We start from the raw sequence: 263,560 nt of genomic DNA, 5'->3' as shown, positions 1-263,560 counted from the left end.
GAAAATTATAACTAGTATCAGGGTTTCCAAGGCCCCTGCTGACTTTTACAATGCAAGAGGAAAGAAAACTGGATCTGTTAACCATACACCCCGAGAGTGGAAAACACAATAATGGGGGACACTATTAATGGGAACTTAAAGAAAAGCTGTTGCCATTGTTTGCAGAGAGGCTGCAATCTTTGAAATGTTTAATAAAGCATCTTCTGGGTATACCCAAGGGGGAAAAGCCTGCCACGTGGGGTCATGGGTAAAAAAGGAGCTTGGCAGTGAGATGCAACAAAGCATGGAAAAGGGGAAATGCTGCTGGGCACTCTGGCATATGTATTCTGTGCAGTGATGGGACTGGATAGGTAGTGATTTTCAAATTCTTTTTACCTTGACCCACAGTGCTCCAGTACACATGTGAATGTCAGTTCCGTGAGGGCAGAGGCTGTATCTTGTTCATCTGTGTATCTCCAGCTCCTAATACAAGGTAAATGTTCAATAAATATTTGCTGAATAAACAGAAAATAAAGCCAACAGTGGTAATGAGGGTAGTGCAAATGCAGGGCATTATCATTCAAATACCTTTCAAGTTTGCCAAGACCCTTGAATTTTTTTTTTCTTCATAATAAATAGTCTTGTGAGTTGAGTAGGCAAGTTATTCTTCTCTCTTTGGCTTGGACAGTTGAAATGATTTTGATATGAGCTCAGTAAACTTTGAGAGAAACCTCAGTTTAGGGAACTGGCTCCACAATAGTCAAGGAGGAAAATGCACATTCATTCAAATATGTACTGAGCACCTAATTTTGGCTGGGCCTTGGGGTAAGCAGACAGGATAAAGAGATGTATTTAATACAAAGCAGATGCGTGAAAACAGAACTGAACACGAAGGGCAAAGCAGGGAATATAAGAAAGCCAAAAAGGCATTATTTCTGTCAGGATGGTATTTCCCTTGGGTGGCTTGCTGCAACATTTATCCATCTTTGTATCTGTTGCAGCTCTTGGCACAGGCCCGACACATGGCAAACGCTCCATCAGGGTCTGCTGAATTTATATATATATTCATGGGGGAAAAAAGAATGCCTTATTCACATGGCTCAATTCTATGCCAATGAAGAGAGCTTAGGTCTGAGTTTGTGTTTCTTGGGTCTGGTCAGCATAGCCATTCACCTTGGATCACAGGGATAAGAAGCAGTGCCAGATTGTTGTTTCTCCATCAGCCAGAATCCAAATGCAAACCATTCTCATCTCTGCCTTGGGAGACACTGACAGCCAGCTTAGTGATTCCCCTCACCTGTCTTGTTCTATTACTGTCAACTTAGCACCCAGTTGTCAGAGGGACCTTACAAAAACACAATTCTCAATTTATCTGAACTCCTTCAATAGCTTCTCAGTGCCCTTAGAATAAAGGCCAAAATCCTGTAACATGGCTTACAAGGTCCTCCTTGTCTCGTCTGTCCTTACCTTTCCGCCTCATCTCTCCATGACTACCTCTCCCTGTCTGTACCCCAGCCCCACAGGCCTTCTTTCAGTTCTGACACCCTTCAGTTCTGACACCCTCTATCTGACACAGGCTCTCTGCACTTGCAGTCCCCTCTATCTGGAACATTTGTCCTCTCCCCCTTTGCTTATATGGCTCATTCATTCATTCATTCATGATTTAGTTCATTCAACAAATACTTGTTGAGCACCTACTATGTGCCAGGCACTGTTGAAGTGCTAGGGACCAGCACTGAATACAGTTCCTCTTCCCACAGAGCTTGCATTTTAGTGGGGAAAAGAGAAAAAATAATTGAACAAGCAAAGAAGTGAAAACACAGTAATGTCAAGAGTTGAAAGTACAATGAAAACAAAGCAGGGTAAAAGGAATTGTGAGAGAAGAGGATACTACTGGAGGAGAGCTCAAAGGAGCCCACTCTGGAGAGGTGACACCCTGGCAGAGAACTGAACTGAGTGAATGAGCCGTGCAGGTGAATGAGCCGTGCAGGTGAATGGGGGAAGAACAATCCAGGCAGACAAAGCGGCAAGTGCAAAAGCCTTGAGGAGGGAAAGTATAAGAGTTGTTTAGAAAATGAGGGCAGAGAGGTGGCAAAGCAATCTTGACAAACTATTTTGTAAAATACAGTAGTAAAATTGAAACCCCTAAAACCACCACCAGTGCTGCTGAAGTTGTTGTAATAGTGGTTTCTGCCTCTTGCTAAGTGGCCTGTATTTTTAGTTCACACCATGTGTTAGCTTGTAATTATGCACTTAAGTGATGATCTGAGAAATGCCACCCTTGGATGCTAGACTGGAAGCTACAGGAGGGTAGGGTCTGTGTCTGTTGCGCTCATATTATGTCCCTAGAGCTCAGTGCTTTGCATCAGAAAACGCCCAACTTGTAATTGTTGCATAAATGGATATTGCTGTTGCTGTGTTTAACTCTTTGGAAAACAATGAGGCAATATATAGTAAGAGCTATAAGATAAAATATTATTTGACTAGTGATCTATTCCTGTGGGGGGAAATATTTGACAAAAGCACAAAAAAAAAAAAAAAAAGGAAAAGGAAGGCATGAAGATAATCATTCCTGCATTATCTCTGACAGTAAACAAACAACAAAAGCACAAGGGAATGGTTTTATTAAATGATGTTACATCAGTGTAATGAAATAACAAACAGCCTTAAAACCACAGTCATATAAATAGCCATAAAACCATGGTCATGGATTCTACGCATATGGCTGATATTCAAAACAAAACAAAAAAGTATGTACTTCTCAAATTTGGTCGTGTGAGTGGCATGAAAGGAAACTGACATGTTTTGCTGGTGGGACTAAAACCCAGAACTGGTACTTGGTAGCAGATTCTCGGCTCTGGGCCCCTTCCCCTTCCTTGACTACACCACGAGTTGGAGCCTGTTCTGGACTCCTGCCCTATAGCATCTTGGTGGTGGTCAGCCCAGATCTGCTCAACAAACACCTACTAGACAGGATTCCACAATTTGTGTTCTTCCAATCTTCAGTACATCAGTCTTCTCTACGTCCTACTTTCATCTACTCTCCAATTAGTTACTAAGTCCTATCAACTGCAAATTGATTCATTCATCCATCCAACAAACATTCTTTAAGGGTCTACTGTGTACAAGGCATTCTCTAAGTGGTGGGTAAGAAAAATGAACTAAACAGACATAGTCCTTCTCTCCTGGGAGCTACGTCTTAGTGGAAGAGAAAAGACTGCTAACGAATAAACACCTAATGTCAGGCCACTGCCACCTTCATTCTGTCACCATGCTCTTAAGAGCCTTCAGATACAGTACAAATCAGAGCTCGTATGTCTGGATTAAAATACCGTCTAGACTATTCAGGACATTATTTACATTTCTTATCAGGATACCAAGCTCTTCAAGATCGCCACTACTTACCTCTCCCGCTTCATCTCGGGCACCCACGTGCCTTGGACATGGAGACGTTTTCATAATAGCCACCTTTCTTCCACTCGGAATGCTCTCCAACTGGAGATCTCCTTCCACCAAACATCTGAGTGCCTACATGGCAGGCAACTGCCAGTCTCAGGGCCGTTAGCCTCCGGGACAGCTTTCATCAATCCGGCCCCCGCGCCTCCAGCTCCTAGGAGGTACAGCATTCATCACCCAGTGCCACAGGGACCACGGGGACCGTGCCTCGTTCACCTGTCTGCCAAAGGGCAGGCGTTCAAGAATCGTTTGTGGGGTGAATGAAAGAGGAACGACAGGTGTTCTAAAAGAGACTCAGAACCTCGCAGGCATCTGCACTTCCGGATGGCTGTGGGCACCCGTGGAGGGGAGAAGTGGGTGCCTCCTAAGGGGCCGCTCTAGGAGGAAAGCTCGGTGGTTCGGAGGACCCGGGAGACTCGAGGGGAGGAGCGCGGCATCTGCGTCTGCGCAGTAGTCGCCCTCCGCAGGGGGGCGGGGCCGAGAGGATCCCGGGGAGGGGTGCGGGGGGACTGCGACCGCCTGGGAGCCCAGAACTTCTCCCTTCCCCGCTGTGGCCCAGGGGTGGCTGAAGTCCTTGCTAACACTTGCCCCAGAGACGCTCTCTGTAAATTAGAATTTGCCGGTTGCCTTCTTTAGCGTCTGTCTTGGCTCAGAAGTTTGTGATGAGGACCACACTTTAGGGTACACACGAATCACCTGGGATCTTGTCAAAAGTGTAGTCTGATTCGGCAGGCCTAGGTTGAGACCCAGCATGCTGCGTTTTTAAGCATCTCACAGAGGATGCTGATGCTGTGGAGTCTCTTGACACACTTTGAGGAACAAAGGTGTGGAACAGTGGTTCTTAAAAGTGCGGTCCCCAGGCTAGCAGCATTGGCAACACCTGGGAATTATTTAGAAATGCCAATTATTGAATCCCGCTCCACATCTGCTGAATTAGTAAGTCTAGGGGTGGGGCCCAGCAGTAGATGTTTTAACAAGCTCTGTAGGTGATTCCGATACACGCTGGAGTTTGAGAACCACTGGAAAGCAGAAAAGTCAAATTGAGTCTTATTTCTCTATAGACTTGTGACTGTGGTCAATTTGCCTTATCTAGTTAAGTTTCAGTTTCTTTAGCTGAAAAATCAAGATGAAAATACTAATGACCTAGTGAATTTGTATTGTGAGAAGGAAACGTGAGCTTGTAAAGTACTTGGCATGTATTATAAACATTCTGTATTAGTTAACTTTCAGAGCCTGGAGTGCTTAGAGAGAGTAATTTCACTAGTGTGACAGGGGCAAAAAAATATTTTAAAAGAAATTGGGGAAGGGTGGTAAGCAGATGAAGAAATGATCTTAAATTACTATTTCAGTCCACCAATGCAGAAAAGACAGGGGCTTCAGTGATAGTGACCACAACAATATTAGTTATCAACCATGGTGATTATTTACAAAGTCATTCATTTGGACAATGAATAATTTCATTTTGTTTATTTGGAGTGCCTCTTCCAAATGAGTGAATTTCAGAGAGCAATAACAGAGAAAAAGGATTTTTTCCCCCCTGACAACTGATGCACACCTTAAACTACTTAGGTATGATTTTCTGTTCTGGGAATGATATCTCCTTTGCCTTCTACCACTTTGGTCTTAGGATTTGGGAAAGGGAAGAAGGCAAAAATCAGAAAGAGGCAAGAGAATTTTCTGGATATGTGAGCTTTTATTCAGCAATGAATTCAAGTTGCTAGATGTCGGTGTCGCGATATCATGTACACATACACACCGTATGCGGAGAGAGCTGATGGCTACTCTGTTTATTGATTCTTAGGAAAGGATTTATATAGAACATGCACGGTGCCTCACATATCATCTAAGTTATAACAATGTTAATAATTTTAAGCTATTTAGGTTCCCAGGCTCCTGCAGTAAGCACAGGATGTTACATGATCAAGGACAGATTGTTTTAAAGTTCGTCACAAAACTTCATTAAGTAGGCCATCTCTTATCCAGCCGGCTACGTGACATTTCTCACAGCTTGTTTATCAGTTCAGCCCATGGCTTATTTTCTAGAGCCTTTAGGTGGGGGCCTACATATCCCCCCTTTTTATTATTAAAAGCAAGGAAACAATCCTGTTGCACAGAAGCAAGCAATCCCATCATAACAAGAGTCTGTTGTTGCGCTTCCTGTTGCTTACATAAATTACATATCCATTTAAAAAGATATAACAAGGCAATACAGATCAATATAAGCATGCCAATATTAATAAAAATGCGTAAATTAAGCCCATTAAACCAATTTTCAGGCTTAAGCCAATGCAATCCATTTTCAATTTGCTCAAATACATTTTGTGCAAAAACATCATGGATATTATGTAATTGAGTCTCCAACTGATCTTGTAAAGAGTTAATATGTTCTCTCAAAAAATCATCAAATGCTCCTTGTAAATGTTGTCTAATCTTATACCATGGTGTCTGTGTTTCATTATATTGAATTGAAGTTACACTTTGCAAGGAGAATTGCCAGTCACATTTCAATTTTAATCTTTTTGATAATGCTTCTTGTTGTTTTCCAGTCCATTCTATGGCAGCCTCAAGAGCCTGTAGTCTAGCCATGATTTCACGATCTACGTCAACCTGTGTTTGTAGCTCTTGAGTTACGTTAGTCAAAACCTTCTCAACTGTATGGGCAGTATTAATAGAGGATACTAGAGCTGTTGTAGCAGCTGCAGCCATGGCAATTATGATTATAGCCGATACAATAAAAGCAGTGAGAGTAGCTATAAATCTTTTTGGCCTTTCTTGAAAGACTCTAATAGCACATATAAACTTTGCTCATTAGACCAATTTCTGTTCAGGATAACTGGTAGCCATACATGAGCTCATCATTTTAGTAGCATAACGTAAGATACATTATAGTCACTAATATTTTTATGACTCAAACAATCAGAATACCAGACAGGAGGAAATAAGTTGGTGATATAAACATGGTCAGTAGTAATATTAGGAGGGAAGGGACTCCCAAACTAAAATGTAAGGATGTGTAGTGCAAATCATTACAGAATCAGAAACATTGGTAATTAATGACATAGAATAATTGCCTGACCCATTAACATAGTCTCCATGATAAAGAATTCTGTCAGTAAAAGGCAGTCTGAATCTCCAAATGGTCTTATGAATAGGACTAAAAATACTGTCGCCATCAGACAGTTGTAAAATGGGTCCAGAAAGTCCATGTTCACTCCAAGTAATTGGTGTGGAAGAATTTTGTCCAAACTGAAGAGACATGTTATTACTTAACAAATGTCCATGGGGTCCCCAATCTAAGAGAATTCCATTGAACGAAGAGCTATTATGAGGACATTGTATCCTGCAGGGTGAGCATTGAACAGAATAAAACTTATTATCTCCAATCAGTTTTTGGTTTACAGATGGGGACAGGTGGTACTTGTGATACATTCATAAATTCATAAGTAGAAGTTGATACAGCTGTAATAAAAGTTAAATTAGCTGTTTAATTTCCCTTTTTAGGGGAATAATACAAGTGCATTTGCTTCTGTAGATTAATACAATCAGTATGTGACTTATTATATACAATACATAAAGTTGGATTATGAGAATATAGTGTCAATGTTTGGTTGCTGCGCAGATATTCTTGTGTTGCCGCAGGAGGTATCCATGTGCCACCTGTCCAAGCAGAATTGTTAGAAGCAAGTGGGGGGTCTGCATGCCACCAAGTTCAAGGTGTGAATAAAGGAGGGTTTAGAACATAAGCCCAATAAGGTAGATTAAGCTCAACATGCAAACATGCAAAGAAGAAAGGAGTAAGTGTAAGGATATAGAACCACGCTGTACCCATCTTCAGCCGTCCTTTTTAATGAACTTCTTAACACTCTTCTGGGGTGCCCACTTTAATGTAGCACCTGTATCAATACATAAAGACCCCCTCTCCCAACATTTTACATCAAAAGGCCCTTCCCAAATACCAGTAAATGGTTTTCTTATTTAAACTTTAACTCCTTTTACATCTAAAGGTGGGTTTGAATGTAATTAGATACTGTATTATTAACATAATTGTTGCTTTTTGACAATGGTTTTGGTAAATTAGTATGAGATCGCATATGACAGGGATATTGCGTATTGTGTAGCAAATTTTTAATATTTAAAAAATGTTGCAAACATGTATTTGAGGATGTTTGAGGCAATATAGCCATGGCTAAGGCCTGAGTTAATAAGTGAGACAGATAAACCCACTCTAATAAGAATAAAGTGTCCCTTTCCTATGTAAGCACCCCTGTAGGTGTCTGAGGTGTATTTAAAACAATAAGAATAATAGGTAATTCAGGTTGCAACCGGTGTAAAAATAGATAATTTAATGCCTCATTAACCTTTTTAAATTTTTTGATAGTTTTAGGGGTTAATATACATAATGAGGTATGTTCCCTATCTCCTTCTAACAATTGAAATAAATGATGTAATTGGACTGTAGGTATTCCTAAAAAAGGTCTGATCCAGTTAATATGTTTTAGCAATTGTTGCAATTGAACTAATGTCATAGAAGGCTTGATATCTAATTTCATATTGTGTGGCCTAATAGTTTGTGTGTTAATAGTTATCCCAAGAAATTCCGAAGGTTGCATTTTTTGTACTTTATCTTGAGCAACAAAAAGGCTCTTAGTTTGTAAAATTGTAACAGTTTTTTGAAACAGAAGGAGATTAAGTTTTTTTTTTATATCCAGTAAAATGTTATCCATATTATGAAAAATATATGCCTGAGGAAATTGTTGATGTATAGTTTCCAAAATTTTTCTTACTAATTGCTGACATGTAGTAGGACTATTTTTCATACCCTGAGGAAGGAATTTCCATTGATAACGTTTAGGAATCTCCTGATTGTTATAGGTAGGAACAGTAAAGGCAAATTTTTCTTATTAGCTTTGTGCAAAGGTAATGAGGAAAAACAATCCTTTATGTTAATAACAAGTAAGGGCCAAGAGTCAGGAATAAGTGAAGGACTGTGTAGTCCCTTTTGTAAGAGTCTCATAGGTTGCATTACAGCATTTATAGCATGCAAATCTTGCAATAACTTCCTTTTTTTATTGTTTATTTTATTTATTTATTTATTTATTTATTTTTGCTGATTATAAAAACAGGTGCATTTTAAAGACTAGTAGAATGTTTTAAATGACCCAACTTTGGTTGTTTTGAAAACAATTTTTGTAATGCTTGTAGTTTTTCTTTAGGAAGGGGCCATTGTTCCACCCAAATAGGTTGCTGTTGGGTCCATGTTAGAGCAATGGGAATAATATTTGGGATAGTAGCAGTAGCCCCTATTAAAAAGGATCAATATTTAAGGTCACGTTTTACTGAGCAAGAAGGTCCCTGCCCCATAGAGTGCAGGGTATTGGTAATAGAAAAAGGAGTTACAAAGGCCATTTTATTTTTAGGCCCTTGGACCTTTAGTGGGTGAGAACTTATTTTAGGTGCCATCAGTTCATCAACTCCTTGATAGTAACATCAGATTTGTGTTTTTGCCAATCAAAAGGCCAGTGGAGACTAGAAATAATAGTTTTGTCTGCTCCTGTGTCTAATAACCCTGTAAATAGCTTTCCTTGTATTGAAACTGTTAAAATAGGTCTGTTATCAGTTAATGAATGTGTCCAAAAAGCTTGCTGTCCTATATGTCTGAAGCCCTTATCTCCTCTATTATTTTCAGCAAATTTTTGAGCAGGTAAAAAGTAAGGTATCAAAATAATTTGAGCAATTCGAGATTGCTTAGGAATAATGTAATAAGAAGAGGCATGAACCATAATTTTAATTTCTCCAGTATAATCATTATCAATAACACCAGGTAAAACTGTTAACCCTTTTAAGCCCATAGATGATCTCCCTATTAGCAATCCAAAATACCTAGAAGGTAAAGGTCCCCAAACTCCAGTAGAGATTAAGTAGGTTTTATTACTGTCATTTATTAACTCATTATCAATAGTCATTAGATCTAAACTTGTGCTCCCGGGGGAAGCTGTGATGAGGTCAGAAATGGTGAGATGGGACTTCGGCTGACAGTGATTTTCTATATTTGTTTTTGAGGAGCACCTGGGAGGGTGCCCTGCTTTGAAATAGCCTTGAACAATTGCTGCAGAATATGGAAATAAATCTTTTGCTGTACTGTCAGCTGCTGTCCCATGGTTACATTGCGGCATGCCTGATAGGCTGAAAATCCCCGATATAAATTTGTTCCCTTACTTACATGTAGTTGCCGCGCTGATACCATGCTACTGCTTAGTAAGCTGTTGCTCCATGAGTATTCCTCGGCACGCCTGATAGACTGAAAAGTCCCCAAAAATTTCCTCAGTTACAGTTACGTGTTTGCCGAGTCTGATATCACGTCGGGGTCACCATCTGTCGGTGTGGTGATATCATGTGCACATGCACGCCGTGTGCAGAGAGGGCTGATGGCTACTCTGTTTAATGATTCTTAGAAAAGGATTTATATAGAACATGCACGGTGCCTCACATATCATCTAAGTTATAACAATGTTAATAATTTTAAGCTATTTAGGTTCCCAGGCTCCAGGTTCCCAGGCTCCTGCAGTAAGCACAGGATGTTACATGATCGAGGACAGATTGTTTTAAAGTTCATCACAAAACTTCATTAAGTAGGCCATCTCTTATCCAGCTGGCTGTGCCTGTCTTAGGTTGTCCTCCTCTGAGGATCTTACCCGTCACTGGCCATCCAGCCGTCCATACTGGATACATTAAATAGGCCATCTCTGATCCAGCTGGCTACGTGACGTTTCTCACAGCTTGTTTATCAGTTCAGCCCATGGCTTATTTTCTAGAGCCTTCAGGCGGAGGCCTACACTAGAAGAGGAACTAATATATCTTTCGCCCCTACCTCATACACTCCCCTCGTCTGACCCTGAGCTATCAGATTACTGACTTGAGGAATTCTTTCAGGACTCATTAACCTTCCAGGATGTGGCTGTAAATGTCATTACCAAAGATAAATGGAGTTGCTTGGGCCAGGTTCAGAGGGCCTCTTTCCAGAATGTCTTGCTAGAAAAATTACAGGAACATGGTTTTACTGGGTAAGGATTCTGTCATATAGAGAAAAGGCCTTTTGAGTTTTTGTTGTAATTAACATTTATTTGCTTTAATAACCACAACTCTTAATTTAGCCATTATTTTCCTGTGAATTCCATTTTGTTGATGCTAGTGGAGGAGGTAATGGACCATACGCTGGTATGAAATTAAAAAATCAACCACAAGAAAAAAAATGGAAAAATCACAAAAATGTGGAGATTATGCAACCTGCTACCGAACAACCAATGAGTCATCAAAAAAAATCAAAGGAGAAATTAAAACATACCTAGAAACAAGAGAAAACAGAAATACAACATACTAAAATCTATGGGATGTAGCAAAAACAGTTCTAAAAGGGAAGTTCATAGCAATACAGGCCTACCTCAAGAAACAAGGAGAATCCCAAATAAAAAAATCTAACTTTACACTGAAAGGCACTAGAAGAAGAACAAACAAAGCTCAAAATTAGTAGAAAGAAGGAAATGATAAAGATCAGAGGAGAAACAAATGAAATAGAGGCTTAAAAAATAGGAAAGATCACTAAGAGCAGTTTCTTTGAAAAGATAAAATCAACAAATCCTTAGCTAACTAATAAAAAAGAGAGAGAGAGAGAGTACTCAAATAAAATCAGAAGTGAAAAAGGAAAAGGTACAGCTGATACCACAGACATACAAAGGATTACAAGAGACTGCTACAAACAATTATACACCAAAAAATTGGACAAACAAAAGCCCAGGACAAGATGGCTTCACTGGCAATTTCTGCAAAACATTCAAAGAAAGTTTAATGCCTATCCTTCTCAGACTCTTCCAAAAAAACCGAAGAGTAGAGAAATCTTCCAAACACATTTTATGAATTTTACTTTTTATCAGCACATTTTATCAGCATTACCCTGATACCAAAATGAGCCAAGGGCACCACAAAAAAATAAAATTACAGGCCAATACCCATAGTGAATATAGATGCAGAAATCCTTAACAAAATACTAACAAACTGAAACCAACAATACATTAGAAAGGATCATAAACCATGATCAAGAGGGATTTATTCCAGGGATGTAAAGATAGTTCAGCATCTACAAATCAATCAACATGATACATCATATTAACAAAATGAAGGCTAAAAATCATATGATCATCTCAGTTAGATACAGAGAAAGCATTTGAAAAAATTCAGCGTCAATTGATTGACTGAAGTACAGTCAGTTACAGTGTGTCAGTTTCTGGTGTACAGCACAATGTCCCAGTCATGCATATACATACATATATTCTATTCATTCCATACATTGACCTGGTATTGCAGGACCTCCAGGAACAGTGCACCCCCTTCAGGGAATACAGCTGAAGCTTAAGAAATAGAAAGTTAGTTATCTTACTTTTTTTTGAAGTCACCTTGCAAGTATCTACCTTCCATCAGTAGACTTAAAGCTGGAAAGTGAAGGTATTCTGTAGTTCCGTGCAAGGACCAGACACCAGAAGCTGGTGACCTATGTCTCTTCACACCTTTTTGTGGTTTGTCTTGTTCACCACAGAGAAACCAAGTGCTGTGCTGTCTCTTTTCCTTACCGTCTTTAAACTCCAGAAGTCACTTTCCCCATCTTTTTTCTCACTTCTCCGAAACTTCTTAAAATACTGTCCATGCTCAAGAATTCCCCTTCTCCTCTGTCTCCTCTTAAAAAAAAGAAAGAGAGAGAAAGAAAGAAAAAGAAAGAAAGAAAGAAAGAAAGAAAGAAAGAAAGAAAGAAAGAAAGAAAGAAAGAGGAAAGGGAAAGGGAAGGGAGAGGGAGAGGGAAAGAGAAGGGAAAGGAAGAAATGACAAGGTAGGAGCTCTGTGCCAGGAATAGGGGGCAGAGACCAATACATATATTTTCCATTATTTCACACTCCTCTAAGAAATACTAGCGTGATATTAAAAATAACCCAGTTAATTTAATATTCTAGATTACTATTCTGATTTCTCATTTACATCGCTTTATTTTCGTGGTTGCTACACTTTAACTTCACACACTAATTCAAACTAATTAGTATATGAAGGGAGTATTATGCCCCCATGGAAGGTCTATCACTAAAAGTTATTAATTTTTTTCTTCTTTTTAAAAAGGGTATAGTTTTTATCACTTTCAAGTATGGTAAATTGACCTAGGTTACTATTAATTAATAAAAGCCCTTGGGGATCATTCTGTAATAGGAATGTTCTCTACTAAAGTACTGACTATTTGCAGATAAATCAATGAGAAGGATGCTTGGAAGTTGCCAGCTCATTTAAGTAATTTAATTATTCCCTTGAAACTTGTGTTGTATAGTGAGAATGCACCATCAATTTCTGATTACCTGGGGTAATAGGAGGAGGTGCTGAGGGTCACATTTACTTTAAAATAGCGACTAAAACAAAATATGACATAGTCTCTATTTTTTTTAATTGAAGTATAGTCAGTTATAATGTGTCAATTTCTGGTGTACAGCACAATGTCCCAGTCATGCATATTCATACATATATTCGTTTTCATATTTTTTCATTAAAGGTTATCACAAGATATTGAACATAATTCCCTGTGCTATATGGAAGAAAATTTTAAAAATCTATTTTTATATATAGTAGCTAACATTAAATAAAACATGATATAAAGTACATTTTGAAATGCAAACCCTGTTAGTTAATAGTACATGTATTTTACACATTCATTATAAACATTTTTCAAAAATAAAAACATCTTTTAAAACACAAGTACAAGAGTTTAAAAACCAAAATGTTAAAAAAAAATTCATAAATTGCTTGCCAAAAAAAAGCCATGCTTCTAATAGTTAAAAGTTTGTTATTATCTGTTTTTTAAAAAATTGATATATAGTTGATTTACAATGTTGTGTTAGTTTCTGGTGTACAGCACAGTGATTCAGTTATACGTACATATATATTCTTTTTCATTTTGAGTTATAACAAGCTATTGAATATAGCACTATATTCAATACTTGTACTATACAGTAGGACCTTGTTGTTTATGTATTTTGTATATAGTAGTTCGTATCTGCTAATCCTAAACTCCTAATTTATCCCTCTCTCCCCACCCCCCATTTCCCCTTTGGTAACCATAAGTTTGTTTTCTATGTCTGTGAGTCTGCTTCTATTTTGTAAATAAGTTCATTGGTGTCATTTTTTTTGAGATTCCCCATATAAGTGAGAACATAGGATATTTGTCTTTCTCTGTCTGAGTTACTTCACTTAGTATGATATTTTCTAAGTCCATCCATGTTGCTGCAAACAGCATTATTTCATTCTTCTTTATGGCTGAATATGTTATTATCTGTTTTAAAGTGAGCTTGATTTTATAAGAGTAGAAGGAAGTTGGTCATGGAATAAATACACCATCCTCATTGCTCCCTAAGAGTCCAGCAGACATCCAGGGTCTTTGACCTGGGAGTAGGTAATAGTATCTATGCTTGGGTTTGAAAGAGTTCATGTACTCCACAAAATTATGCGCAGAAAAATGTGTACACACATAAGCATATATGTCTGGGGGAGAAGAAGGGGTCCATAGTTTTCATCAGATCCTAAAAATAATACATCTAGGAAAGCAAGGACCTTTGTAAGTCATGGAGGTGGGACTCCAGAAGACACTGAGGGAGCTTGAGGACCAAGTCAGAAGAATCTGTTTGGCTGAGATGGGAGGCCTCATGACAGAATCATGGCTGCTGGCCCTGAATCACTGCAGCTGGTTCATGGTTGTGCTCCATAAACCTGGTCACTCCCATGGGCTCTGCATTGCTAAGGAATATTCGAGGTGGACAGTATTTGGGTAACTATGCTGAAGGTCAGAATTTAACGTACAAGTCTGTATCTTTAGGATGCCACCGTGATGAAAGCTGCATGCTTGTTTAATATTAAACACATAGAACTTTATAGCAGGAAGGAACTGAAGACCTTTAATTCAACCACTCAACGTTTTAAGTGAAAAAACACTATTAAAGAGGTGAAGTAATTTTCTCAAAGTTCCTACGTCTCCTCGTTCTCAGTCCACAGCAGTTTTTCTCTGCATTGTTACCTCTTTTGCTTTGTGGTAGATCAACTTTTTAAAAAAGTAATTCTGATGCACAATCATCTGTTTCTGGCAAAGAGTTAGGTAGCCTGTCATTCTTGAAGAAGAGAGGCTGGGTGAGCTAGATTACTCAAAATGTTGCAGTCTGAAAAACATCCCCTCCCACCACTTGGAAGTGTTCAGATGCTAAAAAGGATGTTCCAGAAGGCCAGCTGTGACTAAGAGCTGAATAGAGGCTGCTTCCTCTGAAGAAATGAGATCACATCAAGCTGGGCAAATCTAAGAGCCAGGCATTGAACCTTCCTAAATGTCAAAATTGTTAAAAGGTATTTTTAAAACGCTGCGACTTCTACTGATATAACTGCTGAGATGGGAAGAAGGCAGTGGAAAAGCCCAAAGAAAATTGAAACTTAGATACATTTTTATGTGCTTGGAAGGTTTTTATTCAATGTTGAATTGCCTGAGTTCTATGGGCTGAATTGCCGGCCCCCAAAATTCACGTGTTGCAGTCCTAACCTCAAGTCTCTCAGAATGACTGTATTTGGAGACAGGATCTTTAAAGATGTGATTAAGTTAAAATGAGGCCATTAGTCAATATGACTAGCGTCCGCAGAAGAAGAAGAAATTAGGACGCAGAGAGAGGGAAGACCACGTGAGGACACAGGGAGAAGACCGCCACCTATAAGTCACGAAGAGACCTCAGAAGAACCAACGACACCTTGATCTTGGGTCAAGAACTGGGAGAAAATAAACTTCTGTGTTTTAAGTCACCCAGTTTGTGATACTTTGTTAGGTAAACTAACACAGCATGCAGAAGTCATTTTGTATAAGAGAACTAATTTCTTATTTATAATTCTACAGAAATATTCTGTACAACGTCTTGGTGAGTGCGCAGTGCAATCCTCCCTCAGGTTTTGTCCCAGAGCTTTCTGGATCTGATTCCCAGGCAAGCCTTGTGCATTCCTGGCCTCTTCAATTGCTTCTGCCATTCACTCTGAGTGTGGAATGTGGAGAGAGTTGTTCAGGTCCTGGTATTTGATTCCAAAAGGCACTAAGACAAAGGTCTTCGTGTATCTCCTGTGATTGCCACTGAGGCTCTGAACAGGGGTCTGCTGGCCCCTCACCATCCTGATAACCCTGCCCAGTCCCAATTGATTTGGGTGAAATGTTAATAAAGATGATTAGCCCTGAAGGCGAGGTAGAGAGGCCAACCTTTGTGAAGGTGTGTATTACAGTCTAATAACAGGTATCACTTACTGCAGACTTGCCATATGCCTCCCTTCATCCTCACAGCAATTCTCCATGGTGTTATCATGGGCATCGTTTATGCCTATGATGAGAGTACAGAGGGGAGGGGTCTTGAAGGCACAACTGCAGAGTTAAAGACAAGTTTTGAAGAGGTGATGGCAGAACTGAGTTTTAAAGCTGAGTAGCAGCTGGCCAGGCATAGACAGGGATCAAGTATAGTTTATTGCAAAGGCTAAGAATATGACTTTGGAGTCGTGCTCCTGGGTTGGATCCAGGTCCAGTACCTAATAGCTGAATGACCTTGAGGAATTCTCTCAGCCTCAGTTTTATCATCTTTAAAATGGAAATATTAATCACCACTTCATATTGTTATTTTGGGGAGCCAATGAGATAATGCACACTGCCTAAGAAAAAAAGTAAGTGCTTCTTAAATCATAAAGAGTTTCCAAAGAAACAAAATAGAGGGCTTGTTGCCAGGGGAATGAGGGATGAGGCTAAAGAGGCAACAGGGTCCAGGTGATGCAGGGCCTGTGAGCTAAGCTGAAGGAGCTGGACTTCATCCCATAGGCTGTGGGGAGTCACTGAAAGTTGTAAGCAGGTAAATAGCAGGGTCAGATTTATGTCTTAACAGTATCACTCTGGCAGCACAAAGGAGGATGGTATTGAGGGCTCGACAGGGAGGTGCATTGGTCCTGATGAGTGGTGATTTCAGGAGGGTCTGGGTTAAGCAGGGGGATGGAGAATGGATGCCAGAGAGATTTGATGGTGGATCGCCAGGTCTGCTAAGTAGGGTGGACAGAAAGAGCCAGGGCGGAGGATGTGCCGTGGAAGGAGAGTAGACGCCCACACGTTGGGGATGATAGGATGATGGGCTGAAAAATCAGCAGGATGCTCTGTACAGGGTGTGAGGATCCAAGAGGCATCAATGTCGGATGGGTGAGAAAGCAGTTGCTCCCTTGGATTGGAAACTGGGAAGGAGGTGAGTTAGGGAAATACTAGGAACCCATTCAAGAGCAGCTTGAAGAACAGCAGCCCAGGAGGTGGGAGGAGAACCAGGAAAATGTAAGCCTATGCCAAGGAAGGGAAGGGTCAACATTATCATATTCTGCTGAAAAGTAAGCAAAGGATTGCTTGCATTTAGCAAAAAGGGAAGAGCTGTAGCAATGCAGTCAGAGGGGGCAGAGAGAGTCATCTGCAGAACTGAGATAGGCGGCAGCTGGAGGAGGACACGTGGTTAAAACTTTCTATACATAGTTATTATAGCTAGTGACTATTATCATTAATAATTAATTGGAAGAGACTTGAGCATGGTTAAGTACCAGCGGGGAAAGTGCTGTCTGGGACAGAGATGATTAATGGCTTCAACTGCACTTCTATCTACTTGCTCTTTGTCTTGGGTCCCCACCCCCAACACCGCAGGCTCTCTGCTACCAGAAAAATCTCCTCAGCAGACCAGTTCCCGACTCTCCTCAGTTTAAGATTTTCTGGGTTCTGTCTCAGCTCTCACAACTGTTCTTCTTACACCAGGTTCTCTCATGCTTCTAGACCTTTGTATGGATAACTCCCTTTGCTGAAAATGCGCTGATTCCCTTGTTAACGCATTCACTCGTAGGCATCTTTAAAAATTCAGCTCGAGCATCTTCTCCATGACCCTCTTGGTCTCGGTGAGGTTGTGGTGAGGTCTCTCCTGTGGATTTCCTCATCCTCTTCTGCTCCCAGCTCTCCCAGCCCATACATACATAATTGTAAATCTATTTCTCCTTTAAAAACTGACTTCTTTGAGGTCAGGGACTAAAGTCCATGTTTACATGTCCTTGACCATGCCCAGTGCCTGATATACGTAGATTCTCAAGGAATGTTGTTTTATGAATGAAGAAGACAGTCTGTACTTCTCACGACTCATACCAGCAAGAGAGAATGGTAACATCAGTGCCAGCGCAGTGTGTATGGTGCTTTGGGAGCTCTTAGAAGATGTGGGAGAGTTTTTGCTGAAGTAGTATTTGAGCTGGGTCTTAAAGGATGTGCTAGTGGAGGAGGGCATTTTAAGACGAGTGAACAGTGTGTTTGTATGCTGTAAACATTTCCACGTCCAGATTGTTCAGGCTCACCTTCCCACCCAGAGCAACTAAAGTGCTGGCTGAAGTCTAATAAAACATCTTAAAAACACTAAAGATCTAACAAGATAGCAGATAATTATCAGGCTATGAGGTTTGGGAGTAAAATGACTCAGAGGTAGTAAATAAAATTTTTTTTAAAAAAATCAAGATATAATTGACATATAGCATTATATTTGTTTCAGGGGTACAACACAATGATCCAATATATGCATATATTGTGAAATATGACCAGAATAAATCTACTTAATAGTCAACATCCATCACCACATATAGTTACAAAACTTTTTTCATGCAATAAGAACTTTCAAGGTTTACTCTCTTAGCAACTTTCAAATATGCAATATAGTACTATTAACTATAGTCAGCATGCTGTACATTATATCCCCAGGGCTGGTTTATTTTATAATTGGGAGTGTCCACCTTTTGACCACCTTCACCCATGTCCCCTACCACCTACCCCCAGCCTCTGGCAGCCACCAATCTGTTCTCTGTATCTATGAGATTTTTTTTAATCCCACATATAAGTGAGATCATATGTTATTTACCTTTCTCTGTCTGACTTATTTCACTTAGCATAATGCCATTGAAGTCCATCCATGTTGCTGTGAATGGCAGGATTGCCTCCTTTTTTTTTTTATGGCTGAATGATATATTTCATTGTATATTTGGACAACATCTTCTTTATGCATTCCTCCATCATTGGGCACAGGTTGTTTCCGAGTCTTGGCTGTTGTAAATAATGCTGTCATGAACATGGAGGTGCAGATGTATTTTAGAGTTAGTGTTTTCTTTTTTGTTGTTTGTTTTTTGTTTTCCCAGATAAAGGCCAGAAGTGGAATTGCTGGATCATATGGTAGTTTTATTTTTAATTTTTTGAGGAACCATCATACTGTTTTCCACAATGGCTGCACCAATTTACGGGGGGTTCCCTATTCTCCACATGGGGGTGGGGTGCACGAGGGTTGCCTTTTCTCCACATCCTTGCCAACACTTGTTATTTGTTGTCTTCTTGATGATAGCCATCCTGACAGGTGGGAGGTGGTAACTCATTGTGGTTTTGATTTGCATTTTCCTGTTGATTAGTAATGTCAAGAACTTTTTCATATACCTGTTGGTTATTTGTTGTCTTCTTTGGAAAAATGTCTGTTCAGGTCCTTTGTCCATTTGTTGATCAGGTTGTTTGTTTGTTTGTTGCAGTTGAGTTGTATGAGTACTTTGTATATTTTGTGTATTAAACCCTTATCAGATATATGATTTGTAAATATTTTCTTCCATTCCATAGGTTGCCCTTTCAGTTTGTTGATGGTTTGCTTTGCTGTACGGAAGCTTTTTAGTTTGATGTAGTCTCACTTGTTTATTTTTGCTTTTGTTTTCTTTGCTTTGAGTGGGTGAACTGTTAAAACTGCTTTTGCCCTGAAGCCGTGTACCAACTCAGCAGGGAACTGGTGTGAAACTGAGTTAGTTTTGCTTTCTCACTTCATGGCTTGAGAGGGACAGAAGTGAAAGTCCGAGGGATATCTAAGGTGAGAGGTCTGAAAAGGCCAACTCTCTGACCCAACACACACACTCAGGGTAAGGTAAGACCAGGTGTACACCTGTGTTCTTTTGGCACAAGGGGAAAGAGTCCCGCAAGATAGTAAACCAAATCCAGCCTCCCAGAGTAATAGTAGACTAAATTTGCATCTCAGAGGTGGCACGAGGAAACTCAAGCAGGGAATTAGCTGAAAGTGGTTCTGGTTTTGATAGTGTCCCAGACATCTGGCAAAAAGGAATGTCCTATTGGAAAGGTAGGAGTGATCCAGTTTCTCTGCATTCTTGCCAGTATTTGCTATTATCAGTACTTTTCGTTTTAATCATTCTAATAGATGTTTATTATTTGTTATCATTGTGTACATGTATTATTGTAATTTTTGTATGTTAGTCTTGTATTCTGAGACCTAGGGTTAGTTCTAGGGTTTTTAAAAAAATTGTTCTAGATTTTTTGAGGGTTTTTTTTTTTTTTTGGTAGACAATCATGTCATCTGGAAATAGGGACAGTTTTATTTCTTCCTTCCCAATCTGTATGCCTTTAATTTCCTGTTCTTGCCTTATTGCACTGGTCATGGCTTCCAGTATATTGAATAAGAGTGGTGAGAGCAGAAACCTTTGCCTCATTCCCAGAATTAGGAAGGAAGCATTCAGCCTTTCACCACTAAGCCACTAAGTATAGCGTACCGTAGGTTTTTAGATGCTCTTTATTGGATTGGAGAAGTTCCCTTCTATTCCAAGTTTGCTGAGCGTTTTTATCATGAATGGGTGTTGGATTTTGACAAATGTTTTTCTACATCAGTTGATATGATCATGTGGCTTTTCTTCTTTAGCCTGTCAATATGATGGATTACATAGTTTGATTTTTAAAATATTGAACCAACCTTGCATTTTTGGAATTAACCTGACTTGGTTGTGATGTGAAATTGTTTTTATATAGCACTGGATTCAATCTGCTAATATTCTGTTGAATATTTTACAACTGTGTTTATGAGGAATATCAGTTTCTAGTCTTTGTCTGGTTTTGATGTTGTGGTAATACTGGCCTCATAATATAAGGTAGAAAGTGCTCCTTCTTCTACTTTCTGGAGATTGTGTATAATTGGTGTTAGTATTTCTTCAAATATGGGTAGAATTCTCTAGTGGGACTATGGAGTTTCCAAGCTTTGGATCCCTTGGACTTCCACTTAGAATTTCATAGAGATTGAATTATATTTGCCAGTACCTCAGTGTGGGACATCAAGCCCCAAGACTGCATGGGTCAGAGCCTCACCCACACTTACAGCTGGTCTGAGACTTCAGTGGAGTGTTGGAGTGACAAGTGTCATGGTGATGGTTGTGGTGGCTTCTTTTCCTAAATACTGTAAATCTGTTGTTGTCCATCATCAACTCCATGGTGCTTATGTTTTTACTGGTGGGTTTTGTGGCTGTGGTTTTCATGTGTGTGCTTTGACCTGGTTCCGTACAACCTGGATGAGATGATGACCCCGGAAAGTTCTGTTTTAAGCAGGCTCTGCTGACACTATACTGGTGGGGCAAAGTGGACGCTGCCTCATTATCCCAATGCAGAGATGGAAAGTTTATGCTCCCTACTTGGTCTCTGATGACATTGTGGGGAGGGGGAGGAACAACCCCATTACTCCATTACTACCAGGTGAGGGGAGGGTCTAGACTTAGATCACACTCCATCTCTACTGATTCTGAGGTGGGGTGTGGTTTTTTTCCCATGGTGTTTGTCTGGAGTAGGGTGGACAATGTCAAAAAAGTTTGTCCTGATAGGCTGCTCCTTTCCTGGTCCTTTGGCTAGAGAGAGCAGTCTTGATGGGGGCTTTTTTTCTTTCATCTGTGCATATTGGCTTTTCTGGTCACAGGCTTCTTCTGTGCTAGTCCAGGATATATAGAAAGCAAAAAGAAAACCTGGGCCCCTCATTGCTGTGTCATTCCTTGAGGCTCAAAGTCCTTAGATAGTACTTCTTCTCTCCACCTTTCAGAGTCTTCTCATAAGGTTATGCATTATGTCGGGCTGGACTTAGTGGGAGGAACAGAGAAAACCATGTCTATGTCATCTTGTCTGTAATCATCAGTGACCTCTTCTAATACCTGTGTATTTTCAGCTTATTTTTAAATAAAATTTTTATTTTAGCATAGTTTTAAGTTTACAGAAAAGTTTCAAAGATAGTGAATTCCCAGATACCCCAGACTTAGTCTCCCCTATTACTAACATTTTACAGTACACTTGCCATTAATGAACCAATATTAATATATTATTAAGTAAATGTCATACTTTGTCTAGATTTCCTTAGTTTTTACCCAATGTCCTTTTCTAAGATGCCATCTAGAACACAACATTATACTTTGTGGTCATGTTTCTCAGGCATCTTCTTAGATGTATCAGTTTCTCTGACCTTCCTTGTCTTTGATGACCTTGATAGTTTTGAGGCATCAGGTATTTTGTAGAATGCCCCTCAGTTGGGATTTGTCTGATGTTTTTGTCATGATTAAACTGGGGTTATGGGTTTTGAGGATAAAGACCACAGAGGCAAAGTGCCACAGTCATCACATCCTATATGGGTACCTACTATTGACATGTCTAATCACCGTTGACGCTGACCTTCACCTGGCCGAGGCAGTGTTTGTCAGGCTTCTCCGCTGTGAAGTTCCTTCCCTGCCTCCGTTCCATACTGTACTCTTTGGAAGGAAGTCACCACATGCAGCCAATATCGTATCTTTTTTTTACACTTACATCAGATCTTATTTTTCTCTTACAAATTCTGACTTCCTGGAGATGCTAATTTTTACTGGGTCCATATTTTTCCAGACATTTCGTTTTAATGTTCATTACACCAGTATCAAGCATTTATGCAGCAAAGAAAAGATGAATAAAAGGCACGATTTGAGAGACTTGCTCTCTTGTGCACTCAAAACTAATGTCCTAATGAGGCCTTTAAATACTATAATAGCTATTTTTAGGAAAAACCTAAAATCATAGGCAGCTATATAAGACCAATGGAATTATTCTGAATGCTCCTGTTTATTTCAAGGAAATTTATCAAAGGAAATAGAATCATTTCAGTTTTCTTTGGAAAGCTTATTTTAAGAAGAGGCTTAGATCTTACACATCATTTCCTCACGACTCTCTTGAATTCCAAAAAGGGAAGCTCAATTGTTAACGTTATATCTGTTCTTTTGTCAGAGACAGGGCTATTTTCAGACTAGATAGAATAGTTTGTGCTTTGTGAAGACTTCACAGTACATTGAGGCCTGAAAATAGTCATCCTGAGTGCACATATGGCCGTGTAATAGGACTTGAAACATAATGTTACCCTTTTCTAATACTAAAGACCATCCAGAGTTTTCTGGTTTTGCTTGTATGACCTACTTATTAGAACCATAACTTGTTTGATGCTGAGTTTCTGGATATGAGTAGTTATTAAGAGAAAATATGACTCTCTTACAAAATGGTTCCAGGAATACTCGGTAGAGGAAAAGGACAAGTGCTTAAAATAAGGATATTGTTAAAATGCTATCTGTGTTAAGGAAACTTTGTGCGATCCCTGACGTCATAATAAACAGAATAAAGGTTGTGATGATATTACATTATTCTCCCTTCATTACATTCCTTACATGGTATCGAATTCCACTTGGATCCAAGATTTAAACATAATCAAATGAAGCCATACGAGCACCATTAAAAAGGGTTAACATTTTAACAGTTCTGGAATGGGAAATGTATAATCATTAGAGAAAATTCCAAAGCCATAAAATAAAAATGCAATAACCCGTGTTTGGTTTAAACACAAATGCAAACTCAAAAGACAAATGCCAATTCAGAAGGATATCTGCAACACATCTGACACCCCAAGGGCTAACATCTTCAATGAGTACAGATGTTTTGCAAAGGAAGAAAGGGAAAGACGAACAGAAAATAAAACAAGAGGCAATAAACGCAGGAAAAGATGCCCAGCCTTACTCACAGTCAAATATGAATCATTTCTCGCCCACTAGACTATAAACAGTGAAAATTCCGGAGGTGAGACGTTCAAGGCCACCAGGCCCGGCACTGTCCTTTGTCTCACGGTGCCACAGTACCATCTTTTGCACGTGGCCCTCCTCCACGTGCTCACAGGATGGCTGCCGCACCTTCAGGCAACATGTCCAGGATCCGGGCAGAAAGAAGGGGGGCAGGTAGGGGAAAGGCAAAAGGTTCCTGCTCCAGAGTCTGCACTTTGTCACAGGTTTTCTCAGAAGCCCAATTCTGCTTACATCTCTTTTGCTAGAACTGGCCCTGGGGCTGCCTGGGAGGACGGGGAAGTGATTTTTAAGAAAACTTTGAAAAAAGTATACCACTTCGGGATTTTCACAAAGTGAACCCACCCATCTGACCAGCATTCAGATCAGGAAAGAGGGTGGGAAGAGCCTCCTTGTAACTGCCAACGAGCTCCCTCCCAGTCACTAGCGAAGGGGAGCATTTTTAATGGGGACCTTCTCACTGTGACCAAAATTAGGTTAAGAAAGAAAAAGTGAATAAGGCACTTACCATCAAATCTCCCAAAAGCTTTCATTCTCAGTCCAAGAGATTGTCTTTTGAGAGACAATGGTTGAAATTTACAGTTTCTGTAATTTCATATTGTGAGCCCGGGACCAAGAACAACAGTCTGGCCCGAGCGAGAACTTTCTGCATCAGCGCACTCATAGGTGGATGCGCTGAGAATGTCCCTGTGGGATACTAACCGGGTCCGAGTTTAGAGACGTCTGTGAATGTAAGGACATCCTAGAGAACCATCGGGGACCTTATCCCATGAATACGATGAATTAGGGAACAGTGTACAAGTCTGTAGGCATCTTTTTAGAAGTGAGAAAACCCACAAATAAACTGTGTGGCCAAATCTTAGAACTGAATTCAGAATTTATTCAATATTACAGTACTCATAGAGAGAACATCTTTGTTATGAATACAGGCAACTTTTCTAGGGCTCCCATCCTACCAAACATGGTAACCTTCATCCTGGAGACAGTCCTGGTTTGTGGGAGGCATCCGTCAGCATTCTGACACCACATGGCATCAGTCAATTCACATGCAGTGGGAATTCTACAAATGCAATAAATGTGAGGGCTTTCAGGAAAGTAAAGCTCATTCAGCGTCAGAGAATTCACACTGGAGAAAAACCATATGCACGTAATGGATGTGCAAATGCTTTTAGACAGTGCTCAGTGTGCTAATTAGACATCTGGGATTTCAAAGCAGACAGGAGCCCTGGGAGCGTAATGGATGAGGAAGAACCTTCAATCAGAGTTCCAGCCTCAGACAATGTCAGCTAATTCATTCGGGACTTAACGCGGGCATTCGTGGTGAATGCGGGTAGCTGTCTAGGGGAAGCGTGGGGCATACTGAACGTCAGATCATTCATGCTGGAGGGGAGCCTGTGAATACGACCAATGTGGAAAATCACTCGGGGATAGCGGGGCTCCTTCTCATCTTGGGCGAACGCACAGGAAAGAAACACTCTCGTTGTAAAGATTGCAGGAGAGCTTTTAGCCAGTAATCAGGCTAATTCATTCTGGAGAAAAACTTTGATTATGGAGAATGAGGAAATGCCTTCAGTTCTTTTCCTTATTGGATTGCAGAGAATCCTTACTGATACACGGGGAATTTTGGGGAGGAGATTCAGGCTTTATTAATTGCACTGAGTAGGGGTTCAGACTTTTTGCTCCTTCCAGTTGAATCAAAGCTCATTTCTTTCTCTGTTTATCTATAGAATTTTTTTGTCTCTCGTGACTTATCTTCCCCATGTTAACCTTGCTTTTCTAAGCTTAACTTCTAATTCTACTAGGTATCTGGTACATTTCTGCTGAATGAATGAATAATACAGCAGGCAAACAGCAGAGTCGGCCTGGTTCTGGCTTTCGGGGGCAGGACTCCCTAAAACGAGGAGGGCAAATAAAGACTGCACTGAGGCAGGGGAGGCTTACTGGCAGGATCTGGAGGTTGCAACTTCTAATATGACTGCAACTCATCTGTGTTCGGGCCCCATTAACTTGAGGAACTTCTGTGGGCCGCTTCTCTTTACTGCTGAAGACTATTTTGAGATGGGAAATGGGCTGGTGATTTTTCTCAAGTTCTGCATGTAATGGGATAATTTGTATTTGTAGGATACATCAGGAGGATGCCAGTTTCTGTCTGTTTTATATCTAAAACTAGAAATTTAAAGAGGAAGGGCTAGAGTTTTTGAGTTCAACTTCTCATGTCACAAGGGAAGGATCAGGCACATTTTCTTGAGTTGAAGCAACACAAAAAACACACTGCTTGATGAAAGCTGGATGAGAAGAAAGCTTAATCTAGTCCTTATCAACCGACTGAGTTCTCTCCTCCCAATCAAACTCCTTATCCTAGCCTAGAATTCCGAGTCTCCTAAAAGACATCCTTGCTGGCCACTACCTTCGTCCTCCGACTGAGGGAGAAGAGAATCAGGTCTTGTGCATTTCTGGCTCCTGGCTGTGCTTAGAGAAGACAGGAAGAAATGGTAGCGAAAAAGGGATTGGTAGAAAAGACACAAACAATGGAGAAAGTGGGGACTGGCCACAATTCAGGGCACCTTATTCCTAAGAGGATACAAAATGTTGCTAAGGCTGGCTGGAGAGTAACTAAAAGGCCTAGTTTTCTACCAGTTTAGTTCTAGCTGCCTTAAACTCCTTCCAGCTAGTACTTGGGGCTCATCAAATCCTGCTGTGGACACTGGCCTCCTTCTCCAGAATTCACCCGACCCAGCCCACCACTTGCCCCTGCCAATGTGCCGCTCTTCCACGGCTTCCCGCCTGTGCTCAGGCTCTGCATCCCAGGGATCAGCACTGCCCACCCCCCTACCCCACTAATTTGTTTTAAAATTCATCACTGTGCCCCATTTTTGAAGACTCACGCTCATACGTCTGGAACTTTCCTGAATCTTTCTTTCCTCATTGGTGCCCTGGAGGCCCTAGGAGTTGGAACTAGGAGCTGGAGCTCTCGCCTGTGTAGGCTGTGACAAGTCTTGACTTTTATTTCCTACCATATAAGTAAGATTTCCAGTGTCTGCACTTGGGCTGGTTCTCCATTTGGAGGTATACCAAGAGCCACGGGGCTGGAAGGAGTTGATGACGGAGAGGTTCAGAGGAGTGCTGTCCTGGTTAAGAAGGCCTCAGGCTGCAAATAGCAGAAATCTGCTTAGAAAATAAAGGGATTTAATTTATAGATCAAAGAGACTGAAGTAGGTGGTTCCAGGATAGGTATAGTGGCTCAACAGTATCATCAAAGACCCAGGCTTTTTTGTCTGTCTGGTCGGCCAACCTTGGTATGTTGGCTTATTCCCTTGGTCTTGTTGCCTCTTGGTCTTAAAATGGCTGCTACAGCTCCAAGTATCATATCTCAGACATCCATGTCCAAAGTGGGAAGAAGGGACAGGCCTCTTTACTCTCTCTCTTTTAATCAGAAAACAAAAATTTTCCCAGAAGGTCCCCCAGCCATTTCCCTCTAAGTTTTGTCGGCAGAACTAAGTCACATGCCTACTTCTAAGCCAACAGACAGCAAAGGGAGTAAGTACCAGGCTGACTGCAGTGACTGACTCCCAGGGGCAAGGCAGGCCTGGGGAGCTCCAGGCAACAGGCGGCTCCAGGTCTGGCTCCTCTCTCTGCCTTTCATGGAGTCCCAGCTCTGCTCTGGTCATTCCCTCCTTTATCTTCTTGCAAAAGAGGCTCACTGTTCCCCCAACTGTAAGTGCATTTTCTCCATGCCATCGCTTGTTTTTGTTTTTCTTCAATTTCCCAGTTTATCCTTCACCATCATCCTGTTCAGCACAGTGGTTCATCCAGGCCCTACTTGCCCTTGTGACAGCTTGTCACAGGCTGTCCATCCTGTCTGATTTGGGGGTTCAGATTTCCTAAAAGGGGAATCTGACTGGTCTGACTGGCTTTCTTTATATGTCTGAGCCAAGTGACTTCAAAAGGTGTGGGCCACCCTATATGGATCCTGGTCCCATGACCTGCATGTGGGGCGGGGGATGGAGACAGGGTCACATGATACAACACAGCCACCTGGCAGTGGGGACTGAATGAGGCTGTTCCCCACAGAAGGGGAGGTGGAGGCTGGGACAGGTACAGCGCAGTGGAGAAGAGCTTGGACAGCGGGCTCCCGGAGCCCAGGGCAACACTGTAAGATCAGGCTCCTCTCCTGAGAGATACCATGTGGGCGAACACGGAGGCACCAGAGACAGGAGTGAAAGAGCCATTCTGGCCATTTCAGCCCCATTTCAGCGGATGCCCCTGGGAGACAGGGAGAGGAGCCCGGCTGGCAGACAGAGCTGAGGCTCGGCCAAATCCAGCTGTTCAGGTCGCTCTGTTTGTGGTCCAGACAGGGTGGAGCAGAAATAAGATGTTCCTGCTTTGTTCTGCCTGACACTCGACTTACAGAACGCAGGGCATAATCACAGATTGAGCCTGCCAGGACTCAGACTCTTCCCCCAAATTCCCACGGCAGAAATTCCAGTGACTGCCAGTAGAAAGCTGGGCATTTCTCATGAACGTGGCTTTAATAGGGGTGGGGAGCGCTCGGTACCTACTGGACTTGTTCTCTTAGAAACCATTTTGCCGCTTTGACAGGCCACAGAAGAGACTGTAGAAGCAGGAAGGACTATTGCAAGATGATCATGTAACAGGGACAGAAAATGGACTGGCCATTCCAGCAAATGGAATTAAAAATCCTGCAACGGGAAAACTAGAACTTTCAAAAGCACAGGGCACGGGGCAGACCTTAACTTTAACCCTTGCACCTCTACTTCTTAGATGCATGACCTTGGGCAAGTTACTTAACCTCTCTGCCTTTCAGCTTCTTCATTGGTAACCTGAGGATAGAAACATCCCATTTCAAGGCTTGTGGGAGGATGAAATGACACACTGCATGCGAAGCACTAAGCGCACGTTCGCTACAGCTACTGTCCGGGTCTCTCACACGCTCGGTGACGGGGGCCCAAGCCCCTGGGAGGGGGACAAGCTCGCTGGCGCTCATCACAAGAGCTGGCGTGGCTGTTCTGAGGGGGAGGGCCACTGGTGTCCTCCGTAGGAGGAGTGGGGCTGGGGGGTGACTTTACATACCATAAAGCTCTTTACAGCTTTCCTTTCAGACCTAGTTTCTTAAGCAATTTCCTAGAAGCCTCTGGAACAGCTTCTTTGGACAGGCCTTTGCCAGCTCCCTAGGAGTGCTGAGCTCGGAGTCCCCTGCCCCCCAGACACTTGTTCTCCCGGGAGCCTTCCCCTGGTTGGCCATTTCAGCTCCTCTACCTGTTTCTTTTATTTCTTATTCTGTTTGGTCTTGGGACAGTCCTTAGAGAAGGTATTCCTGAGACCCAGTGTTAACGACATTCCAGCCATCAAATTCCCAGAGAGCAGCCCAAAAACCCAGTGAACAGCTGTCCTCCTGCCCAGAGACGGCAGTGTGAGCCCGCAAGCCTCTAGTAAACAGACAGAGAGGCAGCTGGAAGGGCCTTCCCTTTCTCTCCTCAACCCTAAACGACCTGCTCACGTCTTCACCACGTTAACCCATTTAGATGCAGCCTTGGGTTCCCAGGAAATGCAGTTCTTTAGGGCAGTGCCAACCCTAGGGACCAGCCCTTTGTCTCCCCACCAAGAACATTTCTAACTTACTAGCTTTCAAAGACATTTAGAAGAGAGCGCCAAGGCTATAAATTCCTGCACAAATAGATGCAGAGAATTTGTCCCCCTTTTTGCAGGAGAGCCAGATTTTGTAGCTAACAAAACACAAGGGACATTTCTGCTTTTTGTGCTTGACCCAGAGCTTTGCCATGGACCAAAAGGATGATGTAATCACGGGGGTGACCCAGGGGCACATTCCAGGACAGTCCTTAACATCTGTTTTCCTGGTTGCCTACAAATGCTCCTTGGTTGCTGGTCTCCTCAGGAGCAATCACCTACACCGTGCCAGATGAACACCTACTATGTGCCACATGTCAAGTGAGGCACTGGGAGTGCAGGATGCTTCAGACATAGGCCTTGCCCTCAAAGAGCTCCAAGTTCACGTTGAGGGTGGACCCTGAGCCAGCCAGCCTTAACCAGGACACCGGCCAGCTCTCCAACATGCTGATTCTTGCCTTTCCCTGCCTGCCCCCTCAAGGTCACTCCCAAGGTTCACACAAGGTGTGGCAGCCAACAGTGCCTCTCAGGCAGCGCCCAGGCAATGGGGACCAAGCGTCTGGCTTCCCGGTGGTGGTGGTGGGGGGTGTTGGGGGAGGGGTGGCAATTAGGACTGTCACCTTCTTCCTGTGTGGCCTGGAAGAGGACAGCCAACAACCATCCTAGGGAAGGCAGGCTGCGTCTTCAAAGGTAAACACATCACCAACTGCAACTGCCCTGAACCACAAATCCATCTGCACTGACAGCGGTGTCTCCACAGCCACACACCATCCACAAGTCGTCCCGAGCTTGGTGTTCAGAGGCGCTGTGGAGAAAACAAACGACAAGATGTGGTTCTTCCTCAAAGACCTTTAAGTCTGTCTAAGAAGGAAAAAGCATAAGGAGGTCAGGAAGGACCAGAGCATTACAGGGGTGTAAAATGGGTCTTCAGGGCAGTGGACCTGGTGAGCAGAGCACTGGGTGGGAGCCCCAGTGCAGGCCTGCAGAGCTCCAGAAAGGCTTCATGGAAGAGGTGGCTTTGGGCCAGGCAGCATTTGGAGGGATGCTGCATTCCTGGGGGGGCTGCATGTGAGCCATGACCACAGGTGCTCAGACATGGTTCCCTCATCACCTGCCTTGGAATAAAGGGTTCACCCAGGGCTACTTCCTCTTCTTGCTGCTGGAGTCACAACAGCCAGAGGCTAGAGGGTTTGTCAGGCACAGAGCTTTGTGGGCTGGTGACACTCGTCTCCTGTGGTGTTGTCACAGTGTGAGGCCAGGGCCAGGGACATGCTGTCAAACCAACGCTCCGTCTTTCTGCCAAAGCAGAACCCCTGCGGAGGCCGTCCTGGGAGGACCGCTGCTCCTCAGCGGCCAGGCTTTGGGGATTTGATGCTGACGATCTCACTTTGGGGAACCACAGACTCTTAAGCCCAAACCTCGCTCCACTGGCATGATACACGTGGCCGAACATTTGGACCGGACTCTGATGGAACATCAAAGAGTTCAACAGCAGAGGACATCTCTGAACATTCTGAATAGGGAAAACTTCCACTCATCTCCTAATTCGTACTGGAGATTCTCTATGAATAGTGCCAACGTAGGAAAATCCTCAGAGTGAAGTGAGCAGCTAACAGAGGTGAGAACTTGCAGAGTGTAAGTGAAGCACGTAGAGTGCAAATCAGAAGCTCAGCCTTGAGAACATCACACTGAGAAAATGTACATCCTCCCAAGGGTACAGGCGCTCCGAGAAAACAGCCCTCACCCAACAGCGGGTGAGCCATCCTGGAGCTAAATCCTTTCTGTGTAATGACTTGGGGGTGGTGGTCATTTCAGAAGACACAGGCCTCGTTCATGACCCAGGTGTTCTGACTGGAGGGAGGGTGGGTGCCTGTCATGAATGAGGGGACTCTTGGGGAGGGGGGGCTCTGACCTCAGGAAACATGGGGGGGAACATGGGGGCCTGAGGAGGACTGTCAGAGGGGCCTCAGAGCACATGTCGAGTAAGAGAAAAACATGATGAAAGGGCAAGTTTAGAAAACGATTTTGTTGGAACTTGCACTTTTGGCACCAGTTACAGAATGACAGACACCCTGTGGGGGGCCACAGCTGCACACATACGATCCCTGGGGTCCGCTTGCTGGGGGACCTAGTACCATGCAGAGGAGAAGCCTGGGTCCAGGGCTCTGGCAATTTCCTTTTCCAAGGGGCCGAGATGTTTCTTCATGCGCCTCCTTCCTGCCCTTCAGTAAAGTCCTGGCCTTGTGTCTTCCACTGCCCACCTGTGACTGGTGCTGCCCAGTGGGCAGGAGGCCACCTGGCCATCAGGAGGCTGCTGATCGCTATTACATGTGACCACTGGCGGACACGCTCCAAGGGATGCTGCTGTAACTAGTCCATTCGTTCCTTCATTCAACAAATATCTTTTGAGCATCTACTCTACTCTGTACCTGTCATGTTATCAGTGCTGGGATAAAGGACAGGGGACAAGGAGGTGTAGCCCCAAGTGGCTCAGGCAACCCTGGGGATGAGAGAGAGCAATCAGGAAAGCAGCAGCACTTTGAGACTGCAGGAGTGTCTGTGTCCTGAGATTTTGCAGGGGGAGCCTCAGAGAGCGCTGGGGATGGAGGGAGGAACTCTGATCTAACGACTGCGGCCCCCGGGATGGGCTAGTGTGTGCTTTCTCCAGGCTCCCTGCGGGTGTAGTACCCCTGGTCTCCACTTTGTAAATAAATTCTGTACACAGCTGGCAAGTGGCACAGCCGGTCTGGCTCTGTCTCACTCCTGATCCCACTGTCTTCCTGCCACAAGGAGAGAATGGGTCCTTTAGCACCACTGTTCCTTGGACGATATTTCCAGAGGCTTTGGGGACAATGAGATGTGCCTGGTGAAGTGGGAATGGAAGGGGGATGGAAGGAGAGAAGGGGACTGGCTCTTGTAAATTTCACTTTGGGGAATGGGGAAGGGCACACTCATTCATTCACTTGTTCACACGTCTGTTCATCCATTTAGCAAATCTTTACTGAGCTCTGTGGAGGGCCAGAATTTGTCCTTCGTGCTGGGGCTGCATGTGCAGAAGACAGATATGGTCTTGCCCTTATGGAACTTCTCTTCTAGAAGGAGGCCTGTGATCAGATATACTGTGCGTTTTGAAAGGGGAGGTACTGGGCCCCATGGAAGCACAGAGGAAAATCTTTACCTAGACTCGCAGGGCTGAGGGGGACTCCTGGGAAGGAGTGATATGTCAGGTAAGACCTGGAAGAATAACCATCAGCCTGGTGTGTGCTGGGAAGAAGCGCACTGCGAGGTCTGTGGGCGGCGAGCAAAGTGGAAGGAGCCAGAAGAGGGCCAGTGCCGTGTATGTGAGGAGGACAGGGTGTGTGACATGGAGCGGGGCAAGGAGGGACTAGGTCATCCGGGGCCTCAGAAGGAGCTCAGACCGGCCCTAAGAACAATGGGAAGCCGTGAAGAGTGTTCATCTCAGGGAGGCATTGAGCTGTGTAGTTTATCCCCCTCCCCAAGCCCAAGGCCCAGCCGCGAGGAGACAGCTGTCCAAGGTCTCATCAAACTAGAGCAGATGTGGTGGAAGTGAGCATGTGCGTTCTGTCCTTTTCCCTCAGGAACCAAGGAGGTTTCCAAGAGGTGCAGTGAGCAGAGTGAGCAATAAAGCTAGGACTGAGTGCGGGTGGCTCCACAGGAGCCGCCTCGACCAAGGAGAAAACCTCTGGTGCTTGAAGGACTGACCTGAGGGTGCCCCCGACAGGCGGCTTTGGGACAGACGTGCGTGAGCAAGCATCCCCCTCTGGTGGCTGAAAGAGGTATTGCTCCTGTGTCCCACACAGGCCTGGGACGGGCTCTGGGTTCTCGCTGGGAAAGCCTGGTGAAATGAAGTCCGGGCTGCAAGTAGCTGTGAACCCCAGGAGGTGCCCTGCCTCTCTCTCTCTCTCTTTTTTTTTTTTTCAGAGAAACCTGAATTATTGAGAAAATGTGTGTGTGTGTGTGTGTGTGTGTGTGTTTATGTGAGAATATATATATACACACACACAGATAAGAAACGAAATGCTAGAAATGCATTACCAGTGATTCTGGAATTGATTCTGGTAGATGACTACATTTTTTTCATTTTGTTTATACATATTTCAAAACTTGGACATATATTATTTTGTTGGTAAGACAAAACAATGTATTGTTTTTTAACAAAGAGCAGAGGTGATAGAAAAGTGCCCCAAAAGGGGACGAAAGTGGAGGCCAGGGGACTAATGTGAGAGCTAAGTGGCTTGGTGAGGAGGTCCCTGTGCCCATCCACAGCCACGGGGCACACGTGCAGCCGGTCACAAAGCCACACGGAGAAGGCCTGTGCTGGCAACTGGGCTTCCAGAAGGCTGCCCTCCCGGCTGTGCCCCTCAGCTTACACACACCCCGACCTGGTGGTCCCTGCCCCTCTGCGTTTCTCTCATGTGCTCACTTTTCTCCCATGAAAATAGCACCCTCCTGACCTGGTCACACAGTCGGCCTGACTGCCGGGTTCTGGGTGATCTGGAAGTGTATTCCACATGCTCACATGTGGGGCTTCTCTCCTGTGTGGGCTCTGATGCGGAGTGAGGGGTGGGTCTGCTCAGAAACTAAAGCCATGCGTGTTACATCCGTGGGGTCTCTGTCTGGACAACTTTTCCAATGGGGGACAAGTTCTGGTCACTCTCATCACTTCCGTGGCTTCTCTCTTCTCTCTTCTGCTCAAAACTCTTCCCTGGGGCAGGGCTGCTGCTCAGCCTCCCCTCTGGGAGGTTCCCTGATGCTGGTCTAAGGTCCTGGAACATTTTGAGGTGTCCCCCAGCTCTGGTGCCTGCAAACCTGCCCTGGGGTCTGCGTGAGTCACCCGTGGGGGTCTCTTTTCTGCCATGTTCCTGATCTGAGCTGCATTCCTGGTCCTCACCCCTGAGGTCACCAGCTGAAGTCATATGTAGAAAATCCAGATATTCCCTGTTTGCTGTGCAAAAAAAAGGCTAGTGAAATAAAACCCATGCCTACCACAGGGGACTGGTTACATAAATTACAGCATATCACACAGCAATGAAAAAATGAGGTTGCGGAAGAATTTTAAGGAGCATACATTTCTTTTAAAAAGCAGGTTATAAGGTACTATATATATATGGTGAGATTATGAATTACTTTCATTTTTTAGGCACATCTGTGTTTTCCAGATGTTTTATCGTTGAACATGTATTGTAAGGAAAAGCCCCTAAATTATTATTTTATAAACCAGAGGAGAAGATGAGGAAGAAGCAGGGGGCTGAAGCGGTAGTGGGGTGACGGGAGGGGATGTCTGAGAAGTCTGGGGAGAATCGTCGGAGCTCTCCTGGCCACACAGGAAGAGGGTGTGCTACACAGGTGGCTGAGGCAGCTGCCCCAGGGGCCAGGGTTAGTGACCCGCAAAGAGCAAGAGTCCTGGGGCATCCCTTGGAGGCCACAGGGGGTTGAAGCTTGGGTAACTGAAAGAAAGGGTAGAAGGAAGGAGCTGAGGCAGAGGGAAGAAAGCTGGATTTCAGGGGACGGTCTGGCTTTGGACAAAGAACTCACACACATTGTAAACAATAATTTAAAAAAATAACTTTTGCATGTGGGTACTTTGTCATTTACCAAGTACTTTCTCACCTATTATACTGATGCTTACAGATGAGGAAACAGAGGCTCAGAGAAGTTAAAGGACTTGCTCAAGGTTGCACAGCTGGGATGCAGTGGAGCCAGGACCCAAATCCACTGGTTCCAGCACTCACTACGCTGCGCAGCTGTTCTGCGTGGGCTAGGGCAGTGAAGCTGTGTAAAAGCTTAAGGTCAGGGAGGATGTTAGAAACACTTCACCAACTAGAACAGAGGCTGGTCTCATCTGGAGACCTAGAGGCAGAGGCCCAGAGGCCTCCTGCAGGACTTGATGAAAACCATTAGATGCTGGACTTTGGAAAAACCCTGAGGGTCAGCGAGGAGTCACTGGGGTGGCCAAAGTGGCTGGTGGGCACTCGGAGACACAGGGCAGCAGCTGCTCACCTAAAAATCCAGGAGCATTTCAATACCTCAGCAACCCATCCACCCACTCTGGTGGCGCCAGATGAATGTCGCCCCTACCTCCGTGTCCTACGGATGCCATCAGTGACAGGAGACTCTAGAAGTTGTCCAGTGTGCTACTAATTTCATCTTGGGAGCTTTTCAGTCAAACCACACTCCCACAATAAGGGACTTGATGTTCCCCTGGTATAAGTGTCTGTGGACACGTCCAAATCGGTGAGGTCAAACCTTGGTTCCCTGTGTTTATGCAAAGATCAGTGGGCACTGCGGATCTAAAGCAGCAACCCCCTAGTGGTGTTACTTGGCTTTGCAATGAGGGTGTCTGGTCCTGTTAGAGAAATGTACTGAATTCTGAGAATTTACAGCAAACAGAAGCAGCGATGTAATGACTCCTCTGTGGAGGAGGAGCCAGGAGCGTGTCCACCTCTCCACTCTGCCTGTTTCCTGCTCAGGCTGGGGTGGATGCCTCATCGGGTCCCTGTTCTCTTGATTCCCAACAGCCTGCCTTTCCCTGGAGCAGGACCCTGCCTCCATACACCCCACAATGTGGCTTGATCGCCCTGGTTCCCTTTAGATGTTGACTACAGGCCCCATGAAGGGAAGAAGAAAAGATTATGCCGCTGACAGTAAAGGTCTCTGTGAGCCACAGTGTGGAGTGTGGTTTGGCTAAAAAGCAACCACACCTGAACTCAGAACAGCCTAGTATTGCATCTGGTGTAATTCTTCACCAAATGAAGGACACCCAGCTGTGGCTGGGGCACCTGTGCATGGCTGAGACTCTCTGCTGCCCTCCAATGACCTCAGGACCTCTCTGAGTTCTGGATTTAATGTCTCATGCTAGTCGGAGGGGACACTCAGCTCCCAGCCAAGATCTGTAAGCTGTGACTTTCTGTCCTGCTTTTCAGCACAGGAGGCCTGGGAAAAAGGATGGAAGACACCAATCTTCTCCCCAGGAGATGCTGCCTCTTACCAATGGCTTGGAGCGAGTGGAGCTCCCAAGATCCACCTTTGAACTGGGTCTCCATCGGCTGAAGATGGTGATGCGCGGTGGTGATGCAATTCTCATGCTGGCAGTGGAGGTGCCATCTCCCTGTGGAAAACTTCCTGTTCTGGAGACAATGAAGAAAGTTGGGAGCTCTAAAGGAAATAAAGGTAATCATTCGCTTTTTCTTTTTAGAAAATGTCTTGTTAAACTTCTCCCCCACCCCAGTGTATTTCTCTAAAAATTATTCTTTTCCCCCCCCCTTTTTTCTAGTGGAGGTACTGGAGATTGAACCTAGGACCTTGTGCGTGCTAAGCATGCGCTCTACCACTGAGCTATATACCCACCCCCTGAAATTATTCTTTTCTGATGACAAAGCAACATCTGTTCCCTGCAAAACACAATCAGGTGTTAATGTTTAATAAAGATGTACAAAAAGAAAATCCTTCATAATCCTGTTTCCCAAAGATAATGTAAAGTTTTTAAATTTTATTAAAAAATTTTCCTCAGCTTTATTGAGGTATAGTTGAGAATTTAAAATTATATATATTTAAGGTGCACAGCTTAATGATTTTAAATTAAATGTTGATTCAAGTTTGGATAAGATAGCTATTTTAAAAACTAAATAACTCTGATTATGTTAAAGTAAATATAATTTGGATCTATTGATATGACCATATTTCCTGACAATTTCCCTAAATGTCCTGGTTTCAAATAGTCTGTCTAGCTGTTCTCAAAAGCCGTCAGAACATCCCAGAAATTGTAGTTTTTCTGAATCCAACCTACCTCTCCCCAGAAGCTTCTGAAACTTGATCGTGGAGCTGTCTGATTCTTTTAATCATGTAAAAGCTCTAAGTAGAGCATGGACAATTACTTTGGCGGATTCCTTAACATCGTCAACGTTCACATTTCCCTGATTGTAAAAAATTGCACAACTGTTGTTAGAGTCATGATCCAAATAAGGTTTACAGGCAGCATTTGGCTGGTAAGTCTCTTTAGGTACACTTCCCACTTAAATTTTTTTTCATCTTGTAATTTGTTGTATTTCATCACTTTGTCTTAGAACGAAATGACGCTTTGCAAATGCTTGAGCGCCTGTTCTGTGCTAGACACTTTGTGCTGAAAACAAAGGCGTGAGCAGATTTGGGGCAAATCACTGACTCTCCCTGGGCCTCGGTCCCCCCTTCTCTAACAAGAGAGGATTAGACTAGATGCTTCCTAAAGGTTCCATTGATCCACTCAGATCTCCCTTCTTATCACTGTTTCAACTTGTGCGTCTACTGAAACCACAGCCAAACCTATTCCCAGGGCATCCCCGCCGTAACCTACCCCAGCGGGTGGGTAGGGCCTGGGCCAACACACCCCCTTTCCGGGCGGCTGCCCACCTGCTTAGGAGCCCCGAGGCCGGGTAAAGCGGGAGGAGCTCGCCCGGACGCCGCAAAATCGCTTTGATGGCGGCGGCCGCCGCTAACGGCCGCAGCTCGGAACTCGGGCACGGGCCGGTCCCGCCCAACTACATTTCCCAGAGTCCTCCGCGACCAGCGGTTACCACGGAGACGGGCCGGGCTCGTCGGGTGACCCTACGCAGAGCAGCCTTCAACCCCACGGCTTCCAAACGGGCCGGTTCCGCTTCCCACCCACCCACCCCTTGGTTCTGGGGCTCGAGGAGGCAGAGCCTTTCGCCGGGCGGGGGCTCCGGGAGGCCGAACTACATTTCCCAGGCGTCTCCGGGCACATTCCACTTTTGGTCGCGCGGCACCAAAAAGGTAACGTCGAGTTGTTGCCCAGGAGACCAGTCCCGAGGTAATTTTGGGCCCCTGAAGCCGGTGAACAGAGGAGCTGGAGACAGAGAAGAGAGATAAAAGAGAAAAGAAGGATGGGAAACTTGGTTATAAAACAACATAAAGTGTACATTCCCCTCTGTTTACCTCTTTTGTTTCTACGGACGCCCCGCGCCAGCATCGCACAGCCCCCTGGGAGGTGCGGGCGGTGCTGCCCTAAGGATTATGGGAAATGTAGTCGTTGATTAACTGCCACGCCTCGAGCACCTGCAAATCCTCCCAGCCTCTCCCTTCTTGTCCACTCGAGCACGATGTTTGCAGCCCCAGTACTTACGGACTCTTGCCCTTTCTCTTCGTGCCAATCTTCGGTGCTGTATTTCAGACATTCTCTCAAGTGTGTTCTCCACGCGGCCACTGAAGTAATTGCCCCTGCTCTGCTTAGGCCTCTTAGACGGCTAACAGAATCAAGTCCATGCTAACTGGCTGGTGTGTGTATCTGACCTCTCACCTACTGTCTCCCACTAGTCTCATATGTAACGATTTTCTTTAGATTATTCTTCATCGCATTTACGATTGATATCTTAAAGGCATTGTCACTATTTTTTAAAAATGCAGACACAACTTATTGCTTTTAACAGTTGCATCCCCAAAAAGGTGAGAAATTGAGTGTAGTTGGATTTGCAAAATATTCTCGAAAAGTATTTGAAATGGGTTTCTATCAGTAGAAACCAAGTTCCTCATACTCTGATAAAATCAGAATTTTATTCTTCTGAACAAAATACTTCATTATGTGGTATGGTTAACTCACACCCAGATACTTTCCGGGCCTTGTAAAGTCACACGAAAGATGAAAAAAGAAAAGTTGGTTCTTGCATCAAGTACTTACCACAAAACTCTGGTAAGACTATAAATATAAAATGGATGAGTTATTTCTTTTTTACACAACACTCTGAAAGTCTAAGATCTATAATTATGCCTCATCCAAAGAGCTGTAAGCATGGAGTAAATCTGTGCTGAGGCTTTAGAGAAAGGAGGCATATTTTAAAAGACAGATGAGGTGTTGCTCACATCAAAGCACCAAGAACTTTCCTTTTGAAGTGGGAATACTTGGCAGACACAACATTTCCATTAGCTTTTAACTTTGGTGGGAAGAATGGCCCATATCGTAAACGTGAAATCCTTCATTTCTTGCCTACAGAAAGGGTACATTTGTTGAGAAAGCGTCAGCCGAGGCCAGAGTATTCATGTCATTCTCAACAATCAGGTGGGAAGGCTGGAGGCAAGGTACAGAGGAGCCATAGTTTAGAATAACTTTCTTCAGTGGTAGAAATGCAGCTACCTTTTCCATGGATATCAGGAGTACTGGTCTTTTGTTAATTCTTACATGTTCTCAGTTAAAGAGAACAAGCAAAGTAGAACAGCAAAGCTCTACTTGATGTTATAGGAATTTAGCCTATGCTTTGGATGTAAGGGTCTTCTGTTGTTCCAGAAAACATATAGTGATCTCCAGGAGCCTCCCTAAACCATGTTGAGATATGGACATGCAAGTTACAATATAAGCGAATAAGTTGTAGTTTTCTTTACAACAGATAGAGCTTCAGAATACTACTTGGTCATTTGATTGGTTTCAAGAAATATGATGCTGTATCTATCTGCAACATACTTGCCGACCACTTTCTGGGTGGTTTAGCTTCAAAAATGTTTATTTGCCCTGCTCTTGTTGCTGTGGTTATTATTACTGCTTTACTAGGTTCGGTATCAAAGGGTGACACTCTTAGCCAGGTCCACTTGTGGACCCATCTGCACGGTTACAAGACAGTGGAAAGAGTAGGGGCGTGGGGTCCAGTTCTGTCCCTGTCCCTAACTTGTTGCATCACCTTGAACTAGTCATTTTTCATCCTCCTGCCCCCATGCAAACCTGTTCCTCTTCCGTGAATGTCTCAGTGAACAGCATCTGTGGTAGGCTGAATATTGGCTCCCAAAGATATCAGGTCCTACTCCCTGTAACCTGTAAATGATACTTTACTTGGAAAAAGCATCTTTGCAGATGTGACTAAGTTAAGGATCTTTTTTATTTTTTTTGTCTCCACAATTCATAGCTCTCTTCCTTTCTTTAAAAAATATTTTTATTGAAGTATAGTTGATTTACAATGTTGTGTTAGTTTCAGGTGTATAGCAAAGTGATTCAGTTATACATGTATATATATTCTTTTTCAGATTCTTTTCTATTACAGGTTATTGCAGGATGTTGAATATAATTCCCTGTGCTATACTGTAGGTCCTTGTTGCTTATCTGTTTTATATTTTATTATAAATAATTTTGGGGTTAATTTTTTATACTTTATATATAGTAGTGGACATCTCTTAATCCCAAACTCCTAATTTATCCATCCCCTCCTTTCCCCTTTGGTAACCATAAGTTTGTTTTCAATGTATGTGAGTCTATTTCTGTTTTGTAAATAAGTTCATTTATAGCATTTTTTTTTAGATTACACTTATAAGTGATACCATGACATTGTCTTTGTCTGACTTCACTCAAGATGATAATTTCTAGGTCCATCCATGTTGCTGCAAATGGCATTATTTCGTTCTTTTTTGAGTAATATTCCATCTTAAGTATTCCCTACTTTTCTCCCACTCTCAGTTGAAAAGCCCCTGTATCAAATTTTGATCTATTTTATGTATTTTCAGGTTGGCTATATAAAAGATGAAAGTTATGAATGAACAATAATTCCTAAGATTATTAAAACAAACTCACTTGTATAATAAGCTGTAAACTCACCTTATTTGGTTATTCTGAGCATTAAATGTTTTGACCATTTTTACAAATTAGGAGTTATGACAATATAGCGTTGTTTTTCCATGTATTACATAAAGTAATATTTAAGAATTAAATTCCCCTAAAATAGTAAGAAAGCTTTTTAGAAGATGTATATGTATTCCACCTTCTGATGTGATGTGGTATCCAGATACCAAGGACATCTCAATAAAAATAAAATCTTGGAGAGGATAAATGCTAATATTTTTCAAAAATAATTAGGTGAGTTGTAAAGATTAAGGAATGAAAACCATATTCAAACCAATACATGTGATTAAACCACTGTTGTATCACTGGGCTGTGACAGTTACAAGTCCACAATTTTTATAACGTGACATATTTGATGGGGAAAAGAAAAAAGCCACCTCAGTTTTCCAGCTCTTTGGAGGGGTCTAGGCAAAGGAATCAGGATTCAACAACAAGATTTTCTCAGTTGAACAAAGGGCAGAGAACAGATGGTACAAGTCAATTCCCTGGCTGTCCGGTACCTTTGGGCAAATAAGGAAGATGTCTTCTCCAGCCGCAGGGACAAGAGAACAGCAGCAGCCAGTGGGTTTCAGGTCTGCACTGGGAGAGAAGCTGACATCACTTGGGATGTGGAAGCATCCAGATGAAGGCCGGTTAGGTGATGATTGACATCTCCTCCCGGTCTCTGCTCTCAGACACTGAGTTGATTATGCTTCTTAAGTACTTGATGAATTCCACCCTGATCTCTTCGGGGTCATCCTCAAGATTCGAGTGCACCAGCTTCAGTTTGTTCAAGGGTGGCACTTAAAAAAGGAAAATGAGGTAATTAGGCGTGAACTTTTCACGAGGGGCGATTTCTAACTCCAGGTGACCTGGGTCTTACAGGAGCCAATTCATTTAACTTTCCCAAATCCAAAAATAAAGTTGTGTCTTGCTTGATATAATTTAACAGAGAAAGGTTTCACCACACTGCCACCTGGCAAGAGGATCTACAAGCGCTACAAGCCCAAGCATTTAAGACAAAAGCAGAAAGGAGAACTCCAGGCTCCTTACCCAAAGCCGGGTTTCCTTTATCACTTCCAGAGCCCGGTTTGTGGTGTGCAATTAACAGACACTGAGTATCCTGTAAAAACTGCTGCTGGACAAAGCAGGAATACCACATCTCAATTTCCTTCAGGTGGCTTGGGATGTCAGCATTGAAGACAATCACCACCCCGTGAGAGTCCTTCATCAGGGCTGGCCAGCAAGACTCGAACCTGCGAGGCAGAAAAGGATAAAGAGTGAAGAGTACGTGGTTCTGGTTTCTAACTGTGGACTTGAAAAATAATATCTTAGTATTAATCATTGATGAAATATCTCTCACTGTATCATAACCCAATCACTAAAGTTTCAAGAGCAATGCATGTCACCAGTAATTGATCAAGTCCCTAACACATGCTAGGAGGAACACTGGGCCCAAGTCCAAGATGCCTGGCGGGCAGCTGATTTTTGACTCATTTGATGGAACAAATGCTCTTCAAACGTACTTTGGATCGCCACCACAATCCCAGAGCTCAAATTCACACCCCGTGCCTTTGTTGTTGCTGGCAACGTGTGGGTTCTCAAATTCCAGGATCCTAAAGATAAAAACAAGAGCAGCACCTCTACTTAGGAAACATTACACTCTGGGAACGCCACCAGCACCAAAGGCGGGGGTGGGCAATGGCCGGGGACTCTGTGGGACGCAGATTTTTCGGGGCTCACCTCACTCCTTGGGTTGGATTGTATTCAGTGATGTCGGAAGATTCTGTCAGGAAGTTGGCCAGAACGGTTTTTCCACTCTGTGAAAATGAAGATAATAAAAGATCTTCGCTGAAGAGCAGAAAAATAAGCCATAAGTGAGCCCTCCAGTAGCCAGCCTGGGATCAAGTGTGATGGACTGGAGGCCGTGGCCACCCCGAGAGCAGCAGGACTGTCTCAGGTTGGGCGGGCACAGCCTCCTCTGGGGCCCACAGAACACAGATTTCACTGCTGGCTGTCCTGATGGGTGGCTTTACCCACACTGATGTCCCCTCTGGCTTTCAGTTAACGTCTCTGAGAACCACAGAAAACATCGTGTTTTCTCTCTTCTTGCTCGCTCCTCTCCAGATCTTTTAAGAAAACACAGCTTGTCACAGATAGGAAGCCACTGAAGCCCAGAAAGGGGAAAGGAATTCCTCAAGGTCACAGAAATTCAAAGTCAGAGCAGGGTCCCAGGCCTGGGGACTCCTGGCTGGTTGTGCCAAACTCTCACCTAGGGCTGTTTCCTCTTCTGGATAACCCAAGTAATACACATCCCTATTTAAAACACAAAAAACAGCCCTCCTCGTCCCTCTGCCCAAAGTGTCCATCTTTCCATCCATCCTGTTCTCTCCCCCAAGGAAACGATTATGATCTGTTTTTCAGACCTTGTCTATATATTTGCGTAGTTCATGGAACAAATAGTGTATATGCTTGAATATAAAACAAGTTTTTTCCTCCCCCCAAATAATTCCTCAGAAGAAAGGGAATCTCTTACATTTGAGTCCTTTTAAAAAAATCTCTGAAATTATGCCCTGCTCTCTCAGTTACCTTACTTTGAGCCAGAACTGCTTGACCAGAACAAACTCAGTCAATGCCAGTTTGGGAGGTTTATGGTCACTTGACAGAATCAGAAAAAAAAGTGGGTGGTGGGGGAAAGAGGAGAGGGCCTTAACACTGCTTTAGCAATTTTTCTTGAGGAAGTGGCCTCACTTAAAAATAACAGTTAAGTGTTGTGGAGATCATGAATATTTATCTATAAAATGAATGAATAAAACAAATGACCTGATGTTATAGAAGAGTTATTGGGGCTGGAATACATTTCCAGGAACAGAATCATACACAGATTCAAAAAATGCTGTATCCTAAAGTACTTAGATGATGTGCTTTGTCACGGGATTCAAAAAGCGGCTTTAGTCGTAGAGATGATTTGGGTATCAAAGGGGCTTGAATAAAACCGCGTCATGAAATGCAAGAATGGAATAAAACAGCATTTCCAAATTAATACTATCTTAATGTACCTTTAAATGTGTATATGGCTACATTAATACATGAAACATTATACAAGTGTACTTATGTATTTCATCTATGCCCTTAAAGTTTATATATACAAGTTGGCTAAAAACAATTTGTTGAAGGCGGAGGGTACTTATGGGAAAATGAAGAAACTGTTAGACCCATAGGGTATTTTTGTGTCTACCTTGTGGCAGGTGCTGCTGAATAAATAAGAAGGTGGCTTAGTGATAAGTACTAGGATAAACATAAAGCAATAGAGGCTGAATTCCGTGGTCAGGGAAGGCTGCACAGAGAAAGTGTAAACTGAGATTTGAATGACAATGAATCAACCAAGACATCCAAGCAGAGGGAACAGCTAGTTCAAAGGCACCAGGGCAGGAATGGACACAGCATATTAAAGGAATAGAAAAGTTGGTAAATTTGAAAAGGAGCGAGGGAGAGGAAGGTATTTATATCCAGAAACATCTTGTTGAAGTTAGGTGATGAATACTAGGAGTTCATTGTTCTTTCTCCCCTTGTGTATGTTTGAGAATTTCCATGAAGGACATCTATGCTTGTTTTGCTTTTCATAATTCTAAGCATATTTTGTTACCTGCCTATTTCATTTAATAGTTTGTCTTGGAGAGTTCTCTGTGTCAGTATACATGGACTTGGCTTATTTTGTTTCAATGTTGTGCAGTCTTCCAAAGTAAGAATGTACCTTAATTTATTTAGACATTCTCTCATCAATGGGCACCTAGGGTGTTTCCACCTTTTCAATATTGTAAACTGCTCATGGGGAACGTGGACTAGTCTTTACAGTAGATTCTGAGAAATGTAATTGCCACACTAAAAGCTATGCACATTTCAAATTTTAGTAATTTGATCTCCAAAAAAACCCATTGTCAATTTATAGCCCATCAACAGAATCCTAAAGTACTCCTTCCCCCACAAGCATCCTAACGCTGAATGTTATCAGTCCTTTAAACTTTTCTCATCCAATCTGATAGGCGAATTGTCATCTTCTTGTTTTTATTTGTGTTCCTGTGGCTGTGAGGCTGAGCATTTATCATATTTATTGGTCAGCTGTATTTCTTGTGCACAGTCTTTGCTAGATTTTTACTGAATTGCCTTTCTTTCTTTTTTTCTTTTTACTAATTCTTAAATTTTCCTGTATATTCTACCTATTAATCCTTTTTTTGTTTGGTTGTGCATTTTGCTAATATTTTCCCCAGCCTTTAACTTTGCTGTTATTTAAGGTTTCTTCATTTTTGTGTTGTGTTTAAGAAGACTCCCTGTCTCAAGATTAAAAACATCTTTCCATATATACAGCTTCTCAGCGAGTGGTCCCTGCACGAACAGCATCAGCAAAAAGCAACTTCTCAGGTCCCTCCCACACCTACTGAATCAGCACTCTGGGCCAGGACCGGCAAGCCGCGTTTTTATCAAGCCCACCAGGCAATCCTGATGAGTGCGGAAGGTGGAGAGTTATTCGTTTACTACTTCCACAGTTGTTGTTGTACACATTTAACTTTTTAGTTCATCTACATTTTATTCTTGTATACGGTGTGAAGTACAGGTGGATTTAATCCCACTACGACCACCACACACACATTAAAAGCGAACTGTTCCAAGACCAGGTAATAGTTCAGTATTTCCTCCTGTTTTTCTTGTTCCACAGACATATTTCACTAGAGACAATCACGGGCGTAAAGGAGAGTCGTGAGATCTAGGCTCTAATTCCATAAAGCCACTCACTACCTTGGGGCTTCCGGCCTCAGTACAGCCAGGTCAAGGTCTGGAGGCGCCGAGTTCATGGTGAGGCCAGCGGCGCACAACAGGGTGGGCGCGGAGGGACTGGGCTTCCACTTCCTGGGGGCTCCAGGCTCAAGGCACAGCCCCGCGGGCGACCCCGCGCCCGCCCGAGCCCCGCTCACCGCCCCCGCCGACTCCGGCCTCACCTCGCAGGGCCCCACGAAGAGGATCTTGGCCTTCAGCATCGCCATCCGCCGCCTGCACGACGGCCCGAGGCCACCCAGGCGCAGCCGGGACTCGCGCCGTCGTCAGGGCGGAGCATAGGCCGCCTCGCCGGTTGGCTGCTTCGTTTCCAAGGAGACGGGAGCAGCCCGCGGGGGCCGACGGGAGTGGGCGGGTTCCTGAAAGGGGTTGGGCTTGGCCCCTAAAGGGCGTGGTCCGCTGGCTGCCTAGGGGGCGGAGTGGCCTTCGGATGGGAGGAGGGCGGCAAAGCAAGGGGGGCGGGGAGCAAAAAACTCGGATCCAGATTCGCTTCTGAGCGGTGAACCCCGCGGAGCTTGCGAGTCTGGACTCTGTAGGGAGGATTTGGATCGCGGCGCCCCAGTCTCCTTTATTCCTCCCTGTAACCTCAAATAGGCCAAGTAGCTGGTGAGGTGGGGTTGTTACCAGGCATCTGACGCCTTTTATCACTCTGGCATGATACTGTCCACTTTGAGAACGATTTATCATGTCCCTGGACCAGTCTAGAAATGTCAGGGAAAAACTAGTAGCTAAAAGGATTCACCACTCATCGTCATTTGGAAGATCTGGGAGAAATCAAAAGGATAATAATGCCTCGGCCTTGTTTGCTGGCAGTGCAGGTGTCTGAAATCCGGTGATTTATGTCTTCACTCAGCTTTCTGCTTTAATGTCACCTCTGCACCAAGGTCTTGCCTTGACTCATAATCCAAAATTGGCTCCTTCACATTCTTCGACTCTTTAGTGGCTTATATTTATTCATTGCAAGCCATGTGAAAGATCTAGGAGAACATACCGGCATAACAGCAAGGGCAAAGACACCACAGCGGAAACAGACTTGGCATGTTCCGAAAACAGCCCAGAGGGCCAGTGGCACCAGTGCAGGAATGGTCGTGCACCAAGGGAGAGAATGGAAGGGAATGCTGTTGGAGAGATTGTGTAAGACTCTGGGAGTTCATTCTAAGAGTGGTTGGAAGCCTGCGCCAGGACTGTATTTGGCTGCATGTAGTAGAAACTCCACCACAGCAACTTAACCAAATAAGGGGTAATTTTTTCTCACATAACAAGGAATTCAAGGATGGGCATACAAGGGCTGATGCAGCTGCCTTCTCCTTTCCTGTCCTGACATCTTTGGCATGCCTGCTCTACCTTTGTGTATTTGCTTTCTAGGCAGAAACAAAGGAGAAGAGCAAAAGCCAAAAGATGTCTAGTACTTCAGTCTCCCCTTTTCTTAGGAAAACAAACAGTGGCTTCTTTAGAATCCCTATCCGGTGGTTTCTCCTTATGCCTCCTTGGTTAGAACTGTATCATGTAGCCTCCCTAACTGCAAAGGAATCTGTGAAATGTAGATTGCAGCTTTGCACATTTCTTGTCCCAAGAAGTGGGGCCCACAGTGGGAGTGAGGGTGGGGATGGGGGGCTGATACTGGCTAGGAAACGAGCTAGCCAAAGAGTCATTATGGAGGATTTTGAGCAAGGGATTGACATGATCTGATTTATGTTTATAAGTGAGTACTGGCTGTTGTGTGGAGCAAAGAGGGCAAGAGTTGATGTGTAGATGGCAATTAGGGTATTCAGGCAGCTTAAGAGAAGGATGATGGTGGTTTGGCTAGGATAGCAGTGGAGGTTGCATCTGGGACACATTTTGTGTTGCAGGAGTTGCTGATGGATTAGATGTCAGGTGTGAGGGAAAGAGGAGTTAAGGATGAGTCCCAGGACATTGACTTATGTGGTTGTGTGAATAATGTTTGTCATTTCCAGACTTGAGAAGGCTGGGGAAGGGTGTGTGGTGGGAGATTAAGAGTTCTGCTTTAGTTATGTTACTTTTGAGATGCCTGTTAGTTGTTGAGGGGGAAATGGAATCTAAGATTCTGTACCTGATGGGAGAGGTCGGGACTAGAGGTAAAAATCCAGAAGAGATGTAAATCAGCAAACAGAATGCCATTAAACCATAGACCAGATGAGAACAAGCAGGGAGTAAGTGTAGGCAGAGAAGATAAGTGTCGACAGAGAATGCCCTGGGACACTATGCTATTTAGAGGAGAATTTAGCAAAGACCAAAGGAACATCCTGAGAGGCAGGAAGAAAACTAGGAGAGTGTGGATCATAGGTCAGGACGGTGTTGCAAGGAAAGGAGTGAGCCATCTTGTCAGATGCTTCTAGGAGATCCAGAGAAGTCAAGGAAGGTGAAGAATCGACCATCAGATATGCCGGAGGTCATTGGTCACTTTAAAAAAATCACTTTTCACTTTATGTCTTTAAACACGTGACCACACACACACACATTTAGAAAAATGGCTAAATAGGATCATGCATTTGCTTTTTTTTTGGTGCAGTCTCTCTCTCTCTTTTTGTCTCCCTTACCTCGCCCTTGACCTCTCCTGTTCCTTCTGTATCACTTGAAATTTTCATTCCAGTGAAGAGACAAAGAGTAAACTCCCAGCAGAGAGTCCATGATAACATCCTGAGGTGTCCTTCGATATTTTTCTCTGTACATCTTATAAGTCTCCATTGTGTGTGGCTCTAAATACATAGAGATCTGTAACAGGATGCTAAAAAGTGACTCTATCCCGATTTTGGCTGAGGCTTTAAAGGCTGACAGTAAGTGCTGAGTGTCTTCCAAATTCTAGTCCATTTCTGTAGAACTTGGCACATCAAAGAATCGTGAGGTTGAAGAGTGAGAGAGGGAGAATTTCTTTGGCAAGCATGCTGTTTGCTCATTTCGGGTCAAGTGAGAGATGGGGCTTCAGGGAACTCATGTCCCCTGGCATTTGGGCAGCATGAGGGCAGCTGTGAGAAGCTGTAGGGAGATCTGGTCCAGGGCATGAGGGTAGGAAAGAAAGAGGATGCACTGGGAATAACCAAGCAAACAAGAGATTTTCCTAGGGATCTGAAGTGGAAGGCAGTGGACCTTGAGTCATTTTGAATCATGTCTGTGAGAAACCACTGGAGATGGTGTACTTTCCAGAGAAGACAGACTGCTGGGTGCCCAGGCTGAGGGAGGGTATTGCAAGCATTTATCTGGAGGGAAGGCACCATGAGGAAGCAATAGTCAGAATCCTTGTCGTGTGCGTCCCAGGAACCCCCAAAGCTGCTGAATGAGATATGAATCAGCATGGGACACCAGCTCCTTTCAAAGGGCACCGGGGCTGGGTTATATCTGCACCTGTAAAATGAGACCTTTTCTATTCCTTCCCTCTCCTTCTTCCACCTCTACCTAAACTCAACTGTGGAAGAGTCCACAGTAGCCCAGGGGGAGACTCAGGGAGCAAGAGTAGAAGAACAAGACCAGCAAGGAGCAACGAAGACGGGCAATGTCCCTTTCCCCTTCAGCCGTCTCAGCCTGAAGCTGGCCTGGGGTTCAGGATAGGGGTGGGGGGGGGGAGGGCGGCGGTGGCTTTAACTTTGAATAAAGCACAGAGTTTTGATTAGTACACTGGACAGGACATTTTAATTAAAAGAGATGGTTCTTGGAGTTCAAGGGGATAGGGGACTTACTGTTAGCTGGGATCGACTGAAAAGTTGTGGAAAGTGCCTGAGATTTCATTTAAGTCATGGGGAAGGATTAGTTCACAGGGAGGATTTGAAGGAAACAGTTGGGAGTTGTTTGAATAAATAATCCTATCAAATTCAGTTCTTCAGTGTCCTGGTTCAACATCCCGCCCCCCCAAGTATTTTTCTGGTCATTGTTTTACAAAAATGGGATCATGCCTTAAGCATTATTCTACGTTTAGTTTTCTTTATTCAGTAATACCTTGTAGAAATTGGTCCAAGTCATCTGTTGTAGTTAAATTGCATTTTTAAAGGTTGTATGCCATTTTACAGTCTGGATTTACCACAGTTATTCAGACATTTTCTTAATGATGGATATTCAATATGTTTCCAGTTTAGGGCTACTAAAAGCAATGCAACAATAATGATTTTGAATGTCTAGCTTTACATACTAGTGCCTTTACTTCTATGGAGTTTAAGGGACAGAAAGAGGGTTGCAGGGTCAAAGGGTGAGAAATCTGGGCATGACCTAAGTGGTGCCCTTGCTTAGGGTTTCTCACGAGGCTTTAAGTAACATGTGGGTCTGGACTTCAGCCACCCTACAGCTTGACTGGAGGAAGACACACTTCCGCGATCACTCATTTGGTTGTTGGTGGGTTCCAGTTTCCGTGGACGGTTGGTCTGAGGGCCTCGGTTCATTGCTGGCTGTTGGCCAGGGACCTCCCGCATTCCTTGTTATGTGGGCCTCTTTATAGAGTGACATATAATGTGGTAGCTGGCATCTATTAGAGGGAGCAGGTGAGAGAACAAGCAAGATGGAAGCCATAGTCACTTTGTACTCTAAGCCTAGAAGTGACATCCCATCACCTTTGCTGTGTATTCCTTAGAAATGTGTCACTAGTCCAGCCCGTACTCAGGTGGAAGGGATTACACAGGGCTTGGATTCCTCTTATTCCAAAGGGCCAAGAGAACATTAACTCATTTTCCAGCTTCTGACTTCTATTTAATTATACTATGTAATATTTTATAGTTTATATAATCTATTTGTCTTATAGTTTATATATAATGTGTATGTGATATATTTACATAATTAAATTAAATCTAAATACAGTATGTAGAATAAAACATAATGTGTATTTGCAAACCTAGTAAATACAATTTCAAATAAACAAATTGAGACTGTTGGTCACCAGCATTCCTGCTCTAAAGGAAATAATAGAGTGTCTTTTAGGCAAAAAGAAAATGGCCCAAGTCATTTGGTAAACAGCTGGATAAAGTTAATAAACACTGACCATTTAATTTAGTAATGTCTCATTGATTTTTTTATTTGGGGTAGGAATTAATTTGACTAAAAGAACAGAACTCTATTACAGTGGCAACAATATGGTGTGAAGCTGACAGTCTGGAATTGGTATAGTAGCTTAAAAAATGGCCTCAGGCACCAGGCCCTTTCCACACTTTTTTCTCTGCTGTCCTAAGGTTTAGTCTTTGTTCTCATGCTCTTTACCTCATGGTCACAAGGTGGCTGCTGTGCCGCTAGGCATCATGCCTACAATTAAGGAAAGAAAGGGGAAGAACCAGTGCTTTTCCAGTTGAGTCTGTCCTTTATAAAAAATTGACATTACTTAGTTATAATTTACAGATAATGGAATATATCTATATTGTCTTCTCTGAGTTTTGAAAAATACATAGACTCATATATATTTACCATCTTACTGTTTTACTCAAGATACAGAATATTTTCATCACCCAAAAAGTTCCCTCGTGTTTCTCTGAAGTTAACTCTTTCCCACCTCTGGCCCTAGGAAACCTCTGTTGTACTTTTTGTCACTAGAAATTAGTGTGCCTGTTCCAGAATTTCACATAAGTGAAGTCCTAACATTTATTCTTTTGTGCCTGGCTTTTTTCACCTAGGATGGTATTTTTGATATTTCTCTGTTATGTGTGTTAATAGTTCATTCCTTTTTCTTGCTGAGTAGTTCTCCATGTATGACTGTATCGTGCTTTGTGTCTGCATGCACCTGTTGATGGTGAATTTGGGTGGGGCTGCTTTAGTTTGAGGCTATTATGAACACAGCTGCCAGAAATAAAGCTTTGTGTGGGCCCAGGTTTACACTTCTCTTTTGGTAAATACTCAGGAGTGGAACTATTGGGTGATATGTCTATATTTATATGACTGCATCTATGTCTACATCTGTATCTACATCTTACACACACGGTTACACACACTTGGTTCCTGGTTTCCTATTTATTCACTTGTTATAATCTGTTACCGTCATTGTTTATTTTGATGCTCAAATTGTCCTTGATTTGGCCATTGGGAGCCCCTTCAAGCTGGTGTCCTTTTGAAATATCTCTATCCTTCTGTGAGCTCTGCCTTACTTTTTGGCACCATTACCTATTCCCAGGTGGTTATTTTACTAGTATTACTTCATAACTATCAAATATTATACATATTCTTTTCTATGTATTTAAAAAATTAAAAGTTTCAAAAGTCCAAGGAACCTCAGAAAACATGTTCCTTTTCACACCTGAAAAATTGGGGGGAATTTTGCACCCTCCTTCGTGGCTTTTGGGGGCATGAAATATACACAGATTTCTGGATGGGGCTTTGGAAGAACTGGTGCCAGGTGCTTGGGTAGGTGCTGGGTTCCAGGGGGCTCCGAGGCTAGGTGGGGAGACCTTTTATAGTGCTTTTCACCTGGTGAAGTTCTTTCCCAAGTATAGTCTCACTTTAATTCACGACTGGAGCTGTTACTAAGAGGCAAGTGATGAGTCCATACCCTAAGCTGATGTCAGGGAGAAGGCAGGAACCATGAGGCTTTGCAACGTTCTCCTTTCTGTGTGAAAAGACACCTCTGTGCATGGAAGTGGCTTTGCCCCTCAGTCTGCACCAGCTGTGTCAGGTCCAGAGCCAGGGCTTCCTCAGCCCCTGTGTTTCTTGAACCTCACTGGGAGGTGCTACATCCCTTAAAAACCCATGACTTCTTTGTAGAGTCTTATTCATGTTTGGGGTCCCTGGACCCAGTATAAAGCCTGGTGCCCAGTAGGTGCTCAGTAAATTTCAGTTCCATCTCACTCTCTCCCAGCACATGCGTGCAGACACACATACACCGACACATTCATTTACTCTATAAATATGTGAGGTTATGAAAGTTCCCTTATACTTGCCTTGGGGCTTTAGTGTTTGTTTCCAGGTGAGAGAAATAAAAAAAATGTGAACTGCTTTACATTTCTTGGATATATGCACTGTATAAATTTGGGGTTATTATTTTAGTAGATTATTGAAATACTTTGCTTTATGACTTTCATTTTAATTAGAAGAGGTTGACTTCAGACAGCTTAATACCTGGCCTTTGGTTCTGAAGGGAGCAATATGACATTGGCAGGGGCCAGGACTGGATGACCTAAGAGTAATTTTCCTCCTGATTCTGTGACTTGATGCAATAAAACCTCTCACTTGAAAAAAAAAGTTAAAGAAATACATTTGACATATTTCAAATCCTTTCTATAAATTGTTGAAAAGATTTAATATAACCGCCAGTCATAAAATCTTTAATTTGAGTTGACCTTCCATGGTCCCAATTCTTACACATGCAGTTTTTATTACTAAAGAATAAATGATGGATTTCCTGTTATTCAAGGGAATAAAAATGCCCTTCAATCACCTCCTCGTACAACACAGAGATTTGAACATATTCAACTCTCAACTATAGGAATGATCACAAAATGGTTTGTAACCTGAAAACATTTTGTCTTCTATTAATGCATGCATCCCTTATTTTTATTATTGTTTTTTAAAAGCTCTAGCCAAGGATAAGGTTCAGCAAGTTTGGTTTAGGGCAAAATCAATAAAATGAAATTATTTTCCATCAATTCCCATTAGAAAACCTGAGCTATGCTTTCAATATAAAAAAAAAAAAAATCTCCCAGCAGGTTGAAGATAAAACTTTTGGCAAAAACAATGAAATGGGATGTGGCTTAACCAGGACCTTTTGTCTTCATTTGGCAGTGTCCTGCATGTGGGCTTTGGGGAGGCAGTTGTGCAGTGGGAAGAGCACTGATTTTGAAATAAGGCAGAATTTGAAATTAGCCGCATGATCTTAAGAAGACTGCTTATACTGTTGGGCTCAGTGGGAGCCAACATCCAAGATGGCCCCCTGAGTCTCATCTGTTGGTTTCCATGCTCTTGTGTAGTCCCTCTCGCACTGAATGGGGCCGACCTGTGTAACCAATTGGATAGTGAGGGATATGTGACTTCTGAGGCTGGGTCATAAAAGGACATTATAACTTCTGCCTTCCAAACTCTCTTTGATCAATTGTTCTGGGGCAAGCCAGTTGCCATATCTTAAGGAAACAGACTGCCCTGTGGAGAGCCCCTGGCGGTGAGAAACTGATGCCTCCTGTCTACCAACTGGCATCAGCCTGCCAGCCAGGTGAGCAAGCCATCTTGCAGGTGGGTCCTCGAGTTCCAGTCAAGCCTTCAGATGACTTGCGGCTCCAACCAACATCTTGATTACAATCTCATGATAGATCCTGAGCTACAGAAACTGTCTGAGTTAATAAATGTTCATTGTTGTTTTAAGGGGCTACGTTTTGGGGTAATTTGTTATGTAACAATAGATAACTAACGCAGAGCCTTAGTGTCTCACCCTCTGAAACGGGGCTTCTAAACCAAACCTGTAGGATTGTGAGGAGGATTGAATGAGATGAACATACAGTCTAGTCCAAGTTCTGGTACGATAGGTGGTTAGTATCTGGCTACCATCACTTGTAACACTCTCAGATCTTTAGAACATTGTGATGCTTTGGACACACCCTTTCCACACGCTTGATCACAAGTTTTCCCACTACACTGACTGCACCTCTTGAGCACTAAAATTCTATAAACTTTCTTTGCTGCCCACCCGCCCCTGCCCCCCAACCCCAGCTCCTTTGGAGGAGGGAGCACTTACATGTTTAATCTATTACAAATAAATTAATGCCTTGGTGAACACATGATAAAGTCCTGCTGAAATTTCTTCATGTAGAGTTATTTCACTCTTGCTGAACTTAGCTCATTTCCTGCTTTTTTGACTTAGTTTGCTGCAAATTCTGTACCTTTGCTTAAAATGAAGGTTACTGTGCGTTAAGTGGGCAGCTGCAAATTCCAACTGCATTCATTATGGAAAGAAGTCTTCAGTGACACACCTCCCACACTGAGTTTTGGCTTAAGAGCCAATTAGATCATGTAAGCGTGTGAAACTGTTACTGGCAATGCCTAGAAAAGACTTGAGACACCTGCGGATTGTTTAGAAGACCTGCGCTACAAAGTGTGCAGCCTTCGTGCGTTCAAGGAAAGATTTACTTTCCTAATGCAGTTTCAAATTTGGTGCATTGTCTCTTCCTGGGCCAGGCTTTGATCTGAAGTTTAATGAAGATGATTCTAGAACCTTCTTTTCTGAATAAATGCCACCCTCCTATGAAGCTGTTTTAAAATGCAGACTTTATTATTATTCAGGTCTGGTAAGGCCAACAGATCAGGAGATGACTGCCATTGGAAAGACAGTTTGTTACTCACAGTTTTCAAGAAGAGTGTGCAGATCACCCTATTGGGGCGGCCACATGGGGAAGCACCAGGGTCAGTCACAAGGCAGAGGGAGCAAGGGAAAACTGTGGGCAAGAGCCTTTATTGTGGTTTTTGCAAGAAGTGAGTGTGACAGGGTCAGCAGGGTTAGGATTGGCTGGTTTGAATAATTTCATGGGGCTCTGGGAAGTAGGGGCTGTCCCTAGTTTCCTGGTAGCTAGCCCTGGGGTGATTAGGGCAGGGGGATAGTGGTCCAGAGGTGGAGAGCCTGATAAAGGAGGTTCTTGGGATGTGGGCTCCAGATTGGTTGGTTTGCTTATGAGAGGCCTGCTCAGCAGGTCGGTGGTTTACTGTCTCTAGGAATTAGCTAGTTGGGGGTGGGGGATAGTCTCTCCAGGGTCAAGTCCATGGATGTCAAAGCATTAGAGACGCATGGTTAATACAAAAGCCGATCACTTAATAGTAGTTAACATATTGCAAAATGTATCTTCTGACTTTTAAGAACGGTCATTATCTTACAGACTTTATTTTTGCCACTTTGTATGGATGGATTGAAAGTTTTGTTGTTGTTGCTTTAATATGGTATATTTAAATCTTTTGTTAATAGGTTGTATTTGGAGATTTAATTATTGTGTGACGGAGTGCAGGCCCTCTTTCACGGGTGGGAGAGCTGGGATCGGGAAGACCCTGATTGGAGGGATGCTGCCTGGCATCCTGCATGGGGAGGAGGAGCCATGAACAGCTGTTTCCTCGTGGTGGCACCTGCACTCCAGGCCAGGCTGGGAGAAGCATCAAAGGTGCCCTCGCAGAATAATGCTGGGCCGTCATTTCCCAAGAGACAGGAGGAACAATTGTTTTCCTCCTACGAGGGTAGATTGTATTGTCTCCTGAAACAATTGCTATTTGACTTGGAGAGGCGTGCTTGCCTCTTAAATAGGGAGGAAATGAGCTGCAATGCTGGTCGATGGAGAAACTCAAGTGGGATCCCCCAGAGCCTTCCTCAGCCAAGGGACCACCCCTCGGACCTGCCGACAAAGTCCAAGGTTCTGGAGACTGCAAGGTCCAGGGAGGGAGAGAAGAGCAAGGTCTCTTCTCCCTGTGGGGAGAGGTGGAGGGGTCCATAGCAGGGCTGGGTCCCTGAGCTGGAAGGCTGGATGATGGAGTGGGATGGAGAAGGGAAGATTCAGGAGAGCTCAGGGTAAATGAGATCCTCTGCTATCTGCTTGCTGACGTTCTTCCAAAAAACTCAAAGCTCACTTTTGTTTCATTTGTGTTTGTGTGTGTGTTTAAATAGGTAACATATTCCCATGGCTAAAAATAAGAATGTTAGAAAAAGAAAAATCCAGAGGGAGTTTCTCTCCCAGCAGTTCCCATCCACCCTATTCTGTACCTCTCTCTCCAGATATAGAACCACTTTGATTTCTCACATGTCTTCCATTGTTTCCTCATATAAGCAAATATTAGTATATGATCTTATTTTTTTCCTTTAGTGCACAAAATTCATCATATTCTGTATTTCTTGCTCTATGCCTTCCTCTTCTTCACTTAGCAGTATAGCCTGGAGATCTTTCCATATCTGTGTGGTGAGAGCTTTTGTCTCCCTTTTTGTGACTGTATAATATTCCACTGTGTGGATGTACCATACTTTAATTAACCAGATCTGTTTTGATGTACACTTGATGGTTTCCAGAATGATACTATGCAAACCATACTGCAATGAATGACACTATATGTATCTCATTTCTGACATGGGCTGGTGTATATGGTGGAGGAACTCCCAAAAGTGGGACTGCTGGGTTAAAGAGTATATGCACTTTTGATTTGAATAAGTAGAGCTAATTTGACCTTTACCTAGACTGTGTCTTTTTGTGTTTCTACCAGCAATGTATGACGGCCCCTATTTTCCTTCAGTGTTATCAACAAAGTATATTATAAAATTAACTTTCAAAGTCCCCAAACCAACAATGGCTATGGCTTGGGATAGAGATATTTATGTCAAAAACATCAGCTAACTTCTGTGATGTGTTTCTCCTCTTACTTATCTGCTGGTAGTTCACATACAACCTGCCCAGTGGGTGAGATGTTCAGACACAGGCTGGTGACTACTTGGCCTTAGCAGGGAAGTAGTCTGGGAGGGGAGGAGTAGATCATGGATGGGGTTGGACTAAGTGTCCTGGGATGCTCCTTCCATCCTGATTGTCTGGTTTGATGATATGTCTCATCTAGTGATCTCATTTTCTTCTTCCCTCCCAATAAAACTTAAATATTGGCGTCATGTTCTAAAACATTTGGTAATTGTTTTCTCCAAAGGCACACTTTGATGTCTAAGTATATTTCAACATTTCATGGACCAGCTGGTGGTGGAACTGACTATCTGGGTTTCCTTTTCCTCATGTGACAGCCAGGCTGAAGGAAGGCTTGCTTGGGTGTGGAGCAGAGCCAGGTGACTTTGGCAGCCCCTCTCGGAGACGTGTTCTGGGAAACGTGTCCCTTTCTCACACAAAGCAGCCCAGCCACCTGAGCAGACCCATTCATTGGCCTTAATCGCATTCTAAAGTCCCTTAGGAATCAACCCAAACACAAACACTGAGTGTTTCCTACATCACTTCTCTTCAAAGCACTTTGCCATGATTATCTAATCAATCTTCATAGCAGGTTTTGGAAGGAAAGATGGTTTTCCTCAGGCCAGGGTGACTGCAAGTCAGGCCATCACAAGGCGCAGAAGGCAGATTTCCTGTGGCTTTCCTCCCATCAGCCACCTCTGGGAGAGTCCTGCTCTGTTTCAACCTCTGCCTTCTCTCTTTGAACCTCTCGATGGAAGTTTGAGGCTCAGGATCACATTCTCTAGTTCATGAGCTGAAGACCCTCGCCCATAGCCTTGGGCATCTCAGCTTTTTGGACTCTGTCTAAACACTAGTAAGATGACTTGGGGTAAGCATAAGTCTTTGTTTGAGCCTCTGTAAGGTAAAAATAACAATCTGCATGTCATGGGATCATTGGGAGGATAAAATGAGATAAGTGCATGAAGATGCTTGACACAGCATGGCCAGAATTCATTCATTTAGGCAAAACAACAAACCAACCAACCAAACAAACAAACCAAACATCATCCTCATCAACAACAACATGGTCTGACCCTGGTGGCCACGAGGAACACATCCCCGCAGACCAGACAGCAGTGTTGCAGGTGTTGCGTGAGTAGCTGTGTGAAGCAGTGATGCAAGGAGTCTGGGCTCTGCAGCTGGATGACCTGAGCTCAAAGCTTGGTTCCACTGCTTCCCAGATGGGTGATGTTGGAACAGTTACTTAACTGCTATGTGCCGTAGGATCCTTGCCTGTAAAATAGCCGTAATAGCAGTACCTGCTTTGGGAGTGTTGTGAGGACAGTGTGCTATGTCACCCAAGGCACTCAGCTCAGTTTCTGGCATCTGGGAAAGGGCTCCTTCCCCATCAGAGTTTATAACTGTGCAAACGTGACCCAACACCAGGGTGACACTGTTTCATGGACTGGTCTTTTTCCATAGGCATGAAAAATTGCTAAGAAAGGCACTTAAGATAACTACAAATTAGAACCACAAGAAGAGCCAGGAAGTGGCCTGATTGTGTTGTGTAAAGCCGTCAAAGGTAAACCGACTAGCTACATACGTGCCCTGCAGAGAGCAAGTGTGCGGGGTTAAGGACTGATGGAGTCCACGAAGGATTCCCTTAAATGTCCCTCACGGGTTTCCAGTTCACAGCACAGCTGTGGTGCAAGGGCTGGACAGGATGCTGGGTGATGGGATGCTGGGCTGCAGGACAACGGCACAGAACACAAATCAAAGATCTGCTCACTCCTACACAGACAGCAGGAGAGCCTGGTGCCCTAGACGTGAAGTCCCCCTGCCCGCAGGAAAACGAGGCATCAGGGATCAACATCACATCACTTCTGTCATCAGCTAGTTATAAGGGAAGACCAGAGAATTTAATGAATTCTTACTTGCAAAGAGATCTCTTTGACCCATCTGAAGACTCTCAGAATGGTGAAGGAGATTAATCAAATTGTTTGTGACAAAGACCATGAAAACAAGAGAATTTAATTTGAAAATTAGGAGCATGTGAAAACAAAAAGGCACAGTTCTAGCCAAACCACTTGAGGCGATCCTCAGCATTCATATGGGATACGTTATGAAGTCAAGGAGACGCTGGGGAGCAGGAGACAAGAACATGATGGTGACCGAGGCAGAGGGGATGGGGAACGCCTAGTTATTGTAAGGAAGTCAGCTAACACTTGCTGAGTCCTTGCTCAGTGCTATGCCCAATTTTAAGCACTTTGTAAATATCGATTTGTTTAAAATTCTCAACAACCCCATAGGTAGATACGATCATTACCTTCATTTCTATTTTATGGAAGGTAGAACCAAGGCACAGAGACTGACCTGTTTGAGGCCATCCAGGATTTGAATGAAGGCTGTGCGAGGCCGGGCCCCAACACTCTGCTGCTTCCCTGTACTCATCCCTGGTTGGTGCCATCATGAGGTGGGAGGTATGTCTGGATCTGGGGAACAAAGCAAGCCGGTGACCAGACAGTTCCATCTCAGAGGGGAGCCTCTAAACCCCTTAACAGGTAAGGGGGCACACAGACCTCCTCCTCCTCCTCTTCCTGCTTCTCCTCCTTTTACTCCCCCTCCTCCTCCCTCCCCCTTCCTTCCTCTTCTTAACTTGTCAATATGGACAGTTTGAAATATATACCCATCATCTGCTTCCACACTTATCAACCTTGTCCCACCACATTTTATCTACCATCACCACTTTTTTTTTTCCTGGAGTATTTCAAAGCAGGTCCCAGACATCATGTCATTTCACCAGTACATACATGTGTTTAACAGATAGAGGCTTAAAAAAAATTACCACCATGTCATTATCACACCTAATAAAATGAACAATGATTCCTTAAAATGGCATCTAACATCCAGTCCATATTCACATTTCCCCGATTGTCTGAAAGATGTTTTTACAATGGGTTTGTTCAAAACAGGATTCAAACAAGGGCTATCCTTTGTATTTGGCTTTTATATTTTGAAGTTCTCTCTGTCTTTTAAAAAAATTTAACCTTTTTATTTTGGAATGCTTTTAGATTTATCAAGAGATTATAAAGCTAGTACAAGAATTCCTGTATACCCTTCAAGGAGTTTTCCTTAAGGTTAATATCTTATACAACCATGTGCACTTGTCAAAAGTAATAAATGAATATTAATGCATTACTATTACCTAACTTCAGAGTTTATTCAGATGTCATCGGTTCTTTCCACCAATATCTTTTTCCTGTTCCAGGATCCAATCCAAGATACCATATTGCTTTTGGTGTCTCTTTAATCTAACCTAAAATTTTAATCTGATTCAATCACCTTAAAAAAATTCATGCCATTAATGTTTGAGAGAAAACAGGTCAACTGGCCTGGACAATGTCCTGCATTTGGATTTAGGTGGCTGCTTCCCTCTGGTGTTGTTTGACATGTTCCTCTGTCTCCCGTGTTTCCTATAAATTCATGGCTATATGTAGAGCTGTCATTAGATTGAGGTTGCATGTCTTTTTGAGGCAGGGATTCTTTGTGGGTGATACTGTGTATTTCTTACTGCATCATATTATGAGGCACATAATGACTGGAGTTCCCACTTTCGGTGATTTTTGGAGGCTCTTTTTGAACCCACATGACATATCTGTTCTATCTACCATTGCACTTTTTCAAAGATCACATTTGCTCTCTTTGGATTACTATTATTTTGGATTAGACAGATCTTTTTTGCAATGTCTCCTTAAGATGTTTCTCTAATCAACTCTTACAGAGGGCAGAGTATCAATGCTAGTCATTCTTCCCTTGAGGTAAACACACCCAAGGGTTCCCATCATTATCAATGGCAAGAAGTTTGCAAAACAGGAACCAAGACGAATTACCTTTCCCTGGTCTTCTGAGAGACACTGCAAATGTGGAGCATGCCAGGGGTTGAGCTGAGCCTGGAATGCGAAAGGTGAAATGGACTTTGCAGCTTTGCTTGCTTCCTCTCATGGGGAGCGTGGCAGAGTGGAGAGCTGGCTTGGGGCAGTGCAGCAGCTGCTAGACACGGATCAGGGCCCTGCCGTGAGTTCTGGGATCTGGTTAACCTTGGGCAAATTCAGGGCCGTCGGGTTCAGCCATGCGGAGCGTGTGCTGCATAAAACCAGGGCCAGTCACTCCCATAGATTGCAAAGTGAACGGCAGCCCCTGCAGTTGTGCAGTCTGCAACCTACACAAACGTGTGTGGCCACCCTGGGAAGTTACACTGCACTCTGTGGGCTCCAGTTTTATCTTTTATGAGCTGTCTGCCCCAGTCTGGGCCCTGGCAGGAAACAGAATGGACCCTGGATTGTTCAAACGAAGAGGCTTCAATGAAGGAGCCCTTACAAAGGTGTGCGCAGGGTTAAGGGAGCAAACGAGTGATGGGGAGACACTTTGGGATGAATGCAGTTGGGGCCTCCTGGTAGCTGGAGCATGGAGAGAGCCCACGTGGGCAGCATCTGGGGCTGTGGAAGGATGCGGTTATTGCCAGATACTTGGGTGCTGAAGCCGGGAAGGAGGAGGGAAAAACTACCCTACCTTTGCTCTCACTCTCCCCCTGCCCTCATCTCTTTTGCTGATTCCTCCCATTGGTTGGACCCAGGGCAGCCAGGTGATGCCATCTGTGGGGTTCAGCCTCCCAGGCTCAGAGCAGGGCAAAGAAGGGGGGGCAGTGGGTCTGGAGGGGAGATGCCAAACAGAAAAACCAGAGCATTAGGGGATCTGGGGTTGGATATTAAATCTAAGACCCCTTACAACTTGCTACTCTTTCATTCTGGTCACAACTCTTTAAAAAAATATTTCCCCTTTTTGCCCCCTAAACCATGTTGAACCCTGACAGAAGTAAACAGGGACAGGGTCGGTGTGTGAAGGGTCTGGAGGTAGGCAACAGGACGTGGGTCAGAAACCTGTGGAGAGCCCCCTGAATGCCCAGGCACCACTCAAAATGAAACACATGTCTTGGTCCTGTGGACCCAGAGAGGGACACCATCGTCAACGCCACCAGCTTCCCTCCTATTCTAGGGCAGTGTCCACACCCCACCCCCACCCCCCTGCCAGCTCCACGGGTTTCCAGCTTCTTCTCTTGTCCCTTCTCTGGCTTCACATGATACTTAGAACCATCTGGACCTCCACCCCCCGCCCCCGCTTGCTCCATTCCACCCACACCAGCCTCCTTGTTCTTCTCTGAACATGCCACATTCTAGCATATGCTGTTCCCTCTGCTTGGAACGTCTCATGCTCACTCCTTCACATCGTTAAAGCCTCTGCTCCAAGGTCACCTCCTCCCAGAGGCCAGCCCCACCTCCCACCTAAAGCAGCATTCTCCATCCCTCATAACACCTGAGCATTTAAAATGGAATTTCTGTGTTGATTTTTTGTTTATTGCCAGAACCCATGAGCAGAATGCAAGTATCCTTATGTCAGGTCTGTTTTGTTCATAATGGTAGATTCCTTTCCAGCAGTTTTATATGAAGTAAAGAACAGTTTCTTCCTTTCAAGTTATTCTATTGGTTTTGTTAGTGATATTCTTTCGAATGATTCTCCTGCTGCAATGAAAAAAATGTTCATGGTGAAGTGCCTGGCGTGTCACAGGCACTCAGTAAATACTTGTCAAATGAATCAGCGAATGGATGATCCTGCACATGTTGGGGATGGGCCGTCAGAGGGTGAGGGAGGCGGGAAGGGGTGCAGGGCAGGCTGTGTGGAGAGTTGTCCTGGCTGGTTTCCCTCCCCTTGATCTGCTCCATGACTTCAGAGTCCCCATCCCCAGTGTAGATTTATCTCCTGAATTCCAGGTCTGTCCCTCCAGTGAAATATCCTCCGTGGTTGTCCTAGAGGCATATTCACATTCAGTGCATCCCCAAATGAATTCCTTTCTTCTATCACCCCGCCTGCCTGCTCCCCCATTCTCGCTTTAGTTCATGGTGCTTCTAGAATTGGGCCGTGTCTGCTGTGACTAAGAGCCTGGACCCTGGAGTCAGACTGCCTGGGTCCAAATCCCAGCCCTGCCTGTGACCTCTCTGTGCCTTAGTTTTCTCATCTGTGAAATGGAGATAATAAGGACATCCACCTCATTAGACTGTTGGGAGGAATAAAAGAGCATGTGGTCTAAGGTGCTTGGGACAGTTGGGATAATGGTACCCAGTATAACCATTATGATCACTCAGTCTCCTGAGCAGGGGACCCAGAGTCGTCTTAGACACCCCCTCCCCACTTCATGATCCCTCTAATTCCATGCTGCCCCCACAGAAATAGAATGTAAGCTTTAGACATGATTTTTAAATTTTTTAATAGCCACATTAAAAACATTTAGGAGAAATGTGGAAAATTAATTTTAATGCTTTTATTTAGCCCATTATCTTAAAAATATAATGTCAACGTAGAACCCATATAGAACTTATTAGTGGGATATTTTACATTCCTTTTAAAATTTTGAACTAACTCTTCAAGGCCTGGCACATGCACCTCATGTTGAAGACATCTCACTGTGGACCAGACACATCTCAAGAGCTCAGTAATCACAGGTGGTTGGTGGCTACTGTGTTGTGTCTAACTGGGCAGAAAGTGTGGGGGATTCTCCCTAATCTGCTCGCTCCTCACCATCTCTGCGTCCAATCAGGGTTTCCGCAGGAGCCTCTGAACTGGTTTCCCAGCTTCTCACCTTTCCTGCTCCTGTTTGCGCTACATCCTGCAGCCAGAGAAATGTTCCTCAGATGCAAACCTGATCATTTCTTGTCCCCGTTTAAGCTCCCCAGGGGTGCTCCATCTTCTGTGAAGGGGACGACTTCGGCCTACTAAGCCCCTAGTGATGTGGCCCTACCTGTCCAGCCACACTGGCCTCATCTCTCGCTCTCACCCACGTCCCCTCTGCTCAGACTTCTGCACATTCCCTGCTCCTGCCCTTTCCTCTTCTGCATACTCTCCTTGCTTTCTCTCCGCAAACTCCTCTGCATCCCTAGGTCTTAGCTCATAAAGGGCTCTTCTGAGACATTTTAAACCCCCATAGGCTGGTCCGGCAGCAGGTCCCTCTCCTGGGAGTTCCTGCTCACCCCGTGCAGCTGTCACACTGCTTGTAGCTGTGGGTTCATTTATCTCTCACCCCAGCTCCTCTGGGTCCTGGGCACCGAGCCACGTCCAGTCTTGTCTTAGCTCTCCCAATTTCCCAACCCTGTGTATATGACTTACTCTGGGATATGTGTTTGTAAAAGGAAGGAGTGAGGGATGATTCCAGAGGAGTAGTTTGAGACCACGTCATGAAGGGCTTTGAATGCCAATTCAAAGAGAGTTCAGACTTTGTTCTGTTGGCAGTGGGGAGCCATGGCAGGTACTTGAGGGAGAGCAGCTCGGGGGGAAGGATGAAACCAAGAGGGCCTTTTGGCCTGAGTATCAGGGTCAAAGTGAAATCAAATTGAAATCCTTGGCACCCTCTGCAAAGATCTGGAGAGGAATGACATGATCTGCATTCTAGAACCATTTTTCTGAAAATCACTTGGGGAAGATTGGAGAGAGGAAGTGAGGAAGGAAGAGAACTCACGTGCATGGAACTTCCGCTAAGCCCAGCTCTTTTCAAATATTGTAGGCATAACTGTCTATAGGTATGGATTTCCCAGGTGACCCTAGGTGAGAGTATTCTTTTCACCCTACACAGAGAGAAGCAAATTGAAGTTCAGGGAAGTTAGCAAAGTTGCCAAGAGCATCCTGTAGTAAGTGTCTGAACTGGGGTTCTGTTGGGCTTGGATGCTTGCTGTAGGGCCGGGAGGCAGCGTTGGGGACACCAGGGAGAGATGCTGGCAGCACCAAACGGGTACTGCACCCTGAGCCTCTGGGTAGCACCTAGAGGTGCCCGCTAGACTCTGGGGCTGCTTCACCATGGCAGAGTCCCTCTGGGTGGCTCTGTGAAGGCCCACAGGCCAGCTTGAAAGAGCCCATAAGACAGACAGCTACATGTGGCTTTGAAGCAAAACAGTTACTGTGCCCCCTCTTCCCCATAAGATTTGGATTAAATTGACAGGGTCTTCGGGTCATATCCAATGCCTTGGCTTTAATAGTGCCTTAATTTTAAAATCCTTGAAATAATTTTTGGCTCTCCTTAAAGCATGAAAAGATTTGCCCCCAAAACCTTTAATTCTGCAGTCATCTATTTTTCCAATCAAAGGCAACTCCATGCACTTTCATGGTCTTAATTAATGACTCTATAATCAGAGTTCCACTCTGACTGCCTTATCTCCCCTCACTGCTCCCTTTTATTCTGGTTTCTCAATGAAGGGCTTATCTAGAACTTGTTTCAACTTCAAAGAAACACTTCATGATAGTAAATTGCACTGAGGTCTTATCAAGTGGAACCACCTTTTCATTCTCTTTCTTCTGGGTCTCGGTATCAGTGCAAAGCCACCCTTAGGGAACATGACCTGCCTTCCTCTCTCCGTTTCAGCAAAACATGCCTTCCAAGGAGCATGGGGAAGGTGTTTTAGATAATGTAGAACAAAGACCTTCACGGTAAATCCTTATGAGATGCTGGCGGGCTGGTATTTAGGGGGCTATCCAGAGACTTTTGGTTTGAAAATTGTACCTGACAATTCTTTCTTAAGTGCTGAACTCAGCTTTGGATGGAGATGTGAGTGGGGCAGACAGTAGTCTCTCTTGAAATGAATGTCAAGTTCCTTCTTTGGTCTGGTCATCTACAGGGCCCACCTGTCATTTTCATTTGTGATTTTCTCTTTTTCTTTGTCACATACAAAGAAGGAAGTACTCAGAATAAACAGTTGTGTTGCTCAAGTCCCCAAACTTTAACAAATGTCTTCCAGATGCCACTTCTCGGAGGGCAGCTCGACCCTTGGCCCTCCTCTTCTTGGAGGCTTGGGAGAACGAATGGAGTGGTCCATTGATTTACTCTGATATCCAGCTAATATTTATTATGCTGTGACTGAGTGTGATGTGGTTAGGCCCAAGGAGACAGAGATGGACTGGTAACTACCCTTGTTCTTAGAGTGTGTGATGTGTGATGGGGGAGATAGCAAACTTGTTAAGAAGTAAGCCTGGCAGGTGGAAGCGGGTGTGGACATTGAAGGTTGTGGAAAGATCTCTGGGAGCCCAGAATGGGCATCATCCTAGTTGAAGGGATTTGGTGAAGAGCTGCAGCCTGGAGAAAGCTCACCAGAAGGAGACAGTAAGGGTGGAAGACTTAGTTCATTCCAGCTGCTGTCACAGAATACCATGGACTGGGGAGCTTATAAACAACAGAAACTTACTGCTTACGGTTCTGGACGCTGGGAAGTCCACGATCAGGGTGCCAGCAGATTTGGTGTCTGGTGAGGCCTGAATCCTGGTTCATAGATGACCATCTTCTCGCTGTGTCCTCACATGGCCAATGAAGGGAGGGAGCTCTGTGGGGTCTCTTTTATAAGGGCACTAATCCCATTCATGTGGGCTCCACCCTCATGACCTAATCACCTCCCAAAGGCCCCACCCCCGAATTAACATCACATTAAGGATTAGGATTTCAACATATGAATTTGGAGAGGACACAAACATTGTCTATAACAAAAACATTCCAGACAGAGGGAGCAGTCTGCAAAGCCACGACCATGAGAAAGGTCTTGGCATGTGGAGGGGATGCAGTGGAGGTCTGTTTCAGCAGGAGTGAAGGGATCACACTGTGTTTTGGAAGGAACTTTCTGGCAGCCATGTGAAAGAAAGGGCAGAGGGAGGGGAGACAGGCGGCCAGGGAATCTCTTGGGGAGTTATCCTAAAAGCCCTTGGAGGACCTGACAAAGGCCAGGCAGAACAAGGGCTTTGGTGGTGGCCGTGAGAGCTGGCAGGGGTGGAGGGTACAAGGGGTGGATTTAAGAGTTATCTAGAGTAGACAGGACTTGGAGACCCCATCAGATATGGGGCAGGGGGACTGGATTTCAGTTTGGGTGGTGGGTGTGCAGTGACACTGTGATACGAATTCCAGGTGGAAGAGACCCGGGTTGGGTTGGGGCCGGCCCACACGGCTGGTGAGCAGGGATCCTGCTGCTTCTGCAAGTGGATGAGTGGGAGCTGACATTCATTGTGGACTTTGTGAGTGGAGCCTGACAGGGGCTGTGTCGACCCAGAAAACAGGGGGCACTTTCTCTTGATTCGCGCAAGTGTGGGCTGGTAGTGACCTTAGAGAGGCGAGTTCTGCTTTTAACCTTCTGAGTTTGGGGGCCTCCCTGAGATGAGGATGGAGTGGTCTGAGAGGCGGTCGGTGGCAGCAGCCTAGGGGCACTCAGAGGACTCGGGCATCCAGAGCAGAAGTACTGAGCAGCAAAAGCCCTGCCCTGTTGGCGATTTCCAGGATCTGGCTTTTGTCCCCACCTTTGATTTTGCTCCCTGGATCTGCAATCCCCACCGTACTCAGCCTTCCGACTTCGGACCTGCTTATAAGAAGACCTTGACCCCCTATGGCCACCCCTAGCCTGAGCCTGATCCCTGAAGTCCCACAAATGACTCCGCCTGATGGCTTTTCTCCTGAGCCCTGGGCTTCCAGGGTGGAACTGGAGGTGAGAATGAAACCCTAGAGTCAGGGGTGGGGGCAGAAGGAAGGTGTCCATGGGGGACAGAGCCCTCACTCACCTGGACAGCTGCCTTTGGGGGATGGCCTCTTTCCAGCTCTAGTCCCTAGTCTGTGGGATTCTGTTAGAGCAGCCAGACAGACTAAAACATCCTCTTGCCTCATTTTTCACCCAGTAATCTCATTCAGTTCCTAGGAAAGCATTTGTTTAGCTGTGGCTACATTAGTCAGCAGTCAAACTTCTTATCACCCTGTTTGAGTTGGGCTTTTGGCCTTGGCAATTGGGCAGACTCCATTTTGTGTGTGTGTGTGTGTGTGTTTTTAGGTTTTGCTTTTAATACTTCTTTTTCCCTTCCAAACTTGTGCTTAATATCATGGGCTATTGTAGACATCTAATTTGCTGTCTTTTTTTTTTTTTTTGTCATTATTTCTTTATTTCTTACAAGAGAACACAGAGCAAGTCGACTTGCTAAAGCCATATGTAAATATGAACAATGCAAAAACAACCCAGAGGCATGCCGCTTTTGTCCTCATTTGCTGTCTCCTGAATGTCAGTTTCACTGCCAATGTTTAGGGACACAGGGAAGTTTGCACTTGTAGGTGTGCTGAGCAAAGAATTGTTCCCTTTTATAGGGCTGGGTGGAATTTTGGGGGTATCCAGGTGAAGAAGAAAGTTCAGAGAGGGCGTCTTCCATTAGTCCACATTCTGCTCGGATTTTGCCCTTGGCCAAGTACAGAAAGCTCGCAAAACAAAGAAGCCCCTTTGTTGCACCGGTCTGGCTACCTTGAGTCAATCCAGCCCATTCCTGTGCTGTCCTGGGATCCGGAGCAGCTGGGAGGGTGGGCTGCTAGACAAATCAGTATGAAAACCAGTCCGTTCCTACCATTGCCTCCCTGAACTTCTGGGAGAATTGCAGAATCTGTGTCCTTTGGGGGCACTCATGGAGGAGCGGGAGATTTCTGTTTTCGATTAACAGGAGGATTTATCATTCCAGAAGGTCAATATTTACCTTGACTTCAGCTTGATGACTATTTACTTCTCTGTTCAGTGGCTCTCTCTGCTGACTTCAGCAGAAGCGAAGATCTGCTTTTTGTCTGCCCAGGAGGATGCTGACTGATATTTTCTTATCAGAAAGGCCTGGAAACATCATTGTGGTGGACCCCAGTTCTCTGATGTGTGTGTGTGTGTGTGTGTGTGTATGTGTGTGCTGAGGGGGTTGTCTTCTCCCACCGAGAAATATGATCCCTCTTTGTACAAACAACTCCATTTCTAAGGTGCTTTTGAACTTACAGAACGGGGAGAAAGCACAAGATCGCGGTCTGGTCACTGCTCTCATCTCCTTGTATGAAAAATGAGGAGATGATGAGAACCTGCTGGTTGGTGTCAGAGCTGTGGTGAGCTGTTGAGGAATTAAGGGCTCAGTGACGCCCTGCTGACCCTTATTTGTCCAGTTTCCTTTTTTTTCAAGGTTTGGGGCAGCTATGGGATGCCCAAAGGTCACCAAGGAAGAGAGGAAGAGGGAACCAGCACTACAACCTGGGTCTCAACTCCAAGGCTTTCATGCTTGATTTCTTGGGCTCTTGGGAGCAGTGGCTTCTGCCTCTCCTGAGGCTTTTACATGTATTTGGTGAGTTAGAAACAGAGACCAGTACTTGCGTGGAGTGCAGAGCAGAGGCCAGCCGGGGTGGCTAATGTTTTTAAGGATGCACTGGACATTCAGAGGGTACCAGATGCTCTTTGTTTCAGGGCTGCTCAAACTTCCCCACTTTGCCACCCACCACAAGTGTGCTTCATCTTGAAAAATAGCACAAATAGCACATTCTACTCAATAATATTTCCATGTTTGTTGTAATTTTTTAAAATGGAGGTACTGGGGATTGAATACAGGACCTCGTGCATGCTAAGCATACACTCTACCACTGAGCTATACCCTCCCTCCTTCCATACGTGTTTTAAAATAAAGTTTTGTTTTCAGTTGTTGACCATGGAGAAAGATGTACCAGGTTTATCCTGGGGCTCCAGAGTCTTCTGAGAAAGCTCCAAGCACGTCTGGGTATGCGCCTACTTGGCCAGCCTCACCCTGGGGGTTTGAGAAGGGTGGCATTCTTCAATTTCATTTCTCACCAAAGCTCTGAAAATAATAATCATTAACGTTTATTGAACATTATAATGTGTCAGGCACACAATTCCAAGCACTTTAGGTGAATAATTCATTGAATTCTTTTAGCAAACCCATACATTAGGTGCTGTTATTATTCAGATTTTACAGAGGAAGAAGCTCAGAGGGGTTAGGTAACTTGTCCAAGGTCACACAGCTAGTACTTGTTGGATTTGGGCTCTACTATCCCTGGTGGTCTCTGGGGGTGAAGGAGGGATTGGACTGTGACGCCACAGAATCCTTCTCCATTCTCCTTGGCTCCCATGGCCCTGTTGTGGGGTGCTGCAGCTGGAAATCTTGCCTACAAGAGTGACGGCTTACTCAGGTTGGGTGTATCCACTGTTGCCTTGGAGATGGGAGTGGAGGATGAAGGGCAAAGTGAATTACAGAAAGCCAGAACTGGAAAGGTCTTCAGAGACAAGCCAGTCCAGTCTTCATTTTACAGATGAAGATGATGGGGAGGACCAGAGAGGGAAGGGGTTCACTCCGGGTCACCCAGCAAGTGAGCAGGGGAGCCAGGAGCAGACCTGGGGCTTCTGGGTCCAGGTGATATGTGTGATATCACATTCCTTTTTTTGATTTAATGCATCTTTGTCTTTTTATCCCTCGCCCTCTAAATGGAACCTCCTTCTGTTTGCAGACCATTTGTCCAGACTGCGTGCTGGCTTTTGAAGGAGGGGAAAAAGGCCATCTTAGAATACTTGCTTCTCTAATAGCTTTCACTACACCTAGCACAGTGCTGGATAAATGAAAACAGAAGTTTCCCAATACGTGTTAACGGGGCCAGAATGAACTTTTGGTCTTAGATGTGAAAGAGGACCAAACTTGACCAACTGCCTTAGTCCTGAAGTTTCTGGGAAGTATTAATTCTTTTCCTAAAGCTTTTCATCCTAAAAGAATCCTGCAGTTATGGAGTAGTGTTATCCCTTCCTCTCCTTGGTGCCTCTAGCTTGGGTGCAGCCCATGGCACTGGAAAAATGAATTTAAGATAAAAATGAAATTCTTGTTCCTTTACTGAAATGCCTACAGCATAAAGCCAATTTACAGCAACATGGAATTCCTCTGGTCTTTAAGATTTCATTATGCACGTAAAGTAAGGGAAGGAGGAAGACAGATGCTTACAAATTCCTGGTGGGGGGGAATGACCTCATCATTTATGAGGTGTTGGAAAACTGCCCAAGGAACACAGTTCAGATTCCTTTTGGGGGAGGGACTGAAAATCCCCTGATAACCCAAATTCTCCAAATCTTTTAGGCCTTGAGAAAGGGATAGAGGGCTAGATGAAGGAAGTGGTCCTAGGTCCAAGAGATGTTTCCCATTAGGCGGCTGTCCACTCTGAGATGGCCTCTGTCCGTCCTGATCCCTAGGTGGAAACTCTGGACTTGGGAGGTGTGGAAGCTCCATCTAAAAGGTCCAGGCAGGATTTGAGGGAATTGAGTGGGTAAGGATGGGCAGTTTGGGGAGAGAGTGAAGGGGGTTGGATGTGATATCTTGGGATATGTACTTAAGAGGGTACATATGGATACATGCTGGGATATGTAAAACAAGAGGACAAAAAGCCTTGCTAGCGAGCCTTTTCCTCCACGTTTTCAGCAGCATCTTCCTGTCTTCCGGTAACAACAATCCCACAGTTCTTTTTACCAGGTGGGTTGCAGTCCATTACTCACTTCCATACTTGATGCCCTTTCTCCAGTCTTACCAGCAGTTTTCAGACTAGGAGTTGCCCACTGTGCACGGGGGCAGAGCCAGCCTCAGGGCCTCTTCCAGCCCCTAGGATGCTTTAGGGGAGAATTAGAAATAAGTTCTTCAACCTGAGGAATTGGGCACAGGGTGGATTCAGGTCCCACCCACCCTTCGTGCTGGATGTAAGCACTAGGGGGATCTTGTGGTTCAGAAAAGATGAACCTGAGGCCAGGCTGGCCTTGGGGTCAGTATGTGATCTGAGACTCAGCTTTCCCATCTATAAAAGGTAGGATTGTATTACATCTCCCCTCGGCTCTTTTCCAGATATGATGCTTCATGAATCTGTGTCTAGGGACAACTTTGCAGCCCAAATTGAATGCTTCCTTCATTCCCAGCTACTTCTCAGCTTAGAGAGACAGCTGGCAAGGTAGGGGCCGGAGGTGAAAGGAGGAGAGGAGTCTGGGTGTGCAATGGTTTGGCCCAAAGAACCTTAGACAAGGAGCGTGTATTTTACTTGCTTAGCTTTTTTGAGCCTCAGTTTGTACCTCTGAAAAATGGGAATGGTACCACCTAATGTAAGGATTAAACATTTCCCAGGTGAAATTGCAGGGCAGAGTGGTGCTCTGTAAGCATTTGCGATCCGAAGAGGGAAGGTTCTGAAGAGCGTGTGTGCCGGGACCCAGGCACAAGATCTGGCTTTCGGGGCACAGGACTCCCGGTACCCCCAGCGCAGCAGGAATCCCAGCTCTGTCGCCACTGCCTCCTCCTCGGCCCCGGACCGCCAAGGGTTAATGACAAAGCCCCACGCCCCCTTTGACGGCGCAGAGCCCACCTCGCCGAATTTGAAAAGGCGGCCCTGAGAGGCTGGGCGCCCCCCAGGCACTTCCAGCTCGGACCCGGGCTCCGCTCGCTCGCCGGCGCGCTCGCTCGGCTCCCGGCCGGGGCCGCGGGTTCGGTCCGGCCGCCGGTGCGCTCCTGACTGTCCTCCCGCCCAGGACTCCGGGTCCCCGCGGGCGGCCGCGCAAGATGAAGCTGGCTCTCCTCCTGCCCTGGGCGTGCTGCTGCCTCTGTGGGTCGGCGCTGGCCACCGGCTTCCTCTACCCCTTCCCGGCCGCAGCCTTGCAGCAGCACGGCTATCCCGAGCCGGGCGCCGGCTCCCCCGGCAGCGGATACGGGAGCCGCCGGTGAGTAGTTGGGGGCGGCGGGGACTGGGGGCACGAGGCGGTCGGGGGCTAGGGGCGCAGGGCAGTCGAGAACCAGGGACCTGGGGGCGCGGAGGTGGGGCTTGGGGCTTGGGATGGGGGCGCGGGGCGACGGGGCTGGGGGCGCGGACTACGAGGGCTGGGGATGCGAGCGGTCGGGGGCTGGGGGCACAGAGAGCAGGGGTTGGCTCAGGGCGTTGGGGTTGGGGGCGCAGGGGGGTCGAAGACTGGGAGATGGGGACTCGGGTGATCAGGCGCTGGGGGTACGGACGGTGAGGGCTGGGGACGCGGGGCGGAGGAACCGAAGGTGCGGGGTCTCTGGCTGCACCCAACCCCCCAACCCCTTCCTTTCCTTGCTCTCCCAACCTTCTCCCCTTCGGTTCTCGGCTCCGAGTGGAGATGGCTCAAACGTGCGGCGGGGGGCCCGCGGAGGGGCGACCGTGGCGCTCTCAGGCTCGGTGGCTCAGTTCTTGGACGTTTACCCGCTCACGTGGCTCCGCCGCGCTCACCTGCGCGGCCGCGGCTTTGTGTTGGGGAGCAGGTTCCTGCGATGCCAAGGCCTTTCGTCCGGGCCCCCCACTCTCTCTTCGGCCTCCAGGGACACCAGAGGGACGATTCCGTCCGGTCTTTCGGGGCTGGGCCCGTGGAGGAGCCGCGGCTGCGGCTCCCCAGCCTCCTGGAAACGTGGAACCGGCTCTGATTAGGTGACTACTTGGTGGGGTCCGAGAAGGAGTAGGGTCACCGAGCCTGCGGTGCGGGGACCCACCCGCGGCCTCCTCCTCCACCGGCAGATGGCGCCCTGGCCAGCCCTGGACGGTTAGGGCAGCGTCTCCTCACCGGTGGTTGAATTCCCTCAGAAAACGTGTAAGCAGTCAAGTAAAAGTTGCCAAACATCCTCGTTTGCGCAACTCACTCGAATTTAGCTTTTCCCATTTAATAATAATTACGACTCACACGGCTGTAATAGCCTTCTAGAACACACAACTTGCATTGGTACCATACATCTCTTTTGATCCTAAAACCACTCTGGGGTAGCTATGAGAGTATTATCTTTCCTTTAACCGACAAAAGTGAGGCTCAGAGAGAGGTCCTCAAATTCGGTGGCAACTCAGGACTCACCTGTCTTCTTTCTCCAAATCCTGTGCTTTCTCTGACATCACTCTGCACATCCTTATGGAGCAAGGCAAGAGAGGGGTCCCAGTTCTTTGGTCCTCTTTGATATTTACCAAGCCTTGAGAAGGCTACCGAGATGAATTCTGGCAATGACTTATATCAAGAGTCAGGTATATTTTGTGTTGGGGAGAGCGTACACTTAACGGCTGGATAAGGCAGAACACAGAGGAACGTAAAAGTGCTTCCGGAAAAGTTTGCATGCAATTGCATTTCCTTCTTTTTGTTTGGAAGTACTTACCCAAGGCTTCTGTTAGTATTATTCTGCAAATCCCCACAATAGTGTGGCTTCTGCACACTTCCATATGAGAACAGTTTAAAAATGAAGCTTTTCAAGTCGCAGAATGATATGTATAGCATGATCTCACTTATGAAAAAAATTCAGTCTGTATCTAGGTATCTATGTACCCAGAAAAAAAGTTTGTAGGAAACCATTTTTGGCTACCTGTATGGAGAGACATGGGGCTGGACCAGGGGAGAGAGTGAACAAGGACTCCCATTTTTTCCTCCTCTATCTGCTGTGTCTTGTTTGCATGCTTTACAAGGAGCGTGTATTCACGCATTATTTTTGTAATTAAAAGTGAATGTGTGTTGGGGGGCGGGGAGAGGCTCCTGCAACCTGGACCGTGCGTGCTGAGAGGAACCAGAGGGGATGTCCATGAAGGGAGCCATTGCACCGGGACGGGGATTCTGGCGTTTGGTGGGCTGGAAGTTGGGGACTTCTGGAGACACTTGGAAAGGATAGTTTTAGCACAAATAAAAAGAGGCCCGAATGAATGTAGTAATCTTCCAGAACTCCTTCCACCAGGATGGGAGCAGGGAGAAGGTATAATTAGGTTCAGAGAGGATCTGGGTGAATTTGTGGAAAATGGATTTCCGAATAGGATGCTTGGCGATGTGGAGGAGGCTTGGGGCAGGTTCCAGATGCTGCAGATGGATGCTCCAGAGTGTAACTGAGCCCTTCTATGCAAAGCCCAGTGTAGGCATTGCAGGCACCTGATTCGGGTCTGGGTGGATTACAGGCTGTAGTTGGCTGGTGTCGCATGTTCCTGTGGCTCATGAGCCCCAGAAGCAGAGGACTTGGGAACAGCGTTTGGCACGGTGCTCTTCACAGCTTCAGACCCCCGCTTGGCTCCATATGTGTGTTTACGGTGGCTTGGTTTCAGCTGATGGGCAAAGCGACAGGGCCTGAAAAACAGTCTTCTTTCCCCTGTTGGTGGTTTGTGTTCTCCTTTCTGTGTGTGTGTGTGCGCGCACGCGCGCACCTGGGAGGGTAGACACCTGGGCCTGACATGTGCTGGGGGCATCTTGCTTTACCCAGTGGTGCTCTGCTCTGGTCACCTCTATCAGAAGCCCAGGGTGGGCCCCTTCAGTGAAGCTATTTTGGCAAAAAGAGGATCCCAATTCCTTAGAGGGCTGTTTCGAGTAGAATCTTGCAGCTCTGCATTGGGGCCACTAAGGACTTTTGTCCGCCACAGAGCTGTTCAGATGCCAAATAAAAGCTACAGGGAAATGTAACGTTAATTGGCCAGGAGGGCTGCACATGGGTGGAGCCCCCAGCTCCCCAGCCCAGTTCTTCCATTCTGCTGGAGGAAGGATCTGTTGGTGAAATGTACATCTCACTCTTCTCCCCGCCTCCCTCCCCTGACCACTCCCTCCCTCCCTTCACAGATGGTAATTAGGAGTCTTGTCTGTTGTCTCCTCTACAGCTCTGTATCCAACCCTGAAGGGTCCAACACAGCACTGAGTGATCAGGGCACAAGGAGTGAGAACCAGAGAAAGGGCACCCCACCCAGGATGCACATCTCTCAGCTGGGGAGGGAGAGGTTTTAATTTGGATAAAAGTCTTAATATTAATTCTGGGAGTGGGAGTGTCCTTCTGACTAAAAGAAACCAGAAGCGCTGTGAGACCTGCCCGGATTTTCGGTAAAGGCATGAATATATCCAGGGGCCAGGGACAAAGGACAAAGTTGCTTTCTGCTTCTCCCCCAAAGAATGGCACTCAGTTCATAAACCTGTTCCTCCTGTCCAGGGCCCGAGGCACCAGAACAAAGGGAAACCACATACTGTAGGGCAGCATATCTACCGGTTACGAAGCAAGCTAACAGAAGGTTCGATAAGTAGGTTCTGTCCTCCAACCTTGATGAGTAATACCTTCACAATGACCTGGAAAGCCAAATTCAAAGGAGGCACTTTTAGATGCTTTAGAATTCTGTTCTGGAAAATGGTGGCAGGGGGACGGCTGGCCGTGGCCGACCCTCTACCCTGGATTCTTCCCACACTCTTCTGAGGGTCTTTATGAACCCCCTCAACCTGCTGCACGTCCCAGTTCAGTCCACCTCCCTTGGCCTCGGAGTGGGCACACTGGCTGTGGGGTCTGCCCTGGAAGGATGGCCTGGGGAGAATGACCCAGGTAGTGGGCGCAGGGCCATTTGGGCAGGGAACCTGAATCCCAAGAGTGGGGCGTATAAGGAGGCAGAGGCCTGGGTGGGAACATCCTGTGGGTCCCATGGACTTGTCACCCCACAGAGGGGCACAGCTAGAGGGGCCAGAGCAGGGTCCCTCTGCTCGGTCTAAGGGCCACTGTGCCTCTCACCTGGATGAGGTAGGTTTCCAGCTCTACCCCTAGTTCCCCATGTGAATTGCAGGTGTTACTTAACCTCCTCGAGCCTTTTCCTGGTCTTCCTGCTGAAGACACCATGAAGGCCAGGATGCTGGGCAGGAGGCTCGCTGGGGGGCCTCGTGTGTGAGGCGCCAAGAGCAGAAAGGGAGGCACAGATGCTGGGTTTGCAAAACGCAGATCTGACCTCATCCCTACCGGCCCATACACTTCGGCTGTCCCCAGCATGGTCAGGAGGATCTCAGCTGCTTAATCATGGGTGACGGCCCTTCTCCGGCTGACACGGTGGCCCACAGGCCCCCTGTGCTGCAGGCTGCCCCTTGGCCTCCAGCCTGGCTGACTGGCTGCTCCCGAAAGATACCCAGCTGTACTAGGTGCCCTTGCCCGAAGTCACCATTTAATGATGCTGGTACACTCATTGAGTAGCAGTTTCTCCTGAACCCTCCCCAGGCAAGGGCCTGTTCTGTGTGCTTTATCTGTGTGAGCCCATCCAGCCTCCACACCCCTCGAGGTCCCTCCCTCCCTCCCCACCCCTGCCTCATTCTGCCATTATTCTGGGGACCTAGAGGTCCCGGTGTGTGGCTCACCAATGCTCAGGGTCACACTTGTAGCCCACCCCCCCACCCTCCCCACGTCATCCGCTTTCCTTGCTCACTCCCCGCTCTTGCTTCCCTGCAAGAACCTCCTACCTGGATATCTCAGTATCGTAAACACTGAACTCAAGCCCTCTCGCTCTCGTCTCTCACTCCCTCATGCTGCTGACCCTCTCCTTTGTCCTCTCCATCTTCTCAGCCTATCAGCCTGTCCCCCCAGTGAAGCTGTCTTCATTGCCTTTCGACCTTCAACTTCTGGTCCCCTTGACCTTCTCTCCCAGCTGGCTAGAAAGGCCCCCCAGGGGACTTTGCAGCCTTCTGCAGGAAGGCTGTCCATCTGTTTTAGCAAAGCTGTCTCTCATCGGCAGTGGTGATGGGGTCTGGCATCCGGGCTTCCCACCTCTCTGCCCAGGTGCCTGGCAAATAGGGGTTGTAAACACCTGCCCGGTGATGGAGGGGCCACAGAGCACAGCTTGTGACCAACTGAGCTGCTGTCTGATGGGGCCTCTTCTAGTTCCATAATGATGTCTTCTTCCACACTGTGGCCTGATTGTTAAAACCCTTTGGTGACCCACCGTCTCCTACATCAGCTTGGCCGAGAGGTTAACTCTTATTAATTAGTAGGAGCTGCCCAGGCCAGTGTGGTAAGAAGGATTCTGAGGTGGAGGCTGGGCCAGGACAGTCAGGTGGTGTCACTGTGTGTGTGGGACAGGAAAGTGGAGGCAAGGGTGATGCATTTGCAGCCCTGGATTTTATGATAAAATCCACCCTCTTAAGCATTACATGCAAAGGCTGCCTTTTTAAAGCCCATTTCTGTCTCTTTTATACCAGCTATACTGTGTTAGTTATGTCTCTGAATATCCTGTTTCTTATGCTAGGAATGCCTCCTCCTGCTGAGCTGGATGCTCTCCTGTGAGCACCTAGACCCTCTGCTTGCCTCCATCTCCAGGTTCCTCAGCCTTGGTACCCTGACATTGTGGACTGGACAATCTTTTATGGTGGGGGCTGTGCTGGGCGCTGTGGAATGTTTAACAGTATCCCTGGCCTCAACCCACTAAATGCCAGTAGTACACCTCCGCCCCTCCTCTGTGACAGCAACATGTCTCCAGACACTGCCAAATGTCCCCTAGGTGGGGGGACAAAATCCTACGGTCAAGAACCACTGTTTTCTCTGAAGTCAAACATTTTGATTTGGGGGACATTTAAAAATATTTGCATTAAAAAAATTTTTTTTTTTCCAATGGAAGTCGTCAAGCCTGCACTCAAGTAGAGACTAAAAAGCACCCTCATGTGTCCTCACTGGGCTTTGACAACCTTTACATTTTGCCATATTTCTGGCCCTGCCGCCACTGCCCCATTCTCTGTGTGTGTGGAGCATTTTAAAGCAAATCCCAGTCATTCATTTCACTGGTGATATTCAGCTTATAGCTGATTCCTTGCCATCATGCCGTTTACCACGTCCAACGAACTCATCATCATTCTTCTTTCTTATTCCTTATTATTGAACCTAAAATCCAATCCACACTCAGATTTCTCCAACTGTCCAAAAGGCGTGTCTTTGCTGTTAGTTTGTTCAAACCTGGATCTAAATAAAGCCTCCTTTTTGGTGGTTGTGTCTCTTTACTTTCTTTCATTTGTGAGGGAGGTCCCTCCCCTTCAAAAGGGGGCTTACCCCCCATGCTGCTGGCTTGTTGGAGAGGGTCAGTTGTCCTGTAGAATCCTGGCTTCTAGACTTGACTGAATGCTTCCAAGTGGTGTCAATAATTTAATCCTCTCTACCTTTTATATCTCTTCTATATTAGAGATTAGATGTGAAAGTTTGATTAGATTAAGGATCTGGAGCTTTATTAGGGCGGGTGAGAATGCTTCATAGTTGGTCCAGTGGCTTGGACAGTATCATATCATATCAGGAGGTGTATGGATTGAATGCTTGTGCTCTTCCCGCATCCAAATTTGTATGTTGAAGCCCTAAATCTCAATGTGGTGGTAGTTAGAGGTGGGGACTGTGGGAATTAGTTTTAGATGAGGTTGTGAGGGTGGGGTCCTCACAATGGAATCAGTGTCCTTATAAGAAGAGGAATAGAGACCAGAACTCTCTCTCTCCCTCCCATGTGAAGACACAGAGAAGTCTGTTGTCTGCAAGCCAAAAAGATGGTCCTTACCAGGAACTAAGTCAGCCGGCCCCTTGATTGTGGACTTCCCAGTCTCCAGATCTAAGTCCGGTGATCTACGGTGTTTTGTTACGGCAGCCCGAGCTGACCAACACGGGAGGATGAGACAGTTTTTTTCTGGAGAGCTGAGTGTTTACCCTTCACCAGAATACCACTGTCTACAGGTTTCCTCCTCCCTCTCTCCTCTCTTTGCAATTTATTTTGGAGAAACTAGGCTTTGATAGTTTTACTTGTTCAGGGTTTTGTTGATTCTGTCCTCATTGTGCCTGTTAACATGTTCCTCTGTCTCTCGTATGTCCAGAAAACTGGAAATTGGACAGGGGGTCTTGATGGAATTTTGGTTCCTTCTCATCCTCTTTCTCCTCCTCCTCCTCGTTATTATTTTCAGCAGAATTACCTCTATGGTTGTGTAGTATTCTTCCATTAAAAATCGTATCAGGAATCACACAATATCTGGTCATCACTCCTCTTGTGATGTTACCAGGTGTTGATGGTCCTCGCCTACGTCACTATTTCATTAAGGGCTACAAAGTGATCCTATTTTTATTCTGACATTTCTTTTTTTTTTTTCATTTAATTACTGGAATAGTTGTAGAAAGAATTTCCCCCTTATCTACTATTTGCCGGTAGCTATGTTTTGAGTTGATTTGTCTTTCCAGTGTTTCTTTTTTGCAAATGTAAGTGTGTGTGTTTGTGTGTGTGTGTGTGTGTGTGTTCCTCCTCCTGTTCTTATACAGAGGTAGTGTACTGGTTACACTGTTCTGCACGTTGCTTTTTCTTTGTTCCACGGAGTGATATGGAGATTCCTTTATATCCGGGCATAGATATCTTCTTCATTCATTTTGTTTTTTGCAACTTAAAAATTTGTGGTTCAAATACACATACAATTTACCATCTTAACCATCTTTAAAATGCACACTTCAGTGGTATTTAACTCATCCAGAGTGTCATCCAACCCAACCATCACTACCGTCCATCTCCAGAATGTTTATCTCTCCTGTGTTCATTTTTGTAGCTCTCCAGCTCTTTGTGGTGCCAACGACTATAGTTCTTTCAGTGAGTCTCTTGCTGACAGACACTGTGTTGGTCCTAACCATTTGTGTCACATGTAATGCCACAATAAATAACCCTATGAGTTATTCATTTCATATTTTTGCAAATGAATCTAGGTAGTGTCAAATTTCCTGTCATAGGAGTTACACCATTTTGTTTTCCCAGCAGCACCTTTTTCTTGGGATACATTTGGAAGATGACACTTCAGTGATGCTGAGTTAAAATGGCCTTGTGGGGATGAGAGGGACTTCCCTGGCCTAAACCACCTGCCAGCCTGGCCCACCCTTCACACGTGTTGGCCCTGGGGCAAGGGTACAGATAAGCCCACACCCCATAGGTCTACATATTTAAAAGTTAAAATTCAAGCTTTCGAACAGTTAAATAAAATATGTTGTTGTCGACCTTGACAAATGCACCCTCCTAATGACCTGGAGGTGGGAGTTGAGGCTCACGTTTAGAAGTCTTGCCTTCAAGAGTTTTGTGCTGGGACTTGGCGCTGAAAGGAGGGCCACCCTTTCTTTGCTTTCTTCCTTGTCCCGCCTGACACCCCACCCTGGTCAGGCCTCACCCCCACACCGCGGACATTCTAGTCCATCCCGGCACTCTCCCCACTTCACCCTAACAACTGCCAGGCGGTCATACCTCACCCCGAGTATGCCCAGCTGTTTGGAGAGGGAATTCCAGGCCTCCAGATACATGTGCTTGGTATACAAGGGGGTCTGTGGGCTCTGGGGATCATGTCCCCTCGGCCCCACAATCTCCTCGCCCTGTGGGGAGGGCTGTGGCTGGAAGGGGGCTGGATTGGGGCCCTTGAAAGTGCAGTGTTCAAGATGGGGCTCCTCTTGTCCAGGTTTGAGGCAGTTCGGGGGGGATGGAGAGTGAGTCTTAGGGGAATCCGAAAAGTGGGATGGTCTTTCTCCAAATGTCCACTGTCAAAAAGGCTGCATCACGGTGACCGAGTTAAGCTGTCTGTGTCCAGGTGTTCCCTTCTAGTGTCCTCCCTGCCACATCCCCCATTAGACTGTGAGCGCCAAGGGGGACGTCACCCTCCTGTTTGGGACCCAGCCCAGGGCTTGGGAAAGAGTCGAGCTCTGCTGATCACGTGGGGTGAACTGGATGGCAGCCACCAAGGACCCACCGAGGCCGTGAATCAAGAGCAGGTGTGGGTCCTCCCAACGATCGCTTTGCAGTCCCAGCAGCGTGGGTCATGCAGACACCACGGATGTAAAAACCCCTTTTAGAAATGATAGGGAGCTTCGGGGAGGGAGGCTACGGGGTGGCTCATGGAGACTTGTTTCTGCTCTTTTAGGAACATGGTGATATTCTGGCCCGATGTTCAGGGTTTCTACTAATTTTCAGAGTATTCCAAGAAGTGATGGGATGGAATTCAGAACTTGCAACTGCTTTTGGTTTTCCATTTAGCAACTCTCTGGCAAGTTGGTTTTGGAAAGGGTCTGATCCCTGATATAATGGTGTGATGACACTGCTGGACACGGGCTATTTCCTCCCACTTCCTATTTCCTTCCCCTTCCCCTGACTTCCCCCTCTCCCTGCTCCCCAGGCAGGTCCCTTTGCCCAGCGCAGAGGCCAGGGCATGATGCTCAGCAGGGTCCCACCCTTGGGGTTTAATGCTTTTCGCTTATCATCTCCAGATTCTCAACACTCTCATCCTTAAATGTGAGTTTGTAAGTCTAATGGGACCGTAGGGCATACTCCAGGGACTTGATACTCAGCTTTGACTGGGACTCACCTCTCACCACCTCCTACTGCCTCCCTGGGGTGAGTTCTCTACCACTAACTCCCTTCCTCTGGCACCACACGGCCACCCGACCTCCCCCTCTCCATCCTGCCCAGTGACTGCTGCCACCCTCTGCCTCTGGTTGGAGCCTGGGTGTGGGCTCAGAGTGGGGCACAGTGGCTGCAGTCCCCGCCCTGGGCTGGCCACAGAGTGCTCCGTGGGTGACTCAGCAGGGGAGAGCCTCTGGCCACCTCGGATCCTGGTGTGTCCCGGAGCAGAGATGGACATACCCTGGAGGGTTACCTGTCTGCTGTAAGAGGGTGGGACCTCGGAAAGGGGAGATGCCTGTCTTGACTTCCCTGTCCCTGGCAGGGGTGCTGGGCTTCAGCCTGCTGGCTGGCGGGAAGCAGGCCCACGTTGCAGGGAGGGGTCTGCGGATGCCTGGGAGGGTCTGCACTTGCCCCACAAGTATCCCCAAGCCTGAGGGAGCACACGTGAAACTAAACAAACGACTGCTTGAGAGAGAGAGAGACCTCAGAAGAGAAGAAAACACTTTGTATTTTACCACCTTTAATGACGTTTTCCCAGCTTTTTGAATGAGGGGCCCTGTAATATCAGTTTGCACTGCGTCCCACAAATTATTTAGCTGGTCTTGCTCCCATGCCTTCGTACAGCATGCCCTAAACAGGACTGACTGGCTGAACTGGGGAGATTAAAGAATTGGATATCCAGACCCACACATGACTCAGGAAGTTTTGGGCCTGGAGAGCTGTATTTAATGGCCTCCCCAGGTGTTTTTTTTGTTTTGTTTTTTTGTTTTTTTTGGCACAGCCAGGTTTAGGAAGCACTGCGTGGAGAACAGAGTTTTTTGAGATTCTTTCATCATGACCCATAGTAGGAAATACCTTTTATATGGTGCCTGAGTCCATGTGCACGCGCTTATACACACACACACACCACCCCTTGAAATAAGTTTCACAAAATCATGCTTACTATTACCATATGTGATACTTTTCTTTTTTATTGTATTCTATCTAGTTCATAAAAAGGTGCTTGCCAAGACTCAGAAAATTGATTCCACAGCCCCTCTGGGTTAAGACCTGCAGTGAGAAACCCCAAGCCCTGGGGGAAGGCAGGGTCTCTTGGTCTCTTGCCCCCCTCACCCCAGTTCCCGTGCCTGGTCCTCCACACTCTCTCTGACTGTGAGTCCCTTTCTTGTTGTTTCAGCAGAGCTGAGGTGCTTGGCCTGTCCCCTCCTCATCCGATACCCCAGCTCTGCCCTCTGCTGGGGCACTCGCAAACCCCCTCCTTCAGGAAGTCTTCCCGGACTGCTCTGCTCACCTCTCTGTGGGCAGGTCCCTGCGCCTCCTGGATCTGCGGTTGCATGTGGTTTCTGTAGTGAGAACTCACTTCCCGCTTCCCTTCCCTACAGATGGAATCATTTCTCCTACCTGTCTTCTCCCTAGTGTGGCCCTGAGCAGCCCACCTGGGACGTGAGTGTGTGAGCCAAGCCTGTGCCCTGAGCCTGGGCTGTCTGCCACCCACCTGCCTCTTCGGAATGTGAGCTCATCCAGGCTGGGCATTGAACCACCGGTTGCAGGCTAGAGCTGGGGACTGAACCACGGGGGCAGAGGCCCTCTGCCCAGAGGCCCGAATGTAAGAGGCTCTCTGCAAACTCCAGGAGAGTGAACGATTCCTTCTGCCCACCCGTGGGCCTTGTCCCTACGATTGGATCCAGGTTCCCTGGTGTCTTCCCTTCCAGAAGTTACTACAGGCACCTACTATGTGCTTGGTGCTGAGGGCAGCAAGATGATCGCTGATTCAGACCCAGCCTCTGCCCTTGATGAGCTCGGAGACTGGTTGGAGAAGACCCAGGAGCAAGTGTGGAATTTGCTGTGACCCAAATGTGTGCACAGTTGGGCCAGGAGGCAAGAGGCGAATGAGCAGGCATTTGTCTAGGGGGAGTTGGGTGCATGGGAGTTTGGGCGTTTTTGTGCCTCAGTTTTCTCCTCTGTAAAATGGGGGTGATCATAGTATATCTTCTTCCTCAGGTGGTTCTAGGTTTAAATGAGTTAATATGAGTTAAGTGCTTAGGAAAATATGAAGTAAACATTCTGTCGGTGCTTGTGGTGTGTTGTGTGCTAACCTTGCAAAGACTGCTCAGAAGCTGGGGAAGGGGTGGTGTTTCACAAATGTATGAGGCCGTGGAATCCTTTTGTTGGGATGGCATTCCAGACTCCATTCTTTGGGAAACGCTGGCCTGATGAACCAAAGCTACACACCAAGGGCTTCCTCAAGGAGTCACATTTGAAGTGGGTCTTGTAGGGTGAGCAGGGGTATTCTCTGCAGGGACCGGGGAGGGCATTTCAGGAGGACAGAACAGCTGTGTAAGGGCTGGGAGGTGGGATGGTGCCTGACACATATGGTTTGTGCGGTTGAGTTCAGAGTGGTTGGGCCGGGGGCTGCGGGTGTGGGGCACCCGGGGCCTTTGGAGCCTGAGTGCAAAGCCTCTTTTCCGCCACCTAAGGAGCTTGGGCTTTGTGTTGAGGCTAGGTCGACACATAGTGGATCCTGGGCCAGCTTTGCTAGTGTGGAGGAGCCAGGGCAGAGGAAGCTGGGGCAGGGGAACAGCTCATAGGCAGTGTCAGGAACACTGAAACAGGGCTAGGGTGTCGGATGAGGAGTGTTCAGACTTTGTGCTGTTGGCAGCACCTGCCCCTTGGTGGACTCGGACAGGCAGGGACAGCTCCTGGCCTCCTCAGCACTCCTGGGATTCTGGAAGCTGGCGGTTTGGCTCCTCGGAACCTTGCAAGGATGCTGCAGTGTTTTCTCAGTTTGAAAAGGCAGCAGAGCATGGTGTTACCGTACCTTGTATTTTTGTAAAGTACTTCTTTTTAGCACTTAGTGCGGGCTTGCACGCATCAGATGTTCCATGGCTGCTTTTTGAGGGAGTGATTGACCAAGGGCCTTGACCTCTGTTCTTGGGGAAGGCGAAGTGGTGACCTGTACCCCCTGCAGCTCTGTCGCTCTAAGAGGTGCTGGAGGGAGGTCCTTGTCTGTGCTTTGTCCTCAGCAGGCCAGCTCTGGCAGCCACATTTAGGGGAGCCACAGAGGCCACTGTTTAGGGGGTCTTGCTTCTTCTTTTGAAGTAGGAAGGGGGTGGGGGAAATCCCGCGGAATGGCCACGATGGAAATATCTGGTGAGGCCTTTTCCTAAGGCCCCAGGGTTTTCTGAATCTCCTCTCCCTCCACCTCACTGTCCTCTCCCCCTTCAGCTTCTCTGTTATTTTAAAACCCATTCCCAGAGAAACAATTCCTATGGCAATAAGAACACGACTCCAGGCTTCTCTTGGCTTGAATTGGTCTGACACTTCATTGCTGCTTCGAGAGTGTGTGAGCTGGACCCGGACCAGCTCTGCCTGGGGCAGGAGACGAGAGTAACAATAACTAACTGTTAGAGGATTGTCAGAAATCCTACGGCGAATCCTATGGAAGGAGACACACAGCCCACTGTTCTCCCCTCCAAAGAGTCAGGGGTCCCCAGCTTCCTTGCCTGGTCTTCTTGCCCTGCGTCCCAGAAACCAGGGTCTAGATGTTTCTTTGATGGCCGGTATGAGACCACCTTGAAAGAAGCTGGACCCAGTCCAGGTTGATTCTGTAACACTCGGGCGAGAAGCGGGGGTCCCCACCTCCTGCGCCTCTCTGTCTGCCCCAACCCCCGGCTGCCTCATGAATGATGGGCAGAAAGGTCACAGCTGGCCACTCTGACTGTTGACCTTTGCCAGCTCCCCTGCTGCCCGCCTATAGCCATGTTTCCAAGCCTGTTCTGTCAGGTGTTAATAGAAGTTGAGAGAAACAGCCTGGGACATGCTTGTGATCCAGGCTCCTGAGATTCCTGAATAAAGGGGGAGGGTGTGACAGAGCTATGCAGCCTGTGTCTGAATCCCTGTTCTGGGTGGCCCTGATCGAGTCACCTGGCCTCTCTGTGCCTCAGTCTCCTCATCTGGAAAATGGGCATGATTGGCGTGTTTATTTCATCAGGTCGTTCTGGGGCTTCAGTGAATTAATATTCATAAAAGGCTCAGAACAATAGCTAGTAAACACTCTCTGTGGCCCCGTGAAATGACAAAGGCTTGCCCAGGGCAGGCAGTGTGCTGATGGGCCTTTTAAAGTTTGGGGAAAAGGGGAGTTTCGCAGACATGACACTGGATACTTTTCTGGGGAGCGTGTTGTTTGGATGGTGTTCCATACACTGCATCCTGGGAAACCCTGGCCTAGTGGGTCAAGGTTAAATGTCCCAGTAGTTGTGGCCCCTTGGCCTTTTGCAAAGGACTTCTCTCTGGGGTCATGTCCAACCTCACCCTGCTGTTGTCCATCCTGGTGCTGAGCATGAGCCAGAGAAATACAGATGCAAAAGTCTTGTGGATTTTTCTGAATCCCTTAGACCCCACTCAGGTTTTCAATGCCAAGAGCGAGGAATGGGGGCTGGTCCTCACTCCCAGCAGAACCTCCGCCACTGGGAGGTGTGGGGGTGAACAAAGAGAGTCATCCTCAGAACATGACTGGTGGGTGGGTTGGAGGGTCTGGGGTCCTGAGATGCCTGTGGCAAGTCAAAGGCCCAGGAGTTCTGACGAGCTTTGTGTCCCGGGAGTGTGACAGCTGAGGGGACCCCATGTGGCCCCGGGATGGGGGAGAGAGCTTTTTTTGGTGTGTCTCACGCAGCGAGCCTCTTGTGACTCATGGAGGAACCCACAGTCAAGCTGGCAGTTCCCTTCATTGACTCAGTGCCTCACACGTAACGTGAGACTAATGCGATTGCTTTGAGATCAGACGAGGAAATGTGTTTGTTAAATATGCAGACTAATTATTACTCAGCATGGGCCTGCTCAGTGGACCAGGGCCCCAGCTTTGCAGTGCCCTCCCCCCGGCGTCCACCTCTCTGAACTAGACTGGGGACACCGACACTTGCAGGAGAGTGGACATTTGCTGTGTGTGTGCGTGTGTGTGTATGTGTGTGGAGCTGTTTCCCCATGCCTGGCTGCAGTTTGCAGCCCAAACATTTTACGTCTTTGTTTGAAAGTATCTGGTCCCCCTCCCCCTTCCTTCTGGAAGATCAGGGACTGTGTGGTATTTGCCGAGAAGCCCCCCAGTTCCTGGCACTCAGGAGGCCCAGCAAAGGGGCTTCTCTGCTTGGAGCCACTGTGAAAGGCTTAGACTTCCTGTTCCCCAAAGAGTAGCTTCTGGAATCAGACCCTGCTTCAGGCTGCCTGCTGGCCCTGCCGACCCTGCTGGCCCCTGGAGGCGCCAGGGCCTCTGGGGAGAAGGTGGCAGTTTCCTTATGATTTGGCTCCAGCTGTCCGCACCAGGCCTGCTGCCTCTGCATCTGACATTTTTGTCATTCCTGCAAGGGCTTATCTGGAGAATCAGCACTTCCTGCTCCTCCGTGATTAACTTGGCCACACGGCTGATTCTCCAGTTCCGAGAGGTCTCAACCCTTCTATTTCTGGGGTCACAGGATCCTGGGCCTCTACAGGGTTTGTCAGGCTCTTTCTTTCTTTTGTCCCCAGCTGATGATGACAATTAGTTCAGGTCCTGAAACTCTTCATGTGAGAGCTCTAAACACATGCCTTCCTGAAGAGGCTGCTGAACAGATCGGAGAGACCCCTACATCAGGGGACTGGAGGGACCTGTCTGACCCTGCCTAGCCTGCTTCTTGTCTCTGGGTTCTCTGCTCACCGCTGTCTACCTCTTAATCTCAAACTGCTTCTTGCCTCAGGGCCTTTGCACTGCCTTGATTAGTCTTTGCTTTTTCTTGGCCTGGCTAGTTCCTGCTCAAAGCTTAGAGGTCAACTTAAACATCACATCTTCAGGGAAGTGTTTGCTGTTCCCCAGAGTAATGTTGGGCCTCTTTGTTAAATGCCCTTAGAAGCTCATGATAACTGTAAGTCAATCTTATAATTAATTGATTGATAATTAGTTAATAGTTGTCTACACTGAGACTGTAAGTTCTCCAAGGGCAGGGATCCCTTCTGTCTTGTTTGGTGCGGTATCTCTAGGTTCTCGCAGAGTGCCTGGATCACAGACAGTATCCAGAAAAGGACTAACCACTTTGCAAGCTGTATTAGTTTCCTATTTCTGCTGTAACAAGTGACTATAAACTTCATGGCTTAAAACAACACAAATTTATTGGCTTACAGTTCTCAAGGTTAGAAGTCTGAAATGGGTCACACTGGGATGAAAGGTCTTTGCAGGACTGGCCCTTCTGGAGAGTCTAGGGAAGAATTCATTTCCTTGCTTTCTCCAGCTTCTAGAGGCTGCTGGCATTCCTTGACTTACAGCTCCTTCCTCCATCTTCAAAGGGCATCCTCTAACCTCTCTCTCTGACTCTGATCCTCCTGCCTCCATTCTATAAGGACCTTGTGATTACGTTGGGCCCACCTGGATAATCCAGGATCATCTCCTCACCTAAAGATCCTTCATTTAATGACATCTGCAAAGTCCCTTTTACCATGTGAGATAATGTATTCACGGGTTCCAGGGATTAGAACGAGTACATCTTGGGAGGGAAATGCATTATTTAGCCTACCACGCAAGTGGGAATGGAAAGGGAAAGATACACCAGATATTTGAGGCCCTGGAGAGTTGGATTGGTCCTAGATTTCAAACAGTATTAAGACTGACTGAAAGTGGCTTTGAGCATCAAAAGGCTGATGAGACTCAGCCTTGTGTGAATAATCACGATAAGGACGTGGTCTTCCCACTCAAGTTTTTACATAGGCTGTGAGGTAGGGATTTAACTTTAGTTCTTTTTATCCCCAAACCTCCCCTCACACTTCTACTGAATAATCCATCTATTCCCAACACTTTAAAATGCTACTTTTATCACGTACTAAATTTAACTACATGGCCAGCCCTTCTTCTGAGCTCTTAATCTGTTCTGATGCCAGAACCACACTATTTTAATTACTGTATATTTATTGTATGTTTTGTTAGCTGATAGAGCAGTTCCTCTCTTACTGTTCATCTGTATCAAAATATTCATAGCATCTGTTGTACACTTTTTCTTTCGGGTGAATTTTAAAATCATCTTCTCTAGTTCTTTAAAACATGCTGTCGGGATTTTGAGCTAGGCTCTGTTGACTTAATGGATTAATAGAATTCAATATTTACAATAGTGTGTGTTTTTCAGGAACAAGGTATACTGCCCCAGTTATCCAGATCTTGTTAGATTTATTCTTAGGCATTTTATAGTTTTTATTGCTATCATGAATAAGTTCTTCTTGTTCCCTGACACTTGTAAATGTTTATGTCTGGCAAATAGGAAAGCTGTTGATTTGGGCATGTTGATTTTATTTCCTGCTACCTTCAGGCATTGAAAAAAATATTTTAATGGTTTTTCAGGTGGTTCTCTAGGGTCTCTGAGGTAGCAAATCCTAAAATCTCCCAATGTGTATGTGTGTGTTTTTGTGTGTGTGTGCTGGTCATTGTGGAAGTCAACATCTTGGTTGAGTTGGAAGGCTGGGGCTTCATCTTTTTTTTTTTTTTTTTTTTTTTTACGAAGAATGGCAGAGGTAGAGGGAAAGGAAAGTGGATTGTGGTTTGGTCCCACCCAAAGTCACCATCTCTGCTCCCTCTTCTCTCCTCCTCCTAGTTCATTCTGAAGAGAGGCAGACAATGTGTGGACCCAAGACATGGTTAAAAGATAATGATGTCTTTGCCTCACTTCTTGGTTTATAGACAGGATTTTTTTTGGAGTCAGAGGACCAAGGATTCACCCACCTTTCCCCCACCCCTAGCCCCTCCCCCAACTTTTTAAACAAACAGCCTAATCATGGACAGTGGTTTCTAGACTTTTTGTAGGGCCAGTCATTCTGATTTGAGGCTAAATTATTTCTGCTGTTATCTCCCACCTGTCCTCTCCTCCTCCCTCAGCAACAACAGGTCCTTCCTGAAAACAGCCGTGATCCTAGACCATGAACTATCAGCTTCTATTTGGTCTGTCTCTTTCTCTCTAACAAGAGCCAGCATCCATTTGAAGGGGGTAGGGAGGCGAATGGTGAGCTGGGGATGGGGAGTGTGTGAGTTCCTCCCTTCCTCTACCCAGCTTATCCTAGGCTGGAAAATGCAGTTAAAATTAAAACCAAGGGCCATCTTGATGAATGAAAGCCAAGAACATGAACCTATGTCCTTCCACACAGGTGTCCCAGGTGGATGGTGTCCCCCCAAAGCTGCAGGTACCCCAGAGCATTCCTCAGGGTGAGAGAGCAGTGTTTCAGACTGGCATGACACTCTTACAGACTGATGCTAGCTGTATTTTAGTCCACATGTTAGCTGTCCAGTTGCTTCCTATGGACTGGGGCTGGCCGTGAGGGCCGACTCTGGTCCTTCTATGCCCATTGGTGGGGGGGATCACAGGGGCAATTAAGAATGAGTCACAGCTGTGTCCCAGAGAATGCAGAGGGCCAAAGTCATGAGTGCCTGGGATCTTGGGGCAGCCTAGCAGGGAACCCGGGATTGTCTGCCTTGGTTATCACTATAGCCCTAGAATCTGTCCATCCAGAGCCAGAAATAGGTGATAAAGCCAAGTAGGTTCAGGCTGGGTGGGCATCTGCCTGCTGTGAGGAGGTGGGCAGGTCAGATTATAAAGGTTTAGCCAAGTGTGGCTGCGCTGGGTGGGCCCAAAGGCACAGACCTAATACTCAGAACTTTGGAGTCAGGCAAAGTGACGTCAGAAACTTGGCTACCCTTCTAGCTGTGGGCAAGTTCCTGTTAACTTGCATCAGTTTACACATCTGTGAGATGGGACTAATCCTATCCAGATCCTGTGGGAGCATTATTAAATGAGCTGTTTGAATCAGGGCTGTGTGTTCTGCTCGGAATCCAGTGTGAACAGTGGCCCCTGGGGTGGGTCATGCTGCCTTCTGGATGGTGGGGCACTTGGCTGCTTTGCCCAGGTTCTGTCTTGGCTTGATTTATTTTTGTTTCATGCGCTTGTTTTGTAGCTGAGCTGCAAGCCCTTTGGGGTCAGGAGCCCCATCCTAGATGGCTTTGTCTGCAGTGGCAGGTAACCCTGGGCTGAGCATGGAGCGTGGGTTCAAACAATCCCTTATTGATTTAACCACGGCAGGCCCAACTGGGACGCTGAAGTGTTTGCTTTCCAGGCTGAGAAGTCCAAGTTGCTCCAGAGCTCAGGATCCTGGAGTTGCATTCTAACCTGGAATGAACTAGGGCATGAACAGGGGGCCTGGTGGACCCAGATGTGGTGCAAGGGTCCAGGCATTGGATGAGTGAGGGGTTTGGCAGGAAAGTCCAATTCCGTGCCTGGCCGTTGGCAGGAAGGCGGGAGAGCTGGAAGTCGTCTGCCTGCTGGCCTGGGGCAGCTGCATGTGGGGACAGCTGTCTCAGCTTCGGACATAGGATCTGCCCCAAGATTAATAACAGAGCCTGGCCATGCCCGTGGGGAGCGGAGAGGGGCTTGGGTTACCACGCACCAGGAAATTCGCCTGCCCTGCTGACAGTGGGTGGGTAGCCTGCAGGATGGATAGACTCTGGGGACTGGGGGGGTGTCTGGGCAAGACAGCTCACTGCTGGCCCAGCCGAGTGCCCCACCACGGGATGCAAGTTGACCCTCCCAAGGGCCGCTTTCTTTCCGCTAGACCCAAAAACGGCAGGAGCTGATCTCCAAGAATTATGTGAAGAGTGGGGAATGGAAACCAAATGCTGGTGTCAGGTAGAGAAAGCTGATGGAAGCCCACAGCCCAGCAGGCCTGGGAGCAGCAGGGGCTGGGGCCCCGGTGGCCGGCACAGATGTTCAGGTGAAAGGGGCCCGACACATCTTCTTTCAAGAAAGGTTTATTTTCCCCTGATTATATTTATCATAGATCATTTGGAAAATATGGCAAAGTGGAAAGAAAGAAGTCATTTATAATTCCATCTTTTAAGTGTAAAATGTAAATTCTTTTCATGATGATTAAAATACACACAACTTAAAATTTGCCACCTTAACCACTTTTAAGTGGACAGTTCAGTGGCATTAAATATATTCACATTGTTATGCAGCCATCACCACCAGCCATCTCCAGACCCAGTTCATCTTGCAAAACAGAAACTGTGCACCCATAAGGTACTGACCCCCCTCTCCTCCTGCCCCTGCCCCCAGCCCCTGGCAGCTGCCATTCTATTTTCTGTCTCTATGGTTTTGACTACTCTAGGTGTAAGCGGAATCATCAAGCGTTTGTCCTTTTGTGACTGGCTTATTTCCCTTAGCATAATGTCCTCAAGGCTCATTCATGTTGTAGCATGTGTCAAAATTCCCTCCATTTTTAAGGCTGAATAATGTTCCATTGTATGGATGGACCGCATTTTGTTTATACAGTCATCCGTTGATGGACACCTGGGTTTCTGCCACCTTCTGGATATTGTAAATGCTGCTAATGAGAACACGGGTGTGCAAATCTCTTTGAGTCCCTGCTTTCAATTCTTTTGGCTGGGTATCTGGAAGTGGGATTGCTGGGTCATATGGTATTTCTATTTTTAACTTTTTTGAGGAACCACCATACTATTTTCCATAGTGGCCACACCATTTTACATTCCCATCAACAGTGTAAAAGGGTCCCAGTTTCTTCACATCCTTGCCAACGTTTGTTGTTTTCTGATTCTTTTTTTCGTATGCTAGTCATCCCAGTGGCTGTGAAGTGGTTTTGGTTTGTATTTCCCCAATGATTAGTGATGTTTAGCATCTTTTCATGTGCTTATTGGCACAAGAAAATATTTGTTTGTCATCTTTAGCGAAATGTCTATTTAAATCCTTTGCCCAATTTTGAGTCAGATTTTTTTCGTTGTTGTTGTTGAGTTGTCAGTGTTCTTTATGTCTTCTTGATGTTAACCCCTCATCAGATAAATGATTTGCAAATATTTCTTCCCACTGCATGGGTTGCCTTTTCACTCTGTTTGTGTCCTTTAATGCACAAAAGTTTTTAAATGTCGATGTGGCCCAATTTATCTATATTTTCTTTCGCTGCCTGTGCTTTTCATGTCATATCCAAGAAATCATTGCCAAATCCAGTGTCATGTTGGCCCCATGTTTTCTTTTATGTTTTGCCCTAAGGGTTTTATTCTTTTAGGACTTATGTCTTTGATTCATTTTGAGTTAATTTTTGTAAATGGTGTAGTGTAAGGGTTCAACTTCATTCTTTCACATGTGGTTATCCAATTTTCCCAGCACCATTAGTTGAAAAGATTGCTCTGTCCCTACAATTCCATGTTTGAGAGGGTATTTCCTTTTGGTCTTTGCTCTGTGCTTGCCTGCTTATTTATTTGTTTATTTGCTTGTTTGTTTGTTTATTATTTTTGCAGAGTTGAGATCACACAGGATATATTAAGGAGGAAGGTCAGTATAGTTAGTCCTGGGTCCTGCCTTTTCTTCTAATACATTTGCCCAGAAGCCTCAATGAAGCAGTCTTCAGTCATTCTGTAGGTATTTCCAGATGCCCAGGGTTTACAAGGGACTTTGTCAGTTGCTAAGTGTGTGGAAATGATTCAGAAAAGGTCACTGTCTTCAAAGTCCAATAGAGGAGAATAAATGAACCATTATCACAGGAGGTCTGGAGTCACAAAGGTCTGAACAAAGGGATACGAGGAAACAGAGGCAGGGGCAATGTGTTACGCAGGACAGCTGGGGAGGCTTCCCAAAGAGGGTGACTTTGAGGTGGCTCTCGAGGAAGAAGAGGAAGAGACAGAAGGCTGAGAACAAGGAAGTGAGCCAAGGCCCAGCAAGGGAGTGGAAGGGGCCCGGCATGGTGTGGCCCAGGGTTCTGAGAACAAGAGATGGAAGCAAGGATGGGGGTGAGTGTGGTTCATCCTGAGGGCCATGAGGAGCCTCTGGAGGTTGGAAAGGATCAGAGTGGAGTGATGTGGGCCACCAGATATGGTGTGCATCAGAGCCTTGCAGCTGCATAAAGTCAGAAGGTTCCTGTTGTGTCACTAGCCTGCAGAGAGATGAGTACAGCCTGGCAAATGGTAAGATGGTAAAATGGCAAGTGGTAAAAACTTCCCGAGAGTTTCTCATCAATTACCACTTACAGTGCACTACCGTCTTTCAAGGCCGTGGAGGCTGATTCAGCACGTGGGAGGCGATCTTGCCTGGAGCTTTATTTCTGAGGGTGGTATAATTTGGTGGCCAAGAGTCTGACTCAAAGTTTAAGTCCTGCCTCTACCACCTGCTAGCTGTGTGACCCAGGAGAAGCCATTTCTTCTCTGTAAGCCTCAATTTCCTCATCTGTAAAGTGGGGACAACCATCACATTTACCTCAAAAGTGGAGGCGAGGATTAAACAAGAAAAGTCTTTAAAGCACCTGGCTTTATCCCTCCTGGATTAGATATTTTAACTTTTAATGTTATTTGTAAATTTTTATGAAAGTTGCACATGTACCTAGTTTAAAGAACCAAATAGTTCTATGAAGCTTAAAGTGAAAAACAATTGTCCTCTATCAGCCACGTCTTTTCTTGTGTTCTCCAGAGAAAACTGCTCCAACTGCACCAACTCTTAGCTTTTTATATCTTTGGTGCTTGTGCCCACATCTCTAAAAAGAATGTAGTTATATTGTTATATCTTGATGTTTTCATTTTTGGCGTTAAGGATCGACTTTCATGAAAGATGAGGGTGAAGCGTCTTCCACACACTGCCCTCCCCTGCACACACGTTTCCTGTGTCCCCATCTTCCTAAGACACTTGATTTATGACACAGTTCTGGTTAGCTCAATACTTAGGTCTTACATTCGATGCCTAGTGATATCTGAGCCATATAGAGTACTATGATGACTTTCTTTTTCCTGAACACATTTTTGCCCCTTCTTGTTTTTGGTCACTTAGCTTTTCTATGTTTTTATTAATTCGTCTCCAAACTCTCCCCTATTGTGCAGATTTCCTCCTGATACTGCGTTAGCTATTCTATCCCTTTCATCTTTTTGGAGCAGTTGCTCCTCAAACCTCTGTCCTACTGAGATCTGGGCAGGTAGAAACTGAAACCTATAATCAGTCTTCACTGACAGCCTGGGGATTTACTTTGCCCCAGGCTTCTCCCCTATATTGGGCGCTCTCCTTCCTGCGTTTCATATCCACTGCTTTTGGTTTACTCCTTCAGTGTGATGGAACACATCCTCCAGGAGCTTTCTAAGAAAAGGTGGAGTGTGCACAAGGCTTGAGGTTAGACATTCTGCCCCAGAGCCAGGGCTGAGACATTTATGTATTTCTCCCTGCCCACCTCTGCTACAGGGCTTTGCACCAGGGTCTCCTACCTGACTTTCCACCTTCCTCAGGCTAGACTGCCAGGGAGCCATGAGCCCAGCAATGTGAGCTTATCCCTGTGAATTTGCACTTTTTATTACTTTTTGGCCTCTTACGAATTCCTTTCTCTCCAACTTAGCCATGTACTCAATAATATGTATTTTTGTTATTTTAACCAGCATCATTTGTTGTGATGAAACAGGAAGGAGTTTGGGAGCAAGATAAGGGCCTTGGGTGGGAAAGGGGAAGAGGGATCATCTGGGGAAGATGAGAACAAGCGCCTTTTTTGAAAGGCCCTGGAATAGAGAAGGCTGCCTGTAGGGAATTCACACTCAAATGCTCTAGGTGGACCTACTGAGTGCTGAGAACAGTGGGGTTGACTGAGGCAAAATCAGCTTTGCATGGTCCAGGGGCTCATGTGGGTCAGACATCCACTGGGAACAAAGACCCAGTCACAGGTGCAAACAACGGGGGACAAAAAGCAAGGGACAAATAAGAGAACACATGAGTGAGCACGTGACCCATTCTCCTCCAAGAACTGAGTCCTGGCCTCGCCCCCCTCTCCAGAGCAGGTCTGTAATTCCCGGGGGTCCTGGACGGAAGTCCTTGTCTGGGCTTTGTTTCCACCAGACCAGCTTTCCAGAAGCCACTTTAAAGAAGCCACATAGGCCACCAGCTTCAGGGGTCTTGCTTCTCCCTTTGAAGTGGGAGTGGGTGAAGGGGGAGTTTTCCAGAAAATTCCTCGGGGCCGCCTCAATGTAAATATCTGGTGAGGTCTTGGGAATTGGGAACCACTTGTCTGAGGCTGGGAAGCTGAGGGCCCGCTGCAGGGGGCTGTGGGAGGAAAGGGCCTGGCCTCCCACAAACCCCCAGAGCCCTGCGTCCCTCTCTCCTCCCGGTGTAGCTTCAGGGTTCCCTCAGAAGGGCTCCCCTCCTCTGCAGCTCTCCTCTTTGGCCTATGCCCTTTGCCCCCACCCTGCCTCTCTGGTCTGACCTGCTAACGAAAGCCTTCTGTGTGGAGGTCAGCGCTGCCTGGCTGTGGTAACAGAAGCCACATGGGGGATGGGGCAGCGGAAGGAAAGGGGGATGGGGAGGGCCCCAGCCCTTGGAGCCCGAGCAGATGGCAAAGAAAAGAGGCTTGTTTGCCTCTCTGGGGGTCCAGTTCCAGTACAAGAAGGAAGTTTCTCAGGTCTTGGGAGCTTGCGGACACACAGGCACATGTGGGAACGTGTGTGTGTCAGGGGGTGGGTCGCCTCCTTTCTGCTGGAAGTGCTGGGGCCTGGTGAGGATGATGGTTGTTGTTTACCTTCCTGAAGGCCTGACTTTGTCTGGGCTGTGAATTCATCCTGGGCCGGGGCAGTGAGCCACCCGCTTGCATATCCTGAGTGCGTGTCAGTACGGGTCCTGTTGAGTGACAGCTGGACCCAGGGGGGTTTCAGGAGGAAAGGAGCGTTTTCGTCCTCCTCCTCAGTCCTGCGTAGTCTTCTCCGAGGCTTTACTGGGGAGGGAGCGATCTCTGCATTTGGACCCAATTCTAGATGCCTTAGAGCATAGAGACCAGGTCTGTCCCGCTCACTGCAGTTCCTGGATGTCATCCTCAATTTTAATAGCAAACACTTCATTAGTGCTTCTGAGTGCCAGGCAGTCTTCTACCTGTGTTACGTATATCAACTCACTTACTCCTCACGGTGACCCCACAGGTTAGGCCCTAGCATTATCCCCATTTTCTAGGTAGGGAAACTGAGGCACAGGGAGAGAGGAGTTGCTGTGGGTTTCACAGCAGAGCTGGGACAAGGGAGGAGGGTGCCGAGGCGGGAGGAGTTCTCCAGGTCCCTCCTGGAAGCAGCAGGAGCAGAGGGGCTGGTGCCCCCACCTCCCGCATCCCATCTGTAGGCACCTGCGTGCATTTCCTTTCCTTTTTGCATCAGCTGTTTGGAACTGCACACTTTCTGTATTGACTAGGGACCAAGTTGCCAAAATCCAGGCTTATGGACACATCTGGGCATTTGGAGAAGGTGGCGAAGGTTAACGACCCAGTTCCCACCTGTCTGAGCTGTGCCTGCCTCCACTGCCCCATGTAGGAGGCAGAATGGCAGCCTCCAAAGATGTCCACGTCCTGATCCCCAGAGCCTGTGAATATGTTACCTGGCATGATAAAAGTGACTTTGAAGATGTGATTAAATGAAAGACGTGGAGGTGGGATCCGGTCCTGGGTTCTTCAGGTGTGCACAGGCTAATCACAGGGCCCTTCTGAGAGGAAGGCAGGAGAGTGAAAAGAGTGGACAGTGAAAGCAAGAGGTCGGAGTGATGCGAGGAAGGGGCCTTGAGCCAGGGAATGCAGGCAGCTTCCGGAAGCCGGAAAAGACTAGGAACAGAGCCTCCCCTAAAGACTCCGGAGGGAAGCAGCCCTGCCGAGATCAGCCCCGGCCTCACCTTGACTAGCTGGGTGAGACTGATTTTGGACTTCTGACCTCCAGAACCGTAAGATGATACATACGTGCTGTTTTACGTCGCTAAATTGGAGGTAGCTTGTTACAGCAGCCCTAACAAACCAATATACCACGTCCCCATCCTGAGCATGGTCTGTGTCTAGAGAATGGTCACGACACCCATGTCCTGACTCTGAGGCTCTCAGGATCAGAAAGCAGGAGACCTTCCGGTCTTCTGGGCTGCTGCTGGAACTTTCTGTCATCTAAAGCAGGTTTCTGCTCATCAGCGGATGAATGGATAAAGAAAATGTGTTATTTATATGCAATGGACTATTATTCAGCCTTAAAAAAGAAGAAAATCCTGCTATTTGTGGCAACCTGGACCGTCCCTGGGGAGAGTACTCTAAGTGAAATAAGCCGGGTGTAGAAGGACAAACACCGCATGGTATCACTTATATGAGGGATCTAAAATAGTCAGCTTTGGGGGAGGGAAGCAGCTCAGTGGCAGAGCACATGCTTAGCATGCACAAGGTCCTGGGTTCAATCCCCAGTCCCTCCATTAAAAAAAAATCAGATTTACAGAAGCAGAGAGTAGAGTGGTGGGAGGAGGGGCAACTGGGGAGGTCCTGGTCAAGGGTACAAAGCTTCAGTTATACAAGAAGAGTAAGTCGGGGGAGGGGTATAGCTCAAGTGGTAGAGCGCAGGCGCGGGGTCCTGGGTTCAATCCCCAGTACCTCCTCTAAAAATAAATAAAAAAACCTAATTACCTCCCCTCCAAAAAAAATTCAAAAAAAAAAAAAAAAGAGAAGAATTCCTGGAGATCTGTACAGCATAGACCTGAAGTTAACAATGCTGTATTGTATGCTTAAAATTTTGTTTATCACAAAATAATAATAGTAATAGTAATAATAATAGGGCAGAAGGAAGCTTTGGGAGGTGATGGATATGCTCTGGCACAGATTGCAGTGATGGTTTCACCGGCATGTATCACCGGCGTGTACTTACACTTTCCTCGAATTCATCAAGTTGCAGCCATTGAATATGTATGCCCAGCTTTTTTTCAGTGTGTCAATCATACCTCAATGAAGTGGTGTAGGTAAAAAAAAAGAGAGCAGGTTTCCAGGCCTCAGCGTCACACGATTCCAGACGTCCCGCTGTGAGGTCTCTTCTGGAGGGGAGAAGACCTTATCCCGAGGAATTCTAACCAAAGGCCCCGCAATCCCACCACAGGCCTGATTAAAAGAAACCTTTCTAGCAGGAAAACTGCAAGTCATTAGTTTTCAGCTTTTTCTAGTGTGACCGTTGGGTGGCCTGGTTCAGAGCATTCTGCAGCTTGCGATGGATTTAATTTTCTGTCTCGATCCATTGGCGAAACCCACAAACAAATAGGAGTGTGTTAGCCCGGGCGGCCGGGCTCCTGGGACAGCGAGGTGCCGACAGGGCCCTCCCGAGTTGCTCTGTGGGAATCGCCTGTCTGCGGCGCTCCTGGGGGGAAAGCCCTTTAATCAGCGGGACGGGAGGGACAAAGGCTCTGCAGAAACAAACCAAGAACTTGAAAGAGCGGCTCTCGCCGGATGCCAGGGGAGAGGGGCAATTCCTCTCTGGTGCTTTTGTCTTTCTTGTGGCCGGCCCTGAGGTGCCTGGAGGACTCGGGCGAAGCAGCTAGATGAGAGGGGAAAGGTGAGGGGAAGGTGGGCTGCCCGACCAGGGGGACAGCTGCCTTTAATCACGGTGGAGAACAAAGCAGGGCCGAGGAATTGCATTCGACTAGGCTTCTCTGGCGGCTGCGGCCTTTTGGGTGGGGTCTCAGCCCTGGGGTCGTGCACACAGGGGCTGCTGGAGAAAGCCTTCTGGAACTTAGCTATGTTCACATCCTGCCCTTGCTTAAAAACTGTTCTGAGGGCTCCCCCGGCCTCAGGCCAAGGTTGGAACCCCACGGCCACTCCAGCCCCACTCAGCTGCTCCTCTGGCAGTTCTAGAGTTTTCAGGCTTCTGCAAATGCCCATCCTTCTTACAAACGTTCCTCGGCCCCGACTGGGGGTCAGTCTGATGCTGGATGCTGGAGAAATAGAGTAAAGCACCATCTGGTCATTTCCCTCCATCAGTGGGGGCCCTGGAGGAAGTAAGATTTCATGTGTCCTTGGGGGGACCTGTGAGGCCTGGACCAATGGCAGCAGGAGTGAGGGGGGAGGCAGCGGCCTAGTGGGTGCTAAGGAGACAGCGTGAAGCCCTGGTGCAGGTGAGGGGGCCTAGATGAGATGTCGCAGAAATGGTGATGTTTGCTGAGTGAAGGGTCGAGAGGAAGGGAAGCTGGTTTAGGGTGTGGGACGCTGAGTGTGCATTGGAGCCTGGGGACAGTGCAGTGCCGGGACATCCTGGAGATGTCCAAGGGCCTTCCCAGGCGAAGTCTGGAGTGGACGAGCTCCCTCAAGATGGGCATAGAGGGGGAAGGGGAGGGTTCATGGGACCCGGAGGACCCCAGTATCTAGTGAGGCTGAGAGAGAGGAGGGAAAGGAGGAGTTGATGGAGTTTAGAGGCTCGGGAGGGGAGACGTAGGAGACAGGGACTGAGAAGTAGGAGTGTGGACCCCTCTTTTGAGAACGGTGGCCCCGAAGAAGAGGAGGAGAGAGAAGGACTAAGCCTGGGTCTGGGACAGTGGGTTGACCTACTGTCCCTCCTGGGCAGAGCCAGGCACCGTCTCCTCAGGGCTCCCCCTGCATCCTAGATCTTTGCCTATTCTTGTCACCTCCCTCTTGTTTCTGTGTTTCTTCGCATCATCTGTGTCCTCTCCCCAGATCAGAGGTCTCCTTTTCTGCTCTATCAGCCAGTGACCACATCAGGGTCTGGTGTCTAGAGAGAGCTTAATCGATGTTAATTGACCAATGGCTTAGAATAGCCCTCTCCTGTTTATTTTAAGCTTTATTTTTTTTCAAAACACAACTTAAATACAGTAAAGCACAAACAGTGAGATTGTAGAGTAAAGCACAGTCTTCAGCGTACAGCTGATGACTCTGTGCACGAGCACGCTCAGTGTACCCACTGTTCAGATCCAGACACAGAGCATTTCCGGGGCCCCAGGGCTCCCGCCTGCCCCTGCCCAGGGAGCACCCCCAGAGGTGGCCCCTCTTCTGATTTCTTTACGGTGGGTAGCTCTGCCTGTTCTTGAACTTCATGTAAACAGAATCATATGGTGTAGACTCCGTCTTGTCTTGCCTTTCACCAACACTGTCTGTGAGAGTCACTTATGTGGTCCCTGGTGTCGTTTGTTCTTTTTTTTGCTGTGTAATATTCATTCTCCTCTTGATGGACATTTGGGAAGTTTCCCGCCTTATCCATTTTACAGACTGTTGGTGAATGTGAGCTGGGGAGCGTGGGCTCCAGCCTGTCATTTTCAGATGAGGAGACTGAGGCCCAGAGATTGGGGGTCACTTCCCAAAGGTCACCTGGGTAGTCATGGGCAGAGCCAGCATGAGACCCTTGTGTCCTGGTTCACAGGCCTGTGATTTTCCCCCCAAAAGGGCAAAAACATAGACTCCAGAGCTTTCTCAGCAACCAAATCCGGCAGGTGCCGCTTCCTGGGTTCAGGGTGGCCAGATCTACAGGTCGCCTGGTGCTGGGCTGTCCACGGCTCCTGGGAGAGCCAGCAGGTCACAGAGGCCTGAGCGGCCCCTGGTGTCCGAGTTCTCACCTCCTGACCCCAAACAACAGTGATCATCAGCCGTAACAGTGGAAGTGCGTTCACTGTGGGCCACAGCCAGTGTCTGGCTTCATGAGCTTTATCGTCTTACTCCCGCTTCCTTGCTTTGGGAGGTGGGTTCCCAATTTCTTCCTTAATTGTTGTCACTCCTAAAGCAGCACAGAGAGTCCTCAGAGGGACTTGGCAGGGGAGGGTCGTGAACTTTGCTTACCTGATGACCTTCATCGTTGAATCATAACTGGATGAGCCTCTGATTGGACCAACGGGGGAAGGTGTGTGAGGGCAGATCACCCAGAGGTGGAGTGTGCCCCCCACCCCTGGGTGTGGACAGGGCTCTAAAATGCTTCTTGTGGAGTGGATCGGAATCTTCTAGATTAGAGAGAGGAGAGAGGAGACATTTCTGGGAGAGCCTACTGTGGGCTAAAGGCCCAGGATGGGTGGGGCATGGCTGAGCCTGGGGAGGGGGTGTCAGGGGCCCAAAGTTTCAGGGGAGACTCGGAGAGGGGCCACCAGAGGGCCAGACAGGGCTCAGTTACAGAGACTCAGGGGATGGCGGCTGGCTGGGGGCTTGGTTCCTTCCAGACATTATCTCTACAACTTCCTTACTCATTCATTTGTCCATTGAACACATATTTACTGATGTGCACCCTTTGCTAAACGCAGATCAGTGGGTGGGGAGACAGGCGCTCAGGGTGTCTGCCCTCTGGAAGCTGGCAGTTAGATGGGGCAGGTGGACAGCGGTTCACATCTGCATCTGACTTGCCCCACACCGGGTGGCTCTGCTTTGCTGGAAATCCTCACCGAGCCCCTGGCTTGGGGATGATTCTGCAGACCCAGGTGTTTGTAGAACTACCTGCCTGGAGAGCGTGTAAGGCCAGGGCTTTCCCAGACCCCACCAGCCCTGTGGGCGGTAGAAGCCAGCCCCAGGCAGCTGGAAGGTGCTCACTCGGCCAGCCTGGTTTCGCACTGTCTGACTGCTGGGCGAGAGGCCGTGCTGCTCTGGCCCTTGTGCTGGGCGGAGGTGATGGCCTCTGTAATAGTCCCCCAGCTCTGCTGCTGCCTTGTCTGCTCCATCTGCTGCTGAAGAGGAGACAGAGGCCCAGAGAGGGATGGGGCTGGTACAAGGTCACACAGCACTTCCTGCAGCTGGACCCCCAAGCCAGGGCTCTGGGAGCTTTTGTGAGGAAGACCCCTGAAACCCACTGACTTATTTCAGGTGTAAAGTACAGGATCCACTAGTGTTTAACCCATGTTCCCCCGCTGCCTGCTGGGAGGTGGGGGTTAATGAGCTGCCAGCCATTAGTTCTGGGAGCAACATACCTCTAAGCCATAGGAAGCAAAGGCAGGTTTGACAAGTGGTGATTCCCAAAGAAAAGTCAAACTTCACGAACAGCAGGATTTAATTCGGAAAGCCACTTCGTTCTCCTGGATGCTGCCCTTTGCAGGGGGTGGAGGAATTCCTTAGAGACTCAGACAGCTGTGGGTTTCATGGGGGACCACCCGGCCACCCAGCTGGGCCCGGCGTTCAGAGCTGGAACCCCGTTCCTTTGGAAATGAATGCAGGTCCCGAAGGTGTTCTGCTCACGAGTCTCGGAGTCTCTCTTGCTTGTAATTGTGTGTGATCCTCCGGTGGGTATCAAATGCCAAATTCCACAGTCAGTCCCTTTCAGCCGTCACATTCCTCAGATTCTTATCAGGTTTTCTTTTTTTTTTTTCCTCAAGTGAACACTGGGAACCACTCTCCCCGCTGATTGCAGGAGGATGGGAGAAAATTAAAAACAGGAGTCCTGGCTTTTGTCCAGACTCTGCCAGCAGCTTGCCATCCACTTCGGGTCTTTCCCTTACTTTCTCACCTGTAAACAGGGGGTTGGGACAAGATGATCTTGGCAAGACCTCTGGCAGTGCAAAGCTTTCATAATCTTCCATCCAAGTCCATAGCAAGATGCGGTCCGGAAAATGTACCTAAACAAAATGCTGACTGCTTCACTAAGCAGGAGAATCTTCCAGCCCATCTGCAGTGGTGGGAACTTAGGAGTGGTGGTCTTTCCATGTGTCCCCTCCTTTGTAAGGAACCGTTCCTCCCCCTCAGTGTTGCAGCAGAGATTCTCAGAGATGGGTCCCAGAGTGCGTGGGGGACACATGCGGTGGCCACACAGCTAGTCCAGGGCCTTGCATGAGGCAAGAGCTCCATGAATGTTTGTGTAATTGATGAGTGACACCCCCTTGGCCCAGCCATGCAGAGCCAGCGCCTTGGTTGGCAGTCAGCAGTGGGAGTCTTGGAGCACGTGCTGTGCTGACATTCATGGAAGTGAAACATTTCCCTCCTAAGACCCCAAATCAAGGGGCTGGTCAAGCCAGAGCAATCAGACCCTCATAGACCCAGAAAGCTTCATTTCTGCCGAGGTCGCTTGCTATGAGGCTGTTCATCATCTAGGGGAGGAAAAAAACGCAGATACCCTGTGAGTAAAGAGCAAAGTCTTCTCTTGTTCCAGAAAAGATTGGGCTAGTTCAGGATCGTGATTGTATTTCCATTATGAAGTATTTCCATTTATGGTTTAATGGGAACACCTACTATCTACCTAGAGGCTTGCAGTCCACAAATTACACTCATATAGATGTTATTGCTTTTGAGACTCCTGGCAGCCTGTGGAAGGTGAGGTCCCCTTTTGCAGATGAGGAAACAGAGGCTCTGAAGTTGAGACTTGCCTAAAGCCATTCGGTGGTAAGTGGTACAAGTAGGACACAAACTAGGCCCATTAGTCTCACGGTCTCATGCCTTGACACTGCTATTTGACAGCAGCTTGTTTCAATTAGGATGCTTTTGGATGTGAGTTTTAAAAACCCAACTGATGTGGGCTCAAATAACAAGGTCATTTAATATTTCACATATGAAGAAGTGGGTGACTGCAGGGTTGGCTGATTTGGCAGCATCATATGCTCAAGGATACTACCTTTCACTCTGCCTTCCCCAGGCTATCTTCCCTCATGGCTCTAAGATGGCTGCCATAGCTCCAGGCATCACGTCCTCATACAGCTGTGCCTAGAAATAAGGACAAGCTTCTCTTCTTGCACTTCCCCTTCTCCCCTCTGTAGGGGATAATGTCTTCCAGAAGCCCCTTAGCCATCTTCCTCTTACTTGTCATTGACCAGAACCAGGTGAACATTTCTGTACCTCAACCAATGAGAGTATGATCTTGCCCGTCTTTCTTGTACTTACTGATGCCCAGAGTCTGAAGAAACCTGGGAGTCTATTAGTAAGGAAGGAGGAGGAGATGATTGTTGGGGACACACGTGTCATATATGAGAGGTCGGCTTGTGCCTTCCTGTCTCAGTCTTTTCTAAAGGACACAGTCCCCCAGAATGCCTGCTGCAGGGGTCCTAGGTCCCTTGTTTTGTACCATGTGTTCCCAACCCATGCCACAGCTGCCTAGACCAGGGGGTGAGCATCTGACCCAAAGTAGCTAGGCCTGCTGGCGCCTGGTATGGACAAAGGAGCTGGGCCAATCAGAATTTCTCTATCCCAGGAAACAGAACTGAGAGAGAAAGAGGCCATTCTCATTAATGCTACCCAGAATGTGCTCTGCGAAGAAAGAAGCAGCGCCGAACAGCATGTTGACCAACTCTGTCTCCAAGCACATATTTTTCTTTTGGGAGGAAGTTACTTAGCCTGCCCGCTTTCTCAGCGATGGCAATAATTCTTACCTTGTAGGTTTTACAACGAGTACAGGAGGGAGCTGGGTCAGAGGCTCACCCTGGTACCTGGAACTGCGCAAGTGATTGGTAAACATTACTCTTACTCCTGCTTTAGTTTCCGACTTCCATCCAGGATAGAGTCTCTTTCCTTACTTGGCATCACCCAGGAATCTGTTACACATACACACACAGAGTCAGTACATGGTTTTGAGAGATGGTGCATTTGAGAAAGACAGTGAAAGACCACGTCTTTAAGAAAGACACTGCCAGATCCTGTCCTAATTCTGACATAAGAAAGCTTCATTTCCGCAGAGGTCACTCGCTGACCAAGTACATCCTGGTCCCCGTTGGACACTGAGGACCGTCGGCGGGTCTAGAACAAATGCCTAGCACCTTGCTGTCATGTCGTGGGCACTCGGTCAAAGTGCTGGTCGGTTCCAGTCCTGGTCTGTGGAATGTGTGCAGGAATGCGGATCCCACGGAAGCCGTTGGGGCCCATCTTCTCACAACTGGTCGACTCTGGCATTCCCGTGAAGGGGAGTAGATACAAAATGCTCGAAACCACACAGTCTGTTTGGCCAAATCATATACTCCCTTAGCTGCCCCTCTGCGAATGCAGGCTTTTTCCTGCCTTCTCTGGTGGGGGAGGCCTCAGGAATTACCCCCTGTGGAAGGTCCTAGACAATGAGTGTAGACAACAGTGAAGTGGGAGGAACGCGCTGGCTGCCTGCACACAGCTGTGCTCCCCGGGGTCTGCGGGTTCTCCAGCCCCTGCCCCAGACGCGAATCCCCATTCGCGAGGCCCCAGTACCAAACCCCGGAGTCTGGGTTGTTGCCCTCCATTTTTTTTAACAGAAAGATTTGGTCAGTGGCCGAGGGGCTTTCCGGTCAGCATTGTTTCCCTCTGAAAGGCAGTGACCTTAAATGTACTTACGCTCTTCCCTCTGCTGCCTCGAAATGGACAGTTCCAGTAAAAAACGATTACGAGGAGATGCAAGCAAATCTATCCGCTTACCTGAACACTCCTACTGGTTTTTGTGCCCTAAAACCCCATCAGGCCTTTGTGTAACATACACTCAGTTATCCTTATGTAAGCAGACCCCCAACCCCAGGAAACGGTTTAGGTGGCTGAGAGGTGAGAGATGGAGAGGCATCTCCTTCGTGGGGAGATACTGCTTGGCCGTCCATGGGTTGGCTCCATTTGGTCCCAGGTGGTAAAGACCATTTCAGGAAGCTTCTGTGGGGCTTCTGCTGTGTGCCTTCATGGATTATCCCCATTTATCCCAAACAGGTTCAGCCTCTGGCCTCTGTCCCTCCCCCCTGCCACCAGAGGGTCCTCCTGGAAGCCCACTGACTGGGTTCCTCTCTCAGTTAAGAAACTTCCATGTTTACCTCCTCTTTTCCAATAGGGTGAGTCTCTGAGCTCCTTGAGGATCTGTTGTGTATCTTCACCTTCCCCCAACTAAGTGGGTGTCCCACCTCTGCTCACACTCCCTCCCAGGACAGGGCACCTGCTACAATCATGTGGGCAGCTCATTGCACCCATGGCCGGCCCTCCCAGGAGCAGGCACCTCCTTAGCCTGAGGGGAAGTCTGCCTTCCGGTGGCCTTCGTGTTCTGACCTGACCTCAGGCCCTCTGCAGCCACGTGAGCAAGTGTCACCTGGCTCCCCTGCAATTATCTCAGGGTGGAGAGCTGGACTCCCGAGCTGCCTCCCCACACCATGGCCCTCAGCTTCTTCCTGCTCACTGTGTCTGAATATACCTGGAGGACCCATTGCCGACAGCCCGCACCTGCTGCAGAGGGCAGATGTGAATCCGAGGGGCATGGGGCCTTCCCCTGTACCTCATCAAATCCAGGGCTTCTGCCCTGTCCTGTTCCCACGGACACTCACTGCTCTGCAGGCCAGCCTCCCCCTCCTCCCAGCCTTATTGTCTCCTGTTCACCAGACGGCAGCTGTAGCCCTCTCCTCCCAGGGCACCAGATGTCCATCTGTTCCTTTCCCTGTTGGGGCTCATGGCAGACCTAAAGTTGAGTCCCCAGGAAACAGGTTCTAAGATGCAGTCCAAAAAGGGGGAAGTGTATTGGGGGAGGCTCTTAGGATTGATGCCCATAGAAGGAGCAGATAGAAGCAGGGTTTGAAGGAGAGATTGAGCTGTGATGTGAGCCCAGTGACAGCTACTATAGGGGGCTCTGCACCTACAGTGGCCCTTCGAGTTGTCCAGAGGTCAGTGTGGCTGGGCCTTTCACCTCGTGCATGGACTGGGCACTGGACTGGGCCAGCCCCAGGAAGAGCCGGGCCTTGGGTCGGGCGGTGCTGGGCAGCCGAGGCTGAATGGTCGTGCTGACAGCTGGGACTAAAGGCCCTTCACTGAGGGGATCTGGGTGGCACAACCCGGTGCCCACCATACGTGGGCCAGTGAAAAGGGGAGCAGGGGTGTTCTCGAGGTTGTTCTGCTGTTGAGACGGCCTGAGATTGCCTTAGCTTCCTGGAGGCGCGGCACACACCGCTGCCTCACAGTGAACTTATTGTTGGCGAGAACCGCTCCGCCCCATCGGGGGCTCGTCCGCTGGGTTTTGGGGCCGCAGTGCCGGACTCCACGTTTGCCTGGTCATGTTTCATCGTGTTAGATTTGGCTCCTTGCGCTGGGCTAGGGAGATCTAGCTTGGATCCTGACTCCCTCCCAAGACCCAGTCCCCAGTGTCTGCCAGCTCCTGGTCTTCCGCAGTTTCCATCAGCAGGCCCGCCTCCTCCAGCCCCCGTCTGCGGCGCGGCGCTACCCCGGCAGCATGGTCCCTGAGTGCCAAGACCACCGTATGCCAAGACCCAGGTTCTCTGAGAGCTTCAGGGCAGCCCGGCAGGGCAGCCCTGCCGGGGCTTGAGTTTGGGTTGTCCGTTGACTTGTTGGGTGGCCTTGGACGTGCAAACCCCCTCCGGTGCTCACCGGGTGCCCTTGATTCTCCCCCGCGGCCTCGGTTTCCTTCTGTGTAGAATTCCTACCTGAGAATCGTCATCGAGAAGATTGAACGAGGTCACGTATGGAGTGTGAGTTCACTAGGACTGCCACGTCAGAGTACCGCGCACAGGCAGCTGCAACAACAGAAGTTAATGTCCCCGCAGTTCTGGGGGCTGGAGGTCCAAGGTCAAGGTGCCGGCAAGGGTGCTCTCTCCTGAGGCCTCTCGCGTGGCTGCCTTCTCCCTGATGTCCCTGTACATATTCACACCCGAACCTCCTCTTTTTATAAAGACTCCAGTCATATTGGATTAGAACCCACCCTAAAGACCTCATTTTAACTTAATTATCTCTTTAAACACCCTATCTGCAAATACAGTCAGATTTTGAGGTAATTGGAGTTAGGGCTTCAACATAAGAATTTGGGGAGGGGGACACACAATTCAGCGCCTAACAGTGTGTGAAACTGCTTAGCCAATCATAAAATGGGTCTTGGGGTGCTGGGCCTACCTGCCTGCAGGAGAGGGTCTCTATATGATCAGGCCCCTGGTGAGCTGACTCTATTTGTGCCAGAGTTGTTCTTTTCTGTCCCTGGTAGGGGCTGGGAGCTGGCTCCTCTGCCTGCATCTCTCTGGGGACCAGCCCAGGCCCAGTGTGCTCTGTGTCACAGGTGTGGCCTCAGAGTCATCCGAATTGCCCATGCATTTGGCCATGGCCTTCAGGTTGCAAACCTCAGTTCTCACAGAGTTTCCTGAGCCCACCTGGCAGGCAAACCCTTTGGAAATGGCCTCTCTAGGGGGTGAGGCAGGGTGTGGCCAGGTAATTAGGACAGTGAGGGCCAGGTGGAAGTGGGCCCAACCTGGAGGTGGGTGGCTGCAGCCACAGGGGCAGACCCTGCGGGGCTGAGCCCGAGAAGCAGTTTTTGGGGACAGAGTGAATGCAGACAGGAGAAGGACGCTCTGGGTTGTGGGGCTCAGGGTCAGATGAGCACATGCCCTGAGCCCACTGTCCTCTGGAGCTTGTGGTCTTCAGTAGTGTTGACGGCTAAGATAGAGGTGTGGGGGATGGGGAGCTAAGAAAGCGTTTCCAGAGGTAACAGGGCCAGATTTGGGGTTTATGGAGTGCCCTCTGGTGGCACCTAGAGGAAACTGCAGGGAGACGGGGGGGGGGAGGCTGTCAGAATCAGGATGATGGGAGGAGGGCTGGTGCAGGCAGGACTGGGCCCACGTTGGGGCTAATCAGCCGTGGAGAGGGAGGGAGGGAGGCTGTGGAGTCTGAAGTGATTTGCACCTGGGGGTTCTGGGTCAGGGGACCGGGAACTTGGTGCTGGTCCTCAAGATGGAGCAAGAAGGGGTTGGACAGTGCCGGCTCAGTAGTGGACAGATAGAAATGGTGTGTCTTGAGGTGTCCCATGGGCTGTCATGATGTGTGTCCACACAAAAGGGGCACATATGTTGGGCTTCAAGGGGAGGCATTAGATGATGTCACATTGGGGTGGAGCAGAGCACGGGATAGGGATGGGGAGCAGACTGGGTGGTCCTTGTGGGGAGGGAGGGCACTGTCAAAGCCCTTGGTCTTGGTGCAGGCTCAGAGTTCAGGGTCCTGGGGATGGAGGGGAAGGCGAGGTCAGGTCCTGAAGCAAAGCTCAGAGAGACCTGGGGCTCAGGGGCCGGCTGGGGAGGGAATCCCGGGGTTAAGAGGAAGAGGGCCGCTGCAATGGCATCTCCCCAAGCAGAGGTCGGAGATGGGTTGGTTAGTTATATTCAGAGGTGAGCATAGGCTGGGGGTGTCCTGAAGGCCCCTCCATTCCATCACGACATGATTTCCTGAAGCCACTTAGCACTTGTTTTCCCAAAGGACTCTAAATCAAGGATTTCATGGCTCAGCCAAGCCACGGAGCCAAACACTTAGTGTGGTGAAAGCTACTGTGGGAGCAGCCCCTAGGCCTGGTGGAGCAGAGCCAAGTCAGTTGCTCTTCCCCATCAGGGAGAGGGCCTCTCCCTGTAATGAAAGGGGAACAGATCCGTCCCCAAGGCTGGGAGTGAGTTTCCCATGCTGTGCCCTCCACGAGACGGGGAGGGGAGATGCTGAAGGGATGTTGCTGAGATGATGTCCCCAAATAATGCCAGTCCCCCCGCATCATGATGAAGGCTGCTGAGGACACCCTCACTTCCCAGGCAGTTTGAAGACCAGCCCTGCCGCCCCCAAATTTGGTGCCCTGGGCTAGTCATTAGGTAGGGTCACATAAAGGATGCACTTCTTCTGCCAAGCCAGTCTCTGGGTGGGGTTATTCTGTAGCCCTGACAGCCCTGTTTACCCACCACTATGAGCCCACCACGGTCAGGGGTGGGGGAGGGGGTGGAGGTGGGTGGTGGTGCGATGTCATCCGCTGAACAGAAGACGCAGACGTGATGCTCAGGATTCAGGGATCATGAGAGGGACTCCATATGGGAGCAGAGTGCCTGACACCAAGATTCCCTGGAACCACGGGTGCCTGGAGATGAACGCGGTTTGGAATTCCATCTGAAAAGGCCCGGAGCCCACTTTTCTTGTCTCTGCCTGCCTTCTTCGTTGTTTTTGGCCAGGGTTTTGATGTTGGGAAGCCATTTACAGCCCATTAAAAGATCAAATGTCTGGAGATGATGAATTGAGGCATTTGAAAATGTTTTCTAATTCATAGTTCATTTCCCTATAGAAAGCTGTGACCCGAGGTGGCTGGACTCTGTTCCAGATTGCCAGGGGCAGATCTCAGGGTGGAGCACTGTCCTTGGATTGGACAGCAGTTCATTTGAAAGAGAGTCACACTGAATGCCCAAGATGGCACTGGCTCTCCCTGGTAGAGATGGAGGACAGGTCCAGACCCAGTTTCCCTGAGTAACTGGAAGAGGCGCTGGTTTGTATTGTATAGGTGGGACCCTGCTGGTCCCTTCCTGGCTCAGCCTCCGGTTTGAGCCCTGGGCAGTGAGGTTTCACCTCCCAGTACTTCTCTTCCCATCCACAAAATAGGAAGGACAGTCCTTACACTTCTGTAAACATTGTGGGGTTTCAGTAGTCAGCTAACCAATGAGGTAGGTAGTGCTGCGTGGTTCACACACCACTAACCTGGATCTGCTCGTTTGGGCCTCACAATAACCTTGAGGGGTAGAATTTTTTTTATTTAATTGAGGCTTAGAGAGAGGACATCACTTTGCCCCAGTCACACAGCAGGCTGGTGGCAGAACCAGGTTCTGAAGTAGGTCTCCTGGTGCCTTTGGGGAGAGGGATCAGTTCTGACTGCTTTTTCATGTTCTTCTATGGTATTTTTGACTGTGCCGATATTGATAATGTATGTCTGCCTAGAAAATCTTCCAGTTGTCAAGATTTTAAAAAGCTTTGATGTAAGATCAGACATAATATTTACCTGTAATGTTTAATTTCTATATGGAATTTTTTTCTTGTTCTTAATGTCTACTTATTAATTTGTTTCTCATTAAGAATTGTCTAAGTTTTGTCTATTGGATTTTTTTTAAACCTGTGTTTGGTTTTGTTGATTCACTTTTCAAAGTAATCTATTTCATTAATTTCTGCTTCTATCTTTGTTAATTCCTTTCTTCTCCTTTCTACATCCATTGTCTTCTAATTGTTGTGTTTTCCATTCTCCGCTTTCTTGTTTTTCTAGCGTTTTGTTGGGTTAATCAACTTTTCTTTTATTTTTTTTTCACGGTTTGTCAGTTTTATGTCCTCTTCCTATACTTCCTACTATCTCTCTTAAAATTAAAAAAATACTTAATCGCATATTTTCTACTAGACCTGAAGTTTCACAGTTTCTGTATCCTTTCCTTAAACAAGACAAAAATCTGAGCAAATTTTAGTTTCTTCTGCTACCTCTGTGCCATCAGCCATATTGAGACCACCTTGGATTTTAGATCTAGGCTGTTACTAAAGCATATTGTTTCTTTGCTCATAGCTGCTTCTTATGTTTTATATATTCCTCCTACGTCTTCCTATATCCTTTATTTTATTTTGCTGGAATACAAACTCTAGTAATTCTTTCAGAAAAGGTGATCGCTAAACTTTCAGATTCTTGTGCATCTGAAAATGTCTTTATCTTGTCCTTGCCTTTGCCTTTGAAGCAGAGTTTGTCTGGGTATAGAGTTCTGGGTTCTAAATATTTCCCCTCAGAACTTTGAAGCAATGGTGTCCCTACATTCCTGAATCTGATGTTGTTCATAAGATATCTAATTTCTGTTTATTGTAGGTGATTTGTTTTTTCTTTTCTTTCTTCAGCATTTAATATTTTCTCTTCATCCTGAGCGTCCTGAAATTTCACCTCAATATGTCTGTCTGTTTTTGTTCATCTTGCTTAGCACTCAGTGGGCCCTTTCCAATTAAGGGTTCATGTCTTTCTTCAGCTCTGGGAAATATTCTTTATTTTTGCCTTGAGCATATTTCCCTTTGCCCTCTCCAATCTCTCCATTCAGGGCTACAAATAGTTGTATGCTGGAACTTTGTCTTCTAGGTACCTCACACATCTTCCTACTCTATGTCCCTTTGCCGTGCATCCTTGGAAAGTTCATGGCTCAGATTTCCAGCTCACCAGCTTATTCTTTAGCTGTGCATGTTCTGTTTTTTCAGCCCATCTGCTGAGCCTTTTTATTTTCACCGTCATAAATTCCATTTCCAAGATATCTACTATTTTCATTTCATAGTATTTCCTATGAGTGAAAATTCTATCTCTTTGAGAACATTAATTATGCTTAAAAAACTGCCTTCATCTATTTGCTTTATTAATTGTTTTTTTTTTTTCCTTGAAGGTGTGATTTATTCTTTGTTGAGCTGGTACTTTTCTTTCAGGGTGTTGACCTTTTTTCTTAAATAATTTGAAATTCTTGGTGTTGGGGTTTTCCATTAGCTTGTCTCTGTTTCTCTTTTACTGTTGCTTTGCTTCTTGGAGGGTTGGTGGTCTAGGTAGAGGGTAGAGAGTGCAAGAATTCCACCGTCTGACCTTGGAAGAGTCCAAGTCTCTCTTGGAGGTCATCAGCCTTTGAGGCATCTGGTCTGACCACACCTGCCGCAAAACAGGTGAGTTCAATGCCTGCTTCTTGGCATTAGCAGCACGAGGGATCCTGGTCCTACCTGTCTGGTCCCTTCTACTGACAATCACCTCTGGGTTCCTCCCCATCCCGTTAGCCACATCTCCTGCTTCTCCGTTGTACCCACCTTTACCCACAGTCCTCTTCCCGGTGTGTTTTGTGCTGTGCTTCCTTCTTCAGTTTAGTCCCGTGTGCTTTTAGTCTCTCAAGGGTTCCTCAAAATGTCCGGCCCACTGCTTTTTTTTTCCAGTGCTGTTAGGGGCTTATTTTTATTTACTTACATTTTGTGCTTAATTGAGTTATGATTGACAAATTTAAAAAGTGTTTAGGTGGTACAACTTGATTTTTTTGAAGGTTTACAATGTGATGATCTAATTACATATATATGTGAAATGATAACCACAGATTATTAACACATCTATCACCTCACATAGTTACCTTTGTGTGTGTGTGTGTGTGTGTGTGTGTGTGTGTGTGTGTAGTGAGAACACTTAAGATCTATTCTCTTAGCAAATTTCAAGTATACAATATGGTATTATTAACTATAATCACCAATTACAGATCTAATCTGCTCATTAGATCCCCAGAACTTAAAACAAGAAGTTTGTATCCTTTGACCAACAACTCACCACCACCTTTCCTTCCTCCGCCACTGGCAACCACTGTCCTACTCTCTGGTCCTATGAGTTTAGCTTTTTTATATTCCACTTATAAGTGAGATCATACAGATTTGTTTTTATGTGTCTGACTTAATCACTTAGCATAATGTCCCCTAGGCTCATCCATGTTGCCACAAATGGTAGGATTTCCTTCTTTTTTGTGGCTGAATAATATTCCATTGTATATATACTACATTTTCGTTATCTGTTCATCTGTCAGTGGGCACTTAGGTTATACTCACTTTGGCTATTATGAATAATGCTGCAGTGAACATGAGGGTGTGCAGATATCTCTTTGAGATACTGTTTCTGATTCCTTGAGATATATACCCAGAAGTGAGATTCCTGGATCATATGGTAGGTCTCTTTTTAATTTTTTGAGGAACCTGCCATAATGGCTACACCAATTTACATTCCTACTAAGACTGTACCAGTGTTCCCTTTTCTCCACACCTTCAACAACCCTTGCTATCTCATGTCTTTTTTTTTTTTTTAACATTTTTATTGAGTTATAGTCATTTTACAATGTTGTGTCAAATTCCAGTGTAGAGCACAATTTTTCAATTATACATGTACATACATATATTCATTGTCACATTTTTCTTTCCCTGTGAGCTACCACAAGATCTTGTATATATTTCCCTGTGTTCTACAGTATAATCTTGTTTATCTGTTCTGCACATGCCTGTCAGTATCTACAAATTTTGAAATCCCAGTCTGTCCCTTCCCACCCCCTACCCCCTTGGCAACCACAAGTTTGTATTCCATGTCTATGAGTCTGTTTCTGTTTTGTATTTGTGTTCTTTTTTAAGATTCCACATATGAGTGATCTCATATGGTATTTTTCTTTCTCTTTCTGGCTTACTTCACTTAGAATGACATTTTCCAGGAACATCCATGTTGCTGCAAATGGTGTTACATTGTCGGTTTTAACGGCTGAATAGTATTCCATTGTATAAATATACTACAACTTCTTTATCCAGTCATCTGTTGATGGACATTTAGGCTGTTTCCATGTCTTGGCTATTGTAAATAGTGCTATGAACATTGGGGTGCAGGTGTCTTTTTGAAGTAGGGTTCCTTCTGGATATATATGCCCAGGAGTGGGATTCCTGGGTCACATGGTAAGTCTATTCCTAGTCTTTTGAGGAATCTCCATACTGTTTTCTACAGTGGCTGCACCAAACTGCATTCCCACCAACAGTGTAGGAGGGTTCCCTTTTCTCCACAGCCTCTCCAGCATTTGTCATTTGTGGCCTTTTGAATGATGGCCATTCTGACTGGTGTGAGGTGATACCTCATCATAGTTTTGATTTGCATCTCTGATAATTAGTGATATTGAGCATAATTAGTGATAATGTGCCTATTGGTCATTTGTATTTCTTCCTTGGAGAATTGCTTGTTTAGTTATTCTGCCTATTTTTGGATTGGGTTGTTTGTTTTTTTCTTATTATGTCATATGAGCTCTCATGTCTTTTTGATAATAGCCACCCTAACAATTGTGAGTTGATATCTTATTTTGATTTGCATTTCCCTGATGATTAATGATGTTGAGCATCTTTTCATGTACCCATTGGCCATCTATATGTCTTCTCTGGAAAAATGTCTACTCAGATTCTTTGGCCATTTTTCACTGGATTATTAGTTTTTGTTTTGTTTGCTATTGAGTTTTATGAGTTTCTTATATATTTTGGGTATTAACCCTTATCAGATAAATGGTTTGCAAAAACCCCAAAGCTCCCACAGAGGCATTTTTGTCCAAGGATGGCTGCCAAATTATTGTTACTGGGGGTTATTGAGTGAGGGACCTCCTCTCCCACTATCTTGCTTATGTCACAGAAGGGACTTAATTTTAGATTTTAGCTTTCTAGGATCTGGAGATGGTAGGGGGAGGTGGGAGTATGTGCTTGTCCACCATCTTCATCCAGTCACCTTATTGTTTGTACCTGTTGCTTCCTCCCCAGTGCACGCCCCAGCTCAGGCTCGTCATCACTTACACACAGCACCAGAGGGGCTTTTCTCAAATCAGACCCATGTGAGTCCTTTCCCCAGCTGGTTGGCCTCTCTTAGGACCTGGGTTGGGTGCCCTGCTCGGTTTCCATAGCTCCCTGTGCTCATCCGGTGGTTGTTTCTATGATCCCGTGTTCCGATGTGTTGTAATCACCCTCTCATTCGTCTTCCCCACCAGAGTGGGATTTCCTGGGAGGGGTAAAGCCTTTTTCACTGATTTCACACAGAGTGTTTGTTGACTGAAATGATGCCAGGGCTTGATGGTCAAGGCATGTGGATACGCTCCCTTACCCTTAGACCCGGACAGAGGGTCTCAGTGGGCCCCTTACCCCAAAGGACCAGGCCCTCAGGCTTGTGGAGGGACCCCTCCTTGGCCAGAACAGCCTTTCAGTCCACACTCGGCACCTCAGGAACAGGCAGGACTAATGTGACTGTTGATCTCCCCACAGGCACTGGTGCCATCACACGGTAACACGGACGGTGTCCTGCCAGGTGCAGAACGGCTCGGAGACCGTGGTCCAGCGCGTGTACCAGAGCTGCCGGTGGCCTGGGCCCTGCGCCAACCTAGTGAGGTAAAGGCCGTGGGCTGGCCAGCTCTGCCGCTCCTTTCTGTTCCCTTAGATGAATCCAGCCCTAGCACAGCTGCTGGGGGAGTGGGCTGATGCTCGTCGAGTTGGGCACACATTTCTGGAGCACCTTTTGTGTGCTGAGTGTGAGGGGTATGCATGTGCAAAGATGGATATGCTTCCCACCCTGAAAGATCCTGACAATCCAGTGTCTATTTAATAAGCAGAAGAGCACCATAGACATACGAAGTGAAGGGACTTAGGGGGTGGGGAAGGGCCTGGTGAAGTCCCCTCACGCTGCCCTACAAGCCCTGCCTCTTACAGCCATGCCCACCACAAGCCCTGCCCCACAGCCCCACAGCCCCACCCACCTCAAGCCCTGCCCTTCACAGCCCTCCCACCTCACAGCCCTGCCCGCCTCACGAGTGCCCTCCATTCCCAGCCCTCAGCAGCTACTGGCATTCACAGGGCGAGGTCTGAGAGGGCGACCAGACATTCAGGGTCTCAGACCCCACCTTGCCTGCCTCCTTGTTCTCTCCCCGCCCCAGGCCCTGCTCCAACTCCTGTCCACTTCCCTTACCCCTTCACTCCCACACTCGCCAGCCCTGGGTTTCTGCCTCAAAGACCCTTCCTCATCTCTGCCTTGGACCACACTCCTCGAACTCCAAATCCCTTTCTGTTTCGTGTTAGGCGAGCACTCTGTGCCCCTCTCTAAGAGGGCATTTTGCATGGGGTCTGTATTGGGCAGAGCTCTCCAGAGAAACAGAACCAATAGAGTGTGTGTGTGTGTGTGTGTGTGTGTGTGTGTTGGATATATATATATACAGGAGGTGGGTAGATTTTAAAGGAATTGGCTCATGTGGTTGTGGGGGCTGGCATGTCCAAATCTGCAGGATAGGTAGGAGACCCAGGAGACCCAGTGATGTTGCAGCTGGAGTCAGAAGGCAGTCAGCTGGCAGAATTTCTTCTTCCTCAGGGGAGGTCTGTCTTTTTCTGAAGGCCTTCACCTGATTGAAAAAATCCCACCACATTATGGAAGGTAATCTGCTTTACTCAAAGTCTGCTGCTTTTATGTCAATCTCAACTAACGAAGTACTTTCACAGCAACGTCTATTCACATTTGACCAAATATCTGGGTACTGTGGCTCAACCAAGTTGTTACATAAAATTAACCATCACAGGGTCGTCACGAGTTGGGTATGTTTTCATCACCAAAGAGGGAGGGTGAGCCTGTGAGTCAGGGCCTGTGTTCACCCTGTGCTGTTCCCTATAGGGCTCAGCAGGAAGTCAACACCAGAATCAGCCTGCATTGTGGATTGGTGGGACCCACAAATGTGGCAGAGATTCTGCCCCTGGGCCAGAATTATTATCTTATATTTTGCAATACATTCCCATAGAGCCACCTCATTTTTAACAGCTGTGTAGTATTCCACTTTAGAAGTGGGTCCTCATTTATTTCCCATGTCCTCAATTGATGGATATTTATGTGGCTTCCTAATTTTAGCTATTCCAGACTATGCTTCAATCAACAGCATTATATATATTTTAACACTTTTACAAGTGGTTTTTTCCTCCCAAACTTCTAATTTTGAAACAATTTTAGATTTACATAAATGTTGCCAAAAAATAGTAAACAGAGTTTCTGTATACCTGTTTCTTTCATCCAGCTTCCTTGTCTTAGTCCATCTGGGCTGCTGTAGCAAACCACCATAGACTGGGTGGCTTAGACAGCAAACATTTATTTCACACAGTTCTGGAGATAGAAGTCTAAGATCAAGGTGCTGGCAGACTCATTGTCTGGAGAGAACTCTCTTGCTGGTTCACAGAGAGCCTTCTCAATGTATCTTCATGTGGCAGAGGAGATGAGGGAGTTCCCTGGGGTATCTTTTATAGGGGCACTAATCATGTTCATGAGGGCTCCACCGTCATGACCTAATCACCCCTAAACACCATCACACTGGGGATTAAATTTCAATGTATGCATTTAGGGGAGGATGCAAACATTGAGTCTATAGCATCCCCCTAAGATGAATGTCTTCTATAGTCATAGTACAGTTATCCAAACCAGGAAACTAACAATTTTACAATACTATAAACTAAGACTTTATTCAGATTTTACCACCTGTCCCACTAATATCATTTTTTCTGTTCGTTTGATTTTTTTGTTCTATTTTGCATTTAAGTTGTCATGTCTCCTTAGTCTCCTTCAATCTGGGACCGTTTCTTGGTCTTACGTTGTCTTTCACAGCCTTGACACTTGTGAAAGTCCTGGTCAGTTATTTGGTAGATGTTCCTCAATTTGAGTTTGTCTGATGTTTCCTCGTGATTTGATGGAGAGTATGCATTTCTGGCAAGGAAACTGTAGAAGTCAAGTTGTACCTTTCTCAGGGCATCATACTCAGAGGCACATCAAATTGATACGTCCCATTACTGGTGATATTAACTTTGACTACTTGGGTAAGGTGGGGTCTGCCATGTTTCTCTGCTGTTATGTAATTATTTCTCCCTTTGTGGGGGATATTTTGAGTCTATACAAATATCTTGTTCCTCATCCTCCTTTCACCCAGTAATTTTAGCATCCATTGATGATTCTTGCTTGCCATAATTATCATTAAGGTGTTTGCCAAATAGTGATTTTCTCTTTTCATCATTTTTAGTAGTAGTTTCTTAACTTGGGGTCCACATGGTACACAAGGGTTTCTTCTTTTTTTAATGGAGGTGCCAGGACCTCGTGCATGTTAAGCATGCACTCTACCACTGAGCTATACCCGCCCCCCTACACAAGGGTTTTTGAATACTTATCCTGCAGAAGGAATGGCTAAGTAAATGGATGTGCTCACTAAAAATTTAAGGTGGAGAGGGAACCAAACGAGCTGTCCTAAATCGCTGACCTCAGCTGACAAAATTTCAGATAATCATTAATTTTCACAACTGCCCTCGGCTTTATCACGTAGGCAATTGTGGGAACAATGCTTCAGAAGCATCAAGGTCTTACCTTGGCCCTGCTCCAAACCTTCCAGAAGCTTCCATCTCACTTAAAAGTCCACACCTCTCACTTAGGCTGATCAAGGCCTCCTGGGATGTGGACCATGTTCTCTTCCTGAGCTTTTCATGGGCTGCCTCGCTTTTGGGCTCTGGCCACACAGGCCTTGCGGTCCTGGAGGCTCTGTCCCTCCTTGGAGCTCCACGTTTGCTTGTCCTCCTGTCTGGACTGCTTTCACCCAGGAGCAGCTGGAGCAGCTGGATCTCCTTACAGGGTTCAGTTCTCTGCTCCAGGGTCTCTCTTCCCTCACCCCCATCACTCTCCAGCCCCTTATCCTGCTTAATCTTGTTCTTAGCATTTGTCACTGTCTGATCCACAGCGTTCATTCATGGTCAGGCTGCTCACTCTCTGCCCAGCCCACTACCCTGGGGGCGGGAGGAGGGTGAGGACTGTCTCTCTCATTTCTCTGCCCCCCAGTGCCAGGTCTCCAGGGGCTCCAGAAACATTACTGAATTGAGGACGATGAAATGAGATCAAAATTGTCAGGACAGTGAGTGTGTGACGGTGAGCTGTGAACACAGATCTTGGTGGAGTCAAGTCCTTGTCTTATAAACTGGTCCACACACTTGTGATGAGGAGACTGAGGCTCAGAGAGGCAAAGTGATCTGCCCAAGGTCACAAGGAGAGTCACAGGGACTGGGTTGGGTGAGACTCTGGTTCGTCAATCTGGACCCAGTGGAATGCTCCTGGGGTTTCAAGGCCCAGCTCCCTTTCCCCCCCAAATAAACCTTTGTTGACACCTTCCTGGATTCGGGCCCCAAGGTTCCCAGGAGAGCATGAGTGAGAACGCAGACCAGTCCCTGATTTGGGGAGATGGCGGTGGGCTTGAGCTGGGGGAACGTTAGTTAAGGCACCACAGCCACAGGTGTAGTTACATCTGTCACTGGTGCAGACTGACGAGGCCATGTGGAGCCCCAGGCCCGTGGGGAGGGCTTTTCTGAGCTGTGGTGACCCGGGGTGTCACATGCATCCTGCTTTCAGGTCCTAGTTCTACTGGCTTCGTATATAAGAGGCCCTGTCTTTGTAGGGGTACAGTAAGGGGGGATCTGGAGTCAAAAAGACCAGCTGTGTGACTTTGAGCAAGTTACTTGACCTCTCTGAGCTTTATTTCTAAAACGGAGGCAACACCTGTCTCATAGGGAGGTTGTTAGGATTCCAGGAGAGAAAGTGCTAGTTCGCGCTCTGTGCGTGGTATGTTTTGGGACATGCTAATGACTGTTCCTTATTAACCATTATTTCCCCTTGGCCAATGAATTCCTTCTTTACTTTCGAGGTCCAGCTGCAGCCTCCCCTTTGCAATGCTGTCGCCTGCACTCTTCCAGACAGAAGTGATAAGTCCTTCAGTTATGTTCCCCCAGAAGAATCTTATTTGGCGTCTTCTAGAGCACAGCTGGACTTGTTTTAGTTAATTGTCTGTCTGGCCATCTCTCCTGTTGGACTCTGTCCCTCGAGGGCAGGGGGTGTCTACTGTTCACTTTGAGATCCTCTGGGTCTTTGTGAGTGCCTGGAGAAAGTTATTACAAACTTGGTAAAGTTTGACCCACATCCCCCTCCTTTCTCCCTCCTGTCCGCACTTCCTGACTGCCTGGGGTGCTCCTACCCTGCAAGGGAGGGCTTCCTTCAGCTGGATCCCTTTGCCAGAGGTGTAACACACTTCAGGGAGTTCATATTAACTGAAGGCTTCTGGACCAGGCTTCCCCCTGTCCTGTGTAGAGTTGTGGGCAGTCCAACCCCAACCAGAAAAGAATACACACGACGAGGAAGCTAAAGGTTCTGTCTTCCTTCTTCTGGCCGTGTTTGGAAACAGGGCTGCACCCCAGTTCCCTCCTGTGGCTGTGACAGTCTGACCAGAAGAGAGGACGGGGGGGCCTCTGCCTTATTGTCAGGACAGAGTGGCTGAGCCCGGGTGGAGAATAAATGGCTGTAGAAGCACAGTCAGAGTGGGCCTGGTAGCGGCTCTGACCCCAGGGTGGGGGTGGTTGTTGGGTGTGACCCCTCCATCCTCCAAGGCAGTTCCTGTAAGGAGGTGTCCGCTGGTCTGTCTGGTTTAACCTGGCTGTTTCCAAGGCCTGAGCACCTGCTGGTGGGAGGGGCTAGCCGGTGGGTGGAGACAGGAAGTGGGGGCGCCCTGGGCAGCACGTGGTTCTGTCTCCTGACTTCACAGACTCACCGTGAGCTGGAACGGTGGTAGAATTTGGTGGTGGGCCAGCCCAATCACCTGGACATGGCTGTCCATGTGTGTCCCCTCCTTGGAGTCGTGGCGATATGGGGACCTTCTCCCAGGGCACACAGGCCATGCTGTGTTCCTACCACCAGGATGAACGAGGGCCTCCGCACTCTTTCTCCCGGAGATGCGCTTAGCTTTGCCTAGAAATAGGTAACCTGATTTGGGGTCCTCGGAAAACCCAGGTCTCCAGATAGCCTCTCCCAAGGGCCCTGGAATGTCTTGTTTGTTCACTCATCATTCATTCATTCATTCACACGTTCATTCATGTTTCTTTGGAGGCCAGTTGCATGGGGTGCATTTGGCTGGCTCAGAGCTCCCGGGTTTTCTCAGAGGAGCAGGGTGGCCGCCCTCCACCAGCTGCGGAGCCGTAGGAGATGGAGCAGGACTCGGGCATGATGGGAGCCTGCCTGCCCCACCCCTGGCACAGAGCAGCGTGCCTGGGGCATGTGGCCCTTCCACCCAGGCCAGGGGGACCCCCAAGGGAGGCCACCCTGGCCCTCCTCCAGCCATGCAAGGAGCCCATGAGGCCAGGGGATGTGTCTGGCTGGAGCCCGTGCTCCTCTTCTAGACCTTTCTTTGGGTACTTGGCTAAATAGCTTTGAGCAGCTTCCAGGCCTGCACTAGCCCCGCACTTGATCTGGGTGCACTGTGAGCCCTATGGGGAGGGTGAGGGATGGCTGTTTGTGGGGCGTGGATGGAGTGTGGGCTGGGTCCACACACGGTGTGTGGGATGGAGCTGGGGGTAGGAAGACAAGGGGTGGGGATTGGGGTCTCACTTGTTTAGTTTGTACAAATGATGTGCTGTATGAAGTTACTGCGGGGATTCAGTGCCGGGGTGACGGCATGTCTAGGCCAGTGTCTTGCTGGTGATACGCCCTCAGTACATTGGCTACGACTCCCAGGGAAGAGGTATAAATACCAAGTGGGCAAACAGTGACTCATGAGAGGACAGAGCTCGCTGGCTGCCGAGGGCTTGGGGCACCTGCACCAGCGTCCTCCTGCCGCCCACCCCGCTCAGTGTGAAGTCTGGGCGGAGGCCAGGGCAGGGGGAAGGGGTTTCTGCACGTCTGCGTAGTTAGATTTGGGGATCAGCGTGGCCATAATCCTTGGTGGGGCCTCTCTTTGCAGAGCACTGTGAAGTCAGCACATTATCTCATTACACCCTGATGACATTTTTATGACAAAATTGTGCAGGTGGGGGAAGGGAGGGTGTGATTGTGAAAACATGAGCGTAACAGAATCTGGGCACACTGAAGCCTATTTGGAAGGCACTAGGGGACTGGCATGTGTCCCCAATCCCTCCCTGTGCCCCCACCCTCTCCCCCAGGAGCCCCATGTAGGCCTGTTTCTTTGTGTTTGTTCATCCACCCAAGCTTCTCACCACATATTTCTTGAGGGCCTGTTTTGTGCCAGAGGGGAATATGATGGAGAATAAGACCAAATCCTCTCTCTGATGGAGTTTATATTCACCTACACATGAAAACAAGAAAAAATATCCCCTGAAAATGAGTTCAGGAAATTAAAATAGGGTCATGTGACAGAGCATGAACTGGGGGCTACTTTAGAGGACATGGGAGAGAGATTCTTTGAAGAAAGGACATTGATGCTTAGCGATAAATGAGGAGAAGGAGCGTCCAGGTGAAGATGGGGTGAAGATAGTTGGCACAAAGGCCCTGAGGCAGCAAGGTCCTGGACGAAGAAACAGAGAGAAAGGTCTGTGTCCAGAAGCAGAGCAGGTGAGGACAGTTTAGGTAGAGACTGATCTTGGCAAGCCTCAGTTTGGACTTTACTGTAAGAGTGTTGGGAAGCCACTGAAGATTTTAAGTACCGATGAGAAATGACTTGATTTAGGTTTTCAAAAAGAAAAAAATTAAGCTTTTTATTTCGAGATCATTGTAAACTCATATGTAGTTGTAAGAAATAATGAAATTGGGTTAAAATACACAGAGCATAAAACTTGCCATCTTACCTATTTTAAGTGTGCAGTTCAGTGATCTTAACACATCCACACTGTCATGGAACCATCATCACCATCCATCCTTGTGATTCTTTTCATCTTGTAAAACTGAAACGCTAGACCCACTAACAATAACTCCCCATTCTCCTCTCCCTCCAGTGCCTGGAAACCACCATTGCCACTAGCCTGTTCTCCATGTCTATAATTTTGCCATTTCAAGAATGGAATCCTATAGTCTGTAACTTTTTAGGAATGGCTCTTCTTGCTCTTAATTCTTTGGAGATTCAGCCAGGTTGTTGGGTGTGTCAATAGTTCCTCCGTTTTTACAGCTGAGTAGTATTCTGTGGTGTGGATATGCCACAGTTAGTTTGTCTGTTGGAAGACATTTAAAACCACTGGGTTGTTTCCACTTTGGGGCTATAATGAATAAAGCTACTATAAACATCAGTGTACATTCAAGTTTTTATATGAACATCAGTTTTTTATTTTTCTGGGTAAACGCCCAGGAGTGCAATTGTGAGGTCATATGGTACTTGCATGTTTAGTTTTTAAGGAAACTGCGGAACTGTTTCCAGCGTGGCTGTACTGTTTTACATCCCCACCAACGATGTCTGAGGGATCCAGTTTCGCGTATCCCTGCCAGCATTTAGTGTTGTCGCTATATTTTATTTTAGCCATTCTGTGTAGTCTGTTTTATGTTGGTTTTAATTTGCATATCCCTAGGGGCTAGTAACATTGAACATCTTTTCATGTGCTTATTTGCCATCTGTATATCTTCTTTTGTGAAATGGCTCGTCATGTCTTTTTGCCCATTTTCTAATTGGATTATTTGCTTTTTTTTCACTGTGGCGTTTTGAGAGGTTTTATATATTCTAGATACTAGCCCATTGTCAGATACGTGGTTTGCAAATATTTTCTCCCACTCTGTGGCTTGTCTTTTCATCCTCGGGACAGTCTTTTGCAGAGCAAAAGATTTTAATTTCAACAAAGTCCAAGTGATCAGTTTTTCATTTTATGGATCGTACTTTTGGTGTCAAGTCTAAGAAGGTTTTCTCCTATGTTTTTTCCTGAAAGCTTTATAGGTTTATGTTTGACATACAAGTCCATGTTCCACTCTGGGTTGGTTTTTGCACGAGGTGTGAGATTTTACTGGTCTCTGCATGTCCCAGCTCCTCCAGTACTATTTGTTGAAAAGGTTATTCTTCTGTCATTGAATTGATTTTGCATGTTTGTCAAAAATCATTTGGGCACAGTGGTGTTGGTCTGTTTCCAAGTTCTCTTTTCTCCATTGATGTGTGTGTCTGAAGCGTGCCTGCCAATACCACACAGTCTTGATTGCTGTAGCTCTGTAAGTCTTGAAATCAGCTAGACTGATTTTTCCCACTTTATTCTTCTCTTTTGAAATTGTTTTAGTTCCTTTGTCTTTTCATATAAAATTTAGACTAATTTTGCCTATACCTACCAAAAATCTGGATGAGATTTTAGCAGAAATTGCATTAAACCTTTATATCTACTTGGTGGCAATTGACATCTTTATTATGTTGACTCTTCCAGCCCAGAAATGTGCATTTCATTTATTTAGATATTTTTTGATCTCTTTCATCTTTCTTCATCGATTTCTTGGATTTCTTACAGTTTTCGGTGTACAAGTCCTGTTCCTTTTAGGTTGTTTTTTTTTTTTCCTGAGTGATTGGAAATAGGTTTTTTGATAAAATTGTATTTTTAATTTTGATGTCCATGTGTTCATTGCTAGTACATAGAAACACAATTGGTTTTTGTATGTTTACCTTGGATCCTATGGCCTTGCTGAACCCATGTATTAGTTCTGAGAGGTTTTTTTTTTTTGTAGATTCCTTGAGATTTTCGACAATCATGTCATCTGTAAATTGAGACAGCCTTGTTTTCTCCTTCCCAATCTATATGTCTGTGATTTCCTTTTCTTGCCCTTTTTCTGGCTAGAACTTCCAGAACTCGTTAAATAAAAGTGGGGAGAATGCTTTGTTCTCAGTTGTAGGGGGAAAGCATTTCACCATGAACTGTAATGTTAACAGTAAAGTTTTTGTACATGTTCTTTCTGAAATTGAGGAAGTTTTTTTCTATTCCTGTTTTTCTGGGAGTTTTTATCCTGGGTACTGAATTTTGTCAAAGAAATTTTTGTGTTGATTACCACAATCATGTAATTTCTCCTCTTTAGCCTGTTAATGTGGTGATTACATTAACTGACTTTGGAATATTGAGTCAACATTGCATCCCTGAAATAAACTCCACTTGGCCAGAGTATATAATTTTTTAAATATAATACTGAATTCTGTTTGCTAGTGTTTTGTTGAGGGTTTTGTGTCTATATTCATGATGGAAATTGGTTTGTAGTTTTCTTGTTTTGTGCTATTTTTGTCTGACATTGGTATCAAGCTCTTATAAAATAAGTTAGGAAGTACTCCCTCTTCTTTTATTTTCTGGAAGAGATTATGTAGAATTGGTATTAATTCTTCCTAAATATTTGGTAGAATTCTCCAGTGAAACCATCTGGGTCTGGAGATTTCTTTGGGGGGGAGCTTTTAAGCTACAAATTCAATTTCCTTAATAGTTATAGGGCTATTCAGATGATAGGTTTCACATTGAGTGAGTTAGGCTAATTCGTGTTTTTCATGAATTGGTCCCTTTCCTCTAAGTTGTTAAATTTATGTGTATCATGATAATTTGTGTCTGCTCGCCTTTTTTCTTTGTCAGTCTTGCTAGAGGTTTATCATTACTTTGATCTTTTTAGAGAACCAGCTTTTGGTCTCATTGATTTTCCTCCATTGTTTTTCTGTTTTTGGTTTCATTGATTCCTGCTCTTATCTCTCCTGTGTCCTTCTTTCTGCTTGCTTTGGATTTATTTTTCTCTACTTTTTTGGAGGTTCCTGAGATGGGCTGCCAAGGGGATAAAGGACACAGGCTCAAGATGATGGTGGCGCACGCTAGGTGATAGCTGGGGAAGTGGAGAAAAGTGGGTGGATTCAGGAGGTGTTCTGGAAGCTGAGATGACAGGAGTGTCTGATCCCTTATGGGAGAGAGCAATTAGGGATAACCCTAAATTTTTATGGTAGGAGTGGCTGGCTGGCTGAGCATGCTAGTTACTGAACTCGGGACACTGGCAGGAGGTCATCTCCAGGGGTGGAAACCAACAGGTCTGCTTTGGCCAAGTGAAGTTTGAGATGCTTATGGGCATCTATGGGAAGAGGAGTATCAAGTAAGAGGTTGAGTAATAAAGTTTGGAGTTCCACGAAGACCATATTGAATTTCATGGATTCTCAGAGCTATTGGTAGGAAGAAGTGTGTCATCTTATGATCACTAAAAATGTAGCTAATTAAACTATAGCACACCATCAACTGTAGGGTGAATCCCAACTCAGAGATGTTAAAATGTAGCAACACGGGCATGCTGGAATTGGGGAAGTGTGGTATGATTGAGAATCATAAATACGTAGATGGTATTTAAGGCTATGGGGCTGGGGTGAACTTGCGGAGGAATAGATGGAGAAGGGGTGCTGATCCCAGAACAGTCCAGGTACCCGAGCCTTGGAGGTTGGGCCAAGGAAGTGAAGAAGCAGCAGCCAGGTCAGGAGAGAGGGAGAGTGTGAACTCCCAGTGCTTCTGCGTGGCCGATGGGGTAAGGGCTGAGGGGCGACCATTGGATTTGGTGACATGGAGTTACTGGGGATCCTGGCAAGTGCAGTTTTGGGGAGTGGTGAGGATGGAGGCCGAGATGGCGAGGGTGAGAAAAATGAGAGATGAGGGAATGAAGACCGGGAGAGTAGGAAACTCTTTCAAGAAGTTTTGCTGTGAAGGAAGCAAGAAATGGGGGTTGGAAGCTGGGGGACAGCATGAAGTCAAGGGGGGTGTTTTGTTTGTTTTTAAGATAGGAGAGTCTATAGGAACATGTTTATAAACTGCTAGCAAGGACCTGGGAGAGAGGGCAGGTGGCTGGCGAAGGTGGGCAGAGGAAGGCTATCAGGGCCAAGTGCTGAGAAGCCCCGGGGTGTAGACTCGGAGCAGGAAGGGAGGGGTAGGCTTTGTCAGAGCAGCGCGGGGTCAGGGGCACCATCACCCATGCAGGTCCAACCATGTGACACCCAGATGGTCTCATTTCAGGGCTGACTCCTTCCACCCAACCGTGAGCACCTCAAAGATAGGACCACGATGTCCTCATCCCGTTATTCCCAGGGCTCACTACAGGCTCGGGTATATTAAAGTGCTCGAGAGTGTTAATGAAAGACATGTATCCACCTTCTTGTTAAATGGAAAAAAATTGGGATACAATTGTGTCCTGTGTGAATTTTCCTATTCTGTGATTTTTTTTTCATTTAAGTATAGTTGATCTACAGTGTTGTGTTAGTTTCAGGTGCACAGCAGAGTCATTCAGTCATACATAAGCATATATATATATATTCTTTTTAAATTCTTTTCCATTATAGATTATTACCAGATATTGAATATAGTTCCCTGCACTATACAGTGGGTCCTTGTTATTTATCTCTTTTATATGTATTAGTCCCATTCTACTATTTTTTATATTGGGTTTGTGTGTGTGTGTGTGTGTGTGTGTGTGTGTAGGTGGTGGTGAGGATGGCACCCACAACTAATGTTCACAGACAAGCATGAGACCCAGAGGACTGTGCCTGGGGCCCAGTCAGTAGAAGCTGGTGTGGAGAGAGAGCGAGTGGGGTCCTGCCCTGCCTGGTCTGACCGGGAGACCTGCAGCCCTGACTCAGGTTTCTCAGATCGTGTATTTGGTCTGTTTAGGTGTTTGTTCAGTACTGAGTGAGCATCTAAGTGCCAGGGACTAGTGTGCAAAAAGATCATGGCCCCCTCCCTCTCAGAGCTGGGGCATGTCAATCAAAGACTCACAGCCATGGCGGGCCGGGGAGGGGGGGTCCTGGTGTTTCCCTGGGGGAAATCTGAGCTGAATCTGGGGGATGAGGGGAATTCACTAGGGGAAGGGGTGCAGTTGGTGGGGAGTGAAGAGCCTGTGAGGGCCAGGTGGGAAGGGGAAAGGGGGGGACCTTGAGTGGGGGCCAGTCCCCTCCCTGCTGGCTTCTCCTCTGGCTTGTAGTGAGGGGCTGGATCTGGACACCTTCCTGTGAGGGGCCCTCAGAACCAGCAGACAGGACTAGGGGTGCTGCCCCTCCTGTGCCTTAGTTTCCTTTTCTGAGAAATGGGGATAAACACCCCCGTCTTGCTCCTGGGTATAAATCACAGCCCTGGCTGTGCCTTGTTCACTGCAGCAGGATGTCTGGTGTACTTGCAGCCGCCCTCCTGCCCCCTGGAGCCCCTGGTCAGCTGCTGGAGGGGGTGGGCTGGGCTGCAGGGCCCAACAGATTTGGAGGGAGGAGTCCCAGGGACTTGGGGGTTAAGTTTTCTGGCTTCTCTGCCCTCAGCTGTCTCCCTGGCCCCTCCGAGTTCTTTGATGGCATTAGAGCCAACCTTTTCCAGATGTGCTGAGCCGAGGGGTTTGCCGGAACTTCATCTGCCTCCTTGGTTCCCCTCCTCCAGATGGCCCCCTGCCAGCTAGCCTCCCCCTCTGGTTGGGTTGCCTGCTGCCTGCAAGGCTGCAAGACATCCTGGACTTAGTGCTTCCTTAAAACGTGGCCTTCTTTCCTGCCCCTCCTCATCCGGCCTGGGTGCATCAAGAAACTCACAAGGTGTCCACCTCCCTTGCCTTGGCCCCTGGCGTGGACTGTGGTCTTGGGTTTGAATGGGAGGGGAGGCCTGGGCAGGAGACACTGCCCTCTGGGCCCACAGCCCCTCCGGTCTGGCATTTAGGAATGACCAGCTTGGATGGTGGGGATGCCGGAGCCTGGAGAACCCTGCCTCCTGCTCAGAACTGTGGTGGGACTGCCCCTCCCCCTCCCCGCTGGCCCGCTGCTATTAATCAAGAGATTAATAATCTACTGCCTCCCTTTCTGAAACCCCCACTCCCGTTTCCTGTTGAGTCTCCAGCCTGTCTCGGTACCTCCCAGTCTGGTCCTCCTCGTGGTGGTCCCTGGTGAGGAAGTGGGGCCGGGGCAGGAGCAGAGGCCTGTTAGCTGCGGTGTCCAGTGAGGGAGGGGGCGCCCGCCACCCCCAGATGAGGTCTCTCGGCTGGCAGAGTCGGTCCCAGTGGGCAACGCCTGGATGATGGCCCTGCCCTGGCACCCAATGAGGGACCTCATGTGGGGACATTGCTCTTGGAGGTCAGAGAGCTCTGGGCTTACACACCTCCAGTGACAGGCGTCTCACCCTTCCTGGGAGCTCCTCCTTTGTATTCCCTCTCACATGTTGCCATTCATCCCTGCCTGGATCCCCTTTCTTGACCAGCAGCCTCCAGACTCACTTCCCCACATCCTGCCTCTCCTGTCCCGTTTGGCCGCCACACTGATACAGGTAGGGTCTCTCTTGAAGGTAGATCTGATCATGACGTTCCTCTGGGCCACAGTGCCTGGGTGGCTTCCCCATGGCCAGGAAGGGTCATCTCCCAGTGGGCACACCAGACTCTCTGTCGAGGGGTGGAAAAACCACATCAAGTCTTCAGTTTATTTTTTAATCTACAAAATAAGAGAGAAATTCAGCTCTACTGATTTTTTACATATTCAAAAACAGTAAATACTACATATATATACACGAGTATAAATTAATATCATCTGCCCACCAGTGCACCAAACCTCACCCAAATCTGGCTTTCCTGGTGCTGGGGCCTCCTCATCTTGTTAGCTCAGCCGACCTCCCTCAAGCGTCTGTCCCTCACGTGGGAAGTCTTTCCTGGCCCCTCCTGGTGGATGTAAGAGGCCATGCCCTGTTCCCCATCCCTGCATCCCTCCGTTTCCATGGAGCTCCTCACCGTGTCTTGGTTAGCATTGCGGTGCCCAGCCTGGGACTCTACCTGGTGCAGATTATTCATGGATTGTTATATTCATTCCATCGGTCTTTATTGAGCATATCTGATGTGCCACACCCTGAGCTAGGCCTGGGGTTAGTGGAGGAGACAGACATCAACAAATGATCACCCAGGTGGGTGTATATGTATAAGGGTGCTAAGTGTTTGGAAGAGAAGTCAGGGTTCTATGACAGTGTAAATTGAAGGGACTCAGCCTGCAGTGGGGTGGGTGGAATTGAGGGTGGGCTGGTCAAGGAGGGCCTCTCAGAGGAGGCGGCACTTCTGCTGAGCCTTGGGGCTGCACTGGAGTTAGTGGGCATCTTGGGCAGAGGGAACGGCAGATGACAAGCCCTGATATGGGAAGGAGCTCTGCATATTCGGAAACTCAAAAGCTGATTGCTGCTTGAGTTCTCAGTGGGGTGGAGGAGGGGGGAGCTGGGGGGCAGCCAAGGTGGACAGTGGCCAGATCTTAGAAGTCTATGTGGTCATACTAAGGATTTATTTTTTGTCCTAAGATTACAGAGCAGCTGGGAAGGGTTCATGGAGGAGATTTGTTCTTTGAAAACATCCCCAGAACTTCTGTGTGGAGGCAGGATTACTGGGGGAGGTGGTGGAAGCTGGGGTACCAATCAGGGGCTATTGCTGTGATCTGTGAGGGCAGTGATGGAGGCTGGACCAGGGTGGGGTGGGGGGAGCAGTGGGCAGGTAGGAGCTACTTGGTGGAGGTAGATCTCCCTGGGCTTGTTGGGGGGGGGGGTTAGAGAGGGGCAAGGTCAAGGTTTCCATGAATATTTGTTGAGTGAATAACAATCCCCAGGAGAATATATGTCCCTGAATTTGCTGGGTGACCTTGAGGGAAGTTCCATGATCTGCCCCCCAGAGGGAGCAAATACAAAGAGTTATACATCCCTAGAATTGGTCTGTCTTGGAAAAAATCCCTAGGGTTAGTGAGGTGGGAGACACTAGATGGGAGATTCCAAATTGTATCTGGAGAATTTCAGAGTACAGGGATCTTTATGTTGTTGCATCTCAGTCCAGACTTTACTGGGGGCTCAGAGAAGCAGGGATAGACTTTACCGACGGCTCAGAGAGGTGGGACTTGCTTGGTGGCTCACAGGTGGGCAGAGATGTATTGGGATCCAGTGTTGGTGAGGACGTTTAAACCGTCCAGTCTATGATGTTTTGATATGGCAGCCTGAGCAGACTAATACTAATACTGAGGGTAAATTTGACAAACGATGTGCACACTGCTGAGGAAAGTTAAAGAAGATCTAAGTAAATGAAAAGGCATTCATGAATAAGAAAACTCAACATTATTAAGATGTCAGTTCTCTACAAATTGATCTATATTTTCCATATAATCTTTATCAAAATTACAGTGTTTTTTTTTTATTTTGCAGAAATTGAAAGCTAATGAAAAAAATTCTATGAAAATGCAAAGGACCTAGTTGTCAAAGACAACCTTGAAGGAGAACAAAATTGGAGGACTTAAATGACCATACTGTAAGACTTTCTAGAAAGCTACATTAATTACAACAATGTGGCTTTGGTGCCAGGATAGACAAACAGATCAGTAAGACAGAATAGAGTCAAGAAACAGATCCACATTTAAACAATCATTTGATTTTCAACAAGGCACTAAAATAATTTAATTTTAGTGGGAAAATTTAGGCAAAAAGAAGGTATTTTCAATAAGTAGTGCTGGAGCAAGTGGATATCTAATGGAAAACAATGAACCTTGCTCCTTCCCAGCAGATAATAAAGTTTAAAAAATGATAAATTGGACTTGATCAAAATTTAAAACTGATCATTAAAAATATCCCTGTAAGGAAAGGATAAGGCAATCCACAGACTGGGAGAAAACATTCACAATACATGTAGCTGACAAAGATCTCTCATAGCGAGTATATCTCTATTATATATCTCACAGATCAATACGAAAAAGACACAAAACCCAATTTAAAAGTGGGCAAAAGACTTGAATAGGCACTTCACAGAAGAAGATATCTAAATGGCAGACATGAAAAGGGGTTGAATTTTATTTAGTTAACAGGAATTGCAAATTAAAACCATGATGAAAGAGTGCTGCATACATCCTAGAATGACTGAAATGAAAATAACTGACAACATCAAACATCGGGGAGGTTATGGAGCAACTGGAACTCCTACACTGCTGCTTGGTGTGTAAACTGGTTCATGCAGATAGGTTTGGGACACCTGTTTGTAGCATCTACTAAAGTCAAAACATATAGCCATCCTGTGGCCCATCAGTTCTATCTCTAGGTATACACCCTAAGGAAGTGAAAATGTGTCCACAAAGATTTGTACAAGAATGTGTATTGCATCTTTATTCATCAAAGCTCAAAACTAGGAGCAACCCAAATGTCCATGAACAGGAGAATAGACACATTGTAGTATATTTCTGTAATAATGGAATATTGTTTAGTGATACAAAGGAACAAAATAGTGCTACACTAAACAGCATAGGTGAACCTCACAGACATAATGAATGGGGGAGTGAAGGAAGGCAGACACCAAAGAGTGCGTGCTTTAAGGTTTTAGTTATATGAAATTCTAGAACAGGCAAAACTAACCTCTGGTGAGAGAAGTCAAGAGACTGGTTATGTCTGGGGGCTGGGCCATTGACTTGGAAGGGGCATGAGAGGACTTTGGAGCAATGGGGATGTTGCTGGACACATAGCTAAGAGTTCATTGAGCTAAACACTGGATTATATACAGATCTTCAACTTATGATGGAAATATGTCTCGATAAACCCATTGCAAGTTGGAAATACCATAAGTCAAAAAATGCGTTTAATCCACCTAACCTACTGAACATCATAGCTTAGCCTAGTCTGCATTAAATGTGCTCAGAACGCTAACAGTAGCCTACAGTTGGGCAGCATCGTGGAATACAAAGCCTATTTTACAATAAGGTGTTGAGTATCTCATGTAATTTATTGAATACTATGCTGAAGGTGAAACGGGACGGAAGAGTTTACATCATTGACACACACAGCTGAAAGCACATTGGGCCTGAAGAATGTCTGAAGCATTGAACTAAAGTTAATTGCTGGATGATGCAGATACAGGGTCATCAGTCTCTCTCTCTTCTGATGAGGCTGGAGAATAGCTGGTAGCAGGCACCGGGGCACCATGCTTGTTGATAGTTTAGCAGGCATAGTGTTCTTCGGGAAGATACCAAGTTTTGACTGTACAGTTTGTTTCTTCTTTCCATTATATATTTCTCTATAGCAAGCAAGAACATCTGTTATCTGCCTGTCAGCTCCTTTGAACTGACATTGACGTTAATTGACTTTCATAATAATTGAACGTTCATTTCTTCTGACCTCCTTACACCACTGCTGATAGTAGCAAAGGCATCTACCAGCTCTTTGCTATGAACTTTCTTGGTGCCTTGGGTAGAACTTCTTCCTCTGCTTCAACTTTTTTACTTCTTTCTTCCTCCAGTTCGAGCAGCTCCTCATGGGAAAGTTCTTCAGCCTCAGTACCAACAAGCTCATGAATGTCCTCTTCATCAATGTCCAGTACTAGCCATTTCCCAAGCACTGATATCTTGTTACTATTTCATCAACAGCAGAATCTCAGTTAAAGCCTTCGAATGTGTTCACATATGTCTGCAAAACTTTATTCCAAATGCTGTTCACGCATTGCCACATAACTTCTTCCCATGCTGCCATGATGGTCTGGAGAGCATTTAGAACGTTAAAACCTTTCCCAAACTCTCAGAGCATTTCACCAGATCCAGTGGCTTCAACAGCTGGCACAAATGTTTGGTGTGTAGAGTATGGTTTGAACATAGTGATGACGCCTTGGTGAGCTGAGTGCGTGCATTTGTGTTCAGTGGCAAATACACAAGCTTGACATCAGGATGTCTATCGCCGAGAGGCTGTGGATGCCCTGGAACGTCGGCTAAGATCAGCAGAATCTTAAATGGGATGTTGTTTTGTCTGCAACATTCTCTTGCCTGCGGAGTAAAAAGGCTTCAAAAGCCCAGCTTCAAACAATGTTAATATCATCCAGGCTTTCTTGTTTTGGCGATGACGAACGGGAAGTGAATGCTTGGTCACATTCCTGAATGCTCTAGGGGTCTCTGAGTGGTAGATTAGGAAAGGCTTTCATTTGAACCCTGCAGCATTTCTACCTCAAAGCAGCCTTACGTGGTCTTTTTTGTTGTCGTTGTTGTTGCTAATTTTTATTTTTTTATTGAAGTGTAGTCAATTTACAATGTTAGTTTCAGGTGTACAGCAAAGCAATTCAGTTAAACATATACACACACATGCACACACATATGTATATTTTCAGATTCTTTTCCATTACAGCTCATTATAAGAAACTGAATATAGTTCCCTGTGCTATACAGTAGGTCCTTGTTGTTTATCTGTTTTATATGTAGTAGTGTGTATCTGTTAATCCCAAACTTCTAATCTATGCCCCCACCACCACTTCCCCCCAGTATACCACAGTTTGTTTTCTTTGTCCGTTACATGGTCCTTGAATGCCTTGAATCCTGGCATTGTCTGAGACTCCTAATGAATGTCTGTACACTCCAGCATCTACTTCCAGAACAAGCTCATTTCATCGACATTCAGTATTCTGGCAAATATTTCTCATCTACAGTTACCCTTTGCAGCTCTTCCTTAAAAGCTTTGGCACCTTCAGTTCTGGCAGTTGCTGCCTCACCATGGATCTTCACAATATGAAAATTATGATGTCTTTTGAAATATTGGAACCACCCGTGACTTTGTATAAACACCTGCATGTTTGTAGGATCATGGACATGCTTTTTTAGTATATTGAAAGTCCTCTTGCCTGGATTGTCAGTAGGCCGAGCAGCATGAGCTTCTGGCCGTGATCTTCAACCCACGTGATGAGCACTTTTTCCCTAGCGTCAGTTGGCCCGGCTGTTTTCAGTGAAAACAGTGACAGTGTTGACAGTGAACTTAACTGATGCAGATGATTTCACTGTGTTACTCATTTGCTTCTTATCCTTTAAGAGAGTCGAGATTTTTGAGGGTAAAAGTCCTGACTCGTGTGTGGTGGCCATTACTGGCTTGCCGCCTTCACACTGGGCAACATCTTGAGTTTCATCTCAGAAGTAATTGCCTTCCTTTTCTTCTCACCAGAAGCAGGAGACACAGACAGGCATTGTGTAGACTTGATGGGATGGGAAAGCACAAAACACAGTATCTAAAAATTGCTCACAGCACAGTACCCTGTAGCGTACTGGTGGTCTCCCCTTGAGACCTGAGAGATGCTCCATGTCAGCAGAGAGTATGGTATGGCATATTACTAGCCTGGGGAAAAGATCAAACTGCAAAATTCCAAGTCCGGTGTCTGCTGAGTATTTCTCTCTTTTGCACCATCATAAAGTCAAAAAATTGTAGGTCGAGCCATTGTAAGTTGGGGACTGTCTCTGTTATTTTTCTGCATGTAAATTATATTTTATTAAAAAAGGAAAACAAATCCATTATAATATGAGGAGTGAACTCAGCGCTTTCCTTCCTAGCCCTACCATCACGTGGAGTCACGTGTTCGCCTGTATGATGCAGGATTAGGGCCACCACTCTGGCAGAGCGGAGTCCCTGCCATCTCCTTCATTCTTTTGTTCCCAGTGCATACACAGCAAGTGCCTCACATAGAAAAACCAAGCTTTGCACAAGGTATTGGAGGTGCTGAGGAGGGAGCCTGTAAACTCTGGCTAAGGGTGGGGGTGCCTCACAGAGAAGGGGATGTTTGGGTCACACGCTGAAGGCTTTTGGGGAGGAAAGAGTAAAGGAGGAAGGGCAAGTAGGAAGAGGAGGCTGCATGTGCAAAGGCCCAGGGGCAGGAAGAGCCACTTGTTGTGCTGTGGTGGGAGGGGCCTTGGCTGGCAGTGGTGGAAAGAGGGAGGGTAGAAAGGTAGGCAGGACCTTCTTTGTAGAATCTAAAGAGTGTGATCTTTAGTCTATGGGAGCCACGGAAGATTTTGAGAGAGGGCAGTCACAAAACCAGATCTGCATTTTAGAAAGATCACTGGGTTTGCGTACTGGACCCCAGTGGAAGGGTTGAGAGTTCGTCATGGACGTTGTTCCTGCCCAGACTGGGGATAGGCCATGGATACTTGCACCTGCCTTGGGCCTTCAGGGGAGATTCTAGGGGCTGAGCCCTGGCCTGCTGGGCTGGTGAAGCAGCGCCACCTACTGGCGTGCCCTGCTCCTGGACTTTGCAGGCCACCAGGATGCTTCTGGGACAGGCCAGCCCCTGGCCCTCAGGATGAGGGACAGAAGGAGACTGTCCCTGGGGGATGAACTCTCCGTCTAGTTCAGAGGCTTAAGATTGGTACCTTGTGCAGATGGACGGAGGAATAACACAAATTAATATTACTAGGTTTAGGCAATTCTGCCTGAGTTTGGAATCAAGCAGCATGACCTTGATAAAGTTACTTAAGCTCTTGGTGCCTCAGTTTCTTCATCTGTAAATTGGCAATAGTAATAGTATCCACCCGGTAGGGTTATGATGAGTCAACAAGTGTAAAACACTCAGAACAGTGCCCTGGTCCCTGGTGAGTACTCAGTCAGAGCTCTTATTAGCTCTTATTATTTTATCGCCATCCTCACTCAAGGCATGAACTGATGGATGCCTGGTGCCTATGGAGGGTTCACGGGCTGGAGGACAAGGGACAGCCAATGGCACTGGGGGCCTGAGGGCAACCATGGGAGCTGGAGAAGGGCCGGCCCATGTGGCTAAACAGCTCCAACTCTCTCCTGAACACAGTGGGGCTGGCCGAAGGGTGTGGGCCAGGAGGAATGAGGTTGGATCTGCGTTCTGCAAACCCAGCATCTGTACCTCCCTTTCTGCTCTCACACGGGCCTGCCCGGTGAGCTTCACGCCCAGCATCCCAGTCCTCAGCATGCAGGCCAGAGGACAGGCTCCCGCACCCTTGCCCCAGTGGCCTGTGCCAGCTGCTTCCTGCCTTGGATCTGAGAGTCCAAAGCCCACGGAGAGGTTTGCTCTTGGACCCCTCTCCGTGAAGGAGACTTCTGCCTCCTCACTCGAAAGTTCCTGCCACTGGCTACACACTGCCACCCTCCCCACCACCACCACTCAGAGCTCCAGGGGGAGGCTGGTTTGCCGGAATGTTTATGAAACATGAGTGAGAGGATTTTTTTTTTTTTTTAGTGTAACAGGATTTTTCAGATTTAGTGCAGTATTTCTGAAATTCAAAACACGACTTATGTGTTTTCCTGTCAACAGTGCATCTGTAAACGTCACGCCTGCTGCTCCCAATTAATTCATCATTTTCCCATTCAAGAGTAAGTTGCTCAGTGTCAGCAGATGCGAAGTCTGCGAAGTCATGCCGTTTTGCTTTCAAGAGGAAGTCATGTAGACTTGATCAGGCAGCAAAGTTATAATGATGCATGCCAATTGAATAATAAAGCCAAGGTTTTGCCCCTCGTGAAAATTAACAATATATTTGTGTGTGTTTGTGTGTGTGTTTATCGAGGTATAAGTGAGTCTCAAGTGTACAACATTGTGATTCGATATTTGTATATATTGGGAAATGATCACCCAAAATAAGTCTAGTTAACGTCCATCATCATACAGTTACAAAAAAAGTTGTTTTTCTTGTAATGAGAACTTTTAAGATTTATTCTCGTGGCAGCTTTCAAGTGTGCAATACTGTGTTACTAACTATACTTGCCGGACTGCACATTACATCCCAGACTTACTGTGACTGGAAGTTTGTACCTTTTGACCACTTTTGCCCATTTTGCACTGCTCCCTACCCACCGCCCCCCAGCATCTGGGGACCTCCAGTCTGTTTTCTGTATCTGTGAGCTTGGCTTGTTTTTGATTTTTGTTTTTAGAGTCCACTTACAAGTCTATAAGTGAGAACATACAGTATTTGTCCAAGGTTCATCCATGTTGTTGAAAATGGCAAGATTTCGTTCTTTTTCATGCGGAATAATAGTCTGTTGTATATGTCTACACCACGTTTTCTTTATCCGTTCATCCGTCAGTGGACACTTTGGTGGCTTCCACATCTTGGCTATTGTAAATATAATACTGCGGTGAACGGGGGCACAGGTATCTTTTTGAGTTAGTGTTTTCGTTTCCTTTGGATATAAATACCCAGAAGGAGAATTGCTGGATCATATGATAGTTTTATTTCTGATTTTTTAAGGAACCGCCATCCTGTCTTCCTGGCTGCATCAGTTAACATTCCCACCAACAGTGCACAGCACTTATTTCTTGTCTTTTTTTTCCTTGTCTTTTTGATCACAGCTGTTCTAACAGGTGTGAGGTGATACCTCAGTGTGGTTTGGTCATATATTTTATATTCACTATTCTTGGCATTTCACAAAATAGTTTCAAACTTATTTTTAAGAAAAAAATGGCAAAACGGTGTGAAAATTTACCGAAGAATCCCACAGCAGTGTGTGGGAGCTTTTCACTGCTGCAAGGGCCCCACTCCTGAATCGCAAGCTTTCATTGACGTGTCTCTCTCTCCCATCTGCTAAGCCGGGATTTTCTTGAGGATGAGGACTTAGTTTTATTCATCTGTGACCACAGTCTTGTATGTAGTTGGGACTCAATAAATATTTGTTGGACGAATCAACCAAAAGAAGTGATGATTGGGAAACAGGTTGGAATTAAGTTAACTTGTGGGTGGTTGGAAGCCGTGCAGCTTTTAATGATGTTTTTCTTTTCCTTATTCCTTGTCCTGGTCAGTGTCTCGGCTTGCGCCGCCACAACAAAATATCCCAGACTGGGTGGCTGCAACAACCTAAATTTATCTTCTCAGACGGCCACCTTCTCTCTGTGTCCTCACGTGGCCTTTCCTCAGTGCACAGAGATCTCTGTCTCTTCTTAAAAGGGCACCAGTCTTATCAGATTAGGGCTCCACCCTTATGACCTCATATAACCTTAATTATCTCATAAGATCCTATGCTCAAATACAGTCGTGTTGTGAGGGGTTAGGGCTTCAACATAAGAATTCTGGGGAGACATAACTCAGTCCTTAGCAGTCATTTCCCCACCATAGGTGGCCACTCTTGGAGAACTGTGGGAAGGCAGAGCTGGAAGGGACTTTACAACACACGTGACACAGAAAGGGGTGGTTGCTCACCCAGGGCTGCAGAGCCAGTGGGCACAGAGCCAGGACAGTGGACTCCACTGCCTAGAGGGCTCCTGGGGGCCTGGGCTGGGTGGTCTCTGCAGGAGTGGGGTCTGGGGTGGGCGGGTGGGTGCTCACACTGTCCTGACGCTGCCCTTGTGTTAGTTACAGGACTCTGATCAGACCCACGTACAGAGTGTCCTACCGCACGGTGACGGCGCTGGAGTGGAGGTGCTGCCCTGGCTTTACCGGGAGCAACTGTGACGAAGGTGAGTCTGCCAGGGCGCAGGGGGCCGGGCGCCGGCTGGGCTGGGCTTCCGAGTCTTTGGGTGCTTCTTCCTCTCCTGCCCTCCTCCTGCGAGCAGTTCTCCTCTCTTCCACGTTTCTTCTATTCCCTGAGCACCTCTGAACCAAATGCTGTGGACTGGCCCATCTGGGGTGAGACTGGCACCCTGCCCGTGGGCACTGAGGTGGGGTACCGTGTACATGGCTTGGACTGGGCGTGGAGAATCAGAAGCCCTGGCCTGGGGGAGGAGCTTCAATTTACAGCCTGTTTCTTTTGCTCTGGCCCCGACTCACCCAGGAACTGGGGCAGGCAGAGCTGGGTGTTTGGGCTCCGAGCCAATGTGCAGGAGGGCCCATGAGCCTTGGAGATCAACTGTTGTAGGATAAGGCAGACGGACCTGGTGGGCGGCAGCAGAAGGGAGGCTTCACCCTGCTGCCTCAGCCCTTCTGCCAGGCTGGTGCCCAAAGGGAGGTCTGCAGGAGGGACTCAGAGCCCCGGGGCCCGGGCTCAGTCTGGCTCCAGAGTCTGAGGGGAACAGACAGCATCACCCAAGTGGGAATCAGAGACAGAGACAGAGGCAGGGCCAGTCCCCGCTGCCCTCAAGTCCAGGAAAGTGGGTCCTGCCCAACGAACAGGTTTGCAGCTCACCTGGTTCTCAGACGAGCTGGGCAGTCTGAAGACTCAAGGGTCAGATTTATATTTGGAAACAGTAGCTCTCCTCAACCTTGACTTTGGGACAAAATTATTCTCTTGTATTTTTTTAATTATCAGACTTACTGATTTTAGTTATATGTATGTATATTTAGAATATAAGTATTATATTTATATGCTTTTATTGTAAACTGCCTATAAGCCTTGGAATTACAAATAATAGCGTAACAGCAGAAATAGCAGTAATAATAATGATGACAGTGCTTCAGTGAGCCTGTGGCCCAGAGCTGAGCTGAAGGAAGGGGCTGGGATGTGGAAAAAAGCCCAATGGTACCTCCTTTACTGATTTTTGAATCTGATTCTGGGAGGGGAGATGGGCAGCCTCCGGGGCTGGTCCACACTTATGGGCACAGGACTGCCTGGGCCTTTCTTTGGGGAGAAACAGAAGAGAGCCCAGGTATGAGGGGGTGAGGAGAGGCCAGGATTCCCCAAGTGAGGGTGTGGGTGGCAGGACCTTGTGTTTATGTGTTGAATGACCACAGCTCACACTGGGTCCCTCATTGAGGTTGGAGGCCCTCAGAGGACCTCCACGTGGGAGAGAGGACCGCTCATGGGAGAGACCTCTGGTCCTTTCAACGGAACAGAACAGACCTATAGTCTGGGTTCTGCGAGGGGTGGGGAATATGGGGTTTCAAGGGAAGTGACTGATTGACCCTTAAGTAACTGACTCAGCGCTTTTCAATGACCAGTAAAATGAACACCGTTGGCTCCACCAACTATAATCGTGTGTCTTCATGTCTGCCTCCCCACGCCCCTCGCCACCCTGCAGGACTGTCTGATTCTTCTAGGGGTAACTGAATCCTGCCCGAATGAGGCCCCTTCCTCCCTCTCTTGGAAACACCACAGTGCTAGATCGTATATGTTTTCATCTCTTTTCGTATTCTCTTTATTAGAGAAATGAATGAACCACAGGATGGAGTAAAAGTCTCAGAATGTGGAAGTCATAATTCTCACCCAAGGAGCATGTGTTTTATTGAGCTCCTTTACTGAGGGGACCTGCAAAATGGCAAAGCTGATTCAAAAGAAATTAGAGAAACTGATGAGTTTGCAGATTGGGGTCCCCAAGACCATCCTCCAGTTGCTCCCCTGAACCAGAGCTCGTACATGGCGGCTTCCCGCAAGGCTGAGCTGTTTCTAGCCCCTCTGGTGGGTGAGCTGGTACCACATGACCCAGGGATGCCCCATAAAGCACATTGTTAACAAGAATGTTTGGCATGGCCCAAGGCTCCCAGGTAAACAAAGACCCTCTTATCAGATAGGTCCTTTTAAGAGCTTAGAGATACCTTCCAGGAGCCAAGTGCAAAGGTCAAATCTCTCTTTGGGTAAGGTTAATTCTTTACTGATACATGTGTGTGTGTGTGTGTGTGTGTGTGTATGAATATATACATATATAGTATGCAATATATTTTATACATATGAAATACATGAAAATATAAGATAAGATAAGATACCTGAAATAAAATCACTAAGTTAGATCGTATAGGATAATGAAAACAAAACCTTTGGGGTTTTCCTCTCTTCTGAGCAGAAAACACTTATGTCTCACCAGTTTTGTACAGGTTAACATCCACCTTTGCAGGACCTGGGCTATAATACGTAGTAAATGGCAAATAAACAAAATGACCTTCTCCCAGGATGTCACATGACCCTTAGGTGGGCTCATCAGAGAGTGCTCTAGCCTGACATTAAAAGGTTGGGCCGCCACCTTTTTGTGTCCATGTTTCGTGTCAGTGTTGTCAGCCTTTAATTTTAGCCACGCTAGTGGGTATGAAATGCTTTCTTGGTTTGATTTTAATTTGCTCTTCCCCATTGGCTTATGATGTTGAGCATCTTTTTGTTTGCCTAGCCGATGTGCTTACTAGCTATTCTTGTATCTTCTTTTGTGAAGTGTCTGCTCAAGACTTTTGCCTGTTTTTGAGTTGTTCATTTTATAAGAAACAGGCAAACTGTTTTCTAAAGAGGGTGTTAATGTTTTATACGCCCACGGGCAAAGTATGTTCCAATTGTTCCACTCTTGCCAACATTTAGTGTTGTTAGTCTTTTTAATTTTAGCTGTTCTGAGAAGAATGGAATGGTATGTAATTGTAGTTTCTTCCTTTTTAAGACTTTTGACCTCTCTAGTTCCTTTGCATTTCCGTAAAATTTTCACATCCACTTATCAATGTATACAAAAAAGTCTGAAGAGATTGGGATTAAGATTGTGATGAATTTGCAGACCAATTTGAGGATATCTTAGTAGTGAATCTTCTGATTCATGAACATGGTATAGCTCTCTGTTTATACAGGGCTTTAATTTTTCTCAGCAGTATTTTGTAGTTTTCAGAGTAGAGGACTTGCTTGTCTTTTATTAAATATATTTTTAAGTGTTTTGTGCTTTTTAAAAATGGGGTTGCTTTTAAGATTTTCATGTTATAATTATTTTGCTGCTAGTGTATAGAAATATATTTGACTTTTGAATATTGACCTTGTGCCTGAAAACTATGCTAAGTTCATTTGTTAGTTCTATAGCTTATTTATTGATTCTTTTGGATTTTTCACATAAACTATCATGTCTTCTCTGAATAAAAATTCTTGCTTCTTCCTTCAAATATTTTGCCTTTTATTTCTCTTTCTTGCCTGTTGGACTGGCTAGAACTTCTAGTGAAATTTTTATTAAAGGTGATGAAAACAGATACACCTGCCTTGTTCCTGGTCATAGGAGGGAAGTTCTCAATATTTCAGAATTAATTATGTGATAAAGTATGTGATTAGCAGTAGATTTTTAAAAATATATGCCACTTATCAGATGAGGACAGTCGCTTCTAAGTTTGTTGAGTGTACTCATCAGGAATGGGTGCTGGATCTTCTCAAATGTTTTTTTTTCCTGCATTTATATTGAAGTGATTATATTTTTATCCTTTATTATGTTAATGTGGCAAATTGCATTGATTTGGGATACTAAACTAACCTTTTGTTCCTGGGAATAATCTTATTATTACTGGGATAAATCCCATTTGGATACATTATTCTTTTTTATATTTCTGTATTTAATATTTATGTGTAATCTTTTCTTACAATATCTGTCAGTTTTTAGTTATGAGGATTATGCTGTTCTCATAAAAAGAAATGGGAGATTTTTATTCCTCCTCTGTTTTCCGAAAACTTTTTTTTTTTTTTTTTTGAAAACATTGTATCGCTTTTCCCTTAAACGTTTAATTGAACCTTGAATTCACAGTGAAACCATCTGGATCTGTAGTTTTCTTTGTGGGGAAGGTTTTGATAACAAATTCACTTTCTTTCATCTACATAGGGCCACACATGTTTTCTGTTTCTTATTTTAATAATTATTTACACATTTTAAACCAATTTTATTAAGGTGTAATTTACATACAACTCATTCCATAGATTTAATTTACACACACCAGAAGACAGTTCAATTAGTTTTGACCCCATGAATAATTTTCTATGTAATTCTCTTCCCTCTGGTATTCCACCCACCAAACTGGCCTCAACTTCCCTGAACTCTGATTTCTCTCTCTTCAATTCAGACAGATTACCATGTTCTGCTTACTGCCACCATCATGTGCTCCAGTCCAGAAGGTGCTTCCAGCAATCACCTTGTTTGTTTTCCTTCTCTCAGGAATCACTGCTCCACGTTGTTCAATGTCTGTGAACATTTGTATTGTAAATTTCATAGCATTTTCTACCCCTACCCTCAGTATGAGTTAGTCTATCATGACTAGAAGAAGTTGCATATTTTCCTTTATTGGATTTTTAGTTTTACTTCTCTGTATCATTTCTTAGTAGTCCTTCTAAGGATCACAGTCTGCATCCTTAACTTATCTTAGTAATCTTAGAGTAAATATGGGACTATTCCATGTAAAATGAAAAAAAAATTAACTGCACAATTTCATTTATCTATCTCCATTATCCTTTGTACTATTGTTTTTATATGCTATAAATATTAATGTCTTATCAACTTTATAATTCAGTATTATACTTTCTGCATTAAACAGTCAGATTACTATTTAAGAAGTGAAGATAGGAAAAAAAAGTCTTCTTTTTACCCCATAGTTACCATTTCTGGTGATCTTCATTTATCCCTGGAGCTCTGTGCCTTCATCTGGAATCTTTTTTCCTCAGCCCCAAGAAATTCTTTCAATATTTCTTGTAGTGCAGATCTGCTTGCAGTGAATTCTCTCAACTCAAAAAAAATTTTTTAGTATCTATTTTGCTGTAATATTTCCCTATCTATCATAAAATACACATAACATAAAATTTACAGCTTCAGCCATTTTAAAGTATATAACACAGTGGTATTAAGTAAATTCACAATGTTTTGCAATCATCACACTGTCTAGTTCTAGAATTTTTTATCACCCCAAAGGGAAACCCTATACCCATTAAGCAGTCATTCCTCATACTTGCTTCCCCTTGGCCCTTGGCAACCACAAATCTGCTTTCTGTCTCCATTGATTTGCCTATTATGGATATTTCATATAAATGGAATCATACAATATGTGGCCTTTGTGTCTGGCTTCTTTTACTCAGTGTAATGTTTTGAAGCTTCATCCAAGTTGCGGCACATATCTGAATAATGAATAATATTCCATTATATGGCTATACTACATTTTGTTTATTCATTCATCAGTTGATGGACGTTTGGGTTGTTTCCACCTTTCAGCTGTTGCTAATAGTGCTGCTATGCACATTCACGTACAAGTTTTGTTTGAACACCTGTTTTCTATTCTTTTTGATACATACTTAGGATTGGGATTTCTGAGTCATATGGTAATTTTCTGTTTAACTTGCTGAGGGACTGCAAAACTGTTTTCATAGTGGTTGCACTAATTTACATTTACAACAACATTATCTCCAATACTTCATTTTGCATTAATTTTTGAATATTTTAATTGAGTTTATAATTGTGATTGGTGATTTTTTTCTTACAGTACTTGAAACAGTTTGGGTCTTCTATTGTCTTTTTGCATCCATTATTTCAGATGAGAAGTCTGCTGTCTTCATATTGTTGTTTCCATACTAAGAATGTTTCCTTTTTTAACCTTCTGGTTGTTTTCAAGGTTTTTCTTTCTCCTTGCCTTTCAGCAGTTTGACCATGATGTTACCAGGTGGGATTTTTAAAATCCTGCTTGAGGTTCTTTGAGCATCTTGGATCTATAAGTCAATGTTTTTGACCAAATTTGGAAAATTTTGTCCATTATTTCTTCAGATTTTTTTTTTCTGCCTTAGTCTCTCCTCTTGAGTTCCATTTGCACACATGTTAGATTGTTTGATAATTGTCATTGAGGCTCTGTGTTTTTTTCCCTCTGTTCTTTAGATTGGATAAATTCTATTGCTCTGTCTTCAAGGTCATTAACTCTTTCTTCTGACTTTTACAATCTTCTGTTAAGCCATCCAGTGAAAATTTCGTTTCAGATACTGTACTTTTCAGTTCTAGAATTTCTTTGTCTGTGTGTGTTTGTGTGTGTGTTTTGCTTATATTTCCCTGATAATATTTCCCCATCTGTTCACTCATTTATGACCGTAATTTATTTTACATCCAAGAATTTATATGTAATAGCTGTTTTTAGTTCTTTGTCTTATATTTCCAACATCTGGGTCAGCTTATGGTTTGTTGGTATTAACACTTTTCTCTTGACTTGGGCAGCATTTGCTTGCCTGCTTTCTTCCTTCCTTCCTTCCTCCCTTCCTTCCCTCCTCCCTTCCTTCCTACATTCCATGTTAATAACTTTTGCTTGTATACTGGCCACTTTGAATGATATGTTGTAGAGACATTTCTTGCAAGAGTGTTTATTTTTGTTGTAGCAAGCACTTAAATCATGGTACATTTGTGAAGGCTTGGCTTTTATACTTTATTAGGGTGAGTATGTGAATCTCTTAGACCTGGGATAAAGTTTTTACACCTAAAGCATAGCCTTTCTGTGGTTCAGAAGTTAACTAAGCCTCCTAACTTGGAGAGACAAGCCCTAAATCATCTCCTTTTTATTGGACAGCGGCTGATATAGCTGCTCAGCTTTTGTAGCCTTCCACTGTTGTTTTCTGCTCACTGGAATCTCCCCTACACATGCATAGTTCAGGGGTCAGCCAAGGATTTTAGGGTAGTTTGTACACAGAGTCTGCTCTGTTGTTCCCTCCCCCCAATTAGATTTCTTCCCCCAGTTTCCAGGTCCTCTGGCAGTCTTAAGACTAAACAACTGCAGTGTTTGATTTGAGTTCTGGCTGTCCTGCACTGCCTGAACTGGGGTGTGCCCTCAGGGGAAAAGCCACGTAGTGTAGAATTCCCTCGGTGCTATTCCCTTTTTGCAAGGGTTGAATTCCCATCAGTTTCTGCTGGCTTTTTGTTGCTCTATAGTGCCTTCAAACAGTTGTTTAAAATTTTTTATTTTGAATGTGTTATTTTTGTCTAAAGTGGAGTTAGTCTGACACAAGCTACTCCATCCTTACTGGCACTGGAACGTCATGGACATCTTTTTAGTTAAATCTTTGTCCACACCTTTAATGATTTTCTTAGGATACATTCCTATTCAGAATTTTTGGTTCAAGGGGCATATACCACATCAAGATTTTTAAACCATACTGCCGAAGTAACCCCCAGAAGTGTTGTTGATGACACTGCTGTGGACAGATTGAGAAATTCTGGAGGGGAGAGAGTTGTCATCACTGATTTTCCATTGTGGTGTCTGACACAGTACCTGGCACTTTGTTAGGGTCTGTAAAGACAGTCGACTGACTCTGCACCTGGAGCATGATTTCTGGCAGTGCTGATCAAAGGAGTCAGCATTAATCATGGGATATAGGATCATTATGTCATCACTAGAGCTAATTTTAAGAGTAGTTCCTTAAGCTACATTCCATCAGTAGATGTCCCCCCCAAGAGTTCAACTGGCCAGTAGCAGAGGTCTCACCATCACCTTTTTCAACATCATATAATCACGTCAGTATTCCTCACCTCTGAAGTGGTATTTTAGACTTTCAGAAGGGCTTTCAGTCCCGTTATTCTATATTTCCATGGTATAGATGTGGCTGTAGACTGTGGCCCCCCAAAATTCATGTTGAAACCTATTCCTCAAGGTGATGGTATTGGGGGCCTTTGGGAGGTAATTAGGTCATGAGGGTGGAGCCCTTATGAATGGGATTAATGACCTTTTAAAAGAGACCCCAGAGAGCTCCCTCACAGCTTCTTCTACATGAGGACACGTGAAGAAGACAGTTGCCTGGGAACCAGGAACTTGGCCAAGGTCATCCCGCTGAGAAGTGGCCAGAGCAGAACTGGCACCTAGGTCTCTTGCTTCTGATTTGATGCTCCTTACTCTAAGTTGCCCTGGACCTTTCAGGTCGTGGGAAATCCCACACAAAGCTGTCCCAGCATAAGGGACAGGTCAGCCCGACTCTCAGATGGTTCCTTCCTGTAGTACCTAATGTGGCCTGGTCCCTGGCATTTTAGAGGCCAGATCTCATGTTGCCTTAGTGTCGTGGAGGAGGTTTGCCACAAACTCATCAGGAGATGGTAAGTTTAATTCAACTAGGGGATTTTTCCTCTGTGTGTGTGTGTGTGTGTGTGTGTGTGTGTGAGCTGGAGTCCTGGCCAGAACAGGAAATGAATCCTCTGGGCTCCCATATGGGCAAGGGCAGGCCGGGGTGAGGTGGCTTAGCTAGTGCATCCAAGCACTGCACTGACTGATTTGAGTCCAAGACGATGCTGATTTTTCACCCCTGGCTCGAGCTCTGTGTGTGAGTGTGCTGGTGTTTTGAATGGCTGAGGGTTCAAAGCCGGAAGGAGTTCTCTGGGGAGGAGGCTGCAGCCTCCTGGCCAATCTGCAAAGCTCAGCATGTTAGGGAAGCGGCACTCAGTGACTCTGATGGTGTTTCTGAGACTTGCCTGCCATGGCTGCCATTAAAGGGAGGGACAAGCAAGTAGAGCCATTTAGTCAGAGTAGCCTGGGGGTTCCAGGCACTGTGCAAGCTGCTTGGGTCCCATTGATGAAAAGGGGACCTCAGGGTGGGGAGGGTGTAGCTCAGTGGTAGAGTATGCTTGGCATACACGAGGTCCCAAGTTCAATCTCCAGTACCCCCATTAAAACAAACAAACAAACGAACCTAATTACCTGCTCCCCCTACCCCAGGTTTTTTAAAAAAGAAAGAAGAGAGAAGCTTGGGCTCTCAGATGGAGTGTGTGTGTGTGCTGGTGGTTGCCGGCGGCCAGAGGGGTGAGCAGATAACCCTAATACTGTGAAGTATAGGCTTTGCTAAAGTTATGTTTGAGGTGCTGTGGGACCCACAGGAGGTAGGAATTGGTGGTGGTGGGTATTCCTCCAGCTCAAGACCTGACCCTCTGGATCCAGCTCAGCTCACTCTCTCAGTCTGCGCTCCACTGGGCATCCTTTCGCTCCTGTAGGTTTCACTTTTCTCACCCACTGGTTTCTTCCCATCAGCACATGAGCACATCAAGCATCTCTCATCTTTAAGAAAACAATCATAGGCGAGGAGGGTATAGCTAGGTGGTAGAGCGCATGCTTAGCATGCACAAGGGCGGGGTTCAAGCTCCAGTACCTCCATTAAAAAAAAAAAAACCTACATGAATAAATAACCTAATTACCATTCCCCCCCACCTCAAAAAAGGGGAAACAATCCTACTGAATCCGCATCACCCTTTAGCTACCAGCCCACCTTGGGCTTCCTTTCTTGGCCAAGCTTCTTGGAAGAAAGGCCCATCTTCCCCAGCTCGGCTTCCTTGCTTCCAGGGTCTTCTCTAACCTACGAGGTCCAGCCTCTGCCCTACTTACTGCCCAGAGAGTCTTTTCATCACATGACCAGCCACTGGCCAAGAGCTGGAACCCAACACATTTTTTGAGTGAATGAATGATTGCAAAGGCAGTTTTTACAGGTGTGAGATATGAGGTTCAGGTGGTGAATATACAGTTCCCCCCATTGTATAGATGAGTAACTGAAGTGCAAAGAACTGTTGATATTTATGTGAGCCCTGCTCGAGCCAACGGGGTAGTGGGAGGCCGAGTGATGGAAAGAAGAAAGTTCCATTCCCACTGCCCTTTTGCTGGCTGGCTGAGCTGGAGAGGATGTTTCATAGGGCCTGACTGCTCGGGTGCTTCTAACACCTGTCTCTCTCCTGGCATCTCTGGTAGACTTCAGGCCCCGGCCTGACAAGGAGCATAAGCTGAGGGTCTACTCTGTTCAGCATCTGCTCTTGCTCTCAGACAGCGTGGCCTCACTGATGAGATTCTGGGCCCTTTGATGTCCCATCCCAGCGTGGAGCCGTTCCAGCCGCCGAGATGGGTTTTGTTGTCAGGCAAACATCTTTCGGCACCTCCCGTCATGCTGTGTGGGGCTGTAAATATCCACAGATGTCACTTGCCATTTCTTTTTCTGGAAAGCGCTTGCACGGGGGCTGCCCAAGTCGCAGGCACAGCACTCGGCTGCCGGGCTGTCTGCACGTCCAGAGGGCTCTCAGCGCTCCCCAAGCTGCTGCTGCTTTGCCCATGGGCATTTCACAGGGCGTGGCAGGGGCCAGAGTGATGGTGTGGGAGAAGATGGCTAAGTGCGTGAATTTTCTGAAACTCTTCTGGGCCAAGATTACACGACCTCCAGGGGAACCTGGGCACTTCCCGTTGGCCACAGGGATCCTGCATCTCTCCAGGGCTCTAGAGGATCCAGGTGTATATGAGGGCTCTCCTGTCACTCACTCCAATGGGCTGAATGCAGGAAGGGAGATGGGGGCCTCCACCGAGGTCTGGGAAGGGCAGGCAGAGCCTGGCAAAGTGAGTCTCTCGTGCTCTAATCAACCACCTCTTTGGGAGGTGAGTTCAGGCCACCCTAGAGACGGGGTGCTTCAATGGTGCAGACGCGCTGGGCTGAGATGTGGGGGAGCTGTGCATGGGAGAGAAGGGTGGGCCAGGCCAAGGGCAGGAGACGTGTGTTCCACCCGCTGCGTGGCTGGGCCAAGGCAGCCTCTGGCGGGGGGACTTGGGTCCCTCAATTAGCTTCTGAGGCTCCAGGGAGAGCACATTCATCCCCTAAGTGACCTGCTAAATGCCAGTGAGCTTCTCTCCAGGACACTCGGGAAAGGAGTGGAGGACTGTCTAGAACATGCATGTGCGTGGGGAGAAGTCCGGGGTGGTATTAGGAAAAAAGGAGAAAACATAAAGAGAGGAGTAGTTAGCTAATTCAGCAGATCAAGGAGATGGTTTTCTTCTTCCTCCTCCTACTCCTCATTACCATCTTCTCTGGGGCCAAGTCCACACACGCTGGGGCTCCAGGTCACACATTTTGGCTTTGGGTGGCTGTGGGAGTTGCCAGGGCCAATGCACTGAAGAGGGCCGGGTTGGCCAGTTGCCCTACTGCAGGGAAACATTTACAGAACCTTCTGACTGGGGCCGGGGTCCCAGGCAGTGAGTGCATCACACCCACGCCGTGCCTGGGTGAGGGAAAGGGCCTTGGCCAATGTCATCGGCTATAAGTTTCATCTGTGCTCTGCTGTCCCAGGCTGAATAGAGCCAGTGGCTGGCAGAGGCCTTTGGTCCAGCCCAGCCCCACCCTCGGGGTCTATGGGGTTGATGGTTTGGGGCCAGCCTGTGCTTAGCAAAACCCTGGGCCTGTTATGGTGGATGGAGATGGATGGACCACTCCCCCACACTCCCCGGAGCACTTTCTGCTTGATGACTGCATCTTCTAGGTATTTCTGCTTCTCTTCCTGGGACCTCCAGGACTGCAGTATCATCAGCAGCTCCCCATACTGCTTACTGGGGACATCTGTCTCGGCCCCGGATGACATGTGGGAGGGTTGGGGGAAATCTGGACCCATCATGACAGTTCTAGAACTGGGATGCACTGAGGCCTGGAGAGCAGAGGCGTCTACAGGATGAGTCTGAGTCAAGCAAATCACGAGCCCCATGCCTGAGCTTAGGAGGGGCTGACAGGGAGGTGCCCCGCAGTGACCCGTGATCTTCAGGAGCGACACAGCTGGGAACCACCCTCTCCTTCCCCAGAAGAGGGGTCCAGACCTCTTAAAGGGCAAGGACAGACCACGATTGACAAGCAGAAGTGGGCTCACTGGACCAGGCTGTCTCTGTTAAAGCCTGCTGCTGTCCTGATCCTAAACTCAGTCTTTTCTAGAAAGAGGATGGAGGTGGGTAAGGGTTCAGTCCTTCTGAAGGCTGGACAGGACATTTTCTTACAGTTGATCTCAGTGTGGCGCAGAGAGGGCCCAGCTTACAGGATGCAAGGTAGGAAACTTCCACTGCAGGGCCACCAGGCCTCCCTGGTGAGAAGGAGGTGGTGGGAGCTGAGTCTCCCACAGCCGCAGAATCAGCTGCCCTGTGGAAAGCACGTGCCAGAGCTGGGTGAGCCTGCGCTCTCGGTGCCTGACTATTACCCTCACCAGCCACACTGGAGCTGGGATGTCAGCTTGGAGCAGGAGGGCATTTTGAGTGATGCCTCATGGCAAGAGGTGGTGGAGATGCTGGCCCTATGTCACCAAGCCACACTCCTCCTACCTCCTCAGGGGACACCCTGGGTCCCCCAAGGAGGCACGATGCAGCCCCACCCGGCACTTTCCTGTTGTGTCATTCTCCATACAAAAGGCCGCAGAGCTCGTGATCAAGCAGATAGGCAGAGTTCAAATCCTGGTTCTTCTCCTTTATTTTGGCGTCAGGTGACCCTTGGAAAGTTACTTGAATCTTTAGCTATCATGCCTATAAAACAGGCCAAGCCTGCTACTCCACAAAGCTGTAGTGAAGCACAGACACCCTCCCTGCTCAGGAAGTGGTCACTAGATAATCCAATGTGCCGAGGAAAAGAAAAGGATCAGATGTTAGAATGGAAGTCAGCTGAAGGGCAAAGACAGTTCATTCTTGCGATCCGAAGAGAGATAGCAGGCAGTTGGGGAGGGGGTGGGACTCTAATCCTCCCTCACGAGAGGCTCCAGCAGGGGAGAGATGAGGAGGGTCTCTTAGGGGAAGTCCGAGGGCTGCGGGCCCCCACACCACCCCGGGCTCCTCTCACTGTAAGTTATGAGGGGACCTGTGAGGAGACTTCATGTTCCCACGTCTCCTGCAGCGCCACCCAGTGGTAGTCTGTGTCTGCCTCCCACTTGTAAACTGAGGCCAGGCTGGCGGCTACTCAGATGGGGCAGGGCTGGGTGACTGGGAGGGTGGCCTGCACCGGGGTTGGAAGGGTAAAGGGGACTTGGGGGCTCCAGTGGACCAGAGGTGACCGCAGCAGAGTGAGCTGGGCAGGACGGTCCTAGATGTTCCACGGCGTGGGCCTTCTCCCCTTGTCTCAGGAACTCCCTTGGGACCAGACACAGAGGACCGTTTCTACCTGCAGAGAGCCTGGGACCAGAGGGCAGATGTAGTGCCGATTCTGAGGGTATGGGTGTTTGGAGGGGTTCAGCTCAAGGAACCTCTTGCTCCAAGCTTCTGGTGCTTTTCCAGTCCCAAACTTCCTTTTTTTTTTTTTTTGATGGAAGGATAGCTGGTTCCCTGCCCCCACCCGCAACTGGGAGGTGATGTCACAAGGCTGACAGTGGGGTTTGGACAGGAACAGCCTAGGGAGCCCACCCAGGCCCCTCTGTTTCTGGAGAGGCTGTGGTCCCAGCCCCGCACAGTGGTACCTGGGTCCTCACGTCCTGGGTGGATGGGCTTGGAGAGGCAGCTTCTTTAATATCTCATCTGAATCCCGCCCCAGGCCTGTGTCTGTATATTTCCGGTCTCCCATCATACAGTGTCTCGGCCTCTCTCTTGCTGAACAGACTCGGTTTCCCCAAACGTTTTCCAGGCCGGACAGGCCACCATGGCCTCCATCTTTGCTGTCCTACCCAGTTCTCCCTGGAGACCTGGGGATGAACTACACCCTGATGAGCAGGCGGGGCTTCGGTAGGATTTGCCTTCCGGGCTCCATTTAAACACCTTTCTTCCAATGCCATGTGACTGACTGCTTAAGGCCAGCTTGGGGTCCACTGGGAGCCTGGGAGGTTTTCTTTGCACAGTTGCAGCTCCCGGCCCCGGGCTGAGGGAGGGGAGGGGAGAGCTCTGGCTTTGCGGCCTGGCCAGTGCGTAGGCCCCTTACACCCCGGTGCAGACATCAGGAAGCGCCCAGCAGTGATAGCAGGCGTCCTGCCCCTTCCCATGTGACCAGAAACCCATGGACAGAGCTTGGTTATTTCACAGATAGGACAAGCAGAATGGAGAATAATGTTTCACCTCCCCGAGGGCCTGTACATGACCCTGGAGTGTGGAGTGAGGCAGGCCAGCTGGCCCCGGGCAAGGGCACCCTGGGCACCAGGGGGCAGTGGCTTCCCACCCAGCCCGGAGGAAAGGAAGGGTATTGTCCTGCTTTGCCAGTGGTGGCCCAGTGTCCCAGTTAGAGCTCCCAAATGGGGCATCTAACTTGGTGGGCCGGTGTGTCCTTTACATTCTCAGCACAGTGGAGTGACCGGTCTATCCTTGCAGAAGGATTCTGTATCCCTCACTCGCTTGGACAGTGGAAAGAACACAGGCTTCAATCCAGACCGAGAGTTGAAATCCCAGCTCCACACACTCGCTCTGTAGTCAAATCGCATCCTCTCTCTGAACCTCAGTTTCCTCGTCTGTAAAGTGGGCACAATGATACTTGCAGAATGATTAATTCTATTGCACATCAAATGAGATGAACAAAAAGTCACTGATGTGGCACAGCAGGCCCTTAATAAGTGACTTGCTACCATTACTGTTCTCCCAACTTGCCCAGAGCTAGCGTGGTGGTGCGGGAAGTCTGCATCGACTGCTGGTGGTGTCTTCCCCTTTAGAATCTGGGGGCTTAGGACTGAAATGGATCTTAAAACATCTCTTATATCCCTGTGTGTGTGTGTGTGTGTGTGAGAGAGAGAGAGAGAGAGAGAGAGAGAGAGAGAGAGAGGGAGAGATTTAGTCTCTGCTGGTTTTAAACATGACTGGGGTCTGAGTATAGCATGAGATTTAGGCCCACAGATTCCTGGGCACCAGGGGCTGCAGAAGTGGGGTTCATCTGGCTGCCAGTGACTCTGACAGAGGGAGGGCATCCACGGTCCCAGGTCTGGCTGCCGGTGCTGGGAACCCTGGACTGAGGGCCACGTGAGTGACCTCACCCGCCGAGGTGCTGTTCCCCTTTAGGGAGTGGATATTTGTAGCCAGATTCCCCTTCTAGGCAGTGTGACGGCTCCCAGCCACGTGACCTTTCTAAGTCACCTGCCCTTTGGTTTCTCTCCTGGAAATGGGATCATTTCTGCTGGGGAGAGGGCACCTTTGAGGTCTGTGAGCCTGTGGTTCTGGGCTCCCCTCAGCCGGAGCGAGGCTGTTGTAACAACGATGCTGAGCTCTGGTTATTGTAAACTTCCCGCAGAACGAGGCATACCTTACCATGATGTCATGTCTAGACACCCAGGTCAGGTATAAATTATGGAGACAAAGTAGCATGTTCAGTGGTTAGACTGTAAAATTTTAACGAGAGATTTCTGTGACTCGAACATGTGCTGGGGAAGACTGCTCTGGTGGAGGAGGAGGAGGAGAAGCACTTACTTCCTTTCTTTTACTTCCTCTCTGGCATCTGTAGGCATCTGTAGGCGGCAGGTACCACCTTTGGGGCAAGGCCCTCAGGACTCATGGAGACTCGGGTCTCAGGTGGCAGCTTCCTCCAGAGCAGGAAGTGACCAGGGCTGTTTTCCGGAGAACTGGTAGCTGGAGCTCTGCCCTGCTGAGCTGGGGGAACTTGGCCAAGTCACAACCTCGCAGGGCCTCAGTTTCCTTATCTGTAAAATGGGGGTGGAAAAGAGAATCTTCCAGCACAAACATTTCCACCTCCTAATCCTCTACGACCTGGCAGAGCAAAGCAGTAGACATGCATATCGAGCAGAAGGAATGCCTTTTTGCTTTTAAGACCTACCTCCTGGGGCTTTGGGGATGAGAAATGTGGCAGGACAGAGGAACAGCTTTGTAGGCTGTAAAGTGCCGTGTCGACGCGAGGGGGCCTGTCCTGGAAATCCTGGGGTCTCTTTCTCTGGAAGGGGCTGAAAGTTACGCTGGTAGCACTCTAGGGGCTATCTTTGTGGAAAAGCTGGACACTGTTGTGTTTTTGTTTTTGTTTTTCTTTCTAACACCAAATACATGTTTCCAACACCAATTCTCCAATTCTCTGACACCAACTGGGGGTTCAGCTCTCCAGTTCAGTTCTGATACCAACTACCCGGAGTTAGCAGATACACTGCAATTAAGGGCTTAGTCCCACAAGACTGCCGTCCCCGACTTCCGATGCCAGCTGCAAAGGAGGTCCCCAGGCTACCTGCACTTCTCCCGTGCTGCTGAGTACAGATTTGTGGGTTCCCAGGACATCCCCTTAAGTTCAATAACTCACTACAGTGACTCACAGCACTATACTTACTATTACGGTTTTGTTATAAAGGATGCAACTCAAGAACAGCCAGAAGGAACAGATGCGTGGGGTGAGAGGTAAGGGGAAGGGGCGCCGAGCTTCCGTGCCCTCTCTGGGTGCGCCACCCTCCCTGGACCTCCGTGTGTTCACCAACCCAGCTCTCCAAACCCCATCCTCTTGGGTCTTTATGGAAGTTCCATTACATGAGCAGGACTGATTTAACCATTGGCCATCAGGGACTGAACCCAATCTCCAGCCCCTCTCCCTATCCCAGAGGTCAAAGGTGCGGCTGAAATTTCCAGCCTTCTAATCATGTGGTTGGTTTTCTTGGCTACCAGGCCTAGACCTAAAGCTATCTAGGAACCCACCAAGAGTCACCTCATTAGTGTGAACTCAGGTGTAGTTGAAAGGGGCTCTTTATGAATAATGGAAGATGCTCCTCTTACTCAGGAAATTCCAAGGGTTTTAGGAGTTCGGTGCCAGGAACCGGGGACAAAGATCAAATATATGTATTTTATAATACTGCAGACATGAAGGCCTTCTGAGCTGGGATTGGCACTACTGAGTATCCTCAGGACACCCCACCTGGGGCCTCAGGTTTGAGGCGAGGGTGGCCCTGGTGTCTGGCAACGATGCCAGCAGCCATGGGGCACAACGTAGGGATCTGTTCCCAGGCATCGTTGACATCACAGCGGGAGGGCTCTGCTGCAGCCACGTACATGGCGTAGGGATGGCCGAGATTTGAACGGGGTGGGGGCTGGTGTTGCTGGACACTCAGGCCTTTACCCTTTAGACCCATTCGATCAGGGAAGGCACCGGTGCCGCAGGGCAGTACACAGCGTGTGCTGAGGATGCGGAGTCTGCGGTCTCAGTGCATGTGGACCAGGGTCATGGTCATCACATTCCAAGAAAATGACCCCCAGGGCCACAGCACAGCTGGGATGAGGACAGCCCGTCCCTCAGCCAGCGGTTTCACCACCAAATCGCATTTATGAAATGCCCACGTGCTCCGAGAAGCCCATAAACACTGGAATCTATGGTGCAAACCCTCACTCCTTCCAGCTGAAGTACTGTGGTGGCAGGGGGCGGGGGATTCCCTGTGACCCTCAGGCTCTGCAGAGGGAAGGCATTTGGCCTGGGGTCCCCTGTTCGCACAAGAACCTCCTCAGTGTTCTTTATGGCCACGCATTGCCTGGACTTCCCCCTAGGGAGGGGGTGCATTTCCCTACTTGGGGTTGGAATGTTCCAGAATCCCTGTGCCTCACTCTGCTTTGAGCAGTTATTTATTGCCTGGGCCTCTCATTCACAGACTTGGGGTTTTCTCCCCTCCCCCCCTTCCCTCCTCCTCCGCTTCCTCTTTTTCCTCTCCATTGCCTACGTGCTCATCTTCCCAACTACTCTATGAGCTGCCTGAGGGTTGAGTCTTTCTCTGCTGCTTTTGGGTCTACAAGGACACCACCCAAAGGAAAAAAAAAGATGGAGTTTGGAACCTCCAGACCTCCGGTCAAATCAGGCCCCACCACTTCCTAGCTATGAAATTTTGGACAAGCAAATAATTTCCCTGAGCCTCACTTTCTCCCTCAATGAAATGGGAAAAATCAAGCTTAGCCTGAAAAGGTCTTAGGAGGTTCTAGAAGCTTCTGGAAAGTGTCTGGCTCAGAGCCCATCTCCTGGAAGCACTCAGGGAACCTGCCCAGTGCCTGGCCCATGAGAAGCAGGTGCTGCCTCCCACCAGACCCAGGGGCATGATTTCCTTTTCCCTCCCCAGTAACCCCATGGAACAGGCAGGCGTCACCAGGTTCCCATTTTACAGATGAGAAAGATGAGGCTGAGTGGTTAAGTGGTTAGATGTAGGCCACGTGATTAGTAAGTGGCTGGTCCTGGAGCAGAAACCAGGTTTTGTCTTTGGCCTGCTCCACACTCACTAAGGAGGGAATGAATGCGGAGGGAATTACATATAGGATTGCGCCGTGGCTGCAGCCAGCTCTGTGAGGTCTCCTGAGGTCTTCAGAGGCCTCATTCAGAGACCAAGGTCCAGGGTGGATGTCTGGGCCACTCAGTCACAGAGTGGCCTCATGGAGCAGGGCGATCTACTGTGTGCATCTGTGTCGTGTTTGTGATGTGTGCATGGGCCTGATATGTATGGCGGCTCTGCATGTTGTCTGCATGCACGTAACGTTAGTGCCAGTGCGTGTGTGTGTGAGGGGTGGGTGTGCTGTCTGTGCATGGTGGGCGCATGTGATACGTACGTGCGTGTGGGGGAGTGTGTAAGTTGGCAAGTGAATTGTAAGGTATTTGTGTCTCTGTAGTGTATGAATTATTACGTGCGTAATGTCTGTGCACATGTGTGTATTAGTGTGTGGGGTATGTCTGATGTGGTGTGTGCAGGTATGTGGTGAAGGTGTAGTAAACCCTCCGGTGGTGTTCTCTTGGATTGGTTAGATTCCCCTGAGATAATGTGTCTAATCTTGAACTTGGAGGATGTATGTCTGGCCACCTGCATAATGGAAGCTGAGTTGGGGTGGAGGGCTGGGGAGTGGGGTGTCTGACACTCAGTGTGTAAACTTGCACTTAGCCTGCAGGCTTTCAGTGTGACTCTCTCACCCACTGTCACACCTGGTATCCTTCAATCACGAGATCCTGGTTTTTTCTCTGTGGAGAATGTCTCCAATTTTCTGCCTGAGTAGGCGTGAGGACCTAGGCACATCTTCCTCCTTACAGACTTTGCACCTGTCTTATTTTTAGCACTCCATATAGTTTCACTTTTGTCAGTACTGGATTCGCTGCCGTTTGGGGGAAGGAAAGAGCTTTTCCTAGCTCTCAGTGCGCTGTGGTTGACTCCTCTCCTATTTCCTTTGTCCTTGTCAATTTATATCTTAAAAAAAAACCCCAACCCTCCAAACTCTTCCTTCCACTTCAGTGGGGTTTTGGGACAGTGGCTGTAAATGTGTATCTGACATCTGCACCGAACACAGGTGAGTGGACAAAAGTGGCATGTCCCTTGGTGGAGGCACGTCACGACACAGGGCAGTTTGGTCCAACAACCCTTAGTGCCTCCTCCCACCCAAAGGGTCAAGTTAAACTCTTTATTTAAAAAAATGTGCGTAAGAAGTATTTCAAACAAACTACAAAGGACATAAAACACCCCATAAGATACTTAGTTATCCACCACTGAGATTAAACAGTTGTCAGCATCATGTCATATTTGCTTCAGAACAGTTTTTTTTTCTTTTTAACTTTTTATTTTAAAATAATTTAGAACAGTGTCTTAAAGGTATAAAGGGTTAACAGGTATGGCTAAAGTCTGGTCCGGCTAAAGTCTGGTCCAGCTAATGCCCCACCCTCCAGGCCTTTTCTCTTTTCCCTTCCCAGAAAAAACACTAATCTCAGGTTGCTGTGTGCCATTCTCGGGCAAATTCCTGTGCTATTATTGTATATTTATATCTGTAAAAGTACGTATGACTATGTGTTTTTAAAATTGCGTATATGATGTTCTGCTCAGTTCATCCTTTTGCAGTTTGCTTTTTCACTTATGATATTTGTGAGCTTTATTCATAATGACTTTTTTTTTTCATAGTTCACTAATTTTGATTGCTTTCTGGTGTTCTATTGCATGAATAGAATACAGTTTATTTATTTTTCTCCCACTGGAAGACATACCGCTTCCACTTTTTCACAGTTACAAGCAGGACTACAGAGAACGCCCTCAGGTCCTTCTGCACGTGAGCAAAGTCTTGCCCAGACTGAGAATGCCGTTCTGTAACTCTTCTAGATAGTGTTAATCTCGTTGTTCCAATTTCCACTCCACCAGCACTGTACGAAAGTTCCCCATTGCCCCATTGCTCTATATCCTTGCCAATATTTGGTGCTACCAGAAGTGATTTTTTTTTTGTACTCTGATAGATAAGAAATTGTGTATCATTTTAAAGATCTGCATTCCCCTAGTACATTTGAGTTTCAGCTGCTTTCAGTTTTTGTCCAGAAATTTTTGTATTTAGCCCCAACTCTTGAATGATAGTTGAGTTGGGTGTAAAATTCTAGGTTGATAATTATTTTCCCCCTGCAGAAGAGAGTTGTACCATTCTCTTCTGGCCTCTATTGTTGCTGTTGAAAGGTCTACTGAAGATGTCTTTGGAGATAATTCATCTTTTTTCTCTGCTTGATGGTAAGTTTTTGTCTGCCTTGGGTGTTCTGCAGATTCACTGTGATTTATCTAGATATGAGTTGGTGTACTTATCTGTTTGGGACTTTTGCAATCTTTGAATCCTTGACCTATGAAGATCCATATATTTTAAAATCAATTCAGAAAACCCCAAACCATTATCTCTCCAGATTTTGTCTTTCTACCATTCTCTCTCTTCACTGCTTCTGGTACTCCTTTTAGATGCATAGGATCCTCATCCCATACTCCACATTTCTTAACTACTCATTCTTTCTATTTCTTTATGTTTCATTTTTGCGCTTTGGGCAAAATTTCCCCACATATAACTTTCATTTTATTAATCTTCTCCTCAGCAGTGTCCCATATGCCTTTTTTACCTATTTCATTTTTATTTTTAATTTCTCTAAGTTACATTTAGTTCTTTTTCATTTCTATCCAGTTTTCAACTTTTCCTTCTAGCGCTCTAATATTTTAAAACATCCTGGTTTTATATATTTCATATTTTCTTTCCTGTTGGGATTTTATTCTCTCTTGTTGTTGAAGGGTTTGTTTTGTTTTTTAAATTTATTTATTTTTATTGATGTTTAGTTGATTTACAGTGTTAGTTTCAGGTGCACAGCAAAGTGATTCAGTTATACATATACATACAAATATATGTATAATTTCAGATTCTTTTGCATTATAACTTATAAGAAATTGAATATAGTTCCCTACACTATACAGTAGGTCCTTGTTGTTTATCTGTTGTATATGTAGTAATATGCAGCTCTTAATCCTGTTGTTGGGGCGTAACCTTCCTAAGCCTTCTTCGCCCTGTCAGTTATGGTGGCTGTTTTCCTTGTTTCTTTTGTAAATTTTTCATAGTCAGCTCTTCTTTGTCACAGTCAGCTCTTCTTTGTCACAGCTCGTTTTTTTGTGAGAATCCCTTGTAGCCAGGATTGTGGAACCATTCTCCCACAAAGTTTTATAAGGCACCGCAGAGCATCACTAGATAGGAAGAGATTTTATGTTAATTTCTTGGTTTGTGGGTTTCTGGATAAATTCTTCTGGGTTTATGAGATTAATTCAAACCCCAGATCCACACGAGGCACAGGCCTGAGGTTTGGCTGTATCAGGGGAATGAGAAGCTTCATTATTTCCCTCCCTGTGCAGACTGGAAGAGAATCTTTGAGAAAATCTTTCATGAAAGGTGCTGTCCTTCCCCCTTTCATGGACACTCAATGCATATGGCTGTGGAAACCCCACACTGAAGCAGCCAGGTTACCATGGTGATGACCCCCTCCCTCCTTCCCCAAGGTCAGTCAGAGCATCCGCTCGTATAATAGCTACTCTATTTTCAGTTTCCTCTTTATTCTTTTAACACCTTCTTTCTTTCTTGGGAACTTAGCTATCCATTTAAAGTATCTTTTTGTTGTATTTTATCCAGCATTTCTGAGAGTTTATAGCAAGCGGTTTTCCTGATTTTCTTATACACCATCTTATTAGAACCCAAAGTCTCTACTTAATCTTCTTGCACCTCAATTCTGTGCTTATAAGATACGAATAATATTGCCTTCTACAGAGACTTACCAGGATCAGGTAAGGATTTATGTAAATAATCTAGCCACAGGTAAGTCCTCAATAAATGCTAGCAATAGTGATTACTATTACACTTACATCTTGTATGATTTTTTTCTTTTTATTGATATTTGTGGGTGGCCTAGCTGGAGGCCTTTGAAAAGTAAAAAAGCTAATTTTCTCCCAGTGCAAGTTGTGATCTTTAATTGTGCCAAATTTATTCTAAGAGGGAGGTGGGGGAAAAGCAATAAAACTGAAAGTTAGTGTTCATATGGCATGCTAGTTACAATAATATATATTATTTTATATCATCCCTATAATAACCCCAGGACATAGGAGGTTGTAACAGTCAAGATAGACCAGGTTATACTTTGGAAACAAACAGCCCCATGATTTTAGAGGGTTGGTCCAACAAAAGTTTCTTTCTTTGTTCAAGCTAAGTGTGCAGTGCAGGGAGGCAGAGGGCTCCACATCTCAGAGCTCCTTGGGGCACCAGGTTGACAGAAGTTCCACTATCTCGCACCGGCACCGTGTGCAACAGTTGGGGAATGGAGAGCTGTATGTGGACTTTTCACCACCTCAACCTCTCATAACTTACTGTCCCAAACAAGTCATGTAGCCCTGGTCAGCTCCAAGGGGTCAAGGAAATGTAGGGAAGAAAATGGGATTTGGAGTGATTACATTTGTCCCTGCCACAGGCAGAATGGAAAGATACGAACTCTTCTCAGGCACCTTCTAAGTGTTCCACACTGTCCTGGGCACACGTCCCACTTTCTCAACTCTCTGCAAGGCTGCAAAGTATCTTCACATATGAAGACACTGGAACTGGGGAGGTTAAGAAATTCATGCAAGATGCCCCTTCTAGTTAGAGAGCGAGCCGAAATTTGGGTTCTGCCTTCTGATTCTGTATCATCTATTTCCACCAGGGGAGAAAAAGAGCCAGAGACATGCAGGGAGGTGAGAGGAGGCCAGAGGGCAGCTCTGGACATGTTGGCACTGAGAGGCGCTGCTTCCTTTCCCAGGAGCCCCAGGAGCAGGGGAGCCTGACCGCTTCCCAGCTCACCTGTGTCAGGTGTTCAGCCCTCAGCTTTGGGGACTAGTCATGCTGTGCCAGGCACACGTGTAGTTGGAGACACATCCCAAAGTCAGGCATGAAGGCTGGGTGATAAGTGTGAGTTTGGGTCCTTTGTGCCACAGGCTGTTGTGCTGCAGGGGCCACCAGAGCTTCCCCGGGACATGCACTTGAGAGCTAATGGACCAGAAAGGATGTGGTCCTCATGGTCACGGCCTCTGTCCCCTGACCTTGGCTTTGTTTGCCTGGCTGCTTTGGCCAGGATGCTGGGGTCTACATCTGATATCTCTGTGTCCTCAGTGTCCAGGATGGGGCTTGGCCCTGGAGAGGCCTCGGGAAAGGCTCTTTGGTGGGACAGAACTGACTGTTCTGACACCCGTGAGAGCAGGTTGCTACAAACCTGTAAATTGCCTAGGGTGGACGGGGAGGCTTGGAGTGGGTCCAGTCCTGGCCACTGCTTCGTGTGACTTTGGGATAGCTACATCCTCTCCCTCAGCCTCTGATTCTCATCCTGGATGGTGGTGCGGGGTGAGGGCGTGGGGTCGGGGGAGGGCAAAGTGATCCCAGCAGGTCTGAGATTCTCTGGGATTCTGGGATCCATCTTCCCCTTCTGGCATGGCTGAACCTTGGGAGCGATTTTGTCAGGGACCATCAGCCCTGCAGAGGAACCAGCTGAATTCTTGGTTCCCAGTCTCCCCCAGAGCCCGAGCCTACCTATGTCTCCCTTATGGCATTCTTGGGGTTCATCCTGGATCTTGGGGTTCACAAGAAGGGAGGGGGCCAGGGCTCTGACCCTGGGCTGTGGGGTCCCTCAGAGGCGGCTCTGCAGGGAAGGGCTGGAGCCAGACCCCCACCCCTCCAGCCGGCCTCTGCCTCTGCCCCCGGCAGCTGCGGGGAACAGGACCCCGGCTGCATTTATAGCATTTCTGTCTGCAAAGGCCATGCAGTTGTTTCAGATTAGCATACAAATCGACATTAGTGTAGTACATCTGTTGTTAATCCACATCCCGGTGGAAGGGGGATGCCAACACGTCGTTTATTAGGCACGTCGATCCCATAATGTCCTTTTTTGCTGCCTTTGTCTTCTATCGGAGTCCGTAATGGGTTCCAGGATGTCTTTTATTTTGCTACAGACCACGTTTCCTTCTGCCTAACAGATCAGAATGTAATGGATTCCAGGATGTAATTTATGCTATTTTGGAATCAGACTCTGTACTATTAATTCTAAAGCCTTTGGGCAATCTCCAGGGAGGCCGGAGTTCTCCGTTTGCCCCCGTGGTCATCAGACAGGCACCGGGAACCCAAGCACAGTCCAGGGATTGGAGGGGGAGGGAGCCCAGGCCGACAGCTCCCAATTAAGGGAATTCCAGGCAGGCGTGGGAGAGGAGGCCAGAGGGTGCTGGGGAGACAGACAAAGGAAGCTGAGAGGATGCAGGGCCAGGAGGAGGAGGCACAGATGTTCTAAACACCCAAAGGTGAGCAGAACCCCCGTGACTGGTCGCAGACACTGGACCACAGTTTTCGTGACCCTGGGGAAGAGAACTTGGACCCTGGGCATCCAGGGGAATGAAGCTCCGGGGAGGTGTCTCCCAGAAGAGGGCAAGGCCATGTGAGCAAGAACACTGCCCTGGGAGCCACCAGGCCTGGCCCTAAGGCTGAGCTTAGTGACCTGAGTCCTCGCTCATAGCTGACCCAGGTGGTCACTCTCCCTTGCTGAGGCTGGCATTCTCCACCCAAAGCCATCACTGCGCCTGAGAGAGACATCAGAAGGGCTGAGGGCACGTGAGGTTCTGGAGAAGCCTGTGGACTTTGCTCCTGAGTACAGAGTGTGTCCAACACACTGGCCAGCGTGTCCCCAGCTCGGGCAGGTCCCCCCTACCCACACGGTGCCTTGGTGTGAATTGGAGAAAGGCAGCCTGGCCTCTGGGAGCATGGGACCCGAGGACTGCCCTCCAATCAGGCTCTGAGGGTCTGGGAGACATAAGGATCTCTGCTGGGCCCTGGCCTCGGGGCCACACACACTCCAGGCCCTAAGCCCACGGGCACACTGCCCAGACAGATCTCCGGGGGCTTCCTGCCCCTAGGGCAGTTGGCACTGGGGAGGCTGAGGAGGAGGTGTGAGCTTCTGAGTGGCCTCTAGCCTGCCTGTGTCCCATCTGGCTGTGGCCACTGACTGCTGTCCTGCCGGGAGTTCCCTCTGTCCCTGGTAGGGCAGCCCCTTCCTCCCCAGACAGCCTGGGCTATAGTCTGAGCCCCTCCATCCTGTCTTGGGCTCCCAAGCCATGCCTGCCCTCTGCCTGCTGCCAGACCTCGGGCGCTAAGGGCTGACATGGCCCCAGGGGTGGAGAGGCTCCTCCACGTGACATCAACCTTTCCCTTTATGACATGGTGTTCAGTGATCTCACCCACAGTCCTGGACACCTTCTCAGGCCCCTCCCCTGAGGTGGCCTGTCCTTCTCAGGGGAGGGGCTCAGGACCAGCCACCCTGCCTGGGGGTGTGTTTTGGGGGCTTCGAGGAGTATAGAGTCCGGGGTTCCCCTCCCTCCTCCAGGAAGATCATGCTTACATGTAGGACTGAGGCCTTCAGCCACTCGGGCCACCACTCCATCCCCAGGGCCTCCAGCCCAAGTGCCAGCCAGCCCTTTGGTGAGGGGAGCGCAGCCCCTATAGCCGGGTCTGAAGGGGTTCTGGGTAGAAAAGACCACCTCCGGGGGCAGGTAGAGCCCTTCACCGCAGTGGTCTCTGGAGCCGCGAAGCAAACCCACAGTGTCACATATTGCATTATCTTTCACACTGAAGCCTTAAAAAACATTGTGGTAAATTATATAGGAGATAAAATTGACCATTTTAGCCAGTTTAAAGCACAAAATGCTGCGGTATTAAGTATATTCACACTGTTGTGCAACCTTCTCCCACCATCCGTCTCCAGAACCTTTTCATCATCCCGGTTACATTGCAGGGTTTTAAAGGGGTAAGAAAGTTGACTGTGTGTCCTGTCCAACGTGTTCTTCTGAGTTATCTCCGCCTTTCGATGTCTTTGAGGTATTTTACAACTCGGTAAAGCTGTCCCAAACTAGGAATAACGCAAACAGTTCTTGTCCATATTAACGTAAATTAATCGAGCCCAGTGGAATGCAGTTGGTTGCTGCCCTGGGGATGGGCCGGTTTGCATTTATTTGTAAATTCATCCCAGTTTGCCTTATTTGCCTACATGTTCTTGTGGTTCTAAGAGTTTTCTTTTGAACTGCTTGTAGCATCTTACTGGTTTGTTCCCTCTTTAATTAATGTGTTCAATAAAATCTTTGACGCGTGCTCATTTTCTGCTTGTGCAAGAACCATGTTGTTTTTCCTCTTTTGTTAGAATTGGTCCTTTAGGAACAAGATTTTAGTCTGCGGAGCTGAGGGTGCTGGGGTTTAATCCCTGAAATGCCTCAGCCCAAGTCACATTCCCACGTGGGGTTGGAGTAGGTGGACACTCAGCAGGGCTGGGGATGCCTTGTGAATCAGCCACACTCTTCACGGGAGCCTGTGAGGAGCTCAGATCTGATAGGTGAGAAGGTCACATGGTGGCTGGTGGGGGGTGGTGGGGACTGACGGACGGGGGAAGGGGAGGAGTCGGGGGCTGGGCCTTTACCCTGCTGTCAGAAGGGCAGGGCCTGGGATCTTCTCATCCTCAGAGCTGGGGAAAGAGCTGCCAGATATATGCCATCCTTGGTTGCCCTGGGAGAAAGTGACAGCAATCACAGTCGGCCAGCCAGAGCTGGACTGGGCCCTGAGACCATCTTGCCAACTAGCTTGTGTCACTGCCAAGGCCCCACGGCCAGTTTGGACCCGGCCAGGCTCTGAGCCCCTGTGCCAGTGCCCACTCTGATCCTGCCACGTCTGCTGTCGCTGACCCTTGGGACATCTCTGTGAGGTGTGGGTATGGTCACTGCCTCAGGAGAGTCAGGTGACCAGCCCAAGGTCACAATGTGGCCAGGTGGACTGTGGCTAAAGGCCCTAGGCCTCCAGCCCTGTCCTCCCACTGACATTAGAGGGTCAAGGGGCAGTAGGACCCCCTCAGCCCCCGGGGGAACAAACAACATTCCAGGGTGCCTGGAACTGCTCAGACAGTGGGCTTTTGTTTGGTTCAGAAGAAAGGGAGTCGTTAAAAGAAAGAATCAAAACAATAAAAAGCATTTGCAGGGGAAATGTAAATACCGTCTGCTGGGCGGCTGTTCATTTGGTTAAAAAAAAATGCATCTGTCACTGGGGGAAATTGCAGGCCCAGTCCTCACGCAGCTGTCTGAGGGGGCAGGTCATCTTGGGCCCAGGGCCACCCCTGGTGGGTGCACAGTGTGGAGGGGGCCCTTCCCAGGGTCTGTGGACGGTGGAGCTCCCCCGGCAGCTGGCTCCCAGCAATCATAGCATCCCCCAGTCTCCCTCTGTCCACCTGTCCTTCTGTCCTTCTGTCAGCTCTCCAGGGCCTTTCTGAAAACTGCACTTTTATGGGAGGCCTCCTGGAAAAGCAGAGAGACATAGATTCAAAGTCTCCAGGTAAGCTCTTTGCGCCTCAGTTTCCTCACCTGTAAAATGGGGACAGTCGGTCTTTTCCCAGCGTGATCTTGTCAGCTGTGCACTGGAGCCGCCTCCTACTTGCTCAGGAGAGCCTATTTTGCACATCACCTCCCACCTTCGTGTTCAGTGATGTCGTTTTAATAGCTTGCAGTCAGCCACGGTGGGAGTATTTCCACCATGGAAACCAGAAAACACTAGGAATGAAGGATAGGTCCCTCGGACAGCCAGTTGTTAACCACCTGCCAGCACACCCCTGGAGGCTGTGCAATGGTGTGGCAGGTGTTTGGTCCCCTGTACTTGGGATGCTTGTCCCTTCGGGGGTGAGAGGACTTTGATGTCAGAGTATGCGAGATCACTGGGTTTGGATGGGCTGACAAGTGTGGGTCCTTGCCTGGAGGCTGAGATGTTGGATGCCCGAGGGAGGGTCCAGTGGTCCTGGATCCAGCTCACCCCAGATGCTGAATTTAAGAGGATAAGCGTTGAACTTCTGTGGAAGTGACATTTCCTACTCTCTCTTCTTGCCCAGACAGTGGGACCTTCTGGGAAAAGCATTCTTTGTTTTTTCTTAAGAACGGAAACAGTAGCTAGAAGTAGTGAGGAAAGGAATACGGATAATGACGATGATTTGTCAGCATCTCCTGGGCAGGTGCCAGGTGCCAGGTATGGTGGGCAAACCAGAGCCCTTGTTGCATTTAATCCTCAAACAAGGCAGGTGTTGTCATACCCCTTTCATGGGGGAGGGAAATGAACTCAGAGAGGAGCGCCACTGTGAGGGGCATCTGGTAGGTGAATGCCAGAGCTGGGGCTGAACCCAGAGCTGAAGCCCATCTTTGCCCCGCCTCACTGCACTAGGGAGAGAGAAGCCTCAAAGACCAGGCCGGTCCTCACCCGCATCCTGGCTGCCCCCAGAGCAGCCTGCGCCCCCTCCCTACTCCTCCCCTACAAACTGGCCGGTCTCCTCCCCTCCTCCATCCAAGTTTAAGCAAGTACTCCCACTCCAGCCCCTCCCTTTTTGCCCAGCAGGCTCTACTTGTTTGCAAAGGCCCAGCTCAGAAGTTGCCTCCTCCATGAAGCCCCCCAGACTTCAATGTGGTCCTGCAATGGAAGCTTTGCGCCATCATCACAGTCCTCGCCGCACTATGTGGGCACCACTGGGCATCTCAGGCAGGCCCTCTTCACTTTTGGTGTCACAAACCCCTTTGGCTCTCTGTGGAAGCTCACAGGTATTTTCTCAGACTAATGTTTTTAATTGCATAAAATAAATGATCAGGATTACAAATTACTGCAAACTAGGTTTTCAAAAAACCTTTTTAAAAATACAAATTATAAGTAGAATAGTGCGTATGCTCCTGTACCGACACACAGATAGCAAGATCTAACCAAACCACGGTCCTGAAGACTCCCAGAATTTCAAAGTCGTGCCGAGCGTAAATGAGATTTCTAGACAGCTGTAACAATTGCAACATGAGTTCTGTGAATTCTGTAGGGAACCAAGATACAGATACTTCTGCTCCCACATTGTTAGTGTTGTTAGTATGGTCATCATGGAAAGGAAAGCTAAATTTCAGGTAGAGGTTGGTGAAAATAAAGATGTAACTCTGTTTCCCATCCCAGTTCACAAACTGATTTCTGCCCTTGGACCCTGGCTAAGAACCTGTGTTCCAGAGTCAGGGTTCCTTGAGGGCTAGGACTGGACTTTGTCTGCATTTCTAGTACTTTGAGTCATGCCTGCTTTGGATGGTGCACACAAGCTGAATCTAGCAAACAGCAGGTTTGTTGAATGAGTGAGTGAGTGAGTGAGTGAGTGAATTAAATGGAGGAAGACACGGCAGGGGGCCAGGCCTTGCTCTTCCCCAGGCTCTGGTCCTCCAGCTGCTCTGGTTTAATAGCATGAACGTGACTTGGCTGGGCCTGGCCCTGTGATGGGGAGCAGACGCTGGCTGCCCGGAGCGCCGTGGGTTGCGAGCAAGACCCCCTCTCTGAATCGGGGCTTGTTACTTGCTGCCCCGAACTGGCTGTGATTCATCTTATCTCTGGGGACGAGGGGCTGTGCTCATCACACCCCAGCTTCCCCACTGTCTCCAAACCTTCCTCCTGGCCAGCACAGCCTGAAGGAGCTGCCGCGGTTGGAGAAATTAATTGACCTGATACTACGCTGGCCCGGAGAAAAACAGATTCCGAGTGTTGTCTTAAAGACGCATTACACTATCTGCCGAGAATGTCAGGCTATCATGGAGCTGCCGGGCAAGAGGAGCCATCACCCCCAGCTGTCACCAGCACACAATGCAGGGTGTAACGTTATCCTAGCTCTGGCAGTTCGGGGCTTTGCAAAGCACACGGCCTCAATTTCCCTTTCTTCCCAGGAGAAGCCATCCAGCTCTCTAAGCTTCCAGGGGAACTCTGGCGATGGGATTTGGAGCCAGGGCACAGGCAGGCATTATGGACAGCCTGGGGTGCTGTGCACTACTTCCAGACACTCTGGGCCCGGAGCCTTCAAAGCCCTCCCCCATAAACCAGAAAATGGCTCAGCATTGCTCAACAGGATCTAGCCCCCAGCAGCCCCACGTCTCCGAGCAAAATCGGCATGACACTTTCCAAGATCATTTGCTACTGTCTGGAATGCAGCGGGTCTCACACCCGCTGACTCCTGGACCATGGGCTGCAGCCAGGGCCCAGGGCTGATGGAAGACCATGTCCCGCAGGAGTTATCAGAGCTCAGGAGCAAAGAGTGGCTTGGGCCACTGACCTCCAACACCGACGGGGAGGTACGTGTACCTGCCAGGTGCCAGGGGCAGCATGATCTCTTCAAAGCAAGACGTAGTGAAAGGGGCCCCCTTGGCCCTTGGTGGGCAGTGGGTGCTCGTGGCTCACTCTGTCTGCCAGGCTGGAGAACGTGCATCTTCCTTAGCCTTCAGCGTTTCCTTCCTCTGGATCTAGTTTGTTACCAAAATGGGTCTGCAGCTTTGGGGAAGCAAAGTAGGGGATTGCCAATGTGGTTGCTGGCGGGAAAGGCAGGCGATCGCTCTGCACTCCCAGTGTTTGGAGCGGCGACCTTTGGCTCGGCCAGCAGGAGGTTCGTCCTAGTCTGTGTTCATCTGATTTTGGCTGTCTTGTGCTGAGCACCTTGCGTGCTGGGCACTGGGCTGAGCACTTTAAAGACATTTACTCTTCATTGAATTCCTGCGACTGTCATGAGAGACTGGCATCACGTTGTCGGCAGGGAAACGTGTCTCTCAAGGCCGAGAGAAGTTGAATAGTCTGCCTGAGCTCTCCTGGCTCATAGCACCAGGGTCAGGACTTGAGCTTATAACCTGTAATAATTTATGTCCCAAACCACTAAGGAAATAAGTGGAAAATTAGAGAAATAAGACCCAGTCATTGTCTCCAAAGAGCTCAGGCCCATCAGCAAGGGAATGGACACAGAGGCAGATAAACTGGACGTGGCCTGATATGTACCATCACAGAGGAGGGCACAGGCTGTGGGTGCTCAGGGGTGGAGCGGCTAGGAGCCCAGGAGGACTCCCTAGAGGAGGCAGACCTGGAAAGATGAGGCGGAACTGGCCAGGTGAGATGCACTGGGAAAGCCTTCTTGGTGGGTGGACAGCAAGTATGAAAATGTGGAGGCAGGTTCAGGGAGAAATTAGTGGTTCTTTGTAAGCTCCGGAGCACTGGCACGGGGGGTGCATGGTTGGGCACGCTGATGCCACCTGCCCAGGCTGGCTTGAACTTGGTCCTGTCGGCAATGGAGAGTCATTCAAGGTTGGTGAGTGGGGAAGTGGCTGAGCACAGAGCTATGTTTCAGAAAGAAATTTGTGATGCTCTAGGAGGAGGATTCCAGACGGGAACAGGGATTCAGGGACAGTGGCGGGGGTGCGAGGTGTTTCCCTCACTCACCACGTCCATCTGAGAAGAGCCATGTAGATTGGTGGAAGGAGGTTTCTGGTCCAGGAATTTCTCCAAACGCAAGCCCTTAGTCTGGCTCACAGAAACACTAAGCCCGGGGCTGCCTCCTGTGCCGGGTTCCTTGGTGCTTCCCCGGGCATCCTGCCGTCAGACTCGCGTCAGAATGACTGATCCAGGAGTGAGAGGAGAGAGGAGATCCAGGTGTGAGAACCGGGCATGGGGGTGGGGAGCTTTGAGCAGCCTCTCACGCCTCTGAGCCTTATTTCGGTGTCTGCAACATGCCTGGTGTCCTTAAGGTGCTGCCCACCCAGGAGTTACTTGGCGATGCCGGTTTGAATTCAGAGAGGGCTCTTGGAAACGAGTGAGCAGCAGTGTGTTTTCCTGGACGTGTTTGTCACCGGCTTTGGTGAAATCCCAGTGGACGTGTTCCCAAGACAAAAGCTATTATCTTTTGGAGACACAGACTGAAGACGGATTCTTTGGGGCCGGGCACGGGCTCCCCACTCCCGGCACCCCCGAGAATCTGGTCTCCGCCGAGTGCTCCCAGGCATGGGTGTAAGCTGATCCCCGCACCGCAACGGCGCATTAATGAAAGTTTTGACAGAGAGATTTCATTTTGGAACTCACATTCCCTGAAGGGTTTGTAATAATTGCGCTTGAAATGGAGCCATCAGCCTCAATGCTTTCCAGATTGGGGAGCAGAGGTATGCTTCTCTCTGGGAAGGTCGGGCTGAGATGGGGAGGCCCTCAGCCCCTCTCTGTGTGGACGCAGGGCCACTGGCTGACCACGAGACCTTGTGTCCACAGCTGTGGTCTCCATGGCCTCCCAGCCATCCTGGAGGGTGGACGTTAAGACTCACTTTACAGCAGAGCAATGGTGGTGAAGGAACTTGCTGGGGTCTAAGTCACAAACTGAATGGGGACAGACTGGGGGCTCCTGCCCCCTCTTGGCTTCTTGCTTCTTGTCCCAGAAAGGCTTTGGGACATGTCTGCCTCCCAGAGCCCAACCCTTGTGTGATCTGTTCTCAGGTATGTGGGGGCCCTTCTCCAACTGGGGGGCAGCCACAGAACAGGGCAACTTCTGGCATCTGCCTCCCACCCTCCCACCTGTCTGGCTCATTCTACCACAGGCCCCCTTGCTCCCTCCACTCAGCCCCCTGACCCCGTGATTGTACCTCAATACCACTTGCCCACTCCCGCCTCAGGGCCTTTGCACTTACGGTTTCTCCCATCTGGGACACTCTCCCATAAAGCCACCTAATCAGAGTGGCCGCTTCTCCATTTCACCTGTTCCTTTATTTTATTTCTTCCTACGGCCTTTATCACCTCCCAGCATACCAGTGCCACTTAATTGACTGTTATTAATTAATTAATGATTATTACACTAATTATCTTTCTCCACTGGAATGTTGATCATCCCTCTAGGGTTTTGTCTACTGTTTTCCCTGATGTATCCTGTTGCTCCGTAAATACTTGGGGGATGAATGAATGGGTAAATGAATTAATGAATGACTAATGAAATAGACATCCTGAAAGGTAACCTTCTGCCATGTGTGGCTAAGGGATTGGTGGAGTGCAGAGTGGAGAGGCCATCAAAGTGGCCCCACCCAGATTCAAGGAAGTTAATTTCACATGTCAGTTTGGGCCAGTCTTGCATGAAACTTATTCTTCACTGGAGCTGGCACAGATGGGCTTTGTTGTGTCCCAGAGTTGTGGAGAGTGAGGCCAGGCTCCACAGCTCCCCACACACTTGTGTGTTTTCCCCTTGGCCTGGTGGGATGATCACCTCAGTTTGCAGATGGGGAAACTGAGGTTCAGAAGGAAGATCAGCCTGCTCAGGGATTGTCACTTGGGGGACACAGAAGTCACTGTTTCTAGCACCCTCCCTTAGAGCCCCTGACGTGACCACAGGACTGGAGAGTGGGGCACCCACCAACACAGCTCTGGGGGAGGAGCAGGGATGCTGGCCGGGGATGCAGGTTCAAGTCCTGGTGACAGCAGTTCCCAGTGGTAAGACGTGAGCAATCCCTTCACCTCCTCATTTGTAAAATGGAGATAACCATGCTTTGCTCACAGGGTTGTTGAAAGGACAAGATGACATCGTATTTATGAAATAGCGGGAAAAGCTTATGAACCCTACCCCAAACGGAATTTTGGTGAGGGTCATCAGTGCTGATGTGATTGTCATGATGGGGAGGTGACCCTGGCTCCCACCAGCCGGGAGGGTTCTGGGGTGACGGGTGCAGGGAGCCAGTGCCCCAGCCCTTTAGGAGGGTGGCCCCCTCCCTGCTTTTCTGGGGGATAGCTGGATTCATCTGCATGCCTTCAGCTGTAAGAGCCAGGAGCCTAACATACACCAGGGGAGTCCTACAACTCCCAGAACTGCAAATGGGTAGCTTGGAGCTGGCCTCGGGATGGACATGGACCAGGAAGTCAGCACCCACCACCACACTCACCCTCCTCCCAGATCTCTTTCTCTGTCTCTCATCTTTGGGTCTTTCCCTGGAGTGATTCCCCTTTGTACCCTCAGAGGAGTCTTTCCCCCAGCCCAGGGTACAGCCATGAGTGATGCACACTCACAGCCTGACTGCTTGAGGCCCAAGAGGAAAGGAGGCTCTGCCTGATGCTGGAGAAGAAAAAACTCCCAGGGCAGGATTCTGATTGGCTCAGTCGGGTCACATGCTCGCACAGCCTCTCTAGGAAGGCAGAGGGGCAGAAGTGTTTAAAGAGATGGTAGCTCACACTTCCAGAGTCAGGAGGATGAAGGATTCTCCCTGAAATACTCCCAATAATGCCGTGAAGCAAGCCTTATATCATATCATATCATATCAAATCAGTCATATCACATTACAACATCACATTAATATATCATGTGCAATTATGTAAAATATATAACATAATAATATATATAGTATCGTATAATATTACGATTGTTATCCCCATGTACTGGTGACAAAACTGAGGCTCAGAGAGGTTGGGCAACTTGCTAAAGGCTACACAGCCAGCCAGTGGCCAGCCACAACAAGGCTTTTGTTTCCCCACTGAGCCTTTCTGCCCTGATCCAAGTGTAAGGCCCAGAACAAGCTCTGCCACTTCCCAAGTTTCCTGTGCAGGAAGCGTTCCTGCCTATGTGGGCAGAAGCAGCCTCAAGACTCTAGTGCAGCTTGAACTGCAGATCTGTACTTAGCTGGAAGGAGCAGGGTTGTTCTTGCAAACCACTCCCCTCCCTCCTGAGTCTCCCAAGATCTGAAACCTCCACTGGGACTTGGTGTGTTTGAGGAGAGTGTGTACAAATGCCCAGTGAGGGCTCTCTTTCCCCTGGCCGACATGCCCAGGGCTTGGGTAGCCAGTGGGCGTGGAACCAGGCTTGGTGGGCTGGTGGCATCTCTTCCAGATCATGGGGAGGCCCAAGGAGCGTGCTGCACCTGGCCTTATTCAGAGACCCCTGATCTGGGGAGGAAGGGGATCTTTTGACAACAAACACTATGCTCACAGACCTCGAGGGTGGTCCTCTCTAAGTCACCCTCATCTTTAACATCCTTCATGTAAGCTGACCATCTGCTCACATTGGTCCAGGAGCGTTGATTCCGGGATGAAGCCAGGCCTCTGGGGTGGGGCTATCAGCTTCATTAGAACCAGATTCTCACTGCAGGGCTCAGGCGTTGGGCCTCATAACCGGAGGTGTTTTATTTTTATTCTTATTAAAAAGAAAATTGCCCTGATCACTTAAACAAAGCCATTAAATTTCATGTAGAGATCTGTCAACTGAAATAAACCTGCAGGATTAGGGAGGAAATGGGTTGGTGGCCATGAGATCCATTGGCCGGCAGACCCGCACACATCCTCACGGTCCACCCTGCTCCATCCAGCTCCCTCTGCCGTACTATTGGGTCTGGAGGTGGTGGCTGTGGTGGCAGTGGGGCCAGACCAGGAGGCACTGTGAGCTCAGAGGTGACATCCTCTAGAGACACTCCATCTCTTCAGGACCAAAATGTTCCAGATTCACTGGGCACTTCCTCCAGGATGCCTACCTGGGTGTCTCCAGGTGGAAGCCAAGCTCTTTCTAGGAACTGACACTCTTTTTGACTCCTGTCACTCTCTGTCATGGGGTCCATCCCCACAGTCCTGGGCACAGACCCTGGTCTTCATTGGTGCTCAGACTCTAGCTGTATGTGCTCGTGTGTGTGAAGCGTGTGTGATAAGCCAGGTACGTCCACACACCTTGTGTGCAAAGATGGGCTGTGTACATAGTGTGTGTGTGCTTGGGATGTGTGTGAACGTGGATGTGTGTACGTGGGCTTTGTGTGTGCCTAAGTGTGTGCCTGTGTGAGTGGTGTGTGCATGGTTCTACAATCTTAGTCCAAGCAGCTCGCTAGAGAAATACACGTGGGATATATTACCCCAGCAAAGCCTTAGAGGTCATTTGGCCTAACCTTCTTTTTTCAAATGGAGAAACTGAGGTTCAGAGAGGGGACTGGGCCTTCCATTCCATCTGGCCCCAACTCAGAAACTCCTTCAAAGCTGGAGGCTGTTTTTTAAGGGACTGGCAGCTGCCAGGGAGGAGACAGGGCTTGGGTGGGGGTTGGGCTGAAGCCCCACCCCACCGGGGGATCCATGTACGGGGCCTTGTAGCTGCAGCCTGGAAGGGCGTCTTGGCCAGGAGCCCCTTTCCCTAAGCCCATGTGGGTGGGCAGCTCAGTCCATGCATTCTTGGGGGGCCAGTCCTCCCCTTGGCAGGCCCCCCGAGTGGCTGTCCACCCTCTTCCTGGGTACTTCTAGGGATGGGCACTCCCTCCTTCCAGCCCGGGGCAGTGCCAGCTTTCTCAGGGAGCACCCCCTCTGACCCTGCACACTGGCTCTGGTTGTCCCCAGTGCCCATCTGCGGGCCCGTGCTGCCTCCTCCTCCAGGGTGAACGGGCCCAGTGCCTTCTGTGGCTCCTCCCAGAAACCCCCCAGTGTACCCATCACCCCCAAAGACCTGGGCTGTGTGTACACGGTCCCTCCTGTCACACACCTTTTTCATTATTTCTTTTCTCATCAGTGATGGGACTGCACTCCGGGCCCTAGACTTGAGTCCTGGGTGCAGGGGCTCTGTGGGGCTCCCCCTTTTCCTCTGCTCCTGTGATACTTTCCTTCCCGTGGCCCCGGTGATGCAGGACGCTGGTGGCAGTGCAGCCGTCACCGCCCTGTTGGTTTGTCTCACTGTTCCTGGTTTTGTGCGTCTCAGAAACGATGGCTGGAAAATGAGGTGTGAACCAGCACTTCCCAAACTATCTCCTGGCACATGAATCGCCTGGGGTCCCAGTAAAATGCAGACTCAGGTTGGGCAGGTCTGGGACCGCACCTGAGAGTCTGCGTTCTGCATTCGTAAACAAGCTCAGGAGACGCGATGGATGCGGCCGGGCTGTGGGCCCCACATGGAGCAAAGCTGCTGATGAAACGAAGAGCCCAGAGAAGGAGCGCCAAGGCCCGATGTGAGGACTCGAGGCTTTCAGCCTGAAATCGTGGGCGCCGGTCAGGTTTGAGAGCAAAGGGGCATGGATGGACAGGCATCATTCTTTTCCTTAGTGAGTCCCTGGCTGCAGCTCTCTTCTGGGTTATTGAATTCAGCTCCAGAGCTGTTGGTGGAATCATGTTTGGGCTCCTATGGGGTCTGCCCCTGCCTGTTTTACAGGTATCCAGTGTTTACAGTGATTTCTGGGAAGTGGGGTGTGTGCACACAGGCACCAGCTGACTCTCTGCAGTGGGTCCAGCATGAGGGAGGTGGTCCTGAGCTATCTCTATGTCTCCTGTGGACCCCAACTTCCCAGTCTCCCTGGGTTTACTACCCTGTGGGAGCCAGTGCCCACTCTTTGCCTCAAGCTGACCCCTCCTCGGGCTTTGAGATGTAGGGGTCCAGGCTGTGTGCCCTCCCCTGTCTATGCAGTTCCTGATTCAGGGTGTTTCCACCATGATCCTCTCCATGCCTGAGGCTCCAGGGTTTCTGTTTGTTGGGGTAACATCGATGCTGCTGCTGAGAACTGACCTGTGTGCTGGGGTCTGTGACTCACAAAACATCTCCCTCACTGCCTCATAGGCCCTTCTCCAGGGCCCCGCGACACCGTTGGGGCAGAGAGGGTTTTGATTGTTTTTTTTAAGTGACTCATTACACACAAGAGACCCCCGAGCTCAGAGTAATTCAGTGACTTGCCCACAGTCCCCAGCCACCAAGTGCCAGAGCCTGGGTTCTTGATCGTGGTCCAGATTCTCTGATTCCAGCAGGGACTCAGGCCACTGTCAGCCCCGCCCACAGAGTGTGTGTGTGTGTGTGTGTGCCCACATGCCTGTGCATGTGTAAGTGCCTGTGTGGACTTGTGTCATGTGTGTGGACAGTCATGTGTGTGGATGGGGCTGAGTGGGTCTGGTTATGCCCATGGGTGTGAGCCCGGTGTGTGTGCATGAGCATGAGCATGAGTGTACACAGCACGTGTATGGGGTGATGCTTCCCCAGCCATTTAGAAATGGCCCGGGGATGGGGATGACCGTGGGAAACCACAAACTGCACAATGTTTGCTTTTCATTTCCTTTGTGTCCCACCCGGAAACCTTTTTGACATCCGTGGCAAGTGGAACCCCCTTGGAACCAGGCCCCCAAAGGTCCTGGTAAGCTGGAGCAGGGCAGCCCTAGAGCAAAAGGAAGGCGACCAGGAAGGAAGGGCAGGATGTAGGGCTGGGGCTCATGCTTCCGCCCTGAGCCTCCCGGGTGCGGCGTGTGGGGCGGGACTGACAGCCCAGGGAGCGCGGTCTCAGCGCCTCCGATTCTTAGAAGTCTTCGGGAATCCGTAGGGATTTGCCATGTCTCTAAGAAGCAAATTTGATCTTCATGTCCCCCCACCCCCACCCACTGAAAGGGGTCTTCTGTGAGGTGGCCACTGGTCCCTCAGCGTTCTGGTAGAGTCAGATGGAGCCGGGGTCACATGGTGACACTACACAGTGACACTGCGTGTGACACTGGGCCAGGTGCTTTATGTGAACTAGATCCCACCACAACCCAAGGAAGTGGGTCCTAGTATTACCCCTACGTTGCCTATGAGGAAACTGAGGCTCAGAGAAGTTAAGTGACCTGCCCAGAGTCACACAGCTGAATAGAGGTGAGGCCAGACTTAGACTGGGGTCCTAACCACTGGGCTTCACTGCCTCTCGGTACTTCTGAATGCTGCACTCGAGTCAGGCGACTTTGGGCAAATTATAGAACTACAGAACAGGGGTCCCCGCAAGGAGAGAATGACAGAACATACGAGAGAAGCATGCCTGGCACATCATAGGTGCTCAAGAAACCCTTCCTCTGCCTTTCCTCCTCCGGACACGCCCATTGTGGTGGGCGGTTAGCAGAATGGGCTCTGGTCCGCGTGAGCCTGCCCAAGATGGACATCGGACCTGTGGTTGGACGCTGCAGAGGGGGATGTTGGGCCAAGGATATGGATTCAGAGGAGACTTGCTCATGCTCCCCGGACATCTAAAGGGCTGTCATAGGTGGGGAAGGAAGACCAGTGGGCACACCTGGGACCAAGAGACGAAGAAGGGAAGATGACCCGCTGACAGGTTCCCAGAGAGGCAGTGGATTTCCTGTGGGTGGGGGGAGGCTGAGGCGAAGAGTCACAGAACACTAGGGTGGGCGTGATCATGTTTAAGTCACTTTCCGACCACTTCATTGCAAAGACCCCACAAAATCCAGTAGAGACTAGGGCCACTCCAGCAGCCCCGCTCCCCGCCCCTTAACACTCCCCCCACCCCTCTGCGGAGAGAAACCAGAGACTGTCAGAGATGGAAGCCACCTTTTACATCCAGGTCAAACACCTCTTATAGGTGGGGAAACTGAGGCCCAGCAGCCCAGAGTTGAACAAGCACTTGCCCAAGGTAACACAGTGTTGTTACAGGCTAGACCTTCAGTCTCCTGATGGCCTGTTGGAGCACACTTCCCTCCCCACCTTGTCCCACTTCTGAGGACCCTAAGACAGCAGAAGCCAGACCTGGGGCTGTCCCCCCATCCCCCAAGCCACAGCCATTAATTTCTCCCATCCTGTCCTTCCCCCTCCCCTCTGCCAGGTTCCAGAAAGCCTTGGTTTTATAGAGGGAAAGACATGGTAAAAGCAGACCCATTCAGAGCCTTGAGGACAAATCTTTGAGAGTCACCAATTACCTGATCCTCAAAGACATGTCTTTAATTTCCTTCCTGCTCGTCTTGATTGCATGGCCGGGCGGCCTCCCGGAATCCCGGCTGTGACAGCCATATTGCACACACATGTTTTCTAATAAGCCAATGCTGAAAACCACATTAAAATGGTCTGAGGAGAGGGAGTCACTTTGTAACATGCTTGATTTTATTTTATTTTTGACTTGGAAAGAAGCATGTCTTGGCTGCTAATCAAAGAGCTGGTGGGGGCCTCTTAGCAGAAACCAAACCCATCCCCCGCCAGACTCACCCGCCCGGGGCCCCCTCGGACAGCGACAGCGGCTCCGGCTCCAGAGAGCTGAGAAGGGGACCCCAGACCTTGGGTGGGCCACGTGGCTGGCCCAGATGCTGGAGGTGGGTCCTCGGTGCCAGTCTGTGTCCACTGCATCCAGGCTGTGGGACCCCAGATCTCTTTGTTCTTGTCATTTAGCTGCAGTGTTCCTGGGGTGTCAGGCAGGACTCTGTTTGTTCCCAGAAGCGTGGACTCCTTCTCGTAAATAACTGGGCTTTGCAGCCCCCATGGAGAGAGTATATTTAAGGATATTCTTGCCACAGGAGGGGGACAGTGACTCACGGTCCCACTCTAGTGGGATAGAAGCATATCCTGGCTTCACCTTGGCTTGCTCTGAGATCACAGAAAGATCCCACTCCCTCCCAGGTTCATCACGATAGCTCTGCAAGATGGTTTGGACCACGATGGGATTCCCAGCCAGGGTGCTTGCATCTTGAATTGATGGGTCATGTGCTGAGATTCATGCTTTTATGTCCAGTCACCCCCTAGATGTCCCTCTTAGATTCCCAAGGTCCCCTTGCCCCCTCCCCATCCAAAAGCCAACTCATCACCACTCCCTAGAACCCCTTCGGGTTCTCCTTGGTCAGGAACAAGTGTCTGATTGGCTGCTGAATCCTGAGAACCTCAAAGCCCCGACTCTCTCCTTTCCTCTGCAACTCCAGTTTCTGGGATCCCTAAATCCAGTGGATTCTTCTGTCTACACAAGCCTTAAACCCATCTTCTCTTCTCTGGCCCTTGATCAGACCCTGCCCATCTATCACCTGGCCCTCCTCCAGTCCAAGATGGAATATTAAACATCCCCCTTCCCTGTTCGAGACCCTTCTGGATATAAGCCAAACAGCACCAGCACCAGTGCATACAGTGTCTCTGTGCAGATAAGGGAAGGTGCTTCTTCCTCTAGGCACTTGACTGCCATCTGCTGGAAAATGGGTGTAATAAATATACAAGTCACGGATGACTGTGCAGTGATGGTGCCCCCTAGGGTTGTGCATGCACATGTCCCGAATCCAAACATCTGAGGGCCCTCATGTCTCCCACCCCTTTTACCTGCTCACATCTTACCCTCCAGTGAAATCCAGCTGTTCTGAGGCTCCAAATGCACGGTGGGTAAGGATGACTTGGGAGACAGAATCCCAGTGCTACCACACACCTGCCTTCAAGTTCATTAACCTCGGTGTCCAATCAGTTTCCTCATCTGTAAAATGGGGATAAGAGTAAGACCCTCTTCACTGGGCTTTTGTGAGGATTAAGTGAATTAATACTTGGGAAATGTTTCAAATAGGGCTTGGCACATTGAAATGCTGTGTTAGTAGCTTTTACTTGTCCTTTACATGCATTTCTTCTGCTGAGACTGGCTTCTCTCCCACCCCGCTCTGCCCTCCTGTGCTTGGTCAGCTACTAATCATACCTCAACGCTCAGAAAGCCTTTCCCTTCCTCCTCCAGGCTCCCCCCACCCCTGGGAGACCCTCAGGCAAAGCCCTAACGAAAGCTGCCCTCGTCCCTTAGATGTGAGCTCCTTGGCAGCAGGAATGAGGTCTTATTAGGGTGTGAATGTTCAGTCCCTGGCCCAGCGCTGGCCTCCAAGTCAGAATTTCCCAAAGCTTGTCCTGAAAATCACTTCAACTCATTACAACGTTTGCCATTTCATGCTGATCTAATTGATTGATTGATTTTTCATGCTGATTTTAAAGTGAAGTAGCCATCATGTGGGATCTCAGTTAAAAATGGTAAAACAAATTAAATATTCCCTAGCAGATATTGTTTAGGGAGGAGCTGAGCCCTTTCACAAAAAGAGGCTAAAAGGGAAAAGTGAATGACAACAACTCATGTTAATTGACCACAGTGGTGAGCACCTTATGTGTCTTCCTTGTGAGTTCTCGCAACAAGAACAAAAACAAACCTGTCTGTAGTCCCATTTTACAGAAGAGAACATGGAGGCCCTGGAGGTTAAGTAACTGGCTCAAGGCCTGGAAGGGGTGGACCCAGGATGAGAGTGGGGGGGGAGGTGGGGTGCAGGATGGTCTACAGGCTGTCAGCTCCTGCCCTGAGGGCTAGGACTGGGAACATAATGGGGTGGGCAGGGCCTGGAGCCCCAGGGACTGCGAAGGGACAGGCTAAGGAGGAGCAGAAGGAAGGGCGGCGCCCAGGGCTTCACCCTCTGAGTCTGTCTTGGCATCGTGGCCATTCTGTGGGAGCCATGGGGTGGTATGCTGGGAGGCAGGAAGTGAGATGGGCATCGGGCATCACTGCAGCCTGGGGATCAGAAGCCTGATCTCACATCCCAGCTCTGTCACCCACCCTGGAGAGTCGCTAACCTGTCTGGGCCTCAGCGTCATCGTGCTAATCACATCGGCCTGGGGCTTGCAGGCAGGCATCTGGCAAGAAAGACTGTGTAAACCGGTCCCAAAGGGAAGCAGTGCCTGTGGGGCCGGGATTCTCCAGTGAGGTTGGCAGTTGTCTTTTTGAAAAGAGATGGGGACCCCAGACTGAGGGGTTTACATTTCCAGTCGGAAGTGGCACCATTTCAGAACAACACCCTTTCCCTTGGGGGCATGTCTTTGCTGTCATTCCCAAGGTGGAGCCGACGCAGCAGAGCAAAGCCCCAAAGGTCAGGCTGGATGTGTCCTTTGGTGGCTCAGCTCAGGGAACTTGGCTTAACCACCGTGGGGTGGTTGGAGAAAACTTATTGGTCCGGGAACCTGAGAAGGGACGGGGGGACCTGTCCAACCTAAAGAAGCATATCCTGTATTTTCTAGTAGATTTCCTGATTGATTATTTTAAAAGTAATTTATTGAGGTAAATTTCACATAACCTAAAACTAACCATTTTAAAGTGAACAGTTCACTGGCATTTAATACATTCACCGTATTGTACACCCATCACTTCTCTCTGGTTCCAAAAGTTTTCCATTACTCCGAAGTAAAACCCCTTAAACCAATTAAGCTGTGACTTCCTGTTCGCCACCTCTCCCCGCAGCCTCCCGCAACCACCAGTCTACAGTCTGTCCCTGTGGATTTATCTATTCCGACGTTTGGTGTGAATAGAATCACACAGTATGTGACCTTTTGTGTCTGGCCTTTCACTTAGCATAATGTTTTGGAGGTTCATCCGTGTTGTAGCAGGTATCAGTACTTCATTCCTTTTTATGGCTGAGTAACATTCATAATTTGTTCATCCATTTATCTGTTGGTGGGCATTTGGGCCATCTCCACCTTTTGGCTATTGTGAATAGTGCTGCTACGAACGGTTAGCGTGCTCGTCCACGTGGTTGTTGGAGGACCTGTTTTCAGTTCTTGGTATAGATCTAAGGGTAGGGCTGCTCTAAGTCGTGTGGTAGCTCTTTGATTAACTTAGTGAATAACCACCGAACTGTTTTCCACAGCAACTGGACCATTTTTCAGTCCCAGCAGCAATGTACAGGGGTTTCAAATTTCTCCACATTCTCACCCACACTTGTTATTTTGGGGGGTTTTTTCCACAAAAATTTTATTTTTCAACTATCATAGAGGGTGTCAAGTGGTAGATCATTGTAGTTTTGATTTCTGTGTCCCTAGTAATGAATGATATTGAGCATCTTTTCATGTCCTCGTTGGGCATTGGTCTGTCTTCTTAGGAGAACAGTTTGTTCAAGTCCTAGGTAGTCTTTTCAATTTCTTGATAATGTCCTTTGATGTACAAATATTTTTAATTTTGATGAAGTTCAATTTATCTATTTTTCTTTTTGTTGCTTGTGCTTTTGGTGTCATATCTAAGGATTCATTGCCAAATCCAAGGTCGTGAAAACTTACCCTGTGTTTGCTTCTAAGAGTTTTGCGCTTTCAGATGTATATTTAGGTCATTGATCCATTTCGAGTTAATTTTTCTATATGGTGTGAGGTAGGGGCCTAACTTCATTCTTTGCCTGTGGATATCCAGTGTTCCCAGCACCATTTGTGGAAGAGACTATACTTTCCCCATCGAATGATCTTGGAACCCTTGATGAGAATCTCTTGGCCAAGATATATGGGTGTGGCTTTTTTAAAAGCCTGAGTTCTTTCCCTGGCTTTTCCACTTCCTAGTGTGTGCTGTGAGGAGGGCCTAATGCTCTCTGAGCCCTCAATTTCCTTGTTTGTGAAATGAAAGCCTTGGGTTTCTTCAGCCCTGAGACTGTGTGGCAGCCTCAAAGGCTCCGTGCTCTGAGTTGTAATTGCCATGGGCGGGCCAGTTGAGTTGGCTCTGCCAGCATGGAGTCGGGATGCCCTTTCCTGGCCCCCACTTATTGTTGATCCCTCTCTGGCTTCTGCAGAGAGCATGTTTCTCTTGCCCTTTGATGTAGCTACTGAAAATCTTCAGGGTCTGCACAGCCTCTTGCAGCTCATTCTCCCACAGCCCTTGTGTTGGAGTCAGACTTTAAATCTGCTGTTCTGGGGGGATGCTAGTCTTCCCATCCGCGTTCCTGTTTATTTAGTCTGCAGCTCTGAAAGAATTTGCCCAGTAAATTGGAAATGAAATCCCCAAACTGGACCCAAGTGTTACCAGGATTACAGTTCTGTTGGGGGGATGTGCTCGGAATATTGCAGTCCTGAAGATGCCAGAAAATTCCTAACCAATGCCTACCTGGCATCTCCCTCCCTCTCAGTAGTGCTCGATGGTGACCTGTCCTGTTTTATTCTTATTGAGGAAGAAAACTCACATCTGTATAGAGATCCTGCCTACTCTGGGCCTGGCTCTGGGTGGGGTGGGGCCGTGGATTCATGCCAGCTCGCTCCTGCAATTCTCACCATAGCCATGTGAGGGCAGTAGAATGGCCCACAGGACGCATAAGGGCACTGCCCTGCCCAGGCTCGCTCTCGGAGGCCTTGGGAGACCCTGGGAGAGGTTCCTTATGTGCCAGTGTGGATTTCTGCTGGGAGGCACTGGGGACATCACCTTTCAATTCACCCTCCTTTTGGGGAAGCCCTTGAAGGAACTCCTCCGACCTCTGTCAGAAGGGCAAATTCTGTTTTCCTCCAGCAGCTGTGGTTTCTGTTCTAGGAATATGATTCTCTGCCTCACCTTGTAGAACACCTAGAGCCCCATGTTATCAGATGGTTGACAATTGTGGTCCCTCTTCCATTTTTCAGACCCTCATGTGCCCCTGGCTCCATCTGACTTTTCTTCTCTGATGTTTCCTCCCCTCCATCATTACATCTGTTCTTGACCTGCTACACTGCATGCGTGTGTCGGCAGCCCCAGCCAGTCCTCACTCCCTGCTTTACTGTAAGAAGAGGGATTGAACTGGATGATCAAGGCAATGGTCTTAACATTTAGTGGGGGTCATGGATCCCCAACTCTGATAAATGGACAAATCTTCGGACAGTTTCTCCTAAAACATGCCCAGGGCAGATCATCTTGCTTACAGGGTTCCTCGATCTCTCATTAAGAAGCATCTAAGGTCCTTCAGCCTCAGTGGTAGAATAAGGAGAGACCTCCTAAGCCTTGTTGGGTCCCATTTCACAAGGAATAGGGGTCACTTGTCAAATTCTCAGGCACTTGCCCACTCACCAGAGTGGCCCAGACCTTTCTCAGCTGGTCCTTGGAGGTAACTTAGTTCTGATGGAGCGGTAGGACTTTTGCCCCCCCGCCATCCCTCATAAATGAGGAAGAAACCAAATGGGGAAACAGAGCCGTGTATTGAGGACTTGGGCTCCAGATGGAGCTCAGCCACCTTCCAGCTGACCCTGGACAAAGCCTGGCATCTCTCTGGTCTGCTGGTGAGATGGGGCTAAACCAGGAAACCCCTAGTGGGAGCACGCTAGCTCAGGGAGCTTGGGTCTCCCTTTACAGAGAAGGGAGAAAAGATTCATCTGCCTCTTCCCATAAGTGGAGCTCATGTCTGTTTTCCCTCGCTGGGACTGAGTCATAAAAAATTCTTTTATGATCCATTTTCTGGCCCCCACCCCTGTTTTTTTTGGAAATCTGAAGCAGCATCCTAACTTTCCTCTGCCTAATTTTAGTCTCTGGGAACTGTAGCCAGATGATGTCAGATTGAATATTAGATGCCACTGGTCTCCCCAGGCCAGGCTCTGTCACCAGCTCCCTGCAGCTGTCCTGTCCCACGGGGTCAGGTGTGGGCCTGGGAGATGTCACAGTCACCAGCCACAAGCCATGCTGAGGCTACAAGTGATGGAAATATTTCTTCTTTATAGGAAATATCCTCTGCATTTGGCACCCACCTAAGTGCTGGGCTGGGAAAGGCTTTCCCCAAGGGAAGAGGCAGTTCTCAGTCCATCAGCAGCTTTTCCAGAAGATCCAGTACAAGCCAGGAACCTACTATGTGTCCAGAAGTGGGCGAGAGCGGCCCCCATCCACCTCCCACACTCAGCCCGGCCGCATCTTCCAACTGAAATTGTTCTTTAAAAGACTTAATTTTTCTTAGAGCAGCTTTAGGTTCACAGCAAAATAGAGCTGAAGGGGCATAGATTTCCCATGTACCCACCGCCACCAGCCAGGCACAGCCTCCCTGTTATCATCATCCCCCACCAGGGTGGTGCCTTTGCTCTGACTGATGGACCTACGTGGACACGCCGTCCTCACCCGAGGCCCACCATTTACACTAGCGTGCACCCTGGCATTGTATGTCCTACGCTGGGAGTACCTTCTAACAGCCAGATCTGATCTCATTGTCCAGGGGACTGATCCAAGCGCATGGGCCCCGAAGCTGATCCAATTTGAGGGGCTTGTAACTTAAAAGGATACACAGAAAACTCTCACTTGGGCAAATTTTACAAAAACATCTGAGCCTGTGAATGCACGGCCTGAGCTTCTCTTGGGGTCTTGAAGGAACCCTTGTTGAGTGAAGTTTCCAGAAGCATAAGCTTCATGGTTGAAGCCTCTGCTGCTTCTCATTCTCTCTTTTAAATGGTTCATCCACTTCTGCCACTCTGAGGATAAATCCCAGGCATTCACAGGCTCGCAGGGCCCGGCACAATGGGACTGGGGCCTGTATTCTAGTGACCTGGACCTGGGAGATGCCAGCTCTCTCCGCGCTGGGGGCCCCTGCACGGGCTGGTCCCTCCATCCGACCAGCATCCCTGCCGTCTTCACCTGCTTGCCCCTGCTGTGGGGACCTCTGCTGGCAAATCATGTCTCCTTGTTCTACAAATGACCTGTCACGGCCACTGTCACAGCACACAGGACATTGCAGGTGCTGTCTGGTGACCCCATGTCTCCTCCAGCAGATTCAAAGACGAGGAGCATGTTGGACCCATTGGCCACAGTGTGCCATGGCCCGTGACCCCACAGCAGGGCTGGGGATGTGGACGATGGCGGGCGAGCAGTGGAGGAGGAAGCATCCTGAGCTGTGTTCCTGTCCTGCCTTGAGCCCTCTACTGGCCTTAACACAGCTGCCGAGCCCCCAGAAAGTCAGGCCTGTTGGGTGGAGCATCCTGCGCCCTGCTGAGTGTGGCTGAGCAATACGTTTAGAGGAATGACCTCTTGCCTTTCCAAAAGACGTTCTCTCCCGAGCATGCCTCTGTTCCTGGCCTCAGTGTGTGGCCCTTTCCTACCCCGGACCCCGACAGCTTTAGTGACCCCATGCCCTTGGACCCCCGCTGGAGGGAGGGGTTTGGGGTGTGGACTCCGCTGACCAGCCATTCCCCACTCCCCACCAGCCCCAGACCCTCCGGGTTCACAGCCATGGTGCTGGAGGCCGCCATGCTGGCCTGCCACCCGGTCTCATGCACCTCCCAGGATGGACCGAGCTGATGCTCCCTCCCTTCGCAGGCTCCCAAGGGCTCTGGCTGCTGAGCTGCTGCGTCACTTGGAGCAGCTGGGCTCTGCTGCCGGGCGCACAAGAACTCACTGAGTTGAAGGCAGCCCTTCCTGGCCAGATGCTGGAGATGGAAGCCTCTCATAAGGAGATGTTTCTGGGGATTTCCCCTTATCATCAGGTCAGGAAGCTTGGAGGTGCTGGCCCCTCGCAGGCATGCAGGGCTTCTGCAGCCTGCAGATGGCTGGTCCAGGGCAGTGGTGCTGGCTCTCCACCTGAGGACCCCAGGTCCAGCTGCCTGGTCTGGGATGGGGCTGGGCAGTGTGGGTGGAGGCAGGAGCACTGGACTGAGAGTTAGGCAGACGGGGTTCAAGGCCTGGCTTCTCTTGGGTAACCTTGGCTAACTCTCGTCTCCTCTCTGAGTCCCTGGGTCTATTTCTTTATCTTCAGTCAAGGTAAACAGCTTCTCCCTCCTTTTTCAAGAAGTGAAGGATGCTTTGATCCTTCCTTTTATTTGCGTTTGGCCTGGGCTCTGCAGCCTTTGATCAAATCCTCAGTCGCCATGTCTTGTCCCGGGGTGGGGCTGCAGTGGTGCTACAGCCCAGCCCTGCCCAGAGCATCATGGAACAATGGCTTCCTCAAAGCCCCCGGGACCCCCACCCTCCCAATACGGGCCCCAGTCCTGCCACGTCCACTGCTTGGCTGTGACTGAGGTGTGCGGGAGGATGGCTCACCCACAGCAGCCTCTTTCTGACCCCTCACAGGCGAACATGTTCGCATACAGACTCACACGACACAACGCACACCCTTACTCTGAGACAGTGTGGCCAGCACACACAAGTGCACAGGCACGCATCAGCATAGCCCGTGCACAGCGCATGTGCACAAGGGCCCACAGGAATGGGCCACCTTCACATCTCACACACAGGCACGCAGGCCATAGGCTTCTGTATCCTTCCTGTCGAGGCTTCTGGAAGGTTCTTCTGCTCATGGAGGGGGCCAGCCTGGAGCAGAGAGAACATCAGAACTGGAGGGAGAACACTTTCATCCTGCCTCACTGTCGGGTCCACTAACCCTCTCCATGGTCCCTGTCCCTACCTGTAAAATGAGGATGTTCGGAACACCATCAGGACTGTCTTGGGTCAAAAGGGAATAACGCTTTGTGGCTGTGGACTGTCCTCCGAGGAGAATGTGTTCTTGGGGAACAGTCTGGGTCTGGGATGCTACTGGATTCCCCAGGGCCTGGGTGATGGGGCCCTAAACGTGCGAATTTCCTCCCTGCATTGAGAGCAAAGATGGCTCACTGAGGCCGGTGAACTCACTGATGGGGTGACGACCTGGCTTGGAGGGCAGCGGGACTTGCTGCCACTGAAGGCGGGTCCTGCTGGGGTCCAGGGCAGGGCTGCATCTCCAAGGCTCCAGGTGGGCAGGCAGGATGGAGCTGCGAGCCGGGCGCCCCTGGCAGTCCAAGTCTCAGCCTGGAATATCTTACAGGGAAGGCTTACAGATGTATGTGTGTGGGCACATGCACACGTGTTGTGAGAGTACGTGCTTGCGTGTGTGTGCCCACGTACGTGTGTGCATGTGTGTACGCATGTGCGTGTTTGTGTGTGTGTGGTCCCAGCCTCCAACTCCTAGTGCTCATTCAGGGCTTGAGTGTCAGTCCTTGGGGATATAAGTCCTTTTGTAAATATATGTGTATATATCTATATAATATATATGTATTCTACGAAGAGAACTTTGGGTCCAAGGAAATTGGCTACAGCCAGGAACAGGAGTCCTCGTTCATACTCTACAGTAAAGATGTGAATCCAGGGCAGAGCTCACGCACTGAGAATCTCTAATCCAGGCACAGATGATCTCTTGACACAAGACTACTGTGAGTTCTACCAGCACTTAAGAACTGTGTATCATTACCCTGTGCTTGGCGGCTGGCTGATCCTTTTGCCTTATTCATCAGCATTTTTAAGAACCATTTCTTTTACATTTTAAATAAAACTTCAGCTTGGGGGAAAAAAAAAAGGCAGGGAGAAGGTTGCCAGCCCTTCCGTGCCTCCCCTCCAGGGCAGGGACCAAGGGGGAGGCTAAAGGACCCATCTGAGCACTGTGGGCACCCACCACCACCACCACCACCAGCTCTGGATGCCCAGTAACCCAAGGAAGCAGAGGATTCTGCTTCTGATGTTGTGATGCCCTGTGGTAGGTAGGAACCTGGATCTCGGGAACCCGGGACCAAGGTTTACGCCTGAGCCAAACAGTGGGGAGGGGTGGGCTCCTGCGTTACAGGGAGTGATAGCTGAGACTTACTGAAAGAGGAGACAGGAAAAGCTCACCCCTGGCTCAAGGAGGCAACAAAGAGGCTTGTCTGTCTGGACTCTGGAAGAGGAAGAATAAGCCTGAGAAATCAAAGCCTTGGGCCTCTACCTCCCACAGGTTCAGGACTGAAATTTACCCTGCCTCTGGGGCCACAGTGTTGGTTCCGGGTTGGAGCGATTGAGGAGTCAAGTGAAAAATCCTGAATAAAATGTTAGCTACATAGATCCGGCTGTGCGCAAAAAGTCATAGATCGTGTCCGAGCAGAACTTAGAGAATCTGTTCATGTGATTCAGCTCATGAATAGTTTAAGAGAGACAATTCAATACCTCTTGATGACGGAGACTCCTGGCAAACAAAGCAGAGAAAGGAACTTCTGGCCGCATAGATCTTAGCTACCGACCCCACAGCCAACATCACACAAGCACTTTGAAGTGTCCCTTTAAAGTCATGAACGGTAGCTGTCACGACTCCACACAATACCTTTAAAAGAATTCAAGGCGAATAGTTTGGGAAACTTCTGTCTGACAAAAGGCAGCATTACCAAAGGCAAAAACACAAGCCTCAGGAGGAGATATTTTTCACATGTAAAATTGACAGCGGGTTGGTTTCAGAAATACAGAAAGATCCCCCAAGAATCAATAGGACAAAGACAGAAAAATCCAATAGAAAAATGGGTCACGAACATGGCCAGGCATTTCATGGGCTAGAGGGGAGGCAGTGGGAAGAAATGGCTCAAAAACCTAGGGAAAGATGTTCAGCCTCATTAGCAGGGTGGAAAATGCAAATTCAAACCACAGTGAGATAGCATTTCACACCCACCAGATTGGCAGACTTTTGTAGACTTGGACGGCTGCCTCTTGGGGCTCTGGGGTCCAGGGCTGTGGGGGTGGTGTTGGAGGAGAGGGGACCGGATGCCCCCCCAATAGGTGGCTCACTCCAGACTCCTGTTGTCCTTCAGAACTGGGCTCTGGCTGGGACAGTGAGCAGTCCCAAAGCAGTGCTGTTTGGGTCCGACCCCAGCCCCTTCCCACCCAACCTTGTGCCCTGATCCCTGGCCCTTGGAGTCTGTGAAATGGCTTCCTTGGAATCTCCTGGTATCAGGTCCCCATCCCAGGCAGCCAGATGTGCCTCTGGCTACAGTGCCTGGGTTGGTCTGCAGAGCTGGGCAGAAGGACAGGGAGAAAGGAACTGAGGGTAACTAGGTCAGATTACCCCTCCCTGGCCCTTGGACTGACCCCTCCCTTAAGAGAATCTGTACCCCATCCCCCCACCACCATATCCCTAAAGCTCAGAGAGGCTGAAGGGAGGAAGTTGGGGCCCTCCCCTCCCTGCCCCATTCCAGCCCAGCTGTGAGTGGCGAGCAAGCATCAGACACTGAGGCCAGCCTTTGGCTGTACCCCCACCTCCCCTGCAATGGCTTTGCTTTGCTCTGGCCCAAGCCTTCTTCCATCTGCCACTTGGTGAGTCCAGCTGGGCTCCCAGGAGCCTGGGGTAGGACCGGTGTGGACACCAGCCCTGTTCGTGGAGCAGAAGTTTTTCCCACTGCTCCAGACCAGTGTCTGGATGCAGAAAACCATGGTCAATAGGAGCTCCAATCCAGTAACCACACTCTGCTTCTGAGCAGAGGGCTTCCTGTCCCCCTCCTCCAATCTGCACACAGATGGAGCCACTGACCGAGGAAGACTGGCATTCCTGGATCCTGGACCACATTTTACCCTCCTGGGATGGATCATCTCTTGCCTCTCCTTAATTGTAGGGATATTATTATTTCCTCTTAGGCTCTCCTAGCAGGGGAGAGGCATGGTAGAGTGCTTTGTAAGGTTTTGTGCTCCCAGGGGTACTGTATGGACTCATTCTTACTATGGTGTAAATGACTGATGAGGAGTAATGAGGTGCCCATTCTGGGAAGGTGAAAAGGTCATTGGGTACATAGTCAGAACTCGGTTTTAGCCCTGAGTGGGCCACCATCTCAAATGTGTGACTGTGGCCATGAGCTGCTACCACCCCGGATCTATTTTCTCACCTCTTTAAAGACGGGGCCGAGTGAGATCCTTCTGGTCTTTACAATTGGATGAGAGATTTGCTTTCTGGTGTGAAGACAGATAACAGATGCCCTTTCTCAGGCATGCACTTGGTGCTGATCCTGCATTCTCTCTAACCAGTTCAGGGCCCTCAGAGGTAGCCTCTATTATCTGCACCTTCTGGGCAAAGCAGCTGAAGTTCGGGAAGTTTAGTAACTTCCCCAAGTCACACAGCTTGTCCAGGGGTAGGGTCCAGAGAGATGACTAAGCCTTGAGCTATTAGGCAAACACCATAAATCATGCACAAATGCCATTCTGTTGTTTAGCCATGTTTGAAACTATTGGGATAGTCAAGGGAGGGAAAGTGTCTCTAAGAAAGAAGCAGGTTTTGTCTGAGTGGTCCTCCAGGCTGGAAAATACAGGCAATTAGCAGAAAAAGCCACCCTCAGTGAAGGTCTGTGACCACGGCCGGCCCCATCAAGTGGTCCTTTAGTTGCCATGACAACAACCTCCTGCTGGGAAGGGTGTGGTCCAGGTTTGACCCTGGGAGTCAGGAGCCTTGTCTCCCGCCCATTCCTCCTCCTTACTGGCCTCCTCCCTTTGTGTCTCAACAGGAAGCCAGGTGGTCCTGGTCTCCAGCTGGACCTACTCCTGGCTAGAAGGGTGGAGGGGGCAGCCAACCAGTGCATGGTGGCCCCTGAGAGATGGGTATGCAGGGAGGAGGCAGGTCAGACCCAGGAGAATGTAAGCCCCAGACATTGCCTGGGGGAGCTTAGCCCAGACCACCCCATGCCACGAAGCAGGAAGCTTCTGCTTGGGTGCTACATCCCCTTTTGGGGACGTGGAACCAGCCTCATCACATGCTGTTCCCTTGAGTGTCTGAGAACCAGAGGTGGAGGCACTGAGACCCGTATACCTCTCGCCCACCTTGAACCCAAGGGGCAAGAGGCAGCTGATTCGAGGCTCTGGGCCCCCATCCCCTGCAGTCAAAGCAGCTTCGCTTTGATTTGTTATCTGTTGAGGTCCCAGAAGCCATCATGTATAGGAAAAAGACTGCTTCCTGTTAAAAAAGCATTTGAAAACTGCTGGTATGAGCCCTTCTCCACCATAAGGTTAGGCCCGTGGTCCCTCCAGCCTGGGATTCGGCCTCCGATAGAGAACTTGGGAGGCCGGGGGTCACAGGGAGCATCCCACACTCACCTCCCAGCTCCCCTGAACACCTGGCAAGAGGCGGATAGTGTCACGAGGTGACCAGGCCTTTCCTGGAGCCCAGCTGACCCCTGAATGAAAGCTGAGGCCACGCTGGGCCTTCCACCTTGCCTTTGGAGGAGTAGGGGCCCCAAGAGGGGAAAGGGCCTGCCCCGGTGCTGGCGGGGAAAGGTCAAAGATGCTCCAGAGGCCTCCTTCCTCTTTGCCTGAGGCTCCTCCTCTGATGCACTGCCCCATCTAGTCCTGCCACCTGGGGACTTCAAACTCTGCCACCATTTCCCTCTGAAAGTCCCAAGAGCAGAGTGACTCCACCCGCTTCTTGCTGTCTCTAGAACACCTCGTCTGTTTCCCTCAGAGAGCTCATCACCCATCCTGAGCCTGGACCAGTGCTGCAGGAAGGGGAGGCCCCACCTGGGGGCCACGGCTGTGGGTGCTCATCCAGCAGTCAGGCAGCCCCTCCCATGTTCTGGAGGCCCTTGGTCAGCCAGCTTTGCTTTATGGTCCCTGAACCTTGACTTTGGGTTCAGAGTCCTATTAAAAAGGATTCTTTCCCAATGACACAGAGGGATGGTGGCAGTGCCGACTCCACGTGTCCCAGAGGGTCGGGAATCAGAGCTCATCTCCCTGGGCTGGGCCTGGTGTCATCTTTCAGACCCAGGCAAGGCCGCCTGCCAGCTGTGTGGGACCCTGGAGATATTTATGAGTTCTTTCTGGATGAGGAAAAAAGAGAAAGAATGCTTCAAACAATAACTTCAGATTAACAACATGAACCTCAGAAATCCACCCAAGGGAAGCGGCTGGATCAGTGAGCCCTGAAAGATAAAACATATGCAAGGATGACCACCCCCTGTACCAGTTTCTCCATTCCCCAAATGGCTGCAGAGCCTGGATCTCTTATTTTTGTTGTGATGAAACCCCCTTGGAGGCCTGAGGGACATTCTCGGAAGACTGGAAATCTCTCTACTGAGCAAACGGTCCCACAGCCACCTTCATCCAAGCACCCCAAGCAGTGGGGACCCCACTCCAGCCCTGACCCAGGACCAAGAAGTCCTTTATCCTGCAGGATTCTGGCCACCCCATACTCAGGCCATGGATTTCTTGGGACTTCTCCCCGATGAGCCAGTCTGAAGGAAACCCACTCTCAGCCCACTGGAAACCGTGCCGATGAGAAAGACATCAGTTGAGTCGGACAAACCTGCTATCACCTGCTATAACTCACCTGTCCGGAGGCAGCCGTGACAGGATGGGCGCAGCCTCCGGGGGCCCCAGGGTCCAGGCGTCAGAGCTCACACACTTTTCTTGGGTGCTTTCACCCACACTGCCATTCTAACTCCCTTGCTTAGGAGGTTTCCCACGTGGCCAGAGCAGTCAGAAGCCAGGACTTGTGAAAGAAAAAGCGCAGGCTTTGGAGCGTCTCTAGTCTGGTTTCTGCCCTTGGCTGTGAAGCCTGGGGCAGCTTCATCACCTCTCAGAGTCTCCTTCTTCATCATCTGTGACAGAGGAACCGAAACACCTCTGGGGAGGATGCGGAGTGCGCCATGGCGTTGCCCGGGAGAGCATTAGAGGGGCCCAGCCTACCTCTGCCTAAGGGGTTGGTGAGTCAGGTACTTCGTAGACAAGTTTCTCTCCAAAACGGTCCAGATTCCAAAGGCTGCGCTGGCCAGAGGGCTGGCTCTTTGCTTTCTGGAGGGTCCTGAGGGCCCCGGCCCTCCCCGGCTGTGCTGCCTTCCAAGCAGCCAAGCAGCTGGCCCACGTGGCATGGACCTGTGGAGAGCTTGTCCCCTCCCTGCACATCCTCCCTGAGCAAGCGTGGGTAGCAAAGGCCACAGCAATGGTCTGGACTGGGCCTTGTGACCGCACAGGGCAGGGACTACTGTCCCATTTTACTGTGCAGGAAAGCTGAGGGCCCACTGATAGGGACAGAGCCTCTGCTCCTCACCTGGGCTGCGGGTTGCCTGGATCCAGTAGGATGCTTCCCAGGGAATCACATTTCACCACAGAAGTCAGAGAAGGGGCCAGCATGAGGTGATCTGTCTGCTTGCAGGACACAAATCCTGAGCCCTTTTCTTCCCACGGAAGACAGGAAGGCAACAGGGAACGCCCAGCCGAGGCAACTTCTGGCTCCAGTCACAGTTACTGACTCAAAGAACGGAAGGCTGAAAGGGCCTCAAGGGCCTCAAGGGTAGCATCCAGTCCCTCCCTGCCTCTGACCAATGGGAAGCTGAGGCCCAGAGAGGGCTGCGTCCTGCTTGAGGACACACAGCGCAGTTCCCAATGCCCTGCCCCACTCCTGGTCCATCAGAAGGTGTGCGCTCACAGAGCAGGGGACCAGCCCCTGGACTTGACAGCCCCTCCTCCTGCAGCCTCTTGTGGCTCATCTGGGTTCCTTTTGCTGGAGAGGCCATGGCGGGGTGTAGGGTGGGGTGGGGGGGCTCCTGGCCTTCCCCCGAGGGCACTGGGGTTTTTGCTGCATCTCTCTGTGACCTGGCGAAGTCCTCTCCCCTCTCTGAGCCACCTTTTACACAGCTATAAATTGGGACCGTGGATTGTGTGGTTTCACCGGCCACATAGGTACTGAATGAGGTCAAAGATGTGAAAGGGCTTTGTAAACCCCGGAGCCCGCGTAAATGGTAATGTTTCCAAGCTTCTACCCACATGTCAGATACAGACACACACATAACGTGCATGCAAATGTTCACGCACGGAGACACCCCCCACAGACTCTCCCACCTTAGACCTGAGTGTGCACGTACACGCTTGCGTGCCCACAGGCACGTCCTCGTGTGTCTGCACCTTGGTGCATGGATGGGACGTGTGGGTTGGTCTCCCTCTCTGCCGCCTCCCATGCCCCCACCCCAGCAGCAGTGCCCTGACCCTCTCGGAGTCACTGATGCTGCCCTGATGCCCCTCCCAGGTACTGGCCCCTCCGGCCCCGCAGCCGTTACCAGCTTGGGTTTGAAGAGGGGCAAAGGGACCATGTGAGCCTTACGTAGCAAAGGGACTCAACTCACTTTGGGGAGGAGTCTCATTTCTTAAAAAAATGCATTTATTTACTTCCTGCCTTTCCCCCACCAACTCCCGCAGAAGTCTAGGGCCCTAATGTTTTAGAAAGTGATGCCCTCAGCTGGGGGGAGGGGCGAGGATGGTGCTTGGGAGAGGCCACGGAGCCCCACCCCACAGCCCTCAGTGTGGGAGTAGGAATTCTGGAGGACAGCAGGGTGGGGGCCATTGAGGGCAGGGCTCCAAGGAGCCCCCTGGGACTTCAGGCATTTTCAGCAGGCCAGTTCTTGAGGCTGCCAGGAAGATGGTTAAGAGCCAGTGGTACCCCCTGACTGCCTTGGTTTGACTCCAGCCTCTGACACTTACTAGCTGTGTGACTTTGGGTAAGTTACCTAACCTCTCTGTGCCTGAGTTTCCCCATCTGTAAAACAGAGATATTAATGGTTCTCCCCTCATTGCGTTGTTGGAGGAATTAGACAAATTTCCATGAAAAGTGGTGTATCAGGTCTTGCCCTTCCATTAGTGTCTGGCACACAGCAAGTGCTCCGTGAGCATGAGGTGCATTTTCTTCTTTTGATTATTCTTTTGACCTGCATCGCTCCACACGGACCAGACCCTCTGGTCTTGTGAAATCGGAAGAGACCATTTCCTCCCTTCCTCCCCTCCCACCATGACACAAGCCAGAATATAATGATCTTCAGCATCAAAAACATCACGTCCTCCTTATCTCTACCTTAAGCCCCTTCCACTTCTTCTGGCCCTGGTGGAAATGGAGAACAGCTGTTCAGGGGCTGCAGCGCTTCCCGTGCACAGGGAGGGAGCTCCCGGCACAGAGCTGCCAGGGTGCGCCTGGGACAGACAAGCCCTTCCTTCCCTCTGAGTCCCCTGAGGTCCTCTAGGACCGGCTGCCTGGACAGTGAGCTGGGATCTCTTTCCAGATATGCTCACCACACCCCCCAAAGGTGGCACTGCTGCCTCCCGAGATGACTCACGACATCCTTGCAGCCCCGTGTGATGGAGGAATATGCCCTCCCCCCATTTTTTAGAATACAAGAATGAATGAGACATGACCCCTGCTATGGCTCCACAGGGAAGAGGGACACACGAAAGATCTTCCCATCTGGGCTGCTGAGTGCTGTAAGCAAGGTGTGCATAGGGTGCATGGCAATTGATTGGAAGGTGGGTGCCTGAGCCTGCCTAGAGTGGTCAAGGAAGGCTTCCTGGAGGAGGTGGTGATGAGTAACAATTCACTGATCAACCAGGTGGGTTGGAGGCCATTTCTAGATGAGGTAGCAAGACAGGCAAAGGCCAAAGGCCTGGAAGAGTGAGAGGTGCTCAGAGCGTGGCAAGTAGCCCACACCGGAGGGGTTTGTCAGGGCATCCACATCAAGAAAGGACTTTTTCAGCATCTTAGAAGCCCTTCCCCTGCCTCTTCTGAGAACTGCCCTCCCCAAGGTAACCACGAGCCTGCAGGCCTGCTCTGCCTGTGCTGGAAGTTTAGATAAAAGGGACTCACGCAGTGTGTGCTCTCTGGGGTCTGTCATCCTTGTGAGATCCGTCCACACGGCTGCCGGCGGTCTGCGCGTGCTTGTTGCTGTCCATTTTGCGAACTGTTCCATTTTGCGAACACTCAATTTATCCAATCGACCACTGATGGACTTTGGATCATTTATTGTTTGGGGTTATTATGACATACAATGTGGCTGTGCACTTTCCTGCATGTGTCTTTTGGTGGAAGTATTTATTCATTTCTGTACCTAGAGATGGAATTGCTTCCACTCAGCCCTATTAGAAACCGCCAAATGTGTTTTTAAGTGCTTTGTCCACGGACACTCCATTGATACTGTCTTACTTGGAGTCCCAGTGGCTCACACCCTCTCTAATACTTGCCCAGTTAGTTTTTAATTGTAGCCATTCTGGTGGGTGTGTGGGATTAAATCACCCTACTTTAATTTGCATTTCCTGATATGGCGAATTAGCTGAGCCCCTCTGCCTATGACTACTGTCCACTCGGATGTCTTATTTTGTGGTTTTATGTGCTCCAAACACCTCTTCTCTAAGTGATAGTCCTCTTCATTCTTTTAATGGTGTCGTCTGATGAAAAGAAATTCTTAATCTTAATGCGATCCATTTGTCAAAGTTTTCTTTAATGCTGATGCTTTCTGTGTCCTAAGAAGTTTTTATCTAGTCTGAGGTCATGAAGGGAGTTGCCTGTGTTTTCTTCTAAAAGCTGTATTGTATTTCTTTTAGCATTTAGCTCTGCAACCCATCTGAAATCAATGTTCATGTGTGGTGTGGGTTGGGGGTCAGATTCTTTTATTTTATTCTTTCTGTTTAGCTATCCAATTGACCCAGCCCATCCTTCCTCCACTGTACTGCAGGTGTGCCTTTTTCATAAACCAGGTGACTGTATAATTGTGGATCTATTCGTCTATCTTTGCACCAGGAATACAATGTCTTAATTAATGTAGTTTAATAATAGATATCAATTCTTGTCACGCAAGTTTTCCACTTTTCTTCTGTTTCTTCCAAATCTCCTTGGCTATTCTTAGATCTTTGCATTTTCGTATGTATTTTAGAATCAACCTGCAAATTTATACACACACACATACACACACATGCATAACATACACAAAGCTTTCTGAGATTTTGAATGGGATTGCCTTGAATCTATAGATCAACTGGGGGAGAATTAACATCTTTACAATACAATGCCTTCCCATTCATGAACATAGCATGTCTTTCCATTTATTTAGACCTTCTTTAACTTCTCTCAGTGATGTTTTATAGTTTTCAGTAGATTTATTCCTAGATAATGTGATGCTTTTGTGAATAGTATCATTTTAAAATTTCATTTTCTATATGTTTCTTGTCAGGATATAGGAATATGGTTGGTTTTTGTAAGCTGTCTTTGTAGTCCAGCAACCTTGCTAAATTAACTTAATAATTCCAATAATTCCTCTTTAGATTTTGTTGGGGGAAAAATGCTTTGGGATGTGGTCCAGCCATGGTACGAGACCCGTCAACCTGGAACTCTGGGCTGGATGTAGACGTGGAGAGGGGGGAAGACAGACTTAGCCAGTTAGGCAAGCAGAGGCCGTAGGGCCATGGTGGGGTGTGGAAGTCACAGACTTAGCCCATGTTCAGCCATGGTTCAGGCACTACTTTTACATCACATTGAGAGTTGCTGCCTCAGCAGGGCACCTAGCCCAGCCCACCATGGCCTTATGGGAAAGGAAGGCCTGGGTTCTGATTCTGGCCTTTAACCAACAAGCTGTGTGGCCTTGAGTACATAGCTGAACCTCTCTGAATCTCATCTTCCTCACTCACTAAGGGAGGGACACATACCAGGGTATTTCTGCCTCTCACCCAGTAGGTGACTGATTAACATTGGTAAATTGGTTTCACTCACCAGTGTTGTCCCTTCCCCACGGGGGGTTTCTGAACATCACCAAAAAGTTCTGCAGTCCAGGGGCTGCTGATGTGAGGATGGAGGTGACCAGCTACCACTGCTCTGAGCAGCTTCAGTGCAGCTGCCCCTTTGGGGATTTGTGTTTCCATGGCGAGGACACCCATGCAAGGCTGCCCCTCTCCAAGAAGGAACTCAAATTACTCTTCAATAAAAACTCTTGGCAGAAGTTCTTGAAAAAATCCTGCCTTCTCTGTGATCCCTGATATAGAAAAGGATGGAATTTAATTATTCTGTCCTGTCCACAAGCCCCACAGCTGGGCCTGGCACCCAGCCACAGCTCCATCTGACCAGAAGTCTCCTGGCCCCAATAGGGTTCATTGCTCTGGCATGTGTCGGGGAGCAGAAAGGAGGCACAGGGCAGGGCCCCCACCACCCTTCTTTTGGGGGTATGTGTCTTAGTAAAACCCAACTTGTCTGCAGTCACCTGGACAAACGGCTCTCTCCACGTTAACTGGAAAGGGAGCTTCCCAGGCACAGGGAAGGTGTTTTACAAAACTCCTACCGAGGCCTCTGTCCTGCCCGCGGGGCCGGGCTCAGAGCACCAGAGGCACCTAAGCGCTGCAGGCTGAGCTGGAAACACCAGCACTGGAGGAATCTAGAATCGTCATGTCTTGGTGGCCCCAAGGAGTCTGGGGACCCCAAGAGACTCTGGAATGCCAGCCTGCAGCTGCCTTGTTTCTTCATAAATAGGTACAATTTTGTATACTTTTCACACAGCATCATAAGCACATTCCATGTTTACCCAGTTAAAAATTTAAATTACTCTATGTACATTGTTTTCAAAAGGCCAGTAGCCCTTCAAGGCTTACAATGAGTCCCCTTTATCCCCTCTTTACCCCCAATTTTCATCCCCTACGGTCAAGCTTTTTGGGGGGTGGGGAGGGAGGGCTTACCTCCACAGTGCTAACGAACATTTATAAATTGCTATTTATCTTAGTTTTTAATCTTCAGGCTTTCTGTTGACTCCCTTCTGTGGATGGTTCTGGTGCTTTTTTCCAGCCCTGACCCATCCCCCATGTCTTCTCCCAAACAAGTGTATCGCACTGTGGGTCAGGTCCATAGACAATGAACAGTGTACTGCAACCCAGTAAATAGTAGTCACAGTCGATCCAGGTGGTCTCTGTCTTACTTCAGCCTTTTCACTTTCCAGGAAGATAACAATTTGGTTTTTTATTTGCTTTGTTTTCAGTGCCACTTAGCATATCCCTAATTCACCCCGCATTTTCCAAAAGAAGTTGAATTCTCCCTTCCTGATGTTCACACACATCAGACTCCTTCTAGACTCTTGTCTCCTGGTCTCATGCGGGCTGGTCGTGCTGCAAGCCTGCAGCACACTGTCATCAGGGGACATGCCTTTTTTCCTCTTCTTAGGCTATCCTTCTGCGTCTCTCCCATGTTGAACTTCTCGCCTTTATATGCCCTTGTTTTGGGCCCTCCTTTCTCTGGTTTACTCCTTTGTTTCAGTGGAGTACATCCTTCAACATCTTCCTGAGAAGAGGTGCATGGAGTATAATCGTTTTGAGGGCACACGTGTCTACAAATGCCTTCATTCTACCTTCAAACCTTGAGGGATAGTTGAGCTGGGTGCAGGATCTTAGCGAGAAGATCCTCTTCCCTCAAAAGAACACCTTTATCTTGGAGATCGGAAGGAGTCTCTTGGGCATTGGGGAAAGCTCAGGTGGTTGGTCCTGGCAGGTGTGGGCGTGGCCTGGTGGGAGGGATGTGGCCTGCAGGAGGGGTGTGGCCTGGCTGGGGGTGTGGTGGTGAAAGAAGGCAAAAGACACCAGGCAGGCAGAGGCCGTACCCTAGCCAGGATAAGACTCTTTCCTGAGACCAGTGGAAACTGGTCAGCATTTCTGACAGAGGGTGAGATGACCAAAGCCTCACCGGTGGAGGAAGGTCCGAAGTGACCTCCAGGGTCCTAGTCAGGGAGGAGGGAGGCACTCAAATAATATGTGGCCCCAGGCTGACTTCTTGGGAGCAGCAGAGCTGACTCTGTGTGTGGTAAGATAGAAAGGTGCCCGATGGAGTTGTGCTGGGCCCAGCCCAGCTCTTGTCATGTTAGGGAAATGGAGGCCTCTCAGGACCTCCCTGTTTCTGGGGTCCCCTGTGCACACTTGTGGCCAATCTAGCTGGCCTGCCCCACCCTCTGTCCCCACAGCATCTTACCCCATTGACCTCCTTGGAGCTTTCTTCCCCTAAAAGGGCCTAGGAGTCTTGGCTAGGGTCAAAGGCCTCCAGGGGGATTTTAGGGGTCCCCTCCAGCTGGGTCCTGTCGGATTGGCTGCAGGTGACATCCCCCATGCATATGCCCCCTGCCTGCAGGCCATCTCCAAGACCTCTCAGAGGGAGCTGGGCCTCTGGGGACAGGACCACTCATGTGCCCTGGCTGCCCCATTGGGATCTTATGGCGCAAGCCTCATAGTGGACTCACTCTGCCTCTTTAGATGTCTCTGAAGATGTCCAGGTGTTTCTGGATTCTTGGGAATCCAGCCTTGTTCAGGAGGAGGGTCCCAAATTCTGGGCACATCACCAGGAGCAGGGCTAGCCAAAGGCCCATGGCAGGGAGACTGGCAACTACCATCTGCAGTGGGTGCTCACAGCCCAGCAGTGAGAGGCCGAGGCTGAGGGCCAGGTGGCAGGAGCAAGGAGCCCAGGACCCCGAGGCCCTTGGAGCTGATCAATGTAAACCCCTTTCACAGATGGAGAAACTGAGGTGCAGGGAGAAAGAGAGTCTCTCAAGCCACACAGTTAGTGGCCTCTATAATTCTTCTCCACTGACCACACCAAGTAGCCAGTTTCTCTCTCTCTCTCTTTCATGCACACACACCTCAGTATACACACACACACACACATACACACCAGTTTGCCTGGCACAGACACACTTGCGATATACTTATGTTGGCGAAGATTTCCTGACACATGTTCTGCTTCTGTGTCCTAGACACTGGGGAACCCTGGGGGCCTGTGTGTGTTAGGATTGTGGGAATCCTCAGAATTCTAGAAGATTCGAGTCTGCATCTTAGCCAGGGGAAACCAAGGCGCAGAGCCAGGCGGGTAGGGCCTCGGCCAGTCTCAGAGCCAGGCTCAGCCCTGTCAGGGCCAGTTCCATATTTCCACCGCTCCGAGGAATAATTAGAGAAAGTTAAACAGGCATAATTTAACTGCTGGTCGAGGACAGAGTGCCAGAGGAACCATAAAACCCGCCCAGTCTCAGAGTGCCTGCCCGGGCAGGTGGCATGGGGAGGCCGAGCTGGCAGCCTCGCCCCTGCCCGCTGGCTGGGCCTCTCCGCGGCCGGGGAGCTGGACCCCCTGTGCCCGCTGGCAGCCAAGAGGCTCCCTGCGTGCCAAGCAGGGTGCCCGGTGCCAGAGCAAACTAGGCCTGGGCCCAGCACGCTTTCCAGAAATAGGTTCCTGGGGGAGCCCAGCGAGCACGCTCCCTCGCTGGCCTTCCCCTGCGCAGGGAAGCCTATTTGCTGCCTCAGACCCTGGAAACGCTCTGTTCAGGGCCCCTCCAGGCCTCCGGAATGTTCCCTGGTTGGGGCTGCCGCTCTTGCTGACGCCTCTCCCCCGGCCGTCCTGACTCTTGCTCTCTCTCCGTCCCCCGGGGGGGTGGGGGGTGCCCTCCTGTGCGCGGAGGGGCAGCTCAGGAGAGTCCTCCGGGCCCGTCCTCTGCCAGAGTCACGCGATGCCTGTTCCCTCACAGGACACGGCTGCTCTGGGAGGATCTTGGGCCTTTGGCTCAGAGGGCAGGCACCATATTCGTAGCGCTCTGCTACCCCCCATCAGTATTAGCACCAGGTCACCAAGGGGCTTATGGCAGCTACCATGCCTCCAGGTGGATGAGGGGGTGCTCGGGGGTGGGTAGGGCTGGAGGGTGAACGGAGGGGTGGGGGCTGGATGAGTAGGTGGATGGGTGGGGGGAAGACGGGTGGGTGGGAAGGAAGGGGGAGGGGTGGAGGTAGGGTGGGTGGGTGGACAAATGGGCCCCTGCTTGTTTTGATGTCTGTCTTTCCCATGAAAGGCCTCTCAGAGGCATGGGTCTTGGGCCATCTGTACTTAGGAGGGAGGCACTAAAAGCCCTCTGGGGCTCTTTCCACGTGGTTTGGCCTTGACTGAGGGCCCGAAGGGACCTGGCCATTGTGCAGGGTTGGGGGCGGGTGAGGCCTCCCTGTGTCTGCAGGCTGGGACTCAGCTCCAGGCTGCCTTTCAGTTGCTGGCTCATCCGCTGGGATGTCCTCTGCCCGTCTCTCTGCTCTGTGGTTTGTACCTTTTTCTTTCTTGGCCACCCCCTTCCTGAGAGGAGGTAGAGGGAAATGTGTGTTCGGTCCCCCGTGCTTAACCAGAAAACTACCCCCTTTCTCGCTGGGTCCTTTGTGAAGTCCTGCCCCATCCCAGAGTCCAGACAACTGTATACATTCTTCTAGTGGCTTTAAAGTTTCAGTGTTTATACCTCAGGCTTTAATCTGTTTTATGTATCGGGGTTACTGACAAGGTTTTATTGGGGGAAAAAAGAGTTCTGTTTCTAAAAAATGCTTAGAAACAACTGGCCCCAGCCCAGGGTCGATGGGGACGGTGATGGGGGCGGGAGGGGCCTCTGCCAGTCCACCGAGCACGCCTTGTAAACCCCCAGGTAGGGCTGGTGGGCAGAAGGTGGCGCTGACCAGCAGTCCCCAGCCCCGAGGCTGGGAGGCTGGGAACCCCTGGGGAGGACACGTCTGAACCACCTTTTTCTAAGACCCTGGTGGTCTCCTTAGATCGCTCACAGAGCAATTACCATTTTAGAACAGGGACATTTACAACATGGTTTGCATTCAGTGGTAAAGATGGGGGACCTCTCCAAAGACAGACAGGCTGAGGGTAGGGGACTGGAGACCCCACCGGTGAGCCTGCAGGCCTCGCTGTGGCCAAGGGGTCTCCGACCACCAAGTGGGGCCTGTTGAGTTACTCTAATAGCTCTCGTGTGTCTGTTTAACCAGAATGGGGTTCCTGTAGAGTCAGGCTTTGAACTAAGGGAGGAATCGAAGCATCTCTTGACTTCTAGAGCAGTAAAAGCTCTTTAGAACAGCTTTGAACCATCTATTTCCTCATTAAAGAGCTTTGGATCTGTGGGGGAGACAGACATAAACAGATGATTACAGCCCAGGGAGTTGCACGCCTGGGAGGTTAACCGTTACTGGTCTCCTAATTGGCCTTCCGGCTTCCAGGCCCTCCCACTCCCACCCAGTGTGCACTTTGCTGCCAGAGTGAGCTTTTAAAAATACAAATATGACCTTGGCTTTTACCTCCTCTAACAGCTGCCCGTTGGCCTCAGGACACCGAGTTCTTCCTCCCAGGCCTCCTGTTTAAGGTCCAGCCCACCACTTCAGCCTTGGTGGTCCCAGGTGTGCCAGGCTGCTGGCAGACCCCCCCCATGTTCTGTTCCCCTCCAGGCCTCAGCACTAATTCTTCCCTCCGCTGAACCTGGTCAATCACTGTGCAGCCCTCAGGCCTCACCTTTCAGATGCCGCTGCCTCCAGGATGCCCTCCCAGACCTATCATCCACTCCAGATGGGCTTTGGTGTCTGGTGATGCTCTTTTGCATGTTCTGTCCTTCCAGCCCTACAACAGCCCTTACCAGCTTGTGTCTATTTACCCATACAATTCCCTGGACTGTCATTCTCAAAGTCAGGGAGTACACCTCATTTACTACCCATTCATCAACTGTCAGATATTTTTTTGAGCCTCTGCGTTGTTCCAGGTGCTGAGGTTCATGGGCAAACAAAACAGACAAAAGCCTCACCCTTATGGCACTCAAAAGTTGACAAGGCATCCTAGGTGCTGGCTTAGACAATTTGCTGAATAAACAGACAGTAGGATGTATAGTGGATGCTCAGAGAGGAGGCTCAGAGGTAGAGCAGGCTGCATGGAGGAGGGGGCATTAAGGATAAGGCTTTGAAGGATGAGCAGGAGTTTTCCAGGCACCTAGTAGGAGATTTCCCTGCCTGCCTGACCAGAGGCTGTCCTGGTGACTGGGCTGCTCTCTCCCCAAGATCTACTCCACTCTCACCTCTTCTCTTTCAGAATGCATGAACTGTACCCGGCTCAGCGACATGAGTGAGCGGCTGACCACGCTGGAGGCCAAGGTCAGATGGCTTGGGGATCCTGGGCTTAGGGAGCTGGTTGGGGAGAAGAGGTGCTTTGGCCCCAGGGATCCCAGCAGGCCTGAGCAGCCTGATTCTAGGGGTTGCATGCTGTTTGAGGCCTCAGGGGCTCTGGATGACCTTCTCTGGGCTGAGCCAGCCTCCTGGGGTTGGGGAGATAAGTGGGGTGAGCAAAAAATCTGGGGGTCCTTGTCAGCAAGCTGGTCTGGGTGTTGGCCTCAGTGGCTGGGAGGCTGGATGCCCAGAAGTTGACTCCTCAGTGGAAAGGACAGAACCACAGCCCTGGGGCAAGGGTGTCACCTCGGAGGGAGAGTCCTGGTGTCAGAGGAGGCTGCAAGTGTGGCCCACTGGCAGGGAGTCCAGAGTGAGGATAGAGCACCAGGGTGGGCTGAGAGACCCCCACAGCAAGAACACAGAGCAGCCCAGAGGTCAGCCGCCAGCCCAGAAGAGCCTGACAGGCAGGTGCTCCCTGTGGACACACACACACACACACACACACACGCACACAGCCCTTGCCAACCCTCTATCACCCTTTGGCCCTGCCTCCTACCTTGAAAGCCTGACCGTGAGGGCACCTGTCCAAGGCCATGGGGGCTACAGGTGACAGCCAGATGGAGCCAGGCAGATGTGGGACCACAACCCACCAGCCGGCTGACTCTCACGAGGCTCCCACCTCCTCGTCTGTGGACTGGATTGAAGCACCAGTTTTGCAGGGCTGCTCAGAGCCTCAGATGACATAGTGGTGGACCCCGGCTTTGGAAATGGTCACGTGCTGGACCAGTGTGAGGATCTGTGTTACCCTCTATGCCATGTCACTGTCCCCATCTTACTAATGAAGGCACAGGTACATGGGAGACATCCATGCAGAGCACGTGTCTTGAGAAGCCCCAGTGCGTGAATGGCCTCCCTAGTCCCCACCCCCTTCTGCAGTCAGGAGAGTCCCCCAGCAGCCCGGGCCCCTGGGCACAGGCTGGGGGTGAGGGACCCTGTGCCCTCCTTGGGGTCAGTGGCTCTGTGGGGTGGGGGCAGAATGCTCAGAGAGCGGTTCTTGCCATGTGGGACAAGGTGGAGCTAGGGTAGCCCTGGGGAGAGTGAGGGATGCTGGGATGAACTCCTGGTACCCAAGATTTTAGAAAAGACAGGGTTCCCAGGCTGACTGGCCTGACGGACATTTTCCAGGCACCTGAAGCCTCTGTATGGTTTGGCTGAGCATCGGCTGACAGCCTGCCCTGGCCCCAGCCCAGCACCTCGGGGTGTTAAAAGTCACAGCTCTGGGGGAGGACTGGCACCATGCCAGCTGTCCCCCACCCACCTGGCCCTCGCCTATGCCCTCCCACCATGAGCATTTCTTCCCCTGGTCCTCCCACCCTGACACCTCCCTCTGCCTAAGGAGGCCGCATCATGGCACGGCAGCAGGTTGGGGGTGGGGTTTGCTCTCTGACCTTGAGGGTGAGGTCGTGGCCCCTCTGCAGACCTGGAGGACTTGGTGGGGGGTTGGTTGGGCTGTCTCTGAAATAGCTCTGCCTTGGCAGGTCCCTTCTCAGCTCTGGGCCTCAGTCTACTGCCCTGTAAAATGGGAATTGAAGGAGTCACTTCCCTGCCCCTCACTGGGTCGTTTTGAGGCTGGTGGATGGGATGAGCTCCAAGGGCTGTTGGGTGTGGTGCAGGAGAGGTATGCAGAGAGGTGGCTGCCATGCGTTCCTTCTGGATTCCCAGGTAGGGGATGGGAGATGCCTGTCTCTGCTCCTTTATCCTGTCTGGGTCTCCTTCCAGCTGCCCACCTGCCTGCTTTGTGTCCAAGTGTCCCCTAGAGAAACAGGGCCCCAGTCAGAGGGACCAGAGAGGCAACAGCCTGGAGAGGGAGGGGCACAAGCCAAGCTAGCCACCAGGACAGCCCTGCAGGCTCGGGGGCTGTGCTGAAGTCAGGGGAGCCTACAGAGGTCAGAGAGAACAGGGAACTGGGGTCAGGTGGGTGAAGGCAGAGCCAGGCAGGCAAACTCAGATGGGGAGTCAGAACCTAGGCAGCTGGCGTAAGAAAGCAGCAACCCAGAGGCCTAGAAATTTCGACTTCTGCTTCCTCAGACAAGAAACCTGTTTTGACATGTCAGGAGGGATGCATTCAGTGGCAAGTGACAGAAACCCTGCTACTGGCAGCTTATTCCTTAAGACACTGATTGTTAGTTCCACAAGAAGTCCAGGAGTTGGTGGTCTTGGGATTGGTTTGGTGACTCGAGAACCCAGGCTCTTCACAGCCTTCCTCTCCACCTCCTTAGTGAATTGACTTTCATCCTCATGGTTACAATGTGGCTGCTGCAGCTCAAGGCATCACATCCTTACACCTTGTTCAAAGGCAGGAAGTAGAGGGTGAAGTAAAGCATCCCAACAGATTCATTATGTCTCATTGGCCAGCACTGGGCTGTACACTCACCTCTTAGTTTCAGGGAGCTGGGAAGATGAGTACCTGGCCAGTCATGATTCCTCCCCTGGGGCACACTCTCAGGCACACAGTAGAGGGTTCTGGAGCCCGGGAAGAGGGAGTGGTTGGAGGCCAGGCGATCATGAGGGAGGATCTGCTCCATCTTCACTCCCTGCAGGGGCCCCAGTTGCCAAAGGGTCCAGACCTGGGAGCTGATCTAGGAATTCCTGCCACAGGCTGGAATGGCTGTTGGTGAATGGTGGGCCAGAAAGCCAGCCGGAAAAAAAAGGTTCCTGCCTTCCATCCTCTCCTTCCCCTCAGTTTACACTCTTGACTTCAAGGACCAGACTGAGTAGGAGGGAGCCCAAGGGGATTTCCCCATGTGAGGGTCACAGAAGCCTGGAGAGTTGACTGGTCTCTCGCGCCAGAGGGTGACGTCCAGGCCCATCCTCCAGGCCGCTGTGGCGTCATCAGGGCCATTGCCCTCAGTGGTTTTCTTGGGCTGAGTCCCCACGCCGACTGCTGCCTCCCTGGTGAGCTCATGGCCGGCAGGGATGGGGTCAGTTTCTCCAGGAGGTTGGTCACAGCTGGGCCTGTAGGGCTTGGACTCTGGCAGGGGGCTGATTCTAACTTGGCCATGGTTAGGGCTCCTCTGCCTGGGTCTGTGGTCTCGGAGGCCTTGGTGTCTGTGTGGGAGGGGCTCGAGGAAGAAATGAGCCGGGTCTCTTGTGCTGCATGTGGCCAGGCTGCAGGTGACAGGTCCCCTTAGGGCACCTGGGAGTCCTGCCACGAAAGAATTCCTGGGCTTGACCCTGGGAGCCCCTCCCTGATTCCTCCAAGGCACTCCTAGCCACATATTGCTCCTGGCTACTCCTTGTTAAATGCGTCCATCTGGAGGCCCCCCAAGACACCACATCTCAACTCACCCCCCGGACTGGTCACCTTCACCCCCACACCTGCCCTCCCCTGCACTCCTGATGGCAATCCCCCCCATCCCCAGAGCCAGTCAAAACCCGAGGAGCTGCTCCTGCCTTCGCCCACCCTCCTGCCAACAAGCCCTGGGGCACCAGGGCCTGATGGTTCTCCTCCCCCGTCCTCATGCCCACTGCCCTGGGTCCCCCACCACAGGCACTGACAGCCAAGTCTCCTTGCCCTGCTCCCCCAGCTCCTATACTGCCCGAGACCTCCTAACCTGGGCCGCTCAGGGGTGGGGCAGGAATTGTAACCCACCTGTCCTGGAGGGGCTTCTGGGGCTCAGCACATGGCGTTCCACCCCCGAGCTGCTGTGTGATCTGAGCCAGCCGCTCCCATCTCTGCGCCTCTGTGAAGCTCCACGGAGTCCAAGGCTGTGGCTTTGCTGTGGGGAGGTGGATGAGGCACCACACAGGGCCCTGGCCCCACTGCCTGCTTGCTGGTGACCTTGGGCAAGTCACTTGCAGTCTCTGAGCCTCTGTTTCCACTTTGCCTATGATGTGGCTGCGGTGGCCTCTCCTGCCTTGTGAGCCCTTGTTAAGGACCAGAAGGGGGAGGCACTGGGAGACAGGGGGCCCTGGGGGTCTCAGGAGCCTCATGGGGCAGAAGCCCACCCACCTGACACAGATGGAGACCGGAGATCTGGTGCAGAGATGCTGCTTTGCTCCCAAAGATCCTTGGAGACTCTGTCACCCAGGCCTAGGGACATGGCAGGACTGGTGGGAGGGGGCGCTCAGAGCAACCCTTTGCTGCTCACCCACGAAACCTCACCCAGCCCAGTCCCAGGCACTGCGAAGGCAGCCGTTTGTGCCCCAGCATCAGCAGGAGTACCTGGAGTGCCCATGTGCCTCGCGCTCCCATTCTCCTGTGGTTCTGCAGGGGCAGGGCTATCACCCCCATTTTGCTGATGGGAAAACCGAGGCCCACAGAAGTCACGATGTCCGCACAGAATCACACAGTGGTCACCTAGTGGGAGAGTCAGGATTCAAACCAACCTGTCTGGCAGCCAGGCCTAAGCCTCCCCGATCAGAGCACAAGGGTGGGGTGCCTGCTCCCCAGGTAGTCCTGACTTCCAAGGGCAGGGCTGGTGACATTGCTCCTGCCGCCCCGGCTGTTAGTACAAAGTGATTGTGCAGGAGCTGAGGGGACACACAGGAGAGGATGGCCCCCTTCTGTGCAGAGGGTCAGACAGACGCAAGGAGGGGACAGCTCACTGGAGTCTCAGGGGCTAGGGAGGGAAGGGCGGGGCTGGTGGAGGGCCCTGCGGGGACAGGCTCGGATGTGGGGAAGTCTCAGGCCTGAGGGCACTGGGCCAGTTCAGGGCGGCCAGAGCAGAGCAGAGCAGAGTGGAGGAGACGCAGGTGAGGCCCAGGTGAGGCCCAGGTGAGGCTGGGACAGGGAGCCTGTGTACGAGCTGCGTGGGACACTGGCAGTTTGCGGGGGCACTCGGGGGCTCAGTGGGGTTTGCTTTCTTCACTCCACTGCTGTTGCGGGGCCTCCAGGAGAGGAAGGAGGTGGGAGGTGGGGAAGGCAGGGGGCTGTTGCAGAGCCTGGGGCGCAGGCTGGGGTGGGTATGGGACACAATGAGGCCAAGTGAGGGCCACGGGCAGGCCTGACTAGGCCCCCCTGGAAGTAAGGAGGACTCTGGTGTTGGGGTGGGAGCCGGGTGGGACAGGGTGGGGGTGCCGGCAGGGGGCCAGGGTTTGGACGCCTTCAGGCAGCAGCGCCGATGAAATTAGGCTCAGTGATTATGATCGCAGGGGTCCCCAGACAGGCCCACCCCCAGCCCTGTCCTCAAAACCCCTTCATCTCACAGACCCTGAGAATCTAGCAGGATTCTGGTTTCCAGGAGCTGCAGGGGACCTGAGACACTGGACTCCTTCCTCCCCATCTGGCAGATGGGGACACGAAGACCAGGGGCACACAGGGACCAGAGCAGGGATATGGTGCCCTCTCTGCTGGGGTGGGTCTCTGCAGGTTCTCAGCACCTTCCCGCCTGCCCTGTGCAGCTCCCTGGCATGCAGCGCCCCCTTCTGGCCCTTCTGGGAGCAGCAGGGTGTCTCGGGGGCCTCTGAGGCCTGGCTCCAAGTTCCTGTGAATTAGGGAGAGTCTCCCCACCCAGGCCCTGGGTCCTGGTGGTTTTTGACCCCTGCTTCCCTCCAGGGGAGAGGATAGGCTGCTTTCCAGGCTGGCCCTGAGTGGCCACGGCCACCTTTGTTTCCCTGGAGCTCCTGCTAAAAATCATGCACCAAGCTGGGCCCATTTAATTCTTTTTAAGTACTTGATTTACAATGTTGTGTTAATTTCTAGTGGACAGCGTAGTGACTCATTTATACATATATATTCCTTTTCATATTCTTTTTCATTATAGGCCATTACATGGTATTGAATATAAGTCCCTGTGCTATATAATAGGACCTTGTTGTTTACCTAGTTTATACATAACGTTAGTATCTGCAAATCCCGAACTCCCAATTTATCCCTCCCCACCCCATTTCCCCCCTGGTAACCGTAAGTTTGTTTTCCGTGTCTGTGAGTCTGTCTCTGTTTTGTGAATACATTCGTGTCCTTTTTTTTTTAAATTCTTCATATAAGTGATAGCATATGGTATTTTCTTTCTCTTTCTGGCTCACTTCACATAGTATTACCATCTCCAGGGGGGGCCATTTATTCTTTCCCCTCCCCTTCCCTCCCTTCTCCTCCCCTTCCCTTCCTCTTCCCCCTCCCCCTCCCCCACCGCCTCTCCCTCCTTCCGTCCGTCCATCCAAACACTACCGGACTGTGTTGCTGTCCCCTGAGCCGGGCAGTGTGGGGGACAAGGGGGCCTAGCCCCTCCCTTGGGAGAAGGCAGCAAAGTGGAGGTGATCATGGTTGTTATTCAAACAACCCCAGAGCTAATCCTAGTGACGACCCCTCTTTAAGAAAAGTACGGCGACTCTGACAGTGTCTGAAGGGGACCTGGGGGAGCCCGAGGGTCGGTCAGCAGGGCTTCCTGAAAGGCAGGGGGGCGGGGGCAGGGGAGTCCAGGGGTGGGCCTGGTGGTCCCACGAGCGAGCAGCAGGCAACTGCTGGTCTCCTGCAGCACGTGTCCCCAGTCACATGTGCCCCTGGCCTGGCCCGGGCCTGACCCTCTGCCCTCTCCGGCTCAGGTTCTCCTGCTGGAAGCGGCAGAGCGGCCCTTGGGCCCAGACAATGACCTGCCGACCCCGCAGAGCACCCCACCGCCCTGGAACGAGGATTTCCTCCCTGACGCCATCCCTCTTGCCCACCCCGGGCCCCAGAGGAGAAGACCCACGGGCCCAGCCGGTGAGTGAGGCCTGCAGAGGAGGCCCAGCCTCCCAGGGCCTCCACAGATAGGTCAGACAAGCCCACGTGCATTTTGAAAACATTTAAAAATGGTGGTGGTCGGGGGGTCACTAAAAATCAGAACTTCTCACTTATCTGAGAAAAATGGAAGATCTGGCCGTGGAGGGCAGTCCCTCATGGAAACATTTGGCTGCACCTAAGTCATGGTTGCCGGTGCAAATCCTGTCTTCGCTCCACAGTTTGCTGCGGTCCTCACCATACCTTGTTGCCTTACAGTCCAGCTCCTGTCCTCACTGGCTGCCCTGCTGCCCCTTAGTGTCTGCACTTAGGCCCCAGCCCGGCTCCATCCTTGATTGGCCCTATTTTAGAGCAGCTCTGCTTGCATACCCCCAGGACGGAGAGCCTCCTGCCCCCAGCCCGCCTTCTGTGGGACCCTTGCTGGACTCTGACCACAGCTGGGGGACATCCACTGGCCCATCGTTTTCACCCTCCCACCACATTTTGAAGTCAGGGGTAAACGTTTTCTCTCCGCAGTGTCAGAGCTCTGCTTGGTCAGAGCTCTGCTCCCTGAGACTGCAGGACAGTGAGTGATAACCTCAGTGACACTGGTCGTCTGGATTGTTGAATGCCAGGTGTGGGCTGGGGCTTTACCCCGGGCGGATGTGTAGTTGGCATCTGTCCGTGTGGCTAAACTTGAAGGTTTAAGGCTGATGTCTCTTCTCACTGGTCAGTATCTGTGCTGTGCCAGTTATTAAATATGTTTATATCACCTCAGTCTGTACAGAATGATTGCTGATCATTCCAGTAAGCTCTTAAAGGTCAGGTTACAGAGGAGAAAACTGAGGCTCAGAGAAGTGCCCCCTGGGGTCACCCAGCAATCCAGGGCCATTTTGACTCAATGATTCTCATCCCCACTGGTACCCTTTGCAGGTGACGCCCTCCCTCTTGCTCTTCCCCCATTGAGCCCCTAGCTTCTTAGCATCCCTGCCCGCACTCGGCTCTGAGCGCATACTCCATCCCCCTCCCTGCCTGCAAACCCCCAGCAGTGGGAGAGTTGGCCTCCGGTGGCCTGTCCAACGGCCAGGGAACCAGCAGATACTCTGCATCTTCTGAAGGGGCTGGGGGCTGTGTTCAGCGGAGGTGGGGGTGGGGTGGACGGGGGTGGCCCTGGCCTACCTCTCTAGCCACTCTCTTCAAGGTCTCACTCCCAGAAAGCTGTCCCATGCCCATCTTCTTCAAATCCTTCTTCTGGGACTCGGGAGAGAGTGGGCAAAGGGGGTTTTCATCACCTGGAAGACCTGGACCCTTAACGCCCCCTGGAGGGGAGAGAGGAAGCTGGAAGGGGCTCTGGGTTTCCTGGAGCATCTTTCTTCTTAGGGGAAGCACAATTCCAAATAATGGACAGCAGGTGGCGCACAAACCCTATAAATGGTGATACCTGGGTAAGCTCTGGTATCCCCGAAAGCTGATGGGAATCTCTGGAAACTAGCAGCCAGGGGCCATAAGAGCCCCCCATCAGTTCAGCAGGGCATCTCTGAGCGTCCTCCCCAGGCCCAGGCATTCCAGAGGGGGAAGGGGCTGTCCCCAGGCCACACGGTGGGCCTCTTACCTCTCCTTGTACTCTTGCCCACCGTTGGGGCCTGGAGACCCGGGAACTGGGCAGACATGTCATTCAGAGTTTCCTGGGGTCAACAAGGAGGCCTTACTGGGAAGCCCAGTTCCTGACCCTGTAGCATGGAGACAGTAGGATGTGGAGAGAGGTTCGGAGCCATTTACAGCCTGGCTCTGTTACAAGCAAGGGGCCACGCCTTTCTGAGCCTCAGTATTCCTACCCATCAAATGGGAACAGAAGTAACTCTTGAGGTCAGAGAAGTGACAGGAACAAAAATGGTTTGTAAATTGTAATGACTGATGTGAGTGGATGATGGTCCCTTTGCCCATTGTTGGGGGGACCCCAGGTGGGCAGGGCTCCTGGAGGCAGGTCTGACTGGACAGCCCAGGTGGTCAGGCCTAGAGCCACCAGGAGCAGCTCGGCCCCCAGTGTTCTCAGGCCTCATCTCATTCTCCCCCCAGGACCCCCAGGACAGACTGGACCACCAGGACCTGCAGGCCCCCCAGGCTCCAAAGGTGACCGGGGCCAGGCAGGAGAGAAGGGCCCAGCAGGGCCTCCTGGTAAAGACTCCCCCACACACCAACCTGACTTTGTCCACTGGGGGCAGGGGGTTGGGGTTTCTCCCCTGACAGGCCAGGCATCCCATACACCCCCTGATCTTACTGGAGCCAATGGCTACCATCTTGGGGGGGCTCCAGGCTCACTTCCTCCTACTACCACCCCCCATGGCGGCTCATTCTAAGCACTTTAGGGCCAGGTCTCACCGTGGGCCGCAGAAAGAGAAGGCTCCTGGAACTGTGGGTGCAGATGTGGGGGGTTGCTGCTGGGGGCTGGGGCTTGTTCTCAGCCATTTAAACAACACCTCCAGAGATCACGCCGCTCCTCCTGGGCCCTGTCAGAGCAGGTGCAGGACAGGCCCAGGCTGGCTGCCACCCTCGGTGCCCCTTTCCCAGAGCTGAGGTCCCTGCGGGGACAGAGGCCATCTGGCCAGAGCCCCTGCTGATTCCATGGTCCCTGCCTCCCTCACCTCCCACCCGGCTGCCCCCGGGTTCTCTCTGCACTGGACTGGGAAGGGAAAGTCATTTCATTTCCATCTCAGGACAGCCCTCCAGGGAGTTTCTGGGCCTAGAGGCCACCACTGACCCTCACCAGCCCTGTCCCCCTCAGAGCCTGTTTCCTGCCTCTGTAACGGCGGTCGCGCGGTCCCGGTCCTCTTGTGACTCCTTTTCTCCCCACTGCAGGCCTCTTGGGGCCACCAGGGCCCCGCGGGCTTCCTGGAGAGATGGGGCACCCTGGGCCCCCCGGGCCCCCCGGTCCAGCAGGCAGCCCAGGCCTCCCTCCAAACGGCCCCCAAGGAGTCCTCTACTCCCTGCAGCCGCCCACGGACAAGGACAGTGAGTGTCCCGCCTGAGGGGGTGGGGCGGGAGGGCAGGCCCGGGCGTGCCTTCTGGGCTATCAGCCCTCCCAAAGGACCCCACGGAGCGGACAGTCAGTGAGTGCGGCGTTGGCTTTGCCAGGCGGGGGGCGAGGTTCCCTGGGTAGGGGGGCTGATATGGCCCCCCCAACACCACTCTCGCCCTGGCCTTGCCTCCCGGCTCAGCTCCTGCCCCGGAGGCCTGACCCTCACAGGTCACTCTGCTCTCTGGCCTGGCCGTGGGCCACCCCCCACCCCGGTGACAGCAGCACCACCAAGGTCATCTGTTACCGCATCGCCTCTTCACAAGTCCCCTCACTGTGGGCCATGTGTTGATGGAGCCCCTACTTCGTGTAGGACCACCATGTGCTTTCACCCCCAGGGATACGGCAGTGAGCCAGACAGACTCCTGCCCGCAGGGGCCGCAGTCCAGCGCAAGAGGGCGTCCCTAGGCGCACAGGGAAGCAGCCACCCATGCGTGGGGACGGTGGGGAGAGGGAGGCCTGGAGAAGGGGGCTTGGGGAGGGGAGTGGGCACTGCAGCCCATGAGGGGTGTCGTTTGGTTAAAAGCCCTGGGAAACAGGAAGGGTTTTAAGAAGTGGGGAATGGAATTGACTTGAAATTCTGAGACTAGAGGCTGAGACAGCCCAGGCACCGCAGGGGACAGGGACCTCTTTGTCGGCTGTCAGAGACACCCAAGCCCCTTCCTGCTGGTGCTTCTGTCCCACCCCCGACCCCAGGCAGCACAGCCCTCCCCTGTGCCTGAATTGCAGGGTCACTCTCTGAGCCTCAGTTTCCCGGGCCGGGGAGGAGGGGTGCTAATCCTCCTGGATGGAGTTGCTGTGGTGAAGGTTGAAAAACACAGCCCCCAGCCAATGCCTGCCTCACGGGGGAGGGACTCGTTCCCAGGCGGATTGGGGGTTCTGGGCTGCCCTCAGTGGGCACAGGGGCCAGGCAGGGGCAGGAGAAAGTGTGAACTCACTGAAGACTCAGCCTCGTCACAGGCACAGTGGGCTTCAGTGATGCCTCCTGGTGGGGGACAATGGATGATGCTTGTGAAGTGCCTTGTGGGTCTAAGGGCTCAGCGGCCGGCACCCCTGGGCCCCGAGGGCTGCAGCCTGCCCTGGCCTAGGCGTGATGCCCTACATCTGGCACTGCCCACCTGTCATCTCTAGTCCTCAGATAGGACCCTCCTTACCCAGCCCCTGGGGGCCCCTTGTGAACATTGGGAAGAGTAAGGGTGCCCCAGTGGGGGCACCTGGTTGGACAGGACTGAGCACCTGTAGGAGGTCCACCTGCTGGAAGGCCTATGGAGGGATTGTCCAAGCTTCCACGCATGGTGGGAGAGGCAGAGGTAGCTACCCCCACCCCAGACATTTTCTAGGCCTGGCCATCTGGCTCTGGCTCTGAGGATGGAGCAGGGCGAAGTCACATGGGCTTGCCCTGGAGGGACCCAGATGGAGGAAGCCCAGGACCCCGCAGTTCAGAGGGCAGGGAGGGCTTCCTGGAGGAGGCCTGGCAGGAGTGAGCCAGTTGTGTGCATCAGGATGGGCATGGGGGGCGGAGCCTGGAAGAGAGTCCAGCCTGGGCAACAGGGAGGGGAGCGGGTGAGGCCAGAGTCTAAGGGCCTGGGGTGTTTATGAAGGAGTTTGTGCTTTAATGGAACCCCCAGGGGCTTCCCCTGCCTTCTGACTTGGCCTCCTCTGAGCAGTGGGAGTAACAGCGTCTGCTCACCAGGCCTGCAGTGAGGCCCAGCAGGGTCGGGGTGCCCGTCCAGGCTCTGAGGGACCTCAGCTCTAGCCCCCCAGCCCCGCTGGCCCCGCCCCACTGGTCACAGGTGGCTCTGCTCTCCCCGCAGATGGAGACTCGCAGCTGGCTTCTGCCGCCGTGGACACGGTGCTGGCGGGGGTCCCAGGGCCCCGTGGCCCCCCTGGCCCTCCAGGTAAGCGTAAAGGGCAGCAGCACAGGCTGGCCTCAATTGGGTACCCCATCCTGGGCCTAACCTGGGTCAAGTGGCCTTGAGGGGCCAGTTGGGGACTCCCGGCCTCAGTAGGTCTGCCCCACCCTGCCATGTGGTTTGAGGTGAGGCCACAGCAGGGATGCCCAGGCCCAGGAGGTGTGGGTCATCACAGGGGGCGCCCTGGATGCTGGCGGAGCAGGTGCCTGTGAGAGACAGGAGGCCCTGGGCCTTCAGGCAGAAACCTGGGCCCTGGGAGAGGGGATGGCCCTGGGACTCCATGGGGACCCTCCTTGAGAGAGGAGGGGAGTGTGGGGCAAAGCCTGGCCCAGAGGTGAATGAATGAGCAACAGGGGTCCTGGGCGCCGGCAGGCTGGGGGTGGGGGGGTGGGGGCGGTTGTTGATCAGGGCTCCAGGCCTGGGCCCTCTTTCCCTGCCATTCAGGTACTCTCTCGGTTGTTCAGGAAATAGTCACTGAGCTCCCGCTGTGCCCTGGGCAGTGTTCTGGGTTCCTGAGATACTTAAATAAACAGAACAAAGGTTCCTGTCCTCCCAGTACTTGCATTCTAGTGGAGGAAGGCGACCGGGACACAGATACTGTGAGTCCCGTAGTCAGGTACCGACGGGCAGCAGGGCTGGGTGGGCGGCCGGCCCAGGTGGCCTCATTTACGGGAGAGGTAATTAGGTTTATTTATTTATTATTATTATTTTTTAATGGAGGTACTGGGGATTGAACCCAGGACCTCATGCATGCTAAGCATGTGCTCTGTTACTGAGCTATACCCTCCCCTGGGTGGCCTCATTTAAAAGGTGGCATTTGGGAGTGAGCTCAGAGGGTACCTGGGGACTGAGAGGTGATTTGCTCTGACTGAGAGGAAGCGTGTCTGTTTTTTAAGTAGACTGAGTCCAGGTCTTCACCCCATTTGAGGGGTGCGCTTTCCTGCAGGCCCTCCCTAAGCGTGGTGGGGACACTCTGGTGCAGCCTAGCAGGGGGCTGCCTGTGCGGGCCACCGGGACAGAGGCCTCACTCTTCCAAGCATTTGGGAAGTTCATTCATGAACACCACTCCCCACGCTGCACCCGTCCAGCCCAGCCTGACCCTCTGGGTACCCCCAGACCCCTGGGGGAGACAGGCATGCAAACTGACAGTGGCCATGGTGATAGGTCCATGTCAGGGATTTGCCTAAAGAAGAGGTAGGGGTAAGTGCCGGGAAGGCTTCCTGATGGAGGCGATGCTCAGCCTGAGACAAGTAGGAAAATCCAACAGGAAGACTTTGCTGGGATGTGGAGAGGACAGAGAAGCTTCAAGAGGAAGGAACAGCATCAGCGAAGGCACAGATGCAGAAGGACTTCCCGGGAGGGAATCTGGGAGATGAAGGTGGAGGGGGCCGGGCTGAAAGCAACCTATTTAAAAGGTGGGCTGCATGGAAAGTGGGTGGTCAGGCAGCAGCTGTAGTAACCCAGGCAAGAAGGGTAGCCGCAGAGGAGTCGGGTCCGAGGTGGGGCAGACTCGAGAGAGATTTGCTGGGGGACTGGCGGCTGGGGAGAGGGTACGGGGTGGCTCAGTGTATGAGGCCCTGGGAGCAGGAGCAGGTTGTGGTGTAGGGGTGCAGGGAGAGGGTGAGTGAAGGAGGGCTCTCTGCTCTGAGGACAGGGAGGCAGGCAGGGGAGCACGTGCTTCCTCCCACATCCTTCATTTGCCAGACCTTTGTTTGCTGCCGATGGAGACAGACCCCCAGTAGGGACTGGGATGGGAGGGTAGAAGTTCCCTCCCAGAGCTGATGGGGGAACAGCAGGCTTCTCTGACCCGAGGTGACCATGTGACTCTACCGGCAGGTCCCCCTGGACCACATGGTCCCCCTGGACCCCCAGGTGCACCTGGATCCCAGGTAAGATCTTTCCCATTTCTGGCAGGGGAGGGGGGCATGTCTACTCAGGAAGGAACCGGCCCACTTGGTCGGTCCCCACCGGGCCCAGGGGGACCCAGGGGAAGGCAGGTGCGAGATCCTGGCTTTGTGAGCAGCAGTGACCCTTTGCTACCCACTCTGCCTGTGCCAGGGAAGAGTTAGCATCGTTCCCATTTCATAGATGAGCTGAGACCTAGGTGCTACCTATAGTTGTACAAAGGGTGTGGTGAAGCTGGGCCAGGATCGCCAAATGTCCTTCCCAGCCCATTGCCCCTCCGCTATGAGAACTGCCTGTGATGGGGACATCAGAAGGCTGACTGGGTGACCCTGAACCCCAGCTTGCTCTGCCTCCCCAGCTGTGTGATCTTGGACAGAAAGGCAGTCTCTCTGGGCTCTGTCTTCCTCAGCTGCTAAGATGGGGAGTACAGGGCCTCCCTTGTGGACTGTTACAGGGAGTGAGAGTGAAATAAGGTGGAACTGCCTTGTGCTGCAGGAGCCCAGGGGCCTAGGGGGAGCCACATGGAGGAGGAGGAGGGGGCCCGGATGCAGAGGCAGAAAGGGTGGCTTTTGGGGATGTCCTACTACACAGAGCAGTCATGCAAAGATGCGAAGAGCATTCCAGGTAGAGGGAAGAGCAATGTGCAAATGCCCTGAGGCAGGGAAATGCACATACTGAGCAAAGGAGAGTGTGGGGTGAGACGAGGTGGAGAAGTGGGCAAGGACTTACCTGCAGGGCTGATGTGTGGATCTGGGTCACAGTGGAAAGGGGACTCACTGAGTTTCAGTCCCGTATCTGACTCACATCTTTCAAAGGCCCCTCTGGCTGTCGTGGGAGGAATGGAAGGTGGAGAGGGGGTAGTGGAGCAGGGAGGAAGCTGCGGCAGCGCCGAGGATGGACATGTTTAGAAAGTGGACCTGACAGGTCTGGCTGATGGAATAAACCTGGTGTGGGAGGGAAAAGGAAGTTTCCCTCCAAGGTGTGTGCGGGAGCGGCCGTGGGGCCGCAGAGCGTTTCTGAGAAGAAAGGCTGCAGGATGGGTGCGGGTTCCACTTTGGAGAGGCTGAGTCGGGTGCCTCCCAGTCGGCCCGGTGGGGATGTGCGTGCACAGCTGGATGCACGGGTCCGGGGCTCCGGGGAGCCTTCTGTCTGGGCATCAGCACTGATGGGGAGTCCACACGGGGACCCTTGTGATCACCGTTGCTGTCACTCTTGTCTGAGGGCCCTTCTCTCCACATGCTGGGAGGACGTGTCCCCTTCTCCCAGTGATGACCATCCTCGGCGTTGCCCCATTTCACAGGTGAGGAGATGAAGAGCTCAGCTGAGGCCCACAATCATGCACTACCACACACCGGTGGAGGGCGCTCCGGGACCGGGAGGTCCCCAACCCCGGCCTTCCTGTTTCCTCTGTGCCATCCTCCTCCCAGCCTATTTTTCAGATTTCCAGGGCCCAGTGCCGGGGAGGACGAGGGGAGGACTGAGGGGTCGGTGGGGGCAGGCAAGGCCTAATCTGCTGTGATGGATTTTCTGCAGGGCCTGGCTGGAGAGCGGGGCGTGACGGGGCCATCTGTAAGTGTGGGACTGTGTGGAGGGGCCACCCCCCGCGCGTTGGGCTCCGGTGCAGGCCCAGGGTACCAGGTGGGTGGGCATCTGCCTGAGCTCAGCCCCCCAGCTTCCCCAAGCCGGGCCTTATCCAGCCCTGCCAGGACGGGGCAGAGGGAGAGAAACGGGCAACCCGAGTGCAGTCGCAGCTGCCCAAGTGGAGAAGGGGTGACCTTGGGAGGTGGGAGTGTGAGTGAGGGCTGAAGGGGCCTTCTGTTGAGGGGCTTGGACGAGAGTCCTGAAGTCTCTTCCAGGGAGCCCAGGCCCCTGGGTTCATGTGCTGTGTGACCTGCAGAGTCCCTTGCCTTCTCTGAACCTCCCAGGAGTAGAGACACAGACAGCTGCCCTCTAACTTCCCTTCATGAGTCTCACCTTTATCTCCAGGGCCGAGGAGGTGGACACCTCCTTCATGTCTAAGTCTTATTTGGGGCGTGGGGCTGGGGAAGAGGGGCGGATCTTTGCTGAGCAACTTCCCCACTTCATATAGCAACTTCCCTCTTCATCCACAGTATATTTAAGCTTCATAGTGACCCAGCGAGATGGCTCAGGGAGGTTAGGCAGTTTGCCCAAGGTCACACAGCTAGGCAACAGTAGAGCCAAGATTTGAACCCAGGAGTATTGGCCTCCAAAGCCATGCCTCCTCCAAGCTTGTTATCAATATTGATTTATTTAATCCTCCAAATAGCTCTACAAGGCAGGCACTGTTATTATCTTCCCTTACCCTCCCCCCCCCCGCCACCAAACGCTTTTGGAGGTGAGAAAACCAAGGCACAGACAGATAGGTAACATGCTTGAGGTCACACAGGAGTAAGTAGCCATGTAAGTGTTACCATGAGGCCAATACTACTGGCCCCATTTTAGAGTCAGGGAAGCAGAGACCTGAGAGGCGGGGGACTTGATCCCTGGAAAGGCCGAGATGGCAGCTCATGGGTTTCCGAGCCTGACTCCTCCCACCCTAGAAACAGAATTAAGTCCCTAAAACCAACCCTCTGCTGGACTGTGCAGGGGTGCCCGGGGCCTTGGCCCACCGCTACTCTGCTCACCCCAAGGTCGCTGAGAGGCTGAAGAGGGTGGGAGAGGTGCCCCACCCAGCACGGATGATTGATTGTATGACTTTCTTCCCAGGGGGAGCCTGGCGGGAAGGGGGAAGAGGAGGAGAAAGCTGCTGCCGAGGTAACTGAGCCCCTGGGCCCTGCTTCCCTCCTGCCCCTTGGCTGTGTCTTAGCCGGAGAGTGGGGACCCTACGGAGCTGGACTGACACCGTCATTCCAGCACTGGCCACAGGGTGAATGGGATCCCAGCCCAGCAGGGGAGACTGATGAGTGAAGTGGTGACTGCAGCAGAGGGTGGCTACCGTGAGGTAGCACAGATGAGGCGACTGGCCTGCGGCCTGGGGGTGGGGGAGACCGTGTCGGAGGAGGCAGGAGGAGCCACAGGCCTGTGGGAAAGACCCTCTTTTAGGGAGACTTCAGGCTGTGGGGTCCCTCTCCAGGGACAGGACTCTCCCGTGACAGCACCTGGCGCATGGATGTGCTCAAGGTCATGGTGCCGGTGGACTGAAGGATACAAGGGCTGGCTGGCGGATGTGGGAGAGTGCCATGGAACCACGGCAGCCATGGTGGGCATAGGAGGCAAGCGGGAGGAAGATATAGATGTCGGGGTCACTTGCAATGGGAGACCGAGAGTGTGTGACGACTCTCCCCACCCCACTTCCTAAGAGTGCATCCCGTGGCCCAGGGACTGCGGCTAAGCTGGGTCCCTGATGAAGGGGGGCCTGGACCCCTTGCTCCTCGCCCCCATGCCAGACACTTCCCACAGCCAGCTTCTCGTGGTCTTTGATGGGAAGACCTCTCTCCTGTAACTCGGTAGCATGCTTTTTGGTTTTCTTTTGTTCTGTTTTAAGCTAAATTAATCTGAATGCAATGACAGAGCTGTCATGTTCCACCAGCAAAACGTGCCCATTTGCTGCTGACTCTCGGGTGGGGCCTTGTCTCTCCAGCATCACTTTTTTTTTTCAAAATGGCCCTGTCACCTGTCTTCTCAATAAATCAGTTCATTCACATGTCTTGACACATGAGGTCCTTGGCCCGTGTGTAAGCGGGTCCCAGAAACGCAGACACGCCATCTGCACGGACTCCTGCCGGCATTCCAGGAGCCGTGGTTCTTCTTCCGGGCGGGGTGGCCGCACCTGGAGAGCTGTCAGGTGGGCGGGAAGGAAACAAACAAATTAAACTCCCCCCAGCCTGTGGGCCCATACTAGGTGCTCTGCCCACAGCAGGGTGTTTTCTGGAAAGCAGGGCATACCAGGCAGCCGTGGAGGCAGGAAGAGCCCAGGCTGGAGGCAGACAGGTCTGGGTGTGAAGCCCCAGTTGGCCATTTCCAGGCTATGTGGCCACAGGACACTGGTTACCCTCTCTGTACATCAAGTTCCTTGTCTGCAAACAAGAATTCAAAGTCCAGCCATGGCACAGGGAGGTCCAACCTCTGATGCTGTTGTATTGATGATGGAGATAGAAGAGAAGAGGTGGGAGTGGGGAGGGCTGGGACAGTACCCTGAAGATGGGTGGCCCTGGCCCTGTGGCTGGCCCTGACCCTGGCTGCTTCCTCCCCACCAGGGCGAGGGGGTGCAGCAGCTGCGGGAGGCCCTGAAGATTCTGGCAGAGAGAGTCCTCATCCTGGAGCACATGATTGGGATCCATGGTGAGTAGTGAGATCGGACCACTGAGTCTGGCATCTCCCTCTGCCCCTGCCCTCTCACTCCTGGCTGCCCTGGTGCTGGTGGCCACAGGTCTTCAGTCTCCTTGTCCTGATGGCCCCTGTGCTTGGCTGCCAGATGGTTGTCCCCAAACCTCAGTCTGGTCCCATCCCTCCCCTACTCAAGGACCCTCAGTGGCTCCCAGCTACCCATGACCAACGTCCAGGTCCTAAGTTCCTCCCCAGCATAGCCTGGTGTCCACTGACACAGAGTCACCACCCTGTCACCCCAGGTCCCCTCCCACCTCCACACCTTTGCTCAGGCCGGTCCCTTCGCCTGCTGAACCCGACCTCCCACTTCAGGGTCTGCTCAAAGATCTTTTCCTCTGTGAAGCTGCCCTCCTCCTCCCTGCCACGCTCTGCTGAGCCTTCAGTTCCCTCACAGGGTGGGGTTTCCACACCTCTTCCTGGCACCCCAGGGGGCCCTTGCAGCAGGTGGTGACTGGCACCTCTGCAGGGCCTGGAGCCTGGGCCTGGTCAGCATTTGGTGAAGAATGAGTGGATGAATGAATGCATGAGTGGATGAATGAATGCATGAGTGAATGACTGCATGAGGAGTAGAAGCCGCTGCTTTGTCTGGTCCTTGCTGGCAGGGCTGGAAGTAGGGGTGCTGTGTGGGCCCCCAAGGCCCTGAGTGAGCTCACCTCCTGCTCTCCTTCCAGACCCCCTGGCTTCCCCCGAGGGGGGCTCCGGCCAGGACGCCGCCCTGAGGGCCAACCTCAAGATGAAGCGTGGTGGCCCCCCACCCGATGGCTCCCTGGCTGCCCTACTCGGCCCCGACCCTGGGCAGAGGAGCGCTGGCCGGGCCCATGGCAGAAAGTAAGAGGCCAGCTCTCCAGGACCAGCCCCGACTCAGCTGGAGACCCAGCCCCAAGGCCTGCGCTGCTGCTGGCCCCTGAAGACACCCCAAATGGGACTGGACGATCGTGAGGGACACTGGGTCCCGGGGCCTGGAGGCTTTAGGGACAGGTGGCAACTATGGGGGCAGGGGCCAGAGGGGCCCAGCACCCTTAGCAGAGCCCTGCCCTGGTCCCTGCCCTCCCCACCCCTACTCCCTGCTGGAGACAGGGCCTGGCGGGCTGGGCGGGCGTGAGCAAAGTCATAATACTCATCATTTACTGAGTCCCTGCATCAGCTGGGCCTGTCGGAGGACCTGCCCTACATTGTCTCATTTAACCCTTAGGAGGTAGGCTTGTTACTCCCAGTTTACATGGGGGACAGAGGCTTGGAGAGGATAAATAACCTGCCCAAGGCCACTGGACCATGGCGGGCTGGGGCAGGATTTGAACCCAGGCCAACCAGTGTTCTCCTTCTCCCTCTTCACGGGGAAACTCAGACAAGGTTGGCGTTGGGCCAGGTGACTCCTGAGGCTCCAGCCGGGAAGGAGGGCAGGGCCCTGCCCAGTACGAGACCCCGGGGGCCCTGGGCCTCCTTCCTCGACTCCCCTCCCTGGGCCGGGGTTCTGCTCTGCAGGCTGGGGGCGGCCCAGCCCATACCTGCTCTCAGAGACCAGGGAGACCTTGAATGAATCCACGATAGTCACGTGGACTTGGAGACAATGAGAGAGGAGCACTGGGGGGCGTGGCCCACCGCTGCATCCCAATCACTCTGACCCCACCCACCCCACCAGGGCCCACCAGCCCTGAGCTGGGAGAAGCAGGTATTTAATGGGACTTACAGCCCCGCCCTCTCCTGGCTCTGGGAATCTGCAGGGTCGGCCACTTCTGCGTTACATGGCAAGTCCTTGGTCCCCTTGACCCAGTAGAGGGGGGAGAGCTGCCTGAGTCCCAGGTCCCGCTCAGGAGAGACGCTTTCGGGCCTCAGGTCCCCTGTGACCCAGACTGGCCCTGGTGCTCCTCTCTCGCTGGGTCAGGACCAGGGCTCAGCGACGGCAGCAAATCAGCCACAGGTGCTGGCACCACTCCGGTGTGTCTCCCCGCATGGCAGGGAAGACTCGTCCCCACCGCCCTTGGTGCTGCTGGGGGGCTGTGGCCTGGTCCCTCTGGGCCCTAGTAACCTCTCCCTGCCCGCGAGGCCTTGACTGCCCCTCATGAGGCAGGGCTGGCTGTGTAGGGGGCCAAGATGTAGCTTCCTGCAGGCCTATCTTCACAGAGGGGTGGCCAGAGGCGGCGGGAAGTCTGTAGCCCTCTGACAATAAAGGTGCTCTCCCCACTGTGGTCTGGTGTCAGGTGGCAGCGGCCGAGGGGGAGGCTGGCTGAGCCCTGCTGGCTGTGTGGCAGGGAGGGTGGGGAGTGGTCCAGAGGGCTAGGGCGTGGCTCTCCCTGGGCCATCGTGGTTCAGTGCAGAACTCTGCAAGGTCACAACCTGAAATCAACCTGGCCTTCCAGGTCCTTACAAAGGATATTTGTCAAAGTAGGAGCATAGAGCATCTTTTATTTAACAGTCGATTAGCTCAACGTTTATCTTTTAAACATTTAGACGTATGTGATGCCTCCCTTTGTACTCTGGCCCTGAATCCTGCACTGGCTGGGGCAGGCCTGGCTGGGGGGCTAGCAGAGTCTGGAGTGAGCCCCCCAGGATTGGATGTCCAGGTGCTCCCAGGGCCACCTCAGAGCCACTGGGAGCAAAAGGGGTACAAGAGGGAACCAACTTCCGATGGGAGCTCGGTGGACAGGCCCAGCCTGCGGTGTGTCAGACAGACCAGGTGTTGTGGCCCCGGAGGAGGTCCTGGGTCAGGGAAGCTGCGCTCTCGGATGCTGCCCCGCACCACCTCCCAGCGAGCAGTTCTGGAAGAAAGAGTGGCGTTTGCATCAACCCAGAGACCGAAGGACACTGCCAGGAGGGACGGATGTGAGCAAAGTTTGGAGGCAGATGACGCACTTCCCACAGGAGACCGAAGCAGCTGCCTGGCACCAGATCTTGAAGGACCCTAGATGCTGGACGGGGAGAAGCTGACCTGGAGGGGACGGGCGGCCGTGGCCAGTTTCCATCGTCAGTCTAGCCTCTCCCCTCCATCCGAGTGGTAGAGCAATCTTTCTGAGATGCCAGCCTGGCAGTATCCTCCCTTACTCACAAATCTGCTGTGATTGCTCTGTTCCTGACCCCCAGCCTGGCCTCTGCGATCAGGCGCTGTCCTCCGGGCCCCTGTCCGCCTGGCTGCCGGCTGCACAGAGGCACCACCTGGCCTTGTCTCTGTCCAGACTCAGAATTGGGCTAGAAGCCCTGATCAGCCCAGGCTGGGGTTCCCCCAACTGGACCCCACATTTCCTGCTGCACTGCCTTGGGATTGGAACTCCAGAGAGCATGGTGTGACCTGTTTCCTGGGACAAGTAGGCTGAGGATGGAATCAGGCTGAGGATGGAAATTAATCAGACACTCGCCTGACCCCCAGGGGTTCAGGGGTTACATCTGAGCATCTCCTTCCCCAGAATGCACTGGGTGAGGTTGATCCACTCCAGGCTGGGTGGGAAGGGGACTTGGGAACACATTCTTCTCGTTCTGAACTTGGGGTGTCCCAAGGACACACGGGCTGGTCTCCTGCTGCATGGGCAGGAACTGCCTGACTGTCTCTGGGCCCCAGGCAAAGGTGGGCCAGGGGCCACTGGGCCCCACAGCCCAAGCCCTCACCTCCCTGGATCAAAAAGACACCCTCGCAGCTCTGTGCTGCCCTGCTGCACACGTCATGAGGCTGTGATCTTGCTGTGGGCAGGGCCACATGTGTGTCCCCAGTGCCCAGCTCTGATCACCACAGTGGGTCACAGGACATGCACGAAGGAGAGTGAGTCCTTTCCAGACCCTGAGTCGGTGACCGAGGTGGTGGACAGTGGGCCAGGCAGGCAGTGCGAGACAGGCCTTGGTCAGAACAGAAGCCCCCTCCCCATTCCGTCTACCCCACACCTGCAATCCCAACCACCGCCGAGCTTTCTGGAAAACCTCTCTTCCAGACTTGTTTTATGGATTATAAAAAAAGAATTTCACGAGATTTTCAATTACTTGAATTCCAGGGAGATTTATTTCCGATGTTATTAATAAATTCTAATGCCACCTATAACATTCAATTGTCAGTTAATTAACTGGCAATTGGTGCATTGTAAAAGGCAGATTAAATACTTTTTCAGGCAGGGGATGGTGAATGAGCCAGTGTGCCCCAAAGGAGGCAGCCCGGCTCTCGCGTCCCAGTCCCCTCCCACCCCCACAGAGATGGGCCGTGACAACCGGCCTCAGTGTCCTCGCCTTAAAAGGGGATCACAGAACCTGCCTGCAGAGCCCTGGGGTTGAAGCTGGTTTTTCATTCACATAAACAACATTTGAAGGGGATTCAAATGATCATTTAAGTCAAGATTCTGGCTCTTGGCTACCAGGAGCTGAGTGGCTGGAGTGTGAAGTCAAGGTGTCGGCAAGGTCGGGCTCCCTCGGAGGGCTCCAGGGGAGAATCTGTTCCTTGCCCTTTCCGGCTTCTAGTGGGAAGCTCTGACCTCAGGTGGCAGGGCTGGCACCCGAAGCATGTTCCTGCCACATGTGAGGAGAGGGAGACGTGCTGGCTCTTCGCTGGCCTGGCCTTCAGACTGTCCTTTGTCAACAGTCGAGGAGAGGGAGGGAGGGCATGAGAGGAAAGACACCTGGACCAGGGCTCTAGCAGGCCTTTAGGGAGAAGGGAGGGGGGGGAGGGTGGGTGAGGCTGGAGACCCAGGGCCACCAGCACGGCCTGCAGCCATGCCAGGTGGAAGGCACCACAGGCCGGGCCCCTTGTGCTGACTGGGATGCGGGCTGCTTTGGTTGTTAAGCGAGATGAACCCATTCCGAGTGTCTCCAAGAGTAATGGGCTTATTGCAAGGCTTCAGGGATCTCAGGGGACCCCAAGGACAGGACACTCACCAAGGGTACAGTGTGGGATCTGAGTCAGTCCGGGGACCTCTGCAGCGGGAGGAGGTTGCTGATTCCCGCGGCCCTGCTGTGTGCCCATGCCTCCTCTCCCTGCGATCCGTTGTCCTGTCTCTGGCCTCATGGCTTCTGCCTGCTCGTGGCTTCTGCATCTTCCCACCATGGCTTATCGTGATCTCATGCTCACTCTCCTCTTACAGTAGGTGGCTTTGCGGTCACCCAGAATTCAGAGTGGTTATAAGCATCTTCAGTGTCTCCCTGCCAGCGCTCAGACTCTGGGACCTCCCCAGAGGAATCCTCCTTCTCGCCAGATGAGCTCAGGCCCGCGTCTCGTCCCCTCCAGGCTGGACACAGATATCTGATAAGGAAAGAGGACTCTGAAGACCTAAGGCCAGAGGCCCCGGAGAGCAGGAAGTGTGGGCTTTGCTGCCTGTTGGTGGAAGCTGCCATCCTGGGAGGGGAAGGGATGCTCAGGGCCCCACGCTGGTCTCCTCTGGGCCAACAGCACCATCTCTGCCTTGTTTCTACATCAGAGCTGTATTCTTGAACATGACCATCCCAGCCACATCCGCCAGCTATTCAAGGACCTTGATGACATCCCTGTGGGTTCTCAGGATGTCACAGGAGCAAGTAACTGTCTACTTTCTCATCCCATTGCCCACCCCCCACCCCCTCGTGCTCCCACCACCCTGCAGGCCCCAGTTTATAACAGATTAAGCATAAGAGGACCTTAGCTTTCATTTTCCTTCTGCATCATGGCTATAAAAGGAGAATTTTTAGAAAAGACAAAACCAAAAGGTGCATCTTAATTAGGGAAGATGTGCAGCGAGGCCAGGCTGAGCCCTGCTGGTCACCAGCCCTCCACTTGGTGAGAGCAAATGCTTTTAATGCAGCCCTGTTGCCATGGTGATCACCGCATCTCAGCTTACTGAGGTGGCATTGCAAATCTGTGGGGAAAGAACAGATTATTCAATAAATGGTGCCGGGACATTTGCTTAACTATTTGGAAAGAAATAAAATTAGCTCTTTCCTTCACACCATACTTCAGTATAAATTCCAGAGGATTTAAAGAATTAGATGTAAAGATGGAATTTAGAAAAAACTAGAAAAAAAAAACTACAGACAAATACTTGATCTTGGGGTGGCTAAAGACTTCTAAATGTAAAAGCTGTGGAAAACATAACAAAGAATAAGATAGAGATAGAATGTAATACATAAAAATTTAAATCTCTTTATGTTTTAAAGAATCACTTAATTAAATTTATTGGGGAACTGCAAATAAGGAAAAAAATAGTTGCAACAAATAAGACAAAGGGTTAACACCTGTAATATATAAAAAGCAATTACAAATCAATAAAAATGAACATTCCAATACAAAAATGGTTTTAAAAGAAATGTACAAAAGAAGAAATAAAAATAGGCAATTTTTAAAATTTTTTAATATTCACCTTCATTGGTAATCAAAGAAATGCCCAGTAAAACACCAATGAAATTTTCCCCATCAGATTATCAAAGATTGTTTAAAATGATAATACCTAATCTTGTTGAATGGAGTGAAATTGAGCATTCTTACCTGTGAGAGTACAAATTGGCATAAAATAACTGGAAAAAATTTGGTCTTATGCCACAAGAACTTTTAAAATGTTCATTCCATTAACATGATACTCTAATTCTTAAGACATCCTAGGGGAGTGGTCAAGATTGAAGCTAAAATGTAAATACAATAATATTTGTTCTAAGTAGTTAACAGAAAATTATAATTTACCCAAACACTAGGGTATGGCTAAATAAATTATGGTACATAAATATGATGACGTATTGTGCAGCCTTTAAAATAATACTTTGAATAATAATTAATAGCATGAGAAGATGTCTGTAATACAGTGTGAAGTGGAAAATAGTGGACCCATTGGGGTTCTTAGCAGTTGACAATCGAAACCCACTCTGGCTGGCTGGGCAAAGAAAAGGAATTCATTGGGAGAATATTGGAGAGCTTCGAAAAGCAGAAACAGCGGAGATCAGGACTGAGAAAGTAGTCAGGCAGCAAGATGGCCAGAAACACAGCTAAAACCAGGAAAAAGCTACAGAGCAGCTCTGCAAGAAGACTGCTCCCTGCGGTCTTGGTCTCGTTGTACCATCAGGGTAATCCCACTGCTGATTCAGCACACTTATTAAAAATCAACTGACCATGAATGTAAGTGTTTGTATCTGGACTCTCAATTCTATTTCATTGATTTGTACGTCTGTTCTTACAGTCTCAAGTAAGTCTTAGTAGTAAGTTTTGAAATTGGCAGGTGTGAGCCCTTCAACTTTGTTCTTCTTTTCCAAGACTGTCGTGACTGTTCTGGGTTCTTTGAATTTCCACATGAAATTTAGGATCGGCCTGTCAGTTTCTGCAAAAATTAAACAATTGCAGCTGAACCTAGACAGACATGTACAGGGCCCTCCAGCCAACATCAGAATATATATTCTTCTCAAATGCACGTGAAACATTCTGCAGTATGAACCATATGATGGTCCATAAAACAAGACACTAAACTTGAAAGAATTGAAGTCATACAGCGTGTGTCCTCTGGTCTCAACAGAATGAAATTAGAAATCAACAGCAGAAGGATATTTGCAAAAATATGGAAACTAAATACACTCCTAAATAACTAACAGGTCAAAGAAGAAGTCACAAGGAAATTAGAAAATACTCTGAGATGAATAAAGATGAAAATATGATATACCCAAACTTCTGAGTGCTGTTTTAAATCTTTAGACCTGGGTTTCTTTAGTTCTTCCTACACACTTACAAGAATGTATTTAAAGTCTTTGTCTAGTGAGTCCAGTGTTCAAACTTTCTCAGGGACAGTTTCCTGTGAATGGGCCATACTTTCTTGTTTCTCTGCATGTCTTACAAAAATTTTTTTTTGAAAACCAGACATTTAAAATAATAAAATGTGGCAAATCTGGAAATCAGATCTCCACCCCGCCCCCACCCCCACTCCCCAAGGCTTTGTTGTTACTGCTACTTGTTGTTATTGTTTCTTTAGTGACTCTCCTGGACTAATTCTGCAAAATTTGTGTTCTTTGTTGTATTTGGCCACTAAGGTTTCTACTCTGTTAGCTTAGTGGTCAGTTACTGACTGGAGATAAATTTACTTAAATCCTTTAAATCAATAATTCTCCCAACTTTCGTTGAGGGGTTCTGTGTGAGTGGTGGGCCATACCTTCAAAGTTCTAGCCAGCAGTTTACAACTCTGCCTTAGCCTTCACTTCCTGTTTGTGCAGAGCCTCAAGGTCAGCCAGAGGTGAGAGATTAGCTCCATCCTGGGTCTTTCCTGGGCAAGTGCACATCTGCACACATGTATGCAGCCTTCTAGCATCCCAAGAATATGTTGGAGCTTTTCAGAGCCCCCTATGGACATCTTATTCCCCAGTTTTTTTTCCTTTAAGATGTTATTTAGCCTCTCTTTAGCTCTAACTGGTATCATCACTTCAGGCAGTTTACAAAATTAAACAATTGCAGCTGATTGTTTATGACAAATGCCGTGGAGCTTGGGCACACTGAGCAAAGACTGAGGTCAAATAAAGGTAAACTCTGAGAATGCAGCTTTTCAGGGAGATGCCAGACAGGTCAGATAGCGACAGTTCTCTGGGGACAGGGCTTTTGAGGACGCTCCATATCTGTTTTTGCCCTTCTAGTCGTTGCCGGGCTACTGCTTCTCACAGCCACCCGCGTTGTGAGGTTATTGCTTTTCAGACCTACAGTGGAGCTGTGGAGAGGGAAATGGGAATGAGGCAAGGTAAAACTTCACAAAAAAAAAAACAAAACGAAACAAAAAAAACACTCCTCAAGGGTTTAAAGCCTTTGGTTAATTTCCAGAGTCATCAAAAAGTTGATTTTTGACCATTTTTGCCAGATTTTCATTGCTTTTATGGATAAGCATATTTTTGGAAGTCCTTACTCTGTTGTTCCGGAAGTGCTTCCTCCCACCTGTTTGTGTACAGAAAATTTTACTGGAGCACAGCCACGCTCATTCATTTGTATATTATCTACAGCTGCTTTCACAGTACAATTGAAGAGCTGAGTCGTTGCACCAGAAACCACGTGGCCAGCGAAGATTAAAATACGTACACTCTGGCCCTTAAAGAAAAAGTTTGCCAACCTCTATAGTAAGGCAAGAAAATGATATAAAGTTTAGAAGAAGCAAATCACTGCTATTCACAGATGAAGAGATACTTTATCGAATTTTTTTCATTGTGAATAACTTCTTAGCATTAATAAGTGAGTTTAGCAAGGTCATTGAATGTATTACACAAAATCCAATTGTAAGACTTCCACATCCAGCTAAGATACTGTAAGCGCAGTCCGCCCTACCTCTCCAGCTGATAACAGTTTAGCAGTTTGGACAAAATACATAAAGCAACTATCTGAGGACTCTGGAAAGTAAATCATACACAGTAGACTGGGGAGGAAAATCCAAACGCAAAGAATGGTGGAAATAGCTACGAGTTTTCCGGTTTGTCCGTTTGTTTTTCTCCACATCTCCTGGGTTAAACTCTAGCGCAACCCAAATCCCAGAACCACGAAGTGAATGAAAACAGAATAAGCTCAGAGAAAAACCCTGCCTTTCTGGCAGGAGAACCAGGAATAGGGCATCTCAAGGGACTGAGTGTGTGTGTTGGGGGGGTGGGGATCCCAGTTTTTTCTTCCGCTCTTAACTATCTCTGTCCGGAGACAAATCCCAGTTATGAACCTGTTTTCCTGGGGTGGCAGCCGTCCCATATGCACCTAAAACTCTGAGAAAATATTTCTTTCTGATCAGAGAACCTGGGTACTTTACGTGCAGTATCTTGTATACCTCCTAGTTTGTTGTCTGGGGTAGCCATCGTTTAACTTCCATTTTCTTGGTGAGGAAACTGAGGCTCAGAGAGGTTAAAAAGCTTGCCCAGGGTCACCCAGCAGCAGTGACAGAGCTGGTATTGTCGCCCTCCCTCAGGCCCCGTGAGAATGAGCACCTCCCTGCACACTGGCTCAGAGTATCCACTGGCCCGTGTCTGCTTCTCAAACCTGTGCACCCACCAGTGAGTCCAGCCCCCAGCCTGCCTGGACGACTCTGAGAGGCCTTGAACTCCACTCTGGATCAGCCCTTCTCAATGCAGATAAACTGCTGTTGATATTCTTTGGACATAATTTTCAGCGAGACAGGATCATTTGGAAAGCCATAAATACTCATTCAGATGCACATGATGGATAATAAACTCGGCTCCAACGAGTCACTTGAGCCCCCATAAATCCTGGCCGCATTTTCTTCCCCGGTGCTTGTAAATCAGGCCCTACCTCTGCCTTCTCCCCTGTCACCCTGGAGGCCCCTACCGGCAGCCGCTATGCTGCAGGTGGAGCGTCTGGCTGCCCTCATGCCCTGCACACATCCTGCTGCTATCCGGAGGGACCCAGGCGTCTGGCCCATTTGGGGCCGCCTCTGTGCTGTCCTGAACAGCAGCCGCCCGCACATCATGGTTTACACAAGCCCGATGGGGTTTTAACAACATGTAAGTTTTAAAAAGCGGGCTGGAGCTGCTCCTCGCCTCTCCTCTCTCCTGGGCTGGTGCTTCTGTGGGTTGTTTTCAACAAACCAACAACACAAGGAGCAGGGAAAACTTCACAGGGTCTGGGGTCGGACGCCGATGTTGTTCTAGAGATTTCAGCCAAGCCCCTGTTCTGGGCTTCCATGTGTTCGTCTGCAGGGTGGAGGCAATAGTTCCTATTTCCCGGGATTGTAGTACTCAGGGGAGCACTGGGAAAGGGGATTCAGGGTGGAGGTAGGGGTGGGAGCCAGGGGGACCCTCTGCTGGGCTCTAAAGTCCTGCCTGTGACCAGCTCTGGGCTGAGGCAGAAACTCAGCTCCTCTGGAATCCAGGTAGGGTCCATTGGTCAGCACTGGACCAGACGGGCCATTTCTCCTTTCTCCTTCCTCCCAGCCCAAGGGTGAAATCTGCTGTTTGTTCCTGGTGGAATTCTCTTTTCCATCTCCCATCCTCAAAACCACCCCATAAAACACCAAAAATAAACACTGCGCCTGGCTTTCATTTGGGGGAGGGTTTGCCTGCCCCCTTTTATTACTTTCTACCATGACACATCAGTCTTTCATCTTTGCGTGCCTGGGTCAGTGACCCTGAGAGGCCGGCCAAAGGCAGTGTGTCTGGGCCTCTTTGGTCAAGCGAGGACTCAATTCTTAGAATGCTGGGGTAAGCACGGGGGCTGCTGGGGCGAGGCAGCCAACACTGAACAGATGAGAGACACTGGGCCTGGGTTTTGAAGGATGAGTAGAAGTTTATCAGGCGGGAAAAGTCAGGGGAAGACTATTCCCAGCAGAGGGAACTGTATGTGAGAAGGGAAAGAGAGAGGAACCAGATGGAATGTTCTGGGAGTAAGTGGACATTCAGTGAGGCTGGCTATGAGGGTTCCTGAGGGAGGAGCGGGTGCCGGAGAGGACAGGAGGGCTGGGTGGTGCAGACCTTGAATGCCCAGCCAAGGGGGTGGGCCTGGGCTTCACCCTGAGGGCCACGAGGAGCAGAGGAGGAGTGTGAGTGAGGTGGGGTCACCCCAGGACCCCTGCCCACCATGGCCAGCCTTTAGGACACGGCCACTTCTTGTGTCGATGGAAGGTGGGGGTGGCAGGGTGACCCTTCTCTTCCTCAAACTCAACTTCCCTGGCAAAGGAAGTCTTGAGAGAATCTCAAAGGAGCCTTCACATAAAATGACTCTCTTAAAAAGTCAACATTTCCGTGATTTTGTAGAAATTAATCAGGACCACATGCGTTCTATTTTTCATAAATTGCAAGGGATCAAAAGGGAAGGAAAAATCTCTTAGGGTGAAAAACAACATGAGATCCGCCACCCGCTGAAACACTCCACACCATTGCAGGCAGCCCGGGGCCTGCCTTCCATCCAGCGCCTGGACATGGGTCCTGGGCTGGGCGTGGGGCGAGGAAGGCGCTCAGACACAGCCCAGACCCCGAGATGCTCCCAGGCGGGAAAGAGTGCCAGACAGTGAGGGCTGAGGGAAACTTCTGTATGTCTCTGGGAGAGAAAGCCTGGCACTGGGGGAACCCAGAGGAAGCCTCGAGCCCAGCTGACAGAGGGAACAGGAGAAGGGACAGTTCGAAGAGAGAGCGGATGAGAAAGCTGGAGACCAATTAGGACGGGCTTGAATACACTGCTAAAGGATCTGGATTGTCCCCTGCACTTCTGCCCATAGCTGTCTGAGGCCCGGTGTGTGATGGAAGGAGCCCTGGACTTGGGGACAGAAACTCTATTCAGCCTCCCTCTTGCAGTGGGATCCACCTCAGACCTGGAACCTCAGTGTCCTCTTCTGTCAAATGGGTGTGATAACAAGGTCTCCTTCCTCCAGGGGAGGTGTGAGGAGCTGTGGACAGGCAGCCGCTCACTTGGGCGTCTGTCACCCTGGCTTCCCCCTGGCTGACCTCCCCTGTCCTCTGTGGGGGCCACGGTCAGGGGCAGGAGAGGGGAAGAGGCAGTGTATCAGGCCTCCAGCCCCTGATACCCTGCTGTCCAGAGGCTAGGTGGGTCCACAGCAAAGAAGATCGGCTGAAGCCTTGGGGTCCCTATGCTCTCGTGTCCATCCAGGGGGCCTGCCTGAGACACCGAGCCATGCAGGACCCTCGTTCTTCAGCTGCCAGATCAGGGGCTCCCCCCCTCCCCCCAGGGGCCCCCCACCCCGAGCTGAGCAGCACCAGCCCGCCCCCGCGGTGGGCGCCGTGCCAGGCCTGCGGGCGGGCGCTGAGATAATCCGGCTAGACGAGCTGCCACCTTGGCACGTCCCGAGGCGCCCGGGGCTGCAGGGAGCTTCAAAAGGAAAATTAATGTCTCTTACCAGCAATTAGAGGAAATTATTTGGATAGAAATCTTGTTTTATTATCTCCTCTTCCTTGTTTTTCAATCCCCAGCCTTTGATTCCTTTCTTCTGCGGGGATTCTCAGAAAGACACGGAGAGCCCGGGCCGCGCACCGGGGCCTAATGAGTGCGTGGTGCACCTGGCGTCGCGGCCTCGCCCGTGGAGGCTGCTTCGGAGGCACTGTGCCTCCCAGCCCCAGCCCTGGGGTCTCCCAGAGCGCCTGGCAGCCCCTTGGCGGCCAGGGCCGTGCTCCCAGGTGGGCAGTCGTGGGTGGGCCTCTGGCGGCCTAGCTTTCCTGCTGCCCGAGGCGGGTGGCTCTGGGGCCCAGGCCTGGCCAAGGTCACGGCCATCCGGGGGTGGCATGGTGCAGAGGGGGAACCTGGGGGGCGGGGAGGGGCCGAGATGTGGCCTGGGTGAAGGCCAGCACCTTTCCTCACACTCCCACCCTTCAGCATCTCCTCACTGCCTCAGACAAGGTCCCAACTCCGCAGCCTGGAGTGCAAAGCCCTGCAGACTCACCCCTGCTTGCACCCCTGGCCTCGCCCTGCCCCTGCACCGCTCATCCCCCTCTTCAGCTGCCCAGGATGCCTGGCTTGTCCCAGAGAGCAGCCGAGCTGCCCTGGTCTGGGGTCCCACACACCTGAGCCTGGAATCAACAGCCTTTCTCTGCCTGGCCAGCTCCGGCACCTCCTTCCACGTCCAGCCCAGCCTCACCTCGAAATGCTGACCCGGCGCCCGCCTCCTAGCATTTCTGGTGCCCCCAGGGCTCAGCCCAGGACTCTGCCCCATCCCTTCAAACTGTTTATGGGCCGCTGCCCTAGGAGCTCCTCGAAACCAGGGAACATGTAGGTCTCCCTCAGCCCAGGTCCCCAGATGGGCTTCAGCCAGCTTCTGCTTGAATGAAAGACACCCAGTGACAATGACGGCCTGAATAAATGAATGAATGAGGGAACGAATGGAGCTTATGAGAAAAGGCACTAGAACAAAGTGTCAAGAGACTAATCTTGACACGTGCCTCCATCACTTCCTCCCTGCGGGACATGGAGAAAGTCGCTTTACCAGTTTTTTATTCAGTATTTAATTCTGTAGATGGGATTAATAGTTCTAGTCCTGTCTTTAGAACAGAGTTGTGAGGATGAAACAAAATAAAGGAGTTGAAGATGCTCAGCAGATGCATTAAAGGGCCATGTACTATCCCTCCCTCCCTTCCTTCATCCACCCATCCATCCATCCACTCACCCACCCATTCACCCATCCAATTATCCATCCATCCATCCATCCATTTATTCCTCTATTTATCTATCCATCTCTCTATCCATCCATCCATCTACTCTCCCATCCATTTATCCATCCAATTATTCATCCATCCATCCATTTACCCATCCATCCATCCTCTCATCCATTTATTTAACAATCACTATGTGCAGGCCTGTGTTGGGATCTGGGGGACTGAGGGGTTAGAAGCAGGGCCTGCCTCCAGGACCCCCCTCCCATCAGCAGAGAAGCACAGGCAGGAGCTGAGAGAGCAAGGCGAGGCACACAGTCCTAAAGGTGCAGCCCCAGAGCACTGCTGCTTTTTACTACCATGAAAGCACCTACTCTGGTCCATCTCAGCTTGCGTTGGGAATCTTAGGAGACCAGGAACATTTCCGCCCTGAATCCAGTTCTATGATGCTCCCTGGACGGCGTGGACATGGAGTGGAGGTGAGGAGACAGGGAAACCCAGGCACAGAGAGGTTAAGACATTTGACTATGTGACTAGGAAGTTGCTGTCCTGGGACATGGGCCCTGAACCACATTCTTAAACATTGCCTTGAGCTGACTGGTGAACAGCCTGCACTTATAGGACCTCAAGCCAAGTGCTTGGAAAGCCTCAGATCAGTGGTTGTCCAGCATCTGCTTACACACTTCCCCTGACAAGCATCTCACTACCTCTCCAGGTAGCAAGGCTCCTCCATGAATAGCACTAAGACACTCTTTCTTGGATGGAAGTCCGTGTCGGACTGACTTCTGCCCTCTGGACTCTGTATATTCCTGCTGTCCAAGAATTCCCCACAGAAGCTTAAAGATAAGGGTCATGTCCCTCAGCCATCTCTTCCCAGCCCATGTCCCCCCTCTAGGCTCCCACCAGCCCCTCTCACCTCCTAGCCATCAGTCTGGCACAGAAAGCTAAGTGCATATTAAGGTCACAGGGAGGGGAGGCAGCCCAGGGGATCAGAGGAAGTTCAGTACCTTGTGGCACTGATTTGGGGTCTTCACCTCACCTCGGCCTTGCTCTGTTCCTCCTGAACAGTAACTTTCATCAGCCCCCAAATCCTTATTTAATCATTCCATCTTACTGCAGTGTCTTCATTGCTATAAGATGCCTTGATTCTATTTTGGATCCAGGGCAGAGATAAATAAATAAAGCAACCAGCCAACCTTCCTGAGTTTCAGGTGATGACTGCATCAGGGTCCTTTCTCCTTAAGGTCGCCAGCCCACCTCTCCCATTATACAAACCCCCACTGGATGTCCGTACTCTCCCACTCTGTTCTACCCTGCTCTTGGAATGGGAGGAGCAGGGCAAAAACTCACCCAGTGGTGCTGGACCCGTCGATGCCAGCTCCCAGAGCAGACTGCTAATTTCTCAGTAAGTTGCAGGCCAGCTGATGTCACGATGATGCCTCAAAATCAGCCACAGTGAGAGTATTGACACCATGGGAATTGGCAGATGCTACAAATTGGGGCTTTCCCCGCTTTCTAGCCTGCAACTGCATCTGTCCCTCATCATTCCTCTTCCCAGGGACTTCTAGCCAGCAGGTGGGGTGGGCTCTGGTTCCCCCTGACCCCAGAGACCTCCAATCCTCCCAAGAGGCAGACAGGAGTCCTCAGGAAGCTTTCCCAGTGCCAGCCCCTCCTCTGTGTACACGCCGTCCTCCTCTGTATTCTTCTAGGAGCTGCCGGGGCTCAAGGACTCATTCATTTATTCATTCAACATAAGTTGAGCTCTACTTTCTGTGGGGCTTTGGGCTGGGGACCTAGTAAAGGGACAGAGCTTTGTCCTCCACCAGCTCAGGGTGTGGAGGGGCTGCTCTGTGCTATGTGCAATACATACATTATCTCACTCCTCACAACACGTGGGCCCATTTTATAGATGAGAAGACTGCAGCTTGGAATGCCAAGTGAGTAGTTCACATCTGTCCAGCTCCACACACTCCTGAATGATGGTGGTGGTGACTTTTTTCTTGTTTAACCTTCACCATCGCTCTGAGAGGAAACCTTTGCTTGTTCTGTTTGTCTGAGCCACCATGCAAGTTAGACTCTCTCCGCTGAGTCCAGCAAATGATGTCCAGCGAGCCCCTCCTGGCACAGGATCTTGAGTTGGGAGCCCCAGTTCCTGCCACAACAGCCCTTGTGATGCCAGGGGTGATCTTGGACAAGTCACTTCTCATCACATAAACCATTCTGTTCCCCCCTCCAGCTCTAATCTTCCTCTGAGCCCCGGACCCCCACACCCCCTACCACCTGGGTGCCCTCATGGGGTGTCCCACAGACACTGCAAGTTAGCACCTTCCAGATGGAATTCTCGAAGCCTCTGTTTTCTCATCAGTGAAACTGGAAAAACAACAGTTTTCCCTTCACATACTATGCTATTAAGAGATACAACATCATACTGTCAATGAGCCCATCGTAGGCTCACAGTAAGCGCTCACCACCAGCTGGCCGGGCGCACATGCCCCCGACCGGCTGGCAGGCGGTGCTTGTGTGCAGTCCGTGAGCATTCGAGCCTCCGGCAACCACATGAGATCCACACCCGTTCATCCATCCACCTGTTGACCTTGACAGGTGATATGGTGGATTAAGATGGCTGCAGATTATCACTCCCTTCAAAAGATGTTTCCACTCCCCTTGAGTCAAAGCTGGCCTTGTGATGGCTTAACCCATAGAATGCCACAGCAGGGACACTGTGCCAGTTCTGGTCCCAGCCTTTAAGAGGACTGGCCGCTACGGCTTTCTCTCTCTCACAACACCCTTTCTCTGAATCTAGCTGTCGTGCTCCAAAACAGGTAGAGAAGCCACATTCAGGCAGTCTGGTTGAGAGCCCCAGCTAAAGTCCCAGCCAACATCCAACATCAGCTGCCCGTCACATGATGAGCCACTGGGATGTTCCAGCCCAGTCGAGTCCCCAGGTGGCTGCAGCCCAAACGAACATCACTTGGAGCAGAATCACCTCCAGACTGAGCACTGCCAACTCACAGGATCACGAGGCTTAGCAAGATTGTCTGTTTCAAATGACCAAGTTTTAGAGCATTCTGTGGCAGCAACAGGTAACTAACACACACATCACAAGATGTATATGCCTCTCTAACTTTTTGTCTATTTTTTTTTAAGATGAACCATCCTATAGTATAGAACAGGAGTCAGAAAACTACAGAGAGCAGTTAGCCGCCTATTTTTATACAGCCTGCAAGGAAAGACTGGGTTTTCACGTTCTTAAACACCTGGAAAATCAAAAGAAGAATATAATTTGGTGGCTGGTGCATGAAAATGATATGAAATTCAAATTTCAGTCCATAAATAAAGTGTGATTGAAACCCAGGCATTCCTCCCTCACCTACATATCACCCACGGCAGTTTTTGCATGACCAGGACGAAATTGTGAGGTTGTGGCAGAGACCAGATAGCTGCAGAGTCTAAAAGATTTACTGTCTAGCCTTTTGCAGGAAGTTCACCAACTCCTACTGTAGAACATTCAAGATGCATCACTGCCTAAAAAGATTTGTATGTGTGCTTAGAATCATTTATTTTCTCGGTCCACTAAGTAAAAAAAAAACAAAATTGTGGCCTTTTGGGCTTACTTACTTGTTTGTTTATTTCAAACTCTGAAAGTTTTAAGAAGTCTAGACAGTGGCCCAAAAGCCTGCAAAATTTAACAAATTATGGGAGGAGTATGGAGAAGCATTCGAGCAAAGATCAGAGTGAAACTTTCTGATGATGGGGCAGGACGGAGGATTTTGAAGTAAGAAGATAAGGACTGGGCAGGGGGCCCAGCTGGACAGGGACACCCCTTAAGGCCTTGTGGCACCCCTGCAGCCTGCATGGCCTCATGCCTCTCTCTGCCCAGGGAGCAGTGGGGGGGGGGGCGGGGGGAGGCGGCAGGGGGTAGGTCACAAAAGCTGTCCCCTTCCTTGTCCCCTGCCTGCCTCCCTGCCTTCCACCAGTGCCCCTGCAGGCCTTTGAATCAGCCAGTTCCTCCTCCATGAAGCCTTCCCCCACCCACAGGCCAGCATTCACCCACTTCTCTGCGTGTGTCTAAGATCCCACTAAGCTCCCACCTGCCACGTCTTATTGTTGAGAACCACCTCCTTGTCCTTCTGCTTCTTGGGCTGGAAGCACCTCAAGGGCAAGTGGCTGGACCCCAGGGGAGGCATCAGAGCCCAGCTGCGGAATGAAGGAGCCCCACAACCCTCACTGAGCATTTGAGATCAGAAGCCCCAAGGATGCTGAGTGGGCCAAACAGTGCAGATTTCTGTGCTGCAGTACCCACTCCCCATGCCAGGGGTGCGGAGGGATAAGCACCCCCACCCCAACTGGTGGGCACGTTCAAGGCCAAGCCTGAGCTGCCCCACCCTCGCCTGGCCACTGGTGGGGCCTCCGGCCAGGCAGGAGCGGCCGACAGAGCCACCTCCCGTTCACAGGCTGGGAGCTGACAACCAGGTTCTGGAAAACAAGAAGCCCATTCAGGGCGCAGGGCCGGGCGGGCCCCCCTTTCAGGTGCATGAGCTCACCTCTTGGAAACCCAGTGGGCCTGCCAGAGGGCCTCAGAAAGCTTTTGATGGCCCCGTGTGGAGGACTCAAATCACAGTCCCCCAGGCCTCCCAGGCCTGGTCACACCTGGCTCCAGGGACTAATGTTCAAGCCCAGGAAAGGACACAGATGGGCGGGACGGCGGGCTCTGCGGGCAGGCGGCAGGGCGTCCTCCCCGGCCAGCGAGCCCAGGCCTGACGGGGGCCCAGGTCCAGCTGAGCGCCCTGTGCACCTGGCAGGGTGGGGGCGGCCCAGCCCCCCGGCCCCAGTCCCCAGGACACGGCCGCCGGTTTGCTTTGGTTGGTCAGCTTTGGCAACGGTGGTGACACTAGGCAGACATACACCAACCCAGACTGGTGGACCCGACACCCTGGGCCCAGCTAGGGGCAGGAGCTAAAGGGATTTGGGGTCTAGGCTTTGTCCCCCAGTGGCCACCAGTTCCCTGCGGGGAAGGGACCAGCCAGGGGGAACAGCTGGTTCCATCTTGGATAGAATCTGCCAGAATTCCCCGGTCACCAGCTCTCAGGAGGCCCTACTTTTCTGTGAGCTTGCAGGGCACGGCTCAGGAGCCAAAACTGACCTGGAAGAAACAGAACTCAGATGGCCAAGGAAGACGCAGCCCTCTGCCCTCCTGGCACGCCTACTTGGCTTCAGCCGCAAAGACAGGGCAGCAGCCTCTGGCTTCTCCAAGTGCCCACAGGGCAGGAGTCCAGGACAGGGCCCCCACACCCCTCCCTGGGCCTGGCCTTGTGACCAGCAGTGGCCTCTGTCACTGTTTCTGTGGATGGCAGCTCGGGCCTTCCATCCACTCCCCTGCAGGGAAGGCCAGACCGCAGTGCCCCCAGAAGCCCCCAAGGCCTTGAGGGTGGCCCCCAGTGCCCGCTGGATAACCACCCAGCTCTGGCTGGAGGCCCAAGTCCCTGCCTCCCTGCTGTCTGACCCTGAGGACCTCTCTCAACCTCAGGGTGGGCCTCCCGACCACCCACCGAGCTCGGCTGTCTGCTGTCCCCCAACCCTTGAAGCTCCACTTGTTCTGGTAGGCCAGGCTCCGCGGTGCCCAGGCTTCCCCCTGCCCCTGGCAGTGAGGGCTGCTCCCTCCTCTAGGCCCCCCAGGATTCTGCACAACCCAGACATGGGTGGTTTAGGAATGCACTCACTGCTCTCTGGACACAGCTGCTCTGGAGCAGAGGCTGAGGGTAAGCCGGCCCTGACTCCCAGTGCCCAGCACGGATCTAGCCCAGGGAGAGGCCTACTGGTGTTTGCAAAGTGACTGATGTCTTCAGGAAGTCTCTAGCCAGCAGAAGGCAGTCTGACTACACCTTCAAGAGTAGAAAGACGGCAGGATTGGAGGGCAGATGGCCCTGGGCATCCTTGGCCATTGGACAGGTGTCTTGGCTTCTCTGAGCCTCAGTTTCCTCATCTGCAGAATGGGGATACTGGTATGCATCTTTTTCACCTTCACCATTATGCTGCATGCGTCCTTTATTAAAGTTTCAATGTGCATTTTCCTTATGAGGAAAGATGTTGAGCATCTGGTCAAGTCTTTATTTGCCATTTGGATTTTTTTTTTTTGGTTACCTACTTGGTTTTTGTAAATTTGGGGTTGTTACCTTTCCATTCCCAAAAGTGTATTTGGGATATGAGTGCTTTGTCCAGATGTATCGTCAGCCATCACAGGGCTGAAGAGAGATTTCAGAGAGATCAGGCCACGTGGAGCCCAAGGACGCAGAGCCCAGCACCCACGTGTTCAAAAAGTATCAGCTCCTCTCCAGCCTCAGGCACTGCTCCGAGCACTCTTTGGGGACCCATGTACTCTGTGCCCACCCGCAGGAATCAGCGCAGAGCCCAGGGCTGGACCCCCAGGCTAGGCCATGGGGACAGCGCTGGGCCCAGAGTTTTCAGCCTTGGCCTCTAGGATTTATTCTGCCACTTCCGGCATGCATGGCCAAGGCAAATTGCTTTTCCTCTTTAGGTCTCAACTTTGTCATCTGTAAAATGGGCTCTCGTGCCTGCCTGGCCCACTCCTAGGTGGTGGTGGGCCTGAACCTCAGAGTAGGGGTCCAAGTGTTCTGCAGACTGTCCAAGACGACATACCAGGTGGCCCAGCTCCCCCAACCTAACACTCGGTGACAGGGAGCTCACCTCACTGGCAGATTTGCTTAGAGACAGGCCCCATCCAGGAGGGCCTCTCTGGATGGTGGTCCAGGGAGGTCCACGGCCTCCAGGCAGGGCTACTCTGGGCCAGTGTGATCTGTGGTCCCATTTCAAAGTCTCCTAAGCTGGACAGTGAGTTTCTGGGGCCCCCACTTCCCTCCCCACTTTATTTGGAGGTGCTCAAGCCGACTCAGGCCTCCACCTTTTACAGCAGACTCCTGTCTGCCAGCAAACACTTGGTGAAGCTTGGAGGTGGGGCCGGAAGGAGAAAAGAACAGTAATTACCCAGCTGATGGGGGCACTTTCAGGAAGGGGCATTCCACTCAGCCGGGAGCCCACATGGAAGGAGGGAGGCTGGACCGGGATGGCTGTCCCAGCAGCCTCAGCCTTGTGGCCCCATCCTTGGCCCTCCCATCCCCCACCGTAGGTGGCCAGGAAGCTGGCTTCAAGAAGTTCCTCCCCAGCGGGCGTGTCTGGAGGCCTAGGATCCATGTCCTTGGCTAATCTAACACCCCGTTGGGCATGCTGCAGGAGGAAGGGAAGGGTGGAAGGAGTTTAGAGATGGAAGTGGCTAGAGCTCTAATGAAACCCCACTTGCAGACCAGGAAACAAGGGACAGCAGAGTGGGCCACAAAGAGATGGCAGCAGGCATTTCTCCCCGCCCCATTATTGTCCTGGGAGGCCCCTGGGTTCCCAAGTGGGTGGTAGGGTTAGGCTATACCGGGGACCCCTGGAGGCCCCTGGGAGAAGGAGAGGAAATCTTCTCCCAACCAATTTGAAGGAACATGTGACTCAGGCTCTGACAGATGAAGCCCCTTCACGGCTGCTTCTCCCTCCACTCCGGGCCCCAGAGCTCAGGCAGCCTCAGTCCTCTCCCCTGACTCAGGACCCAGGACAAAATTCCCTTCCCTCTGCACATTCAGCCCCCTCCCTAATTGCCAGCCTTCTGGTGCCCCAGGGACGCAGGACTGTGGGGCATCCAGTATATGGTTTGCTTCATGGACCATCTCCAGGGACACAGGGACCACCAAGGGCCCACCTGCTTGGAACAAAAACCTCACTGATACCTGAGAGCAATGAAGAGCTCACTGTTGCCAGGCACTGGATGTCCCTTCTGTGTCTCATCTCTGACCCTCGTGCCAAGCCATCGGTGAAGACACCAAGGCACCAAGCTTTGGGTGGCTCGCCCAGGGTCCCACGGCTAGAACCCAGGGCAACCACAGGTCCCAGATGAGAACCCAGGGCAACCACAACACCTGTGCTGGAGTCATCGTGACACACCACCTGAGCCAAAGCTTTCAGCCGAATTACCCGCAGTAACTCTTACCTGCAACCTTGCTAGGCAGCTATGCTATGTGTCTTAACCTGAGGACCCAGACTGCCTGGCTTCAAATCCCAGCTCTGCCACTCACTGCCTGTGCAGCCTAGGGCCGGTGTGTTACCCTCTCTGGCCTCAACAACCTCATCTGTGAAAAGGGGGATAGTAGTAGGCTCTACCTCCCGTGGCTGTGAGTTCATGTGCATAAATCACAGTGCCCAGTACACAGTGGGTGCTCTCCAAGTGTTTACTGCTGCCTTTCACTGGAATCTGGAAGTTAAAGAGCTTGCCCTGTCTTTCAGACAGAAATTGAGTTGAAGAAACCAGTACTCACATGCAGACTTATCTGACCCCAAGTAGTGCTTTTAACCTCATGCCCATCACTGCCCAGAAGATGCTGGCCGGAAAGCCTTGGGGAAGCAGGAGCCAGGCGAGGAGCTCAGCTGTCAGCAGATGGCACTGTGGGGCCATAAGGGCTGCCCTCGCAGCCAGAGGGAGTGTTCACACAGCAGGCCTTGCAGACTGGGGCCCCCACCCCGGCCAGGCTCTGCACCAGAGTGCTGCCCTCAGTGGGAGGTACCACTTGCCCTGTTTCTCTGATGAGTTCTATGAGGGCCCAGAGAGGTTAAGCCATTGGCCCAAGGTCACACAGCTATAAGAGGCTGGGGCTCTCCCACCCCAGATGCCCGGATTGAGATTCCCAGCCTTGCCTTCATGCCACCCACCCCATCCTCACAGCCCCCACGAGGCCACAGTTATTCTCTGGAGCTTGATGGGAACCAGGCGTCCCCTCTCCACCCCCACTGTGGCTGGACATTCCAATGACGCTGAAGCCGCCAGCTTTGAAGTCGAAGCTAAGCCCCAGATTAGGGCGGCTCCAGGCTGGCCTGTCCCTCCCAGCCCCGTCGCCAGGCCCACGCCACGGGCCTCCCCACCCCAGGCCAGCATCCTTGTGGTACCGAGAGGTCTGGGGCCCAGAGACCTCAAGTCACAGCTCATCTCCTGGATGCCCTCTTCCTGATCACTAAGGAGCTCCAGGTCCCCCACGACCTGCCATGAGCCTGAAATCCCACCTTACAGCCCCACATCCTCACCCAAAAGGCTGCATGTTAACATGCTGCACCCTCATCCCACTGACACACACACGTTAGCACCCACCTCCCCAATAATAATAGGTCCTGAACAGGAATGTGATCTTGAACGTGTTCAGGGCTGTGAATGGAAAAAGAGGAGAAACGGGGAAGGTCTGGAGCTGGGAAGGGTGCTCTCGCTCCGGGCCTCGGCTTCCTCATTTGACCACCGAGAGTCCTTCCGGCTCAGTCTGCCCTGGCTCTGGGGTTCCAGCTGGGCCACTCTGAAGCAGGTGGTGTCGGGGGGAGGGGTACCTCCTGCGCAGCAGGCAATGAGCTTGGTGCTTTATGTACCCCTATCTTTCTGCCTTGAGGAGCGACTCAGGTTCTAAAAGCCGTTCCCCTGCTGCGTGGTCACCATCCCAGACTTGCACACCTCCAGTCATGGGTAGTTCACTCCCTACCTAGGCGCCTGCCCCTGGGATGGCTCAGGTGGGCAGAAAGCCAGAGCAGCCCAAAGGCTTGGTCCCTGTTGCTCCCAGATGCCTGCTTGGCTCTACCTTGTGGGATACCCAAGTCACCCTCTGCCTGGGGCAGGGATTTGAAGCTAGGGTTCCCCACCCTACCCACACAGGCCCACAGGGCACTCCCCCAGCCTCCCTCACCCCCCATCCTGGCCCCCCACCTTTAGGTTGCTCCTGTCTGTCATTCCCCAGAAGCAGGGCGTCCAGTCCTCCTGGGGTGAGAGCAGGACCATCCCCTCCAAGGACCTGTCTAGGGTATCATGAATGCAGCCTCAGAAGCCATGAGCTCCTCTGGTGGCCACATCCCCCTGCTAAATGACCTCAGCTTTTGGCCAGTGAAGCCTGCTTACCTCCAGGAGAGGCTGGGGGCACAGCGCTGGTGGCTCCTGCTTTCGCCAAGCCAGTTCAGTTGGGTGGTCCCAACTGAACCAAGAACAAAGCTTTAACAACCCCTCGGCTCCACCCTCAGCAAGTGGGCACCAGGCAAGCTTGAAAGCCTCTATCATACCAGCTGGGAGAAGCGAGGGCCGAGGGGCAGGAGAGGGGGCGGTGGGCTGGCTTTAGGAGAGCGCCAGGTGCAAAGTGCCCCAGGATGTCACCTCAGTGGGACTGAGCTGGAGCCTGAATCACTGAGGGAGTTTGGCTTTAAGACCTCGACCCCGAGCTTCTGTGCGTGGTCATCAAAAAACTCCCGTGGCCGGGAGCCTGTCTGTCTGTCAAAGCCACAGTCCCTCGGCCCCACCCTACCGGCTTGGGGTCCGGGATGAAGCCTTTTTGTTCAAGGAGGTTTGGAGTCAAGACTGAAAGCTAGTGCTTCCAGCATAGGGGTTCTCAGACATTTTCTTTCAGAATAGCCCCTCCCAGCCTCTTCTACAGGCTTCAGCTCTTACCTAACCTCAGGGAGCCCCACCTCACATTCAAGATTTTTGCCCTTACTTATTGTTTATATTAATTGTTTTTTTTTTAAATCAGTTCATGTATGTACATTTATTTTAAAGAAAGCTTTTCTAAAAACCTCACTCCCGGGTGATGTAAACCAAAATATGACCATACAAATATACAGAAAGAAACAAAACAAAAATGTATGGAGAGAAACAAAACCATGCTGTTCGATTCCAGCTGGCTGCTGTGACGGAAGGAAGGCTCCCAGCCTGCGGTCTTCTTCCTGATTGTTAAGAAAGGCAGCGGGCTGGCCGGAGACCCACCAGCACCAAATCGAGCCCCTCTTCTCCATGTAAGTGAGAGTGGACTTTTCTAGAAGAAGACTCCCTTTTCCATCTTCCAATCTAGAGGCCTGTCATCGTTCCCTCTGTGTCTGCATTTCTCCACCCATTCTTCAGGTTATCACTTCCTCCAGGAAGCCTTCCAGGCCAGATTGAGCATCTCCTCTGTGCTTCCTCAGTTTCATGGACCATTCCTGACTTTGCCCTTGTCACCCAGGGTTCTTAGATTATCTTTGTGATCATGTCACTCCCAGTGAAGTGGAAGCGCCTGTGCTCCTGGGACAAATCTTTACCATGGCCCACACAGGCGGCGTGCCCCCTCCCCTCCTGCCCCTGGCCTGCCCGCCGCTCTACCATCTTGAGTCCCTCTTGCATCGTGATGTCATCATTGGTTATGGCGTCTGCCTTCCCCCGGAGGCAGGCTCAGTGGGGCCCCCAGATGCTTTCTGTCTGTCCATCACAGGCTCCTCCAAGCCTGGCCTGCACAAAGGAAGGAAGGCGCCGATCTTCTGAGAGTAGCAGTATCATTATCTTCATTTTCCAAATAGGGAAACTGAGTCACAGTGTGGTTAGTGGCTTGCCCAGGGCCACCTGCCTAGACATGGTGGAGTGGGTACAAACTCAGGCCTCTAGGCTCCAGAGCCAACGCAAATCACCACGACCATTGACTGTCTCCCTTGCAAGACTTCTCCTTACCTTTGTCAGGTGAGACTTGAGAACTTGATGTATGAGACGGACAGGAAGAGACAGACAGACACAGTCAGACACTTGGGGGGTCCCAGGAGGCCCAAACCAACCCTCAGCTGGACTGAAATCTTGGCCCAGCCCAGGGCTCAGCTCTCAGCAAGAATGGGGTAGCTTTCCCACCAAACAGACTTTGTGGCTGCTGGGGCACCCCTCGGAGCCTCGCCCCACTCCTTCACCGCCCCTGAGGCCTAGAATTCCACTGAGATGTTTCATTATCGCTCTGAGGCCCAGTGTCCCAGGCTGAGGATACCACTTGGCCCCCCCACCCCCCCAGCCACTTCCTGGCTGTGAAAAGGTGCAGAGTCACCCCCAGGGTTGCCACAGAGACACAGTATGATGGTGGAGCCACGTCAGGCAGGGTGTCTCCAGCAGCCACGTGGTCCTGGAGGGGCCGCCCTCCCACGCTCTGTGAGGCCTCCTCTTGAGATTCCCCACCCAGCTGGCTCCATGCCCCCGGGTCCAGCCTGGAAAGACCTTCAAAGGACTTGGCCGTTCTTGAGTGAGTGCCAGGAGGGAATCTGCTCTCAGAGTGAAGTTAGCCAGCCGCACGGGTGGAAGGAATTTGCCGTTTCTCTTAATAGCGACCCCCTCGTGATTTATATGGGGGCCACTGTCCGAAGGCCCCGGTTGACAGATCACAGTGGAAAATGAAATGCCAAGACGCAGGCGTCTCGCTGGGCTAATTACTCTCAATGAGACCCAGCTGGCTGCGGGAGCCGACAGGACCAGGGCCGGGCTGGATCCCTGTGCCCAGCTCCCTGACACAGAAGCCTGCCACAGCTGGGCCTGGGCTTCCTGGCCGTCATCTACCAGGCCCCACTTGGGGCCACCACCACCAAGAATTCCAGGAAAGCCAGTCTGGCCAGCTCACGGGACGGGTCACCTTTGGTGCAGCCCAGCCAGGCAGGCCTGGGCACGGCTGTGGCCTCAGGGTTTGCTGCTGCCCCAGAGCTCGAGACTCCTAAGACTCAGAGAGCCATGGGGTCCCATTCTGCTTGTGCGGAGACTAAGGCCCAGACAGGGCAGGTCCCGCGGAGCCTCAGGCATGGCTCTGGCCTGGCTGCGGCACTGGCCTCAGCCTCTGGCCCACGGTATCTTCTTGGAGGCCCAGAGCTTCAGTGCTGGCTACAGAAGCTACTTCCAGGGGCCTCGTGCAACTCTGGAATTGGTTCAGAGTTTCCCAAGAGTCTACTTTGTACCAGGCCCTGTAGGTTGTCGGGGGTAGAGTGATGAGCAAAATCCAACCAGATCCCAGGCTTATAGCTCTCTGGGGAAGAGAAACACCACGTGTATCTCCCCAGCAAAAGTGCTTAGTGCCGTGAAAATACATGAAAGTGTATTTGACCTATTCCAGGCATCAGGGACGGGATGTGATGCAGAGCTGAGAGCAGAAAGCTCAGTAGCGTGTGATCAGGCACTTATCCAACAGGAGAGTGGGAGAGAGGGTGGGAGACTGTTCCAGGCAACAGGAGCAGCATATGCAAAGGCCCTGTGGCAGAAGGAAATGTAGGGCCCTCAAGGAACTGAATGAAGCTGGGCAGCAGGAACACAGAGCCAAGAGGATGGTGGTAAAGGGGAAGGTGGGGGAGGCCACAAGTAGTTTTTGTATCTTTAAAAAGGTGATTCCAAGTATGACTCAGGAGGGCTCATGTGTGCTCCTCCCAACTTCTCTCTGGCTTTCAGGAGCCTCAGCCCCCACCCCCGGAAGGGGCAGCTCTGTAGACCACCATAGCCACCTGGACCAGAGGAGCCAGAGGAACCCATCTAGGCATCGTGCAGAGCCAACTCAGGTGTCCCTAGAGAATTAGATGGAAAGTCATGGAGACTGAAGGCAGCTGGTGGTGAGCCCAGGTCAGAAGTGGCCAAGACCACCACTGAACCGCAGCTGGAGGGAGAGGGGTGATGAGGAAGCCATGCTATGAAGACACCAAAGGAGGCAGAGGCCAGGGCCTTGGAGCCACCAGCAGCCTCACAACTGGCCTCCCATCCCCCTCCTACCTTCTTTGCCACTGGAGCCTCCTGTGCCTGTGGGTCCCCCACCCAGAGCCCCGGTGGGTGTTACAGGTGCTATTGATCGTCTCGGAGCCCTAAAACAGAGGTGTGTGAGTGGATGGCTATCTGAAGGGCAGAGTAACGAACAGGTCAAAGAATGGCTCCCAGTCTCCCTTCCTGAGACACACAGAAGCCCTCTGGCCTCCCCACTGGCGGCCTCTGTGTCCTTGTGGAGCCAGGCCGATGCATGGCCAGCAGGTGTCCTGGTGTCACAGAGTAGGACAGCCTGGAGCTGCCAGGCAGGCCAGTAGGTACCCATGGCGCCCGCTCCCTCCAACAGATTTGTTCCTGGTTTCTTGGGACACAAACAGGTCTGACAGGTTCCTTGGCGGCTGAGTCCTTGATTTCCAGCAAAGCCAGACTCTTAGAGAGCAGAGGGAGCAAGGCCTGGGCGGAGGGAGGGCTCTATCCGAACCCTCCTCCTCCTCCTCCTCCTCCTCCTCCTCCTCCTCCTTGGCCCCCAGCCTCCCCGACCCCTGCTCACAGACCTTGTACCTTGCATCCTGAGGCCGGGAGCTCTAGGCTGATGGGGACACCTCTCTCAACCACCTCCCCCAGAGGGAACACAGAGCTGAGGGGGGCGAGGACCAGGGAAAGGGACCTCCTTGTTGCTGTGACCCCAAACTCAGTCCCGCCCCCACTTCCTGGGCAGCCTGGGGAGAGCTGTGGGTGCAGGCTCAGAGCCGTGCTGCCTGCGTTCCACTCCCAGCTCTGCCATTGACCTTGTCATCCACCTGTCTTTTGTGTTTTGGTTTTGGTTTGTATCTCCCCATTATTGATGTGCAGGGTTTTTATTTTTAAAGTATATTCAGGATATAAGATCTTTGTCAAGGTCTCTCGTTGCCAGTGTCTCCTCCAGCCCGTACCCTGCCTCCTCACGTGCTTCGTGGCGTCTTTCGCTGAGTGGAAGTTTTCAATTTGGAGTCCAGTCTCTGCACTTGTATTAAATGTTTGGTGCTACATGTGTCCCGTTTAAGAAATCTTTGCCGACTCCTTAGAACCCAACCCCTCCTCTCCATCTCGTTTGCCTCTGTCCAGCTCTTAGCTGCCAGGTCTCTCTGGGACTGCTCCCACCTCCTCCCTCCTGTGTCCCCAGACCAATTCTTGTCCTCCTCACTGCCTGATCTTCCCGCCCAGGGACAGGGCTGGCTCATCTCCGCATCCCTGGGACTGGCACCAGGTCTGGCACGCACTAGGTGCTCAATAAAATCTTCACCAACGAAGGCAGTGTCCTGTGCCCCAGCTGGGGATCATTAAAGCTGTCAATTAGTTCTAAACACCAGCTCGTCAGGAACATTTGAGCAAAGCCAGGAAGAAAAAAGTTTCGGAAAAACCAACAACATGGGAATGCTTAGCTTTCTCCCCAACCGGAAGCATTAATCACGGAAACTCAGACCTTGTTAGCAGTTATTTATTCTTGCTTTGCCCCCGACCCCCAGGCGAGGGAGCCTTTTCCTCCCACATGTTGGCCGCAGGGGCACCCCTCCGGCTGCCCCCTACCCTGCCCCCTGGGTTTTGCTGCCTCTGAGTGTGTGTGCAGGGGGGTCTGTGACCTAGTCCTTCTCTTCGCCATGTGTGATGACGTAGCACAGGTTCCTGTAGTCCAGGTTGCCACATACATCTGGTGGGAAGGCAGCAAACATCTGCTTGATCTGGGGAAGGAGCAGAGAGTCAGCCTGGACCAGGGCGGAGTGGGGGCCAGAGCCGGTGGTCACCCAGGGCGTCAGGCATGTCGTTCCCCTCTTTGTAGACGGAGGCATCGAGGTGGAGGGCACAGAGGCCAGGCCAGCAGGCCGGGGTCCCACAGCCCCCCACCTCCCGAATCCTCATTCCCATCCAAGGAGTCAAGGGGGGCACCATCTCAGCAGACACTAAAGCAAGAGCACTTCCTGGGAAGACACTCACCTCCTCCTCACTGAACCGGTCGGCCTGCGTCATGAGCTTCTCTTTGATGCTGCTCGAGGGAGAGAAAGGGTCACATTCAAGGGAAGGGCTACTCTGGGCATGGACACGCAGATCCTGGGGGTGATGGCCAGCGAGGACACCAACCAGGGCTGGCCCTACAGCCCCCAGCTGGCCTCATGGGTCTGGCGGCCCCTTCAGCTCTCAGCCTCCTTTGTAACATGGACTCTCCTCTTTGCATCAAGTGGGGACCAAATGGCATGACCTTGGGACTCCAACATGACTATGGGGGCCACTCTGATGTCCCATTGTGCACTGATAATCAACCTCCAGGTCACTGAGGGGCACCTCTTCACCCTGGGTCTAGATGCACGGCTTCTCTGGCTTATGGTTTTTGCTGATGTTTGTAAGATGCGTCAGAGCATGCAAGGTGCCCACACTTAGCCGAGGGATGGGAAGGCCACCCGGCCAGTGTTCTCCTGGGCCTGCGCAGGTCTCCTTTGCCCCTCACAGCCCTGGGAAATGAGTACTACTTCCCCCTTTTACAGGAAGGGAAACCGAGGCTCGGGAAGGGGAATGAATTGCAGCGGCAGGTAGGGCGTGTCCCCCTGCGTGGTTCAGGAGGGCAGCTGCCCTCAGGGGCCAGAGCTGCCTGCCCCTGGAGGGATGGCCGCAGGTGGGCTGTTTGAGGCTGTGTGGGAGGGACTGGTGCCCCCCAGGAGCTCTGAGGGCCCCACAGGGCTCTCAGGGGGCACAGCGGGCAGGGGAGGATCAGAGGGCTGAGCTGGGCCCTGAGCACCCGCGTGTCCTGTGGCGCCGGCAGTGGCGGGCCCCGCTCAGGACCGACGCACATTTTCCATTATTTATGTTACTACAGGACAGTCACAGTTTCCAACTCTCTAAGCTGGGGACTTTTCACAGACTCTGTTTCAACCAGAGCCTCCTCTGTGGCCTGCCTGGCAGACAGCCAGGTCTTCCAGATCCCATATCCTGGGGATGGTGCCTTCGGTTCCCAAACTGTGTCCCCAAAGGGTTCCTTCCAGCCCTGACCTTGCTCTAGGGGTTGTGAAGGTGGGTGATGGTAGACGGGTTGGTTCAGGCCACTCTAGGGAGTGCCCCCCAGTGCATCCTAGGTCCATAAGCTGGAGGTGGGAACCCAGACTCTGAGAGACGGGTGAAGGAAAGGGCTGTAGCCTGGAGAAACCCTCAGGACCCTTCCCCTCCCCGTGAGGAGAGTGTGACTCAAAACTTTAGTGGGTGGGGAACAGTAAGAATGTCTGAGAGGTAAGACAGACCCTCCCCACTTCTCTTGCCTCACCTGCCCTTTCCCACCCCTCCTCCATCATGAGCTGGTTCTAATAGAAAGCAAAATTAGCCTCAAGCCAGCATAACAATTGGTCAGGAAGCTGGTGCCTGAGGAAGAAATCTTGTCTGCCCAGGGCCACCCACAGGCTGCGCGGGGTCTTGGAGGCTCTGAAGGGACTGCCCGAGGACCGCTCAGAGGTCGGCGTAGTGTCTCGGCCTCTGGGCAGCCTGCCTCTGCCCCACCCACCCGTGCCCGTAGCCCGCAGCTTCTGCCCTGAGCTCCTGACGGGCTGAGGCTCCGAGACATCGCAGGCATCAGTGCTCCCACGTTCATAATGCCAGCCCAGTGGCAGCTGGACAGCTGCCCATGGCCACCTCACTCTCTGCGCATCCTCAGCTGAGCTGCTTCCTTCCCATGGCTCCGCCTCCATCCCCACATTCACTCAGGCCCTTGTTAACATCTGGCCCAGCCCTCTCCCCAGAACCGCGAATCCCATTGGTGCTGGCCTTTTAGTTTACTTACCCATCCACTCCCCTCCCTCCCAATGGCCAAGACCCTTGTGGTGGCTGCAACCCTCTCTGTTCCTCCTCCAGGCTGGCCTCCATGTTGCCCCTGCCCAACTCCTTCTTAGGCGCTCCCATGTCCCCGAGGGAAGACCCAGGGTCCAGGGCCTGCCTATCTGTCTGTGCTCAGTCTCCTCCATCCCCCACCCACACCCTCCAGCCAAAGACCACTCCCCCTCACCAACTCCAAACATGCCAAGTCCTGGCTCTTCTCTCTCTGGGATCCTGCATCTAGAATGTTCCCTGCTCCAGCTAGGGCAATCCTTAGTCATCCTTCCAGGCCCACCCCCACCCCTTCCTCCCTCACTACTGGGAGGCCCTTCCCTGGTGACCCCACATTCTCTGTCCTCTTCCACACAGATGGGGAGACTGAGGCCCAGAAAGGGAAGGGACATCAGGTGATGGGTGAGTTGGGCAGGGCAGTGGCCTCCTGGCTCCTGGCCGGAAGCTGCCTGAGTTGCCTGAGTTCTGGGCAGGAGAGGGGACTGCCGCCACTCTGACCCCACCCAAGACCACCAGTCACTGAGCCTTTGGGGAGGGAAAAACCAAACAGAAGGCAGAAGGGAACTTACAAATCAGCCTTGACGAAACCTTTCCCTTCAGTGTCGAACACCTTGAAGGCGTGGAGAATGGTCTCCTCTGGGTCCGTACCTGGAAGCAGCGCACATGGTTAGGGGCAGTGCCGGGAGGAGGCGGGCTGGGGGTGGGGCGGCCCCATGGCCCCTGCAGATGCCAAGGGCTCGGGGAGCTTCCTCCCCTCCTTCCAGTCCACGGTGAGGCCAGAGAAGGGAGGTTTCAGAGAAACAAAGAACAGCAGTAACAGCCCAGGGCGCTGCGTACAGTCACGAACAGCCTGCACAGCTGGACACGGAGACCCAGACTAAGGGTTTACTGTATGCTTCACCCTCCTAACCATTGGTCTGATTTTACAGATGAAGAAACTGAGGCTCAGAGAAGTTAAGTGACTTGTCCAAAGTTCTCGTAGCTGCCGTGTGATGAGTGAGGTAAACTCTGGAGCTCTTGTTCCCCAAGATGCGTGCGAGAGGCTGTGGTTGGGGGAGAAAGAGCTCTTGCCTGGGGGCTGAAGGGGGCGCTCTGGCAGTGACATTGGAGGAGTCGGCGAGACTGAGCAGTTCCAGTTTGATCACTTTTATAGTGTGGGCTTTGGGAAAAGATGCCATTAGAAGAAATGGTTCTACTACCTCAACGGGATTGAATATCCAGCCCCCTGATGGCACAGAGGGGGAAACTGAGGCCTAGAGAGAGGAAAGGTCTCACCCAAGGTCTCCGGGACTGTGTGAATAACAGCGGGTGACCTGGTGACCCTTAACTGGTGCTCTCTCCCCTCAGTCACACTGTCCCCCCTGCTCACTGGGGACCAGGGGATGTCCCCTTCCTTCTTCGAGGCTCAGCTGTGTCATCGGGGAAATGGAGACAGAAGGTGGGGTTTGCTGCCCGCCTCCCGGGATCAGTTAAGATCACATGTTGTTAATGATAAATATCTTGACAAACATTAATCCATCATGGCTGCAGACACATCTTGAGTGCCATGTCCCCTCCTGCAGCTTCAACATTTTACCCAGTGGAATGCCAGCACACCCCATGTGGTAGGTGCTGATGTCCCCAGTTTGTCAAAGAGGAAACTGAGGCTCAGAGACACTTTGTGACTTGCCTGATAAGGGGAGGGAGTGTTTAAAACCAGCCCTTTGGATCTTCTGAGCCCCCTGTCTGTTCTGCCTCTCAGACTGGGTCAGCGCCAGCTGTGTCTCCCCCATCAGACTCATCCAGGACAGGATGGCGTCTGAGTCACTCCACATCTCTGAGGCTGGCCTGAGTGACTGAGCTGGGTTCAGTGCTGGCCCTGCCGACCTGGGAGCTCCTGGAGGGAGAGCCATAGGCTTCCTCTAGGTAGGGCAGCAGGAAGCCTGTGTGCCCCGCCCAGAGGCTCAGCCCAGGGTCCATCTAGGGCAGAGCTCCAGGCCATCACAGCCTGGCCTTGCAGGCAGAGAAGGGGTGGCCAAGGGATTATGGTGGGGACTTCTGGGGGGGGGGGCAATCTCAGCTTCCCAGGGTCTTTGGAGAGGCCTCCCTGCCAGAACAGGTTGACTCCAGCCCACCTTTCTGAGGACCAGATGCACATGGACCAGCTGCCCTGGGCTCAGGTCTCGTGGCTGGACTTTCACCGCAGCCCGGTCACCCCCTCCCTCCTCTCAGAAAGGGCCTCAGCTTTGCAGACTGCAAACCCCATCAAATGGCTGTAGAGTGGCTGCTTCCCCCTGTGGCTGTTGGGAATCTCATGACAAAGTGTCCTCGTCCCAGTTAGAAGGACAAGGTGGTTCCTGCCCAGCCGCCGGCTCCTGTCCTTCCCGCTGGCTCAGCCAAGTTCACATGATAGGCTCCACTGAAGCCCCAGCCCTGGGGCCCCCGCAAAAATGAGGAAAAGCTGCAGCCCTGGTCATAGCTCTGAGCTCATCCGCTGACCCACACGCGCTCTGGGACTCCCGTTAAAGTCACACATGTCTCTCCCCAAAAATAGGCCCCCAGCCCAGCCCCCTGGGCTTCTGCACTCTTCAAGGAAGGGACCATGGTCCCAGGAATAACCCCGAATAGCTTCCACCCAGAGGTGGACCCCATGGCACTTCGTCAGCTGGGCAGCTCCAGGCTGTCGTGGGTTTAGCGGTGGTCCCCAAAAGAAACGTCCATATCCTCATCCCTGAAAGCAGGAAACGTCACTTCCTTGGAAAAAGGGACTTAGCATATGTAAGGAAAGGCTCTTAAGACGAAGAGATCATTCTAGATCATCCAGATGAGCCCTGAATCCAATGACAATGCCCTTATGAGAGTGAAGCAGTGAGAGACAGAAGAGGAGGGGGCATTGTGATCACAGAGGCAGAGAGGGCAGCGATGCAGCCATCAGGAGCTGGAAAAGGCCAAGGATGGGTTTGCTCTAGAGCCTCTCAGGGAGCCCGACCTGCCGGATTTCAGGCTTACAGATCCCGGAACTGAGAGAATACATTCCTGGTTTTTTGAGCTGTCAAGTTCACGGTCATGGTTACAAGCAGCCTCAGGAAACTAACACAAACCCCACCATACAGATAAAAACTGAGGTGCAAAGAGCAGACCAGCCTTGCCCGAGGCCACCTGAGGGTCAGTGGGAGGCCAGGTCTTGAACCTAGATGAAGCCAAGACCAAGGCGGGGTATCAGGCAGGGGCGGCTCCAGGGTGGGGTGACAGTAAGACCCTCCTTCCAGGGCAACCACAGCCCAGGCTGGCCCTTCCTTCTGACCCCGGAACCCCAGCCCAGGCCTGATGCTGCGTCTCTGGGGAGTGCAGTGTTCACAGCCAGAGTCGGGGTGACGGTTCCATCCCTGCCGTTTTGATGCAGGGACACTGTCTGAGCCTGGGTCTCCTCACTCATGAATGAGGCCCCTGATCCTTTCGCTGGAGAAGCCCACCCTGCATTGGGGTTGGCCACAGTGGCTTCCAGACTCCCCCCAGCCCACAGCCCCCAGGAACCACCTCCTCCTGTCGGCAGAGCAAGAAAGAGGAGCCCAGGGCTAGGGAGGTGGGGCTGGGGCTGGGACACAGTCCTGAGAACGGACAAAGGGCTTCCTTACAAATGTCCCCCTGGGCCCCTCATAGCCTTGCAAAGAGGGGTCATTACAGCAACCCCCGCGCTGTGATACAGATGTGGAAACTGAGACAAGGCCTGGTATGTGCACCCCAGGGGCTGGTACCTCGGGCTACACCATGCTGCGAGCTGGGGTGTGTGTTGGTGGCAGCCTGCTGGCACACAGGACCCAGCCTGTCACTCCCACTCACTCATCCTCTCCCCAGGGCCCCCTGGGGCCTCACTCACCCTTCAGCTTCTCCCCAAACATGGTCAAGAAGACAGTGAAGTTGATGGGCCCGGGGGCTTCCTTCACCATGGCCTCCAGCTCCTCATTCTTCACATTGATGCGGCCTGGGCCGGGGATGGGGGGGAATCCCAAGAGTACAATGAGGGTCAGAAGGGGCCCTGCCTGCTGGCAGCCTGAGAGAACACAGCTCAGGACCACAGAGTGTCCTACAGGGTCTCCCAGCTCTACCGTCTTACCACCCCTCACCCAGCCCTAAGGCCCTGCCCGCCTGCTGGGGGGCCCCGGGATGGGGGCACATTCAGCCACGGTCATCACTGAGCTGTCCCCAGCCTTACCACCCGCCTGCCACCACCTCAGCCTCCCTGGAAAGGATAACACATTGGTGGCTATCCCCATTTTACATATAAGGAGACTGAGGCCCAAAGAAGCTGATGCTGAGGCATATAGGGGCTGGATGACCTGGGCCTCAGGGCTCAGGTCCCCTAGGAGGGGGTTCACTGGCTGCCTGGAGGTGAGGACTCTGGGATTCCTCATGGTCTCAGTGGACAACCAGATCTCCGGGAGCTCAAAGCTCAGTCTAGGTATAACTTGGCTATGCCCCTGCACTCCACCCAAAACCCACCCCATCCATCCTTAAGGCCCATTCTTGGGCCCTTGGAGAATGCAAAAGCCTCCCCAGGCAGCTGAAGTCCGGCAGGTACCCTGAGCCCCTGGAGTGTCTCCAGCCTCTTCCGTACCTCCAGTGCCTACCCCTGCTCTCCTGACCCCTCACCGCCCCCCAACTCCAGGCCTTTTCACAGGCCATTCCAGCATCTGCTAGGCCCTCTCCATCCCCTGGTGAGTCCTCCTCTAACACCCAGGAGCCCTCCCCTGAACTTCCAGGCAGAAGCTGCCTCTCCTCTGCACCCCCAGGGATCACCGGCCCCTCACATCCACTGTAACGACCACACTGGCCTGCCCCCAGCCGCCTGCTCTTTCTGGATGGCCCGGACACTGCCCCAAGCCTCCGGCTGCTGGTCACTCACCCAGGGCAGCAAAGGTGTCCCTCAGGTCCTCCTTGTCAATGAAGCCATCCCGATTCTGGTCCATGATGGTGAAGGCCTGGCAGAGACACAGGCACTGAGCAGCCACCCTCCCACCTGCCCAAGCCCAGGCCCCCTCCCCAGACATCCCCTACACACACTGCAAGGGGCTACCATCCCACTCACTGCTGCCCAGCCAGCGTCAGTGCAGGCCCCTCTGGCCATCCGTCACCCAGCTCAGAATGACACCAGCATGAGAGTGATGGCTAACTCGCTCTGGATTTCAAGTGTGTGCCAACACGCTTCTGGGGCTTTGTCTCATCCCTCATTTCATGCTCCCAGCTACCCCATTTTACAGAGAGCAAAACTGAGGCTCAGAGAGAGGAAGAGCTCACCCAAGGTCACACAGCAAGTAAAGGCTCAGGTAGAGAGGGGTAGGGGCTGCCCGAGGACAGCTCATCACATCTCCAGGGTCTGAGATACAGCTGGAGGCCTTTAAGAATAGTGACATCTCCACCCCCCAGGGACTGAGAGCTGACCCCACACCTGGCCAGCTCCCTAAGGGCCTTCTGTGCATCACAGTAATCCTCCCACAGGCCCTGGGAGGCAGCTGACCAACCTCTTTAAACTCCTGGATCTGGGACTGATCAAACATGGAGAAGACATTGGAGCTGGCTCCACCTTCTGCTCTTTTCCGGGCTCTTCTGGGTGCCTGTGAGGGTCCAGGTGAAGTCTTGCAGAAGCCCCTTCCTCTCAAGTCCCTCGTTTGTCCTACCCCTTCCCCTCAACACTCACGCCTCATCTCCTGAATGACACTGCCCGCCCCCCGGGGACCACAGCAGACAGACTGGGCTCCTCGAGAAGTCTTGCAGAGAAGCAAGGGGTCTCCCAGCCTGAGGCAAGAAGCCTGCAGAGCGCCCACCCCATGGGGCCACCCTGCTGCTTCCTGTCCTGCCCCCACTTGAAGGCAGGTGGGCAGTGCCCAGGCTGCAGGGCAGAGTGGGGCATCTTTTCTAGCACCAGCCCCTGCTTGGGGCCCCCTCCTCTTCGGCCACCCTCCCCGTGTTCAGGATAACATTGGGGTCCCTCAGCCCTGAGAGGTCTGTCCTTTGTCCCTCTCCCACCCCCACCCATCTAGGTCCCCTGCACCTGCTTTGAGCTCCCTTCTCTCCCCGCATTCACTCCTGCCATTCCCACTGCCAGGATGTGCCTTCCCTGTCTTTCGTCGGGGAGAATCCTCATCCTTCAGGTTCAGCTCCTCTGCCACCTCCTCTAAGCAACCTTCCCTGACTGACCGGGAGATCAACACAGAGCTCCCCGGCCCCATCCTCTCCTCTCCACCAGTCTTGGGCTTCCACACCTTGTCGCATGGGGCGCCCTGCACTCCTTGCCACAGCTCCCCGTGTCTGTCCCATCTCTGGGGCTCCCACCCCAACCCCGGGCCTGGGGGTCAGTTTGGAAAGAGCTGCCCAGAGCTCAGGGCCATCAGGTAGAGCAGGTGACCCTTCACGTGGAGGGTCTGTGGCCAGCCTTCCAGCCTCCGTGTGTTTCTTTCAGGACATCACGGTGCCTGAGAGTCCGCGATTGGACATTTGCTGAAAGATCTCTGTCTCCAACCCCCCCATGGGACTTTTCCTTCAGCAGCCGCACTAGAGCCTCCAGGTGCAAGGAGCCCCATACCTGGCCATGACGGGGGGAAAGGACAGCCAGGACTTCACAAAGGAGGTGGTGGAAGGGGCGCCCCGCAGACCTGGGCTTCCCCGTGCCCAGCTCCTGCCTCCATTTCAGCCAGTACCGCCCTGTGTGCCCAGCCCCGCCTACCCCGCCCCAGAGCTCTGGCTCCCCCTGCCCCCACCAAGACACCGGCGCCTGTGTGGTCTCCCCCCAGCTCACTCTTGTCCCCCCACCCCAAGCCCCTACCCCCCCAACTCGTCCCCACTTCCCTCCGCTCCTGGGCTCACTTCAGGAGCCACAGCGCCCGGCTGACTTATAATTAGCTTTTACTGGGTCCTTTGTCTCCACTAATCCTTTGAAAGGGGGGCTGGCAGGGCGGCCAGGACATTATGATGCCGTAAAACCCCTGTAATATTTATAAATCCCTTCAGACATCATAAAGAAAAGAACCTCTCTGTGGAATTCAGCTCACATAATTACATATACATTTCCCTCTGATTAATAAAAAGCAATCACTTCCGTCTGTGGGATATTCTGCCCTTTCTCTCCTCAGACCTGCCCTTGGCCTCGGCACCCCCCCACCCCTGCCTCGCCTCCGCCTTCCATGTCCGTCTTTGGAAATACCGCCCTACTACATGCCAGCCTCGCAAGGAAGGAATGGGCTGTTTTCTCCTGCTGCCCAGGCAAGCCTGGGGCCCAGGGCCCTGACTGGCCTTCGGGTCTCCCAGCCGGGACCTAACGAAGCCCAGCTCTCTTGGAGATCCCCTTTTATAGTGCACCCCTGAAAGATAAACATCCCCCACAGGAAACAGCTCAGGGGAGAAGGGGGTCACCCAGACCTCAGTTCTAATCCTGACTTTGCTACTCACAGCCTCTGTGATGCTAAGAAAACCGGTTGTCTGCCCTGAGCCTCAAGTACAAAAACCAGATAATGGCTCCCTCAAAGCATCTGAACATTTATTAGGTACCTGCTGACCTCCAGCCAGGCCCTGTGCCCAGTCTCAGGGACCCAGAGCTGAATCAGGCCCCATCCTTGTCCCCAGAGAGCTCACAGTCCAGCTGGGAGACACAATCAGGATGGCGGAGCGAGGGAGGGGCAGGTGCTGAAAACACAGAGAAGCTGCTGTACCCCTGGAGTACTCAGGGCAGACTTCCCGGAGGAGGTGGCTTCTGAGCTGTGGCTTGACAGCTGAGTCAGAATTCTTAGGCCAAGAGGGACTGATGAGTGTGTGTGAGACAGAGGCATGAAAAAATAGCACCATTGAGAGCCTGTGGGGAGCCCAAGGGGCTGGAGCCCAGGGGTAAGGGACAAACGGCAGGGTGGGCCCCACGTGGCCTGAAGAACTCTGCAGAAAGGCCAGCAGCCCCCACACCAAGCTCCATAGGACCCAGGCTGTCCTGGAGTAGTGACCCCAACCCCCATAGGATCCCTGTTCTCCCAGGGAGCAGAGTCCCACTTTTGCCGTGAAACCTCCAAGCCTGGCCCACCCTGTTCCCCTCCAACCTCCTCTTCCTCTCTGCCCTCCCTGCCACCTCGGCAGCCCCCATCAAGTCCAGAAAAGCAGAGACCCCAATCAGGACCCCCCTGATGGCCTGGCCGGGTTCGGGGATGACATCAAGGGTGAAGAAAAGGTCAGAACCAGGTACAAGATCAGGTCAAGGTCAAGGATGTCAGTGAGAGGAACAAGGTCAAGGTCAGGGTGAGTTCAGGCAGTGAGGTGAAGGGCAGGATCACAAATGAAGTCACGGTCACAGGATGAGGTCGGAGTCGAGGAACAGGGTCAGGGTCAGGAGGCGGGGCAACGCCAGCCTACCATGGTCTGGAGGGCTCCCTCGAGCTGCAGCCGGGCTAGGGGAGCTCGGAGACAGCTCTTTAAATAGTGCTCCAGGTCCGGAAAGCAGTTTGGAAGGAGACAAAGGACAGGATGGGGGCCTCCCTGCCAGGCACCTGTCAGGGACCATACAGAGTTAGTGGGGTTGAGGGATCCAGAGACGGTCCAAGCCAGCAGGATCTCCACCAGCACGGGGCCAACTGGAAATCTGCAGCCAAAGGACTAAGGTCCAGGAAGAGGCTGTTGGCTGAGGACACACAGTAAGCTGAGGCCTGGAACCAACTGGGAAGACTTGGCCTGCGGCCATGCAATTTCAGGAGAGCTCCCAGAGCAGGGCGAGCCACACCAGCTGGGGAGACTCAGGGCTGCACCGTGGCCTCGAGCTGTGTGACCTTGGGTGGGACACTACCCTCCAGAAGGCTCAGTCCTCGCAGATGAGAA

At 49.9% G+C, this 263,560-nt stretch overlaps 3 protein-coding genes and 1 long non-coding RNA gene across 8 annotated transcripts; 1 reads left to right on the top strand and 3 right to left on the bottom strand.

The window, feature by feature from the left end:
* Window positions 1-24,301: 24,301 nt before the first annotated feature.
* On the bottom strand, window positions 24,302-38,105 carry LOC106729132. 4 transcript variants are annotated; one of them, XR_004312571.1, is made up of 4 exons: window positions 38,038-38,105; window positions 36,896-37,022; window positions 36,098-36,236; window positions 24,302-29,893 (listed from the first exon to the last, which is right to left on the bottom strand). It is a non-coding gene; the product is annotated as an uncharacterized LOC106729132 (long non-coding RNA). The 4 variants fall into 4 exon arrangements; XR_004312570.1 differs by lacking the exon at window positions 38,038-38,105 and adding an exon at window positions 37,495-37,967 and having other exon boundaries at window positions 36,098-36,264; XR_001365463.2 differs by lacking the exon at window positions 38,038-38,105 and adding an exon at window positions 37,439-37,959.
* Window positions 38,106-40,517: 2,412 nt separating this feature from the next.
* IFT22 (intraflagellar transport 22) lies at window positions 40,518-45,821 on the bottom strand. 2 transcript variants are annotated; one of them, XM_032459639.1, is made up of 5 exons: window positions 45,670-45,821; window positions 42,419-42,495; window positions 42,202-42,291; window positions 41,729-41,931; window positions 40,518-41,478 (listed from the first exon to the last, which is right to left on the bottom strand). In XM_032459639.1, exons 1-5 carry the CDS (start codon window positions 45,712-45,714, stop codon window positions 41,330-41,332), a joined length of 564 nt encoding a protein of 187 aa, XP_032315530.1. In that variant the 5' UTR covers window positions 45,715-45,821; the 3' UTR covers window positions 40,518-41,329. The 2 variants fall into 2 exon arrangements, with proteins under 2 accessions (XP_032315530.1, XP_032315531.1); XM_032459640.1 differs by lacking the exon at window positions 42,202-42,291.
* Window positions 45,822-71,372: 25,551 nt separating this feature from the next.
* Window positions 71,373-225,511, top strand: COL26A1 (collagen type XXVI alpha 1 chain). The gene is made up of 14 exons (XM_032459638.1): window positions 71,373-71,635; window positions 71,806-72,392; window positions 116,003-116,125; window positions 139,534-139,631; window positions 205,321-205,382; window positions 211,938-212,094; window positions 214,168-214,266; window positions 214,948-215,100; window positions 216,979-217,062; window positions 218,914-218,966; window positions 220,516-220,551; window positions 221,710-221,757; window positions 223,200-223,284; window positions 224,001-225,511. The coding sequence occupies exons 2-14, from the start codon at window positions 72,235-72,237 to the stop codon at window positions 224,159-224,161; spliced, it is 1,317 nt and encodes a 438-aa protein (XP_032315529.1). The 5' UTR covers window positions 71,373-71,635; window positions 71,806-72,234; the 3' UTR covers window positions 224,162-225,511.
* Window positions 225,512-252,362: 26,851 nt separating this feature from the next.
* On the bottom strand, window positions 252,363-263,145 carry MYL10 (myosin light chain 10). The gene is made up of 7 exons (XM_006180921.3): window positions 263,102-263,145; window positions 260,233-260,325; window positions 259,617-259,692; window positions 258,591-258,695; window positions 255,304-255,382; window positions 252,866-252,914; window positions 252,363-252,612 (listed from the first exon to the last, which is right to left on the bottom strand). The coding sequence occupies exons 1-7, from the start codon at window positions 263,102-263,104 to the stop codon at window positions 252,514-252,516; spliced, it is 504 nt and encodes a 167-aa protein (XP_006180983.2). The 5' UTR covers window positions 263,105-263,145; the 3' UTR covers window positions 252,363-252,513.
* Between the last annotated feature and the right edge of the window lie 415 nt (window positions 263,146-263,560).

The sequence above is a fragment of the Camelus ferus genome, chromosome 18 (genome assembly GCF_009834535.1).
Source record: "Camelus ferus isolate YT-003-E chromosome 18, BCGSAC_Cfer_1.0, whole genome shotgun sequence".
NCBI lineage: Eukaryota > Metazoa > Chordata > Mammalia > Artiodactyla > Camelidae > Camelus > Camelus ferus.
This window is presented reverse-complemented; position numbering and strand designations above follow the sequence as displayed.

Excerpts from the sequence above, each read along its gene's own strand:
- IFT22 (XM_032459639.1), bottom strand. The coding sequence starts at position 45,714 with ATGGCGATGCTGAAGGCCAAGATCCTCTTCGTGGGGCCCTGCGAG. Across the intron at positions 42,496-45,669 it reads TCTTCGTGGGGCCCTGCGAG|AGTGGAAAAACCGTTCTGGC; the intron begins GTGAGGCCGGAG and ends TCATTTTCACAG. Across the intron at positions 42,292-42,418 it reads AATCCAACCCAAGGAGTGAG|GATCCTGGAATTTGAGAACC; the intron begins GTGAGCCCCGAA and ends TTTTATCTTTAG.
- MYL10 (XM_006180921.3), bottom strand. Across the intron at positions 259,693-260,232 it reads AGATCCAGGAGTTTAAAGAG|GCCTTCACCATCATGGACCA; the intron begins GTTGGTCAGCTG and ends TGTCTCTGCCAG. Across the intron at positions 258,696-259,616 it reads GGACACCTTTGCTGCCCTGG|GCCGCATCAATGTGAAGAAT; the intron begins GTGAGTGACCAG and ends TCCCCGGCCCAG.
- COL26A1 (XM_032459638.1), top strand. The coding sequence starts at position 72,235 with ATGAAGCTGGCTCTCCTCCTGCCCTGGGCGTGCTGCTGCCTCTGTGGG. Across the intron at positions 220,552-221,709 it reads GGGGCGTGACGGGGCCATCT|GGGGAGCCTGGCGGGAAGGG; the intron begins GTAAGTGTGGGA and ends CTTTCTTCCCAG. Across the intron at positions 223,285-224,000 it reads GCACATGATTGGGATCCATG|ACCCCCTGGCTTCCCCCGAG; the intron begins GTGAGTAGTGAG and ends CTCTCCTTCCAG.